The sequence below is a fragment of the Bos indicus x Bos taurus genome, chromosome 9, assembly GCF_003369695.1.
Source record: "Bos indicus x Bos taurus breed Angus x Brahman F1 hybrid chromosome 9, Bos_hybrid_MaternalHap_v2.0, whole genome shotgun sequence".
In the NCBI taxonomy this organism is placed as follows: domain Eukaryota; kingdom Metazoa; phylum Chordata; class Mammalia; order Artiodactyla; family Bovidae; genus Bos; species Bos indicus x Bos taurus.
Window position 1 is genome coordinate 34535820 of NC_040084.1, and position 288358 is coordinate 34824177.

Genomic DNA, 288358 nt, shown 5'->3' on the forward strand with positions numbered 1-288358 from the left:
AGATGTTCAAGCTGGATTTAGAAAAGGTAGAGGAACCAGATATCAAATTGCCAACATCTGTTGGATCATCGAAAAAGCAAGAGTTCCAGAAAAACATTTATTTCTGCTTTATTGACTACGCCAAAGCCTTTGACTGTATGGATCACAACAACCTGTGGAAAACTGTTCAAGAGATGGGAATATTAGACCACCTTATCTGCCTCCTGAAAAATCTGTATGCAGGTCAGGAAGCAACAGTTAGAACTGGACATGGACCAACAGACTTGTTCCAAATAGGAAAAGGAGTACATCAAGGTTGTATATTGTCACCCTGTTTATTTAACTTCTATGCTGCGTACCTCATGAGAAATGCTGGGCTGGATGAAGTATAAGCTGGAATCAAGATTGCTGGGAGAATGATCAATAACTTCAGATATGCAGATGACACCACACTTATGGCAGAAAGCGAAGAAGAACTAAAGAGTCTCTTGATGAAAGAGGAGAGTGAAAAAGTTGGCTTAAAACTCAACATTTAGAAAGCTAAGATCATGGCATGTGGTCCCATCACTTCATGGTAAATAGATGGGGAAACAGTGGAAACAGTGTATAGACTTTATTTTGGGGGGGCTCCAAAACCACTGCAGATGGTGATTGCAGCCATGAAATTAAAAGACACTTGCTCCTTGGAAGAAAAGTTATGACCAAGTTAGACAACATATTCAAAAGCAGAGACATTACTTTGCTGACAAATGTCCGTCTAGTCAAAGCTATGGTTCTTCTAGTAGTCATTACGGATGTGAACGTTGGACCATAAAGAAAGCTGAGTTTGAAGCATTGATGCTTTTGAACTGTGGTGTTGGAGAAGACTCTTGAGAATCCCTTGGACTGCAAGGAGATCGAATAAGTCAATCCTAAAGGAAGTCAGCCCTAATAGTCATTGGAAGAACTGATGCTGAAGCCGAAACTCCAATACTTTGGCCAAGTGATGAAAAGAACGGACTGATGAGAAAAGACCCTGATGCTGGGCAAGGTGAGGGCAGGAGGAGAAAGGGACGACAGAGGTTGAGATGGTTGGATGGCATTACCAGCTATATGGACATGAGTTTGAGTAAGCTCCAGGAGTTGGTGATGGACAGGGAAGCCTGGCGTCCATGGAGTCCCAAAGAGTCAGACAGGGCTGAGTCACTGAACTGAACTGACTGAACTGAATAGGTTAACTTTTAGCAATTAAAATCCCCTTTGATTACGTTTCTCCCAGTAATGCGCAAATGCTGAATTTGCTCTTTTACAGGTGCGTGGGTCACTTCTAAGTAAGGAAATACATTTTGCTATTCACATCAGTTAGAGGTAAGAGAAAATATTGTCCAATTGCTTCAGAGGTGTTTGCCAAAGTACATAAACTTTGAAATGTGTAAGGCTACTGGAATAATCTTTTATTATGTCTTTTTTAGCATAAGAGGAATTTTCCTTTTTAGCTGCTCCGAATTTTAAAAAATCATCTCAAGTATTTTAAAAAAGCAGTTTAGATACCTTAGAAGTTTATTCAGTCTTAGAAATCCACATTAACACACAGTTCTCACTTGCTTGAGTTTGCCTACGTCCATTTCTGTAAGCCAACTCTTCCAGACTAATAAAATTCATAATATTTCTTAACAAAATCAAATACACTTAACTGACATGCAGAATCAGATGGCTCAGCGAACTCTCGCGCGATTTTAAGACGCTACCGCCAGACGTCACAGGTTGCCATAGCAGCCATCTGTGGAAAAGAGGGGTGGTGCGAGGGGCGGGTCGCTGCTGCTCCTGCTGCTGCTGCGGAGGACCGCGGACGGTCTCCTGCAGGTCTGACTTCTGCCAAAATGAGCGGCCTGGATGAGGGCGACAGCCTCCCTGTCGCTAAAACCTGCGGCCCCGCTACTCCCGACCATGCCCCGGGACATCCGGACCTCAAGCAGTGTCAGAGCGAGGAAACCGAGGCGACCTCGGTGATGGCGGACACAGGTGAGGGCGGCTTGGAGACTGCCGCAGAGGGAGGCGCAGCCCAGGACCCCGCGGTCTGTGGCCTTGCGCTCCGCATTCGAGTTGCTGGGAGTCGCGGCCGCGTAGCGACCAAAGCGGGCCAGAAAGAGGCTCCGGCTTCCACGGAGGGCCTGGAAGCAGCCTCTGCCTCTACCTCTGTGGGAGCCGACAATAGCCAGGAAAATGGCTGTCAGCGTAGAGAGCTGCGCAGCCCTGCAATCGAGAAGGCTCTAGAAGCCTGCGGCGCAGGGAGCTTGGCGGCTCAGATGTTGCCTAGAGCGAAGGCCAAGGAAATGACAACGAAAAAGTGCGCTGTTTCTGCGGCAGGGGAAAAGGAGGGAGTAACAGAGGAGGTGGTGGAGGGAAAGAAGGTGATACAGAAGGAAAAAAAGGTGGTAGGAGGCGCGAAAGAGGAAACCCGGGCCAGAGCCCCGAAGATCAATAACTGCATGGATTCGCTGGAGGCCATCGATCAGGAACTGTCAAATGTAAATGCCCAGGCTGACAGAGCTTTCCTTCAGCTGGAGCGCAAGTTTGGCCGTATGCGGAGGCTCCATATGCAGCGCAGAAGTTTCATTATCCAGAATATCCCAGGTTTCTGGGTCACTGCCTTTCGCAACCACCCGCAGCTGTCACCTATGATCAGTGGCCAAGATGAAGACATGATGAGGTACATGATCAATTTGGAAGTGGAGGAGCTTAAACACCCCAGAGCAGGCTGCAAATTCAAGTTCATCTTTCAGAGCAACCCCTACTTCCGAAACGAGGGGCTTGTCAAGGAGTATGAGCGCAGATCCTCTGGCCGGGTGGTGTCTCTTTCCACTCCAATCCGCTGGCACAGGGGCCAAGATCCTCAGTCCCATATCCACAGGAACCGGGAAGGCAACACTATTCCCAGTTTCTTCAACTGGTTCTCAGACCACAGCCTTTTAGAATTCGACAGGATTGCCGAGATTATCAAAGCAGAACTGTGGCCCAATCCTCTCCAATACTACCTGATGGGTGATGGGCCCCGCAGAGGACTTCGAGACCCAGCAAGGCAGCCAGTGGAGAGCTCCAGGACCTTCAGGTTCCAATCCGGCTAACTCCTGCCCTGTATGAGAAGCTCCTGCACAAGTTCCCCTACCACCCACCTCCTCTCAGACCCATGCTTAGCCAACAGCATGCTGTCATCCCTGTACTTTGTCTTCACACTGGATTATTTTGTCCTTTGATCCTTCTAAATTCTCAAAACTCAGTGGCAAGATAGTTGCTTATATGCCAATGCTGTCCTTCCTCTGGGCCTTCCTGCTCTTCTGCATCCTGTTCCACTGTTCCAAGTGCATGGCCTTCCACTGCTTCTATGCCAAGCACATAATACTGTAGATACCCACTGCCTTCTTTTGCATGCTCTGGGCCCTGTCTGACTATGGCTTCTCCCAGTTTTTAAAGTGGTTGTCTACCACGAGAAAGCTTGATATACTGTTGCAGCTACTTAGCTGGGTGTCATACTTTGTGCTGACTGTCCTCCTGATACCCATGTACTCTGTGGCCAAGTCTTTGAGTTTCACTGCTGCAGGATGAAGCTGATAGAGATGATGCCAGCCAACACCTAAACTGAACAGTCCAGGCCACCAGTAACTGGTTTTCAACTGTCTTCCTGGGTCCATGCTGTCTACCCTGCTGGTTATTTTGCAGAATAAGCAGCTGACGGGTGGGTGGTTACTAGGCATGAATGAGGTAACAGATGAGAAGTTTCTGTGTTATGTTGATCTTATGCCTTTGGTCACTCTGCATTGTGACCAGGTGGTGGTGAGTATGAAGCCCTGTGATACCCACCCAAACCTGCTCTCAGCCTTCTGGATGAGATTTGCACAGGCACCATTCCCTGCCTCTTTAGGAACTATCTGGAGACTTAAGCTCCTGGGCAGCACACAGGAGCCATCCCCCGCCCAACACCCACCCCTTGCTTGCCAAATGGTTACCTGGAAACTGCTTGGCTGTCAGGCAGGTTGGGCAGTCATAATATCACAGTGCCTAAAGCAAAGCTGGTGGGAGGTCCTTTCCAGCAGTTAGCCTTTTTGAGCTCTAGCCAACAAACCACCATTAATCTAGGTGTCCCCTTCTGCACCCATTCTAAACATGACAAAGTTGCCAGGATGGGGCCACCAAGGAAGAGGTATTTCTGGTCTTTGGGGCCTGTTATATATCTTTCTCTCTCTCACTTTCCTGCTTTCCTCCTTTTCTCTTCCTCCTTCTCATAAAACAGTTACAGCTGAGAAAACAAAACTGGCAAAGTAGGCTTTTTGTTTACTTTGCTTTCCCTTTGATTGTGTCCAGGAGAAAGATACTGTGCGTTGGACTCCAGCTTTCTTACTGCCCTCTTCTGCCCTCATGTGTCCACCCCACTTCCTTGAGTAAAGTCTAAACATTTTAAAGGGAACCCTGTAGGGTGAATTGCCAGCTTATGGACATTGTTCTTTGGGGCCCACTTTGACAGCCCCATACTCTTCCTTATCCATTTACCAAAACCTGGGTGTTTTCTTGAGCCTTAGCTTGAGAAGCTGAGGGGAGATCACAGAAGGGCTTCACGACAGACCCAGAGCAGGCTGTGATCCAAGGTAATAAAAACTTAGTTTCACTCCACCTTTCTAAGCTTGGAAATTTTTTGAAGGGCCTCGTACCACTTAGAAATAACCAAGGCAGCGTTTTGAGGGTCACTCCTGTCCTCTGGACTGTTTTTTTCCCCTGAATTCCCACGGGCCTGTATCGTATCACCTTGGCCTTCTTGGCTCTTAGTCCACAGCTTCTGCATTTCCTTCCCTGCTTCTGACCTAGTAAATGAGGGAACAGGCTGCAGTCTCCTTGTGGGAGCTGCTGAGACTCCCTCATTGGAGGTAAGGGGATGTGTGAAGTCTGCCCCATAGGATGTCTGTACAGAGCCGTGGGGAGGGTGTCCTAGGCTGTAGAAACTGAAGGCCCAGGAAACCAAATGAGTTTCCTGCAGGGTCAGCAGTAAAAGGAGAGACACCTGTGGTTTTTCCCAGGAGAGGTGGGAGAATGAAAGCGTTTGATGCTTTAAGATGATGCTTGCAGATGCTAGGTTTTCTCTTCAGTTTTTCCTGACTCCTTGGATTCACCAGTAGATTTTTGTACTCAAATACAAGTCTGAATGTTTTGTATTCTAGCATATGTGGACAATTAATGGTATATGCTCCTTATTTCACTGAGTAAAGTCCTATTCTTTTCTCCATATTTGCTTGCTGGCAAAATTGACATTTACAGCCTGCTATTTGCTTATAATTGAGAATGTGTGCAAAAATATCAAGCTCGTTTCCTGTGCAGTATGAAAACTTTTGTGACTACTCACAAATATATCAGCTTGCTCTGGTCTCTCTCCTTATATAGCTCTATTCTTAGAAATATAATTTGAATATGATCTTTGAAATTGTGCAGATTGTTGCTGTCTTGTGAAAGTATTCTCAAACAGAAAAACATAACTTTGTCGTCTTGATATTTCTTGGTCTAGTAATAACTGTTGTACTTGACATCTTATGTTCCTAACTTGTAGAATTGTTCTGTCAAACTAAACAAAGATAGTACTTTAGTCTTCTCCTGTGTGTTCAAAAGGAAAAATTAATCTGTTACTCTGCTGTTCCTTGTTTTCACCAAAAATAAAAATAAATAATGCTCTGTCTGTTTTGTCTAGGCTAATAAATGGTTGGAAAATCATTAAAGTTATCAAGTTGTTACAGTATCGTGTTGAACCTTTAAAAAAGGCAATAGTGCACCTTCCAAGAATTTTTGCTTGGAAAATGGAGGGTTCAGGATGGGGAGCTCATGTATACCTGTGGCGGATTCATTTTGATATTTGCCAAAACTAATACAATTATGTAAATTTTAAAAATAAAATAAAATTAAAAAAAAAAAAGCCCAAATGCTTATTCATAAATATATTTCCTATACAGTCAGCATAGTTTTTGGTGGTAATTGAACTGCTGTGTATTGATTTTTGTCACTTACCTAAAATACTATTTTCAGTGGAGAACTGTTTTCTATTGCACAGTCATTTTTTTTTACTTAAATTTATGTTAACTATGTCCCATCTTTGGCTCATTCTTTACTTGATGAGCTTAAGATAGACTTTTGGAAGACTTAATCATTGGATATTCTCTAAGTACTACTTAAATTCTTTTCCTACAATAGTGTGGTGCTCTAAAAAGAAAGAAAAAATAAAATATAATGTCTTGAAGCAAATGATACCAGACATCACAGTGTCAGTTACCAGTAATGTCTTGCTTTTCAGCATCTATTACATGAAGCTTTGGGAGATAAATACTTCTGCATTCTCTGAAGCAGAGAGCAACGAATACTACAAGGTCTGCATAAGTGAATCACTGAATGTTTTTAACCATCTAAACAAAATTTTGACATAAATGGCCCCAAATTACTGATTTGAATTAGAGATTGTTGATTAAACCTACAGGTAAACCAGACTTGCTGACTCTTGATGCAGTTCTTATTTGCAAGCTTTATTTGCTGAAGTGTATTCTAGACCTGGAGAACTTTTAAGTATTAGCAAAGTTTTCCTTTATAAGTTTTATACTCAACTTCCCCATACTATGTTCATTTCACCTTTTCAATTCAGTGATTACTTTCTGCATTGTCAACCATCTGTTTCAAGCATTATCTTTTTATCCTATTTTGGATATAATCAGAAAACGTCATTTTTGTTGGTTTATTATCAGCTTCAGTCTAACCAAGAGTATTCGTTTTTCTAGTAGGCTGGTGCTACTCATTTGTCACAGATTAACATGGTTTCTGTTCTTTTTAGTCCAATAAAATTAGACTCAGCATTTTCTTGGATTCACTTACTACACAATTGGTTAACTCAAATAACCCTGCTCCATTTCTTTGCATTGCCTTTTTGTTTTTATTCCTCTGTTCTGGAACCCAAAGTCTTAAATCAGATCTCCAAACCAGTTAAGACTTTCTCTCATCCTTTTCTCCAAGGAAGCATGACCATTTGTGGTCTGCTCTGGCCACATTATCCTTTGAGTACTTCATAATTTTCTTGGTCCCTATATTAACAGAATATTATCGGGCATCCTTTTCTATTTTTCTGGATATTTAGCTTAGGCCAGATACCCACAAGATTTTCTCTGACCTTCCTTATTCAGGCGGGCTCCTCTTCCACATCACTCCGGCTGCTGCTTTTGTTTCTGCTTTCTGATGTAGTACATGAGTACATCAGTAGTTTTCATCATTAAAAACAATCCCCTCAAAATGACCAGTATTCCTAATTATTGAGTTCCTGGTCTCATAGAGTTACAGTTTAAGCCTTCAATATCTGATTTTGCATCAGATACACATCCCTTGGTTTGACAGTCCAGAGATCTAACAGCAGGTACTTAAATGTTGTTCTTAGGTTACTGTCATAATTCTGAAAGTTTTACTATTCCCTTTTAAGTAGCTGAGAAAACAGCTCAGAAAATTGAACTAAATTGCCTAAGATGCAAATCTCAAACTTAAATTGTTTGATTTCAAGCTAGGGTAACTTCCACTATATCACAGACATCTGTATTAAATTCAGCATAAAACAAAAACCCTATTATGTGAGTATTAAATGGAAGGTTATTCTTAATGCCTTCATGATGGTCTTTGAAGAGATTTTTATCAATTAAGATTCCATAGTTAGATTAAAACACTTCTGAACTTACATATGTAATAATGATGTTTGGTGCATAAATGAAATTAACAGTTCATCAAAGGGAATAAGTGCAACAAAATGACATAACAAATTTTAAAAATTGTGTATTTCATTTCTGCTGATAGCAATGTGACTCAGTTATATATATATACATCCTTTTTTTATATTCTTTCCATTATGGTTTATCACAGGATATTGAATACAGTTCCTTGTGAATAGTAGGACTTTGTTGCTAATTCATTCTATGTATAATAATTTGCAACCCCACATCCCCATCTCTTGGCAATTGCAGTTCTGTTTTCTATGTGGGTTTTGTAGATGTTCATCTTGTCATATTTTAGATTCCACATATAAGTGATATCATATGATAGTTGTCTTTCTGACTTGGTTCATTTAGGATGATAATCTCTGGTTGCATCCGTGTTGATGCAAATGGCATTGTTTTTTTTTATGACTGAGTAGTATTGCATTGTGTGTATATATACACACCCTATCGTCTTTATTCTTTGATCTGTTGATGGGTGCTTAGGTTATTTTCATGTCTTGGATATTGTAAATAGTGTTGCTGTGAACACGGGTGTGTGCATCTTTTTGAATTATAGTTTTGTCCAGATATATGCCTAGGAGTGGGGTTGCTGTATCATATGGCAATTCTGTTTTTTAGTTTTAAGGAACCTCCATACTGTTTTCTGTAGTGGCTGCACCAACTTATATTCCTGCCAACTGTGTCAGAGGGTTCCCTTTTCTTTACACTCTCCAGCATTTGTTTGTAGACTTTAATGATGGCCATTCCTACCAATGTGAAGTAATAATTCATTGTAGTTTTGATTTGCATTTCTCTAATAATTAAGCTCCAGTACTTTGGCCACTTCATGCGAAGAGCTGACTCATTGGAAAAGACTCTGATGCTGGGAGGGATTGGGGGCAGGAGGAGAAGGGGATGACAGAGGATGAGATGGCTGGATGGCATCACTGACTTGATGGACGTGAGTCTCAGTGAACTCCGGGAGTTGGTGATGGACAGGGAGGCCTGGCGTGCTGCGACTCATGGGGCCGCAAAGAGTTGGACACGACTGAGCAACTGAACTGAACTGAACTAATTACCAATGTTGAGCATTTTTTCATTTGCCTATTGGTCATCTGTATTTCTTTGGGAAAATGTCTTTAGTTCTACCTATTTTTTGATTAGGTTGGGTTTTTGTTGTTGGAACTGTTTGTGTATTTTGGAGAGTAAGTCCTTGCCAGTCTCATTTGCAAATATTTTTTCCCATTCTGTAGAATTGTGTTTTTGTTTTGCTTATGATTTCCTTTGCTGTGTAAAAAGCCTGTATGTTTCATTAGGTCCCATTTGTTTTTATTTCCATTGCCTTAGAATGACCCAAGAAAGAATTGGTATGATTTATGTCAGAACGTTTTGCCTGTATTCTTTTAGTTTTATTGTGTCATGTTTGTCCTTTTGAGGTTGTGTTTGGTGTGAAGAGGGTGTATTCTAACTTCACTGATTACATGTGGCTATCTAACTTTCCCATCAACCCTTCCCATCAACCCGTTTTTTTACCCATTGTGTATCCCTGCCTCCTTTGTCAAAGATTTATCGACCTTAGATGCGTAGATTTCTGGGCTGTCTCTATTCTGTTCCACTGCTCCATGTGTGTGCCAAAAGCTACAAAGCTACTGTAATCAAAACAGTATAAATAGCACGACAGCATGCTGCTTTGATTACAGCAGCTTTGTAGTATTGTCTGACATCTGCGAGGCTTATGCCTCCTGCTTTGTTCTTTTTATTCAGGATTGCTTTGGCAACTCTGGGTCTTTTATGATTCCATATAAACTTTAGGATTATTCTAGTTTTCTGGAAAGTGTCATGGGTAACTTGACAGGGATCACATTAAATGTGTAGATTGCTTTGGGTAGTATGACCCTTTTAACAATATTCTTTCAACCCGAGCATGAGATGTATTTCCATTTCTGTGAATTGCCAGTTTTCTTAATGTAACTCTCAGCTTATCTTTCACCTTGTCAGATTTTATAGGTTTTTGTTTTTTTTGATGTGATTTTAAAGGGGATTGTTTACATTCCCTTTGTTAGTGTAAAGATGGCTAACAAACACATGAAAAGATGCTCAACATCACTCATTATCAGAGAAATGCAAATCAAAACCACTATGAGGTACCATTTCACACCAGTCAGAATGGCTGCGATCCAAAAGACTACAAATAATAAATGCTGGAGAGGGTGTGGAGAAAAGGGAACCCTCTTACACTGTTGGTGGGAATGCAAACTAGTACAGCCATGATGGAGAACAGTGTGGAGATTCCTTAAAAAACTGGGAATAGAACTGCCTTATGATCCAGCAATCCCACTGCTGGGCATACACACTGAGGAAACCAGAAGGGAAAGAGACACGTGTACCCCAATGTTCATCGCAGCACTGTTTATAATAGCCAGGACATGGAAGCAACCTAGATGTCCATCAGCAGATGAATGGATAAGCAAGCTGTGGTACATATACACAATGGAGTATTACTCAGCCATTAAAAAGAATACATTTGAATCAGTTCTAATGAGGTGGATGAAACTGGAGCCTATTATACAGAGTGAAGTAAGCCAGAAGGAAAAACATAAATACAGTATACTAATGCATATATATGGAATTTAGAAAGATGGTAACAATAACCTGGTGTACGAGACAGCAAAAGAGACACTGATGTATAGAACAGTCTTATGGACTCTGTGGGAGAGGGAGAGGGAGAGGGTGGGAAGATTTGGGAGAATGACATTGAAACATGTAAAATATCATGTAAGAAACGAGTTGCCAGTCCAGGTTCGATGCACGATACTGGATGCTTGGGGCTGGTGCACTGGGACGACCCAGAGGGATGGTATGGGAGGGAGGAGGGAGGCGGGTTCAGGATGGGGAACACATGTATACCTGTGGCGGATTCATTTTGATATTTGGCAAAACTAATACAATTATGTAAAGTTTAAAAATAAAATAAAATTAGAAAAAAAAAAAAAAAGAAATGCAACCAATTTCTGTATGTTAACCTTGTAGCTTGATATTTTGCTGAATTAGTTTATCAGCTCCTATAGTTTTTCTGTGGAGACTTTAGGGTTTCCAGTATATAGATAGTAGTTCAATGTATAGAAGACTCTAGTAATAGTCATCTGTATGTAATGAGTTTTACTTCTTCACTACCAATTTGAAAACATTTTATTTTCTTGTCTGATTACTGTTCCTAGGACTTCCAATACTGTGTTGAATAGAAATGGTGAGTGGGCATCCTTGCCTGATTCCAGATTTTAGTGGGAAAGCTTTTGGTTTTTCACATTATATTGGTTTTGAGTTTGTAATAAGTAGTTTTTATTATGTTGAGATATGTCCCCTCTATATCCACTTTATTAAAGAATTTTTATCTTAAGTGGATGCTGAATTTTATCAAATGCTTTTTCCGCATCTGTTAAGATGATCATGTGGTTTTTGTCTTTTTGTTGATGTGGTATATCATATTGATTGTTTTACATACATTGAACCATCCTTGTGACCCTAGGATGAAACCAGCTTGGCCGAAGCATATGATCTTTTTTCTGTTGTTGGATTTGGTTTGCTAATATTTTGTTGAGAATTTTTGCATCTATATTTGTCAAAGATATTGTCTTGTAATTTTCATTTTTGGTAGTGTCTTTGTCTGTTTTTGGTATTGGGTGATGGTGGGTTCATAGGCCTGTGTGCTAATATTAAACTTAAGTCCTTTGTCCATTTACACAATTTTCTTGCTTTTTTACTTCATGTAACTTTATTATTGAATATACAGCTTTTGTTCTCCAATATTGTCTTTAAAATTTTTGATGATTATTTTTCTGGCACTTTTTAGAAACAAATAATAATTTTAAAAGTTTAAATACAATTCAACAGATCATTCATTAGAAGCACTGACTGCTCTGCTAGTAAAGTGGGGGGAAACTTGGATATAAACTTTAATTTTCTTTTGACAAATGGAAAAAACTGAAAGGTGGTAACTTGTTCAGATTTCTTAGGTAGGTACTGCTGACAGGAGCACCAGAACTTCTGACTTGAATGAATTTCTTCCACTCCTCAGTGGCTAAAAGAATGAAATTAACTTACTCGGAGGTTCTCATTTTTCATATTAATAATAGCAGTTTAGAAGTATTTAAAGATATATTATTCTTTGCCATTGACAAAATAAACATGCATAAGGAAAAATAGCTTTATTTTTAAAAGAAATCAAAGGTATCCATGAAAGTATACATGAAAACAGCATCTTTCCTTGAGCCCTAAGCTTGATTGTGCATGCTCTTTATTATATTCCAATGAGATTTTGGAAATAAATTTCAAAGACATTAACATTTATTAACAGATACTGAAGAAAGCTACTAACTTTGAGAGAAAAAAATTCAGTAACTGTTTACCTACCCTGAGATACTCAATCCCACAATATATTGGGGATTATTTGAGCATTTAAAAATTTAACAAAATATTTATCTTTTCATTGCATCTATCAACATGTTAAACTCTTGGCTACAAACCAAGTAAAATGATGGTGACCAGTGTTTTCTGATTCTGTCCATGATGGACAGAGTGAAATTACAGCATAAAGAGTAGCCAGGAATTTATACTGTAAACATTATCTGGGTCCAAACATCTTGCAACAAACCGCTATTAATATGACTACACATAGCACATAGAACACAATAATCCTGGACTGCAATACATCTATAAAACCTTTTAAAAATAACTTTTTTCAACCTCTTTTTTCATTACCACTGCCCCTTGCCCTAGAAGAAAAAATATATTTAATTAATAAATTTAGCTTTAAATTACATTTCTCCCTAATGAGAGAATTTACTAAGGAATAAGATTTTATTGTGTAGAATAAAGATATGGAGAACCATAATCCACTGCATTAAGATTTTTTTTACACCAAGAACCAATTTTTGCCCCACTGAGAATACACGACTTAAAGTGAATGAAAAGTGAAGTAGACATTAGGGAGGAAAATGAAGAAAACATTAGGGAGGGAAAAAAAAAATTAAACCCTAATGATTAACACTGGAGGCTCAAACAGTTGGCTTCTTCTATCATCCAGGTCCCATTATGGCTGCGAGGTCTCAGAAGACATCATGTCTATCTCCTTGTTTGGGAAATTAGGAAAATAGCATAAAATCTGATAGTTTGGAATAATAATTTAATCTTACTAGACTTGGTGTTTTTGACTGTAAATTCAAACAACAGGTATAGATCAGTTATTCTCAATTTTGGCTGCATTTTCCTGGGACATATTAAAGATGTCAATGTTCATCTGTATCCCCAGATCAATTAAACCAATGTCTGGAGGTTATAGTCTAGCCAGTGGTTCTTAAACTTTGGTGTGAGTCATACTATAATTAAACACAGATTGCTGGGTCACAGTCCCAGATTTTCTGATTCTGTAGGTCCGGGATGGGGTGTGCAAATTTACATTTCTATCAAGTTTGCATCTGCTGCTATGCTAGTGGTTTGGGGACCACACTTTGAGGGCCACTGGTCTAGGTAAGTGTGTAAATATGTATGTGTATATGTATGTATGTATGTATATACGTATATATAGCCCCAGGTAATTCTAATTTCAGAACTACTAGTATAGAAAATATTAATAAGATTCTTTTCAACTCTAAGATACTGAGATTTTAACATAATGAGTGTCGTTGGGTATCAAGACAATCTCTATAGAAAGGAGACCTATGGAAAACATACCAATTTCTTGGTCATGTTTCATTAATAATTTTGTTTCTATAAAACATTTTACAGTAGTTTTTGAGAATTAACATGTTTACAGTACATTTGCTGCATATATGGTTTTCACTCATTTTTTGGTAAAGATAGTTTATTTGGCTGTCAGTTTTCCAGCATTTGATAAGACCAATGGAGGGTTTGGATAATAGCCTGCTGTTTTTGAATTATTTGAAGAGAACCTTGTAAATTTGTAGTCCAGGGGTAATTCTGAAAAAAAAAAAAATTATTCTGCAGATCTCAGAAGGCCTTTTATAAATATAAACAAATCAATATTTGATAGTTATTTATAGTAAAAGTTTTTAGAGTTTCATAATTTTAATATTTCTTTTGTCACCAGGATAGGTTGCACCTGGAATGAACAGTGTAGATGTCTTTTCCTATATAATGTACAGTAATATTTAAGTCAAATTACATTTAGAGATATTGCAAATTATATTCAGAGGTCTAACTAGTGAATAAACTCCTTTATTGACTCTCTACACAAAAGTAAATACACAAAATAGGAACACTCCTCTGATTTGTTTTTTAAATTTAAACATCTCTAAGCCTTTATCCAGAAACTTATGTAACTGGAAAATGAGAACTAATCATCTTCATGCATGTGTGTGTGCTAAGGTGCTTGAGTCATGTCTGACTCTTTGTGACGCTATGGACCCTGGAAGCTGCCAGACTCCTCAGTCCATAGGAGACTCCAGGCAAGAATACTGGAGTGGGTTGCAAAGCTATCCTCCAGGGAATCTTCCCAACCCAGGGATCAAACCTGGGTCTCTTATGTCTCCTGCATTGGCAGGCAGGTTTTTTTTATCACTAGCTCCACTTGGGAAGGCAATAATCTTCATAGCCCTGAACAGTAAGAGAGTTATGAACAATAATCTTTGAATGCTTAGCTAACTAATTCCAATATGCACAATATGGCAACTTTTCCATACGATAAGCATCGCACACACACACAGCCACAAGAGGAATGTGTGGAGAGAACATAAAATTCGTACTTTCTCGATTGTGGGACATTGTGACATTTTCATATAAATATCTCAAAAGCTAGCCTTCAGATATATTCTTCCTAAGTTTCTTCAAAGAACCATTACCATAAATATTACAAGTGAAACATTAAGACCTACGTCATGTAATGATTATTCATTCCACATGCAGATACTGGTTAGTAATCCTTATTTCACAAATTTTACAGGTAAAACATCATTTGGTAGTACTGAGTGTTCTGAAAATGATACTAAAATAAAAATTATATTTTAAATGCCAGTAAGAATCATTAAGACCCAAACAGTTAATCCTTACGAGGAAAAAACTAGTGCTGAAAATTGCGAAGAAGGAACACTGCCTTTCTGAGGTCAGAGAAAACTAAGATTACTTTGAATAGAAAAACATTCAATATTTTTCAGTATTAGTGAATTTCACTGGTCTTCACTGCTTCAAGTTAGCCGGAGCATATTTTCAGCCATTAAAAAGGCTCATTAAAAAGCACTGGAAATAAAATTGATAAAACTGAGTTTCAAAAATAGTGCACCTGAGGTTCTGGACTTCTTGTAAGCCACCAAAATGATACAGGCTAAGAGGTGACCCAACTACCTCTTTCTCTGTCTTTTCTATACATTTCCTAAAGTAAAGGTAGCTATTATTAAAAGGTTAAAATGATTACATTATCAAAACACTTATAAAACAAACATTGCAGTAATATATACTGCAAACTTTTATAATATCTATAAAAAATGCTTCTAAGAAATTCTGAAAGAGATGGGAATACCAAACCACCTGACCTGCCCCTTGAGAAACCTATATGCAGGTCAGGAAGCAACAGTTAGAACTGGACGTGGAACAGATTGTTTCCAAATAGGAAAAGGAGTACGTCAAGGCTGTATATTGTCACCCTGCTTATTTAAATTATATGCAGAGTATGTCATGAGAAACCCTGGGCTGGAGGAAGCACAAGCTGGAATCAAGACTGCCAGGAGAAATATCAATAACCTCAGATATGCAGATGACACCACCCTTATGGCAGAAAGTGAAGAAGAACTAAAGAGCCTCTTGATGAAAATGAAAGAGGAGAGTGAAAAAGTTGGCTTAAAGCTCAACATTCAGAAAACTAAGATCATGGCATGTGGTCCCATCACTTCATGGCAAATAGATGGGGAAACAGTGGAAACAGTGGCTGATTTTTATTTTCGGGGGCTCCAAAATCACTGCAGATGGCGACTGCAGCCATGAAATTAAAAGACGCTTACTCCTTGGAAGGAAAGTTATGACCAACCTAGACAGCATATTAAAAAGCAGAGACATTTCTTTGCCAACAAAGGTCCATCTAGTCAAGGCTATGGTTTTTCCAGTGGTCATATATGAATGTTAGAGTTGGATTATAAAGAAAGCTGAGCACCGAAGAATTGATGCTTTTGAACTGTGGTGTTGGAGAAGACTCTTGAGAGTGCCTTGGACTGCAAGGAGATCCAACCAGTCCATCCTAAAGGAAATCAGTCCTGGGTGTTCACTGGAAGGACTGATGTTTAAGCTGAAACTCCAATACTTTGGCTGCCACCTGATGCGAAGAGCTGACTCATTTGGAAAGACCCTGATGCTGGGCAAGATTGAGGGTGGGCGGAGAAGGGGACGACAGAGGATGAGATGGGATGGCATCACCGACTCAATGGACATGGGTTTGGGTGGACTCTGGAAGTTGGTGATGGACAGGGAGGCCTGGCGTGCTGTGGTTCATGGGGTCACAAAAAGTCAGACACAAATGAGTGACTGAACTGACTGACGCATTTAAATGTCAATGAGAGAATCACATCTAACAGAAAACAGACGAATAAAGAAACTTTCCCTGGTGACTCAGATAGTAAAGAATTCACCTGCAATACAAGAAACCTTGGTTCGATCCCTGGGTCAGGAAGATCCCCCGGAGAAGGGAATGGCTACCCACTCCAGTATTTTTGCCTGGAAAATTCCATGGACGGAGAAGCCTGGTGGGCTACAATCATGGGGTCGCAAAGAGTCGGACATGACTAAGCATGCAAAGAAACATTACATGAATTCAGGAAGGTTTCAAGCGATGATGGGGAGTATCAGGTTTTTCATTCCCTATCTCCTTTAAAACAGAATGTTATTCTGTCTTCCAGGTAGCACAGGAAGCAGAAAGTCTACTAAGGTTAAGAAACTGGGTATGGAATAGCCAAACTGAGGTCAGATGACTATTCCGTTAAAAAAAAGGATGTCCAGATTGGGGTTCACCAAGAGGGAGATATTTGCATCTGTCTTAGGAAAATCACTGTTGGGTGCTGTTTGGAAGAAAAGAGAATGATAGACAAAGAACCAAATTCTTGTTTACCACAGTAATTTTCTATTAAACTGTGTACTGAATATACTATAATATCAACCACATTATCTAATAATTATATGAACTGAACCAAAATGAATATTCATAAACAGTAAGTTCAGTGTAAAATAATGAAACACAGAAATACAACAACTCTTGTGACTTTTTTTAAAGATATTGACAGGATAACATTTATATAAAGATTTTAAAAGCCATGACCATCATACTGTTTTCCTTTCAGCCATTTTTTTTTTTTTTTGTACTTGCAGGTAGATTACACAGTCCTATCCAAATTTACTGAATATGTTACTGAAATAATTTCAAGTTCTATGCGAGAGGATTTCCTTATGAGAATGTGATCATAAGCAATGAGTGCTAAGTTAAAGAGAAACTAATACTTTGCCTTTTCAGGAAATGTCTTAGGCATCAAAATCAATACTGAATGTAATATACCAACTCTCATTCTTTCTCCACAAAAACAATCTACTTGTTTGGCTTTGTTTGACTACTGGTGAGTCCAACTAAGTATTTTCTCCTAAAAAAAGTCAGAAGACAAAGGCTCTGCCAAGTTCTCTTTCAGGGTGCTGAGGAAGGAAAGTTTGGGAAAATGAAAATGGGAGACACTGATGTTATTATTGCTTCTTTAAGGAGAAGTGATCACCCTAGAAGACAGGGATTATTTTCCCTTTTTTTTTGAGAAATATTTAAATCCTAGAATAATGGAGAGTCACTTTTCTTTAAGTCTCTTACTCTTTCAGAACCATATCCCATTGAACAGTTTTTAGAATAATTCAAGTACTTTAGAATAATTCATTGACTTCCATTATCATAAAATCCTACTCTCACTATAAATTTGAGTCACTGTGAAGGAAAGAAAGTGAAATATAAAAACTGAAAATGACAGTGTAATTCTGGGCCAGTCCCTCCCTTCATGTTACAAGGTCCATTTCTTCAATAAGAAAATTGTATGTAAAAGAAAGAAACATATTCTTTAATTTTATGTGTGTAAGCATGGAGCAAAATGAAAAAAAAAATGCTTTTGAAACTAGTGAAAAATGAGTATTTCAGCAAGTAAGATGTATTGACATATTGGATTTGGATACTGATGTAGAAGATGGACTTTTTGGAAGGCCACACGTCTTAGTCATCACTATCATCCCACTACTAAACATCAGAAAAATATCTTGCTTTACTTTCACATCTGTCCTGTGAGGGTGGTATACACCCAGTTTAAGGAAGAAGAATCTGAGATTCAAGGAAAACCACATCTGAACTGGAGCTGATACCAACTAGAAGAGCTAGATAAAATAAAAACGTCAGAGTGAAGTCATTGGAGAATTGAAGAAACTACTAAGACCCAAGGACACACAATTCTTGGAAAGGAGAAAGCAGCAGTGAAGTGAGTGAACATTCTGCCACAGCTTTTCCCTTCAGGCACCTGAATTCTGGGTGGAGGCGTGGAAGGGGCAGTTACCAGCAGCAGGAAAACCAGAAGAGATTTTGGCAGTCTTGAGGGGCTACAGAGACAAAAAATTGGGCTGTAGCCTAAAATAGAGGAAGGTGTGGAGAACTGAACTGTGGGCTCAAGCTGCTTGCCAAACTCTGCAAGGAAACGCAGAAATATACCCCTCTGTAAAGCAGAGTGGATTTTTCAGCAGTTTCTTGGTACTGAGAAAACAGGGAGGGATTAAGTTCTGACCTGAGAGAAGAGAGGGTGAATTTACTATTATGAAGAGAGGATGAAATTATTATGAAGTGATGCTCTTTCATGTTAATAATGGATTTTTTTTATCCCCTTCACATTAACAGAGCTAACTCTTAATTTTCTTTTGGTTACCATTAACATGGTACTGGAGAAGTGGGTGGCAGAGGAAGAGATGGTTAGATAGCAACACCCACTCAGTGGACATGAATCTGAGCAAACTCCAGGAAACTGCGAGAGAGGGAAGTCTGGCATGTTGCAGTCCATGGGGTTGCAAAGAGTCAGACACATCTTACTGATTGAACGACAATAAACATGGTATTGTCTCTTTCCATCTTTTGATATTCAAACTTTCTGCATCTTTTTGTCCCCATTTTAATTTTTTTTGGAGTTTTAAAATTATTTTACATAATTAGATCAGTACGTGTATAATTATATTTCTTTTCATAGTTAATATCTTATTAGAGACTATGATATGCATTTTTGGTTTAATAGCTCTCATCCTTTGCCATATATGTTAGAACACTCTACTATGAGATTTATATGCCCTTGGTGTCAGGTCTTAAAATTCTTTCCTTATTCAAACCTCATAGGATTAAAAAAAAATCATTTCTAACTGTAAATACTCACATATTTACAGTTCCCATTTATTCACATGTCCTTTTGTTGCTGTACATTCATTTATTCTTGGGTTTCTCGTCTTCCAATACGGACCGTTTTTACTTTTGCATGGGCAACAATACCCTTTAGTGTCTTCCACAGTGCACGTCTTCTGGAGATACACTTTCTCCATTTCTGTCTGAAACTGAAGTCGCACAGTCGTGTCCGACTCTTTGTGACCCCATGGACTGTAGGCTACCAAGGCTCCTCAGTCCATGGAATTTTCCAGGCAAGAGTACTGGAGTGGGTTGCCATTTCCTTCTCCATGGGATCTTCCTGACCCAGGGATCGAACCCATGTCTCCCGCATTGCAGGCAGACACTTTACCGTTAAGCCCCCAGGGAAGCTCCATTTCTGTCTACACTTTTTTTTATCATTTAATGATATTTTTAATGGGTATAGAATTCTATCAAGGGTGACAATCATTTTCTTCCAGCAATTTAAAGATATCACTTTACGGTCTTTTGGCTTTTGTTTCTCTTTTGTTGAAGTACTCCTTTGAAATCAATCTGTCTTTATTCTCTGACTGCTTTTAGTATTTCTTAATTATGTGGTCTTTAGCAGTTAACTTCGGGATTTCCTTTTATGTACTGTGTTTCAGTTCTTTGGGCTTCTTAAACCTTTGGCTTATTTGTTTTCATCATTTTTGGAAAGTCTATAGCTACTGCTTTTGGCTTATTCTCTCATCGCCTAAGATTCTAATGACAGGAATCTTACTCCTCATTCTATCTCCTGTGTCTCATAGTCCCTCTGCTTGTATCTCCCATGCTTTTTCCTCTTCAGGATTTATTGTGGGTTTTTTTTTTTTTTTTTTGGCTGATTTTCCAGGATACCAGTGCACTTTTCCTGTGGCCACTCTTCTGTTAAACCCATCCATTCAGTTCTTAATTTTGACTTTTTAATAAGAATTTCCATTTTCCCAAGTTTTTATATATCTACCAAATTTCTCATTCCTTTCTTTTCTATCCTTGGTTACTTCTGTTAGTGTAGTCTCATATCCTTGCACACCTGGCTATTTTTTCATTACATGCTGAACACTATATAAATTGTTTTTTTTTTTTTTTAATAATTTGAGTCCTAAAAGATGTTATCTGCCTCAAAAGAAGAATGATTTAAAGTTGAGCTTCAAAGTGTACGTGAAAATGTAATGAGATGAAAGAAAATCTCAGTCACCAAAATCTCTTTAGAGAAAGCATTGTATTGGTCCTGGAGTAAGTGTCTGAATTAACCATTATTAGTCAAAGGTAAGAATAACCTACAGGGTGTAGATGCATACTCAAGAAACAGGAATCACTTGCTAAGTTGTCCTGTATGACTGGGAAGTGAAGGATTTAAAGTTCTCTTTGAAAAGAGAAGGAGAAAGAGATCAGAGAAGGAAAATCCCACAAAGGGCAAGAAAAAGAAGAACCGAGAACAGATGTATTGGATGGTTAAACCATAACCAAAAAAGGTTTGCTGCTGCTGCTGCTGCTGCTGCTAAATCGCTTCAGTCATGTCCGACTCTGTGCGACCCCTGAGACGGCAGCCCACCAGGCTCCCCTGTCCCTGGGACTCTCCAGGCAAGAACACTGGAGTGGGTTGCCATTTCCTTCTCCAATGCATGAAAGTGAAAGTGAAGTCGCTCAGTCGTGTCCAACCCTCAGCAACCCCATGGACTGCAGCCTTCCAGGCTCCTCCATCCATGGGATTTTCCAGGCAAGAACACTGGAGTGGGTTGCCATTTCCTTCTCCAATGCATGAAAGTGAAAAGGGAAAGTGAAGTCGCTCAGTCGTGTCCGACTCTTAGCGATGTCATGGACTGCAGCCTACCAGGCTCTTCCATCCATGGGATTTTCCAGGCAAGAGTACTGGAGTGGGTGCCATTGCCTTCTCCATAAAATATATATATATAAAAAAGCTGAGCTTTAATTCCTGTGAATGCCTACTTCTAATTCATCCTTCAGGGTCTCAAGATGGGTTCAGAGAGTCTATCAGGTCTATCCCTCCTTTGGCAGGTCTTACCACCGCCACCCGCCCCCGCCCCGCCTACACACACACTTTCTACCCCTGTACATTCATGAAACTACAAAAAAAGCCACTCACTCCTTTGGGTGCCTTCTCTTGAGTTAGCAAAGAGGAAGAAAAGCAGGCCCCAAAGTCAGCATCGCCCAACTGGGCCTCCTTAGCATCCTGTCCTGGTAACTTTCCCCTAGCTTTATCCTGTGACTCCAGGCTGATTAAAAAAAAAAAAAGTGCAGCATTTGCAGTTGGTTCCAGCAGACAGGCAAGTCCTAATTACCTCAACTGCCATATCTATATGTTATCCAAGAGAAACCTACATATGTCATGGGAAAATTTTCTTCTTTTAAAGAAAAAAATTTCACTGTTTGCAGATGACATGATACTGTACACGGAAAACCCTAAAGGTAGTATCAGAAAATTACTAGAGCTAATCAGTGAATTTAGCAAAGTTGCAGAATACAAAATCAATACACAGAAATCACTTGCCTTTCTATGAAAAAATCAAAGAGACAATGAAAAAAATCAAAGAGAAATTAAGGAATCAATCCCATTCACCACTGCAACAAAAAGAATCAAATATCTAGGAATAAACTTACCTAAGGAGACAAAAGAATTGTACACAGAAAATTACAAGACACTAATGAAAGAAATCAAAGATGACATAAACAGATGGAGAGAGATTCCATATTCCTGGGGAGGAAGAATCAATACTGTGAAAATGACTATACTACCAAATGCAATCTACAGATTCAATGCAATGCCTATCAAATTGCCAATGGCATTTTTTCAAATTAGAACAAAAAATTTCACAATTCATATGGAAACACAAAAGACTCCGAATAGCCAAAGTTGTCTTGAGAAAGAAGAATGGAGCTGGAGGAATCAACCTTCCTGATTTCAGATTATATTACAAAGCTAGTCATCAAGACAGTATGGTACTGGCACAAAAACAGAAATATAGACCAATGGAACAAGATACAAAGTCCAGAAATAAATCCATGCACCTATGGGTACCTTATTTTTGACAAAGAAGGCAAGAATATAAGAGGGGGCAAAGACAGCCTCTTCAATAAATGGTGCTGGGAAAACTGGACAGCTACATGTAAAAGAATGAAATTACAACACTTCCTAACACCATACACAAAGATAAACTCAAAATGGATTAAAGACATAAATGTAAGACCAGAAACTATAAAACTCTTAAGAGGAAAACCTAGGCAGAACACTTGATGACATAAATCAGAGCAAGCCCCTCTATGGTCCACCTCCTAGAATAATGGAAATAAAAACAAAAGTAAACAAGTAGGACCTGATTAAACTTAAAAGCTTTTGCACAGCAAAGGAAACTGTAAGCAAGGGGAAAAGACAACCCCTGGAATGGGAGAAAATAATAGCAAATGAACAACTTCACTCTGTGTAATAGGTTCTAGGTTCATCTACGTCATTAGAACTGACTCAAATGTGTTTCTTTATGGCTGAATAATATTCCATTGTGTATATGTACCACAACTTCTTTATCCATTCATCTGTTGATGGACATCTAGGTTGCTTCCATGTTCTAGCTATTGTAAACAGTGCTGCAGTGGACACTGGGATACATGTGTCTTTTTCAATTTTAAAACTCTTCCTCAGTCCACAGTAACAGGCAAAGCTCTTAAGTATTTCCCTCTTACCTGCTATTGCTTCAATACTTGGAATTGCAATAGTGCTGTAAGCACTTATTCGCTTACAGGACCATGTATAAACCAAGGAATCTTCTCTGTTTTCCAGTCCGGAAACTGAATCAATAAAAAAAGAGCCCCATTTTTTAGATGATGTATTCAGAGGCTTTGCCTTTGATCCCTGAAACAAGAAACAGAATAATGAAACTGATTAATTAGTGTTCAACCTCATTTTTCCCACCACTAAGTAAATCAAAATAGAAAAACTCTGCAGAAATTTCAGTTGTTTAGCCAGACTATATAAAAAGTAAAACAAAGCTCAGTAGTCCTTTAAGGGCTTCCCCAGTGGCTCAGCAGTAAAGAGTCCAGCTGCCAATGTAGGAGACACAGGTTCGATTCCTGGGTCAGGAAGATCCCCTAAAAAAGGAAATGGCAACCCACTCCAGTACCCTCACCTGGGAAATCCCATGGACAGAAGCCTGGCGGACTACAGTCCATGGGGTTGCGGAAGAGTCAGACACGACTAAACAACAAAGCAGTCCTTTGAAGTACTCTCTCCCGGCTTTGCCTGGGAACGCCTTTCTCAGCCTTTGGGATCTGGTTTGGATACCACCTAGGACGTTTTCCTTGACTTTCCACACTTAGGTGAGATTAGGTCTCCTCCTCCATTTTCTCACACTCTTGAGTTTATTCCTAATACAGTACTTTTCAAACCATCTTGTAATTATCATACTATTTACTTTTTGCCCTGGACAGATTATGAACTATATAAGGTGAAGAACTATCTCATGTATTAGTTTATCGCTAGGGCCTAGTGCCTAGGACATAGCAGGCACAGGAAAAATGTAGACTAAATAAAAGACTTATTCAAGAAATACTTCTCAGTGTTTTATAGATGCCGTATAAAATTAAGAATGAAAAAAAAATCCCATCACACCCATATAATTTGAATTATAAAATTTGTCATACTTTCTGGATGAAAACTTTGTTTTAGAGCATCAGAGAGTCCCCAATATGCCTTTAGATTCATGATTCTTTGTGCTGGAACTCAATTTGTGAAGTAAGATGAAAATACATGTTTTTCAGATGATGCTGTTGTTTAGAAATTCCTTACCAAGAATCTATTTGGATTTCACCAAACATACTAAGCAGTATGGAATACAAATATCTGTGCTTCTGTATATACATTTAAGGTGTATTTAAATATAATTTCTCAAGGTGTAAAGAGAAGCTTATAGTGTAACTTTTATTTGGCTCATTGTCTTTGTCTAATGAGACTAAGAAGAGATGACTCACATTGCACAGACTATATGTGGATAATGGTTCTACCAACACTGAGTTTTGGTAATCTGGGCTGCATGTTATTCCTCTGAAAAGAGGAAAGCAGACTTGTTTACCCTTTCTGGTTCAACGTATTATGGATGCTGTTACTGTCTAAATGTTCATGTCCTTCCAAAATTTGTACGTCGAAATTCTAATCCTCAAGATGATGTAATTATGAGGTGAGGCCTTGAAGAGGCACTTAGGTCATGAAGGTGAAGCCCTCATGAATGAGGTTAGTGTTCTTATAAACGAGATCCCAGAAAGCCCATTATGTAATGTTGTGTTTGTAATGAATTAGCAAGGAAAGGGGTCTATGGCAGAAGATGGAGCTACTGTTTACATAATGCTGAAGGAAACATTCCCACCATGTCTTCACTTTCTTTTCATTGTCTGTGCATTCTCAAATCATTGTAAAGAAACCAAATTTCCTTTACATTGTAGAGAAACCAAATTTCTCTTTAAGGGAAACTTCCTCCACAATCCCTCAAGTTAGAGGGTCCACCTCCTGGAAGGTTATTTTAAAACTCTTCTTAACTCAGTCCACAGAGCTATATAGTTCACAGAGTTCCCAGTGTCACGCTGAACACTAAATGTTACTCAGTGGAAACCTCATAGAAACCTGACTCCTTTCTTCTAACATAGTAGTCTTTATTTCTTAGAACACTTTTAGGTTTACAGATAAACAGGGCAGATAGTATGGAGACTTCTTAAATATGTTGCCTCTGGTCCACCCCTAACACGATCTCTCCTGTTATTAACAATTTGTATTAATTAGTGTGTTATGTTTGTTACAACTGTGCTCCATTTATTCATCCCCTTCCCCTCTGAGCCCTGGGGCATTCACTGGTCTCTTCCCTGTCCCTATACTTCTGTCTTTTCCAGAATGTCACACAGTGGCATACAGTATGCAGCCTTTTCAGACTAGCTTCTTTCACTTCTTTCACCTTAACATGCACTTTAGGTTCCTCCACGTTTTTCCATGGCTTGATAGTTTCTATTGGTATTTTTTGATTTGATCTTTGGTTTTTGACTTTTTAGATTCTTCCACTGGAATGAATTTAGAAGAATGCATAGTGCATTTTATTTTCTGATCTTTTTTTCCTGCTTATTTTTGCTTTTATATATGACTTTCCCTTTCTAGATTGATGACATACTTTATTTTCGTTCCCTCAAAGTTCATTGGGGGTGGCTCAGGAGTAAGTTTATGGGAGCTACCAATTTCCGAAATTAGACCCATGGAAAGAGAGCACAAGGGCTTTCATGGCTAAGCCAAAGAGACAGAGTGTAACTACAGCACGTCAGGATCTGGCTGCCTTGTCATCAGCCAAAGCACAGCCATGGTGCCACAGCTCTGGACGAAAGCAGGGAGCCCAGAAGACAGACAGATGGTCAATGGCATTATCTCGGCATCATTGAAAAACTACCCACAAGATCAACTGCAGAGTTGAGAGGGCATGAAGATTACAGTTAAGTGCCAACAGACTTCATTGCTCGTGGCAGAAACAAGCACTTTCTAAGATATAACAAACACAAAGGTCTTCTTTTAAGGAAAAAACTAAAGGAGACTCTTACCTCATATTTTCCTTTTTTCTCTTCAGGTTCTGATTCCTCAGGCTTCCCATCTTTGTCCCCTCGGAGCTCTTCGAGGATAAGGACTGTCTCCCAATTACTATAATGACAGGCTGGAAAAATATCTGAATGCATGCTGTCACCAAAGTAAACAACCTGTAAGTCAGACAGCAAATTTTGTCTGAGACATGAGGACTGTGAAGGGGCGTGGTGGTCATTTTACAAAAGGCACAAGAAAATTCCTTAACAGCTATCAAAGAGTAAGTCATGTAAAAGCTGCATAAACATCTTAAATTTCCTTGGATAACTTCACAAGTGACCATTGACTTGTTCCATTTGATTCACAGGGTGTCAGGTTTAAGAAATTACACAATTCATTTGCATGCAGAAGAGCAGAAGATAAGTGAACTTAATTCAAATTTCTGAAATGAAAATGAAAGAGCCCCAGTGTTTACAGTTAAACCTTCCCCTGGAATTGAAGAGCTGGTGACATACTGGAGACAGCCTGTTACAGAGGATTAGATTAGCAAGAACACTCACAACAGAGCCAATTTACCAAAGTTTATAGGCCCCACTCACACCTGCTGAAACAGCATCTCTGAGAGTGGGTGGGCGAGGCAGGTGGACTCCAGGAAGCTTCCCAGGTACTCTGAGGTATTCTGAGGCAAAGCTTACAGATGAGGAAACCAGGTTAAGAGCATATGAGGTAGAACCTCCAAGTCAGGAGGCCCCGGGGGCTTTGCCAGTGTGGGAGCCAGTGGATCAAGGCTCAGTGATGGACTGACCCATCCTCTCATGGGGCTTGTGGCAAACATTTTTTAGAAGGAAGTGTCCTGCTATTAAAAATATACCAATGTCCAACATCAACAATATGACAGGATGTTAAAAGCTAATGTGTCTTTAGTCTGTAGTATAATCAGTTATTGCTGGTTTCACATATAAAAAGGTCCTTGATGGGCAGTTAGCAGGGTAACATTCCTCAGGTAACCCACACACTATTCTAGGTCTGTGTTCCTGCTTGGAATATTTGCTTTTCTTTGTCAGAGATAAAAATGTACATCAAAGGAAAGACTTATTTAAGCAGAAGAGACAGGCAAGGAGGTTGGCAGATAGTTATGCGGAATGCATTTAGAGTTACGGTTTTAGTTGACAAAGGTTTCTCTCTCCAAGTGGGCCACAAAGACTCCACCCCAATGATAAAATACCTTGGGTTCAGGCTTGCCAGTCATTTTCTTCAGAAGTTCATAAAGGTGGACAGCGTTCCCTTGGGAGTACCAGCCAGGTTTATCCAGAAATGGCAGTGCCTCGCGCTCCTCGTCATTCTCTGAGAACACAGGTCAACAATCATACGTTTTCATCGAGTGGCAGCACTCATCTGGACAGACCACGCTTTGCATGGCTGAAGGACATGTGTAAGAAGGAACCACGTGGGGATGGCAGCCAGCATTCAGCAATCACCTATACGTCATGAGCATTTAGTTGACATAGAGACATATTTTTTAAAAGAATTTTTTAAGAGCAGTTTTAAGTTCACACAAAACTGAGAGAAAGGTACAGAGATATCCCATATACCCTCTGCCCTCACAAAGGCACAGCCTCCCCCATTACTGGTGATAATAAAACAGTCCAACATATAATAATGGAAGATGAATTTCCACACAACCTCAGTTATTCTGAACAAGAAATTCTAAAATCACAATTACAGATAATTAAAGCCACATCACAGCTAAAGGTCAAAAGATATTCAGGCCTATTTGGCTGACATTTCAGCAGCCATTTTTTAATTCTTTTATACAATCAAATTAAAACCCTATTATTCTCTAAAGAATAGGTCAAAAATAAGCCATGTTTAGCCTAACATTAAGAGTCTAAGAATCATCATCATATTCCTGGAGAAACATGGTGGAAACCAATTATTTCTCATGTCTGTCTGTCTTTACTTAGTACAGAATGTCTTGCCATGTAAATAATCGGGGTTTATGGCAACTGGAAAATGATTAACTTACACAATTATTTTTGAAAGCAAACCTACATCTGATATGTAGAGGCTCCCTGCGTAGGAAACGTTGGAAAGGGAAGCTTTCTATTGCTTAATAAAAAAATACAAATCTATAGAATCATGATTTCTCAGATACTGGGACTCAATTATTAACAAAAAAGAAAATTTCTTCTTTATACAAAAACTAAAACAAAAAACTCACTTTACACAAATATATCCCTTCCCTTCCCTGTTTTCAGCCCCCAGACTGGAAGCTGCTCTGTAGGGTCCTATCCACGCAGGGCAACGTGGAGGGCTTAGAACGTTCGTAACTGGGAAGCTGTGGGACTGAGAAAACCATTAACTCCAGCAGCAGACAGCCAAGGTGGCTTATGAAAGCATCAGAGCTGAAGCAGAAGCATACAGTCCAAGGGAGCACACTCAAGGAAGTTTCAAGCAACATCTTCATAAACCCAAATACAATACTTAAACATTTCTTCTCATGCTCTATGGGAAGCACCACCCTCCCTTTCTGTGTCTCCATGACAATGGCTGACATCAGTCCCCTGCAACTGCCTCCCTGTGGGCACTCTAAGGTGGCCTCCCAGTTTACTCGGTGTCACCAGGCAGTCACTGCCACCTTGACAGGGAACACGGCCTGTAATCTCGTCCCACGCATTCACCGACTTGCTTATGTGTTTGTGTTTGTAACCTCATGAGGGGAAAGGACACTTATCATCTCTTTAATTCCCGTCATTGCATCTAACATGAAATTTTGCACATGGCTGTCAGCCAACAGGGTATTTATCAAGTGAATGAATAAATCTTAAGCAGGAGAGGAAAGACACAAACTGTGAACTCACCAAGCGTCCGGAAAGGCCTCTGACTTGGTAAATGAGAGAAGAAGCCAGGCTTCAATGCATTTGTAATCACAATGTCAAAAAGATCTTCAAAATCATTCCTACAAAGCAGTGATATTTTTCATAAGTTTATTTTAAGGAATTAGAAAAGGTCCATAAAAAACAGAACTTAATCTTTGTCTATCTGACCACAGCATCATTTCTTATTTTTTGATTAAGAAAAAAATAAGAAAGGAAATAGAAGGTGGTCGAGCACTAATTATCCAGACACCACCCTGAAGTATACACATAAGGGGAAAAAAAGCACATTAACTCATTAACTCTAGGTGCTAAGCTGACTTTCTCACTATGGCAACAGTTATAAATTCGACAGTTCTAACATCTATGTATTCACACACTATGTTTTCAAATTTAGGGCCTGAAATTTGTTTGAATTTATTAGCATCAAGAGTTATTAATAATTTTGTGTATCTCATGGGTCTTACCAAAAGCCAGCATTGTATTGAGTCAGGAGACATCTTTCAGAGAGTGTTAAAAAATCAGGGTAGTCTTATAATATGGTTATTTTTGTATAATAATACAAATGTTTTTTTTAGTCTGTATTTAATACTACACTAAGGATTATTTGGGACAGCAAAGGGAAGATAATTTTTGTTCCTGACAGACTCACTATTACATTGGGGAGACAATATTTACTCAACATTTCAGAATACTTTTATAACAGCAGAACTGTACTACAGAGGAATTCAGATATGGAGAAAAATTCTGGTAACCTACAATGAATGTAGGTCACCAATGAAAAAAAATACTCCCGAGTGTTTACTCTGAAGCATGGTCCTGGTACCAGGACACAAATGTTCTATAGAAGGCATTTACTTCCCAAGGCACCTGGGACTGCAGCCTTAACTCACTTCAAGGATCCCATCCCTTAATATTAATAAGAAAGCAGAAAACCACCAACAGACTGTAACTGTACCACAGGTCAGTCTGAACCTACATGTGCTGAAAAACATGGGAATTAGGAAACTAAACCAGTCAGCAAGGGGTCAGTCTGGAGGCTAAATTTTGCTTAATACTCACAGCAATTCAGTACAGTGTCTGATAAAATTTGAGGAAACATTAGGGCAAATCTAACAGCCAATTTCAGAATCTAGATCTGACCATGGATATTCCCAATATGGATGCCATAAATGAGTATTAATGCTTACTAAAATTTATCAACTACTCTGCCTAATACTTTAACCTGTATTATGCTATTTAAATTTCCCCTAACACCTATGAGGTATTGCTGTTGTTCAGTAGCTAAGTCATGTCCAACTTTCTGCAACCCCATGGACTACAGCATGCCAGGCTTCCTTGTTCTCCACTATCTCCTGGAGTTTGCTCACTGTCCCATTTTTAAGAAGATGAAATGAAGGTTCAGAGAGGTTACAGAACCTACCCTGGGTTACAAAGTAAGTTGCAAGGCAGGGCTTGTGCCCACATCTGCCTTGAGTCTACACATTTATACTGTCTCGATGTTCATGGATGTCAACCCCACACCTGGATGGGTAAATGGTGAAGTGCCTGGCTCAACAGGGAAATTGCTGCAGGGGGGCTGTATTCCAGGTGAGTGTCAGGGAGCATAATCTGTAACTCAGTGTCCCTCAAGAATCACCCAGCAGCGTGTTGTTCAGCCTCCATATGTTGGAATTTTTAATAGTTTTTCTCCTCTAATTGAGATCTAATCTTACTGCATTGTGGTCAGAAAAGACGCTTGGAATGATTTCTATTTTTTTGAATTTACCAAGGCTAGCTTTATGGCCCAGGATGTGATCTATCCTGGAGAAGGTTCCATGTGCGCTTGAGAAAAAGGTGAAATTCATTGTATTGGGATGAAATGTCCTATAGATATCAATTAGGTCTAACTGGTCTATTGTACTGTTTAAAGTTTGTGTTTCCTTGTTAATTTTCTGTTTAGTTGATCTATCCATAGGTGTAAGTGGGGTATTAAAGTCTCCCACTATTATTTTGTTATTGTTAATTTTTCCTTTCATACTTGTTAGCATTTGTCTTACGTACTGTGGTGCTCCCGTGTTGGGTGCATATATATTTATAATTGTTATATCTTCTTCTTGGATTGATCCTTTGATCATTATGTAGTGACCTTCTTTGTCTCTTTTCACAGCCTTTGTTTTAAAGTCTATTTTATCTGATATGAGTATTGCTACTCCTGCTTTCTTTTGGTCCCTATTTGCATGGAAAATCTTTTTCCAGCCCTTCACTTTCAGTCTGTATGTGTCCCCTGTTTTGAGGTGGGTCTCCTGTAGACAACATATGTAGGGGTCTTGTTTTTGTATCCATTCAGCCAGTCTTTGTCTTTTGGTTGGGGCATTCAACCCATTTACGTTTAAGGTAATTACTGATAAGTATGATCCCGTTGCCATTTACTTTATTGTTTGGGGTTCGAATTTATACACCATTTTTGTGTTTCCTGTCTAGAGAATATCCTTTGGTATTTGTTGGAGAGCTGGTTTGGTGGTGCAGAATTCTCTCAGCTTTTGCATGTCTGAGAAGCTTTTGATTTCTCCTTCATACTTGAATGAAATCCTTGCTGGGTACAATAATCTGGGCTGTAGGTTATTTTCTTTCATCATTTTAAGTATGTCTTGCCATTCCCTCCTGGCTTGAAGAGTTTCAGGCTTGAAAGATCAGCCGTTATCCTTATGGGAATTCCCTTGTGTGTTATTTGTTGTTTTTCCCTTGCTGCTTTTAATATTTGTTCTTTGTGTTTGATCTTTGTTAATTTGATTAATATGTGTCTTGGGGTGTTTCGCCTTGGGTTTATCCTGTTTGGGATTCTCTGGGTTTCTTGGACTTGGGTGATTATTTCCTTCCCCAGTTTAGGGAAGTTTTCAACTATTATCAAATACAATACAAAATAGTTTCAACTATTATCAAATACAATATAAAAAACCTCGAATAGCCAAAGTGATCTTGAGAAAGAAAAATGGAACTGGAGGAATCAACCTACCTGACTTCAGGCTCTACTACAAAGCCACAGTTATCAAGACAGTATGGTACTGGCACAAAGACAGAAATATAGATCAATGGAACAAAATAGAAAGCCCAGAGATAAATCCACGCACATATGGACACCTTATCTTTGACAAAGGAGGCAAGAATATACAATGGATTAAAGACAATCTCTTTAACAAGTGGTGCTGGGAAATCTGGTCAACCACTTGTAAAAGAATGAAACTAGAACACTTTCTAACACCATATACAAAAATAAGCTCAAAATGGATTAAAGATCTCAACGTAAGACCAGAAACTATAAAACTCCTAGAGGAGAACATAGGCAAAACACTCTCTGACATACATCACAGAAGGATCCTCTATGACCCACCTCCCAGAATATTGGAAATAAAAGCAAAAATAAACAAATGGGACCTAATTAAACTTAAAAGCTTCTGCACATCAAAGGAAACTATTAGCAAGGTGAAAAGACAGCCTTCAGAATGGGAGAAAATAATAGCAAATGAAGCAACCGACAAACAATTAATCTCAAAAATATACAAGCAACTCCTACAGCTCAACTCCAGAAAAATAAATGACCCAATCCAAAAATGGGCCAAAGACCTAAAAAGACATTTCTCCAAAGAAGACATACAGATGGCTAACAAACACATGAAAAGATGCTCAACATCACTCATTATCAGAGAAATGCAAATCAAAACCACTATGAGGTACCATTTCACACCAGTCAGAATGGCTGCGATCCAAAAGTCTACAAATAATAAATGCTGGAGAGGGTGTGGAGAAAAGGGAACCCTCTTACACTGTTGGTGGGAATGCAAACTAGTACAGCCACTATGGAGAACAGTGTGGAGATTCCTTAAAAAACTGGAAATAGAACTGCCTTATGATCCAGCAATCCCACTGCTGGGCATACACACTGAGGAAACCAGAAGGGAAAGAGACACGTGTACCCCAATGTTCATCGCAGCACTGTTTATAATAGCCAGGACATGGAAGCAACCTAGATGTCCATCAGCAGATGAATGGATAAGCAAGCTGTGGTACATATACACAATGGAGTATTACTCAGCCATTAAAAAGAATACATTTGAATCAGTTCTAATGAGGTGGATGAAACTGGAGCCTATTATACAGAGTGAAGTAAGCCAGAAGGAAAAACACCAATACAGTATACTAACGCATATATATGGAATTTAGAAAGATGGTAACGATAACCCTGTATACGAGACAGCAAAAGAGACACTGATGTATAGAACAGTCTTATGGACTCTGTGGGAGAGGGAGAGGGTGGGAAGATTTGGGAGAATGGCATTGAAACATGTAAAATATCATGTATGAAACGAGATGCCAGTCCAGGTTCAATGCACGATACTGGATGCTTGGGGCTGGTGCACTGGGACGACCCAGAGGGATGGTATGGGGAGGGAGGAGGGTTCAGGATGGGGAACACATGTATACCTGTGGTGGATTCATTTTGATATTTGGCAAAACTAATTAAAAAAAAAAAAAGAAAAGAAAAAAAAAAAAACATTAAAAAAAAAAAAGAATCACCCAAAGCTGAGAAACCAGAGACATGGAGGATGCCTGAAGGACTTGTGGTCTGTCCCCAATATTTTCCAGAAAATCTAAAGTCCATCAGCTGTGAGCATACTGGGCCTGGCAAGACTGCTTTGCTGAAATGTACGTGGGGTATCTTGCTGTCAGCAGATGTTGAGGGCTGTTACAAGAAACAACCACGTGTCACTCAGTATTGTTTAATATAATGACATGGTCATGGCTGAACACTTAAAAAGGGCACTGGTCTAATCTGTTATCAGGATTTTATAAGACCATGAAAACAAAATGACTGACCACTTACCCAAGGATATACTGGCAGAGGAGTCTACAGTAATCACTGTGAGAACTGGTAATTAACATAAGGATTTTGCCAGCATTCTTTAGCTGTCGAAGCCACTTTTTTACTGATTCCGGACAAGTGTGTAAATATTTGCCTGGATCTCTTTTTATTTCTGGAAAATATATTCCACAGTTTTCTGAAAAATAAAAATATCACAGAGATTAAAATTTTTTTTTGATTCAGTGTATTCTCAAATAAGTTCATCTCTCTCAAATTATAAAATTAAAAGGATAAAAACTATGTTCAAACAATCTAGCAACAATGCCATTACTAACTTCTTGAATATTTACTGTTCTTTAGTTAAAAACATGATGACTGAAAATGTCAGTTGAAAACATTTTCTAGTTGTTTGACAAGTATTAAAACAGATAACATAATAAACAAAATATATCAGCACTTTCAAATCAGAGAAAAACTTACTGTATTTGAAATGTCAATAAATATTCTTTCAATCATTCAACAAATACTTGCTGAATTCAGAAAACAAACAAATACATTTTCAGATAATGCAGCAGGAACACACCTTGGCATGAAGCAGTGGAGAAAGGAGCTGTTTCAGGTTCTGTTTCAGACGGAACTGAGACTAGATGTCCTGGGTCTGTTACAGCCCTTGGGAGGCTGTGATATTAAATGGAAAAACAAGCCAGAAAAGGCAGGAAGGCAGTGTGACTGACAGAAGCTGAAGAACCTGAGTCACTGAGCTAGCCCAGCTCTGTTCCTCTGGGTCTATAAAGAGTCCAGGGGGTCAGCCTGAGCTCTGAGGCAGCTGGTGCCAACATTTCCAGAAGTCCTGGTCAGACGCACCCAGTGTTTGATACGGAGCCTTCAGAGTTATGCGTGCTTAGGCAGACAATGCAGGCTTGGTTGAAATGCGATTAGATTCATACAGCACTTTAGAGATACAGGTTTTGGGGGCGTGATAGCACTGGTAAGCACAGAAAGAGAACCTGAGTTCTTACTTTCCTTAACTGCTAGAGAAAAGACACGTGCATAGACAAAACAAGAAGTGAAAGAGCTTGTGCTGAATGATAAAATTCTGCAACAGACAGAGTCTATACATCTGTAATTCTGTTCAGTGTCATGCACTTAAAATAAGGGAAATGAAGTTTTACTTCAAGAACGTCAGGACAAGAAAGAAGAGTCTCTAGGGGGGAAAAAAAAAGAAACAAACAACAAAACCAGAAATGGCACCAAATACTGTTATCTGACTGCCCAAATCCACTCTCCCTCTTCTTTGCTGGAGAGCACTCTAATTGTGTTGGAGGTTTCTGAGGGGCTGGGTGCTTACAGAGGGTGGGTCTCTCTACCAGTCCAACCTAACAGGGTAATTCCTTCCCATGTCCTGGTCATGTGAAACAACCCAATTTAGCAATAGCTTAACCATTAAGGATATCTATTATTTGCAGCCTACAACATCTTTCTTCAGAAAATAATACACTGTAAGAATTATTCATAATCAGACCAAAATATTACTTAACAAAAGAATGAATGTTGTAAAATGAGAAAAACAGCTCTCAGAGTGCCAAGAACAACAAAAACAAACTTCGTGCCCTCATATTCTGCCCTACAAAGAACATGTGTTCTTGGATCTCTTAATATCCCAGAAGCTATGTAATGGGCCTTGAAAAAATTAAAATATATCTTCTGTTTTTCAGGGATGAGAAGGTACTAGTAAGAAAGGACTAACTTAAGAAAGAAAAAATAATATATTTAAATAGCTAAAAACAGAATAGTTTGATGAGTAATGATCAGAGCAATGGCAGAAGCTGTGTCTCCCAGAATTTACCTGAGGCAGTCATATGTAAGATTATTTCACCCAGAAAAACAAAGGCTTTTGTAGTGATATTATGGGCTGGATAACAAAAGATTTGTAGTATGTAATGCTGAAGATACTTAAGCATCTGTATTCAGAAACAATCGCTGAGAAAAGGCTATTTTTTCCTTAGCTTATATGTGCTTACCACACATAAGTGTGGTCAAAGTGCCACCTAGTGGTCAAAATGTAAATTACTGTTAAAAAGCTTTTCCATTTCCAAAAGAATTTAAAAAAATAAAACATACATTTAAACAGAGCATTTTTGAAATTCCTGCCTAGATTAATATTAGTTTCCCTTAGTAAGCCTAATCTAAAAGAGTGCAAACATAATAGTTTAGTTGGAGAAAACTGCTCCCTGAGGAAATAATGGAGATGTTCTCGCTTTGTCCACAAGCCAGAGAGAAATGAACAAATTAAAAAAGACAAATCCGGTACAAATGGATATGTTATGGTAGATTATGGGTTGCTCTTTGTATAAAAGGTCACTAACCATGGTTGGGGAAAATATTTTTCATCCCTTGTAACCTCAAATCATTAAGGGAATAGGAGGTATGTTCATGTAAATACACACTCATCTTTTCAAGTTTATTTTTACTGATATAACTAACACATAACACTGTGCAAGTTTAAGGTGTACAATGTGTTGACTGACATTTATACACTGCAGGGGATTATTACTGTATTTAGCCAACACCTCTATCATGTTGCACAATCATTTTTCTTTTTTTGTGGTGGGAACAATTAATATCTAATCTCTGAGCAATTCTGAAGCTTATAATTTAGTACTGTTGTCCATAACATATACCCATCATTTTTACTGAAATGGTCAAGCTATTAAACCAGAGGAATTTATGTTAAACATATTATGCTGGAATAATGACTGCTTATTAAATTATTTCCCTAAAGGCAGGGAGTCTGATTTTCTGTTTGACATTGAGCAATCATTCAATGAATGAATACTTAAATAAGTGGAGAGGCAGACACAGGAACATTTATGTTTATTTAAAGTCAAAGTAATGATTTGTAACATATAACCTATGACAAAAATTCTATTATTCATGTCCTATTAATGTCATCCTATCTAAAGTACCTTCCTTTCTATACCCCTATTGATAAAAATAATCATGTTTATTCTATTTTTATACTGAGAGATTTACACTGACTAGACAAGACAGGGAACTGAGACTGAGACCTAAGGTGGAAAGAAAGGAATGGTCCTGTTTGTTCTCCACTCACAAAGCAGCCTGTGTTTTCACTTAACCTCAAAAGAATTCCATTTCATTGCCATTTTATGTAACTCATTTTCCTGGCCTTTACACTCCTATCCTTAGATGCTGATATTTTCTGTATCCAGAGGGGATTAAAAGTAAAAAATTTAAAAAGCTAGTTCTAAAGAATAAAGGTTTCACTCTCCTATATTAAAAGTTCGGTATTAATGCAGTCACGGGAAGAACAGCGAAGTGCTGCGACAGTCCTTCGGGCAGAGAAAATGACCTGCACGCAACCACTGTAATTCAGGATTGAGGGACCTCTCGTGGTAAAAAAAAATAAGTACAACTTGAATATTAAAAATGCTTTTTTAGCTTAATAGACAATTGTGCCACATCACGATTTCTATCATCATGGAATAAGTAAGCATTTTCCTTGTTAACTATATCGCCAGTGTTGGTGTGACGTGTGGGTCGTGTTCTCTAAGCTGCCGTGCGGGAGGATCAGAGATTCTGGAATGCTATCAGCTCCACCATCAGCCTCCAATTAAGGTCTGTTATCATTTCCACTGCAGAACATAATTTAGGAGAGACTGAAATATTTACAACCTTTGTAGGTTATAGAAGAGCAGGCCAGTGAACAGCTAAAATGTTCAGCCATGAACTGTTTAAATGTATTTGCAGTAAGGGATGATACAATTTTCTGAAATACACATATACTATATAAATTTCTTTTGGCCAAGAGATACTGAAATAGTTTTTGAAGGATGAATGAGATAAACAATAGATTAAAAAATGTTCTAATTTTTTTGTTTGTTTATAGAAGGCAAAAGATGAGACTGAAATTTAACGTTAAAACAGATTTTCTGTTTATGGACCCTATATGGGCCCTAAATGGTTTGCTTTTAATATTTGTAAATAAATCTAGAATATCTAGATTGAGTATCTATGTACTAAACATAATGCTTGGAAAAGGACAACGAGAATTGAGAAATGAAGGGTAAAGGTATTGAAAACCATAATCTATAAAATTTACATGAACAGTGTTTGACTTCTATCTCTGTATCTGTGTCTTACCCCAAAGATTCTGATTTAATTGGTCCAGGCTGGAGCCGTGACACTGATATATTTTTTTAAAGCTCCCCAAGTAATTTCAATGTACAATTAGGATTAAGAATTATGGCTCTAAGCATAAGAACTAGAACTTTTGCTATTATTATCTGTATATCCTGCCTGCCTCATTGGGATCACTGGCTCTCAGAGAGCAGGGACTTCTTAATTTTATAGTATCTTGTTACCTAACATGAGCTACGTAACCTCACTGCTTACGTGTCTAAAACCTTGTTTTAAATTTAACTTATCAGGTGATCAGTGTCTGTTAAAGAAAAATAACATGTGCAGAAGCAGCAGAAGTCAAATGCTTCAAATCCATATTCAGTGCTGTAATTGTTGAATAATATGCTTTTCCTCACAATACCTACCGAAGTTTTTTTGTAGTGACTGAGCTGATGTTGGGCTTCCCTGATAGCTCGGTTGGTAAAGAATCTGCCTGCAATAAAGGAGACCCTGGTTCGATTCCTGAGTCGGGATGATCCCCTAGAGAAGGGATAGACTACCCACTCCAGTATTCTTGGGCTTCCAGTATTCTTGAGCTGATGTTATCTATGCTATTATCTGGGAACTGAGATTTTATATTGAGATAAGCCAAAAAAAAAAACAAACCCAAAATAAATGTCTTCCACATTGAGGTATAAGCATTACCTTCCTTTGTGGAATGTACTCTCCTCTCTCTGCTGCTTTAGAAATGCTTGCCGCTTGTCTGTGGAGCATTTCCCAACACCCTCACCCAGTCACACCACCTCTGGACATCATTCATCACACTGCACGATAATTAACACTTGTAATAAGTGTGTTTATGTATTTTTCTTTCTCCTGAGACTGAGATCTTTTAGGAAAAGAACTGTCTTTACCTTGGTATTTACATTCTCAACGTCAGGGAAACAGCAGAGGATGAATAATTGTAGAAGTCAGTCTGTGTGCGGGGAGAGCTATCAAGTGAGATTTATCAGGTGATCAGAAAAACCTGAGGCCGCAAACCACAGCCCGCAAGCTAAGAAAGGTATTTACTTAACAAGGTTATAGAAGTATCTACATAAAGCCTATAATATTTACATGATCTGGTCCTTTGAAAAAGTTAGTTGATTCCTGAGACAGTATTTCATAATTTTAAGACAGTAACAATAAACAATAGTTACAACTCAGTTTTAGAAAATGCCAGCAAGACTAATGAAGTTGTTCATTTGAGAGATCCTGTTGAAAGGTTTCATAGTATCTCAGCAGAGTGACTATTAGAAGATCATGTGTGATAAAACTGCTTTCTGAAAGACAATATAAATACTTTTACGTATGTTTTTCACCATGACATACCTGCTAAGTGCTGAGTTGCTCAATCATGTCCGACTCTTTGCGACACTATAGACTGTAGCCCATCAGGCTCCTCCGTCCGTGGGATTTCCTGGCAAGGATAGTGGAACGGGTTGCCATTTCCTTCTCCAGGGGATCTTCCTGACCCAGGAATCAGACCTGTGTCTTCTACGTCTCCTGCATTGGCAGGCAGAGTCTTTACTGCTGAGCCGCTGGGGAATCCCTACTTGTAGCCCCGCAGTTATTTTCTGGCCTGGGTCTTCTAACAGGCTCTTCTACTGAAGCAGAGAAGGTTCTCGTCACTTTTCCATCTCGTTAAAACAAACCTAAATCTGCCTTTGCCGTTGCCTGTATGATTCTGATACACCTTATTTTTTAGTCTCTGAATAAAATATTTCCAGGTTCATTTGCTCTGCTTACTAATGGAGCAATTATAGCAAGGGCCACAGCAAGACACTTCTAGTCCAGGCCAAAAGCTTACAGCTGGTAATATTTTCCCTTGTTAAGGTCAGAGGAAGTAGAAAGATCCAAGAAAGGCACATGAAGACAAGATGACATCATCAGAAGGACCTAAAGAGTGTGCCACTGGGGATGAATAAAGGCACTTCTGCCTAAACGCACGCAAGTTAGCTTCACAAGACACAGGAACGTTTTCCTTGGCAAACCGATGCCCCAGGTAAAACCTGGGACAAGTTTTAGGGGCCAGCTTCAAGGAGCTGCACTGTAAATTTTGTCTCAAAATATGTTTTTAAATGTATTTACCAGGCATGAAACCACCTTGCATGGTTTTTGTCTTCACCAGAGGACACAGACCCACATATTATTCTGACTTGAAACCTCCTATCTCCTCCAGAAGAAAGAAGATGGAAAAAATCAGAACTAAAACAGGATAGCTTGGGGCAAAGCAGGCTCAGAGAGGTGCCAATGCTTAATCCTTTAAAAGAAAGTTATAGCTGGCTTCTCTAGCTCTGAGGCACACAGAGATCAGAAACAGTAACAGGAATAAAGCAGGCATATGCCAGACATTGGAGAAGGTGATGGCACCCCACTCCAGCACTCTTGCCTGGAAAATCCCATGGATGGAGGAGCCTGGTGGGCTGCAGTCCATGGGGTCGCGAAAAGTCGGACACGACTGAGCAACTTCCCTTTCACTTTTCACTTTCCTGCATTGGAGAAAGAAATGGCAACCCACTCCAGTGTTCTTGCCTGGAGAATCCCAGGGACGGGGGAACCTGGTGGGCTGACGTCTAGGGGGTCGCACAGAGTCGGACACGACTGAAGTGACTTAGCAGCAGCAGCAGCTGCATGCCAGACATTAGGGTTCATTTACAATAAACATTTTGAGGGAACCTTCCCCCTACTGAGGAAGCCAGTGCTCAGTTACTTAACGATTCTTGAAACAAAAACAAAAACAAAAACCCCCCACCAAAACCCAAAAAACTGTGTTTCTTCCCACCTGGTTTTTCTTCTAGAGTAGGCAGCTTAACAGAATGCCAAGACAGCATTTTAGAGGGTACACACAATGCTCAATTCAGCTCCCAAAAGAACATAAATAACTAAAAAACCCCATTATGGGAACCCAGTCTTCATTCTACAATAATCCATTTTGAGCAGAGTGGAGAAAGCCTGGGGGCACAGCTGACCCAGCCTCAGCCACTAATATACAGCCTGTAGCCTCTGCATGGAGGGGGCAGGACCTCAGGTAGAAACTGGGGAGAATGGGCTGGAGGGGTTCCCAGCTGAATCACGCTGTGTTCCACTGGCTTCCAGACAATTTTCTACTTTAAGGAGTGCTTTTAATCTTCTCAGTCTCTCTTTTTCCTTCTTTGCCCTACCTCCTTCCAATTTGACTAATACAAATAAGTTTATGTATCTGGGGTATTTTTGTGAACTAACAAACATATAGTCATAGTAATATGACAACCATATATATTTTTAAAATACTTAAATAAGAAAGACTTCTAAAACTAAAAATCAAAAAACAACTCAGCCAGGTTAACATGAAAAAATCTTAAAAACAATGTTAAATATTCAATTTTATACATACATACATATATATACATAAAATTAAATATTTTGAAAGAAAGATATTTTTCTGCTTTCTCCACCACACTATCAATCTTAAGCCATTATTCAAAAACCAATTTCTTTTCTGCTTTTCTAAATTCCATCCTGCTTTTGGGACTCAACATAATTTCCACTTTTTCTACTTTTCAATCTGTCAGCTACTATATTCTAGTTTACATACTCCAACCCTTAGTCATGTATTTTTCTATATAGTTTATTGTGTAAGAAGTTTATCTTCTATTTAATCTCTATAAATCAAATTTCTCTGTGTCATTATAGTGACTAGCATTACAACAATTAGATTCTGAGCATAGAACACATTCAATAAAGGTAATGTAATTAAACTTTCTCTTAAGGATGTTGAACATACTTGCTTGAAATCTTGGTGAGTATAAAGTATTATGTGATTCAATGAAATAAACAATTCCTTCCGTAGTCAAAGGGAACTTTATTTCTGCTCAATCTAAATGAGGCCTACTTATAAATTTTAGGGCTTTCCAGGCGGCGCTAGTGGTAAAGAACTCACTTGCCAATGCAAAAGACTTAAGAGAAACGGTTCAGTCCCTGGGTGGGGAAGATTCCCTGGAGGAGGGCATGGCAACCCATTCTAGTATTCTTGCTTGGAGAATCCCATGGACAGAGCCTGGTGGGCGGCAATCCATAGGGTCACGACTGACGTGACTTAGCATGCATGCACACGTAAAATTTAATTAAATGGAATCTCAAGACTAAAGTTCTTAGGAGAAGTAGTGCAGCTCTGATTGCTGGTATATTATATTTAGTGAGTATCACCAGTGTTTCAGAATAAAGCACAATAAATCTGCTATAAGCATAGAATAGTTCTAGTTATCAAGGCAGGGATCCTATAAGTGCACCAAAGTGTGTGTTAGTTGCTCAGTCGTGTCCAGCTCTTTATAGCCCCATGGACTATAGCCCACTAGGCTCCTCTGTCCATGGGATTCTCCAGGTAAGAATACTGGAGTGGGTTGCCATTCCCTTCTCCAGGGAATCTTCCCAACCCAGGGATTGAACCTGGGTCTCCTGCACTGTAGGTAGATTCTTTATTATCTGAGCCACCAGGGGAGCCCAAGTTCCCAGAAAACCCAAATAAAACAACAATGTCCTAATCAAACTTTGTCACTATGAAAAATTATATTCTGACTTCTCTTGACCTAAGAAAAAAATCTGTTAAGAAACCATATGACATCAATGATCAGACTGTTTCTTTCTAAAGGAAAGGTGCTGTCAACATAAATCCAGAGAAGCAGAAAGCCTAGAATTACTCAATAACCAAGAAAGAAACATTCAAAATTCAATTTAAGTAAGGCAAATATTTTACTCACAGTATTTGGCAAAAGTTAGCAATAAACACCAAATGAGCTATGTGTACTAAATGAAGAAAAATGTGAATGAAAAGGAAATTGCACCTAGACCTCACAGATGCCCAGTAACAATTCCATTTATCTGAAAACTATGAGAAAGAAAATGTTTTTCCTTCCAGATAAGAACTCCATTTACACTTCCAAAGGAGTTTAAGTGTCTCGTGCCAGGAAATTAAATCATTATAGAACAGGGGAGGAGGGCGAAAGGAATTTGTGATTTTTCAGATGAAGTCTTTACGTAATGGCTCTTGCTACTGATGAAAGGAGAGCAGCTACTCCATTCTTACTGAAAAACCTTCAAAGGACAGAGCAGTTGTGTGCAGAGCATATCAACATATACCACAAGCACATTACAGGATGCAGGCCTGGGTGATCCTGGATGGCCTGATCTCAGACAGTCCTGATTCAAGTCTCAGTTGTGCAATTTGCGTGGCTAAGTGTCCTGGTCATTCAGACACTGTGTTGGCTTATCTGTGAAGTGATGATGATATTAGAACCCACCCGGTAAGATTATCAGGTGGATGAAACACGATAATGTATGTGAAACACCTGCTCAGTGCTTGGCACATGGTAAACACTCTCTGTGAGCCGCCCTGGCTTAAATATAGGCTTAAATCAACTGTGAAATCCCCCCGCCTATGGGCCATGTTGCATCAGGAGCCTGTCCCACAAGGGTTGAATTCATGATCACATGGTCAGTTCAGTTCAGTCACTCAGTCGTGTCCGACTCTTTGTGACCCCATGAATCACAGCACGCCAGGCCTCCCTGTCCATCACCAACTCCTGGAGTTCACTCAGACTCACATCCATTGAGTCAGTGATGCCATCCAGCCATCTCATCCTCTGTCGTCCCCTTCTCCTCCTGCCCCCAATCCCTCCCAGCATCAGAGTCTTTTCCAATGAGTCAACTCTTCGCATGAGGTGGCCAAAGTACTGGTTTCAGCTTTAGCATCATTCCTTCCAAAGAAATTGCAGGGCTGATCTCCTTCAGAATGGACTGGTTGGATCTCCTTGCAGTCCAAGGGACTCTCAAGAGTCTTCTCCAACACCACAGTTCAAAAGCATCAATTCTTCAGCACTCAGCCTTCTTCACAGTCCAACTCTCACATCCATACATGACCACTGGAAAAACCATAGCCTTGACTAGACGGGCCTTTGTTGGTACTTACTTTCAAAACATATTTGGAAAAAAACTTCAAATGTTCTGACCAGGATGCAAGGCAGTGTCTCTTTTTGCCACTTCCAGAGAAAAACACAGGACTGAATGCCCACCGCTCCATTATTTGACATTTCTCATAGCACTGGGCAGACAACCTCGCAGACCACAGAACCCCATCTCCTCACTGTGGATACTGAATACAAGGCCTAGAGGCTGACTTGCCTGTCAGCACACAATGCTGTTATTATACCTTTCATTTTACTGTCCATTAATAAAGTAGAGAATCTTTTTGTATTGTTATTAGTCACCATCTTTCATTCCTTTTGCAGTTCTATCTATAATACACAAGGTTGGGAATGAAGCACTCACCAAAAAAAAAAAAGTTTGTTGAACCAACTAGGTGAATTGAGGGCTATTTGTGTCAAATTACTTGATTATAAAAATTCACCAAACTCACTTGGAGAGCACTTGGTAAACGCAAGTATTATTAACTCCTCAAGTATTTCTGATTCCATCAAATGCCTACAGGCTTACATCAGAGCATTATTCTCTCTTATCCAACTGTTTCCCTGAAGGACCAAAGGCCATTGTCTTCAAGGCATTTTCTAGATGGGCCTATGGAAAGTTAGAAGTGTGTACATTTGATGATCACTCTGCACGTATGTAGAACAAATAAATTGTGGTAGAGTCATACAACTGTGTACTACTATACAGTAACAAAGAGGAATGAATACATTATACAACAGGTATAAATTATAGAGATATAATGTTCAGGAAAAGAAGCCAGACAGAAGAACACAGATATAGCCTAATTCTACTTCTATAAAGTTAAAAATCAAGCAAAATTTATCTATGGTGTGAGATATCCACCCAGGCAATGGATATTGGCTAGAAGGGAGAATGAGGAGAGCTTCTAGGGGACCAGAAATTGTTCTATCAGCTGAAAATATGTTCATGAATAACACTATTTAACAACAGTACTTATAAAAAACTGACACAACATTTTCATGACCATAAAACATAATATAAGAAACTGAGTAGAAATAAGTGCTAAATCAGAAATTTAAGAGTCCAATCAAATGAGAATCTATGTAACCCAGCATTGTAAAACTGTTCAGAACAGAAAAGCAAGCATTTAATGAATTAGTTTGTTTAAATTTTCATTAAATAACATCTTAGAGTAGCTTTACTATTTCCTGTCTCCCAGCACAAGAAGTGTTTTTCTACTATCATAATCTGTGGGAGATAGTTGTCCATTAAACTTAATTTGAAAGCATTGTATTAAGCCGTCAAAAGCCATGTTATAAGGAAGAAAACTTCTAGTGGGATAGGACCCCAGTTTTTTTTGGCATTTAATATTGCTCCTAATAATATCTGTTACCTGTGTATTTTCCTTACACCTTGAGAATTTCCAGTACAGAAACTGTTGACTAATCAAAAACTGTCATTCTAATTTTTTCTACAGAGCTTCTGAATTCACTTGTTCAATTCAGCAGCAGTAGTAATGGCAAGAGCTGTCACTGTTTTAGCATTTATCAGTAAATGCATTCTCAATTTATAAACCACAGTTCCCCTTTACCCAAACTATAATCTCAGAATTCTGTTCTTAACTTAATGCAAATATCATGTAGTGAGATTTTTGTCTGGCTCTGTAAGTATCACTCATTCCTGATTTAACGTGTCCCTGAATTTTGCAGGCATCAAATAACAGATTTGTATCTGTAAAAGAAAATTGTCCTTTGTTTTTAGAATTAAAGAAGTAAACCTCTTGCCAATAATAGTTTTCTAAAGGTTCAAACTCTTAAAGGTAGAATCAAGGGCGTATGAGACCCCCGTTTCCTCATTTCCCCCAAAGAGTATGGTGAATTAAAACTCAGCAGCTTTTATTTTTTAGGGTTGACTTAAGATCTCATGACTCTCAAGTCAGAAAGACAGAAACAAGTATTGTATATTAACACACATATATGGAATCTAGAAAAACAGTACTGATGAACTTATTTTCAGGGAAGGAATGGAGACACAGATGTACAGAATGGGCTTGTAGATACAGTCAGGGAAGGAGAGGGTAGGACGAACTGAGAAAGTAGCACTGACATATATACAAAACCATGTATAAATTGGCTAGCTAGTGGGAAGCTGTTATATAAAACAGGGAGCCCAGGCTGGCGCTCTATGATGACCTAGAGGGCTAAGATACAGAAGGGGAGGGAGGCTCAACAGGAAGGAAATATATATATACACACATATATATATAAAATATAAATTATGACTGACTCACGTTGTTATACAACAGAAACCAACACCACATTGTAAAGCAATTGTTGTCCAGTTAAAAAAAAAAGATCTCACAACTTTCAATTTAAATGGGCTAAAATTTAGTAGGAACTTTGTTTGGCCAATGGTTATATATTTGAAATATCCTAAATACAAGAAAAGAAAAGTTCCTCAAAAAATAATTTTTTTTCTAAAAGAAGGGCCAAGCATGCACAAGCAGCTCTGAGGGCTAACATACAAGAGGAGCCTACATCCAATACTGTCTAGACCTGTGTTGTCTAATATGGTCATTAGCCACACGTGGCTATTTAAAGTTAAATTAACTAAAATTAAAATGTAAAAGTCAAGTCCTGCAACACCCTAGCCACATTTCAAGTGCCTGGCAGCAGCATGTGGCTAGTGTCAGCCACACTGGACAGCACAGATACAGACCATCTCATCCCTGGGAGGTTCTACTGGTCAGAACTCCTCTAGGATAACTTCAGTCCATGATTCCTAAAATTATCAGCCATGGCTGCATAAAACTACGGTGTGGCACTGGGATCAAAATAGCAAGCAAACATGATCTGGTTCAGAAATAGAGCATTTAAAAAAGCAGAAGTCATAATTATAATCATGAAACCAGGCCAAGGCTGCAGTGTGGACTTGTGGGAGAAACACTATGGCCAGAATCAGGCGGCTCGGGCTTTATACCTGCATTTCAGCTGTGTGTCTGTCCTCACCTGCCATCTGGCAGTCATTGTTAGGGTTAATAATCAGGGTATTGGGTGGGATGGATGACAGACCTAAATACCTAAATGATGCAGGTGCCTTAGGAGAGTGGTAAGCACTTGTTCATGTCATTATTCTTATGTTAAACGATGCTTTTGTTATCAGCAGTAAGCTTAATGTTTAGCTCACTGTGGTGCTTGAAACCAAAAAGCATTATCGGGGTGATTTCATGTCGGTAGTTATATTAGGGAACTTGACTGATCAGTTCTTAAGTACTAAGAGATTATAGAACACTGCTCTCTGTATAACGGAGTGATTCTGAATTCAGTATTTATAATGAACCATGCTCATATACGTACCTCTATACAGTGCTACATGCCTGGGATGAATAAACTGTTCACTGAAATAAGGAGGGTGGAGTAAAAAGGTGAGAGTATCACAAAGAAACCAGGTGTGTGCTGTCACTTCAGTCACTTTTGACTCTTTGCAACCCCATGGACTGCAGCCCGCCAGTCTCCTCTGTCCATGGAATTCTCCAGGCAAGAATAGTGGAGTGGGTTGCCATTTCCTCCTCCAGGGGATCTTCCTGACCCAGGGATCGAACATGTGTCTCTTCTGTCTCCTGCACTAGCAGGCAGGTTCTTTACCACTAGCTCCATCTGCGAAGCCCCTACATAAAATATTTTTTTATCCTGTAAAGTTATGACCAACTTAGATAGCATATTCAAAAGCAAAGACGTTACTTTGCCAACAAAGGTTCGTCTAGTTAAGGCTATGGTTTTTCCTGTGGTCATGTATGGATGTGAGAGTTGGACTGTGAAGAAGGCTGAGTGCTGAAGAATTGATGCTTTTGAACTGTGGTATTGGAGAAGACTCTTGAGAGTCCCTTGGACTGCAAGGAGATCCAACCAGTCCATTCTGAAGGAGATCAGCCCTGGGACTTCTTTGGAAGGAATGATGCTAAAGCTGAAACTCCAGTACTTTGGCCACCTCATGCGAAGAGTTGACTCATTGGAAAAGACTCTGATGCTGGGAGGGATTGGGGGCAGGAGGAGAAGGGGACGGCAGAGGATGAGATGGCTGGATGGCATCACTGACTCGATGGATGTGAGTCTGAGTGAACTCTGGGAGTTGGTGATGAACAGGGAGGCCTGGCGTGCTGTGATTCACGGGGTCGCGAAGAGTCGGACACGACTGAGCGACTGAACTGAACTGAACTGAATACAATGTCTCACCAAGGTTTTACCATTGTGAAGGATCTCCCCATCTTCTATTCCTGTTCTGCATATATCTAGGTGCATTACCTGCCAGGCAGTCTGTGCTTCACCTGACAGCAAAAAGGGGGTGCTGCCACAGTACCTCATTTTTCCATTCCTCTTTGAGAAAACAGAAACCAAACAGGGAATCTTTTAGATCTTGGTTAGAAGAAAGAACCTATAAGCTGTAAAGGCAGCTCTGATAAGGTGCGGTAAGAAGGGAGCACCTGTGGATTTCCTCACAACAGAAAGTAAAGCTGGTCTGCCACCAGATTTACACCAACATGGTGAAGACTGTTAAGTGATACATAAATACCATAGATAAGGACATTAAACATCACCGTGAGAATGATGTCTGGGAGAGATTCCACAAACAGACTTTTAAACCTTCAGTTAGTTCAGCTGTGTCCCACTCTTTGCGACCCCATGAATCGCACCACGCCAGGCCTCCCTGTCCATCACCAACTCCCGGAGTTCACTCAGACTCACGTCCATCGAGTCAGTGATGACATCCAGCCATCTCATCTGTCGTCCCCTTCTCCTCCTGCCCCCAAATCCCTCTCAGCATCAGGGTCTTTTCCAATGAGTCAACTCTTCGCATGAGGTGGCCAAAATACTGGAGTTTCAGCCTCAGCATCAGTCCTTCCAATGAACACCCAGGACTGGTCTCCTTTAGGATGGACTGGTTGGACCTCCTTGCAGTCCAAGGGACTCTCAAGAGTCTTCTCCAACACCACAGTTCAAAAGCATCAATTCTTCTATGCTCAGCTTTCTTCACAGTCCAACCCTCACATCCATACATGACCACTGGAAAAACCATAGCCTTGACTAGATGGACCTTTGTTGGCAAAGTAATGTCTCTGCTTCTAAATATACTATCTAGGTTGGTCGTAACTTTCCTTCCAAGGAGTAAGCGTCTTTTAATTTCATGGCTGCAATCACCATCTGCAGTGATTTTGGAGCCCCCCAAAATAAAGTCTGACACTGTTTCCACTGTTTCTCCATCTATTTCCCATGAAGTGATGGGACCAGATGCCATGATCTTAGTTTTCTGAATGTTGAGCTTTAAGCCAACTTTTTTACTCTCTTTCACTTTCATCAAGAGGCTTTTTAGTTCCTCTTCACTTTCTGCCATAAGGGTGGTGTCATCTGCATATCTGAGGTTATTGATATTTCTCCCGGCAATCTTGATTTCAGCTTGTGCTTCTTCCAGCCCAGCATTTTTCATGATGTACTCTGCATGTAAGTTAAATAAGCAGGGTGACAATATACAGCCTTGACGTACTCCTTTTCCTATTTTAAACCTTAGAGAGTCATAAACTAGACCTGCTAATATCTTTCTGGATAAAATAACCACTGTTTATAATAGTACCTTAATTTTATTTACCTATACTTTAAAAAATAAACTTTAGAATGACTTTAGATCTACTTAAAAACTGCAAAGATAGTAAGAGAATTTCCATCACTCACTATTTCCCTATTATTAACACTTTACAATATTCCACGTTTGTCACAATGAATGAACCCACACTGATATATTATTAAAATGGCCACGCTTTATTTTTATTTCTTTGGTTTTTATTTCATGTCTTTCTCCTTCTTCCAGGATCCCATACCACATTTAGTGGTCATGTCTCCTTAGGCTCCTCTTGGCTGTGACAAGTCTCTCAGACTTGCCTTGTTTCTGATGACCATGACAGTTTGGAGGAGTACTCGTCAGGTATTTTGTACAATGTCCCTTGACCGAGATTTGTGGTGAGACTAGGGTTATGGGTTTTTGGGAGAAAGAACCCAGAGGAGAGGTGTCATTCTCACATCATATCAACGGTACTTATGTCATCAACATGACATCTCACTGCTTATGTTGATCTCGAGCACCTGGATGAGGTAATGCTCACCAGGTTTTTCCATTGAAAAGTTACTCCTTTTTCCCCTTACCATTCTGTACTCATTGGAAGGAAAGTCACTATGCACAGCCCTCGATTAAGGAGTGGGGAGTCATGCTCCATCTCCTAGAAGGTGAAATGTCTGCAAAAATTATTTGGAATTCATTTGTATAGGCAAGCAGTCTCTTCTCCTCATTTATTCATTCAATCATTTATTTATATCAACAGACTCACTGGTATTTATTTTATACTTTGGGTTATAATCCAATACTACTTTATTTATTTTGTCCTTAAATGGTTCCAGCTTTGGCCACTGGGAGCCCTATTACTTGATTCCTGGGTCCCTTTGACGTATCCCATCATTATGTTTTGGTTTTTCTTTTGAACCACTTCCCTACTTTGTGGCACCACAGGATGCTATAGTCACCTTGCATGTTGCCTGCCCCAGTCCTAGAGTCAGACACTCCTCCAAAAGAGCTCTGGTTCAGATCTGGGTTCCTTTTTAGTTTCTAATGGGTTTTGCTACACGTGCTTCTCTCACATCCACAGCCTCTTGGACAGATGGGTAAACCAAGGTTCTGAGTAGCTGAGGCATTTGCTCAAGATCAAGACTAATAATGGCAGGGTTGGGATAAAATTCAGTCTTTCGATGATAATATTGTTCTTTTCCATTACTGAGTGATTTCTGGATGAGAACCTGGACTCAAAGACCAGTCTCACAACTTGTAGGAAAAAGGAAAAAAGAAAGTGACATTACCAGAACATAGTCCTTCCAGGAGAGAAAATATTAACAGAGGTATGTGACAGACTCTATCTAACTAGAAGGAAACAACTGGAGATTCTGTATTCTACGGACAAAGGTCTCTAATTGTATTACAGCAGTGGTTCTCAACTGGAGGTGATTTTTCTTCCTGCTCCTCCTCTCCCCTACCCTGAAACATCTGGCAATGTCTGGACACATTTTGTTGGGGAGGGGTGTGCTGCCACTGGAGTCTAGGGGAGAGAGGTCAGGGATGATGTCAAACATTCTATAATGCACAGAAGAGCTCCTGCAACAAAGAATTATCCAGTTCAAAATGACAACAGTGTTCACGCTGAGAGACCCTAAACCCAGGGACGGCTAAAGAACTTCACCCAGTTTTATGCCATCTCTACTCTTGCTGAATTACTTTCCCGTTGGTGGCTATGAGGGACAATCGTGGAAGATTCTGGGGGGATTCTGTGGCCTAGTGAGTTAAGTCTATTAGCAGGGAAAAAAAAAAAAAAAAACCAACCCATTTTGGTTAAGGGATACGGCTCACCATCAGATAAAAGAGTTCTCCCTGGTGGCTCAACTGGTAAAGAATCTGCCTGCAATGCTGGAGACCCAGGTTGGATCCCTGGGTTGGGAAGATTCCCTAGAGAAGGGAATGGCAACCCACTCTAGTATTCTCCCCTGGAGAATTCCATGGACCTCTGTGATGTCTGGCAGGCTACAGTCCATGGGGTCATAAAGAGTTGGGCATGACTGAGTGACTAACACTTTTGGTTCTTAAACGTGGGTCAAACAGAAGAAGGGGTGCTCTTTAAAATGAGCAGCCATGGCTCATGTATTTACCATATATGCCATCGTTTACTAGTAGGCCACGCATCTGCTATCTTCTAGTTCAGGAACAAGCTGTGCAGAATGGTATGGTGGCTTAGAAAGTCTGCCAATGAACTGGTCAGCCTTACTAAGTAGATGGCTGTTCCCCAGAAACTGCTGTTCATTGCTCAGTGACCTCAGTTTGGAGAGGAAGTAAGTGACTGAATCCCTGTTTGTTGATGCTGTCAGTGAGCACCCAGCAGTTTGACAGAAGAAAAGAAACCTCTCTTGGAAGCTTTAGAAAAGCTTGCTCATCCTTGGTACTAACATTCAATGGAGGACATTTTCTGAGCAAAGCTAGGTGTGTCCTGGGACCATAAATCGCCATTGCCTTCTATAAAAAAATAAGAGCTTACAGGGGCAGTATAGTTTGGGGTGATCCTATTTGGGGAGATCCTGATGATGCAGATATGTATATGTAAAAGTACTCCATGCACTGTAATGTTAAAAACCCAAATGTTTACTTAGTGTTTTTTAGGTGTCAGGCCCTGTGCCAAGTACATGTTTATCTCATCAAACACTCATAACTAGCCTATGAGATAAGTGCCACTCTCACTATTACTACCTAAGTTATGAAGGAAGTCAGATGCTTATGGAATATATGATAGTTAAAGAAAGGAAAACTGTCATCTTGCAATACAATCTTATTCCTGGAGATGACATGAGGTCACAAGACCACAGTGATAAACAAATGCCAAGTTTAGCCCCTTAACATCCCCACGTTACCAACCACAGTCTTACAGGAGGTGTCAAACACTGGACGGGATGGGTGGATGCGCCAGGAACTAACACAGTGCTGCAGGTCGATTACACTTCAAAACAAACTCACAGCAAAGAGATCAGATTTGTCATTAACAGAGGTGGGGAGTAGGGGATGGGGCATCAGATGAAGGCAGTCAAAAGGTATAAACTTCCCATTATAAGAGAAATATATACTAGGGATGTAATGTACAATATACTAAATCTAATTAACACTGCTCCATATGAAAGTTGCTAAGAGAGTAAATCCTAAGAGTTCTTACAAGGTAAAAAAGCTTTTTTCCTATTTCTTTACTTTCGTATTTATATGAAAAGATGAATATTTACTAAACTTACAGTGATAACCATTAATGTAATTATTATGCTGTATACCCTGACTTGGGCTTCCCTGGTGGCTCAGAGGTTAAAGCCTCTGCCTGGAATGCGGGAGACCCGGGTTCGATCCCTGGGTCGGGAAGATCCCCTGGAGAAGGAAATAGCAACCCACTCCAGTACTCTTGCCTGGAGAATCTCATGGAGGGAGGAGCCTGGTAGGCTACAGTCGATGGGGTCGCAAAGAGTCGGACACAACTGAGCAACTTCATTTCATACCCTGACTTATACACAGCTGTATGTCAACTGCATCTCAATAAAACTGCAAGAAAAAGAAAATTGAAATTTCTAGGCCTATACACACTCCTCTTCAGTCCTGCACTCAAAAATCACCATTTTTAGTCATTTGTTCTTAACCCTTCTGATAATTTACATTCACAGCTCTGAGTAATATACTTGTTAATTCATAAGCTTTAGACAATATCCACTGACTTCCTACTAAGAAATGAGAATTCAGTTAATTCACATTAACCTTTATTATCCTTTTCCTTCCTCTTTATAATATTTATAGTTATATTCAGATTTATTCTCTTACTGGTCACTTTTTAAATACTGTGCATCCAGCTCTATTTGTTGTTCCATCAAAATTTAACTCCCCACAACATAAAATAGGCTATTAGTAATTCTCCTTCCCATCAACTCTCCAACTCCCTTCTACATTTTTTTTTTAAATAGTTATTTATCTGACGGTGTTGGGTCTTCATTGTGGCATGCAGGATGTTAGTTGTGTGGCATGTGGGATCTAGTCTGCTGAAGGATTGAACCCCGGGCCCCTTGCTTTGGGAGGGTGAAGTCTTGGCCACTGGACCACCAGGGAAGTCCCCTTCCCCTTCTACAACTTACCATCTGATCATCATCTTATTTTCTTCAAATTACCAATAAACCTTTCTGTGCTTTATGAGTTGCTTCTAAAAATCAAAGGTAAATAATCTGTGTTTACTGTATTGTGATCTGTAAATATTATTCATTACAGAAACAAGGAATGTTTTAGAATTACGTTTCTAATTCCAGAAGTCCATTTTTTACTGAACTGTCATTCAAAAGAACATGTTACTAGAATAAAGGTCAAGTGGATTTCTTTTTCTTAGTTTTCATAATTGCTCAAAATCCCACATTTTTGTTGTATTGTGATTGCACAATGACATTATTGTACATTTTTTAATCTGGAGTTTCTAATTGTCTTTACTTTTCTACTGTTCATATCATCAAATTTTTACAGCAAAATTATATTTGGGCTCACCAAATAAAGATGAAAAATTCAAAGTTCATTATAGCAGACTTAAAAACAATAAACTTTTGAAAACACTATTTTGTTTTTAAATTCTTAAAGATAACTTTTTGCTTATGTGTCCTTTAACACAGAGATGAAGTGTATTTCGTATACATTAGTAAGATCCATTTATAAGATACTTTCAGTTTATAAATACTGCCTGCAAATATTGTTTTGTGCTGTCAACCCATGAAGGAGGCAGAATCGTCTCTAGTTCACAAATACAGCAATTTAACATCACAGAGAGTGAAAGATTTAGCTAAAATCAGACAGCAAGTAAGCTGCAAGTTCCAAATGTGAAACCAAGTTTTCTTTTCCCCTCAAAGCCCAAGGTTCTTTGCTTCTACCTCAGCTGCCTAACACATGGGCTCTTTCTGCCTTTTGTTTAGAAATAAAACATCCTGATTCTGGTTTAGAAGTTTTGTTATCAATTAGAGCACTCCTATGGAAAGCAACACACTACTCTCACTCCTTATTTACTAAGGATAAGGCAGGGAAGGATTTTTGTAAATAAACAATAGAAAAACTGGCAGAACTAGAAAACACAGAAAAACACAAATCAAAATGCCATTACATAAAGACGCTACAATGACAAACTGAATAGTCAAGGCAGGCCAAAGATTCGTAAGCACTGGGCTTCTCAGGTAATAAATGAGCGTCTGTAAGCGCTGGGGTTACTACTCCAGCAGGATAGTGCTGACATGAAAGGGACACCGAGCCCAATCACACTCTCACAAACCAGGCGTATCTCACACAATTAGCTTCTGAGGAACGACTCTGGGTACTGTCTCTGAGAGGTCAAGGTCTACCAAAGAGGAGAACCAGGGTCCTGAGAAGACGCCATGTGAGGACACCAGGGGAAGTTCAGCACAGAGAAGCAGGCTCAAGTTACAGTCATATGAGCACAAAGAAATGCGTTTCAGCATAACATGAGGAAGAATTCCTGACAGAGGAAACATGCCCTCAAAAACTGACAAAATAACAGCATTCAGACCAGCTAGATTCTGGTTAGTTGAAGCTTTAGACTCTCTATACAGGTATAAGGCAAAAGCTGAAAATTCAACTTCTAATTTTGAATTTCATGTTTACCATTTATAATAAAGCAAATATTGTTTAAAGTTATTTAAGACTTGATTTTGACTTTACATCAGAAGAAAACAGTTCAGGAAAAACAGTTTCTTAAAATAAGAACTTACTTAATGTAAATATTAACAGAAACACAGAACTCAATTTGAGCAAGAAATGTCCAGGCTTTCTTCTTATATATACCTAAACTCTAATATGTCAACTTTTTTTTGAAATAATGGGGGAAAGTAGTCAAGTTTGATTGTTTTTGTATGTAGCTATCCAGTTTTCCCAACACAGTCTAAAAATTGACAGTCTTTCCCCCATTATATGTCAATTAATTGACATATTATAATATTGACTATATTATATGGCCAATTAATTGACCATGTTAAGTGTGAGTTCATCTCTGGACTCTATTCTGGTCCACTGATCTGTATGCCTGTTTTTGTGTCAGGACCATACTGTTTTGATTACTGTAGCTCTATACTACAGTTCAAAACCAGGAAGCATGATACCTCCAGCTTTGTTCTTCTTTCTTAAGATTGTTTTGGGGTCTTTTGTATTTCTATACAGATTTTAGAATTATTCTAATTCTGTGAAAAATGCTATTGATATTTTGATAGGGATTTTACTGAACCTACAGAATGCCTTGGTTATTACTATGGTCATTTTAACAATATCAACTCTTCTAATTCACGAGCATGAACTATTTTTCCATTTGTTTGTGTCATGCTCAACTTATTTCATTATTTATATTCAGTGCGTTATAGCTTTCTGAGTTGCTCTATTTATTTCATCAGGGTCTTGTAGCTTTCTGAGTATAGGTCTTTTTCCTCCTTTGATTTATTTCTGGATATTTTATTCTTCTTGATGTGCTTATAAATGGAATAGTTTTCTTAGCTTCTCTTTCTGACAGTTGTTAGTGTATATAAATGCAACAAATAGAATATTACTCAGTCATAAGAAGAATGAACTCTTGCCATTTGCAAGAATACAGACAGACCTAGATTGCATTATGCTAAGCAAAATAATGATTGCACTTATATGTGGAATCTAAAATAGAAAACAAGTGAACAAAGGCAGGTGATTGCCAGAGGGGAGAGGGGTTTGAGGGGATGAGAGAAACAGGTGAAGGGCAAACTTCCAGTCACAAAATAAATGCGTCACAGGTATGAAATGTACAGTGTTGGGAATATAGTGAATAACTGTGTAATATCCTTGTACGATGACATACTATAACTAGACATTCTGTGGTGACCATTTTGAAACATATAAAAACATCAAATCACTATGTTGTACACCAGGAACTTATAGAGTGTTGTAGGTCAGTTATTCTTCAAAAACAAACTTACAGAAAAAGAGGTCAGATTTGTGGTTACCAGAGGTGGGGAGTGGAGGAAGGGGATATTGAATGAAGGCAGTCAAAAGGTACAAACTTTCATTTGTAAGATAAATAAATACTAGGAATGTAATGTACAATGTGATAAACATAATTAACACCGCTATACGTTATATACGAAAGCTGTTGAGAGTAAACTCTAAGAGGTCTCATCACAAGGAAAACTATTTTTTTATTTTATTTTATATCTATAGAAGATGAAGGATGTTTACTAAACTTACTGTGATAATCACTTCATGATGTATGTACATCACATCATTATGCTGCATACATTAAACTTTTACACTGCTACATGCCAATTATACCAGAATAAAACTGGAGGAAAAAATTCAAATGATGGGGATAGAAGAAACATATTTCATAAGAATATTTGATTACATACAAAAAGGGAATCATCCCTTTCATCAATAACAGTATTAGCTGATATTTACTGAGAGATCACTACATATTAGGGACTCTGTTTAACCCTCATATGCACTACCACTAATAATAATACAATTTATCTCAATTTTAAATGTGTGCTGAAGACTTACAGGGGTTAACCTGCCAAACCTAGAGTTAAGTCCAAACTGACATTCATCCCTTAAAACATTACATCCACTACCACTACCTACCTATTCAGTGGACTGGAGTTCATGTGATAAATCCTTACCACGATATTAATGATTATCAATTTTCATCTGAGTAATGGGCAAAAAGGAGATTAATCAGATGCCTTTCATAAGACCAAATTCTCACTCTTGTGTTTGCTGATAATTTCTATTATCTTTATTCTGTGTGGATAGAAAGGGAAGTCAATATAGCTCAAAGTAGCAAAATTAATTTAAATTCATCTCTGATAATGTTTCCTGCTCCCTTGCTGGCGAGGACATCAATAAACAATGAAAAGCTGGCAGACTGAAAGCCTAGGGAGCACAGAAATACTGCCTATCGATATACACAACTTTAGGAGTCAGGTCATAGGATAAACATTTCAGAGTTTGATGTGGATTGTAGAAACTTATCTAAACTACTTTATTACATAACTGTTAGACAATTTTGTAGATTATTTTCAGCAAAAGATTTTCTTTACAAACTGTTTAGACAGGCTATTTTCCTACTGCAAGTCATTCCATATATATATGGTGGTACCATATATGTTGAATAATCAAGATGTGGTTACTCGTATGTATCAAATACATAAATATCTTTTTGAGTTAGACAGTGACTGCTGAAGGATATTTTATCTTATCAATAAACTATAATCTATTAGTAAATATTTATGAAGCACCTACGAAGTAGAAATCACTTGCACTGTAAGACCTTTCTCTTTCCTCCTCTTTCCTTCCACAGAGAAACAGGAACTATAATATTAAGTACAACAGGGTTTTTTTATTTACTTATGGTTAACATTTTTTGAAGATCTCAGATGCTGTTCCTTGTTTTGCATCTTGAAGCAATATGTCTTGTTTCAGGTCAGAAGTAACAAATTCCAAGGAAAAACAGTTGTTTTTTTTTTTTTCTTTTCCTTTAAGACACTGACATTCAAGGCTGAAAACTATTAAATAAGTAGAAGCACATATTACATTTCTAAGGAATGGTTTCTCCTGTTAACAGCACTGAGCCCAGGAGTTCAGAGACTCAGGTCCTGGTTCTACTGTAACACTCACTAGGCAACTTTGGGGAGGTCATCTTAGACCTCTCAACCCCAGTTTCTTCATTTAAAATAAGGAACTGGAGTTGGATAATTTCTCAACTCAACCCCAGCTCATAATTCTAGGATTTCCTTGTAATGGTCTTTATAAATAGGGGCAAGTCAGGTGGCGCTTAGTGGTAAAGGACCCCTCCCCAATGTAGGAAACATAAAAAACATGCGTTTGATCCCTGGGTGGGGAAGATCCCCTGGAGGAGGGCATGGCAACCCACTCCAGTATTCTTGCCTGGACAATCCCATGGACAGAAGAACCTGGCAGACAATGATGTCCATAGGGTCACAAAGGGTGGGACGTGACTGAAGCAACTTAGTACACACAAGTTACTAACGAGGATGCTTGCAGAAGCACCACACAGAACCCCACCCAGTGAAACTAAGACCGCCCTCTGGCACCTACTCAGATTACTGAAATCCAGCACACCTGTCAATTGCTCTGCAGAAGAACGATTCTTTCCATACCACATGATTCTGGCAGTTCAGCTGTCAAGAATCCAGAGACCAACACATTTTTGGCAGCTTCACAGGTCTAAAATTTCCTGTTTGATTTTATTCAAGACCTAATAAAGCAAAAGGTTGTGCCAAAGTACAAGCTTTCTTCACTGGGTGTTTTATCCCCATACCCACCCTCACTTTTATTGCTCTTGACTTAAATTTAGCTGGGCAAAAAGGGCAACAAATGAGATGGGAGGGCGTTTGCTTTGTTTTCTCAAGATGCAATGCTCCTAGCTCCTCAACACTATACTGTCTCCCTCACTTCTCATTCTGCATTCAAGTAACAAGTAACTGTCCATAGCTCCCTCACCCTACATCTACCAACCTGAGAACCATCAGAGATTACTTCCTTTCATCTTGCAGCAATAACTTCACTTTTCAAGGAAAAAAATCCCCAGTATTTCACCTAATAATGAAAGAAAACATAGCATGATAATTTTTAAAAATACTCTTCTGACTCAGGGAGGCCTCAGTGAAAATACAGTGCTAGGAAAAGAAAATAAACACATATTATCTACTACATGCCGAACACTTCATATGCCTTGTCTTATTTAACAGTCACTACAGCCTTTGTGATAGATATTGTTATACCCTTATCACAGATGAAAAAAAGCCCTGAGGTTAATTCAGTGAGATAAAATAATTTGCCCATTATTTAAACAGAGACCGTGCCGTTTCCATTATATCATGCTGTTCATATTACTCCAACATGCTCTGAAAACTTATTAAAAGAAAAGCATATATTTTATTTCTCCTGTGAAATCAGTTTAAACATCTTGAAAGGTAAATGCATGATATAGCAAAATGTACAATAAAATAATTATGTACTTGCTCTGAAGTGATGCTAATATGAACTTGGCATTTATTTAGGGATCTGCTCTGCCTACCATTATTTCACTTCCCTACCTGCTGCATCTGAATAGATTTTTGTATCCTTTTCCTTAAGGATACAGTTCTATTAAAATCATTTTATTCACCCTCAAAACATTTTATCATAGCCAACTACAAACATTTACTCTCACTTGACAAGCAAGAGTCTTTTTAAAGGAAGAAAAACAGTCTGCATAGCTGGTTTAAACTTCTGAACTCTATTTCATCCACGAGAATGATAGCGGACCAGCAGTCCCATAAACACAACTCAGTGTCATCCAACTTGGGCTCATCTGTTTATATGTACATGCATGTGTCCTCTCCATGTACAAAGGATCTGAATTACTTGCACAAAACGCTTAGGAAAAGATAAGATACAGAAAGAATAAACATCACAACCAGAGGAAATAAGAGTAAAATGTCAATATAAGACAAGAAATAAAATGCACACATCGGCCAATACTGGGGCTCTATGTAAGTTACCCGGAGAAGGCAATGGCACCCCACTCCAGTACTCTTGCCTGGAAAATCCCATGGACAGAGGAGCCTGGTGGGCTGCAGTCCATGGGGTCGCTAAGAGTCGGACATGACTGAGCAACTTCCCTTTCACTTTGCACTTTCATGCATTGGAGAAGGAAATGGCAACCCACTCCAGTGTTCTTGCCTGGAGAATCCCAGGGACGGGGGAGCCTGGTGGGCTGCCATCTATGGGGTCGCACAGAGTCGGACACAACTGAAGCGACTTAGCAGCAGCAGCAGCAGCAGCAGCATGTAAGTTACCAACTGAACTCTGAGCTTACTTACTGGTACTCAAAATGGAGAAAATTACATACACACACTCAGTCACACAACTCTAACATTTTATGAGAGAGAAACTTCTGGTTAATCGAGGTAAATCTCTGATCACAATTTACACCTAAAATAACTTCTCAGGAGTGGAACTAAAAACAGAGAGCAAAACTTAAGTAGAAAAGGTATACTACCCAGATCCATTTTCTCATCAGAAACTGCAAAATGTGGTAATCAGTTCTACTATTCCTTTTCCTTTTTTTAAGCTGAAAGTTTTTTATAAAGAAAAGCTTTCCTGCATCAACTAGTTACTGTGCATTAAAATATGTACAAGAGATAATTCTTTGATTTTTTCCATTTATTTACTATTTTCAAAGCTAGTTCCCTTGCATCCTCAAAATAATCAATGAAATAATAATAAATTATAACATGTATATAATATATATTAATAATAAAACATTTTATTTCTTTAAGGGAATAAAGTAAAATACATCTTTTTTCAGACTACATAACTAAAAAAATTAAAATAATAACCATGTGAAATAAAGAAATAGAAATCTTTATCCTCTTAGTGAAGTCACTCAGTTGTGTCTGACTCTTTGAGACCCTGTGGACTGTAGCCCACCAGGCTCCTCCGTCCATAGGATTCTCCAGGCAAGAATACTGGAGTGGGTTGTCATTTCCTTCTCCAGGGGATCATCCCGACCCAGGGACTGAACCCAGGTCTCCCGCATTGCAGGCAGACATTTTAACCTCTGAGCCACCAGGGAAGCCCATAATATGTATAAAATATATATTAATAGTAAAACATTTTATTCCTTTTAGGGAATAAAGTAAAATACATCTTTTTTCAGACTATCTAACTAAAAAAATTAAAATAATAATCATGTGAAATAAAGAAATAGAAATCTTTATCCTCTTAGGTTAAATTCCTAATTTTATAGAAAACTGGATGGTTATCTGTCAGTCTAAAAACCCAAGATTTTACTGTGATGATGACTTTTGCTATTTTATGCCTACTGACACTTTTCTAAAGTTCTAACAAATGTTAATTTGCTTCAGAGAAATCACTGGTTAACAAATCGTTTACGATAAGGGGCTTTTGTATACATAAAGAATCTTGGCTAGCATTATGTACATTCTTGTGCATTTCCAAAAGAGAGAGAGGAAAAAAATCACTCCAAGTAATAACAGAAAAAAACAGGGCCCAAGAGGTGTGTCTTAATCCAATGAAATCTTATAATACTGGGTTATCACTGAAGCTGCTTTAGATTCCAATCATGCTACCAAATGGTTACCAAAAATCTGCAATGTTTTTGAACAGCCTCGAGGATGATTAAAACAATTTAATATAGTATGTGAATTTAAAAAAAAGTCTTTGTGATTGATAAATTCAAGGAGAAAAAAGAACGCTAAAACCACAATTCTCTGAATAGAAGTATTATTGCCTGATCAGAAAAGTAAACTAAATCCTTTCCCTGATAGCTCAGGTGGTAAAGAATCCACCTGCACTGCAGAAGCCAGTTCAATTCCTGGATCAGGAATATCCACTGGAGAAGGGATAGGCTGCCGACTCCAGAATTCCTGAACTTCCCTTGTGGCTCAGCTGGTAAAGAATCTGTCTACAGTGTGGGAGTCCAGGGTTTGATCCCTGGGTTGGGAAGATCCCCTGGAGAAGGGAAAGGCTACCCACTCCAGTATTCTGGCCTGGAGAATTCCATGGACTGTATAGTCCATTGGGTCACAAAGAGAAGGATATGACTGTGAGACTTTCATGCACTCCTGCCATGATGCAGTTTTCAGATTTCTATATTTTAATATTGAGGCAAGAAGCATTTTGACAGTGATAGTGAAACATACTGGAAGAATACCTATTATACTCTATTTCTGAAATAAACAGCTATCCCTACCCTCATAATACCTCAAGGTGAGTATCTCATTATGTTAAATACATTACAAAAAGATAAACATATTTTATTTCACAATTTTTCAACTTGACTATTTTAGGGTCAAGACTTAGTCATTTGTGTAACGATAAAAATTAGGATTATGGAAACTGTTTCTTTCTACTGATAATTAGCATTGTATCCTTAGACCCATGAGAGACAACACAGAAGATCTGGAAATGTGTATCGAGTCAAGGAAGAGTTGTTTAGGGCATGATGGTTTATAATGTGAACACTCAAACATCAAATTTGTTAAAAGCCGGAGGCTTTTTTTGGTTCTCACCTAAGTCAATAAGCCCAAGGGTTGTTTTTGGTTTTGTTTTCACTATTCTGGCAAGCTTGCGTTTTTTGGGGGAGATCAGTTAAGGAGTTTTATCATTGGAGGGAAACTGTTCTATGTTTCTAGAAAGGAAATAAAATTTTAGACTTTTCAATAAAGCTGTCTTCACCAATATCATGCTTCTTTATACTGGGTTAGATATATTCAATCCTTAAAGGAGAAGGTGGAGCTCTTGGTAATTTGACTTCCACATACCAGCTTATCCTAGTGATACCTGCTTTAACAACAGAAGACTGAGAGTTAGTTTTCTGCTTCACTGTAGAAATCCCTTTTAATGAAACTGGCCAAAGTTTTTTTTAACTGAGGAGTAACTGACATGTAATATAATTATACTAGTTTCAGGTGTGCAATGTATGATTTGTATTTGTATATATTGCTAAATGGTCACCACAATAAGTCCAGCTAATGCCTATCACCATACAGTTACAAATTTTTTTTCTTAAGGTGAGAACTTTGAAGATCTACTCTCTTAGCAACTTTCAAATACATAGCACAGTATTAACTGTTTAGCTGTGTATTACATCCCCGTGACTTTTTTATTTTAGAATGGTCCTTTTGACTGCCTTCACCCATTTTTTTTGGCCTACTCCCTTCACCCTTACCTGGTCTCTGACAACCACCTATCTGTGTTTTGACCACCCAATTTCTGGATTCCTATACCTAGACAGAAAATCCAGATATGTCTACGGCTTCCTTCTATCCCTTCCATGAATCAGGCAGGCAGGCTTTATGTTAAGATGTTGAGGCAGGTTTTCTGGATCTGTCCTTTGGTGGTGATGGTTTAGTGGCTATATTCCGTGTTGTACAATATACCTTACAGTTTATTTTATACACAACAGTTTGTACTTCTTAGCCTCCTACCCTTACACCACCCCTCCCCCTTTCCCTCTCTCCACTGATGACTATTGCTCGCTGCTAAGTCGCTTCAGTCATGTCTGACTCTGTGCGACCCCATGGACTGCAGCCCCCCAGGCTCCTCCGTCCATGGATTCTCCAGGCAAGAGTCCTGGAGTGGGGTGCCATTGCCTTCTCCTGATGACCACTAGGTGTTTCTACACCTGTGAGTCTGCTTTTTTATTGTATATATTCTTATTTTATTCCTATAACTATATCCAGTAAAAATAATAAAAAGTGTTCTTGACTATGACAATTCAAAGAAATCACAAAAAAGGTTTAAAAGGCAAACATGGTTTAGAAGCTGTCGTGTCTGACTCTTATGATTCTATGGACTGTAGCTGGCCAGCTCCTCTGTCCACAGGCTTCTCCAGGCAAGAATATTGGAGTGGGTTGCCATTTCCTCCTCCAGAGGATCTTCCTGACTCAGGGATCAAACTTGCATCTCCTGCACTGGCAGGTGGATTCTTTACCACTGAGCCACCAAAAAAGCCCTTGCTTTACTTCTAAATACATTTTATCATATAATTTTCTTTACCTAAGCCGCATTTTAAATTTAGCAATAAGGTTCACACTTAACTAGAAAATTTGTATGATTAAAGAGAAGAAAGCTCATGAATATTTTAAACCCAATTTACAGTAAAACAAATGGAAGTTATTTATAATACTTAAGAATGGTGAGTTTCGATCACAGAAATAATAAAGTCTAGATCTTACAGTGGCGCTTGTCTTTGGATATACTCTATCCAGTTTCTTCCTTAAAGTCTATAACACCCATGAATGAAAAACACAGTTAACTGAAAAGTATGACATGAATGTTATAAACAGTGAAGAGAAAAAGCAAAAGAACATAATTTGAGGCTAAACTGAATTATCTGTTCTGAGACTTTGTTGAAAATGGAAAGCTCACGTAATAAAAACTTAATTTTTAGAGTCTTGTGCATGAATTCATTTTATGAGAGGATCTGTGTCAAAACTATATACTATACCATAAAGAAATTGCACTCTAAATGGGAACTTCAGATTTTAGCCGTGGTACTCTAGACATTTTCTAAGTCCACATGTCTCAGTATTCAATTCAATATAAGAAACTGTATTAAAATTACATATAAAAGTTCCCATTAACTTTCTGAAATATTACTGGGGAAGAATGAGGTGTTTAAGAGGGAGAAATATACTAAATGTAGGACAGTGCAAAACACAGTTTGTGTTACTGCCTATCAATGTACTATCAACTGCTATGGAAAAGCTAATGATGTTTACTAAGTACTTAAGTGCTTAATGGAAAATTGTTTATAAATCTTCCTTTTAATATATTAATATTTTGAAACAAGAAAACAAATGTGGAAAAAAAGCCGGCTCTAAGGTAAAAACTGAAAGGTTTTGAAAGAAATCTGTGTATTATACATAATGGTTTCACTATTCTGTTTGGGCTTCTACAGGAAGTACAACTCAGGATCTAAGGCTTTCAGAAGGAGGCTTAATAGATGGGTCAGGTCAGCTACTGACCTTTATTATCTATAATTTCCCTCTGAAAGCCTCTGAAATGTGCCTCTCTTCTCTCCATCCCTGCTCACTCCAACATTCTAATTCAATTTGACTCTATTGTTTAAAACTGAGCCCTAACAAGGGGAGGATAGGGAGATACCCTCTCTTGTGGTTCACTATGCTTTTTGTTGTGGTGGTGGTCTACTGAAAAAGAACTTAAAAAACTTGCAATTTCACATATACTTTATTTCCCTTTGGAGTCAAATCTCTGCAATAATTCATGTCAATATTTTTCGAATTTAAAAAACTATTTAGCTTTAAGACTGACGCTGGTTTTTGGCAGACAGCTTTTTCAACAGTTTCAACTCTTTGAGCCTGTCCCCATAGTTCAATGGCACAGTCTGGGCTTCCAAGATAGCAGTGGCTAACATATTCTTGCCTGGAAAATCCCACAGAGGGGGCGCCTGGTGGGCTGCAGTCCATGGGGTCACTAAGAATCAGACACGACTGAGCGACTTCCCTTTGACTTTTCACTTTCATGCATTGGAGAAGGAAAAAATGGCAACCCACTCCAGTGTTCTTGCCTGGAGAATCCCAGGGACGGAGGAGCCTGGTGGGCTGCCATCTATGGGGTCGCACAGAGTCGGACACAACTGAAGCAACTTAGCAGCAGCAACAGCCTAAAATGAGTGTGGATGCCCATAAAAGTTGCTTGCCTAGGGTTCCCCTACACAAGGTACACTAACAACTGACTGGTCTCAGACAATCTGACGCTTATACAGAAACTTAAAGCACTGCAATTGATTCAAAAGATGGGATGGGGGGATCTTCATTCTTAGACCAACCTAAGTAAGAAACCAAGAGACAAAGGGAAAGGGGGTAAAATATCGGGATACAAATAAAGTTTCACTTTGTTTTCCCCTCTCACCCCAAACAGTTCAGGTAATTGCAGCCCAAGGTTAATCTCCTCCCTTCCCTGTCTTGTTTGGTTAGAGGAGAAGTGGTATTATGAAGTGAGTATAGTTAGGCTAAGACAAAAAACAAAACAAAGCAAAATAACAAGGTGTAATGAGGAGAGAGGAGCAATCCTTCTTCCTAAGGAGTAAACGGTTCCTCCATGGACCAGGGGCTAGATGCACAGACTGGGGTCCTTAAAACACAAGGAACTGTGTTGTGACTGGAGAGTAAGGTAGGGTGAGGACTGGAAGCACAGTCAGTTATCTAAGCTTAATTATCTTCATATCCGTAGGTATCTTTGATAACAATTTCAAATGTAGTTTTTACTCAAGATATACTGAATGTCAGAAGCAAATATGAAAGGGTCATTAGAATATTTTTAGTGTCATCCCTCCTGACTCCCCCAAGTTGATTAAATCCATCTCTCAAGGCAACTTTAAATTACCCTGCCTCCAGGAAGGATACCTCATGTTCTCCTCATCATCCCCAGTTAGGAAACTATAATTCCCCCACCCCGTCCCTTACTTTATCCACATCATTTTTATGACAGGTTCCTTTCTACTTATTATAGTCTTAATTATAGTATTAATTTTAATACTTTGGGGATAAAAAGCAGAGAGCACATAATAGGTCTTTCCAAATACTTAAAGCTCATTAATTCTCTCAGAAATTTAGAGGGACAGGGACCAAGGAAAACACTACAGAAAGTAAATGTGAAACAGGAAAACAAGAGACAAATCAGAAACATTCTTTATTTATTCTTCCCCCAAATAAAGGATGATGGGGACTAAAAGGCCAATAATATTATTTTTTCAAAGTAAAGAAATATTGGTCTTAACATAACCTGAAGAATTTTATGCAATGGTATAATCAGAAAAGCATTTTTGACTACTAGCATGATATTTCATTACAGGAGATAGTTCATTACTGAACATGATTTAAATCAATGTACTTTTTCCCAGACTATTCCCAATCCTAAATGCCTTTAACTGCTTATTTTAGTTACTTGCATATTCTTCCAGTTTTTTGTTTTTAAAACCACCCTCCACTTCTATTTATACAAAAGACAGCATAAAATGTATATAATTCTGTACCTGGCTTTCAAAAAACTTATATACCCTAGAAATCCTTCCATTTGAACACATGCAGAACATCTTCCTTCTTTCCTTCCTACCCCCCACTTTTTTTTTAAAGGAGAAGTGTATGATTTCTCTGTGTGGATACACTGCTGCTGCTGCTGCTGCTGCTGCTGCTGCTAAGTCATGTCAGTCGTGTCTGACTCTGTGCAACCCCACAGATGGAAGCCCACCAGGCTCCCCCATCCCTGGGATTCTCCAGACAAGAACACTGGAGTGGGATGCCATTTCCTTCTCCAATGCATGAAAGTGAAAAGTGAAAGTGAAGTCGCTCAGTCGTGTCCAACTCTTAGCAACCCCATGGACTGTAGCCTCCTCTGTCCATGGGATTTCCCAGGCAAGAGTACTGGAGTGGGGTGCCATTGCCTTCTCCCGGTGGATACACTATAGCTTATTTACCCAGTTCCTTTTACATGGATAGAAGTCTTGCTTCTAACCTTTTGCTTTTATGACCAATGTTATAATGGATAACCTCATTCATGTGTCCTTTCATTGATGTGTAGAATACTGGCAGGAAAATACATCTGCAATCCTTGACTGACTCAAAATCATTTTAAACTGTTCACTTTAGGCTCTAAAGGACATATTCAAACTTCTTTAACTGGACCTAATGTATTACATTATTTAATCCCCAAATATGGTCTTGGCAAAGATTAATTTACAATAGTCTTTTAGATGACCTAGCAAGTGGCACTGATTTCCAGAAGAGGTGTCTGTGCTGATGAGAGACAAGAACTATAAAATGAAAACTATTACTATAAAGTGCTAAATGAAAGATTGTTATCTTTCTCAGATTGTCCCAGATTGTATGGAAACTTAGAGAAGTTAGGAAACTGCACAATATGTAACCATCAAGACTGTATGTTTCCTGTAACACTAAAGTTTGCATGTTAAATACTTGTAGTCTTAACTATCCAAATGGAGAAATATTTCAGTGCCATATTGCATTCAGTTGGCCACATATAAAGTCTATATATTCCCTACCTAAATAAAGTTCTATTCTATCATAACAGCCTCATTTCAAATCTGTACAGGGAGTAAAAACAAAACAGATAAAGAATGATGTGATTTTAAGTTCACCCTCTTTTTGTAGTCCTGACTTTCTATTTTTATCTCATGAAGAAATATATTTTATTCTCAAAACAATTCAGGATTTTTCCTCATTTATAGGATGTTTATAGCCCAGTCAAGAAATGTAATAAGATGCCTCTGCTAAGAAATACTACCTTTTATTAATTCTGATTTAATAAAGCATATCAAGCATTGCTTTATTTTTTGTTTCATGGCTGAAATAAAACAGAACAAATAAGGAATTATTTAATTTCATCATCAAAAACATCCCAAATACTTCTCAAGGAGGCTCTCGTCCATTCATAATTAAATTAACCTGTAAGTTTACCAAATAAACACCACGAACAGTGTACTTTTAAATGGTTATAACACTACCTCACTGTTCTAGCATTTTTAAAAAAAGCAAATACAAGGTCTTCTGTATTTTGTTAATCAACATTTTGCTGGAAAACTTAAAAATAAGGTTTACAGAAAAATTCCAAAATATCTGTCAGATCACCTGTAGCAAGGAGTACAACATGTCTGGGTGAATCTATTGACAGAGTTCAGGGAAGAAAACAGGTCATAAGTATGCCTGCCCTGTGAGGAGACCGGGTCACCATGGACAGTGTTAGGATATAGGGATGGGAAGAGATTCAAAGCCTCAGTGACAGGAACTTCAGACATTTTGCTGCTCTGTTAAAGTAGTAAATGTATTTATTCACCAACTATTTTAAAATTTCACATATTGTTAACACTACCCACTTGGTAACCAAAAATAAAATCATTAGAATATTATTACTATTCCAAGGGGGAAAATACATTGCAAATCAATGTATTGACCTTAGACCCATGCTTTAACATCTTTTTGGTCAATCACTTCAACTATCGCATAAACAAAATACACCTAGAAATATTCCCTTTAGAGACACGTATTGCCTGTCCTAATTTCAAAGATTCACCCTGCACTTTCTGAGTGCTGTACATATAACTTTACACTAAAATGGTCCTTGGAAACTCTCTGGCATTTAATAAGCTTTATTCTGAGGGACTTCCCTGGAGGTTTTGATGGTAAGGAATCTTCCTGCAATGCAGGGGACCTGGGTTCAATCCCTGGGTCAGGAAGATCCCCTGGAAAAGATGGCTACTGACTCCAGTATTGTTGTCTGGAGCATTCCATGGACAGAGGAGTCTGTCAGGCTACAGTCCATGGGGTCGCAGAGTTGGACATGACTGAGTGACCACCACCTTCACTTTTTTTTCCATTGTCACTCTGAAGGTTACTTTGCCAAATTGCATTTCTAGGCATGTATCTTTCACAAAGTCTCACAAAGAAGGTGAAAAAATAATCCTGTCAAGATCAAATCTTTCACTTACCAAAGCTTAACAGCCCTCAAATGACAGGAACACTATTCAGGTCATTGAATGAAATGTAAGAAATAAAAACGACTAAAACAATAAGAAAATTATTAGGTTGAACTACATGAAACTACTGATATTTGACCGTTTTTGATAGATAAAAATGGTAATTTCATGCGGTTCAACTTAATACATTTCTGAATCCTGAACAGAAAGAATGGTGTTTATAACCAAAACTTAGTTCAAGGAGACTTAAAAGAAACTGAAACAAAATGTTTTACAACTTAAAATTTAAATGAAGACATGGAATATTTTTGTTTCATTTTGAACTCTAGCTGAACACAGAGTCTACAAAACACTGTGTTTAAATATAAAGTGTATGTACTCATCTGACGATAGATATTATTTCTTTAACAGATGCAAAATCACCTTCAAGGTATTTGTGAAACTTTCAGAGCTGATGTCTGTTTATATTCTGTGCAAGAATACGATTTTAAAATATATTGGCTTTTTAAATGTCTTATCAAAATACAACATTTTATAAATTACAGCTAAAATCATACAAGGTCATAATTTTTAAAAGTTTTTAAGAAACAATTCTAACTAGCTTGACTATTCAAGATTAAGTTATTTATATGTTTATATATGCATGTATGTGTGCATATGTGTAAAGGCATATACATATTTATATATTAGACATTTTGTAAAATGTTATACACTAGGCTATTTCAAGGGATTAGGAGTTCCTTCCTTTTCCAAAAGCAATGTAATTCAGCCATCTAGTGGTAAAGTATAAAGCAATCATCTCTGTATTTTATTATGCTATGAAAATAAGACTAGCAGTATGGAGGGGGATTATACATTATTTAGATTTGCTGTTTTTTCCCCTCTGGTGAGACCACATAGCCTAATCAAGAAGTCAGAAGCACTTTCTTTGTGGATCTTTAAAATGTATGTTTAAATATTAACATGGCAAAGCATCAGTTTTTATTTTTTATTGTACTGTAATGAGCTATACCATTATAAAACATTCTACCGAAAATTGATTACTTTGACAAATAAACAGATTTGGCTCTAAATTTGCTGACACAAGACTTAAAGCTACAGGAGATAGAGTCCATTGGGAATAGGACATATGTATAAGTCACAGGAAATACAGTAAGTGCTAATGTAAGGCTCTGTAGGAGCAGAGAGAGAAATTATTTTAAGCTTGACCACAGTTTCCTTGAGGAGAGGTTGTCTGAGCTAAATATTGGAGGCTAAAAAAAGAGAATTCACTTGATGGGCACATGTGGCATTAGCATCCTCTTCCATCCTCTTGGCTCCATATCCTCTTCTCATGTCTTCAATTTCCGCCTACAGATGGGTTCCTTCCAAGGCCATTATCCCCATATCAGATCTATCTCTGGAATGCCATATTCACACAATCAAGTGAATAACTGAAGCCCAATAGATACTTCCAACCCTACATGTTCAAAGATAAAATGATCATCTTTGAAAGCTTTGCTCATTTTCTCATACTCCAAATCTTAATGGATGGAGTCACAAACCTTTAAGTGTTTAAGTCAAAAACCTCAACGTCATTCCTCACTCCCACCATCCCTATCAAATGGAATGTAAGATCCTGTAGATTCCACCCTCCTTACTATATTCTGTAAATATCTCACTTCTGTATCCTCTGAGACCCCTCAGTTTTGTTTCATAACATCCTTTATTGGGATAATTACAACAACCTTCAGATTCCTAACTCTTCTGTACCTAGTAAATTTCCAATAGGATGTTGGAAATGTGAGTCTGAAGAAGAGGCCAGATGTCTTACGTAGAGACCAGAAAAGGGAGAAATAAGCATGTGAATAAATGGTGAAGTTATGACAATGACTGTGGCCATCCAGGTAGGCCCTGCAGTATAAAGAGGAGGGCTACACACAGAATCTTTAGGAATCCCATTCATGGGAGGAGCAAAGAATAAGAAAGAAATTATGGAATACAGTAAAGAAGAAATTCAGAGTTGACAGGGGAACCAGGGAAAGAGGAAGGAAGAAAGCCAAGCGGACAGAGTTTTGAGAGTGATTTACACAAAGCCAGGCGTTTAGAAGAATGGCAGTATTATTACTGAAAATACATCACTGGGCTTGAGCAGTGGGACTTTCTGGCTGACTTTATTAAGAACAGTGGAATGGTGCCAAGAACTGTATGCGTTGTAAGGAAAGAGGCAAGTCTAGAACAATGACCTAATAAGTATGGCTGTGAAAGGAGAGAAGGAAAGAGAAGAGAAGGAACTGTAGGCTATAGGAAGGTTCCTCTTCTTTCATAGCATTCAAAGTCCTGAATATGTTAAGGGGCTTACATAAGAATGCAAAGAATACACGTAAAAGAAAAGTCCCATGTGAGATAGAGGGGGATGAATAGCGTATACAAGAGTTGGACTGCCCTGGAGAAAAAAGCAAGGCACCTCATTCTCTGACATGGTAGCATGGATAATTAACAGAAAAAATTAAAGGTAGATGAGAGAGGAGCTGGAAAAGCTGTTACCTAATATTTTCTCTTACCTTTGAGAAATAATAATTCTTTGCCTCCTGTCAGACAAGAGGCAAAGGGATAGGGGCCAGGATGAAAGATATGGAAGTCATAAAAGAAGTTGAACAGTCAACTGTTGTAATTTTAAGGTGATAAAACCCAAATCATTAACAGAAAAGACTCAAACAGCTCCTACATTTGCCAATCACATATGCCAATTTCAAATTTGGAATCTTCAAACTGGTTTAACATTCGCATTTCAGAAGTTAAGTGAACTGAAAGTTTAATGAAGTAAAATGAAGACAGTGTTTCATTTTAAAGAAGACTATGGAAGACAAACCTCACAAACTTATATCCTTCAAAATTTCCATTTCCCCCTCTCTTTTGTAAGGAATAGCGTATCAAAATAAACCAGGTCACTGTAACCCTGCATATCAGTCAGTGAAGTAGCTCAGTAAAATGAAATAGGTGCTTTCAATCAAGTTGGCATCAACTACTCCCCAAATAACACATGTCCTTATTAAGCTTCAGAAGCCAAAATAAATGCCTTGATGCTCTAGCAACAAAAGAAGATCTGATGAGACAAAATGATCAGATTATGAATGTTTCAATAATCAAGAAGAGCTGTTATTATTCACAGGCTACAGTGAACTATTTTGTTGCTGTTTATTATTATTATTAAAGTTTTACTTGCTGTGCTAAACTGGTATTTATTACAGGAAAAATAAAAAGGCCAGAATTTATTCCTATTATAAATGGGAAGTAGAAATAAAAAGTAATGCTTTCTAACATTTATACTATCTATATATCTAACCCTAAATTTAACAACCTAATGCCACATTTTTCAATATTTTGTGTACAATTTTCCTGACAACACTGAATTCTAGAAGCATACCAAGAGGCCACATATAAATTATTTACATTCCATGGCCCTATACTAACAAACTTAAACAAGGAACAGCATGAAAGAAAGGGTTTGGAAAAAGATGTCTTATGCAAATGGAAATGATAAGAAACTGGGGTCACAATATTCATGAGACAAAACAGACTTGAAAACAAAGGCTATGAAGAAAGATAAAGGAAGGACACCATATCAGTATATATAGAAAGAAAGAAACTTGCAGTGCTCAATGTTTCAAGTGAATAAATGAATGAGTGAAGGGAATAAAAACCTGTTTTACAAGGCTCCTAATCATATGATAATTCTGGAGGGCATAAGCCAAAATCAATATACATTGAAAACATTTAGGATTCTCCTTCTCGTGTAACTTATTTTGAGAAAAAATTAGCCAGGAAAAATAGGCCCTGTACAATAAGAGCATATTTGCACATATGAAATGGGTTTAGGATGGCCGCCACACTCACTGAAAGGGGCACACTGAGAAGCCTTCACTGCACAGGGGGAGGGAGAAGAGAAGAGGCTGGTGCAGCCGCTGAGGGCACAGGAAGATGCGCAGGGCTCTGTACCGAAGCAAAAAAGGGATGAGTAAGGGATGCAATTAGGAGATGCAAATCCTACTTCCTGTTCAAATTCAGAGATAAAGTCCAGAAATGAGAAGATTTCGATCAACAAAACATAACATTTTTAAATGCCATAAGAAGTTGTCAAATGTCATCTTATCAAAAATCCTAAAACCACATATAACCTGAAATTATTTCTATTCGTGAAGTTTAAACGCCAATCGTAGTACCTAAATCAATTTATATAATATTTAAATATAAGCTCTGTATCCATTACACACAATTTTAAGTGTTTTGATATTTTCAAACTCACTACATTCGATATTTACCACTTACAATATTCCAAAATTCTCCAGTTGCCCTGTTATCATACAATACGACGAGAATATATGACAGAGAGCTACAACAGGAAGCAACATGAATAAAAATTAGCTTATCAAATATTGCAAGATGATGTCCCAATCTCTCAAAACCAGCTTTTAAATATCACTTTTACCCAGCTACTTCACTCCAGATACACCACACCATTCTAAGACACCATCTTCTTAATGACCTCCCAGTGACCACTGACTCCCCAAAGTTCTGCATATTGTAGCCAGTGTAAAATTTTAAAAAACACGTATTTAATAGGTCACTTTTCTGCAAAGATTCTTCAAGCCTTGGCCTCACGGCCTCTGTTGAAGGTCAGACTCTTCGACTGGGTCTGCACAGCTACAAGATCTAGCTCCTGTGCTTTTGGTCTCATCCTTCATGGCCCTCGAGCCTTCTTTCAGGTCCTGAACAGCAGCTTGGGGGAAATCCTCAAAAGGAGCTGCCCTAGGAAATAAAGATCAAATGTTGTACTAAGACAGTCTCTTCTACCTACATGTGAGGGGGATATCAGACTTAGATAAAAAGCCATGAGTCCTAATTCTGATTCTTCGTATAACTCAAATTCCTTCTGAATTTCCTCATCTCTAAAGAAAGAGCACTGGTCAGAAGGATCTCTAAGAATTTTCAAGCTCTCCAATTCTATAACTCTTTCACGACTTATTTTACAGATATTGCAGCCTCAAGGGTTCTATCCCAATAATCTACACTGATTTGGTGTATAAATCAGAGATTAAATTCAACTATTTCCTTTTTAATTCAGTGACTGTACTAAGCAATGGGACTCTTGGAAAACAGCTCTCTGCAATTTCCAGTCTAGCTACCCTTTTCAACAGCTGTCTTTGGTTCACCTTTGTTAAAAGCAACAGTGCTTATAGATGTCACTTTTCAAACAGCACTTTGTTTGGAGACTCCATCTCAGACTCACCTTATTTATCTTACTAGAGTAGAACAGGTCAGTGTCGTGTTAATATTGGTAAGGAAATAACCTAGAGGATTATAATCTTAAAATGCAAAGTCAGTCTAGTATAGAAACACACTGTCTACTCTATTTCCTGTCACACAGAGTAGGAAGAAGCGTAAGTTAGTATGCAGAAATGGCTTACAATGCTCCGAAGCTGTACAGTGACAAAAACAGCTATTTACGCTATTAATTATGAAAAGTTCTGAATTTAAAATTTTAGAAGTCACTGGGTAAATTGTGTTGAATTTGCTAATAATACCACTTCCAACTTCAAATTCTGACTCAAATGTGTAATTACCCTAAAATGGCCTGCCAGTAAAAAATATTTTGAGAACTTTGTTGGTTTGCTGTCCACCTGTGTTTATCCATGTGGCGCTAGTGGTAAAGAACCCGCCTGCCAACGTGGAAGACGTAAGAGATGCAGGTTTGATCCCTGAGTCGGGAAGATCCCCTGGAGAAGGGCATGGCAACCCATTCCAGTATTCTTGCCTGGAGAATCCCATGGACAGAGGAGCCTGCTAGCCTACAGTCAATAGGGCCTGTAGGGTCACAAGAGTCAGACACGACTAAAGCGATTTAGCATGCATGCATGTGTTATCCATGGACTATGCACTTTTCTTATAATAAAGAAAAATTGAAGGAACTTGTGAAAAAGACTGAAAATTCAAATGAGTAGGAAAATCTGAGAAGAATGGTCAGTTTCCATTATTTAAATTTTCACTATGTTCTAGTAATAAAAAGGATCATCAGCTCCTTCAAATAAACTGTAATAAATCAGTGTCAGGTAATACATATTTATTGAAGATATTTCTTTGACTAGATTTTTATTTTCCCTTTATGCTTCCAATTTGATTTACTTAACAGAAATGACTGCCTACAAAGGTAACCACTCAAAATATGATTTTAAAAAGTACATTTAAGTATATCTTAATAGTAACATTATTTTGCTCAGTTTTCCCACAGAGAAACACAAAAAGCCCTCAAAATTTACTAAATAATGATTTTGTTATAGGAAAACCATTTGACTTTTAGCCACTTCTTCCTTAAAAAAAAAAAAATATGTACTCATTAATACTTCTACTAACATGTCCATATTTTAAGAGTACAATGAAAACTGATATTCACAATGATGATCCTAAGGCAATGTTTAAGATTCAGTAATATTAGTAAAAGAAAAAATTAAGCTTTAGTATTATAGTTATTTACTACTGTATTTAAATACTCAAAAAAGCAGAAAATCTTTTCTTTTCCTGCTTTTTTGGAAGGCACGTACAGTAAACTCAATGAAAACAAACCATACATTCTTTTTTCTCCTTTACTTTTTGTCTTTTTATAGGATTTGGAATAGATTAGCATGTTAAAACATTCAAAAGGTAAATGGGCATACAATGGAAAGTCAGTCTTTCTCCCACACCATCCAGTTTCCCTCACAAAAGACAATCCCTCTCACGAGTTTTTTGGTCCATCTTACATAAAGTGTGTGACAGTTTGTGTTACATATACAGTTCCATGTATTTTACAAAAGGACTGTTTTAATACATACTCTATTCTATACACATTTTTTTTTCCTACCAGCTAATTTCTGGAGGTCCTTTCAAATCAGTCTCTAATAAGGTAGCCCCACCTTTTTAATCACTACTTAATGTTCTACTGCACAGATGAATGAAATTGTAGCTAGTATTTATTAATGAATATTTGAGTAGTTTCCCTCTTTTGCTATTATAAACAAAGATGTAATGAGCAATCCTATAAATACACACACACACACACACATTCTCTCTCTCACACACATATCTTCTGTACATATACAATTTTATCTATAAGACAAATTTTCAGAGATGGAATTCTTGAGTAAAGATCATGTGCATTTAAAATATTTAAATTTGTATTAATTTACACTTTCTGCAGCAGCTTCTATTTGCAACTTATTATGAATGAAACAGAATATCTTTGCACAAGTTTAAAGTCATACTTCCTTTTCTGTTAATTGTTTATATCCTTTGTCTATTATTCAATGGGGTAATTGTTTTTTAGTATGTTTTAAAAAAACTTTAATATTTTAAAGACTATTATCTCCTTGTCCATTACATGAGCTGGAAACTTTACTCTTGGTTTGTCATTTGTCTTTAATTTTGCTTTTATTTTTCTTTATATGCAGAACACTTTTTAAATGTTGTCAGACTCATACATCTTTTCTTTAAAGGTTTCTTGGTTTGAGATTATACTTAGAAAGGTTTTCTGATCCCAAGATTTAAAAAATTACATATTTGTCTTACATTTTTTAGCAGCCACTTAATGACTTCTTTTTAATGATCAGAACTTTGATATCTGGAATTTATTTTGGTGTTAGGCAGGGCACAACTTTATTGTTCAAAAAGCTACCCATAAGTTAAACAAAACTTCTAGAATAATCCATTTTCCACTGATGGAGAAGGGAATGGCTACCCACTCCAGTATTCTGGCCTGGAGACTTCTACGGATTGTATAGTCCATGGGTTGCAAACAGTCGGACACGACTGAGAGACTTTCACCTTCATAATCAGGAAGAATTACAGATCAGGAAGAATAAAAAACAGATCAGGAAGAATTCACAGTACACTGAAGCTTAAGAAATATGCTACGTTGTATCATAATTACAGGAAACTATAAGATGTAGATAATATAAATATTCTTCCTAGCCTTAATACTTACTTGTTAATTCATTTATCTTTCCCCTCTCCCTGGCAATTCTTTCTTTAAGAAGAACATTTCCAAGTGGCCATCTCAGAATTTTCCGGATTTCAACCCAAAGGGATTTCTTTTCCCATCCTGAGTGAAGTAACTCCAATAATTTACTTACGCCATATGCCTGTAGAGAGAGTCTTCCCCCTTTTATTTGAACTTGAAAGGTCAAAGTATGATCAAGTCCATTTTGTAAGCTATCTAGAATTACAGGATGATGCCACATAATCAAAAATGTTTTTCTACAGCCTGGATAACTTCTTATTTGCTTTATTCCTTTTTAATCATATACTGGACTGGAATCTCAGAAAATTCACACTGCTTTTTATCAATACCTCAGGGACTCTCTGCCCCAAATCCTTTCACTCACCTCAACTTCTGTCTACCACAAAGTATGACGTTTTTCCTAATTAGCACTATCTATAACCATAACCAGCAAGTTGGGCTGTGTGCCATGTGGCTGGCACCTCTGCTGAGTTAGGAGAAGGAGAAGGACTTCTCTCTTTTTCTGTGCTGCTCTCCAGAAACAAGTCAGGGGAGACTTCTGCCTGGGAGTAGTGTTCTGTGGAAAGCCTAGTGAGTGAAGCCTAGACTGCATGCTAAATTAACATAATTACAAAACAAAATTCTGGGCACCCGCTCACTGCTTTTAAATACTGTTGCATAAATGTTAAAAGAAGGTGAGAAGGTACCAAAAATATCTATTTGGTCAGTTTGCAAATACAATTTTCCATTCAGTCATGTAACAACTACTGGTAAATAACAGAATGAACTGCTAATAAAATATAAAGTGAGAAAATGAAACAAACCATTTTCACATTTTATTGGACGGAAAACACAAATGTATTTTTAGATCTCTGGCAATACCTAAGAGAAAGACCCAGAGGATCTTCCCGACCCAGGGATTGAACCTGGATCTCCTGCATTGCAGACAGACTCTTGACCATCTGAGAATGTATAAAATGGTAAATAAATAAATACTGGGTAAGAGATGGAAAGAAAATAGTAAGATGACAATGGCAGGATTTATAATAATATAACAAAGAACCCATTTAATATCTTAAATGAATGCGAAGTTTATGGATTTATTCTCAAGCAATGATACAACCAATCTCTTTACTAAGAAATAATAAAGAACACAGAAAACTGCATTTTAAAAATCAGCATTCCCTTTTAATCATCAGTTTAGTATTAATTTTTTTAGACTTTCACAATGGACAGTTATTGGGCTCAGATCTTATGATGTTGATAATCCAAATATTTTACTGTGAACTCGGGAAAGGAGTACGTCAGGCTATATACTGTCACCCTGCTTATTTAACTTATATGCAGGGTACATCATGAGAATGGAAAATAGAAACAGTGACAGACTTTATATATTTTTTTGGGCTCCAAAATCACTGCAGATGGTGATTGCAGCCATGAAATTAAAAGATACTCGCTCCTTGGAAGAAAAGCTATGACCAACCTAGATAGCATATTCAAAAGCAGAGACATTACTTTGCCAACAAAGGTCCATCTAGTCATAGCTATGGTTTTTCCAGTAGTCATGTATGGATGTGAGAGTTGGACCATAAAGAAAGCTGAGCACCTAAGAACTGATGCTTTTGAACTGTGGTGTTGGAGAAGACTCTTGAGAGTCCCTTGGACTGCAAGGAGATCCAACCAGTCCATCCTAAAGGAGATCAATCCTGAATATTCATTGAAGGACTGATGCTGAAGCTGAAACTCCACTATTTTGGCCACCTAATGTGAAGAACTGACTTATTTGAAAAGACCCTAAAGCTGGGCAAGATTGAAGGCAGGAGGAGAAGGGGATGACAAAGGATGAGATGGCTGGATGGCATCACTGACTCAACAGACATAAGTTTGAATAAACTTATTGGGAGTATAAATAATACAGAATAAACATATAACATAAGTAATACTGAATAAACATATCTGGGAACTGATGATGGACAGGGAGGCCTGGCGTACTGCAGTCCATGGGGTCTCAAAGAGTCGGACACAGCTGAGCGACTGAACTGACTGATTTTATCACACCTCATCTTTCAAAACAAATACCATCTGGAGACATTTAATGATAAGCAGTTATCATAACACAATTTGCAGAGGGAGGGGAAGATCCTAAAGAAGCTTCCAATCTATTACAAAGCTTCAAACCCATAGGAAGGTTTTATGTTCCATTACTTTGCTCACATATTAGATTTAAAAGGCACTCCATTTCTCATGTGTCGATCTGATGTAAGAATCAAACCTGAGATTCTTGTTCTTGTTCATTCACTCTGAGAATACTTCAACATCATATTCTAGCTAAATCCTTACTCTTGCTCCTCAGATCATGTCCCCCCACTGCTGGCAACAAACACATTTTAAAATCCAGTAACTTTCAACAGAGTTGTGCAGACAACAGTCAGTGCTGTCAGTCTAAGATGCTTTGGTTAAAAAAAAGTCTCGTTTTGAACTACATGCCAAAGAGAGGTCTCATTCTCCTATCATGCATATTTGTGGCTGCGCTATGATGAATTAGCTCAAAGCTGTCAGAGACCAATGCCATTGGCTCATTATTGGTTTCCTTCCTGTTATCACATCCAGTCCCTTCAAAGATTGTATTACTGCTGGGAAGTCTTAAATAGTTGGGTGTGTAAATAGGCTCTAAGAGTCCATTGACTAGCTGATTTGAAATCAACATTAACTTAAATACACTCAAATATCTGAGTTCTAAACTTAGAATCTTTTACTTAAAGTAATATAGAAAACTAGAAAAGATATGCTTTCAACAAACATATTCAGCAGTTTTGTGCATGTGAATGGAAACTGTGTCGTTTATATTTTAACGTTGTAACAAAAACAAATGTTGTTTCACATTTTGCTATAAAGTGATTCTAATTATGTAAAACCCTAGTGTGTGCATGCTAAGTGAGGTCAGTCCTGTCCCACATTCTGTGTGACCCTATAGACTATAGCCTGCCAGGCTCCTCTGTCCATGGGATTCTCCAGGCAAGAATACTGGAGTGGGTCGCCATGTCCTCCTCCAGGGATCTTCCTGACCCAGGAATCGAACCTGTGTCTCTGACATCTCCTGCTTTGGCAGGCGGGTTCTTTACCACCAGCACCACCGGGGAAGCATAAAACCCTAGAAGTCCATATATAATGTTCAAGTGCAGAATGGCCAATACCAGTAATAAATCAGTCCTGAATGTCATCATTATTCAGAAATCAGTGACCATACTTATCTGTGAAATAATCAAATACTATTACAATACTTAATGACTGAAAAATCATAATGAAAAAACTCCAATCTCTCTAAATCTTCCCCCAAGTTGTCAAAACATTTAAGGCCATCCCTTTCACATCAGCACTTTTATAAAGGGTTGTAAACATCTTAGTTATAGATTAAAATCTAATAGAGAATATATATCACAACCAAACACTGCTACAAATTCAGCCAACTGCAATTAATAACACACAGCAATAACCTTTCTTTACTTGAGTACAATAAAACAAATCATTATAGTTAATTTTTTGAGGAAATGACTTATTTCCTTATAGGCTTATCCATAAAATGATCACTTGTCTTAAAAAAAAAAAAAGGGCACACTCACATTCTTTACATATGGCTAACAAGGACAGTGTAATTTGTTGGCAGTTTTCATAAAGAGGAAAAAAAACTATAAGTAGTAGGTTTAATTCATTCTGAAAAAAGAAATCAAAATAAAAAGGCAGAAAAATATAGTACTATTCTTCCTAACGTTACTTACATCAGTGCAAATTCCTTTATTTATCACAGTATGAGTAAAATGTCAGGCATTTTGATATTACCCCAAAATAACAAAAATCATGTCTCTGGCAATTTCATAGTGATAGCAAAATATGTATGACAGAACTAGAGCCTTCTTCCAAATAAGATATAAACCATAACATCTATGTTTTTATCCACGAATTCTTCCCACCGTGAAACATAAAAGAGAATAGTTTTAACCCATATTTTGTGAGGCATCCACCTGATTTCCACATCAGACTGACGTAGAGCTGAGACTCCCAGAGCTAGTAAACATAGCACCTTGCATTTGGCAGTCTGAAGAATACAGTTAACAAGAAATGAAAAGAAACAAGAAAGGCAGTGCCAAATTACTGTTCAAGGTTTGAAGAACACTACAAATTCACTGACTGCTTCCTGCTTATTCAGAGCCACTGCCATGAGCCTCTCTGAGTTATCGTTCTATCAAGATGCCCGGATTGCTACAGACAGCCCTTATGCAAGCACAAAGTTTCCACCACACACTATCGTCTCATTTTCCTGTGCATGTTTATTTTCAGATTTCAACAAAATTATCAGACACGAGTTACAAGTTCATTTAACATATTTTAAGGGTAAAAAACATGACTTTGACAGTGGAACTGACACTGATGACACATAAGATACTCTTGTTAGTTGACAAATTAGGCTGTCTGTGGCTTTGATGTTTATGTTACTACATTATTTTTTTTCAACTCAACGCAATCTCTACTACTGTTTCCTAAGAATTTGCCAGGTAATGACTTTTTTAGGTTATAAAAAAGCAAAAATGATGTTTAATAAAATTGAGTTTGTGGGATTATCTTTTAAAATTAAATTCCTAAAACTGACCCCCTAAATACTAAAAAATAAAATGGAACACCTGTGAATTGTATTAACATTAGTTTCATATTTTAGAATGAGAATCTATTGACCCCCTTAAAGTTTTATAAATATGAAAGTAAAAAATTTACTTTTCATATAAATATGAGTAAAAAAAGGAATTATTCTAGCAATAATTCCATTTGTATCACACATTAGAAATCAGCCATGAAGTGAAAATAAGGTAACAAGTATTTTTTTTTAGTTTTTTAATCCAAGCAACTTCAAATTTTTCCCATAAAAGGAATTCCTCTTTATTTTTCCAGATTAGAAACATACCATATTTACATACTTTTCTCACAAAATCACTTACTAAAACAATTAGAACCTTGTAAGAGAATTTTCATTAATTAAATGCTGATCAAAAAATGCTCATATGGAAACATTTTCCTGTTGGAAACTCTAATAAAGAAAATGTGGTGCTTTATTATTGTATGAAAATAACATTTCCTTAAATTCAAATGTCAAATATAAACTTCCACTGACGATTTACGTAGAACTTTTTCAAGTAAACCTAGAATTTCAAACTCTGTAAAAAGAATGCTCACCTATCTCTACTATAGGAAAGAAAGTCAACAAAAGTAAAATTTAGTGAAACATTCTCTATCATCATTCAAAGAGGTGTTCTTTGAATATACAGTGGCATAGAGTCCCACTTGAAAGTTGGGAAAAGAATAACAACAATAACTTACTGGATCTCAATGAGTCAATTTTAAAAATAGGGTCTTCCTTGGCTAGACAGGTGCAGACAACACATAAGGTGCCATATATTTGCAAAATACTAACTAATGAAAATCAATGTTCAAAACACAGAAGGAATGCTCAAAAAACAATGACGACAACAAGAGAAGATGATTCAAAAAATATGGGCAAAGATACAAACGGGTGTTTGAGAGAGGAATAAACACAACTGGCCAATGAATATATGAAAAGATGCTCACTCTCATTAGAAACCAGAAACATGTAAATAAGAATCTAATGAGATAGCATCTTTATAGCCATCTTTAAGACTGATAAACCTTAAAATTTAGGCAAAACCACGTAATTCTCATGCTCTGCTAGTAAAACATAAAATAGCTGTAGCAAACAATCCAGTAAAACCCAAAATATGTATCTTCAATATTCCACTTACAGGTATCTTACTTGAAAAATTCTTTTGTGGATAGATAGGAAACATGTAAAAGAATGTTTAAAGCAGCATAATTTTTAAGAGCAAACAAAAAAAGCTAAATATCCATCAGCAGATGAACAAATAAATTCTGATATACGATGGGAAACTATATAGCAGAAGAACATGAACAAAAAGCCACATACATAATACAGACCAATCTCAAAAGTCTAATGTCGCATCAGAAAGTCAAGGTGCAGAGGCTCACACATGCTATACTACTACTACTAAGTCACGTCAGTCGTGTTCGACTCTGTGCGACCCCATAGACGGCAGCCCACCAGGCTCCCCTGTCCCTGGGATTCTCCAGGCAAGAACACTGGAGTGGGTTGCCATTTCCTTCTCCAATGAATGAAAGTGAAAAGTGAAAGTGAAGTCACTCAGTCGTGTCCGACTCTTAGCAACCCCATGGACTGCAGCCCACCAGGCTCCTCTGTCCATGGGATTTTCCAGGCAAGAGTACTGGAGTGGGGTGCCATTGCCTTCGCCGACACATGGTATAGTTCCTTTTAAACAGAATTTTAAACATCAATGAAAAATGTTGTAGTGGGCTATGTATGTGTTTTAGGGGTGGGGTATGGAACACTATCCTTTCTATGATGACAGATGAATAACATACACACAAATTCAGCAGTTACCTATAGGGGGAACACAGGGAATAAGCCAGGGAGGTGGGCACAGGGGCTTCAAAAGTAGTGATAATATAGGTGTCTTTTAGGTGGGTGGCAGATACATATATGTTCACTTTTTGTAGAAAAGAATTACACAGTTATAAAGAATTATATATACTATAAATCAATTTTAATTATTAAAAAGGGATTCCTTGTTCTTGAAAACTGTCAAAAGCAATGAGCTAAGGCAGAAAAAGGAGACTGGCATAATGTGGCCCGAAAAGCAGAAGAGTTGCTTCTACCCTGAGAAAGTACGGCAGCCAAATGATGTAAAACTGGGACGTCAGTGTTTCAACTAGTTTGTAAGGGATGGAACTCCAGCCTAAGTTGATTCAGTGAAGAGGAAACTACACAAAAGAGGAATATTTAAAAATACCTAACTGTATGCTCTTGTGGAAAACACCAGTGTAGCATTTGACCCTGGCATCTAAACTCTCCGCTCTGCCACCTACTGGCTTGACAAACTCAAGGGTTTCACTAGGGTCTTAAAGACAGACAACTTCTACACAAGTGGCCCTTACCTTGAAGACGACGACTTAGTATTTATAATGTCTGTTAAGAAAAACACAATTAAATTCCTATTTCTTACTTTCCTCTCAAGAAAAAAATACCTAGAAGAACCATAGCTCATTAAAGCGCCCCACATATGCACTTTTCAGCTGAAAAATAAGACCCTAAAGTGCTATAAAAGTTAAATGTAAAAAGACATAAGAGCTCTTTACTATCATACAAAATGTTTTAAAAAACTCTCATGAATTTATCAGTACTGCAAGTCAAGTGCATTTTAAAAGCAGTTCAACACTGTTTTACTGTAGCATACAATATGCATTAAAACGGACAAGAATTTTGATGTATCAGTTCTGAGAGTAAAATAAAGTCTAAGTATAAATGGTTATCAAATACAATTATTTCTCAGAATTTACCCTAACATAGATGGTTCTCAAATACAATTATTTCTCAATATTACCGTGAAGTTAACTTTTAAATGGTATTATTCAAAACATAGTTTTATTACCTCAAATCCACACGAGTTTAATCAACATTTGTACCAAATAACAGAATTTTAAGTCAGTAAGTTAATAGTCACAAATTGTTGAAACTAGAGTGCTTTCCCCCACCAAAAATAAAACATATTTGATAAGGTTGCCTGTTCCCCACAGGCTACAAAACTCTTTAAAAATTCCCTCTTGAAACTGCAACCCACTCCAGTATTCTTGCCTGGGAAATTCTGTGGACAGATGAGCCTGGAGACCTACAGTCCATGGGGTCACAAAAGGGTCAAATACAACTTAACAACTAAACAACGATATGATCAATATGCCATTTGCTAAATTAATTTTTAGGCGCTTTTCCTAAATTTGAAGAAAAAAGTTCTTTGATAAGCATGTAATTGGTCCCAGTTCAAAATAGGGTGATACTAATTAAAAACGTATTTTAGGTTTCTGGCACCAATACAATCACAGGAGGAGAGAGTCCTTTATGTTGTATTTGATACTCAAAAATGATTTTTCCATTTGAAGGGCAGGAGTGAACTAAAGATAGGGCTTTGGTTAACTTTTTGTTCAGAGTTGAGTTGTTTTGAGGATATTAAATTTAAAGAAATAATAACATTTGAAGAGGTAGGTCAAACAAAGGTCACCCAGGATATATTAGCAAGAGAATTCAAATAATAAATCAATTTATAAAAAGCTCTCTGCCTTTTCTTTTAAAAACCATCAATCTCTCTGAAGTTGAAAATCCCACATTAAGGTTTCCCCACTTAGAGATCTCTTATTACAGATGAAAAACGCTTCATAACTTTTGCAACAGTTTAGCCATTGTTAGGATTAAAATATAAGTTAATAATTTAAACATCTGCTGAAACACAGAATCTTTTAGTAATGCCACCTTGCCTTTCAATGATTTTAAAAGACCATGATGGGCTAAAAATAACTGTAAAAAACACTTCCTCAGGATAAAAGCAAACATAACAACATTAGCACCATTTGCTTTTAGTTAGCTTCTTTTTAAATTAGCAAATTCTAAACTAACCCAATCTAGAACTGAAACAACACAGCTCTTTCAATGGCAAGGAAATCTGAGAAGCTGATCTGGAAAGCAAGTGTATTGGGATTACACTTTCATACACATTCTTGACAAAGAACGGCCAACACAGTTTTAAATTAAATAGTACTACACTTAAAATTATACTGGGTCCTGTGTAAATCCTCGAGAGAGATATCTACAGAAAGCAGTAACTGTATCATCACTGACTGTGTGATCTTGGCTAGAATGCGTAACCTCTCTGAGCCTCAATTCTTCATGTCTAAAGATGGGTATAATAACAGTACCTGATTCATGTGGCTGCTACAAGGAATAAATGAGATAATAATGCAAAGTTCTTAGAATTGTATCTAGCACGTGATACAAGCTTAATACATATAAGCTATGCGGTGGACATTTTCTAATGGATTTCAAAACTCTAAGACACTTGATTCTCCATAAAAATTTTAGGTATAGTAAATAAGAGTATTTGTCAAAACATGACCAGGGACCAGGGATGATCCACAGCTACAGTAGTGCCCGAGGTTTGGCTAAGAAGTATCTTTTGATTGAATTAAAATTTAATGAAGCTAGAGTAAATATTAAGTATAACTTATGGAGTCCCTTGGACTGCAAGGAGATCCAACCAGTCCATTCTGAAGGAGATCAGCCCTGGGATTTCTTTGAAGGAATGATGCTAAAGCTGAAACTCCAGTACTTTGGCCACCTCATGCGAAGAGTTGACTCATTGGAAAAGACTGATGCTGGGAGGGATTGGGGGCAGGAGGAGAAGGGGACGACAGAGGATGAGATGGCTGGATGGCATCATTGACTCGATGGACGTGAGTCTGAGTGAACTCTGGGAGTTGGTGATGGACAGGGAGGCCTGGCGTGCTGTGATTCATGGGGTCGCAAAGAGTTGGACATGACTGAGCGACTGAACTGAACTGAAGGAAAATATTTTTGGTAATATAAGTTAAATTATCAAAATTCTATTATGTTGTTCATTAAATAACGAAGTGATGTATTACCTGTGGTTTTCATGGAAAAAAGTTAATTCTGCTCAAACATAAGTTTGCTAATAAATACATGTATGTGTATATATGTGTAATTATTATTATCTAGAAGACTTAATGAGTCATAAAAATGGGTTTATGTCTGCTTCAGACAAAATGTAAATATCAGTTTCTAGTACTTAATAGGATTGGTATTTCTTACAGCTCAAATATTCATTTTTTGATGGTACTGAATGTCTCAAATTCTTCATCTTACAAATTTTAATGTTCTAAGTATCTATAACTCAACCTCCAAACAATAACTTATTTTCCCTTTAAGGGTCACATTCAGGAAAGAAGATGCTAACAGGTAGTCTAGGTAGGCAAAGAATAAATGCTGTCAGTAGTCTATGAACCTTTTTTTATTTCCTGGCATATGTGTTTAATACATTGAGGATTTGAATTAATCGGTATATCAACAAGTACATGAGATATGGATGGGTGAAAAAATTTGGAAAATAAAGCACAGGCTAGTCTAATAGTTATCTGTTGCTCTAAAATTATACAGTTCAGGTTTCTGAGGCATTTAAAGAAATCCCTGTAAGTTCCCAAGAATATGGGCTCCTCTTCTTTCTCTCTCTATTCAGCCCCTTTCCTACAACTACACCCTTTACACTCCCAACCATGGCTACCTAGAGGAATACTGTCTTTGGAAGATCTTACTCTGAAATTCTAACTTGATTACCAGTAGGAGGGTTGAAGGTACACAGTCTGTAGAACAGAAGCCACAGTTACCTTCTTTTGCAAAATGGCTTTGGGAAGCAGTTGTTAATTCCCAAAGCCATGTGGGAAACTGTGACTTCCATAAGAATTGAGAGTTATTTTAAGGTAAAACAGAGACTGAAAAGACTCAGATTCAAACCAACACTATGCAGAAGGATCCACCCGAGTGCCCACAAATATAAGACAAAATGCCCACACTCATTAAACACTGAAATCTGGTCTCCTAAAGCTCTTAATTCCTTCATTCAGCAAATAATTACAGGGTCCATGTTCTGTACCAGGCACTATCTGTGCAGAATGGAGCTTCAGTGGTAAATAACCAACTGTCCTTGAATTACATTCATAAACAATTAAAAAGTGTGATGATCTGGAAGATGGTTTCACATCAGAATCCATGAAATCTGGATTATAAAAAAGCCAGAGCAAAGGCTGTAAGAGGGCTGTGTTTGGTATCTGTCTCCTTCACAAGAGTAAGATCACCCTAGCAGGTTGCATGCGTGCCAGGTCACTTCAATCATGTCCAACTCTTTGTGCCCTCTGGACTGTAGCCCACCAGGCTCCTCTGACCATGGGATTCTCCAGGCAAGAATACTGGAGTGGGTTGCCATGCCCTCCTCCAGGGGATCTTCCCTACTCAGGAATCAAACCCGCATCTCCTGCAGCTCCTGCACTGCAGGCAGATTCTTTACCGCTGAGCCACCAGGGAAGCCAGGTTAGCAGCATCTAATCTAGCAACCGGCACAAAGTAGAGATTCAAAGTTCAACAAACATTGGGGAAGATTAGCAGTATGAAGAGGTTCAAATATAATGTCAGAGGTATTTAATTCTTCAGCATCAGGGTGGACACCATCATCATTCACGTTTACTGAGCATTCCCCAGACATCGTTCTACCACTTCACACACATCTTTCTTCACCTTTCAAAGTTCCTAACAAATAACAAGAGAAAACAGGATAGGACCATAGAGTTTCTACATTTCAGCCTTACTAGGATCAGAAGTGGCAAGATTTACTTTGACACAGGTGATTAAATATGACTGACAGAAGCTTAGAACTAAATAGGTCATGGGGAGGCGGGTGTGGAGAGGAGATACCACCATTAATAGCTTTTATATCCCTACGGTGTATAAATTTTATTTTAGATTTTCTACGTTTTCTCTAAATAGTAATTACTTTAAAAATCTGAAAGGAAGTAAGCAGACTTGAGGGATTTTACTAAAGAGGGAACCTGGGTGCAAGAAGTCAGGAGCCAGAGACGTCAGGAAGAGCAGTCCCTTAGCATGAGTCTACAGGGAGCGGGGAGGTCTTCCGGCCAGGTAACAAAGTTGTCTGACTAAGGCTCAGCATTCCTTCAGCTGAAAACTCCAGGGTGTATTTTAATTGTTTATATGAACACATTACTGCTGCAAGGAGCATCAGTCTTGAAGGCAGGTTTCCTGGTGGTCTGTGTTGCCACCTACAGAAACTGTGCTTCACATCCTCTAATGGATAGTGATCATGGAGCTGTTCTATGTATGATAATAAACCAGGGGGAGGGGAGCACAAAAACATATAAATAAAAAAGCATCACCCCATGATTTCTCCAATTAATACTTTAATTCTCTACTTTCTCCTTCCAACTTATCAGACTGCACATGAGAAGTTGAACTTGTAAATAAAATAGGAACACACTTGAATGGAGGAGAACCTGTCAGGTGGCCGAGATCCTTGAAGATTTTAGGTCAAGGAGCCAAGAAGCTCTATATTTTAAACTCAGCAGGTTACTATGAAAAGATGGTGATCTCATTAAGCACCTGAGACATAAAACTATGAGTTCTTTAAATAATGTGGCAATTTATGCACCATAGAAAATAGAATATAAAGTCTTTGTTCAAACTTTCCAAGTGACTCTGTTTTTCTTGACCTGGCCTGAAGTTTCAGGGGTTTTCATCAACACCTGTCTTTATACGTGAATTTCTTCTTTCAAGCCCTCAGCAGCTATCTAACCACTAAACCACATTAGGTCATTTACACAAATAGATCATTTTTAGCTCTTGGGTTCTGTAATAGGATAAGACAAACGTTCTTTTAAAACGTTTTCAAGAGGATTGAGGTACAGCTAGGTGGTGGTGGAAGCTGTGGGTCTCCAAGTGCCTTCACTAAACTTCTGGGCACTTTCCTCATTTCCACGGCTTAAAAGACTGAAGGATTAGAGGAACAGGAAAGTCAGTATCCTGCTTGGGTAATGACATGAACACATGAGCTTCATCTGTGGCGTTTTCCCTCAATGGGCTCCCTCATCCAAAGCCCTTTACTTCAGAAACTCAACTCGACTGAACATCAGGGAACATGCCATTCATAAGAAAGAGCTAGTTTTCTCCTCTGAAGAATAAAATGACTGATCTAGATAACTTTTAATGTTCCTTATAGCTCTGAGACTCTGAAAGAACAATAATATTCTGCATCAAAAGTTTATGTGAAAAGTTTAAATGTTACAAAAACCTTTATGAGCAAACTAAAAAGATAAACTGGGAAAAAACATATGCAAGCTGTATCATAAAAAAAGGTTTGTTTATAGGAAACAGACCACTTTTAGGAGTATGCTAGAAATATGGTCTTAACTATATGAAAAGGTGCTCAGTCACACACTTAGTAAGAAGAATGGAAATTACTAGGCCAAGACTCCAATTTTCATTTCTAAAATGAGGAAATATCGAGAAGTTCAACAAAATCTAAATAACGCATCCTACTGGCGAGGCTGTGGAGAAACAGGAACTCTCACACAGTGCTGGTGGAAATGGAAAATGACACAATACCTATGGAGGGGGACATCATAATAGTCAACAAAATTACACAGGTATTTACCTTTGGGCTCATGTATCCATATGTAAATATATACTTATATGCGTGCATGCTATGTCACTTTAGTCATATCCGAGTCTTTGCAACCCTATAGACTGTAGTTTGCCAGGCTCCTCTGTCCATGGGGATTCTCCAGGCAAGAACACTGTAGTGGGTTACCATTTCCTTCTCCAATACATGAAAGTGAAAAGTGAGAGTGAAGTCGCTCAGTCGTGTCCCAATTCCTAGAGACCCCATGGACTGTAGCCCACCAGGCTCCTCCGTCCATGGGATTTTCCAGGCAAGAGTACTGGAGTGGGGTGCCATTGCCTTCTCCACACCACCTGGAAACTCAAATATATATGTATATGGATTTTAAGTATATATATATGGATTATATATACACACACACATATATATGTATTCAAGCTAATAAGCAAAGAAGGAAAGATAGAATTAGGATATCTAGGTCATGCTCATTCCTAGCAACATCACACACAACCAGCAATGAAAGGTTTCCTGGTTAAAATACACAACACCCACTGGATCTACAAAGTACCCTTGGCCAAAAAGTATTTGTGTGTGTACATCTGAAACCTAAATCCGATTGAATCTCTGGATCTAACTACCAATTTTTCAGGAAATGAAGCATACAGAGAAGCATGTTAAGTGACAGCAAAATCCAAGGTGTAGGAAACTGTACAGGCAAGAGGACCCAGTTTCTCAGCAAATAAGCTGTAAAGGGAAAAAAGAGATGTTGATAAGAAACCTACATGAACGCGGCATATCAATTCAGGGAAATTCATGAATCTGAGTTGAACAAACAATCAATAAAAAACTATGAATATGTATGTATGTATACTACATATGGACTTCCCAGGAAAAGGAGTACGTCAAGGCTGTATACTGTCATCCTGCTTATTTAACTTATATGCAGAGTACATCATGAGAAACGCTGGACTGGAAGAAGCACAAGCTGGAATCAAGATTGCCGGGAGAAATCTCAATAACCTCAGATATGCAGATGACACCACCCTTATGGCAGAAAGTGAAGAGGAATGAAAAAGCCTCTTGATGAAAGTTAAAGTGGAGAGTGAAAAAGTTGGCTTAAAGCTCAACATTCAGAAAACTAAGATCATGGTATCTGGTCCCATCACTTCATGGGAAATAGATGGGGAAACAGTGGAAACAGTGTCAGACTTTATTTTTGGGGGCTCCAAAATCACTGCAGATGGTGACTGCAGCCGTGAAATTAAAAGACGCTTACTCCTTGGAAGGAAAGTTATGACCAACCTAGATAGCATATTCAAAAGCAGAGACATTACTTTGCCAACAAAGGTCCATCTAGTCAAGGCTATGGTTTTTCCAGTGGTCATGTATGGGTGTGAGAGTTGGACTATAAAGAAAGCTGAGTGCCAAAGAATTGATGCTTTTGAACTGTGGTGTTGGAGAAGACTCTTGAGAGTCCCTTGGACTGCAAGGAGATCCAGCCAGTCCATTCTAAAGGAGATCAGTCCTGGGTGTTCATTGGAAGGACTTATGCTGAAGCTGAAACTCCAATACTTTGGCCACCTCATGCGAAGAGCTGACTCACTGGAAAAGACCCTGATGCTGGGAGGGATTGGGTGCAGGAGGAGAAGGGGATGACACAGGATGAGATGGCTGGATGGTATCACTGATTTGATGGACATGAGTTTGAGTAAACTCCGGGAGTTGGTGATGGACAGGGAAGCCTGGATGGCATTACCGATTTGATGGACATGAGTTTGAGTAAACTCTGGGAGTTGGTGATGGACAGGGAAGCCTGGATGGCATTACCGATTTGATGGACATGAGTTTGAGTAAACTCCGGGAGTTGGTGATGGACAGGGAAGCCTTTGAGATTCATGGGGTCGCAAAGAGTCGGACACGACTGAGTGACTGAACTGAACTGAAGGTGATGCTAGTGATAAAAGAATCTGCCTGCCAATACAGGAGATCCAAGAGAGACAGAGGTTCAATCCCTGGTCAGGAAGATCCCCTGGGTAGGAAAAGGCAACCTGTTCCAGTATTCTTCCCTGGAAAACCACGGAGAGGAGCCTGGCGGGCTTCAGTCCTTGCAGCCACCGAGAGAATCAGACACAGCTGAGTGACTAAGCACACATACTACATATATGTTTGTATATCTCTATGTACATTTTAAGTATGTATGTATATCCATATCTATACATATATATGCATGTGTATGTGGGCGTATACACACATAACTGAAGAAATCTGAAGTGAACTAAAGCATCTGATAATATTAAGAAACTTAATTTTGGGTGTATGCTGAAAACACTATTTTAAAGAAGAAGAACTTACTTTCAGGAAAAATATACTAAAATTTCACAGGTGAATTGGTAGAATATAGTCCCTGGTGGCTCAGACAGTAAAGCGTCTGCCTACAATGTGGAATACCCGGGTCAATCCCTGGGTTGGGAAGATCTCCTGGAGAAGGAAATGGCAACCCACTCCAGTATTCTTGTCTGGGAAATCCCATGGATGGAGGAACCTAGAAGGCTACAGTGCATGGGGTCACAAAGAGTCAGACACGACTGAGTGACTTCGCTTTCACTTTCTTTCATGGGATTTGTTAAAAATGTGGGGGTGAATAGAGGAAGGATTGAGTGACAATGACGAGATTAGTTTAAGTTGGGTAGTGGGTACATTCATGGTTACCATTCTCTCTGCTTCTATGGATAAGACTAAATTTTTCTACAGTAAATCTAAAAGCCACATGAACAAAAACAACAAAATTTATGTATCTAATACTAACAAGCTGGTAATAGAACACTGATATCAGACTGCTAAGTCGCTTCAGTAGTGTCCGACTCTGTGTGACCCCATAGACGGCAGCCCACCAGGCTCCACCGTCCCTGGGATTCTCCAGGCAAGAACACTGGAGTGGGTTGCCATTTCCTTCTGCAATGCATGAAAGTGAAAAGTGAAAGTGAAGTCGCTCAGTCGTGTCCAACTCTTAGCGACCCCATGGACTGCAGCCTATCAGGCTCCTCCGTCCATGGGATTTTCCAGGCAAGAGTACTGGAGTGGGGTGCCATTGCCTTCTCCGGATATCAGACTAAGACATTCTAACTTAGGAGCGCACCTGAGGAGCTTTTTCAAAATACAGTTGCTGAACCACCATTATCTTAATGAATCCCAAATACAGAAGGAACGGTGTTGTGTCCCTCAGGACTGTGGGAGTGTGGAAAGAAGGTTGAGAACCACCTACAGTGTTTATACACCATAAGGGTGGGGGCTGTACATCATTCATCCAGCTCTTTTACCACCATACTTGACATGTAGAAGGTACTCAAGAAATACTTGGTGAATTAATGATAACCTGGGAAGTGAAAATGAACATGTAAGCTTAATAGCAGCTAAATGCTAGTGTGCAAAAAACATCTTCATATTTGATACTGAAAAAACCATTTTGGTTGCTGAGTTTAAAGAGCATGACTTTCTGTTCTTTAAGTAGAATAGGTTTTCATTATAAAGCCACAGTCTAGTCACTTTCAACAGCTACAGGTAAACTCCTAGAATAAAAATAGTTTTAAATACACAATTGGGTGGGGTGAAGCTAGAAAATATTCTGATTCTACAATCTGTTTTGGACAAGACAGTGCTTTTTATGTGACTAACAAAGCAAACAGTAGTCAGATTCCCTGTACTGAAATAAACACACTATTTGCCAAAAGGGTTGAACGTACAAGGCTTATTCAATAAAGACACATTTCCCAAAATTAAATGGGAATATAGAATGACAAATACCCACATATATTTACATATCCCCCAAAGAAGACATATGACCACTTGGTATGGATTTTGTCTCTAATAATTACAAAATGGAGCCAAGCCCACTGTCTTACCGCAGAAAACAGCAAAATACCTCAAGCACAAGAATTACCTAATTTTAAAGTTGGGAGGAGTTTAGAAGCTAATCCAAACTTTTCATTGTGTTGATGAAAAAACAAACACCTAGAGAGGTTAAGGTGAAAAGTTCTGGAAATAGTTGGAGCAACCACAGATAAACACCTTGTCTACACAGGTGCACAGAATGAAGAGCTGAGAATTAATCTTTGAATTTTATGTGAGTAATAACGAACAAGGTATCAGTCTTGATTATAAACAAGTAAGTATGTGTCACCATATATACACATAAAAATACTGGAATATACATTTCTAATAAATCCTTTTAAAACAAAGCCTATAACCTAGTATTCAAGGGCATCCATAACATTACCCCACTTACTTCTTCAAAATCTTTCCCAAGAGAACCACAGTACCTGGAAGGCAGCCATTTCTCTCTCTCATCTTTTGTGGTCTCTTATAGATGTAGTAGAGGACATAGTATAATTACAAAAAGTATTATTCCACAGATAATTTTCAAGTGATGAAAGAATGATCAGAATATATAGAACAGATAAACAACAAGGCCCTATTGCATAGCAAGATCAGATCAGATCAGATCAGTCGCTCAGTCGTGTCCGACTCTTTGCGACCCCATGAATTGCAGCATGCCAGGCCTCCCTGTCCATCACCAACTCCTGGAGTTCACTCAGACTCACATCCATCGAGTCAGTGATGCCATCCAGCCATCTCATCCTCTGTCGTCCCCTTCTTCTCCTGCCCCCAATCCCTCCCAGCATCAGAGTCTTTGCCAATGAGTCAACTCTTCGCATGAGGTGGCCAAAGTACTGGAGTTTCAGCTTTAGCATCATTCCCTCCAAAGAAATCCCAGGGCTGATCTCCTTCAGAATGGACTGGCTGGATCTCCTTGCAGTCCCAGGGACTCTCAAGAGTCTTCTCCAACACCACAGTTCAAAAGCATTAATTCTTCGGCACTCAGCCTTCTTCACAGTCCAACTCTCACATCCATATGTGACCACAGGAAAAACCATAGCCTTGACTAGACGAACCTTTGTTGGCAAAGTAATGTCTCTGCTTTTGAATATGCTATCTAGGTTGGTCATAACCTTCCTTCCAAGGAGTAAGCGAAGGGAACTATATTCAACATCCTATGTGAAGCCATAATGGAAGAGAATAAAGACAGAATGTGTGTACGTATATATAACTGAATCACATTGTTGTACAGCAGAAATTAATATAACATTGTAAATCAATTATACTTCCATAAAAATGACTGAATAGAAAATATAATATAAACTTTTCAATTCTCCTGTTACTCAGAACTGATATGAAAGTCATATTTCATATGAATCTGTGAATATTATATAGAGACATGGTAAGTTTCTAAATATAGCAACCAATAAAAGCTTTGAAAGTGGGAGTTAAGAGAAAGGAAGGCAGTGAGATGAGTTATCCGTTTATATTTCTACAAGGTGCTATGCAAGGCTTAGTTCAAAATATATGCAGAAAATTACATGCAGGGGAGGAAGAAGGGAAGAAAAAGAACAAACCCGTATTTCATCCACTGGTCAAACATTTAATTTCAATTACTGGTCAATCCTGAATCCATACCACTTTAATTCTACAGAGATTTTTTTTAAAAAGACGTATCTATGCCTATTATGGAATTTTCCTTCTCACCTACTTCATCTGTAAAGTTGATGTGATTTAGTTCCAAAATGACAAAATGAAATAAGAATCAGAATTTGGCCTCTCAACTTGCTGTTGTTAGATTCTTTAGGATCCTGAAAACTGATTTTAAGAGTCTCCTATTATTGTTAAAGAGAATACCAACTACTGAAAATCACAACGATAACATTTACTTTCATCTTTTGGGGGGAAAAAATGTTTCTAACTGAGCTGATTCAAGATCCTAGAAGGAATCTGCAAGGCAAACAGATAATACTTCCAAAAAGCTGAAAGCAAAGTCTGATTAGTCTTCTGAAATGAACACAGCAACCTTATTTAAATGGACATGATATGATATGATATGATATTATCAAGTTAAGGGTTTTTGTACCTCCTCCACTGCAACTCTAAAATAAAACCCAAAATTAAGCAATAAAATCTGAAGCCATCTACCGAACACAGTAAGTAGAGTGTTGTGAACAATGAATTTAAATCCTTCAGGCTAATTACACTTGCAGCTCTTTAAATTTATGGATGTCTTGCTTCTGTTTGAAACTTTTTAAATATTTAAATGCAAAAACTAAAATGTTTATATGCTAACATATTTTACATTTCTCTTATTAACATCTGAGGGCTTACATTAAAATCCTGAAATACAAGACAGCATACCTACATTTTCACCATTGTCCTTCTTCCAAGCCTAAAAATAAGAATTGAGGTATGCTATTTTCATAAAAATTTAGAAACATTCATGGACACTTGATGGATTTATGTAATAAGTGAAGAATTTAGGTGATGGTTTAAACCCACACTCCCCTCCAAAAGACTTCTTTCCCTACTTTTACATACTCCCAAGTATTTTCAACCAAGTAACACAAGAACGTGCTTTCTAAAAATATAAAGGGGCTAGGACCACCCCATCATGAACTAACAACCTAAACATCTGAGTAATAACTTCTAAAATAAAATCACAGAAAGGGATGGTACATTGCTAAAACTATTAATAAAATTTAAGACAAAGAGTTTATTTTTCAATAAGGAAACAAGGCAAAGAAAGCCCAACCTGATCTTGTATGCCTGCCCAGTAGAACTTTCCACCATAATTAGTGCTTTCCACCTCTAGGGCAGGGGGAGGAGCTTAAACTCAGGGTGACCTCATGGAGCAAGGGAAAAACAGTATAAATGCTGTAGGACAGCTCTGGAGAGGGCATCTTCTGCAGTGCTCACCTGGGCACAGGGCAAGGCACAGAGCACTGGTAAGAAACCACCTCCAGGATCTCCGAGAGTCCGGGTAAGTCCACTGGTAGACCTCCATGTCAGCGTATTTGGAAAAAAGTCTCAGTTATTTGTTATTTTGTGATTTAAAATAATGGCTTTCCACTAAAATCACTCAGAAAGTTTAATCTGTAGCTGTCTGTAAAATATAGTCTTAATTAAACTATATTTGCAAAAACATGTTGTAATCTGAATTTCAGTGTTTTTGAGACTATTGGTAATTTCAGTCTGTATCAAAGATCTTGGGTTATTTAATACAGACATACAACTACAGTTTCTGTGTTTCTTTTATTGAAATCATTTTATTTTCACTTGATTATCTGGATACGGTTTTCAAAACCGACGAAGACATATATTTACATAATTAACAATTATAACTCTCAATTTATGGAATATATTCAGGATATACAGAATAAGGTTAAAAAAGTAGATGAAGAATTCATCTATGCAACATTAGAAAAATAAAGCAGGTCAATAATGAAGCTATATGAAATTATTCTTTTCTGTTTTTCAGAATCCAGCTGAGATCATGCTGCCACAAACAGCACTTTTGCTGCTAATGTCCTTGAACTTGGTTCATGGAGTGTTTTATACTGAGCGATACCAAACACCTACAGGCATAAAAGGCCCACCATCCAACACCAAGACACAGTTCTTCATCCCGTATGCCATAAAGGGTAAAGGTAAACTGAACTACCTATCTTGCTCTATTAACTAGTGGGTTGTTGCTTTATATAATCTTAACGATCTCTTTAGCAAAATGTTTTTTTAAATTTTGGCATTAAATTACCTTCAAACTCCTTAAATAGCCCAAAATGATTTATGGTAAAAGTAGGTCTATTCAAGAACATTCATATCCTTTACATAAGAATAGGAGAAAGACATACCTAAAGAATATTAGGAAATTTTAGGTATAGAATTTTTTCCCTCAAATGTGTGCTTTTTGCACAAATAATTCCCATAACCTGGACATATTAATCCAACCAAATTAGTCATGTTTAAATTGTTTTAACTAAAAATGTCCATTGTACACAAAAAGAGTAGCAGGTTTATATATCTACATGCATACACACATTTCTTTTTACAGCTTATTTTTCTAGCTTACAAATCCAAACAAAATTGAGTCTTAGCTCTCAAATAACATGAGATCCCCTCAAGAGAAATTTAAAGGCAAATGAAGTAGCAATTCTCATAATTTTTTTAATGCATTTTGGTTTAGTTTAGTAGTTAAGTGCACACACCTAACTGCTTTATGCAACCCTGAGTTAGTTAGTTATCCTCTCCATGCTTTAGCTCACTCATCTGTAAAACAAGGCGCATCTATTTCAAAGGGCTGTTCTGAGACTTAAATTAGTTAATACGCAAAGTGCTTAAGGGTTAGCTATTACCACTACTGCTTCTATTTTTCATACTACTTCCATTATTTCTATTCCTATTATTACTTCTCTCCTCCTCTTCCTCTTCCTACTCTAGTACTGGTGGTGTAGCTTTAGGTAAGTTTTAACTCTGTTCTTGCATCTGTTCTTCTGCTGAGCTTTCTTGACTATTATGAAGGGTACTGATATCATGTATATAAAGTACTAACAAATCCTCAAGCAAGGGCAACTTTTAGGTTCATATTCACCAATTTCATTTAATAGCTATCTGGCACAAACTGCCTGCTACATTACTGAATTACACTGAGTAATATGAACTGACTGTAGGACTCAAATTTCTTTTCCATAGTATTTTTCCATTATGCTTACATATTTTATCCTATAAAGCTATGAATAGTTGTCATAAAATTTAAAAATTATGCTTCTGGAGATGACTATTTTTAGCAAACTGAATGTATAGGATTGTCTTTTTAAGAAGAAAGATGAAATTTTAAATGTTTCATGAAAGGTAGCTTAATGATCAGAAATAAATGCATAAATGCAAGTACTCAATAGATACTTTCGATGCTCAAATACACACACAGTATGAGAAAGAAAAAAGTTAGGAAAAGAATAAAAGACAAGAAAATCTGATACTTTGCTTGAAGCAACAAATGCAATTTGAAATGCTATGACAAGCAGCACTGAATTATACTCTGTATGATCACAAATTCAGACTCTTGTAGCTTACAAGATCATAACAAACAGTTGTGAATTAAAAATGCACCACCACTATTAGAAGTTCAAAATATTTTCTATCTTTTCACCATAATACACTGTATCATTTTGGTTTTTCTTTTGTAGAAAAAGTGAAAATATATCTTGTTAACAAATGAAAAATTTAGAAGCCATATTTTAACTATTAAATCCTTTAGTCTACTTGGTAATACACAGTAGAAACAAATACATTATTATCTACCAGCAATTAAATGAAGACAAAAGCCCACAATTTATATAGTGAAGCACTGAATTGCTAACAGATATACAAGGAATTCCTGTGCAGTTGCTAGGCATATCTGTTCAAAAAGGTTAAGAGAACTGTCAAAACACACTAAATTATGCTGCAGAGGGTTTCATTACTGGTGAGTACACGGGAACCATTCTCTGACACAATCAACCACTTTGTGGACATTTAAGAAACTTCTCCTCTGGAACCTACCAGGGTAACATTCTAAGTGACAGTGATCACTGTCTTTGGAGTTTCAGTCTCAAATTGGGCTCAATTCAGTCATTCACAGCAAGACTTGCTTTTCCTCTCTACTTTACGAGTTAAACATATTTCCAACCAGACCAAGACATTTTTATATAGACATGATCTTTATAAGATTCTGAAGCAAACCCCAATTTAATATGATTTGCATTTTAAAAATGTCCCATTTTACTGCAAACCATTAAGAAATCCTTTATTCATTTATTCTATTTGCAAGGCATTAGCACTCATTCATTTAGATATATCACATATGTATAGTAACATCACCAACAATATGTGCTAATTTTTGGAAATCTTTTCCATAAATTAATTTTTCTCAGTCTTTTTCCTCATGTCATTTTCTGAAAATCAATGGGTAAATAAAACTACACATTTGTTTGAAAAATGAAATATAACTTCTAATTAGTACAACATATAAAGATACCCAAATGATTTTCCTATTTCAGTATATGTTTTAATGACTATGCTCTGTATTTTATACTTCATTTATTATCAAATGTTTTCCAAATACCAGAAACATATCTACCCAAGAGTATACATTAGCAACTACTGTTGGCTGACTACTTCTTACATGCCAGTTAATTAATATGAAAGATTTTAAAAAAATACAGTAATGTACCAGTTAACATTTAAAAGAAATTATACCCATAAAAAATATTTTCAAAGGCAATTTTCAATTCATTTAATATCAATTTCATTTTAGTCTTCATTTTGATATTTAAAGCCATTAAAGATTTAGTTAAATGGAGTTGAAGCATATTAACATGTTTTCTACAAAAAAAGATGGAGCTCAAAAGTGACAGTTCTAAGTCATTTTCAGGGTTTTGACCAAACTACTCAACTACTTTGACATCTACTAAATCTACCATTACTATGAACCATTTTCTGACAGTATAAGAATCGAATATTAATAGTATACACAGACATTCTAACTATATTTCTGAGAACTTATTAAACAGAAAATTAATTTTAAATAAGTCCTGCAAGTAGATATTTAAAAACATAAGTAATTTCATTACCATCTTTGCTAGCTATAGAAGAATTTCTGAGAAAAAAGACTTTTATCTAGAGGCATATGATAGTGCTGCCTAAAGATCCTTTGACATGGTGATACTTCCCCAATAGTGTATCCCAAAGCCAGCCATGCTCTGTTACACCCCACCTTCGAATGACTAAAACCAAAACTCTGGACACCTCTTAAAGCACTTATCACATGGACACTTGTTTTATTCCCTTTGGGACTACAGTTCTTACAGGATGTGTTTTGTACTTTTCTTATACTTACAGTTCAATAACAGATTTAACATCACAGGCACTGAATAATTTTTTAGTTTAAATTTACTATACTAGTAGAAGTATTTAGCTCAAATGAACCCACCGATCTATGAAGTTAACAACAGGTGCATTAATCAAAGAAAATTTTATTTTACCATTTTAATACTATTTTATGTACCTTTCACATTAATTCTCTAATTCCTTATCTCAATTTTAAGTCAATAACAGAGAATGTAAAGAGCTCATGCTTTGTACTGAGGTCAGAAACAACCAAACAAAAGAAAACCCCAAATCTAAACTGTTTACAGCAGGGTCATGGCAGGTGTAAATTAAAACAGACTGCGTTTCTCCTTTACCTTATAGGATAGCTTTTGTGAAGGAAAGTTGTTTTAGTTCTTAACCTGTTCCTTTTTTTATTCTGTACTTGCCTTTTTCCTCTTTTCCTATCAAATGCCATTTTTTTCCTTTTCCTTGGTAGATGATTTTCCTAAAATAAATGCGCTAAAAAGTTTACCTTCAATGCACTCTTATTCCAAACGAATGTTTCAATCCCAGCTTATTTTCATGGATCATTAGGACATAACGAAAGTATGATGGTAGCCACAGTCTTGTGAAACCATCTTCTCTAACAGTATGTTTTAAAACAATATAAATGTCTGAAAACAATATAAAATTGTCTAAAACCATTCAAGACTAGTCTGCCAAAATGGTCTGACCGCCACTGCAGTAAATACCCTGTCCTCACTTATATTTTGAGAAGCAGTGGTTCCTGAGCATCACTAACCCCTCACCTCGTGTGTTCTGCGCATGTCCTTCAGGTGTATCACTGAGAGGAGAGCAAGGCATCCCTGGTCCACCAGGCCCCGCTGGACCTCGAGGGCACCCAGGCCCGTCAGGACCACCAGGAAAGCCCGGCACCGGAAGTCCTGGGCCCCAAGGACAGCCAGGGTTGCCAGGACCACCGGGGCCGTCAGCCACTGGGAAGCCAGGTTTGCCAGGACTCCCAGGAAAACAAGGGGAGAGAGGACTAAATGGACCAAAAGGAGATATTGGACCAGCTGGTTTACCAGGACCACGGGGCCCACCAGGACCACCCGGAATCCCCGGCCCAACTGGAATTTCTGTTCCCGGAAAACCTGGGCCACAAGGACCTACAGGAGAACCAGGTCCCAGGGGCTTTCCTGGAGAAAAGGGTACGTCAGGGGTCCCTGGACTGAATGGACAGAAAGGGGAAATGGGGCATTGTACTCCTTGCCGCCCAGGTGAGAGGGGCCTCCCAGGTCCTCAGGGTCCCACGGGACCACCTGGCCCTCCTGGAGTGGGGAAAAGAGGTGAAAATGGGTTACCAGGACAGCCAGGCCTCAAAGGTGATCAGGGTGTTCCAGGGGAAAGGGGACCAGCCGGCCCACCAGGCCCTCAAGGCCCTCCTGGGGAACAAGGACCAGAAGGCATTGGAAAGCCAGGAGCCCCTGGAACTCCAGGCCAGCCAGGGATCCCAGGGATGAAAGGTCAGCCAGGGGCTCCAGGAACAGCTGGGCTCCCGGGGGCTCCCGGCTTTGGGAAACCAGGCTTGCCAGGCCTGAAGGGACAAAGGGGACCTGTGGGCCTTCCAGGGAGTCCAGGTGCCAAAGGGGAACAAGGCCCAGCAGGTCATCCTGGGGAAGCAGGTCTGCCCGGACCCTCAGGGAATATGGGACCCCAAGGACCAAAAGGCATTCCAGGCAACCCCGGGCTCCCAGGCCCTAAAGGTGAGATGGGGCCAGTGGGGCCTGCAGGAAACCCTGGGGCGAAGGGAGAAAGGGGCTCCTCTGGCTTAGATGGAAAACCAGGGTACCCAGGAGAACCAGGTCTCAATGGTCCCAAGGGTAACCCAGGGTTGCCAGGCCCAAAAGGTGACCCTGGAATTGCAGGATCCCCTGGTCTCCCAGGCCCTGTGGGTCCAGCAGGAGCTAAGGGAGTGCCTGGACACAATGGCGAGGCTGGGCCCAGAGGTGTCCCTGGAATACCAGGTACTAGAGGTCCCATTGGGCCACCAGGCATTCCAGGATTCCCTGGATCCAAAGGCGATGCGGGAACTCCAGGGCCTCCTGGCCCAGCTGGCATAGCAGTCAAGGGCCTTAATGGACCTACTGGGCCACCAGGGCCTCCGGGGCCAAGAGGCAATGCTGGGGAGCCTGGCCTCCCAGGGCCCCCAGGGCCCCCAGGCCCTCCAGGCCAAGCAGCCCTGCCCGAGGACTTTGTAAAGGCAGGCCAAAGGCCGTTTGTTAGTGCCAATCAGGGAGTAACAGGAATGCCTGTGTCTGCTTTCACTGTTATCCTCTCCAAAGCTTACCCAGCTATAGGTACTCCTATCCCATTTGATAAGATTTTATATAACAAGCAACAGCATTATGACCCAAGAACTGGAATCTTCACTTGTAAGATTCCAGGGATATATTACTTCTCTTACCACATACACGTGAAAGGGACCCATGCTTGGGTAGGTCTGTATAAGAACGGCACCCCTGTAATGTACACCTATGATGAGTACATCAAGGGCTACCTGGATCAGGCTTCAGGGAGCGCCGTGATCGACCTCACCGAGAACGACCAGGTATGGCTCCAGCTGCCCAATGCAGGCTCGAACGGGCTGTACTCCTCTGAGTACGTCCACTCCTCTTTCTCAGGATTCTTGGTGGCTCCAATGTGAGCATATTCTCACCGAGCTAACACAAATCTGCTTGAAAAGGCATTCCCCAACTCCACCCCGTCCCACGAAATGCATATGGAGGTAGGCTGAAAAAAATGTGACTAATTTTCCAAAATACAGGTCTGAGCTCTCAGATACAGTAAACATATGTGAAGGCCCTCTTGAGTTTCTAGTCAGCAATCCTAAAACTCCTAAAAGTCTTCTGTTAACTCCTTCAGTATTTAAAAATTTCATCCTGCTAGGCTGAAAAAACGATCGCAAAAAACCCTGAAATGTGATGCTAAATCATGTCAAATTTGATTTCAGAAGTTCAGCATTTCCTTTTAAAAATCAGTCTGTTTCTGACAATTAACAGGAAAATTTCCAGGAAACATTCAGGAGATGTCATATATCTTTATGGGACTTAAATACTTGAATATTCAAATTTAAAAAACACTACATACCCTGAGATCTTTCTGATGGTGCATTACTCAAAGGTTTAAGTGGCCCCTTTTGTCAATTATCTATTCAAGTATACAGGTGCATATAGACTTTTTACAGCTCTCATAAGAAACCCAAAATATTAATGCTAAAGTTAATCTGAAATGCAAGGTGCTTTTGTCATGAACCTCTTCAAACTTTTCTGTGGATTGCTGAAAGCTTTCTATATACCCTTTACAACTTGGAAATGGTGTCTAACCTATTTTATTTATTTGACACAAGTGTGATTAATTTGCTTTAATGACTACTTGAGTCTTATATAATGTTAATATGATTTTGCGGGTTTATACAGTATTAGCATATGTACCTTGGGCCTCCCATTCCAGTGAAATTGTAATATCAAGGGTTTCAAAATCTGACTAGAAATGAAAAGATATTATTTATTTCTGCTCTGTACTGTATTTTAATGTTTCTGTTTAAAACTCTTAAGCTGTGCCTCATGAAATGTTTTATCCACTCCTTATTTACAATGCAATAAAATAACATCAATAGATGATTATGTCGAATTTATTTGAAACCAGCAATTTGCCATTCTCAACCACTCTTTTAAGGGTTTTCATTTTACAAAGTTAATAAAAAGTAAAATGATAAACTGGTGGGTAGCTTTTCCAAGGGTCATGGATATAGCCTTCTACTGGAGATGGGCATTTCCATACATCCAAGTGCGCATTGTGGACTGAAAAGCCATCAAACAGAACCACATGTGATCTACAGGGTGAAGGGCTGGCGACTGGGAGCAGAAAAGTAAGACAATCACCCAAGTCAGTGATATTCTTCTAGGAAGGAAAGAAGCAGGCAGCAGAGAAACATGTAGTCTGAACAAATATTATGCAGTTATTCACTGCCTTGACATGTTTTTAGTCATAATATTTAGGATCATTTTGATGGCTTAAATGACATTAAAAGGCAGGCAAGAATTTTTATGCCAATCAAATGGCAACATTTTTATTTTTCTCAGCTGAAAAACACTGCCTGTGAGCATCCATCAATCCACTGGCTGAATTAGGACAGTCTGGTTCAAGTCACTCAGGTACCACACTATAAAGGCATCTCTTAATGCCTTAGAAGCAATGTTTGTGTGTAACTCAAGCAAACCTGTTGATGGAACTGTAAAAGCTTGGGCTTGGGTTGGTGATCTCTGCTCCCACTCTGTGTGAGCTCAACCTGCTTTTAAGCATTACAAACAGAATTTTCACTCTTCCTCTCTGACTGTAATTACTAAACTAATGGTTACAGCTGTCACCAAACTCATTTCCAAGCCAAGAGAGACCAAATTCTGAGGTATCCACAAAAGGGTCCTAGCGGTGAGCATGTAAAAGACAGCATCTCTTAGAATACTGGCAACGATGGCCATTAAACAGACATGAAGAAAAGAAGCTCTTAGAATATGACCAGTATCAACTTTATAGCAATATCTTAGGTCAAATTAAATCCTAATTAAGGTACATTAAGAACAGGTACCTTCTAAGTAATTCATTAGACACATAGCATTGAACACACATCTAAAGCCTCTCTCCAAGAAATGGACACACAGACATAGAGAACGAACTCGTGGACACAGCCGGGGAAGGAGAGGGCAGGACAAGCTGAGAGCGTAGCACAGACATACACACACGCTCACGTGTAGAACAGATGACTAGTGGGAAGCTGTCACAAAACACAGAGCTCAGCCTTGCACCCTGTGATAACTAGAGAGCCGGATGGGGTGGGAGGGAGGCCAACGAGGAAGGGGGATGTATGTATAATCATGACTGATTCGTGCTGACGTATGGCAGAAACTACTGCAACACTGTGAAGCAATGATCTTCCAATAAAAAAGTAAAAGAAATAAAGTCTCTCTTCACATTACTCACCTTTAAAAGCTGACATTTTATAATTATGTTGTATACCAGCAACTATGTCCTTCCAAAAATCAAATGGTTTTTGACCATTGTTCTGCTAAAGAAAAAAAAAAACCAAATCCAAATGTGACACATGTAATAATTGTGTTTTTAAGCATAGTAGAAAACACTTGGCAAACAACTATAATATTACTGTACTGTAAAACAGGGATTCGTGTTTGAGGAAATAGATCAATAAACTTCTCACGTTTCCAGATGTGATTGTAGAAAAATATCTTCCATGAAAATCATGGCTATAGAGATGTATATACACATGACTAAATATTAATGTAACCCATATAACCCAAATAAAATAAAAATTTCCATGCATTATAAAGTCTAAAAAATATACACTACTTTTAACACATAACAAATCTACAATGTTATAGCTTAGGAGATATCAGGATATGTCACTTCCTGTACCGTGGCATCAATGGAGCTAAAAGGCCCGCAGCCTTAAAACTGCAAAAGCTGCTTACTTTACAGTTCTGTGCATATTTACCTGAGTTTCAGTATACAAGAGCAAGTAAACAGGAATATACACAACCCTATAGCCCCATGCTTCCTTGGAGATATTAACCAGTATCCTTCTATATAAACAAAGACCAACTACTAGATAGTATTTAAATTATATCAAGCCCAAAATATTTAAAGACTGGTACATTTGTTACAGTCACTATAAAATGAGAAGCTGACTCCATCCCATAATAACAACTTCTACAAGCCAGCACTATGGCTCAACAGAAACTTTCACAAACACATGACTGTAATTCTGACTCAAAAATAAATCAGCATCTAGTCCTATCAGAATGCAGAGTTCCAAAGAATAGCAAAAAGGGATAAGAAAGCCTTCCTCAGTGATCAATACAAAGAAATAGAGGAAAACAACAGAATGGGAAAGACTAGAGATCTCTTCAAGAAAATCAGAGATACCAAGGGAACATTTCATGCAAAGATGGGCTCGATAAAGGACAGAAATGGTATGGACCTGACAGAAGCAGAAGATATTAAGAAGAGGTGGCAAGAATACACAGAAGAACTGTACAAAAAAGATCTTCATGACCCAGATAATAACGATGGTGTGATCATTCACCTAGAATCAGACATCCTAGAACGCGAAGTCAAGTGGCCCTTAGGAAGCATCACTAAGAACAAAGCTAGTGGAGGTGATGGGATTCTAGTCGAGCTATTTCAAATGCTAAAAGATGATACTGTGAAAATGCTGCACTCAATATGCCAGCAAACTGGGGAAACTCAGCAGTGGCCACAGGACTGGAAAAGGTCAGTTTTCATTCCAATCCCAAAGAAAGGCAATGCCAAAGAATGCTCAAACTACCACACAATTGCACTCATCTCACATGCTAGTAAAGTAATGCCCAAAATTCTCCAAGCCAGGCTTCAAAAATATGTGAACCGTGAACTTCCAGATGTTCAAGCTGATTTTAGAAAAGACAAAGGAACCAGAGATCAAATTGCCAACATCCGCTGGATCATCAAAAAAGCAAGAGTGTTCCAGAAAAACATCTATTTCTGCTTTATTGACTATGACAGAGCTTTTGACTGTGTGGATCACCACAAACTGTGGAAAATTCTGAAAGAGATGGGAATACCAGACCACCTGACCTGCCTCTTGAGAAATCTGCAGGCAGGTCAGGAAGCAACAGTTAGAACTGGACATGGGACAACAGACTGGTTCCAAACAGGAAAAGGAGTACGTCAAGGCTGTATATTGTCACCCTGCTTATTTAACTTATATGCAGAGTACATCATGAGAAACGCTGTACTGGAAGAAGCACAAGCTGGAATCAAGATTGCCGGGAGAAATATCAATAACCTCAGATATGCAGATGACACCACCCTTATGGCGAAGAAGAACTAAGGAGCCTCTTGTTGAAAGTGAAAGAGGAGAGTGAAAAAGTTGGCTTAAAGCTCAACATTCAGAAAACTAAGATCATGGCATCTGGTCCCATTACTTCAAGGCAAATAGATGGGAAAACGATGGAAACAGTGACAGACTTTATTGTTTTGGGCTCCAAGATCACTGCAGATGGTGACTGCAGCCACGAAATTAAAAGACACTTGCTCCTTGGAAGAAAAGTTAGGACCAACCTAGACAGGATATTAAAAAGCAGAGACATTACTTTGCCAGCAAAGGTCCATATTGTCAAAGCTGTGATTTTTCCAGTAGTCATGTATGGACATGAGAGTTGGACTATAGAGAAAGCTAAGCGCCTAAGAATTGATGCTTTCCAACTGTGGTGTTGGAGAAGACTCTTGAGAGTCCCTTGGACTGCAAGGAGATCCAACCAGTCCATCCTAAAGGAAATCAGTCCTGAATATTCATTGGAAGGACTAATGCTGAAGCTGAAACTTCAATACTTTGGCCACTTGACTTGAAGAACTGACTCATTTGAAAAGACCCTGATGCTGGGAAAGACTGAAGGTGGGAGAAGGGGACGACAGAGTATGAGATGGTTGGATGGCATCACTGACTCAATGAACATGAGTCTGATTGAACTCTGGGAGCTGGTGATGGACAGGGAGGCCTGAAGTACTGCAGTCCATGGGATCACAAAGTCAGACACGACTAAGCGACTGAACTGGACTGAATTGAGGCCTATCAGAAACATCACTGTCATTCTGAAAGACAACATAGGCAAAAAGGAAAGGGATTCTGGCATAAAACCAATTTATGTTCATAGTTCTTAAGCTCTAAGTATAAACTGATATAACCAGAGATCTATTTAATCCTGATACCTAGGACAAAGAAAAAAATCTATATACATTAAACTATGCTCAAAATGATCATTTCTAACATTTCATCCCATTTTTTCTGGTTTTGTACTATCTAACAATGCTTAAAAAGACACGTGGAATTTCTTTACATTTATTTATTTTAAAAACTCTGCTAATGAAACCAAGAAATATTTCTCCACATGTAAGTTTGGTATTTTCTTTTTCTAGATTTTTGCACCCCCTGCTGGAGAACAGGTTTATTATTCTTAGGTATGGTCGTTTTTAATTTTCCAAAAATACTTTGACCAATTTCTCTATGTCTTTCCTCCTTGGTAACCTCTGAAACTACAAAGGAAATGGAGTAAAATCTCAACTCAAAAGACATATATAATTAAGTCCTCTGTGTGTGTGTGTGCTTAGTTGCTCAGTCATGTCCGACTCTGCGATGCCATGGACTGTAGCCCTCTGTATATGTAGGCTCCTCTGTCCAAGGGGATTCTCCAAGCAAGAATACCGGGATGGGCTGCCATGCCCTCCTCCGGGGGATCTTCTCAACCCAGTTCTCCTGCATTGCAGACAGTTTCTTTACCATCTGAGCTACCAGGGAAGCTCAAAATCCTCTGATTCATGGCCAAATAATATACCATGGTTTCTAAGAAATGAGTCCCCACTCACCTTTGTTAAAGAGTCTACCACTCTGGCACACAGAAGAGCTCCAGGCAGGTCAAAGTAGTTATCATAAAAGTAGTATTTTCCTAAAAAGAACACAATTTTAAACTGGGATCAAATTAATGCCTCATTTATGTCATACGGAAACTTAGCTAAAGAGGCTATATTTTGGTTTAGTTACTTAAAGGGGCTTCTATTTCAATTCAGAACCACTCTACTCCATCCTGTCATCCATTGTCTTTTAAAGAAGGCTTTTATTTATAATAAAATATGATATGCATAAGTTAAGCATTTTATTAAAAACATTTTAATTAAAGACTATATCATAAACATGAAATAGATTATGGAAAAGTCACAATTTGTATTATCAGTGTCACTGAATTTCAAAACTATCAACCTAACGCTGGAGTACCACGAAGTCCGTTCACTAATCTGTGTTGGTTGATCCCCTGGAGTCTCACATTCAATCTTTATGCAACTTCAGACAAATTTCAGTACAATGTAAGAACAGCCAGGGTGAGAAAAGGAATAAAAAAAACAATGTGTCCTCACATCATGCGAGGACACAGTGTGTACTTATCTTAGAAAAACTTGGAAGCACAGCACAGGCACACTCTAGATCTTGGAGAGCAGAGGGTTTGATTTATCCTCCTTGGCCTGAGGCTAGAGTTCAAGTGGAGCCCTTCCTTGGCACTGACAGCACTTTGAATCTGCTGTCCCTGGGCAGAACCTTTTGAGGATCCATGTCACACCCCCTTGGTCCACGGCTGACCCCAGCCACAGCTGTGTTGAACACCACTGTCCTTCCTCAAGCCACATCTGTGTCATTCCCTCTCTCTGGAAGCCTCTAGAGCCCATGTGGCAAGCCTCAATGGACAGGTCAGGAATCAGTGAATGCAGGTCCCAACTTCCTATCCCGCAGGTTGACAATTCTGGGAAGTGCTCTCTGTGCTTCTCCTCAGAAGTCCTGGTGGAATCCAGGGCCCTTCTCTGTTCTTTCCTTTCACGTCACACTCTCACTGCTATCTCACTCCTGCAGACTGCAAGCAGGAGCTACCACTCTGCTTTGAGCACAAACCTCACAGAGTCCTCTCTCCTGAGAACTCCTGGTACAAAGAGGAATCAGGCAGGATCAACAGGTGGAGTCGGATTTCAGTTTAATGTAAGGGAGTACTTTTCAAATGGTCACAATTACTTTTGTGCAGATTATTGTAACTGCCCGCCCCCTTCCTCCATTTGCAAGCTATGTATGAGGTTATTGAACATAGCGGTCTTGTGTCTCAGTGTTTACTATGCACAATTTCCAGTATATTGTAGGCACTCAATAAATGCTTGTTGAATGATCCAAAAATTGAATGGGTTACAGTCAACCTTTGAACAACACAGGTGTGAACTGCACAAGTCCACTTTTACATGTATTTTTTTCAACACGTAAATAAATACAATAAATACTATAGCAGTAGACGATCTGTGACCTGCAGTGAGTTGAACCCACAAATGCAGAAACTGAGACAGGGAGGAACTCCAAGTAGGGAGGGCTGACAATTAAGTTATACTCAAGATTTTCAACTTCTTGAGGTAAGTGTCCCTAATTCCTGAGTTGTTCAAGAGTTAGCTGTATGTTGGAAAGAAGCAGTGTCACAGTAAATTAAGAGAAAACTCTAAGGTCCAGATGCTTATCCCTTTAAATGTTACTTAACGCCCTCATATCTTCATGTCAAATTACCAAGAATATAAAAGAAATAAAGTCAAGTTCTATTAATTCACAAACTGGTTGTATAGGTTTGTATGCCCTTTTCCTCAGTTAAGAATATTATGGTTGTCACAGTCTTCTTGTTTTTTAACTTTTTCACAGCTGAAATTGTTGGGGGGAACATCTCAGACTAGTTTTCATTCTTAAGAAAGGCTAGGATGTCTTTGTCAGTATGAGGAAAAGCAAGAATTTGGAGAAAAGGGAGAAGACGGCCCACATACATCTCTGCCCACCCTGCTATGCTGTCAGACCACATGACACACCAGGGCTGCAGGGACCAGGACAGTGGACACAGATTCCCAAGGCTCACTACCCGTAATGCATCTGATCTCTCGGTCTATGATACCAGGGAGACCTGCCTGAGCCAGCCAGCTGGTGTAAGTGGACCTGCCCAGTTCAAACCCATGTTGTTCACCTCTATTTACAACTGCCTACATCTGGACAGGTGGGACAGTGGTAAAGAACCCGTCCGCCCACGTAACAGGCACAAGAGATGCAGGTTTGATCCCTAGGTCGGGAAGATACCCTGGACTAGGAAATGGCAACCCGCTCCAGTAAATTCCATGGACAGAGGAGACTGGCGGGCTACAGCTCACAGTCTAAAAGAGATGGACGTGAATAAGCATGCACGCTTGTACACATACATCTGGACAGACTACAGGAGTCTTCCTTATCACTTGAATAAAAAGTAAATCTATCCATTTAACTTCCTAGCTATTGTAAGTTGAGTGTGAAAGCATTCTACACCTAACCCCAAGGTGAACTCTGTTTTTCCTATCAACTTATTTTATTATTAACACATACTTCCTGACGTTTTCTTCTCACTATGAGAAAACAAACCACCCAAAAACAAATATGACAAATAAAAACACGATAGCAATAAGGAATAACTCCAACTATTTTCCAGTTACTATATTTTTGAAAGGAAAATAGGTGTATTCAAAACTACAGTATGGGAGAAAATGACCAAAAAAACCTAGAACAAATGAAAAACTAACAATTAAGACTTTTAATGAGGTCTATTTATAAGTGTTTTAATCATTCTTTATTAATGACATCTTTTGTCTATAAATAATTTTTGAAAAATCTTTTCATGTTTACTCATGGTAAAACTCTTTAAGGAGAGTGGGAAAAAGTTGTGTAAAATCACTCGCAGTAAAAGGTGGCAAAAAGATGATGGTAGAAGATACTAGAAATGGCAGTAAAGAAAAGAATTCTAGAAAACAGGAGAGGTGAGGAATATGAATGTGGGGAGAAGCGGGGAACAGAGAAATAAAAGGATTGTGCAGGTAACGAATTAATAAAAATACAGAATAAGTAATGTATTATTCCTAAGTGCTAAGTCTTCGTTACTCCAGAACAAGTAAAAGGTGAATCAATACAAACGTTAAATAAAACAGAACCAACTGCCAAAGAAAAACCAGACACACATGGGAAATAACAGTTTCTATGAAACCACAACTGCGGTCTTGTGCATCCTGCCCAGCAGGATGCTGGCTTGAGGGGTGAAATGGAGGAAGCCCACCCCTCAAGACTGCTCTGTGTCTTGATGTCACAGGTTCGGGGTTAAAAACAACAGAAGAGGGAATGGCGGCGCTGCCCCACACGGGAACCGTACCTGACCGGAAGGCCATTCCCGTGTCCGGCATGAAGTGCTTCCACTCCTTCCTGCCGAACTCCTCCGCCAGCGCCTCCGCAGACAGCATCTTCGTGCCGTGGCTGGCCCTGGTTTGAAGAGATGAGGTACACGGTTCATCGGTGGTTCCCTTGAACACTCCCTCCTCCAGCCTTGCTATTATTAACTTATTAATTCACCCTAATACTACTAAAGGGTTTTTTTTTTTTTTTTAAGAAAAAGGTTTTCAACGGGATGACTTCCCTATTTAGGATCCTATAAGGTATTTCTCTTTTTCGTTGTTATTTCTTAAATTTTTATTTTTAAAATTTTTATTGGAGTATAGTTGTTTGACAATGTTGTGTTAGTGTCTATTGTACTGCAAAGTGAATCAGCGATGGGATACATAAACATATATCCCCTCTTTTTTGAAAGGCATTTCTCTGAAAAAGGCTCTTTTTCTTCCTCCATTTCACCCCTCAACCAGCAAGTGATCAGGAGAAGCACACTCTGAGGTCAATGCTGTGATAGGTGTCCCAGACCAATCTATAAACTACAACTTCTCTGGGAGAAATAGGACAAGCCTTGCCTAAGAAGTTGTCCATTAACCATGCAGATAAGACTTCCCTAACGGAACAAAGAGGAAACAGCTGCAGGGACTAGGTGGGAAGCTGGCCTGTGGGGAGGAGGAAGTCCAAGTCAGAGCAAGAGCTAAGGCCTGCAGGAGGAAAGATGTGCCTGGTACCCAGGGCTGCGCAAGCACAGGGACTATGAAGATGAAGACAGGGTAGTAATGTGCCACTCAAGGACATAAGGTAGCTAAAAACACAATGGGAAACAGTAAGATGAACGTGGCAAAACCTGGAACAGGAAGACAAGAAAGTAGCTATTTTTTGAGCTCAAAATACTGCTTTTACATCGGTTGGGCCTGGTTAAGAGAATCTTACCCTATAGAAAAACAGTTAATATTTCATGTAGTTTACTATGAGAAATTATAATGCTAGACTGTGGTAGCAAAGCAAAATGAAGAAAATGGAAATGAAATAAGAAAGGCAAATGGAAGAAAATCACAATTAGGATCCTTTTTATAGAGAGGTTAACATTTATATAATAAAAGCTATATTAAAGGTGGAGGAATCTTGAGCAGGAAGTACGAAAAGGTATCTACTACATTGTTTGAAAGCAGGCATCAAGGACATAAGCTTATAAACTCAGGAGGAGCTGGCCGGTGGGTTAGCCAAACTTGAATGGAGATGGTCAGACCTTGGAGAAATGATGTTGGGAATGGGGACAGACAGACAGACAGAACAAAGAAAAGAAGCAAAGTTGCAGAATGATTTCTATTCTTTTAACCATGACTGAAGATAGCCAAGTACATTGTAAGAATCGGAAAGGGACATTAAAGGTCATGGTCAAAGCTGCATTGTGTGTATGTATGTATATATGTGTCTGCATATATATGTTTATTTATACATACAAATGAATACATACACTCATATCTCTAGCTGCCTGAGAAAAAAAGATGTAAATGAATTACAAAATTATCAGAAGTGGAACGACATCTGCTCTAGCTAGCTCCACCTTAGGGGACAGTCTGGGTAGAGTGTGAGCCTGTACTGTACAAAAGGAATGATGTACCCAAAGCAACGAGCATCCTCTTCTTGGACTCCAACTGAGTCAGCATAAATAATAAATCACACAACTGCACGGCCCTGTTAACTTGCCTGTACTGTCAGTACTGGAAGGAAAACAGACGCTTACCCCATGGTACCTTCTGTAAAACACAAAGCAGTGATGGCAGCTGCTTTTCCATTGCCTGTTCCGTGCTGTGCTAAGTCGCTTCAGTTGTGTGCAACTCTTTGCGACCTTACGGACTGTAGCCTGTCAGGCTCCTCCGTCCATGCTTGCCCTACTCTTATTAACACTCAAAGTGTTGAACTCACCTTCCCTGGTGGCTCAGATGGCAAAGAATCTGCCTGTGATGCAGGAGACCCAGGTTCAATCGCTGGGCCAGGAAGATCCCCTGGAGAAGGGAATAGCAACCCACTCCAGTATCCTTGCCTGGAGAATCCCATGGACAGAGGAACCTGGCGGGCTGTAGTTCATGGGGTTGCAAAGAGTCAGACACAACTAAGCAACTAACACTAACCAACTAAGAAGAGGGGAGGAAAGGGAGTCAGCACTAAGCTTGGGACGGGGAGACGCTGATGAAGGCTGGAAGAATCTAGAAACACTTCCAGAAGGTGAGACACAACATGAGTCCTGTATGATGGGGGCAAATTTGGACAAGTGGAAGAAAGAGAGGTGTGCCTAGACCACCAATTCTACCCCATGTCCATTCTTTCCTTCTTCCTTAATAAAGAGAGCTTCAATTTTACTCCAGGTTAACATGATAAAATTCCCAGGCTCTTTTGCAGTAGAGGCAGTCAAAAAGCAAGTTAACATTCTACTGTATTTCCTGTGCAAATATTTCTGATAAGCTAAATTTAAAGAATTAGACCTTTCAATCTAATGCTCCCAGATTTATATTTAAATGGCTCAAACGAGTCCTACAAAGACCCACAGGCACACAGACAATCTCTCATCTGACTGACTCAAGTAATAATCTTGTTTAATCCATACCTTAACAGTCTAATCCTACATGGTAATAAAAGAGTAAAGTTTCAACACCACAACTAAATTCTATTACCTGAGCACGGTGCCATTATCTGCAAGTTTAATGAAGTTCCCATCTTCCAGATCCAGTGCCAAGCCCTTGCAACTGAAACAGAAAAGTCTGGTTACCAATCAGTTCACATACTTATTAACACTTAATCAAGAAATAGTAACTTATATTTTCAAAAAGTCATAATGCTAAAAAAAGACTCTCCCACCCAGGTGAATAACATGTTAATCAAACAAGTAAGCTCTTGAATTCTAAAATTCAAGAATTCTAAAATTAAATATCCACAGAGCAAGTACATGAGGCAAACTGCTATGTGGGCAAAGGACAGCATATTTAGTGTCTAAACTCTTTGAGCTGAGAAAAAAAAACTTAGAACAAAAAATGAGCACCATTGTATGCCTCTGCTAAAATGTACAAATGTTTTTCATTAAATAAAACACACACAAACACACATTCATATTTTACAAGTTAAGATCTTAGCCAGAATCTTTTCTGTACTCTTTAGACTCTGCCTCAATTTAGGTCAGGCTATAAGAACTAGCCCTCTGGGCTAGGCATATTATTGAAAACCACTAAAAGAAAGTCAAACACTAAGTTTTAGGTTCTTCACTGTAAAAGACTTATGGGATTTGGGAAGAAAAGTGGGTTCAGAGTCATTATTATGAGTAATAAAAACAAGAAGGCATAATGGCCACCAAATACCAACAGAATGAAAAGAAAAGGACAGGGTACTTTACAAGCATTATTTACTTTGGTTCACAGTAACACTTCCATAAGAGTTTCATATAGCAAAATGTTTCTGTTTCTTCCTTTTCAGAAAGGGAGAAATCAAAAAGGACTAACCAAACACTGGAAGAATGCATAATAGATGAACACCGTTGCTGAAGAATTATTTCTGGATGTATTTTTCATGCGTTTCAGGACAACTGTTAATTTTTAACTGAACAATTTAAAGTGGTTTAATAGGACTTTTGTTTGATTTTCTTGGTTAAATGAGGAAGAAAGACAAAGGAAACCTTGGGAAGTTGAGACTCCTAAGCCAGGAAGGGAGTAAGCTGTCAAGAGCCTCTGTTATAGGAATATCTACCCAAATTACACAAAAACAGATGTCCTAATTCAGACACTTATTAAAAACATGGGAATTCCCAGGTGGCACGATGGTAACGACTCTGCCTGCCAACGCAGGAGACACCAGAGATACGGGTTGGATCCCTGGGTCGGGAAGATCTCTTGGAGCAGGAAATAGCAACCTGCTCCAGTATTCTTGCCTGGAAAATTCCAGGACAGAGAAGCTTGACAGGCTATCGTCCACAGGGTTGAAAAGAGTTGGACACAACAGAGCATGCACATGTGCACACACACACGCATTCAAAACATGATGATTTCCACCTCTTTTCACACAGTTCTGTATAGGAAGGGCAATAAAATAATTTTTTAATAAAAGATGTACATTTTAGAGACAGTTCTTAATCTCTGAAACTCTTAATAATGACAGACTTAACCCATGCAAAAATATCCAAATTAGTCACATTCGCTCTTAGCTTAATTTTCATACTTAACTAAGCAAGCCTAAAAATAGAAAGGACTTTAATTCATCAAATATAAAACTTTTAGTACAGAAGGCATTCTGTCCTTTGGCTCAACTTCACATTTCACCTTCTGTCTCCATGGAAGAAGAAGCATTAAAATTTTATCCACAATAATTAAAAACCAGAGGGAATGTACAGACCTTTAAAAAAAAGCTGCTTACCAGAAATCCCAATCCTCTGGGGTCACCGTGAGCAATCCCTTGTCATACCCTTTCTCCTTGACCAGGAACTGAGCAAAGCTATTATAAATGAGCTGTTAACAGAAAGGAAAAGAGATTAAATGTAAATTTCACTATGCCTTCTTAACTTCACAGGCCTGAAGACCTAATGGAATAAGCCACGAGATAGCTGGGAAGGAATCTGTATTATTACCTGTTAATTGTGAAGCTTGGCGGGTAAACATTCCTTCCCAGGAATTTATGCACTCCTGCGAGCCCCAGGTAGCTGCTGTCTTTTTTACACTATCAGTGTATAATTACACAACCAAGGACAATTATTAATCCTACTCCGGAAGCCTAGAGGGTTGGAGATCATTAAGACGACAAAGCTTTGTAAATTGATTTAACAATTCACCAGATGATAAACATACTGACCACTCTACATCCACCCCGTCCATCCTTTCCAGAAGGCCCCATGACAGCTGATAACGCTATTTTATGTACTTGAGCCCCAAACAGTGGAGGCCACCCCACTGGCCCAGACCTTGGCACAATCTAAACCTAAATCAGTGTGCACTTATAGAAAATCCCTGTCAAGGAAACCTAACACACACCAATCACAATCTGCCGTGTCAGCTTTACCTCCCTTACTTCTCCCTGGAGAACAGGACCCTCAGTCCCTATTAGGAAATTTCCAACCTCCTAGCCAATCAGACCCTGTTTTTGCATTGCCTCATCTAACACTATAAAACACGGTCATGCCCAAAATCTCTGGGGAAGAGTGCCCCACTGCTTGTGGGGCCACTGCACTCCCCCAATCCAGGAAACGTTTTCTCTAAATGAAGGAACATCCAATTCATTACTACTTTTAGTTTTGTCGTTTGACACAGGGGAATCTCCCTTGTGGCTCAGCTGGCAAAGAATCTGCCTGCAATGTGGGAGACCTAGGTTTGATCCCTGAGTTGGGAAGTCCCCTGGAGAAGGGATAGGCTACCCACTCCAGTATCCTGGCCTGGAGAATTCCATGGACTGTATAGTCCATGGGGTCACAAAGAATTGGGCACGATTTCTTTCTTCTATAGGGGAATCTCAAAGAGAAATACACATGAGAACCAGGCAGGTAATCTACAGGAGGAATCGCGGCACCTTCATCAGACACAGGGACTCTCTTCTTTTATCCATTGTAAGAAAAGCTGAGGGGAAAGAAAAAAAAAAAAAACCCTCTGGAAGCAAGCATAAAAGTAAACGCTCTTCTGTCGACAGATTTCATTCTCAACAACAAAACTCCAGGTTTTTTGAGAGTGAACAGTGTCCAAGAGGACACACAGAGTATCCTGACCCTTCTTCTGCAGATGTTAGCCCATGACAGGTTTCAACAGCACTGGAATGGCACAGAAGGGAAGTGGGAATAGATACAGCAGCAAGAGTAGAAGGCCTCCCTGAGGGAGTGATGTCCACACTGACTCCTGCAGGACAGAGCAGTTAGCTGGGTGAATCCAGCGGGGAGAGGGCCATGCAAGTCCAGGGGACACACAGCTCACACAGCTCAAGTTGCGGATTGGGGTTATGAGTGTCAGGAGATGAGTACAGAGAAAGCAAAGGCTCCTGGTCAAATAGAGCTGTTTCCTGTCATAAAGCTAATGAAAATGGCTATACATGTACCCCACACAATGAGACCCTGATCCAGGTCAGTTGTTCAGAGTTACATTAAGTCAACACTATGTACAAACAGTCCTCAACCCTGGAGGTGAGTCAGAACCACAGGTGATAGTTCTTAAAACCACCCAGAAATTCCAAGCCTTCAGGACAGGGTGGCTGCTGCTGCTGCTGCTGCTAAGCCACTTCAGTCGTGTCCAACTCTGTGCGACCCCATAGACGGCAGCCCACTAGGCTCCTCCATCCCTGGGATTCTCCAGGCAAGAACACTGGAGTGGGTTGCCATTTCCTCCTCCAATGCATGTAAATGAAAAATGAAAGTGAAGTCGCTCAGTCGTGTCCGACTTATAGCGACTCCATGGACTTCAGCCCACCAGGCTCCTCCATCCATGGGATTTTCCAGGCAAGAGTACTGGAGTGGGGTGCCATTGCCTTCTCCGGGACAGGGTGGGGCTCCTACCAAATTCCTGAAACTGTGAGATGATTGAAAATCACTGACTTCTATGTTATACGAATTTTCACTCATATGAATTATCAATCATAAAATGTACTGAGTCACTTGAAAGTACAAAGTACTATGGACGATAAAAAAAAAAAAACAAACAAAACACGTCATGATCCTGCCTGCAAGAAACCAGTGCCCCGGGATTATCAGATGTAAATCCCATGTGTAATGTAAATCCTCAGATGCTTAAAGCAGTGCATGGCATACAAGCAAATTCAATTTAGGTATTGCTATTATCCTCAGTCATGTGGTGGTTAATAAAAAAAAAAAGCCCTGACTCACAGCCTTTGTTCATTTCCATGGAACAGATGCCCCCGACCATGGCCCGTTTCAAGCTACCAATGGTTACTGCACACCATTAGACTTGCCTCTGATCAAGGTAAGTATTTTCAGCCTTGGACAACTGGAATTTCTCACCCTTTGGCAATATTGATCAAGACACGGATACGTGATTCTAATAAGGTCAGATTCCTTCCCAAGGCAAAGAGCCCTTTCCAATAGGGCTGCCTATGGGGGTGCCCACAGCTGTATTTGGAGGAGAAGGTTCTATAATAGGAGAGAATGGGGTCAATGTGTATGGAGAAGCAGAGAAGAGCAGTGCTGAGGAACACAGGGAAGGCTGTGTCTTTGAAAGCCCTCTTCAGTCCTAAGCCCTTGGCCCTTGAACCTTTTCCTTACATTAATGTTGACTCACCCCAGAAGCCCTCATGGCATAGGGCCTCCACCACCCACCCCTTCCTCTCCCGGTCTTAGCTGCTAACTTACTTTCCCAACAGTCTCACCTGACTAATGATCATGCAGAATCCCCAGCGGTTGCAAACTGGTGCCCTGCGGGTTGTAGGCAGACCACAAATTATATCTGGTTCCCACTGAAGGATGCCAGATAAAATATGAAACTCCTAGGTCAATTGGATTTTCGGCTAAATAGCAAGTAATTTTTTAATATAAGCATATCCCATGAGATAGTTGGAACACACATACACTAAAAATGTTTTTGTTCTTTGAAACTCAAATTGAACCGGATGTCCTGAGTTTTTCTTCGCTATATCTGGCGACCCCATAATTCCGCTGTTTTGAAAATGAGTTGGCACTGAAAAAAACTGACAGACTTCTCACACAAGCTTCGATTTCTAACTTGCCTTGAGAGAATTAGATCTGGCAAGACTGAGCCTCTACGCCCCATGGCAAATGCTGGCAGATGAGCACAGCTGTGTATGTTCATTCTCCTGGCTGCCAGAGACCCCCACATTCCCCGTCGCACATTCAGGTTAACTGCCTGGCCCCGAACACTCCTGAGTCTGAAACTCCAGGACAACACAGGTGTCATCATTTCCAGGATGCTTTTCCTGAGCCCCTGTTGAGGTGACGCACCCAGTTCCACACTGGCATAACACTCTGCACTTATTAAATGGCTTTCCAGGTGGCGCTAGTGGTAAAGAACCCACCTGCCACTGCAGGAGACACAGAGACTCTGGTTCAATCCCTGGGTAGGGAAGATCCCCTGGAGGGAGGGCGTGGCAACCCACTCCAGTACTCTTGCCTGGAGAATTCCAAGGACAGAGGAGCCTGGTGGGCTATGGTCGATAGGGTCACAAAGAATCGGACATGACTGAGGCGACCTAGCACACAGCACACTGCACTTACGAAATATGCCCATGAGGCACTCAGTGACCCACCATGCAAACACCACTGCCATCTCCAGTATCTTCTCCTGCCATTCCCCACCTTCTGCTTGATACCCAGCAGATCCAGGTGCTATTTCTTATCTCTTGGTCCTTGCCTTGGCCATATTTCCTCTGCCTGAAATGTTCCTCTTTGCCTCCTCACCTGCCAATTGTCACTCCTGTGCTGGGACCCAGTTCAAGCATCACTCACTCCAAGGCCTCCCTTTTGGGCTTTATAGCACACAGAAAGCCTGTGGTAGGCAGCAGAAACCTGCCGGCCAGCCCACCATGCTGGGTGACCCTGGACAAGCTACTTACTTATCCTTTCTGTGACTGTCCTCATCTCTGCTGCTGCTGCTAAGTTGCGTCAGTCGTGTCTGACTCTGTGCGACCCCATAGACGGAAGCCCACCAGGCTCCTCTGTCCCTGGGATTCTCCAGGCAAGAACACTGGAGTGGGTTGCCATTTCCTTCTCCAATGCATGAAAGTGAAAAGTGAAAGTGAAGTCGATCAGTCGTGTCCGACTCTTAGCGACCCCATGGACTGAAGCCCACCAAGCTCCTCCGTCCATGGGATTTCCCAGGCAAGAGTCCTGGAGTGGGTGCCATTGCCTTCTCCAGTCCTCATCTCTAAAGGAGGTTAATAACATCTACCTCATACAGCTGTTGTAAGGATCAAACCAGTTTGTATCAGCAGAATGCTTATTAGAATAGTGACTGTGAGTGCCATATTCAGTTACTGAAATACCTATTATTTATTCAATCGTTTCATAATTATTTACTGAACTCCGCATGTGCAGAGTCAGCTTGGCACACAGAACACACAATAAAGTCACAGATACTGAGGTCAAGGGTCATGGCTCTAGGATCTAGGGGAAGGTTCCAACAAGTAAATAGGAAAAATTCAAGGCAGTGTGTAAGTGCTGTGAGAAATTAAGGTTTTATGGAAAACTGGAGGTAGGATCAGGATAAGAAGGTAAACTTAACGGGGCCCAGGCTATTTAATATGAGACCTGCCAGATGAGGGATCAGTGTGATGAAGAAAGGAGGGCCCCTGGCAGAGGTACAGCCAAGCGTCAGCAAGGGCCAGGCAAGCTGCCGTCAGCACAGGAGGCCAAAGCTCACCCTCCAACATCCTCACCCATTACAAGGCCACCGGAGGACCTGTGTGTTTCCTCTGTACTCCTAATTCTATTACGGTGCTCAGCACACAGAAAGATTACTGAACCAAACAGAAAGAAAATGCACCAGATAACCGTTTTCAACCTTTATATATCGCTTATATTTGAAGCTTGTAGTAAAGAACTCTTGCTTTTGGGAAATCTTGGATTCTGAAATTGTATGCTCACACATGCACAAAATTGACTTTTACCAATACTTCTTTCAAAAGAAGGTGACTAGAGAGGAAGTGCAAGAAAATGTTAATCCGGGGGAAGATTTGAAAGGCAAAAGAAGGAAAATATGAATCAAAGACCTAGACGAAGTAGTGGCCAGAGAATCGAGGAGAAAAGTCTCCTTCACTCTCAGCATGAGGAGGGAAACATCTGTACTGTGGGAAAGCAGGAACACACAACATTAGGAACAATACAATATTTTTTTAAAACCATCTGTACACAGAAAACAGGAGTAATTCATACACTGTTTTGACCTTTGACAGGTACCCGAACTGCTAACTGGGGCAGTGAACCTCATCTTAATGAGGAGCTGCCCTGGCTGATGTCTATTCCAGCTACTTGGCACTCTATCCTAAGTGGTCAGGTTGGACAATGATTCCAGTAGTAACTACAAAAGCCACCACTTGTGTCAGAAACAGCTCTCAGCATTATATATCCATTACCTTTTTAATCCTTGCAACAACCTTTCCAGGTAAATACAATTATTAGCCCAGTTTTACAGATGAGGAAACTGAAATTAGACACAGGTTAAGTAATTTGCCCAAGGTCACAGCGCTAGTAACAGAGGAGCTAATGCCTTAAGCTAGGCAGTCTGGCTGCAAATTCCTGGCTTTGACGACCATAGCCAGTTTTTTTCTGTTTTGGATACTTAAAACTTTGACTTACCAAAAAAAATATTTTTTTTTGTTAATTTCTCAAAATCAGTTTCCATGTGAAACTAAAGGAATGGGGGAGGAAGAACAATTCACTTAAGGGTACAGATATGGAATCATACACACTGCACTTCCTGTTCCTTCCCTAAGTGCAGGAAGGGTCCGGGCTGTTGTTAGGATTAAAACTTGCGTGGAGCATGCAGTAGACGAGCAATACTTAGTTCCTTCTCTTGGTAAAAGGCAAAATTAGGGCTAAGATCTTAATCACTTTCCGGTTAGTCTTCTTCCCTAAGAAAAGAATACACCACACAATTTTCCCCAGACGGCAGTATTTAAAAACTGACAGGTGGTCGCATGGAAATGCAAAAGAAAAAAAAATGCAGCCAAAGACGAAGACAAAAATCGCTAACCAGGTGGCTGTATCAGCGCTCTGCTGGTAGCCAGAATGATTTGCTGAGACGTTCCAAAACCGGGGATCTGCAAAGGACACCGCGTTTCCCCGGCCCCGCCCTTCCTCTGCCCCAGGAACCGCTTCCCCAACCCAATCTTGCACAACTTGTCTTTCCTTCGCCCCTTTTCTTCTCTACCCATCTCTCAAACTAGGCTATGGGCTGGGCCAAAGAAGCCGGTTCCCAGAGCCAAGGCGGAGACGGCGTGGGGGGCGGGGGCCGAGGGGTGGGGTATGCACGCTTCATTTCGCCCCGCCTCGCGGCGGGAGGCCGAGTGGTGCGCAAAAGCGCGGCGGCTGCAGGGCCCAGAGACGCCCGCCGCCGCCGCCTAAACTGGGAGGAAACTCGAGCCGGCGCCACCAAGGAGGCTGCACGCCGGGCGGCCCGGCAGCCCGCGCCACTCACCCGGGCGCTCTCGGGCAAGTTGTAGCAACACAGAGTGTGGTCCAGGTCGAAGCCGACCACGTCGCAGGCGGCCAGGGAGAAGTGCTGAGCCATAGTTGCGCGCGGAGCTCCAGCGACTGCGTGGACGCCGGAAGGTGGCGGAGAGCACGCGGGGAAGACGCTGCGGGGCTCCCCGGCGGGGCGCGGCGGAGTGGGGCGGGGCTCCGGACGCCGCACGGCGGCCCGGCGCTCTTCCCGCGCCCGCGAGCCCCGCCCCCGACCACGCTTCTCTCCGCCCCTCGCAGCCGGCCTTCCAGGTGCCCAGCCTTCGGGTGACACGCCCAGGCCGGCTCCTGCCTGTAGTCTCACCACTCTGATGCCCGCCCCTAAATCCGAAGGCGGGATATGGCCAGGAGCGGAGCCACTGCTGCAGGGATTGGGGGCGTCGCTAAGTCCCTGTTGGTGCATAGCCTTTGCCACAAAATTAACTCGGGCGCCCCAGCGTTATCAAAATACCAGGGAAACCGTGAGACAGCCAAGTTACACCTGACTCTTTACTCTTGGGTGCGAAATCATGTAAGATTTTGCAGAAAATGTTATCAACTAATACCCCTCTGCCCCAGGTAGCCTATAATTTGGAAGATTATTATTTTGTCCTCAAGATCTCTAACCATGGATTGAATCAAAAATTTTACATCCCTTAGAAAATTCCTAAGTATATTTCTAAGTAAAATGGGGGACTTCAACATTTCACCCCCTGGAGCGTATTAGAAAATAAATTTGTTAGAAATCGTGAAGGACCATTTTTGCAAAGTGATGATGATTAAGGAAACCAATATTCGTTGTTATTTGATTATCTTACTTTTATTATAGTGAAGAATTTTTCCTATGAAAGGACTTTAGAAACTTCCTAAAACATGCTGCAGAAAAGAAAACTTTATGCAAAGAAGTTTTAAAATTTATACAACACACAGCGATTTGAATGACAATGTTCTCAATTCTCTCAAGGACTGTGTATAGCGAGTATCATTTTAGATGCACAGAAGAAAAGTTAATTCATAATGTACACTGGATCCTCAGGGCATTTAATTCTGAGAACTCCTGGATATGAAGGGCTAGGACTCTGAGATTTTTTAAGTTGTTTACAAGAGAAAATACAAATCTTGACATTAAAAAGAGAATAGAAATGTATTATTTTTGTACTGCTTCTGTTTTAAATTTAAAAGAAGGCTTTGCCCAAAGGGGAAAAAACCAATAGTCATGACATAATGAAAATATAATAGATTGAGAATTATACTTAACCCTTACAAATACTAATCCTTATGAGGCTAATAGACCAATTAAGGAATTAATTTAGTACAATAAATAGTTCAACCTGGTAGGACACTTATTGTACCCAGTGGACGCATTTGAATAAATTAATAACTTGTTCCATTATGACTTGTGAAAGCCCCAAACAAATCTGTCTGGACTAGGAACAGGAAGGAATCCTCAAGAAAATCAAGCTATATTCACTGGTTAAAGCCCAACAGCCATGTCTTTAATACCTGTGAATCAAAAAAGAAAAAGCTGTATTATTTCATCACCTTGAGCCTGTTTCTTTTTCGTGAATCTGTTGGCCATAGAATTGACCTTAGCATTCTTTTTTGGCCCCTGCATTAGAGTATGTCCCAAGGTCACACTACACATTGAAGGCCACAAGTCTCCTTGGGGGATATTTTGTTTTACTGTGGGACTAGGCACTTCAGGGACTTCTCTTAGTAATGTAAATGTACACATGCACTCATTGCTAGAAGGAAGAATATGAAAGGATTGGTTTTTCATGGCCTAAGTGGTCATGATCCTGGACTGGAGTTGGCCCTAAGACCTGGACATGCTTATCAATGGTCATATCTACTTGCCGAGAAACAACTCTTACATGCCTCATATTCCTCAAGGCCTTGTCTACAACAATGAGGAGGGTTTAGAAAATAACCTGACCCCATCATCCTGAATGAACTGTCACTCATCATGACTTGCCATTCACCTTTCTTGGCCATTATCTTAAACCTCAGTCTAACTTCTGTAAGAACATGTGGGATGGTCTCCCTCTTTTCCTTCACTCTCTGCATAACCTTGAACTTAAATACTGACATTTACTTCATTTCATAGGCTTATTTTCAAAGGCAGATATTTTCTTTCTTTGTATATATTAAACTTTTATCAAATATAGTGGCATGCACACTTCTTCTATTGTCAACCAGAAGTTCAGTGTTCTACTCAGACTCCAATTAATTTCTGTTTCTTTGAATGATATGTTAAATATGTCAGTATTAGGGACTGAATTACATCCGCTCAAAGTTTGTATGTTGAAGCCCTAAGCCCCAGTGTGACTACATTTGGGTATAGAGATTTAAGGAGGTAAGTATGGTTAAATAAGGTGATAAGAGTGGGGACCTAATTCAGTATGGCTTGTGTGATTATAAGAAGAGGAAATAAATACACAAGGGATGCACATAAGAGGAAAGGCCACTTGAGCACACAGGGAGAATGTTCAACCTGCTAGCAAGAGGAGAGATTTCACTGGAAATCAGCCCTACCTGCACCTTGATCTTGGACTTTCAGCTACCAGAACCGTGAGAAAATAATTTCCTGTTATTTAAGCCACTCAGTCTGTGGCTTTCTGTTAAGGCAATCTCAGCAGACTGACGTACAGATGTTGTTCTGTCAAATGAGCAAATAACGTTAACATGTATTGTCTGAAAGATCTTTGGGGAAAGTGTTAGTTGCTCAGTCGTGTCCAACTCTTTGCAGCTGTGGACTGTAGCCCGCCAGGATCCTCTGTCCATGGAATTCTCCAGACAAGAATATTTCCAGTATTCTTGGGAAGGGTTACCATTCTCTTCTCCAGGGGATCTCCATGATTCAGGACTGAACCTGGGTCTCCTGCATTGCAGGCAGATTCTTTAACATGGGAGCCACTGGAAAGTGAAAGTCGCTCAGTCATGTCTGACTCTTTGCCACCCCATGGACTACTGGAGTGGGTAGCCATTCCCTTCTCCAGGAGACCTTCCCAACCCAGGGATAGAACTCAGGTCTCCCACATAGCGTGCTGATTCTTTACCAGCTGAGCTACCAGGGAAGCCTTAAATGATGTGAAATTTGTTTAAATTATTTGTTAGTTTTAAAAATTTTGATACTTTTATTTGTATGTAACGTCAATACCATGCTGTGGAGTTTTAGGGTTTTTTTATTTAGTGTTCCATGTACAAATATATATACATTTTTTCTTATAATTAGGAAGTTATAAAATAATTTTTAAATGCTCAGAAATAGGTTATGATTTTTATTGATCATTTTCTAGGTTTGAATATTATCATTATAACTGACCTATATTTTAATAATGAAAATACTATAATTTAGGAAATTTAACCTTAGGTATGCCTTTTACTTAATTTGTTACTACCTAGGTAATAACTTTGTGATCAGCTAGCTTAAATTTTAGACGCTAAATAGCACATTAAGTGATATTTTATCGATTTATAATTCTGTATTTTAACATATAAATTGTAAATATTCACCAGGCTTATTAAGGGGGGGGGAGGGAAATAGTCTGTTTAATTTTTTGTTAGTTTAAAATGTGCTTTTCTAAATACTCCAAAATAAACATTATAATGTTCAACCTTTTATGTAATCTAAGCCAATCTATACATCTTCTCTGGATCATATAATTTGTTTAAAGGGGAATAATTAAGATTATTTAGTACTTTAAAATGTACAAATGCCTAAAAATTAAACTTTCTAAGTCATTTAGTGAAATAGAGCCAAAAACTTATTTATAATACTGGGCTGTGGCCTTAAGATGGCAGTAGTTCTGCATTAGGAATATTTTTCATTTGATTTCTTTAATCTTCAAATTTAAATACATTATTTTCTACCCTCCATTTCTCCTCTTGCCACAAGAAGAGAGGCCTACCTAGAAATTTTACTGTAAGTTTTTTTTGTGTGTATTTATTTTTGATGGTGTAGGGGAGAATGTGATAGAATGAAGTCCTTTGGTAAGAAACTGCTTATTAAGATGTGTGTGAATTAAAAAACCAAAATGTTTACAATGTGAAATGAGTGCCTCTTGGAGAGAAAACTAAAATACTAACTAGCAAAACTGTGACTCAAACAGATCTCAGACGATGTAGCAGTGGATTGAAATTTAATTAGGACAAATGTTAAGTTTGGGGTTAGGGTCAAGTAATCAACTTTATCAGTCTGTTATGGAGCATCTCGATTGATCAGATGTTAAGTCAGAAATAAAATATGGATAAACTCAAGGTGAACTCAGCTAGCTCTGATTTGAATTTAGTTTCTCTTTAATTGACTGTCACTTCACAATACTTCCCTTTGCCTTGGCTGTCTGAGGTACGAAGGTTCTAAATTGCAGAAGGTCTACCATGTTGTCAAGGAGTCTGGGAAGAGACTTTAGGTCCTTGGTTATTGGCATCCATATACCTGCTTTTCCTCAGCTAGACCGTCCCGGTCAGTCTTTGGTTGCCTCTGGCCATATTGGCCACACTGGCCACACCATCAGCATCCATCCATACTGCGTAAATTCTAAAACACCTCTAGTTACAGTGTCATCAGGAAAATGGTTAGTGTGACCCCAACCATGAAATCATCCCTCACTCAGCCAACCTCTGCTCCTCTCTTGAGCGGTTCAAGGAAAACTTCACAGGAGACTCTTGGCTTTGGAGCCACAGAAAAGCAAGGTACGTGTTATGGTGAGGGAAGGCCGGGTAGCTTCCTCTTTCTACGTAGCTGTGAGCTCACCCACTGTTCCTATTGTAGCGATGGCCCTGTGTTGTCATAGGACATTCGGCAAAGCTTTTGAAAAGAGAACTAGGATTCAATTCTCTCTGCTTTTGGATCCTCAAGCTCATATGGAAGGTTCTCTTCTTTCCCATACAGGGGATTTAACCTTGTAATGGGATAGAACGTAGGGTTCCTTTCTCAGAGACACACACAAGTGACTCACTCTGATGCTCTCCATTCTGTTTCCCTCAGGACTCACATTGTCAGATAAGATACAGAATGTCTTTCAAGTGCAGAGGTGAGTAAAAGTTTTGAGTCTTCAAGGGCATCTAAATATGAACATATCTCAGAAACCCCTTACAAAGAGTGATCCAGTCAATGTGGAGGCAAGACTCAGGCATGAATCCAGAGTGTCTTTGTCTCCAGACCTCTTAAGCAGGATGTTTATTTTCATGACTTAAATGACTGAATGCATCTTACCTGTGTATTTTCATCTTTGACCATTTATCCCTGTCTAATCATGCATTTTTTATGATGTACAAAGTGTTTCATTAAATGGATAACCATACCTCTCATAATTTAATATTGTTTCTTTATTTTGCCGCAGTTTCTTTATCTGTAGAATCAGATATTTGAAATTAAAAATAATACTGGTATCTATTCACTATTTTAACAATGACATTCAAAATTGATTGTTGCTTGTCCATCCTTCTCTACCATTGTTTTTTTCATAAATGCCTCTTAACAAAAATATTCACATCAACCCTTTTTTCCTCTTTCTTTTTTATTTTTTAAACTATGAAAGCATGATAACACATTTATAGTAGACTTGGAAAGTACAGAATAAAGTTACATATAGTCCCGTTATATATTATAATTATTTTTTAAGTAGACAAATGAAGATTTTTAGTTGAAGTTTCAATATCAAATCTCAAAAATCAATAGAATGAATATACAGAAAAGCATAAGGATATAGTAGACCTGAAAAGCACCATGAACTAAACTAATTCAATATAATTAAGGTTTATACAATTTTCACACAACAGTAGGATACAAATTCTATTCAAGTTCCCATAGACTATAAACTCAGAGAAACTGGAACATATCCAGGGACATAAAACAAGGTGTAAAAATTTCATGGTCTAAAGGTTTTGAAATCATGCAGCATCTGCTTTCTTATCATCCACACTAACCCTTTTGAAAAGCAATGTGCAAATATCAAGAGTCTTAGAGATGGTTTATATGTATTAACATCTTTAATCCAATTCTAGACATCTGTCCTAAGATTTCTATCCCAGAAAAACCTCAGGTAACAGGGTGATTGGGTAATGGTAGTAACATTTCCATAATCTACCCAACTCCTGTGTTTCAGCTAAACATTCCAATCACCATTCCTCTAAAATGGATTTTTGAAAAACAAAACAAAAGAAGGCAGAGAGAATAAAAATAAAAGGAATGCTAAACATTTGGGAGCAATAGAAATATTAAATTATGAGATGTATTGTTATCGATTTAATGAAACACTTTGTACATCTAAAAATGCAAAATAAGATGGAGATAAATCATCAAATATGGTAGATTTAAACACAAGCATAATAATTTTTTTATTAGAGTCTGGTTGCTTTACAATGTTGTGTTAGTTTCTGCTGTACAACAAACTGAATCAGCTATATGTATACATATATCTCCTCCCTCTTGAGCCTCCCTCCCACTCCCCCCCAATGATAATTATATTAAATATAAATTATCTAAAGACTCCAATTAAAAGTTGTTAGTTTTGTTCAAAAAGTAAGATCCAAGTATGCCATCTAAAGAAACCAACTTTACACATGAAGCTATAATACCATTTGAAAAAATTGGAGGTGTACCATAATTATCTGCCATCATGGAAAAACTGTAGTATAGTGATTCATTTTATTAATTTTCTCTAACATATTTCTATTAATTTGACTTATTAAAAGCAAAAATAGAATATATAAATGAAGAAGGACTCTTGCTTAGATTTCTAAATTTCTGGATCATAAAGCAAAATCAGGTTAGTCATCAAAAGACTTGTTAGGAAGCAAAAAGGAAATCATGTATTATCTCCCCTATCTTTGTTTTTGAGTTGCTTTTAACCTCCTTTCTCCATTCTTCACACCTACCTGCCCAGAACTGGTATTGGGATTTGTGGAAACACAAACACATCTTATTGGCCAAGGTCGGTTTCCAGACCGCACCTGTCCACAGTTCCCACTCACAAGTGGCTTATAGTCCTTTAAAAACGTGGCCAGGCATGTCAGGATCAGGGATGAGGAAAACAATGAGCAATTCTCTGGTCTTTCGATGGTTGCTGCTTCTTAACCCTTTCACCATTTTTGTTAGCATAAAGAAAAGCTCTTGTCATTTTGACATTAACTAGTTTTGCCTCATAATAGGAGCACTAGTTAGAAATGGAATTGAGTAATGGGAAATCCACTTGTGTAAGGCACACATTACCCAATACTAAGGACACTAAGTATTTTTCCTTCAGGGTTGTTTCAGTATTGACTGTTTTTCTGTCAGACTTCTCTACCAGCTTGGAGAAGGAAGTGGCAACCCATTCCAATATTCTTGCCTGGAGAATGCCATGGATGGAGAAGCCTGGTGGGCTACAGTCCATGGGGTGGCAAAGAGTCAGACACGACTGAGCGACTTCACTCACTCACCCACTCTCTATCAGCTGTAAGTTATTTCAGACTGGGAACTGTGTCTTGTTCATCTTTATGTGTCTTAGTCTGTAGCACACAGCCTGGCACATAATGCCCATTGAATGAGTGAGTAAATTTCCGTTTCCTAATTTCCATCTTCATCCACTGTGAATTTTTGAATGGGTGCAAGGAAGCTTTTATTTGGAAGGCAAGAGGCACTATATTTCGTTGACATTCTAAATCCCTGTTCTCAGTAATCAATAAATCAGGATTCACATTTCACAGATTTATAATAAAGATTTTAATCTCTTGGAGCCAGTTTCAGGCAGTGTTCTGACAACCATTAATTTTTAGTCCTGTCAAATACTAGTATAAGTGTATCAGGCACAATTTTTTATTTGACCTTCTATAGACTCTTCACTGTGTGCACCAAGAGCTCTGATGCAGGCTGTATAAATTATCACGGGGTAAAAATAGCGTACGCCAACATTTTGAGAACCTAAGAATTAACTTCCCCAGTCACACTTACTTTTTAACAGTACATCATGTAGAAAAATACTCACTTTAGAAACTTTGGTTTATATATTTAATGGTAAAGTTCACAGAACTTTTCTAGTTTCTATAATAGATTCTGCTTATATTGAGCTAATACTCACCATTAAACTCTTCATTAGGACTGTTGACCCTTGGAACGTAGTATTTTTTATACACTATAATTTATTCTTATTCTTCAAGCTATATTTTAAAAGTGTCATTTGGACATGCAAACAGTTCTTAATGAGAATGGTTGAATAAATTCTCTTTTTGGCTTGCAGGGGAAGTGTCAATATATGCATAATTCATTATTATTAATTTCTTCTGGAAATCAGCCAAGTAGGCATTATAAGCAACATGTCCATTTTTTCCTTTTTCCTTTTTTCCACCCACAAATTTGACAGTACTCCAAGGAGGGTGCAAAGTGCTGCTGTCTCTGGGTGCACACGTGACCTCTGTCCTTCCTTTTGCTCTCTGTGATGTGTGGGTGTGAACACACGCACACAAGGCACTTGCATGTGGGTGGGGAGGGCTTGTCAGTGAGTGGAGAAATAGCAAACACTGAGCTTGTGCTGTGAGGACTAAAATACCCGATACAAGCCCTGGAACTATAAAAATTCCATAACCAACATTTGCTTTTAGGAGTCTCTTTTGAATCTTCCTCTATCCAATAACTGGAGTCCAGGCTGGCTACACTCATTTTTCCAGATGGGTCAAGGGGCATTAAAAGCAGAACAAGGCTGTCCGCATGGGAGTGCTCTACTGTTATTGATCTTGTGAATAAACAATAATATTAGCAAACAAGTTAAATACCTCTGTCTAACAAACCCTGGCATGTCATGTTCATACCTGCTGGAAGATACTGAGGGTATCCAGAAGATGTGACACTCTATTCCTGGATCAAAAAACTGTTTCCTCCAGTTTTCATTTTCCAAGGTATATTGTCTTGTAAAACACATCAGTGTTCAGCTTTGTGTAACTGCTGTAAGAGCATATGTTGATCTGGCAGGGCCAGAAAAAAGGAAGGAATCTGGTGACAGGCAGGATTTGCATTATGATCTATGAAGCAAAGTTAATTCTACATCTTCTCTGAAAGAAAGAAGCGTTGGCTTTCTCCACGTACAGTCCCTGGAATATAGGAAGTGGTCAAAAATGTTTGTTCAATGAGCAAGGAAATGTGTAAATAAATACAATAAGCAGGAAAGAAGTTAGGGGGGTAATCACAATTTAAACCAGAGGAGAGGAGACCATAAACTTACTAAAAGATCATACTGAAATAGCTCTGTGAACCTACCTACAAGGATCAAATTACAAATTTGAATGAGGTAAGAGATGAGAAAAAAAGAGTTGTTATTAGTTTCCTAATTCTAAAACTTGGATTTAAATAATCACAAGAAAATAAATAATATTATTAACCATTGAGGGCTTCAGTTCAGTTCAGCCACTCAGTCAAGTCTGACTCTTTGCGACCCCATGGACTGCAGTACTTCAGGCCTCCCTGTCCATCACCAACTCCTGGAGCTTGCTCAAACTCATGTCCATTGAGTCAGTGATGCCATCCAACCATCTCATCCTCTGTTTTCCCCTTCTCTTCCCCACTTCAATCTTTCCCAGCATCAGGGTCTTTTCAAGTGAGCCAGTTCTTCGCATCAGGTGGCCAAAGTATTGGAGTTTCAGCTTCAGTGTCAGTCCTTCTAATGAATATTTAGGACTAATTTCCTTTAGAATGGACTGGTTGGATCTCCTTGCAGTCCAAGGGACTCTCAAGAGTCTTCTACAACACCACAGTTCAAAAGCATCAATTCTTTGGCACTCAGCTTTATTTATAGTCCAACTCTCACATTCATACGTGACTATTGGAAAAATCATAGCTTCAACTATATGGACCTCTGTTGGCAAAGTAATGTCTCTGCTTTTTAATATGTTGTCTAGTTTGGTCATAGCTTTTCTTCCAAGGAGCGTCTTTTAATTTCATGGCTGCAGTCACCATCTGCAGTGATTTTGGAGCCCAAGAAAATAAAATCTGTTCATTGTTTCCACTGTTTTCCCACCTTCTGCCATGAAGTGATGGGACCAGATGACATGATCTTAGTGTTTTGAATGTTGAGTTTTAAACCAACTGTTTTACTCTCCTCTTTCACTTTCATCAAGAGGCTAGGTTTTGTTTGTGCCCTCCAGGAGTCTGTTTCCCCAGTCCTATGTAAGTACTGAGGACTCTATGGTGGAGTTAATGGTGACCTCCTCTAAGAGGGCTTATGCCATACCCAGGTCTGCTGCACCCAGAGCCCCCGCCCTTCTGGCAGGCCGCTGCTGACCCATACTTCTGCAAGAGATACTCAAACACCCAAAGGCAGGTCTGGCTCAGTCTCTGTGGGGTCTCTGGGTCCTATTGAGGGCTTACTTTGTGTCAAAAAATTTTATAAGCATTTTACAGCTATGAACTCATATAATCTTCACAGTGATCCTGTGGTGTAGATACTATAATTATCCTCATTTTTATAGATGAGGAACTGGGCAAACAAGATTTAAAAAAACCCAAACTTGTTCATAATCACATAGATGGTAAGTAGTCATAGAAGAGACAAAACGTGGTGACCTAGCAGTCTATTTCATCTATTTCATCCACGAGTGGACAAATGAATTCATGACCATATAAGAGCCAGATTTTCTCCCCAAAGGGGAGAGAGAGTTCAACAAGCAGGTGGAAGAAGAGAAACTGAGGGAACTTGGTGAGAGCTGAGAACCCCATGGGTGATTGAAATGAGTCTGATCTCTGCTCCTCCTCTTCTAGCTGAGCATTCACAAGAGAGAGGATGGTGGGGGCTCCCAGTGCAGGGAGTATCCTTTGTTTTCCAGGTTGTAACCAGAGAAGATCTCACCTAACAAGGCATGACAGGGGAAGGAGCCAAGATGGATAAATTGTGACAAACCACTGATTCTCTTGTGTCCTTGGAGAAGAGTAGTAAGTTTCCTATGTCCCTGAATAGAACTCTGATGTAAGGCAATTGAGAACCAAAGATGAGAAGAAGCCTTGGGATGAGACAAGGGGAGTTAGATCTCTCCAGTTTGACTTTTAGGCAAGGAAAGAATCAAGGCAAGTTTTCAAAATGGATTTTATGTCTACTGATGATCTCCATGGCAATTTGATTACTATATATGAACTTTTGCTATTTATGAACATTTGACCATAATGAAATTTTAAAAGATATTTTTAAAATAATTTTAACATTTTTGCTCAAATTTAGTTTTGTGTCATGTATATCTGATTACCTGCAGAAGTAAAATAACTGGTTAAATTCATTTTGTCACATAAAATAAAGAAGTACCAGTATATTTTGTTACCTAGAGGTAAGGTCACCATTAACTATATGGATTAGGCTGGGACTTCCTCATTTTAACACAGAAAGCCTTTTGTACCAGGAGATCCTCAGTCTTTGGTAAACCGGGGTAGTTAGTAAGCACCTGCATACAAATCACATTTCCCTAACATTAAGCGAGTTCAGATGAGTCAGTCCAAGTATGACTGGTTTTAGCTCTGCAGAATGTACTGATGTTCCATCTTAAGCTCTAGGTAGACGCTCCTCATTTGGACTCATTGAGGACTCCAATTCTTCAGCAGGTCTCTGAATTGTGGGTTTGAAATTTTTCTTAATATTTTCTAGGAAGATGCAAGATATCTAAATCTGTGAAACAGCAGGAGCTAGGTGATAGAGAAGCATCTGTGATAGCTTCACAGACCATGCAGGAGTAACATAGGAGCAGGTGCTTTTGACTTTTGTGTCTCTGGAGAATAGGAGTCAGGACAGGACAAGAAATTCTCTGACAGCCTCCTTCACCCTAGCAGGCGCCAGGAGCCAGGATTTTGAACTTTGTTGTCAGCTCTCTTATTAATTCCTTCAGCAGTCCTTGGCATCGTAGCCAAACATCATTTTAAGCTCTCAGTCTGTCAACTCTGGATAATTCTTAGCTATCTCACAGTGTTGTTGTGGGAATTGATTAATATTTATGAACACATTTAAATGGAGAAGTGCAGTATAAATATTATTGAAAGAACTGAAAAATTGTTTCCTACATAATATTATACATAAAGGAAAATAAGCCATAGACTGTAGTGTCTTCTTGGAAGAGTTTTAAAATAATGATCAGTTATCTGCTGTTTCCCCTTTCATCTTTAATAAGTTTAGTGTTTTGTTATCTAATGTTTTCAACAATGATTTCTGCTAAATTTATTTATTTTTATTGTTTTTGTATTGATGCATTTTATTTCCTGTTAAGTTCATCTCTTTATTTCCAGTTAAGGTTTTCTAAATCATTGACCATGATTTTTCTTCCATTGAAATTTATCTGGTTTAAAAGGGACATTTGTCATTACTTAAGAGTAACTATTGAAACTCATTGCTTAAGAGAATAGATATTTCTGTAGTTAGGATCATTGCATCAAATTTCTGTTACATGAATTCTTGTCCCCTTCTTACATTTTTCTGTATAAAATTAAAAGTATATTTAGCTGGAAGAAAATGGGATTTTCAGCATAATAAAATTTTACTTAAGTTTTTAGTTAAGTTTACAAATTATGTAAAATAGATAAGTTATACCTTTTAACAAAACACATATTAATAACAATTCTAAAAATATTCATAATGGTATTTTACAAATGGCAAAAAATACATTCCATGTTAAAAGACAGTCCATTTCAGAAAGATTATTTAAAAAAATTCTGCCTCATATGTTGTGACAGCAAGGAGAGCTACTTGCTGTTGTTTTAACAATTCAACATTTAACTGCTTAACTTCTGTATCATGTCTAATTTTAAGACCAAAATTATTATTGTAAATGTTTCTTTAATTTCTCATAACTTCAACATAGGTAACTCTTCCCAGCCATAGCTGCTATTTAGTTAAGACACTGACAATGCTGTCTCCTATCACCAAATGCTGTGTCATGTAAGGGTGGCAGCCTTTTCAGACTGAGTGTCTTGGAGCATCAATATCTTAGTAGAGTCAATGCTGATGCAGGACCTGGTTCTCAATAATATACATTTAGAAACTTTTAAACAAATCAGTTTACTCCAAATGATTAAATTTATAAAATATATCCTAGTTAGCCATATTCACGGGAGAATGACTTATGAAACACACATCAAAATTTTAATTCCAAATTAAAGGTATATTTGGTGAAACCAGTAAGGGACATTCAAGAGCCCCACACAAAAAACTGCTTACTGAACACAGAATCTGGAAAAGGAAATTGTTACCAAAAAGATGAGACTTCACTCTAATATGTTCTAGAATGAGAGCTTTTCTCATTCTTACCAAAATTCTGTAATTATAACTGATAACTAAAAGTAGAGTACATACAGTAGAGACACACTAAAATATTCTTTTTGATTACTCCTGTCTTTCAATTCTTCTTACCAGTAGCATACACAGAAAACCCTTCATAATTACCTAACAAATTTCCTCATCACAAACATATTACATTTACTAGAATCTATTTCAAAGGGCTACTTCCTTTTTCAGGGAGCACCCTAAGTCTTTTGCTAAGGTTTCTCTAATCTTACCAGAGGTTTATTTTATGTTTTTCTACATGTCTCCCACTGCCCAACTCCCAGGTACAATTTCCACAGAGGTCTAACTTTATCTGCATTATCAATCAGTTAGGGTTAGGTTAAGGTCTGCAAGAAACAATACTTAAAATCTTTGAGGCTTAAAACAACCAAGATTATTTCTCCTTTAGGTTATATGTATCTGTCTGGTAAGTGAGGCTCCTTTCCATGTTTTGCTTACTCAGGGATGCAGGCTAATAACCTTCTGTCTGGAACATTGCTGCCATGGTAGGGAAGGAAATGTAGTTAAGTGCACTCTTCCTCTTACAGGCTTCTACTTGGAAGTGATACATACTAGTTCTAATAACGTTTCATTGGTCAAAGCAAGCCCTGTGGTCATGCTTACCTTCAACGGGATAGGAAAGTACAATTCTACTATGTACTTGGAAGAGAAAAACCAGAAATATCTTTTAACAGCAATAATAAATACCACATCTAGTTATTTTGATTAATATTTTCATTTTTAAGGAGGAATGTTTTCTAATCTAGTTCTCAAATGAAAGGCTCAATCACTCAACAAATATTCATTTGAGTGTCAACTTTTTCAATCTATTTTGCCAAATGCTATGAATGATACAAAGATGCAAGAAATGTGGATCTAAGGACTTTTGTATAATAGAGTACAACAGTCTTCTTATAGAGCTTGGTACTTCTGCTTCATAGTCCTTAGCAAGTAGTAATTATTTCTGCAACTATTTGTGTCATGTTATCTCCTACCTCAGTTTATATATTATATATAGGTTATGGACTGTATCTCTTTTCATGTCTATTAATATAATCTCAAGAGCAAGCACCATGCCTAATACCTAGTAGGTGATATTCAGTGATTATCTACTGAATATATTATAAAAGAAAAAAAAACTCATGAGGAAGTCAAAGAGAGAGACATTGCCTCCAAACAAATATATACCTTATTTAGACTTGTATCTCTCTTTGTATTGACAGTATTTATCTGGTCAGTATTTTGGTTTGCAATAATGTCCTTGTGTGTGTGCTAAGTCGCTTCAGTCATGTCTGGCTATTTGCAACCCTGTGGACTGTAGCCCGCCAGGCTCCTCTGTCCAAGGGATTCCTCTAGGCAAGAATACTGGAGTGAGCAGCCATTCCTTCCTCCAAGGGATCTTCCTGACCCAGGGACTGAACCCGTTTCTCTTTATGTCTCCTGCATTGGCAGGTGGGTTCTTTACCACTAGCGCCACCTGGGAAGCCAAATAATGTCCTTACACAGGAAAAACAATGCTTGTTTGACTTATTTTTTATCCCCAAGCACTAACCCAGTGCCTGACACATGATAGGAACTCAGTAACCTTCGCTGACTCAGAGAAGCAAAGGAGATAAACCCTGAGGATGACTGAAGTAAATAACTGTCAATAGATAAAGTGAAGTGAAGTCACTCAGTCGTGTCCAACCCTCAGCGACCCCATGGACTGCAGCCTACCAGGCTCCTCTGTCCATGGGATTTTCCAGGCAAGAGTAGTGGAGTGGGGTGCCATTGCCTTCTCCGTCAATAGATAAGCCACTGTTATATAGCAGTCACTAGAGTGTGCTTTGGAGAAGGCAATGGCACCCCACTCCAGTACTCTTGCCTGGAAAATCCCATGGACGGAGGAGCCTGGTAGGCTGCAGTCCATGGGGTCGCTGAGGGTCGGACATGACTGAGCGACTTCACTTTCACTTTTCACTTTCATACACTGGAGAAGGAAATGGCAACCCACTCCAGTGTTCTTGCCTGGAGAATCCCAGGGACAGTGGAGCCTAATGGGCTGCCGTCTATGGGGTCACACAGAGTCAGACACGACTGAAGCGACTTAGCAGCAGCAGCAGAGTGTGCTTTCTTCAGTCAGTCTATTAGTAACATATGGTTTAATTTTCTAAAGCACAAGTGTTACACACAATCGCTTCTGATAGGCTAGTAGATGAGTGTTTCAGTAATTGAACAAAATTCCAATTGCGTTGGACACACCTGGGCGATGGAGCTTTAACAGATGACTTCTAGTGGCTGGAGACCCACCTCCACTGGAGGACAAAGTTGAGAGTGACAAGAGGGAGGTTTGTCACATTCTATACAGTTGGGGCTAGGTTTGTAGCATGGATTTTCGTCTCAGTTCATATGTACTATTTTAAGTTTTGATATTCTGAATTTCTCTTAACTGGGGAAATGTAAAAATGTGTACAAGGGAGCCTGGTGGGCTACTGTCCATGGGGTTGCAAACAACAACAAAAATGTGTACAATCAACCATAGTATAATGAATACTTTTTTCTAAAGATGAATATAGCACGCAGATTATAGGTTTTTCATGTTAACATGAAGCAAATGTATGTATCACTCTGTACATAAGGGTCAAGATGTGACTTGCAGTTTAACTTCAACTGAGGAAATGTAAACTACCTTATAATAGGCTTTTATTATATGCTGAAAATATTTTCTTTGATAATTCTCCAAGGAATATAAATATTGAGACTTGGTTACATTTCCAAGATGATCAACCATCTTTCAAGGTACAGGACAGCAATTACACCAAATATTACTCTGTAAATCATTGTGCCATTTGCACCTCTACATGTTATGTGGTTTAACAAGAGATTTTTTAATATAAATGTTGCTAAAACATCATTATTATGAGCTTAGTTATTAAAATGCCAGGAGTTTGAAAAAAAATCTAACCATCCTAAAGAGTCTTTTGTTATTTTTGAAAATTTATTAGAGGTATTTATCTGAAGTCAGCCCAAAGCCTTAACCTTGACTTTAAATAGTAGGAATTTATGAAAATAATAAGATTTGTTTTTCTTTTAAATCAAAGGAACAAAGGAAAAGAAATGCTTAAAAATGAGACCATTAGATAATAACCACTTATTGGAAATCTAAATGTTGTTACTTAGGAATAGTTCAGTATCAAAATAAAGAATGCCAAATATACTACTTATTGAGACACAAAAAAAGGGCTGGCTGAACAGGAAATTCTTGAAGCTCTGCCCAATTACTTGGCATGGACATTGGAAAATTCTAAATCTAGGAAGTTTAGTGTATTTAATAATATTTTCTTTGTGTTTATATAAAATCATGTATGTGTAAGTAAGAACCAGTACATTTGTTATTGTTGATGATGAATAACAGAAATAAACCTAATATAATCTCTTTTAATTGGAGAATGCCTGTTGGACATATGACAATATTCTTTTCACCCTTTGTGTTAGGATTTTGTGAAAAAATTTTTGCAAGTTCTAGGAATGCTAAAAAAAAGTACTATTGGGACTTATAGTTATCATAAATGCATCATTGTAAGAAAGGGAAACCTGGGTTCAGGTTAAATGGATCATGGTCATGGAAACCATAATCATTGTTGCTGTTGTTGTTTAGTCACTAAGTTGTGTCTGACTCTTTGCAACCCCATGGACTATAGCCCACCAAGCTAGGTAAGAATACTGGAGTGGGTTGCCACCTCCTTCTTGAGGAAATCTTCCAGACCCAAGGATCAAACCCATGTATCCTGCTTGGCAGGTGGATTCTTTACTGCTGAGCCACATGGGAAGTCCAGACACCATAATTCAGTTCAGTTCAGTTCAATTCAGTCGCTGAGTCGTGTCTGACTCTTTGCGACTCCATGAATCGCAGCACGCCAGGCCTCCCTGTCCATCACCAAGTCCCAGAGTTTACCCAAACTCATGTCCATCGAGTTGGTGATGCCATCCAGCCATCTCATCCTCTGTCGTCCCCTTCTCCTTCTGCCCCCAATCCCTCCCAGCATCATGGTCTTTTCCAATGAGTCAGCTCTTCACATCAGGTGGCCAAAGTTTTGGAGTTTCAGCTTCAGCATCAGTCCTTCCAATGAACACCCAGGACTGATCTCCTTTAGGATGGACTGGTTGGATTTCCTTGCAGTCCAAGGGACTCTCAAGAGTCTTCTCCAACACCACAGTTCAAAAGCATCAATTCTTTGGCATAATTAGAAGGATACAAAATAAGTTGTCCAGACTGAAAATAAGGAGATTGGAGTCCTATCCTGAAGCTCGCATAACCTGGTTCTGGGATCTTGAATAGGGCCATATCAAAATTATCCTTGGTCCTCTTCATCTTCTACTTCTTGATTCCTCTTCCCTCAACTATGACAACCAAAGATTGTATGGAATCCTCTTTTGACTGAACTTCCTGAAGCAGAATTCTATGTGGTGGAAAGGAAGGATCCCTCCGGGGCAGGAATGCTGGATATTCCTGACTTTATCATCAATAATAGCTCGGTGACCTGAAGCAAGTCACTTCTCATTTCTGAGCTATTTCCTTGATTCTAAAAATGAGGTTATTGGGGCTTCCTTAGTGGTCTAGTGGTTAAGAATCTGCCTGCCAATGCAGGCAGGGACATGGGATTGATCCCTGGACCAGAAAGATCCCACATGCCACAAGGCGACTAAGGCCCAACTGCTGAGGCTTGTGCGTCCTAGAGCCCGCAACAAGAGCACTCACTGCAATGAGAAGCCCAGGCACCACAAAACTAGAGAGTAGTGGCTGCTCAATGCAACTAGAGAAAGCCCTTGTGCAGCAATGAAGATGCAGTGCAGCCAAAATAAAATAAATCGAATAAATTAAAAAAACAATGAGGCAACTGGACTAAAAGGTCTTTAAAATCCCTTTCAGGATAAAAGAAAAAATCTAAGAGACTAGACAATAGCATTTCTATCAAAGGTAACTGATTGCCAACTGAGCATTTATATGCTGGTGTCTTGCTCAGAGAATCAAGCTGAGAGTTGTCACTAAATTTCTGCTACACAAACTGTGGTCTAGAAATCAGCAGCGATGGCATCCTCTGGGGCCTCTTTAGAAACGCAGATTCCCAGGCCTCATCCCAGATCTATGGAATTAGAATTTATGTTTTTACACAAGCAGATTCAAGTCTGAGGAGCAGCTGGGCTAGATCAAATTCGTGAATGTTGATGCCGGCTCAGTTATGCTTTGGGTCAGAGGTGAGAGGGACGGAAGGAAGTCCAAAGCCCAGCCAATTTCCCTTGACCATCTTCAGGTCCCTCAGCCTGAGTCCTTTCTTGTTTGAAGTGAGAAGTTAAGCAGAGTTGAGACTTCTCTGGACCTGCATAAGATCTCTTGGAAATGTCAAGTGAGGGTGCTGCTGCTAAGTCACTTTAGTCGTGTATGACTCTGTGCAACCCCATAGACGGCAGCCCACCAGGCTCCCCCGTCCCTGGGATTCTCCAGGCAAGAACACTGGAGTGGGTTGCCATTTCCTTCTCCAATGCATGAAAGTGAAAAGTGAAAGTGAAGTCGCTTAGTCGTGTCCGACTCTTAGCGACCCTATGGACTGCAGCCCACCAGGCTCCTCCGTCCATGGGATTTTCCAGGCAAGAGTACTAGACTTTAGTTTTCAAAGCACACCAGTTCTTCTGTTTCCTCTGGCTCTCTATGCTTGCTTTCCTTCCACCTGGCACACTTTGCATCTTTCACTCCCCCTTTCACTTATTCTTATTTCACTTATTCACTTATTCTTTCTTCAAGAATAAGAAATTCTTATGTAACTCTTATGAAACTCTTTAGTAACTCTTATTCTTTCTTCAAGTCTCAGTTTAGATGTCACTTTTTCTAAATGCCCCCTTTTCCCACATGCTTATCTGAGATTTTTTTCTGTAGGTTCCAATCTATCTCATTAACAGAAATATTGTGATGTGTGTGTGCATGTGCACACAATAAAATAATGTGCATTATTTTATTGCATGTGCATGCAATCTATTTACTAATGACTCTGTTAACTTACATGGCTCATACAGACCCATTCTCAGACTTTTCAGAGGCCCTTCCATATTGAAAGCAAGAGCAAAAAAGAGACCCCTCCACCCCTTTCATGGGGCTAGGACATAACAGACATGAACAAAGGCATTCTAGTGTTTCTGTAACATTATTTTATCATTTGAAACTTTATAGTAAATTTTGGTATTTTGGTGTCTTTTAACATCAAATCTTAAAATAACACAAAATATAAGATGGAAATGTATCTTAGTTGATCTACTTGGGCGATGCAGGTGTAATTTTAATTTTAGTTCACACAAACTTATAAATTGTTATTTTCCTGAAAGAAAAATGCAAATGAAAGAATAATGAGAGATGAGGAGAAGGGTGCAGTTGGGGAGGGTGAGAACTAAGAAATGATGGGTGGGATAGTGGTCATATGGAGAGAATTTCTGGGGAAAATCAGAGATTTTAAAGGATGTTTTCCCATGCAATCTAACTATTTCCTTCATATGCTCACAGAACAATAGTTTTGGCTATGTATGTAGCAATGCTTTTGAAACTGGATATGTAGCCTGCCTTTTGCTTTTGCTTTAAGTGGGGAATGAGTTGGAAATGTGACAATTTCCTTAGTCGCTTTCAGGAGTACAAGGAGAGGGCACCTCTGGGTACCCAGAGGTGGCCCAGTTCATATTTTTACAATAATGACTAATATTTATTGGAACCTTTGTGTCCTGGACAGTGGGATAAATATTTTACTGTATTTCCACATTTAATTCTTATAACTTTATAGGGTAAACATTACTGTTTAGGAATTGTCAGGGTGTTACAGAAGAAACTGAGGCTCAGCAGTCAATAATTTATCCAAAACCACACAGCCAAAGAGTGCCAAGGGAACAGGAACTCTCACCCACAAGCCATGCTGCCTGTGACAGTACACCAGAACCCGCCACCCAAATGACATTGATTAACAAGCAGTGACATTTGGGTTCATTTCTTCAGCCAGTTGTGATTCTATCTAACTTCACTGTTATCTGATGTACACCAGAAAAATCTTCCTAGCAATGTTGATTAAGAATTAATCTTTTGACAGGAGTTAAACCCCAACAGAGGCATGGCTCCGCTAATCTTATTTTGCACATGAAGTTTGGAATTAGTCAAGAAACTTACAAGATTGACAGTAGGAAGCATACTTTAATACTATACATGCTCATGCTCTGTCTATCCAGCCAGAAATTTTCTATCTCAAGTTTGTCAAAATAACAGAAGGGCTTAAGGAAAAAGCAAACAAACAAACAGAGACTTCTAGGTGTTTCCATTTTTTATCATTTGGGGAAATTGTGGTGGTCGCTAACAGACTAGAAAGACGCCTGGAGATTACTAAAATAATTTTGCTGCTAGATAAATGAGAACCTTGATGAATGAAACGTTTAAAAGGGAAGGACCAACCACCTGAGTGAACCATGCATATCTATCCTCGTCTTAGAAAAGGCTTATCAGCTGCTTCCAGGAGATTGTATATATGAGAATATTAACTCCTTTTTGAAAGCAAGTGGAACTTCCATTGGTGGGCCAGTGGTTAAGACTCTGCTTCCCCTGCAGGCTTGACCCCTGGTCAGGAAACTAAGATCCTACATGCCAAGTGGTGCCACCCAAAAAATTAAAGAAAGAAAGAAAATTCATTACCTCTTTACAGATATCTCTAGAATATTTGGTTAGTATCATGCTGAAATCTAGACATAGTATGTCTATTTCAAGTCCTTTAGTGCCAAGAACAAAACAAAGAGCTTTAAATAGGTTTTACCTTTCTTTCGTTAAAAATTTAAAAAAACTTTCTGAAGCTAAATTGATTTACTTGCAGGTAAGAGATTCATATCAGTAAAGAAATTCACTGCATAGTTTACTGAGGGGAAAAATGGTGGTTTCTGAAGTATGAGAAATGGAGTTTCCTGGTTATACTCTTGAAAACATACCCTCTGGATAGGACAAAATGAGTTCAGCATTTGCCTATGTTTAAAGTAGTCTATTGTCGCTGGTCAGGAAGGATGCCTTAGCTACAGTAAGGATCTAGCATGTCCCTCAAAATTCATACCCTTCAATAGTTTTACCTTGTTTCAACTAATTCTGAAACACAGGTTTGGCTTTGATATTCACCTCAGTGCTTCTATCCAAGGTGGCCCAGTGGTAAAGAATCCACCTTCCAGTGCAGGAGATGCAGGTTTGATCCCTAGGTTGGGAAGATCCCCTGTAGTAGAAAATGGCAACCCACTTCACTGTTTTTGCCTGGGAAATTCCGTGGACGGAGGAGACTGGCAGGCTATTGTCCATGGGGTCACAGAAGAGCTGGATACCACTAAGTGACTGAACATGCATGCGTGCACAAGTGCAACATTGTGAAACATTTTCCCTTTGCAAAAATTGGAGTTAATTTGGCTTTTTTTTGTTTTTTTTTTCATTTTTGAGTCCATGTTGGCGTCTAAAAATCAAGATGTCTGCTGAAGCTCTAGCCACCTCAACTCAACCGAGTTTCAGGCAAGAGGAAAAAGAAGAGAGGGAAGGGAAAAAGAGTAGATTCTCCAGCTGAGTCTGTTTTCTTAAGGGATTTTCCTGAAACTCCAACCAATGACTTTTGCTTACTTTCTTTTCTAGTTTTAACTGGAGGATAATTGCTTTACAATGTTGTGTTGGTTTCTGCTGTACAAGGACGTGAACCAACCCTAAGTATTGATCACTTCTGGTTGTAAGGAAGGGTGAGAAATGTAGTCTCCAGCATTTCACTTCTGTAAAGGTAAGGTTCTGTTGGTAGGAAGAAGAAACTGGACACTGGGTAAGCAAGTAGATGTTTTTGTCTCAGAAGGAAAGAAGGTGCAGGGATTTGCAGAGGTAAATATATCTTTTTGATGCAAGAGAAGGACACTGAATCTGTTAATGTTGAAGAGATTTGGAATTTCTGTGAATTTCAGTGACAAGTTCATCACTAGAGAAAAGGGATATTTGCAGACAGTCTGAGAAGTATGGGGGACGATTTGGAATAGTGCTATGAAAAAATGACAAGAACCACATCTTAATGGACCGGAATATAAAAGAATGGTGATAAGGGCTTCGCAGGAGCTGGAGATCATTAATTTGTCCTGGAACAGAACTGAATAGCTGTGGGATTTTCAGCTATTCAGTGCTTAACAAATCAGATATAGGAGCATGCTAAATTCATTTAACATTGCCTGTGCGTTGGATGTGGGGTTGTAGGAGCTAGGAAAAAATCAAGGAAGAGAAAAATTATTTTGGCAGAAATGGACAGAGTAATTCCAAAGGAGGTGTGGGGTTTTTATTCAGGCCTCAAAATGCAGGCAGGAGTCTACTGAGAAGGGAAGGGACACCAAGAAAAAGAATGAAAACAGGATCAGAGATGGGAATGAACAAGACCTATTGGAGATACAGTAAGTCTATTTGGCTGAGTAGGAGGGTTAATCTAAGGCAGTAATAGAAGGCAGATATTGAAAGAGTACATCTGATAAAGACCAAATAAAGAACAAATTCTTTAGTCTTGAAGTCCAAGCCGTATTTTCCAGGCAATAAGCAACTGGTGAAGGTTATTGTGCGGGAGAGTGATTTAAGAAGACTGATGTGGTGGCAGTGTGCTGTACGGATGAGAAGAGAGTGGTTGTGGAAAGGAAAACTGGCTTAAGAGGCTGGCAAAGGACTCTAACATTCGGGAGATGATGCATGGAAAGGCGGGGACTAAAAGGCAATAGATAGAAAGTCACTAACGTTCGTGCTCCCAGCTCTTTCCATACCTGTGCTCTCATTTGTGAATACTTGTCAAAGTGTTTATCTTACCACACTGTCTCCTTCCTCATCCTTCCTTCCTTCCTTCTTTACCCTCCCCTCTCCCCCACCCCTCTTCCCTTCCTTCTCTCCCTCCCTCCCTCTTTCTTCTTTCCTTCCCTCCTTCTACAAATACTTACTGAATATTTACTACTTACATACTGGACATTTTATAAGGCACTGAAGATTCAGAGAAGGAAATTTTATTCCCTTGGGGAATGCAAACAAGTAAGGAAATCAAGTGGAATTTAATAGGGGATCAAGTAGAAGTGTGTGTGCCAGCTTTTAAGGGCACAGAGAATAGGGTCCTCTAATCTATTATGGCAGAGAAGATGCTACTTTAACTTGCCTGGAAAAATCACCAGGGAAGCAGGTAGAAGAGGGAGCAAAGATGCAGCAGGAAAGAGGACCCTGGGCCTCAGGGGCAGCTGGTGGCTTGGTGAACCTGATCACAGTGTGTCTGTGCAGGAGCAAAGGACCGTGAGGTCCAAGAAATTACCAGAATCTTGTGTGCCCTGCTAAAGACATTAGATTCTATTCCAAACATGTTTTGGAATAGGATTTTACAAAGAAGAATATTAGCCTTTTAAAGAGTCACTGAAGGGGCTTCCCAGGTGGCTCAGTGGTAAAGAATTTGCCTGCCAATGCAGGAGACACAGAAACACAGGAGACATTTGTTCAATCCATGGGTCAGGAAGATGCCCCGGAGGAGGAAATGGGAACCCACTCCAGTATTCTTGCCTGGAAAATTCCATGGATAGAGGAGTCTGGCGGGCTACAGTCCATGGGGTCACAAAGAGTCCAACATGACTTAGCCACAAAGCATGCAGGCAAAGAGTCATTGAAACAAAGGAGTTAAAATTTCAGGGCTGGAGTCAGATTGAGATGTTACTGGTGGTTCAGCTACTTGGGGACTGTGTGACCTCGGGCAAGTAACTTAACCTCTCTGCCTCAGTTTATTCTTCATTAAGAAAAGAAAAGAAAAGAAACAACAACAAAAACTACCTTCCTTGTAGGTTGTTTTTTTTTTTTCCTGATATTTAAATGACTCACCATTATCCTTAGCACAGTGCCTGGCACTGAGAAAGCCCTCAAAACTGATAGTACTCATATCGCCTCTGGCATTGTTACTACTACAATAACTGTTCTGGGAGTGGTGTGGAAGATGAGATAAGCTGGAGGAAAGGAGATTTGTTAGGAGGCCTCTGCAATAATCTAGGGAAGAATATTTGTTTTATCCGATACTTAAATGTCATTCAGAAGGAATAAAAAATGTAGAATAAATGAAAAGACCAACAAGTAGAATTTAGTGACTGATTAGCTCAAAGAAACCAAGGAAGGAGTGAAAGATGACCGCAAGGTTTCAAGCTCAGGTGACTGTAGAATTCTGATACTATCTACATAAGGAAGCTCTTTCTCTTCCCACCCATTACCTCAAGCTTCTCAGGCCATTGCTCGCCTGACATCTTTCGATGGTCAGTTCCTTTTTCAATTTCATTCACTAGGTCGGTGACTGTGCTATGTAGGTCTGCCACTCTGCCTTTTTCTGGAATGCCTTGTCAAAATCATAATGAAGGCATATTTGAATTTAGAATCTTCAAATTTCTGAAGTCTTAAACTCCACTTAGAAATTGGGTTTGAATAAATCTTCCAATGCCTGCGTCCTAAGTCGCTTCAGTTGTATCTGACTCTTTGTGACCCTATGGACTGTAGCTTGCCAGGCTCTTCTGTCCATGGGATTCTCCAGGAAGAACACTGGCGTGGGTTGCCGTGCCCTCCTCCAGGGGATCTTCCTGACTCCTGGGAACCTGCTTCTCTTACATCTCCTGCATTGGCAGCCAGGTTTGTTACCACTAACGCCACCTGGAAAGCCCATATATCTCTCTATATATGAGCCCATATATCTCTTTAGATGCTTCCAAATCTTATTTCATATTCTAGATCATATGTTTCATATTCTAGATATTCTAGATCACGTAGCTATCTCTAGAAAGACTTTAACATTTATGCCTCTGTTTAGAAGCATTAATAGAATTCTACACTTTTTATAATTTACATTGTGTTGGAACAAAATTTTATTATGGCCTCTTAATATTATATACTCTTTATTTTCTCTTCTGTTTTATACTGGAATTATATTTTTGGTTTCACATCACAAATAAAAAAGCAATCAAACCTGGCTTGGCTTTTGGCTTTTCTCTTTCTGCTCTTTCTGCTCTGACTCTGAGGGGTTCCCTGGTGGCTCAGTGGTAAAGAACCTACCTGCCAACGCAGGAGACACAGGTTTGATCCCTAGGTCAGGGAGATCCTCTGGAGTGGGAAATGGCAATCCACTCCAGTATTCTTGCCTGGAAAATTCCATGGACAGACAGCCTGTTGGGCTACAGTCCACACAGTGGCAAAGAGTCGGACACAACTGGGTGACTAAGACACAAACACTTACACACACAATCTGACTCTGAAGACAATTGGAGAAATCTGGAAGTATGACATGAGACCTTGTTTTAACCAAATGATCTGTTCATCATGAATGCCTGATTTCAGTACAAGGAAATAGGAAAGGGAGACTAAGGCCACAGTTCTTTTCTTTCTTTTCTTTTTTCCTGTTTTTCTTGAGTTCAGTTATTCTGATTACTAAAAATGCTTTGCTGTTTGACAAAGAACAGAAATTCTGAGTTTGGATGGGGTTCAGGGATCCAGTAACATTCAGAGAAATTGTTTTTAAGAGAGAAACTTTAAAATAAATGCCTTATACAAAAATAAGTAACACAGCCTAAACAAGTTGGCAGAGTTCTCTGCTAGTGAAAATGGCCTTGTGTTGATGTGTCTAAACTCTCTGCCTAGGTTTCTTGGGATCGAGGGCACCTACCTGTGAGACAGCTGTCCTGAACTAGGGGAAGTAGAACAAAACTCACTGCCTATTGGAACCTCTGTCCAAGAGCTTGGTTTCCTTAGTTTCTGAGTTCCTGCTAATGAAGTTAGCAAGAACTAGTGCAGGCTTAGAGGTCAAAGTTGAACAGCAAGAGCTTCCACACCAGTTCATATGCAACCCTTGTACTCTTTCTCTCTACTGGTCACCTAGTCTGTCTGTGTGTGTGTGTGTGTGTGTGTGTGCCCCTGTATTTCAGAAATAGTACACGAAGGATGGGAAATTGTCTCTGTGGGAAAATGTACTATTTTGGGTTCTCAGCATTTTAGTCATCTGCTCTTGTATTTTTCCAGACTGTGAACTTATTTTGAGGCTATTAAAATCTATTCATGGTGATAAAAAAAAAAAGATAGGGACTCAATGACTCTTTCCCAATTGCCCTTTTGTCTAGTAGCAAATACCCAAATGCTTTACTTTTCCTTTCTATTTCCCTTAGTGGTGGCAAAACAATCCTACTCGTCTTTATGAAAGGACCTATCTCTGCCTTTATTTTCTGTGCTGGTAGCTCAGCAGGACAAAACAGTCCCTGGGCTAGTTTGTCTGTCCAGGAGTAAGGATTTTGGCAGCTGCTTCAAGAATTGGCTCCCTGGTGAGGGCGCTGGTCTCCCTTGGGTGTGGGAGAAGGGAGAGGCAGAGGGGATTGGAATCCCATTAAGATCACAGGCACAAAGGAACCAGGAAGTAAGAAGAAATTATTACAGTCTGTTCATCGCTCAGGATGTTAAAGGCAATAGCCTGGGCAGGTTGGTTAGTCATTAGCAGAAAAGAAAAAGCGCTGAGGGTCAGGACCGGTCAAACCTCTGAGACGGACTTGAGGTGGGGAGAGAGCTGCTGGCAAAGGCAAGACGTGGAGACAGGCTTACTTGGAGTTCGCCTGTTTCTCTTGGTAACTTTTTCCTGGGACAAGAACCAAGATGCCTCTTTTCTGTTCTCAGGCGTTTGTCTAAATAAAGCGTTCTCAAATTTCTTTTTGTGGTGGGAATCCTGAGAAACCTTCCCACCGATCAGCTGCCCACTTTCCACCTGGTTTTGCCTTGGGGGCCACAGAAAGCGAGCCGGTGAGTCTCTGCAAGCAGGTTGGCCGGACGGCTGTGAACGGGGCTTTGTACACTCTCCCAGAGCCGGCAGGACTGGTGCTGATTGCAAAGTTTCCGGGTGGAGGAAGAGAAAGTGGATCTGCAGAGAGTGAGGGGAGAGGGAGAAGCCCCTCTCCCCCACTCCCCCCGGGGGCGCCATGGGTAACCTCTGCCTGAGGCTCTGGACCTACCTGGATCGTTGTTTCCCCTGCTGGTGGTCTGAGGAGGTGGACAAGCCTGGGGTGATTCAGAACCCATGGGCTGACTGCCCTCCTGATCCTCCCCGGCTGCCAGCTCCAGAGCCCGAGAGAAGCCAGGGCCAGTTCTTTGTGGCTCTATTTGATTACCAGGCTCGGACAGCTGAGGACCTGAGCTTCCACGCGGGTGACAAGCTCCAAGTCCTAGACAAGTCCCACAAGGGCTGGTGGCTGGCCAGGCACTTAGAGAAAAGGGCCGACAGCTCCAGCCAGCAGCTGCAGGGCTACATTCCTTCTAACTACGTGGCTGAAGACAGGAGCCTCCAGGCAGAGCCGTGAGTACCACACACACTATTTCTCAACTCTCTGAGGGCGGGTAATGGGTTTTTCTTTCTTACCTAGCTGCAAACCCATTAATTTTCAAAGAGCTACTTAGAAAGTTATGAGGAAGTACTGGAAAGATCCTTCTAATTGAAATCCACCTCCTCTGAGAGGTGTGAGTGAAACTGGAAGGTAATTGTTGAAGTGACTTCCATTACAGTGGCATACTCCACCTGTCCTAGGGGCAGTTTCATCAACGTAAACAAACGGTGTATTTAATACTCTCTCTTTTCTTTGGCTGTAAAAGAAGTCAGGGCTTCCCTGGTGGCTCAGATGGTAAAGAATATGCCTGCAACAATGCAGGAAACCCAGGTTTTGATCCCTGGTTGGGGAAGATCCTCTGGAGAAGAGGATGGCAACCCATTCCAGTGTTCTTGCCTGGAAAATCCCGTGGACAGAGGAGCCTGGCAGGCTTCAGTTCATGGGGTCACAAAGAGTCAGATACGACTGAATAACTAAGCACAAAAGAAGTCATGCCTCACATTAACATAGAACTGTGTTTCTTTAGCAGGTAGCTCAGTCGGTTAAGAAACTGCCTGCAATGCAGGAGACCCGGGTTCGATTCTTGGGTCAGGACGAACTCCTGGAGAAGGGAATGGCAACCCACTCCAGTATTCTTGCCTGGAGAATCCCATGGACAGAGGAGCCTGGTGGGCTACAGTCCACGGGGTCGCAAGAATCGGACACGACTTAGGGACTCCACCACCACCACCACCAGCAGGTGTATCACAGGTCTTCCTTAAACCACACTTTCAAACCTAAAGTCCAGCTCTCTCTTTTTCTAAACTTTTGAAGCATCAACTCCAGTCCTGATAGACACACAAAGGCTAACTAACGAATTAATAGAAGGTCACATTTAGAAGATGTCACCTTTTCCTAGTAAAATCATGACTGGATATTCTTCTTTGAATCCCATTTGGTTTTTATTATAATTAGAAATTAGCCAGCTACAGATATTCAAGAGGTTTTAACAAGGAAAATAATGACGTTATTTCTCCAGAGAAGGGGATAGACTTTACCCTGATATTTGAATAAATCCTATGACGTATAGTGGAACCAAGGAAGAAAATTTTATGTACTTAGGCACTTATCCGTCCATCTGTGCACCTATCCATCCATCCATGCAAGTGGCAGGTGGAGCAGTGGCATGGGCAGTTGGGGGAAGGGCAAGGTTATGCTAGTGGTGGTTTGAATATAAAACAGATAGAGCAAGGTCTTGACAATGGATTCTTGGTGTGTGGTGAGATGAGAAGCAGGCTCTGACTGTTACTTGCCCAAACTGTTTCCACCTCGTTCCAATGAAACCCAAGACTGGGAATGTTTCTCAGGACTCATTTTATAGAGTGTATATTCTTAGTGGAGGAACCTCTGGGGACTCACTCATTTTCTTATGTGTTTTCTCGTTTGATGTGAACTGCAGCATTTTTTACTGGTCTGGGGAAAAATATTGTAGGAAGAGCTATGGTGCATTGTTGCTGCTTTCCAAACTCAAATTCAAATACAGAGAGGGTTAGGGGACTTTGCGATTCTTTCCAATATCAGGGGTCTATGAATGTTAAGAAGTGCCTTATTTTAAACCTAAATAGAAATGAATTGAAATCTAGACTTCTGACAAATGGAATTGATCTGTTCTCAGATGAGAAAATCAGCTGTATGAACATTTATTTCTGTGATAATCTATATGAAATGTCTTTATTCACTGAATGCTTAGTCATATGCATTTATAATATGATTTTTTCTACCACGTGATTTCCATGTAAGGTATGGTATTATATATGTTTTATATTCAGTTTAACATACTATTAATGCTGCTGCTGCTGCTGCTAAGTCGCTTCAGTCGTGTTCGACTCTGTGCGACCTCATGGACTGCAGCCTACCAGGCTTGTCCATCCATGGGATTCTCCAGGCAAGAACACTGGAGTGGGTCATAATATACTAGTTTTGAATATATTAAATTCGTTTAACTGCTTAGGGCTCCGTTTCCTCATCTGTAAGTTCTCTGGGGTCTCCTAGTCCTCTAGATTTCTCTATTATATAGGAACATGACCTCTTATTTTCAAATGTAGTGGTTCAACTACATTCATACTTGACAGAACAATAAATGCTGAAGACAGCAAGTGAATTGAAATAAGCATTTCAAAAGCAATAATGTTTTGGGTAACAGGATCAAACACAGCACCCTTACTTACTTCTTTAGATTCTTTCTGCCAGTTACATTATCATGGCTATTTTTCGATTCTCAGGGGTTGTCTGTAGCCAAGAATACTTTTCTCCCTGTGTACGAAACTCCTGACCTTTCCTCTTGGAATTAGTCCTCAGCAGTGTTCCCATGTGTTACTACAATCCTGTATATTTGTGGTAGGTTTTTCTTGGGATCTTCACATCCACCGGCATAAAAACTTGCTGCCCAGGAATAGAGACGCAGATGTAGAGAACGAAGCTGTGGACACAGGGGCAGAAAGAGAGGGGGGCAAACTGAGAGAGTAACATTGACATACACACTCCCATGTGTAAAGTAGATAGCTAGCAGGAAGCTGCTGTGTAGCACAGGGAGTTCGGCTGTTGCTCTGTGATGACCTAGAGGGGTGGGGTGAGAGTGGGTGTGTGGGAGGGAGGCTGAAGAGGGAGGAGATATATCTATACATATAGCTGATTCACATTGCCATATAGCAGAAACTAACAGAACATTGCAAAGCAATTATACTCCAGTTAGAAAATAATTTTTTTAAAAAAACCTTTGATGCTCAGATATTGCTCTCATGCCTCCTGGTCAGCAAGAGCCACTTGTTTCCTTTTAAGTGTACACCATGACTTTCACCTGTGAACCCAGGTTGCTAATTGAGGTTCTTGCAACCAAACAGCTAAATTGCTTCAGTGCTGTTTATGCAGGTGGCTGTAGCCTCTAGAATTTCACCCCATTTCAAGTAGAAGCAATTTTAGTCTTCTAAGTGAAGGTATCCAAGTGACCCACAGTGCCTTAATACCCCGGGGAATTATTATTATTATTATTTTTAAAAGCTTCTTTTAATAACTTTCTTATGTGAGTTTTTAAACTTCTATTCCTTATGAATAAATAAATAAACTTCCTCTTTTTCCTTATGAATTCTATGAAAGTTAATGTTTATTTTACAAGGAGCTCAGTATATAGTATTAAGTAAAGATTATTATCTTCACATGTGTGAGATGAGAGGCAGTGGGGAATCAAGGAAAGTTATCATCCAGTTCCTTATTAGACTGGTTTAGTGCAATGCATTTTAGTATTTATTGTTAATATCTTAATCCTTGACTTGCATTAATAAGAAGACAGTGCAAATACTTTTGGAGTAATTAGTGGCAGGGCATGTCAGTTAAGTTTCAGTGTTGGTTTGTTCCTTTGTTTCTTTTAACATTAGGAAATAAAGATGTTAGAAAAAGAACTAGACTATTATTAAAAGACAAACTAATATAATAATTGATTACTAAATTCCACCTAGAAATGCTTTACCTTTTCTGAATACTTTACATTAAATGATATAATAAATTCATTCTTAATGATTTATTTGTTTCTAGGAAGAATCACTGGTTTATCTGCAATTTTAATTCCTAGATACTTTCATAGATGACTGTTTTTCTTCCACATCTTCAACATGGAATCCCTCAAAAATCTTACTCTTAGGCACTGATTACTCAGAACTCACTGCACCCTTTTAAAATTCAATGTTCTTAGAGATATAGTTAAAGTTCTTCCAGAAAATAATGGTATGGAAATTACCTATGAATCTTGGAGCCAAGAACAATGGCTTTAAATTCTATTGCTAAAAATTCAAGTGATGAAATATATTGATGAAAAGCAAAAAGATCAGTAATTGTATGTTGCTAAGTCGCTTCAGTTGTGTCCGACTCTGTGCGACCCCATAGACGGCAGCCCACCAGGCTCCCCCATCCTTGGGATTCTCCAGGCAAGAACACTGGAGTGGGTTGCCATTTCCTTCTCTAATGCATGAAAGTGAAAAGTGAAGTCGCTCAGTCGTGTCCGACTCTTAGCGACCCCATGGACTGCAGCCTACCAGGCTCCTCCGTCCATGGGATTTTACAGGCAAGAGTACTGGAGTGGGTTGCCATTGCCTTCTCCCCAGAATGCTGCTGCTGCTGCTGCTGCTAAGTTGCTTCAGTCGTGTCCGACCCTGTGCGACCCCATAGATGGCAGCCCACCAGGCTCCCCCATCCCTGGGATTCTCCAGGCAAGAACACTGGAGTGGGTTGCTATTTCCTTCTCCAATGCATGAAAGTGAAAAGTGAAAGTGAAGTCGCTCAGTCGTGTCCGACTCTTCGCGACGCCATGGACTGCAGCCTACCAGGCTCCTCCGTCCATGGGATTTTCCCAGCAAGAGTGCTGGAGTGGGTTGCCACTGGCTTTTCCCCAGAATGCTAGTTACTCCTAAAGGAAATGTACAACATCTTAAGAGTCAGGTACTTAACTTCTAGTTCAAGGACTGTCATCACTGATTTAACTTTCTTTTAAAAGGTATGATTCTGATTTGTTCTTGCAAAGTCGGTCATTGATTGAGGGCAGAATTTGACATAGGGTAGAAATTGCTTTTGACTCAGCAATTAACACTTTCAGTCGTGTCCAACTCTTTGGGACCCCATGGACTGTAGGAGAAGGGGGTGACAGAGAATGAGATGGTTGGATGGCATCACTGAGTCAACAGACAGAAGTTTCAGTGAACTCTGGGAGACAGTGAAGGGCAGGGAAGCCTGATGTTGCTGCAGTTTATGGGGTCACAGAGTCAGACATGACTTAGCAACTCAACAAGAAATTGCTTTCAGGGATCTGAACATTTATAAAGGCCAAAGATAAACTAAAACATTTATATATTAGATAGAGACACATACCAAGTTGTTAACAACAGTTACCTCTAAAGAGGGATGGTGGGGGAGGGGGAGACCTGAAGAAAGATTTTCCTTTTTCATTCTGTATTAACGGCACAAATTAACCAAGTTTTCAATTTTTGGTAGCATGAAGTCTTGTGTAATGTAATGCTCAAAGCTGTATAAAGACTCGTTTTAGTTTGTCCTCTTTTTCCTATCAATTATACCTTCCCTTTTTTCCTTCTTTCCTCAAATAAAAACTTATTCTGAATAAAGTTCATGGGGTTGCAGTGACTGTATAATTTCTGCAAAGCATCAGTCATCTATGAAGAGTTTAAAAGTTGTTCCCCTAATTGTTTCTGTGCTTTTGGTGATTCCCACCTTTGATGTTAAACTGGACTAGACTCAGAAGTACTTTGTGAAAAGATTTGCCTACTCTTATTGCCATGTAAAGGTAGATTGGGCTTCCTTCCTTCATGGCTCAGTGGTAAAGAATCTCCCTGCAATGCAGGAGATGGGTTCGATTCCTGGGTTGGAAAGATCCCCTGGAGAAGGAAATGGCAACCTACACCAGTATTCTTGCCTGGGAAACCCCATGGGCAGAGGTGCCTGGTGGGCTACAGTCCATGGGGTTGCAAAAGAGTTGGACATCGACTTAAGGACTAAACACAACAGCAAAAGGTATATTGTTTACAGTTCCTCTCCTATTCACCATGATATAGACGGCCTTGAAAAAGAGCACAAGAATAAATATTTGTAACTTGTAAATTTATTGTTAGTTTATGCTTGTCAGATACAAGTGTTAGAATTTTATAAAGTTTTAAGATAATAGACTTTCTATTTGTTTAAGGACTATTTTTCTAATCATGCTCCTCTTTAATGTGTCAGACTAAAATTCTGTCAAAATTTTATCTAACAAAGTCATTTGCTAAGGTCTGAAGAAAATCATTGCTAAGTCATGGCTAAGGCTTGAAGAAAGTAGCATGGGGAAATAAACTAGTACATGCTCAGAAAGAGAATTCTCTTACACCACTATCTAAAAATACAATTGCAACTTTGCTACTTGGTTATTTGAATACGGTTGAATTTAATAATAATTATCCAATATAAGTTGTACACAATGTTCCTAGTTGTTTTCAGCCTGCTGCTGCTGCTAAGTCGCTTCAGTTGTGTCCAACTCTGTGCGACCCCATAGACGGCAGCCCACCAGGCTTCCCGTCCCTGGGATTCTCCAGGCAAGAACACTGGAATGGGTTGCCATTTCCTAGATGTCAGTAGATGTCTTTCTCTGCTAGGATATGAAGCCTGCATTTGAGTCTTAAAGAGAGAGGAACAATGTCTTTTAAAAATTATTTACCATCAATAAATAAAGAAAGAAAAAGGCATCAGGATATTCACAAATCAATCTAACATATCTACTTTGAGTAGTTGAAATCATTAGAAAATCACCTATGGGTAAGCAGTCGCATAAATATTCTTTTTTTTTAAATTTATTTTATTTTATTTTTAAACTTTACAATATTGTATTAGTTTTGCCAAATATCGAAATGAATCCACCACAGGTATACCTGTGTTCCCCATCCTGAACCCTCCTCCCTCCTCCCTCCCCATACCCTCCCTCTGGGTCATCCCAGTGCACCAGCCCCAAGCATCCAGTATCGTGCATCGCATAAATATTCTTAATCCACATCATTTATTTCTTTTCCTTTGTTCTAGTTTTCAGGGAAGACTAAATGCATATAGGTAGAATTGGAAAATAAAATATTTTCAATTTCTCTCCTTGAAGACAAAGTATTCTTAGATCTATAGTTTAAAAAGCTAAGTAAAGTGTTTATTTTTATATAAAAGTAAAATGCATTATAAAAATACATGTGGCTAGGGAAGGGAAACAATGGGGCAGAGGGCACTGCGGTAGCCGCCGCCGCTGCGCCGGGACCTGCTCGGCCCCCGGGGACCCCTCGCCCGCAGCCTCCGCCGTTTATTAAAAAAAAATAAATAAATAAAAATACATGTGGCTATTTATCAAATTAAATGTTTTGGGTAATCCCAAGATAAGAATTTTCAGACAAATAATTTAAATCAACAAAAGCATACTTCTATGCTGAGAGTAACTGGAAAACTTTGTAATTAAATGACTGCATTTCTTTTAAAATTATGATATTATCTTATTTCTTTATCTTTTGATATAAAATAACAGTGTGATAAATTTATTGCTCAAATACTTTGTAAAAAATTAAGACCCAGCAAAGCCAGAAATAAATAAATAAAATTTAAAAAAAAGAAGTATTTTTAAAATTTATTTAAAAATTACATTTCAGGTATAGTATTACATGATTTTTCATATTAATATAATTATACTACATTTATGTTTATATAACTGTGTTTATGTCCATTATTTAATGCATTATATATTATTTTCATCATTTTTAAGAAAAATGATAATTAACTGCTACATTAAATACATTTTATAAGAACAATGGCAAAATCATAGAAATGAGGAAAAGAGAAATCAGCAGAACTTCATTAAAGTCAGAGTAAAAGTATAAGTGTAATTAACAGTTCAAAATAGTTGATTAATAGCTGTAAAACTTGATTACATGCATCTCAAAATATTATTTCTTTGAGAAGCAATGAAGTACCATAGTATGGAATTATCAAAATAAGTCAGGAGTCAGTCATTTAATTGGTAAACTTAATTTGGAAGTTTCAGCTGCAATATGCCTTTCAGAACCAGTCTCTCTTAATAAAAGTATGGGTTATTTTTTCCTTTTCAGGTTTTCAACAAATTTTTAGTGAGGGAAAACATTATATGTGCATGGAATATTAATAACTCATAAACTACTGTGCTTCAGTCCTAAAGATTAGAACTTAAATTCCAGCTTGATTGAATTCATTCTTTGAAAAAAGAAGAAAGATTCTATTGGTTTTTTTTTTTTTTTTAACTGGTTTGATTTTGTTCAAGTGAATTTATTTAAAGGTTAGGTTTGTCTCTGTAGATAGATCCTAGTATTACTTTTTCAAGCATTTCACCAAACTGACATAAAAGTAGACACAACCTTTTATATAGTAAAGTAGGACTATTGTTAAGCAACCACTGTGTCCTATGGACTAGATCCTGAGGCTTCCCAAAGAGAAACAAACAAGACTTTGCCTCAATTAAGTGTCTGATTTTCAGCTCAGAAAACTTTGCATTTCACAACGGCCTATACCACAGTGAGAATCTATACAGTAAATAAAAATCAGAGACATTTTTTAGTTCTTCTGGTGGATATTTTAACTTGGTCCAGATGTTAATGGTATAGAATTTTGATTGAGGTATAATGCTGGTTGCCCTTTTTGATCTGGCCTGTAGTGTGCTTAAAAACCAGGCTATGGGTCCCAAAGATCTGAATTTGAATCTGGCTCTGTCATGACCAAGCCATGTGACTTTGAGCAACTTACAGTAAACAGGAATAAAAATGACCCCTATCTCCTTGGATCAACATGTGACATAAATTAAATAGGTTGTTGTGCAGAAAGCATGCACCATAGAGAACCTGACACATAGTCAGGGCTTAAGAAATGTTATCTGTTATTTAGCTGGCCAGCTCTTCCTTTACCTCTGCCTAAATGGATAACACTTTGGACACCCCACTCCAGCCTCAACTCACATCTTTCCCTATAACAGCATACACACAATGATGGATGTTGTTACACAATCTTTCCATCTTTCTTCCATACTCTCCTTTCCCTGTGGTCTTTAGCTTCCTGTATATGCGTGCTCAGTCGCTCAGTCACTTCCGACTCTTTGCGACCCCACGGACTGTGGCCTGTCAGGTTCCTCTGTCCAAGGGATTTTCCAGGCAAGAATACTGGAGTGGGTTGCCATTTCCTTCTGCAGGGGATCTTCCCAACCTATGGATTGAACCTTAGTCTTTTGCATCTTCTGCCTTCTTTACCCCAGGAGTGGGTTATTGCGTTTGCAAACTCTCCCTCTTTTTTTTTTTCCTGACCAATTCTCATTCATCCCTCAGGTCTTACCTTGCTTGTTCCTCTCTCCCTGAAGGCTTTCCTGACTTTCTAGAAGACATCAGGTCTTCCTGCTCAGAGCCTTTAGTATCAGCTTTCATTATTCTCGTTATTGTCTCTAAGGCTCTAAACTCTGTTTGTGGGAGGTGGGGAGATGAGCTATTGCCTTGGGCTCTGAAACTTCGTGTAGTGCCTGTGCATAATAAACACTCATAAATGTTGGTTGAGTAAATGAATAATTAAATAGTGATTGCTTATCTATAAATCTCAGGTCTTTTATTGAAATAAGAAGCACCTCTTTTCTTTGACTTTTTCTCTCTGAGTTACTTTTTTTTCAACCTACCAAGAAAATCTACTGAGTTTCCTCATTTTAGGGATAGGCTATTTTGCATTTTTTTTTTTTCAATGAATTGTGCATGCCTCAATTTCTGGTTATACTCATAGTCATAATAACATAATTTCCAGGCTCCTAGAAATTAGTGGCTTCATTCAGTCCCTAAGGGAAAAATATTTAGGGAGTTATAGACTGATTTGAATATTCTTTGTAAGGTAGAATGAATACCTAAAGGGTATGTATATATGTTATTTTTAGATATCACTTCAGTGAGATTCACAATCAGTTCCTGGCTTGGTATTCATTGCGACTGAACTGAACTGAACTGAACTGAAACTATACTGTGGTTAATTTAAAGTAAAGGAATCACTGGCCTGAGCTTTTAATGGATGGAAACCAAAACCCAATTTACAAAATTAATGTTGTGGGACCAGAGTTATAATTTCAGTTTTTATGCTGAACATATACAACTTCAAATTATTATGTGTATGAAATATTTTTCAGTTTGCGCATGCTAAAAGTTTGACTTTTTTTACTGAATATTAGGATTGTCACTATTACCTTCTAAAACATTACCAAACAAAATAATTGTCTTTTTTTTACTAGCTTTCTTACTAATTAGCTGTTAATTTCTCTGCAGCATTCTCTGACTCCCAGTTCTTAGCACATCATAGCACTGGAAGGACTTTCTGGGGAAGGTAGTTGTGCAGATTAATTGCAGCTTGAATAATATTTCAGACCTCCTAAGGCTATTTTCCTGAAGACTGCAACTTTAGCAGTTAGTCTATGTGAATGTTCCTTTGAAGATGAACATAACAGAAGAATTTTTCTAAAATGCATCGATTCAAACGTAGAACATGTGATCTGTATTACCCAACTTATTGCTCATTTGGCTAATTTCAGATAAACTACCCTCGTGTAATATCTTTGTCATGTCATTTTTTCCCACAAGGTTTTTCAGTTAGAGTTTTTTCTTATTTAAAAACTGAACTAATTTTAGTGTTAGCCTTTAATTTTTTTTCATGTTTTCTTTTTTATTCATATGACATTATTTTATACAGCCTTTAAATTCAGAATAAATTTCTCAATTAGAGTTTTTATCCATTAATTTTGCACCTTCTTAAGGGTAAAATGAAAATACAATTCAAGAAATATTATTGCTGAGAACTTTTGAACTTTATGAAAAGTGAAAGTGTTAGTTGCTCAGTTATATCTGACTTTGTGACCCATAGACTGTATAGCCTGCCCGAATCCTCTGTCCATGGAATTTTGCAGGCGAGAATACTGGAGTGGGTAGTCATTCCCTTCTCCAGGGGCTCCTCTTGACCCAGAGATTGAATCTGCGTCTCCTCCATGGCAGGCGGATTTTTTTTTTTTTTACCACTGAGCCACTAGGGAAACCCTTGAACTTTATATTAGGTTTCTAATGTGAAGAACATTTAGAATCTTATTTTAAAATAAATCTTTCCACTAACACAAATCTTGCATAACACACTGGCAGTTGATTTGGATGATTTGATATGTGTGCTCAGTTGCTTAGTGGTGTTGGACTTTTTATGACCCCATAGACTATAGCCTGCCAGGCTCCTCTGTCCATGGAATTCTTCAGGCAAGAATACTGGAATTGGTTGCCATGTCCATCTCCAGGGGATCTTCCCAACCCAGGGATCAAACCCAGTCTCTTGTGTCTCCTGCACTGACAGGTGGATTCTTTACCACTAACGTCACCTGGGAAGCCATATAGTTCCAGTGAAAGGCCAGTAACTAGATAGACTAAAGTCACTCCAGTATCACCTATATCTTTTAGCCATTTCTGAAAATTAGTTACAACATACCAAGATTCCCATAAGGGACACTATTGCAAGCTCCAGAATTGTGCTTCTTGCAAAGTCGCTGCCAGAACGTTGTCTCTGGAGGTGCCTGTGTTATTTCTGTGAAATTGGACTCAGGATACTTTCTGCAAATCTTTTCAGCATTTCTAGTTATTGAAGAAGTAGAGTCTACCAGATTCACGTATCCATTGAATACACTTTTTGTGTCTATTTACCATGTTTAAAGGCATTGTTTTTTGAACAATGGGAGATAACAAAATGAATAGGGCAGTGCTTTTTCTCCAGATAATTTTACAGTTTCTGGAGGTAAGACTATTAAACCAAGAATGTATGTCAATGCCTATTAGACAAAGACTACCAAGAACACACCTACAGTAGTTCATTATTCATTACAAGGAAAGAGACGACACTCCATGGACAAGAGTGGAGCATCTCAGCAGGAGTATTGGGACACACGAGAGGATTTGGGGCATTGACTTTGGGGAGAGTTTAGGAAGCAAGACTGCTCTGGATGGATTACTGTCAGGAAGCAGGGTAACTGTATGATTTTGTATCTTAGTTAATCTTATTGAGAAAGAGGGAAGATTAGATCAAGATTAAAGTTATGGTTGGTAAAGAAATAGCAGTCACTTATGTTAACCAAAATAGGTGGATGCTTGGTCATTTTTGTGCTTGGAACATCAATGTCCATTTTTTGGTGAGTGTTCAGATATGATTAAGGGTGAGCTGATCTTGTTTTTGTCTTGATCCGTCAGGGTCACAGAGTGGCCTTGTCTGCTGTTGGTGTTCTGTGAGGTTGTTTATGTTCAACAGGAGAACTCCCAGGCCTAGTCTGAAGTGGCAGGCAAACTCTTTGGTGCCAGGGCTGCTTTTCTCTCTCAGCCAGCATAGGACAGATGCTGATTGATGCCAGAGAGTAGCACAACTGTCTGTCATATAGCTTGCACTTAAAAGTAGTATTTTAAAGGATGTTGAAGAAACAAATACATGAATGAATATGTGCAGAGGTAGAAGAGATATATTCTGGTTTGGGGAAAATCACACCTTTCTTTCAGGGTTCCGCTCTCATGACCCCCTTCCAAGAGTCTTTTTCTAACCTTTATAAAAATAATTCATAGTTTGTTTCCCCCACAATCTTGTATATCTTGTTAGTAGAACAATAGTAAATAATGTGCAAGCTAAGTCTCTTCAGTTGTGTCCAGCTCTTTGTGACCACACACTTTTCTGTCCATGGGATTCTCCAGGCAAGAATAACAAAGCGGGTTGCCATGCCTGCCTCCAGAATAATAATTAATAACTGGTATTTATTGAGACTTTATCATTATCCTACTCAAAAAATACAAAATAATTGCACTTGTATTACCTTTATATATTACAACCTGCTGAGGTAGCTACTTTCCCTGATGGCTCAGAAGGTAAAGAATCTGCCGCAATGCAGGAGACCTGGGTTTGATCTCTGGGTCCGGAAGATCCCTTGGAGAAGGGAATGGCAAACCACTCCAGTATTCCTGCCTGGAGAATCCCATGGACAGAGGAGGCCAGCCAGGTATAGTCCACGGCGTCGTAAAGAATCGGACACAATGGAGTGACTAGCACTACACTTCACAGATGAAGAAATTGAAGCTAAGAGAATTTAAGCAAACTGCTCAAAGTTATACAGCTAATAAATGATGAAAGTGAGATTTGCCTGCCTCCATCCTGCCTCTGGAGTCTCTACTTTTATCATATAATGGCTAGTTGCATGACTTCTGTCTTTCATATGAGACTGTGAGGTCTTAGAGGGCAGGTTACTTACATTTCCTGCATCATGACTGGAAAACTCTTTAAGACAATGTCTGTGCTCCAGACAATTTGTAATCCCAGGAGGTGAGACTCTCTATTGCGTCCTGAAATTGTAAATTCCCTGTGGTAGAAGCACTGTCTGATTTAATTTTACTCAATGCTTATCCCTGAGATAATTCAGTACAAATTGTTGAACATGGGGGAAAGGAAGTAAAAGTACATTCAGGGAATGGGAAGTTGAATAATTTAACTGAAGTATTTATGGAGAGAGCTATGAGAAATAAATCTGGAAAAAGAGGTTGGGACAAGGTTTTGGAAAAGACCATGTGTGCCAGGTTAAAGACTTTGGGTTTTGTCTGATAAGAAACAGATGAAAAGTCATGCTTTGAAAAGGCAGTGATGATGTGGAAGTAAAATGGAGAAGAGACAGGCTAGGTGGTGATAGAGAAGCTGTACCCAATGTCTCCAGCATGAGTTTATCAGGGTTTAATTTCTAATTGTGGTACTGTTAAAAAAGGAAGAGTAGGAATATAGGAATTCCATGAATGAAAAATCAAGAGGACTTAGGGGAAGAGAAATAAGTAACATTTTTAAGTATCTTTGATGTGCTGAACACACAAAACTGTATACATGAGCTAATTTAATCTTTGTAATAGTCCTGCAAGGCAAGTTTTCTTATCACTGCTTTTAGGACAAGAAAGCTGAAACTCAGATTTAAATGAATGCAAGAGCATTCTTATCTGGTAAATACTAGAGGCAAAAGTAATTAGAAGAAAAAGAGAGAGGATTTAAAAATATGTTTTTGAGACCATGTGAAATATTAAGAGAAATATACATTTCATAAAGTCCTCTTTTTATTGGGGGCATGGTTGAATCAGAAAGAAAGGCAATACATTCACTTTTAAGAAAGTTGAATGTGAAGTACTAATGAGTCATCTCAGTGAAAATGTCCAGGAGAAATGCAGAAATAAAAAAATACGGACAAAAAGAGGTCTATTTTATAAAGATAGATATTTGAAGGAATTCCCATTCATCTGTTATAGATGTTTCAGGAATATGAGAAATGCAGGCTTTGTAGATTTCAGAACTACAGTGTGAGAGGCTAAGAAACAGGAGGAGTCTAAGATTAACTCTTTAGAAATGCCCATAGTTTAGGTGAGTAGATGTGGTGAGTAGATTGTAATAATAACTGTGTTGTTCACACCTCCTTGTTATACACTCTTGGGTAATCTCCTCCCATACAAACTCTCAGTTGGCCAAGAAACTTGCTTTGTCCAGTGGAACAATTATAAACATGACAAAAATAGAGATTGAAAAGGGCTTACATGTTGGGGCTTGCTTTCTTATTGTTCTTGGAGTTCTGCAACTACTATGAAAAGCTCAAGCAACCTCCTGGAGGATGGAAGACTATGTGAAGAGAGGTCCTGTTTGTCCCAGGTGACTCACAAGCTGAGTGAAGACTCATGATCAAGCCCAGCTAAGATCAGTTGAACTCACTCCAAATTGCTCACTTTTAGATTCCTGAGTTAACCAAATATAGTCAGCTCTTCATATCTGTAGGTTCTATATCTGTGTACTGGGGTCGCAAAGAGTTGGACACGACTGAGCAACTGAACTGAACTGAACTGATTCAACTAAATATGATAGAAAATATTTGGAAAAAAAAGTTCCAAAAAATGAAACTTGAATTTGTCACATGTTGGCAACAGTTTACATAGCATTTCTGTTGTATTAGGTATTATAAACAATCCAAAGATGATTTAAAGTATCTCTAAAGGATATGTGTAGATTGTATGCAAATAATATATAATTTTAACTAATATAGGGGACTTGAGCATCCACAGATATTGGTATTCTGGAACCAACCCTCTCCGATAAGGAGGGAAGACTAGCTGTTAGAAAGCAAAACCTAACTAATACAGGGAAGAAGAGCTCCTGAAGGAAACTGAAGAATTCAAAAAGTAGAAGAAAAACAAACAGCATCTTATCAAAATAAGCAAATGGAATGTCAAGAGGGAGGTTTTGGGTCAAATGCTAAGCAAAGGTCAGAGTAATGAGGAAGAAGTAAAGACCATGAGATTTATTGGAAGACTGCTGGTGATACTAAAAAGCAGTTTTATCATGTAATTATGGATGAGATCATGCAGTGAAGAGTGTAAGTGAGTTATAACAAGGAACTTCATGCTCTGACTGGGACTCTGCACTGGGAGGTGTAGGGCTGAGCCATAGAAGTTTTGTATGATAGGGCTCTACTCGTGGGACTTGCGTCCATCCTGAGAATCAGAGCTGAGGAAAGGCAAAATCAAAAGAGGCAGTGGAACTTAGCTGCCTCCATCTCTGAGCAGAATATTCAGGGTCTTAAGGACTATGTTTGGTTGGGATTTTCCAAAAGTTTCACACTCTTTAGGGTATCAGAGTTGGCGGCTTTGCAACATCCTTCGGTGAATTAGATATTTGATTTGGAAGTTAAGGCAGAATGAAGATAAATAAAGGGTTCAGCTCTAGTGCAGTTTGGGTTTTCCAAAACTGTTGGAAAAATTAAAAAATTTTCTCTTGGATGCTATACTCTCAAGTTTTAGGGTCATGTGGAAAGACTGAGCTTAGTTCAAGGTCTTAAAGTAGAAGCAGCAAATACATAAATAACTTTTAAAGAAGTTTGTCTGTGAAGGAAAAGAAACATGTAGGAAAATAGAGATGGTCCCTAACTTTCAATGGTTTGACTTAAGATTTTTCAACTTTATGATGGTGTGAAACCAATATGCATTTGGCAGAAATCATAATTTGAATTTTGAATTTGAAGTTTTGAATTTTGACCTTTTCCTGGGCTAGCATTACAGGGTCCTATGCTCACTCATGATGTTGGACTGCGGCAGTGAGCCTTGGATCCCAGGCAGCCATGCGATGGTGAGTTTTTAAACAATCCGTACTCTTAAAATCATCCTGTACCCATACTCCCATCCTGTTTTTCACTTTCAGTACATCATTCAATACATTACATGAGATATTCATCACTATATTATAAAATAGCCTTCTATTAGATGGTTTTGCTCAACTGTAGGCTGATGTAAGTGTTGTGAGCACATAAAATGTAGGCTATGCTAAGCTATGATGTTCAGAAGGTTAAGTGTAATAAATGAATTTTTGACTTATAATATTTTCAACTTATGATAAGTTTATTGGGACATAACCTCTATCCTAAGTCTAGGAAGATCTGTATATTAAATAGGCTTGATGATCAAAACTTACTTGGAAATACTTAGTCACTTTAAAAGCTCTTTGAAAATACTTCATACTTTATTATAAATCTTCATCTACATTGTTAATCCTTTTTTTATGGTATAGTTGTAGTACTATTTTACAAATAAAAAGAATGAACTCAGATACACCTGTTGCAGAATAAAAAGGCATTATGTAGTCCTCCTTTGAATAAAAAAGCAATATGTAGCCCTCTGCATTTTCTTAGAAGACAAATAGGGCATCTGTTAGGTAAGTCCTGATTATCTTCTATTATGCTGCTGCTGCTGCTAAGTCACTTCAGTCATGTCCAACTCTGTGCGACCCCATAGACGGCAGCCCACCAGGCTCTCCCGTCCCTGGGATTCTCCAGGCAGGAACACTGGAACGGGTTGCCATTTCCTTCTCCAGTGCATGAAAGTGAAAAGTGAAAGTGAAGTTGCTCAGTCGTGTCCGACTCTTAGTGACCCCATGGACTGCAGCCCACCAGGCTCCTCGGTCCATGGGATTTTCCAGGCAAAAGTACTGGAGTGGGGTGCCATTGCCTTCTCCATCTTCTATTATATACTATAGTTATAGGATACTCCTGGTTTAACTTCAGGATATTATCATAGAGAGAATAGAATAATGTTTCAGATAAAAACAGTACAAAAGTGATTCAGTTTCTTGTATCTATCTTATGCAATAGTTTATAGGCACCTATTGGTTTTCATACGAATCACTCTGAACTCTGTACTATCTCTTATCAAAAACTTTACTTTAACAAGCAGTAGTTTAGGAGAATGGAAAGTCTCATGCTATTGATTTTGTAGGTCCTGGTAAAGTGGTAGAAAGTGAAATAGTTACATGAGAATTAATGGACATCAAAGGATCTCAACAGATGATTTTTCTCTTATGATAGTGTTGGTGCTTAGTGAAACCACTGATAGCTTTTAAAGCATCATGGTTCACTTTATGAAAAATTTAATATTACAAAATATTCCAGTTTACCAATGGCTTTTAAAAAGTTCTATTTGAAAAACACATTTTATAAATACAAAAGAATGTGTGAAGCTTAAGGTAAGATTTAAAGCATGATGAATAATGAACATCCACTTAACCAGCCAGCTCATGACCTTGACTGTTACTCACAAATAATCTATGAGTTCTTCCCCTCCCCCTTCTCCATGGTAAATTTAACTGTTTCCTAGGAAATGTAGATAGCAATTCAATTTCTAATAGTGAAAGACTGGAATCAATCCAAATGTCCATTATAAGAGAGGGATAAACTGTGGTTTATTTATTCAATGAAATATTATACATTAGTGAAAATGATGAATTGAGTGGCATGCAACAACATGGGTATGTTCTCAAAGTATAATGTTGAGTGGAAAGAAAATTTTAAGAAATTGCATATAATATGATTATATTTCCTGAAGTCTACAAATAAAACCAAACAATATATTGTTTGGGCATATATGTTAGTAAACTATAATATAAGGTGAAGGAATGACAAACAGCTGCTGGATTTGCTTATCTGAGTGTTGTAGATTCTATGCTTCTGTTGAACATTTAAAGAAATGAGTAGAAGAGTGATTTTCATGCATCAATCAGGAAAATTAAAGGTAACAATGTTGGCCAAAAGGTCAAATGTAGATATTGTGATTAATCTTACATCATTCATGACTCTGCCTTTCTCACAATATGGTTTTTGCTGAATTATTCTTTAATATTGTCCTCCTAATATAAGAAAGACCTAAAAATAGAGCTTTTGCAATTACTGTTGTCTTTATCCACTACGACTTTTAAGATACTCCTCCAAATTTCGGTGACAATAATTCTTAACCTATAGACTGTGGATTCCTAAAGGTTCCAGAGAGGGGCCTGAGAGAGTTCATGAGCCCTCTGAAATGGCAGACAAAATTTGTGTGATATATATTTGTGCGTTTTTTAGGATAAGGTGTTATAGGTTTTATCATGTTCTAAAAGGAATCATGTTTTAAAAATATAAGAACCTGCCATTAAATTAGTACACATAGTTTGCTTCTCTTGAGAAATTGATTTACTTCCTTATAGCAGATAGTAAATTCTTAATTTATTACACATCACATTTTTATTCCTAGCTACGAGGAAGTTCAGAGTCCGGTTAAATGTGTGTTCATAATAATTGGATTTGACCTTAAGGCTAGCTTATTTTCTTCCTTCTCTCTCTTTCTGTTTTTGAATTCTTTTTCTATTTCTACTCTCAAGAACATATATTGAGTTTTGTAGGGGTCTGTAGAGGTCTAGACATGTTTAATGTTTTGGGATCTTGAATTATAAAGAAAAAAATTTTGTCTTAATCTACTTACTGATTAAAGAGTACTTAAAAAAACTGTATTTTTTTTGAGCTTTGTCAAGAGACTAATTCTAAGCCAAACTAACAGGTTGCTTGATAGAATACAATTAAAGACTTGGCCAAAAACCTACCTCTGCTCCCTTACCTTGCTCCCACTTTGCGTTTCTGGGTCTAACACTAGTTGGTGCTGTCTCTCCTGCCTCATAATTGTTTGTTTCATTTCTCTTCAATTTCAACCAGGGGCACATATCTTTGTCTGCTGGAGAATTTGATGCAACCTCCCGGCCCTTTCTCCTTGTTTCCAGGGTAGCAGTCAGTGTGTTTGTGTATGTGTGTAGGATTCATTCTGGTTATCTCTTGATCCGTAAGGCAAGGCAGAAAAGTGCCCTCCCTAGAGGCTTTAGCCTTCTGTGAGGCCCACGTGCGTTAGAGAAACATACAAAGAGCCAAGAACAAAAGGGAAGGAAGGCACGCAGAGGTTTAAAATGTGAATAAAAAGGCAGATGAATTTTTTTTTAACTTCTTATTTTACATTGGGGTATAGCCAATTAACAAACAATGTTGTGACAGTTTTCAGGTGAAGAGCAAAGGGACTCAGAAAAAGGGGATGAATTTTTAATAAACCCCATCAGAAGAAGAGATGTAAGGAGCAAACTGAAGTTCTCATAAGCTAAAATAAAAGAATATAAAGTAAAACTGATGTTTAAGAAAAACAAAGTGAGAGTATGTGAGGGATTAGAGAGAATGGGAAAGGGGATTGATGAGTAGACAAATAGCATGGCTTGGTTTGTAGTTGAGGAAAGGCTGGTAAGGATACTTAGCATCTCCATGCTAAGAATGGAAGTCAGACAAATGTGTGCAATTGGGAAGTCCATAATTCTAGGCTTATGGTATGTTAACTGTGTTAAAAAATATCCGTGGAATTTTTGCATTTGTGCTACATAAGTGTTTATACTAAGGAGACTATAACCAGATGTAACTTTTCAAAGGCAGGCTTTCTGTTGGGTCCTATAGTGAAGAAAATAAAATGCTAATCATTGTCGCTGAAAGTGAGTTACATCCTTTTCTTCCCTCATTCTACCTTTTTCTACCATCCAAATGATATGTTACATTTTAGTGCTGATCATCTTTCACAATGTAAAAAGAAAAGAACCCACAAAAATATTCATCATACTGAGAATGAAACCAAGTGATTGACTTCAGCGATCCAAGAATGAGTTGACCTCCTGCCTGGACTGTGGGCAGTTTGGATTAAGGCAACTCGATAGTGAGATAAGAAGCCTTTTGCATTCACTGATGGAAAATTGGCTGTATGGGCGAAGTAGTAAAACAGAAGACTTCTGCAGGGACTTAGAGGAATTAGTAGCCTTGCTCATTCGCACTGATTGAGAAGGTCTCACAAAGAAAGTCTGACATTCTCCATTTAGGCAAACAAGAAGGATTTGTTTTTATTAACAATTAACAATTAACAAACTATTAATTGCTGATTTAATAGTCAAATACTATGTTCACAATAGTAAAACCACTTTTGTTCTGATGGCATGTTCACATATAGACTATGAAATCTCCTTTTGAGGATTTAAAAGAATAGATGGTTGAGTATTTATCAGGTCAGGTTTACGTAAGCTTTTGCACAGTTCCAATGATGACTTTTCACTTTTCATTTACTTTGTTCACCTTATCTCTACATTTACATTTGCAGTTAAGAGGACTCATATTTATCTTATAAAGCTATTTCATTTATATAATGGACAAAATAGTATTTTTTTCCTTTCTGGAACTTTTTCAGTTAATTTGACTTTGAAATTAACTTAATAGAAGCTAATCTTCAAATGCAAAGGAAGAACATCTCCCAGGAATTTTTGCTCAACTGTTCTGGGAATATAAAATATTTAGAAAGCATTTTGTTTTAGCATTCTAACTGCATTGTTGCAGCTGATGGAGGTCACTGAACACGCCTAGTGATTTAGTTTTGTACAGACGGTATTGAGAGAAGAGTGATCCCAAGATGTTTTTCAAACCTACATTCTAATTCGTTCGGCATATGTCAGCAACTTGTGGTTGCTATAGTTTTGGGCCATTGTAAAAAAAAAAGATAGGAGTATAAATAACATATGGTTTAGTTTGATCCAGCAGAAAGTAAGTATATTTGCTAAGTGTAACCCAAGTAATTGGCAAGGTTACTGCATTCCTGGAGTTTACCTTATCTGCTGGATCTTAGTCCCTGCTGAAAGAGGGGAGCAAACTAATCTTATCACTGGAGGATTTGTCATGAGAGAAGCTTTGTCCAAGCAAAGAAAGTACCTGTTATTACTTCTTAAATGGCAGATCTATTTTAGAAACCAAGTATTTTGTAAGACAAACATTTTAAAAAGGCAGATGGATCTCCTACTGGATGATCCTTTTTTTTTACAGACACTTTGCCTAGAATAAAAAATTAAAATGAAATCATGTTTAATGGAACCTAGAGGTAGTGGTCATTGAGAAAGAGTCAGATGAAGAGAAAGAAAATAGAATGAAGATAAGATGGAAGAGATGAAGGAAAGGATAAGAAGGCAATACTTAAATTTCTATGACAGAGGAAAGTAACATGTCAAACAATCGTTGTGCATGTTCTTCTCTACTGTAAACAGAAACCATAGAAACAGACATTCACCTGCTCACTATTTATTTGTGAGAAGTTGTTGCAACACAAAAACTACCTGTTAGTTTAGCCACCAATATTGAAAAAAAGTCAGTACAGTGGAGTATTAAGGAAAATCTTTAATAATAACTCTATTAAGAGGTTAATGAGTTGGAAAGCTTGATTGTAAAGAGTGGCTACACAATTTAAATGACAATTTCTCTTGCTTCTACCATTTTTGATTCAGTCATTTGTTACATTTAATTCAAATGAATTAACTATCATGGACAATATGTTAGCAGATTATAACTTTGAAACTGAATTTTCAATCAATGTTGTTAGGTAGAAGGTTTCTGACAGTATGTTTTTGGTAAATGGATAAGAGTGAATAATGGCTGTGGGCATATTGGAAAAGAATTAGCAAGTTTAGAATGTGCTTGAATCTTTAGCATTCTGTAGGTTCAACTGAAATTGAATCTATGGATATTGATTTCTTATAAAAATTCTAGACCTCTCTTAAGTTCATCACTATAATTTACATCCCAGTTAGTAAAGAATTAAATTATCTTTCAGAACTAATTTCCTCTTGGAAAGCTATGCAGCAGCAAGCAAATAAAATCAACATTCTTAAATCTTAAAAGCAACCCTTCGCTCCTCTCTGCCTCTGGCTATTGCACATTAATCTCCTCTCCTGTACAGCAAACTTTTGAAAAGTTGCCTTTACTTGGAGTCTTTTTCTTTTTCTCTCTCTCAACCATGGTCCTCTTTTAAATGTTTTTCACAGAAAATTTCAAACATTTACAAAACTATAGAAAACTATATCCCATGTCTCATCACTTAGCTTCAACAAATTTCTTGATAATCCTTCTTCCAACTCCTACTCCCACCCTACCAATGGGTTCAGTCCAGTTCAGTTCAGTCGCTCAGTTGTGTCCGACTCTCTGCAACCCCATGAATCGCAGCACGCCAGGCCTCCCTGTCCATCACCAACTCCCGGAGTTCACCCAGACTCACGTCCATCAAGTCAGTGATGCCATCCAGCAGTCTCATCCTCTGTCGTCCCCTTCTCCTCCTGCCCCCAATCCCTCCCAGCATCAGAGTCTTTTCCAATGAGTCAACTCTTCGCATGAGGTGGCCAAAGTACTGGAGTTTCATCTTTAGCATCATTCCTTCCAAAGAAATCCCAGGGCTGATTATTTTGAAGCAAATACTAGGCATCATGGGCTTCCCTGGTGGCTCAAGTGGTAAAGAATCTGCCTACAATGCAGGAGCCACAGGAGACGCAGGTTCAATCCCTGGGTCAGGAGGATCCACTGGAGGCAGGAATGGCAACCCACTCCAGTATTCTTGCCTGGAGAATCCCATGGACAGAGGAGCCTGGTGAGCTACAGTCTATGGGGTCGCAAAAAGTGGGACATGACTGAAGTGACATAGTATGCTCTCAGTAGGCATCATATAATTGTATCCATACATTCTTTTGTAGCTAGCTCTGAAGTATAATACACAAAATACTTTTAAGAAACAAGAAACCAAACATAAGTACCATATAGTGATCACTCCTAAAAATATAAAATAACCCTAATATCATCAACTACCCTGTTAATGTGAAACTTCCCAGTTTTATAAATGTATTTTTAATACTTTGAATCTAAATTTTTATGGATTTACTTTGGGATTTGTTTGTCAATCCATTTAAAGCCCACATATTGCAATTGGTTTATCTCTTTTAATATCTCTTAACATGGATTCCTCTTCTATGTCTATTCCTTGCTATGTATTTCTTTTGCTTCCCAAACTGGATTTTGCTGACTGATTCTTTCTTGAACTAACTGCAGTTAGACTTTTATCGCTCGGGAAGCTGCTCTTATTAAAAGTCAAAGTCCATTGGTCAGGTCTTAGTCCTCATCTTAGTTATCTTATCAATACTATTTTTTAAATTAATTTACTTTAATTGGAGGCTAATTGCTTTATAATATTGTGGTGGTTTTGCCATATATTGATAAGAATCAGCCATGAGTGTACATGTGTTCCCCATCCTGAACCCCTCTCCCACCTCCCTCCCCATCCCATCCCTCTGGGTCATCCCAGTGCACCAGCCCCGAGCATCCTGTCTCATGCATCGAACCTGGACTGGCGATCTGTTTCACATATGATAATATACAAGTTTCAATGCTATTCTCTCAAATCATCCCACCCTCACCTTCTCCCACAGAGTCCAAAAGACTGTTCTATACATCTGTGTCTGTTTTGCTGTCTCACATATAGGGTTATTATTACTATCTTTCTAAATTCCATATATATGTGTTAGTACACTGTTTTGGTGTTTTTCTTTCTGGCTTACTTCATTCTGTATAATAGGCTCCAGTTTCATCCACCTCATTAGAACTGATTCATATGTATTCTTTTCAATGGCTGAGTAATATTCTATTGTGTATATGTACCATAACTTTCTTATCCATTTGTCTGTGGATGGACATCTAGGTTGCTTCCATGTCTTGGCTATTGTAAACAGTGCTGCGATGAACACTGGGGTACATGTGTCCCTTTCAATTCTGGTTTCCTCGGTGTGTATGCCCAGCAGTGGGATTGCTGGGTCACATGGCAGTTCTATTTCCAGTTTTTTGAGGAATCTCCACTTGTAAAAGAATGAAACTAGAACACTTTCTAACACCATACACAAAAATAAACTCAAAATGGATTAAAGGTCTAAATGTAAGACCAGAAACTGTATAACTCCTAGAGGAAAACCTAGGCAAAACACTCTCTGACATAAATCACAGCAGGATCCTCTATGACCCACCTCCCAGAGTAATGGAAATAAAAGCAAAAATAAACAAATGGACCTAATTAAACTTAAAAGGTTTTGCACAACGAAGGAAACTATAAGCAAGGTGAAAAGACAGTCTTCAGAATGGGAGAAAATAATAGCAAATGAAGCAACTGACAAAGAATTAATCTCAAAAATATACAAACAATTCCTGCAGCTCAATTCCAGAAAAATAAACGACCTAATTAAAAAATGGGCCAAAGAACTAAACAGACATTTCTCCAAAGAAGGCATACAGATGGCTAACAAGCACATGAAAAGATGCTCAACATCACTCATTATCAAAGAAATGCAAATCAAAACCACAATGAGGTACCATTTCATGAGGGTCAGAATGGCTGCTATCCAAAAGTCTACAAGCGATAAATGCTGGAGAGGATGTGGAGAAAAGGGAACCCTCTTACACTGTTGGTGGGAATGCAAACTTATCAATACTGTTTAACACACTTGATAATTCCACTATCCTTGATACACTTCTTTTAATTGATCACAAGGACACCCACTCACCTGGCACCTGGTTTACTCCTACGTCACTGCCTGAGACATTTGTGCTGGCACCTTTTCTTCTTCCTGACCATTAAATATAGGAGTGCTCAGTCCTTTAACTTTGATCTTCTTCTCAATCTGACCTCATTTTCTGTGTCAGTTCACTCAACCTGATGCATGTATATTCAGTGATCTACTTGACATCACTATATCCTCGTGAAAGTTTCCAAATTCCAGGCATTTCCAACATTCCAACGTTTCCAAAACTGAGCTTCTGTGTTTCTCCTGTGAACCTATCCCACTGTCTTCCCCAGCTCTGTCAATAACAATTTCTCCATTTACTCAGGCTAAATATCTTGGAATCACTGACTGCCATTATCTGGTCCAATTCACCTTGATCTTTCAGTCTGGCTTACTGTGATAGCATTACTGTGGCCTCTCTGATTTGACTGTTGGCCTTAAATAGAGTCTGTGCCCAACCCAGAAGGCAGAGTGACTGTTAAAATGCCAAAAGTTAAAATGACTTCTCTGCTTGAAACTCTCCAGCAATTTCCTATGTCACTCAGAGCTAGTGACCCCAAGTCTCCTTGAAGCGACCCACCATGCCCCCCTTTACTTCTGACTTCACTCTTCATTTCTCTCACTTTGGCTTATACTTCTGCCACATGACTTTTTTGGGAAGGTGCGGGCAGAGGGAGTGTGGGTCTAGCTGAAAATGATTTGTAAAGTTTTGTTTACAGTCTGGAATTTGAATTAGTATTGCTCATTAAACCTATAAGAAATAGGGAGAAATGAAGAACCTTGTAGATGGTCTCACAGATGCAATATCTTGCTCTACCCTGAACCATTGATATACAAGGTGTGGCTAAAATACTCCCAAATTATTATTTTGATATTAAGGGAGACATCTTTCTTGGTCCATGAATATGTACATTCATCCTAAGAATATTGGAGAACGTAACCAGTTTCAGTTGTATTAATTCATGTAGGAAAGATTATTATTTTCACTTAGATTTTCCGAATTGAAGAGTGGCCTTTTAATTAGCTTGTGCTGATATTTCATCTGTATTTGGCATTTCAAACTGACTCTTATTAATAAGGGGCAGCCTGTAGGCCATTGTAAAGTTTTGAGAGCACAGTCTTTCTTGCCCATGGATGCTGAGGGCAAAAATGGAAAATCTGGGAGTTGAACAGATTGATCCCTTGTACTTCTAACATCAATGAAAGGCTCTGTTATTAATAAATGGGTATCTAGATTTCAGTCCTAGGCATTTCAAAACCTTTCATATTGCATTTGATCTTCTCTTATTTATGTCTTTTATAAGAGAATTTTTCTTAATGGATTCAATGCAATGTATGCACATCTAAAAATAGCTCTGAACACAAAAATATTATGAGTAATTCTGTGTTGTCATCATGTAAAATTATCCTGTGCATCTCAAATATGTTTCTCCCTCCCCTAAGAAATTAAACGCAAACATGAAATATAAATAAATATGTGTTTGCTGTAATGCTACTTGACATTTTAGTTGTAATTAACAGGACTACGAATATTGGCCGACATTAATTAACAATGTAAAATGCCTTAAACATGAAGCGTTGTAACAATGCTGAGTAGATTAGGCACATTCGTCAATATACCTCATGGTAGTAAAGATTTGTTTTTGAGTACTGCATTATTAAACAGGTTTATTATGTCTCCCACGTGAATCTTTGGTTTCTGCTGTATTTGTTCTGTAGATATTACTCCTTCCCGAGGCTATTGTAGTGTTGAGCACAGGCTCCATGGTCTGCGTATGCAGGGTGAGAGGCTGATTTGAGGTGTGGTTTTGGGAGAAGCAAAGCTGCCTTCTGTTTTTGATTTTGGTTATGTTAGTGTTTTATTTTTCTTAAGTCTCAGAGTGAGTGAGGCGGGGGAGGGGAGAGCAGAAAGCAGAGAGAATGACCCTTCAGGTGTCCCACAAATGCTATTTCTTTGGGTGTGGTATGCCTGGCCTCTCTATGAGATTGTAAACTTACTTCCAGTGAATCCAAGAACTCAGATAAAAGCGTTTCCCAGGTGGTGCTACTTGTGGATTCTATTCACTCATAACATCGATACCATTAGTTTTCATTCAAGGAGCGTGTGTCTAGAATGGCTTTGTGCCTTAGCTGCCCATCGTCTCATGACATTATGTTATACAGTCCCTGCCTTGGACACTTTTTATGAATATTACAATGATTTTCACTTTTCCTTGTAGATACTGGCTGGCTTCCCCCTTGAGCCCTGATCCTACTTCTGAATAGTTCTTTTTGATTAGTGTCTCCAACTATCGTGCCTTACTGCTGTGTGTGTGTGTGTGTGTGTGTGTGTGTGTAAAGTTGTTCAGTCATGTCCAGCTCTTTGCAACCCCATGGACTGTAGCCCAGCAGGCTCCTCTGTCCATCGGATTCTCGAGGCAAGAATACTGGAGTGGGTTGCCATTTCCTTCTCAAGTGGATCTTCCCAACCCAGATATGGAACCCATGTTTCTTAAGTCTCTTGTGCTGGCAGGCAAGTTCTTTACCTCTGCGCCCCCTGGGAAGCCCCCTTACTCCTGTACATTACCATGAAAAAAAAAAAAAAAAAGCCTGCAAAGTTCTTGTTTCACTTTTCTTCTAACTGATCTCAATCTTTTTAATCATATTTTTTTCTTCTTTAAGCCATTAACATATTTTTGTTTATTGAATCTGTTGTAGACCTATAATACTGGATTAAAAATCTCCTGTTTTCACTTTTAATTTCAAATAGTTCTTTCTTTATGTTATTTTGATTTATCCTATTATATATATGAACATATTTTAATTTTTAACTATAATTTTTTTATCAATTACAATGACTTTATTTTGATGCTATTAAAAAACTCCAAACTCCTCTTTTTCTAAATTAGTGTTTTTTTGAGATTAAAAAATTTAAGTGGATAAGCATCTATCTAACATTTGACTTTTATTATTTCTAGGTCTTTCTATCTTTAGTGCCCCAAACAATAAATCATGCAGTTAGGTCTGGTCTTTTAAACTAGTCTTAAATTCTATGACTTGAAGGACCATTTAGGCTGCTTATATCCATTATTCATTAAATAATATTAATTTGCTTATATAATGTTTATTGTTATAGGTATTGTCACTTATCATTCTATTTGACACTTTAAAAATTATAGCTCCTTTTCTTGAGGGTCTTTATTTGAGACTGTTTTATGTTGCTCTACTAACACGATGGATGGAAGTTATTTCATCTTAAAGAATGCTGCTGCTGCTAAGTCACTTCAGTCGTGTCCGACTCTGTGCGACCCCATAGACGGCAGCCCACTAGGCTCCTCTGTCCCTGGGGTTCTCCAGGCAAGAATACTGGAGTGGGTTGCCATTTCCTTCTCCAGTGCATGAAAGTGAAAAGTGAAAGTGAAGACCCTCAGTCGTGCCCGACTCTTATCGACCCCATGGACTGCAGCCTACCAGGCTCCTCCATCCATGGGATTTTCCAGGCAAGAGTACTGGAGTGGGGTGCCATTGCCTTCTCCATCTTAAAGAATAGAAGTGTTTTAACACTGCTAGATGATTTAAATATGTTTTCTTATTAGTCCCTTCATCATGTGAAGTCGTTAACACTTATTATCTTCAACACAGCAGTCAGTTTAGGACGTGCTCTTTAAGGCCCGATCCTAACCCTGTTGTGAGCATATTACTCTGCATAAAACAAATATGATGGCCATGTGCAATACATTTTGGGGTTTATTACTCCTTATCACCCCTTCCCTGATCCATACCCTTGTTTCTTGCCCCATTTGACACATCTCTTCAGGTCCCAAGTCATGCCATCATTTATTATAGGCTGTGTTTCCCTTCTTCTGGTAAATCAGTTGTAAAGATTCTCTTTCTAATAACTCAGCTTTTGTCTTCTCAAAACCTTTTCTTTCCTGATTACTCTTCTTGGAAGAGTAGCCAGCTTTCTCTAACTTAAGTCCTTAAGAACTTGGCTCCTTGAAGGATGTATTATTCACATTCTTGACACTTTTTCATTAGTGAAAACAAATCTAATTTTCTATCTATTGATCCATCATCTATTAATATTACTTTCTTATAGTAACTGATGTTTGATCTACTTTGGCCCCTTTATTGTCTCTGTTATGCTTTTACCACAAATGTGGTAACTATTTAAAAACCAGTAATAACAACACTGAAGTTCCCTGATAGCTCAGTTGGTAAAGAATCCGCCTGCAATGCAGGAGACCCCAGTTTGATTCCTGGGTCAGGAAGATCCCCTGGAGAAGGGATTGGCTACCCACTCCAGTATTCTTGGGCTTCCCTTGTGGCTCAGCTGGTAAAGAATCCACCTGCAGTACAGGAGACCTCAGTTTGATCCCTGGGTTGGGAAGACCCCTGGAGAAGGGAAATGCTGCCCACTCCAGTATTCTGACCTGGAGAATTCCATGGACTATGTAGTCCATGGGGTTGCAAAGAATTGGACATGACTGAATGACTTTCACTTTCACTTCACTTTCAATAACGTCAAATTTTGGGGCATTATTACTCAAGAATTACTCTAGGCACATCTCTTCTTCAATCACTTAGAATTTTCTTACTAATCAATAGGTCTTGTTCATCATCTCACTGACTTCAAACATTTAACTGGAAAACTGGAGCACAGGAATTGGTGCCCTGTGGCTTTTTCCTTGTCCTCTTTCTAGAAGTGGATGTTTATCTTCTCGTTTTTTTCTTTACTTTTTTTTTTCTCTATCAATATATGTTATTTTTGTTTGCTGTTCAAATTTGGTTCCTTGAACACAGTAGCAGATCAATTACAATTAATACTAATAATTTGGATACTTTTAAACACAAGACACAGTTAATATTTCAACATCTTGTACCACAGTAATTTGTAATTGCTACAACTACTCATGCCTGTGGCACAGATGAAATAAACCTGTTTCTTCTTTCTATTAATTTTATTAATATTTTTATTAATTAAACAATTTTATTTATTAAACAATAAAGCACATTGAATTATAAGCAAGTGGGATAACTGATTCCACTCTGAGTTTTAAGAAACTGGGTGATCTGTAAGCATCAGTTTTTTGTTTTTTGTTTTTTTTTAAATTGAAGGATAGTTGATTTACAATGTTGTGCTAATCTCTGCTGTACAGTAAAGTGACTCAGTTTTACACATATACGCATTTAAAAAATATATTATTTTCATTATGGTTTATTCCAGGGGCTTCCCTGGTGGCTTAAATGGTAAAGAATCTGCCTACAATGCGGGAGACCTGGGTTCAATCCCTGGGTAGGGAAGATCCCCTGGAGAAGGAAATGGCAATCCACTCCAGGATTCTTTCCTTGAAAATCCCATGGACAGAGGAACTTGGTGGGCTACAGTCCGTGGGGTTGCAAAGAGTCAGACATGACTAAGTGACTAACACTTTACTTTTATGGTTTATTCCAGGAGATTGGATATAGTTCCGTGTTCTAACATAGGACTTTATTGTTTATCCATTCTAAATGTAGTAGCTGTAAATATCAGCTTTTGAGTTAATCATTTTATTTTGAGAGAATGGTAAGTTCACGTGGAGTTGATAGAAATTATACAGAGATATTTGGTATATCTTTCGCCCTCTTTTCCCTAATGGTAACATCTTTCAAAACTGTACTGTTGGGATTCCCTGGTGGCTCACTGGTAAAGAATCTGCCTTTACCAATGCAGGAGACACAGGTTCGATCTCTGATCCAGGAAGATCGCACGTACCTCAGAGCAACTAAGCCCATGAGCCTCAAGTGCTGGGTCTGTACTCTAAGCCTGGGTGCTGCAACTACCCGGCCCTCATGCGGCCACTACTGAAACCCACGCGCCCTGAGCCCGTGCTCTGCAAGAGACGCCCCTGCAATGAGAAACGTGCACACCACGATGAACAGGACCTCCACTCACCGCAACTAGAGGAAAGTCTGCATGGCCAAGGAAGACTCAGCGCAGCAAAAAAAAAAAACACCCAAAGAACTGTGCTGTAATGTCAGGACCAAGAAATTGATATGGACGCTGTCAAGATTCAGGCAGTTCCATCACCACCAGAATCCCTCTTCTTACTCTTTTGTGTCAACTACTGCCCTGCTTCTCACCAGCTGCGACCCTTTCAGCCCCTGGCCCCAACCCCTGAAAATTATTAACCTCCATTTCCTTAATTTTACTTCAAGAATCTTACATAACTGAAGGTATACATTCTGAGATTGGATTTCTTTCCTGCCCAGTACAGTTGCCTGGCAGTTCATGTAGGTGGTTGCGGGTATTAGTAGTTTGTTCTGTTTCATTGCTGAATAGTATTCCATGATGTGGATGCACACAACCATTCACCCACTGAAGGGCATTTGAGTTATTTTCATATTTTGACTATTATAAGTAAAGCTTCTATAAACATTCTTATTCAGGTTTTTGTGAATATAAGTTTTCATTCCTCTAGGATGCATGCCCAAGAGTACAATTGCTAAGCCTATGGTAACTGCATTTTGTTGTTCAGTTGCTAAGTCATGTCTGACCCTTTGAGACCCCATGGACTGCAGCACACCAGGCTTCCCTTCCTTCACTGTTTCCTGAAGTTTGCTCAAACTCATGTCCATAGAGTTGATGATGTCATCCTACCATCTCATCCTCTATCATCCCCTTCTCCTCCTGCCCTCAATCTTTCCCAGAATCAGGGTCTTTCCCAATGAGTCAGTTCCTCGCATCAGGTGGCCAAAATATTGGAGCTTCAGCCTTAGCATCAGTCCTTCCAATGAATATTCAGTATTGATTTCCTTTAGGATTGACTGGTTTGATCTTGCTGTCTAACCTGCATTTTAGTTTTGTACAAATCAGCCAAACTGTTGTCCAGAGTGGCTGTGCCATTTTATGTTCCCACCAGCAATGTATGAGTGATCCAGCTGCTCTGCATCTTCACCAGCATTTAATATTGTCATTATCTTTTATTTTAGCTATTTTGAAAAGTAGTAATGATTTTTTTTATTTTGTTTTGCATTTCCCTAGTGGTTAATGATGTTGAACATCTTTTAATGTGTTTATTTACCCTTTGTATATCCTTTTCCATGAAGTGTCTCTTTATGTCTTTTGCTCATTTCCTTGAGGGACTTTTTCTACTATTGATTTTTAAGAATTCTTTATACATTCTAGACACTAATCTTTTGTCAGATACAAAGTTTGCCTATATCACACACATTTTCTTTCAGTCTGTAAATTGTCTCATCTCCTTAATGGGATCTTTCACAGAGGAAGAGTTTTTAATTTTGCTGAGGTTAATTTTATCATGTTTTCCTAATATGTGTCATACTTTTGGTGGAAAGTTTAAGATCTCTTTGTGTAGCCCTAGATTCTGAAGATTTTGTTTTTGATTTTACCTTGCTGCTAACGTATTTTAATTGCATTTTAATTGGAGACTTACTTGCTACACTCTTCTGAACTGAAATCAGTAGTCTTGATTCCAAAGTCATAAACTATGTAAATGAATACATGGATGAACTAGCCATAGTCTCTATATTTGCTGGAGTCTTTAAAAAATATTTTTGATGGCTCTAGCATTGTAAAGAAATACAGAGTGCCTCAACTGTAGGTATTGTCATGGAGGAAGAAGAGCATGGAAAGTTAGGACCCTTGCTCTCTGTGCCTTATAGCGCTATTGGTAGATTACCAGAATAAGGGACATCCAATAGAAATGTTGATAAGGAAGCTGAGGTCAGAGGTCATACAGCATGTGGAACATATTTATATCCAGAGATTAAATGGAAGACTTTGGACTCTAGCATCGGTGGAGAACTTTTAGCTTGTTCTCCTGAGTGTTTACCATCCTGGATTATGAAATCCATGTAACATGACTCATAGTATTAACAAAGGATTATGACAGATGAAAGGTTAGTAATAGTTGAGAACATTGCTGAGAAATAGACTATCAGAGAAAGATGTCATCACATACGTTGAGTATTTGGGGCTTCTTATAAGCCTGGTCTTTCAAAAGGTCAAAATTGTAAAGGTGTGGCTTGCAGCTTCATTATTTCTAAAAAGGGCTTGATAACTTTGAAAATATGTTTGTAGTTCAGGCATAAGTTCACAAGGACATCATCAGTAGGGGTGGTTTCCTTTTAGAACCGAAATTTAAAGTAGTTTTTTATAGTTAAATAAGCACAGAGTCCATGTATAGATTTTAATATGAAACTTATGGTCATTTTTCAAAGAGTGACAGCAAACAGTGTGTTTTTGTTTACTTCTTGGCCTTAATATTTCCTTTCTAAGAAAACTAGCTAACCAGAAGCACAGCTTTGTATGACTTATTGAAGATTAGATACCTGCTTTCCTGTCTTCTGGCTTTAAGCCCCACGTTAGTCCCCTGAAAATATGTATCTATACTGTCATAATCCAAGAAGCAGTAGCAGTCTATGTGGTATCATTTGACAGATGTTATGAGGTTGCACTAATCCCAACTTTCCTTTACATGGAGCCTGGAATTTTTGCTGTCCTTTGAGTTAAAGCCTTCTTTCCAGAAGATTTTTTTTTTTACAAAGGAAAATAACTTACCAGGGAAGTAGATATTAATATCGCCAAGAGATTCACATAGCCATACCAGCCATTTTCCTGAGAATATGACCCTAAGGAAGCACAAGCCAGGACAGTCATATTCACGTGGGGCATCTAAAAAGTGGGGGTTTCTAGAAAGCTGAGTGCTGAAGAATTGATGCTGTTGAACTGTGGTGTTGGAGAAGACTCTTGAGAGTCCCTTGGACTGCAAGGAGTTCCAACCAAGTCTAACCTAAAGGAAATCAGCCCTGAATATACATTGGAAGGACTGATGCTGAAGCTGAAACACAATACTTTGGCCACCTGATGTGAAGAACTGACTCACTAGAAAAGACCCTGATGCTGGGAAAGATTGAAGGCAGGAGGAGAAGGGGACGACAGAGGATGAGATGGTTGGATGGCATCACTGACTCAATGGACATGAGTTTGAGTAAGCTCCAGGAGTTGGTGATGGACAGGGAGGCCTGGCATGCTGCAGTCCCTAGGGTTGCAAACAGTCGGACATGACTGAGCAACTGAACTGAACTGAACTGATGGTAGCGAAGGTACATTTTATTAAAGGGACATTTCTGAGAAGCTCAGACTTTCCAAGTGAATCTTTTTCACAAATGCCAACCTATGTATTTTCAAGTTGAACTAAGGAAGAATTGGCATTATAAAAACTAAATAGTATTGGCTTTTGAAAAAGTAAATTTTACGAAGTACAGAGTACACACCACAAAATGCACATATCCTAAACTTCAGTGAACTTTGGTAAATGTGTACTTATGCCTGTACAAACGACACAGCAATTAAGATGTAGAATGTTCCCATCACCTGAGAAAGACCCCTCACAGTCCTTCTCCAGACACCTCCCTTCTTTTGTCTCTGGACAAACACTGTTGTGAGTTCTTCATTTTGCTGTCTCTTCTGGTCCTTCACATAAATGGAGTCCTACAACATTTACTTTTTGGGGTCTTGCTCCTTTTGCTCAAGATGATGGTTCTGGGCCTCAGCCATGTTGTTGCATGTATCATTAGTTTGATTTCTAGCATTAAGTACTAGTTCACCGGATGACTGTTCCACAGGGTGCTTTTTCATCCTTTTCTTGATGGATGTTTGGGCTGTTTCCCATCTTTGCCCATTACAAGTAAAACTGCACTCAGTATGGTCTATTTATGACTATGTTTTCATTTTTCTGAAGTAAACACCCAAGAGTGGAATGGCTGTGTCATAGGTTTACCCTATGTATGTTTAAGTTTATAAGATATTGCCAAATAGGTCTCCAAAGGGTTGTACTCCTGCAACAACAGATGAAAGATGCTTTGTATCTTGCCCGTGTTTGATATTCTTGGCTTTTTAAAAAATTTTAGCCTTTCTACCGGGTATAAATATCTCGTGCTAAGTTGCTTCAGTTGGTCCGACTCCGTGTGACGCTATGGACTGCAGCCCACCAGGCTCCTCTGTCCACAGAATTCTCCAGGCAAGAATACTGGAGTGGGTTGCCATTTCCTTCTCCAGGGGATCTTCCCAACCCAGGGATCAAACCTAGGTCTCTTATGTCTCCTGCATTGGCAGGAGGGTTCCTTACTACTAGTATCATCTGAGAAGCCCATATAGTTGAAATAATCTTCCTGCTCATTAGTAGTAGAAAAAGTAGTGTTAGTCGCTCAGTTGTCTGTGACTCTTTGAGACTGCACAGACTGTAGCCCACCAGGCTCCTCTGTCCATGGGATCCTCTAGGCAAGAATACTGGGTTTGGTTGCCATTCCCTTTTCCAGAGGATCTTCCTGACCCAGGAATCAAACCCTGGTCTCCTGCATTGCAGGCAGACTCTTTACAGTCTGAGCTACAAGGAAGCCCCACTCACTGTCGTTTAAATTTGCATTTCCTTAATGACTAATGATGTTGAGCACGTTTTCTTGTGTGTGTTGGCCAGTCTTATACCTCCTTTTTGTGAAGTGTCTGTTCTTTTTGTCCATTTTTTTAACCCAGTATCTAGGCCTACTTGGAGTTCATTTCTATTGACTGCATTAGTTTTTTCTTGAGTGTGAATCACACTTTCCTGTTTCTTTGCAGTACTGCTAACTTTTGAATGAATACAGGACATCCTTGTAGCTACTCTAGATTCTGTCACATTCTTCTGAGAATTAGTGGCGTTCTATTTTAGTAGGTAGCTAAAATGACTGGGCTCTAGAGGTAAACTTTGCCTCCTACAAGGAATATAACTGCTTGTATCTTTATTCTGTAAGATATATCATTTTACTACCACATGGGGTTTATACATAACTATATAACCTAACCTAATATTGAAGTCAATGGTAAAATCAGAGTGTATATATATATATATATATATATATATATATATATGTATATATGAATATATTCTTGGAATTATTTTACCAATATATTTTAAAGGTCCTGCATCTGAGCTAATGAGAGACATTTTTCTTGAAATGTCTTTGATTTTGATACCAGGTAATTCTGACCTCATAAAATAAATTGGAAAATATCCTTGTATTTTCTGAAAGGGTTTGTGTGTAAGATTGATATTATTTCTTCCTTAAATTTTCACACAATTCACCTGTAAAGCCTTGGGGATATGGAGTTTTCTTTGTGGGAAGGTTTCAAATTACAAACACAATTTCTTTAATGAATATAAGGTTATTAAGATTTTACATCTCTTTGTGTTTGTTGGGTAAGACGTTTTTTATCAAGGGACATGTCTATTTCATCCAAATTGTCAAACTTATTGACATATAGTTGTTAACAATATTCCTTTATTGTTATTTTGATGTCTGTGGGAATTTGTGGTGGTTCCTTCTTTAATTATAGATATTGATATTTTGTTTTTGATTGTTTTCTTGAGAGATATTGCTAGAGGCTTATACCTTTTATTAATCTTTGCAAAAAATCAATTTTTGTCTTGTGGATTTTTTCTATTTTTTGTTTTTCCCACCATTGTTTTTATTATTTCTTTCTGACTGTCTCTTAGGTTTAATTTTTTCTTCTATTATTTTTAAAGGGACTATTTGGTATGATTTTGAAAAAGCACTAGAGAGATGTATATGTATGCTTAGGAAATTTGTTAAACAGTTTTACAATCTTATTCTTGTTATCAAGGATTTCTTTTCAAGTAACCTAATTATTCCTATAAATTTAATTTTAATTAATTACATACAATAGACATGAATATTTACAATAGAGAAATAATAAGGCATAGAGAAATAATAAGGCAGAAAAGCCTTGTTTTTTGTTTGTCAAATCAAACTCCTAAAAATAGCACTTTAATTTGAAAGTAGAAATATAGTTATGTATTTCAAGCAAGTATACTGCATAGGTCTTTTTTTTTTTTCATAGTCTCTGCCTTATCAGCCATTATATGTGAAATTTTGTCTGCACCATTGATGTATTGATCATACATGTCACATTATGAAGTACTTTCTCACAATACATTTCTTTTAAAATGTATTTCTCCAATTATCTGACATCATAATGATGTATGATATGGTTAGGTAGCATATGTTTTTTGACTTTTTGTCTTTTTATACTGGTATACATGTATGTTTTTCCAATTATAATGTAAACTTGTAAGTAAGCCTAGTCTTAGAGTAGGTCTCAGTAAATATTTATTGTAATGTTTTTCATTTTAGAGAATTCTCAACATTTAAAACATTTTAAAATCTACTTGTTTAGTTTCTAAAGAACAAGCAGAATCTGATTTTAAATATTAGTGGATCATAAAATATCATTTTTAAAAACTAACATAACACCATTGAAATTTTTGTAGTTAATTTTTTTCACTATAATTTTCTCACCAAATTTTGGAAACCACTTGTACTCGTATCAGTTAGATATATACAGGCATGTGCTGTGCTATGCTTAGTCGCTCAGTCGTGTCTGACTCTGTGACCCCATGGACTGCAGCCCGCCAGGCTCCTCTGTCCATGGGAGTTCTCCAGGCAAGAATACTGGACTGGGTTGCCATGGCCCCCTCCAGGGGATCTTTCTGACTCGGATTGAACCCAGGTCTCCCGCATTGTAGGCAGATTCCTTACTCACTGAGCCATTAAGGAAGCCCAAGAATACTGGAGTGGGTAACCTATCCCTTCTCCAGTGGATCTTCCCGACTCAAGTATTGAACCAGGGTCTCCAGCATTGCAGGCGGATTCTTTACCAGCTGAGCTACCAGGGAAGCCCCATATACAGGCATACCTTGTTTAAATTTGCTTTGCTTTATTGCATTTTTCACAGATTAGAGTAAGTCTGCTAGGGCCATTTTTCCAACACCTTTTGTTCATTTTATGTCTTTGTCACATTTTTGTAATTCATGCTGTATTTCAAACTTTATTTTTATTAATACATTTATTATACTGATCTGTGATCAGTGAGCTTTGATGTTACTATTATAATTGTTTTGGGACTCCATGTACCACATACAAAACAGAGAACTTAATTGGTAAATGTTGGTTGTGTTCTGACAACTTCACCAATGGGCTTTTCTCTCATCTTTCTGCCTCTCCTCCAGCAGACATCCCTGTTCCTTGAAACACAACTATAATGAAGTTAGGCCAGTTAATAACCCTACAGGAATCTCTAAGTGTTCAAGTGAAAGGAAGAGGTATATGTCTCTTGCTTTAAATAAAAAGCTAGAAATGATTAAGCTTAGTGAGGAAAGCATGTTGAAAGCCAAGATAAGCTGAAAGCTGGCCCTCTTGTGCCAAACAGTTAGCCAAGCTATGAACAGAAAGAAAAAGTTCTTGAAGGAAATTAAAAATACTGCTTCAGTGAGCACATGAATGATAAGGAAACAAAACAGCCTTACTGTTCATATGGAGAAAGCTTAAGTGGTCTGGTTGGAAGATCAAACGAGCCACAACATTTCCTTAAACCAAAGCCTAATTCAGAGCAGTGTGCTAACTCTCTTCACTTCTAGAAGGCTGAAAGAGGTGAGGAAGCTGCAGAAGAAACTTTGAAGCTAGCACACGTTAATTTAGGAGGCTTAAGGAAAGAAGTCATCCATCAATGTGGCAAAATTTATTGTTGTCTTATTTTAAGAAATTGCCACAACTGTCCCAACCTTCAGTAACCACTGCCCTGATCAGTCAGCAGCCATCAAACCATCAACATCTTGGCAAGACCTTCCACCAGCAAAAAGAATACAACTCACTGAAGGCTCAGATCCTAGTTAGCATTTTAAAGCAATAAAGTGTTTTTAAGTTAAGGAATGTAAATTGTCTTAATTAGGCACAATGCTATCCCATACTGTATTGTTGTTTAGTTGCTAAGTCATGTCCTACTCTTTCAAGACCCCATGGGCTGCAGCCTGCTAGACTTCTCTGTCCATCGAATTTCCCACACAAAAATACTGGAGTGGGTTGCCATTTCCTTTTCCAAGGGATCTTCCTGACCCAGGAATCGAACCTATGTCTCCTGCATTGCAGCTAGGGTCTTTACTACTGAGCCACTAAAGAAGCCCATCACATACTTAATAGGCTACAATATGTGTAGACATAATTTTATATGCCCTGGGAAATTAAAAAATTCAGTGATTCACTTTATTATTGTGATGAGTGAGTGAGTGTGTGCAAGTCGCTCAGTCGTGTCTGACTCTTTGTGACCCCATGGACTATACAGTCCATGGAATTCTTCAGGCTAGAATACTGGAGTGGGTAGCCTTTCCCTTCTCCAGGGGATCTTCCTAACCTAGGGATCGAACCTAGGTCTCCCACATTGCAGGTGGATTCTTTACCAGCTGAGCCACAAGTGAAGCCCAAGAATACTGGAGTGGATAGCCAATCCCTTCTTCAGGGGATCTTCCCAATCCAGGAATCGAACCGGCATCTCCTGCATTGCAGGCAGATTCTTTATTATTGTATATACACTTTATTATTGTATATACACTTATTACATACACTTTATTTTGATGGTCTGGAACCATCGAAAATGCTCAGTATCTCCAAGGTTTGCCTGCCCTACAAAAAATAAGACTTCAAAAATGTTGATAAAGTAACAATTGGGTAAAAGTAAGTCATTAAACTATTCTTTCTACTTTGGAATATGTCTTAAAATTGCTATAATACTAAGCTTAAAAATTTGTTATGAGTATGAAACCAAAGGAAATGGGAAGCTTGCGTCTTATTAAGATTTTTTAAAGAAAATATATCTGAACATGGGTGGATCTAGGTTTCATGAATCTACAGCTTACATAGTCTAGAGGAGGAGCTTCTCTTTAAAAAAAGAATTAAAAACTATATGGACCACATTTGTAAGAAGGAGAATGTTTATCTAGAAGGTTAAAGCACTGCAAATTATTTAAAGAAGCTGACAAATAATAAACATAACATCACATTTATTAGATAAACTACCTTCTCTATGAATTTTTTTCCTTCATATTTTGACTTCATTTTCTTTGATTGGCTCTTCATGTGAAAATGATTTTATAATACCATTTTGTATAGAAAGAATAAGTAATAATTTAGTTTTATTTTTGAGATGTCTAATCAATTTTTTGGTTGGTAGTATAGAAAATCTGCTTTAAGCTTCATAATTCATTAACTGCAATATCATCTATAATTTTAGGGCTGTTTTACTTATTTAAATATTTATTTGAATCTTATTTTGCTTTGCATTTTCAAATTTTGATCTTTGTGCAGCCAAGTCTGCCTCTGAACAACAAACAGGAATTAGTGTTTAACTTTTTAAAAGTATATTCTGTTATTCTATGAGAACATTTTTAATAAGTTGATTCATAGTAAGTCTAGACTGTTGAAAGTCCTTTGTGTTGTATGTAGTATTTTTTTAGGCAGGATGTCAAAGAAAATAAAAGGCAAATATCCTCGTGTGATTTTCTAGTTTTGTAGGAAATCAGTGAAGTTGAAGAGAAATGTAAAAAATGAAAAACAAAAATACATGATTTATTACAATAGTCCAATGCGATGGTTCACTCTGTTTAGCACTCTCTCTGGAAGATAGCATAAGAGATTATGTACTCACAATGAAAACGATGTATCCCTAAATATCCTGTTTTTTATCAAGACCATATTTTGGGGGCAGTTTTCTACAAATTTAGGTAAAATTTTTAAAATATCTTTTTATAATATTTTAACCCCTTTATGCAATCATCTCTTTTTATTTCTGACCCACTCTGTAGAGTAAAATTTTGATTTGTGGACATGTTTCTTACTCCACATTCTGCACCGTGTTAGAGAAATTGTACCGAAGTGCTTTGCACATCTGCTAACACTCTGGCACTGCCTGTTACGTACAAGACTTGACCAGGTCATGCTGTTTCTCTTGGCTCTAGTTTTCTCCTCCACACGATGAGGATACTGAAGCACCTGCTTTGACTACCCCAAGATCTGCCATGAGAATGAGTTCCATGATGTAGGTTTGATGACACTGTGACTTGTGAAGTGAAATCCAGGTGCTGTCCTTATGGTGACTGTTGTTATTATCCCCTTATTTGTAGGACTGTGATCATCTGATTAGCCAATCAGATAGCCAATATGAGAATATTAATGACTGATAAAATCTGACTTACTTTTTTGTTCTCTGTTCCAAACCTTCAGACAATTCTCTCTATATTAATGTCTTATTTTTAGAAGTCATTTGGTCAGCTTTAACTTTGTAGGACTCTTTGACTCGGTAAGACTCACATCCCCAAATAGTCATTTGTTCATTCATTCATGGTCTTTACTGAGAGTATATTTAATACCAGGTGTTGTGGTAGGCTCTGAGCATTGGAGTGATGAGCAGAAAAATAGGGTTTTGCTCTCTTGGCACTTACAAATACGGTAGGGAAGTGAGAATTAATAAAAAAATATTTTTTAAAAAACAACAAGGAAAGGAATGTGGTGCTCCTATTCACCTGGCCTGCAGACAAGGATTTCTTAGCCTGAGATACTTAAGCTACAATCCAAAGGAAGAGTAGGAGTTAAGTGGGAAGGAGGGGGTCTTATGCAATAAATCTATCATCACTCAGTCTGGTAAAAACCTCATGCCTATTGAGAGTCCAATCTTGAAGCTCTTGAGTGTTCCTGTCCTGTGTTGTCATTTCAACAGCAGGTCTTTTCAAATCTGTAAGTTTTAAAAATCTTTTATGTAGCACTGAAACATATACATTACCATATGTAAAATAGTAGGTAGTGGAAAGTTGCTGGATAACACAGGGAGCTCGACCTGGTATTCTGTGATAATAACTTAGAGGATGGGATGGAGGTTGGGAAGGAGGCTCAAGAGGGAGGGGACATATGTATACTTATGGCTGACTCACATTGTTGTATAGCAGAAACCAGGACAACATTGTAAAGCAATTATCCTCCAATTAAAAAAAAATCCCTTTTCTGGGATACAACTGACAGGTGAGTTTACTATACTATATATTTCACTGAGTTCTTTAATTAATCCCAGGCTACTAGTATTTTAGTAGGTGGGAAAGTCTTTGTATCACGAAAAGTATGAAATAAAATCTTACTGAATTACAGTTGGTTAATTAGTGAGGTAGCCATCCATGCAGGGCATAGTTCAGCTTCTTAGAACACATATCAATTTACCAGTGTGTGCGTGCTCATTTGTACTGGACTCTGTGACTCCACAGACTGTAGCCTGCCCATATTCCTCTGTCCATGGAGTTTTCCAGGCAAGAATACTGGAGTGGGTTGCCATTTCCTTCTCCAGAGGATCTTCCCAACCCAGAGATCGAACCTGCACCTCTTTTATCTCCTAGCTTGGCAGGTGGACTCTTTAACACTGATGCCACCTGGGAACTTGTATACAAATAACTTATATGCTATTTATATATAATATTTACATTGTGTATCATTGGAATGTATCCCCTTATCAAGACACTTTGAGAGAGCAAATATTTTAACCTAATTCAAGAAGTCCATTATTTTAATATTGCATTATTTAAAGGATAATTGTAACTGGAAGAAACTCTGCCCCTTCACCCTTAAGCCTGGGTGTGTCCTTGCCCTTGACACAAGAATATACATAACTACACGGCCATGCTCTGATATGGCCAGTGGTGGGAGAGCTGCTTGCCTAAGGATTTGATGTGCTGAAGAAAATTCTATTTTCAAAACTCTCACTGTTGGTGTTGATGAGAATCAAGACCTGGAGTTCCCGAACCTTTACTGAAAGAATAATTTGATGTCTGTTGGAATCTCCAGGAGGCCCAGACCAAATTGCCTTGCCTACAGAAGCAGGGTTTATTTTACTGTAAAACTCTGTAAAAGTAGGGCCCTGGATCTGAGGGAAAAGAAGGTGTTGGCAAGTTTTCTCTTTAGGGGAAAGAATATTAAAATTTTAAGAACAAAGATTTCTGGTATGTGCGAGCTTGCTTTCTAATTCTAGATTGTCCCTAAATATTTGCTTTGAATTTTTAAATTTATGACTTGTTGGATGGGTTGAAAATAAGAGAGTGGAGTCCAACATGGAGCAGAGTGGACCAGAGAGAACAAAGGTGTGAGGTTGAAGATACAGATGTAAGAGAAAGGCTGTCTCCTCAAAACACAGAGCTGAGCTCCCTGTGCTTTATAGCAGCTTCCCACTAGCTAGCTATTTTTTTCTTCTTTTTGCACAAAAACAGTCCATTTATTCAAGTGTTCTCCAGCACAAGTACATTAGAAAGGAGCTTTATTATATTCTTCTGTAGCTATCTATTTTATATGTGTATACATGTCAAGTTGAAACTCCAATACTTTGGCTACCTGATGCGAAGAACTGACTCATTTGAAAAGACCCCGAGGCTGGGAAAGATTGAAGGTGAGAGGAGAAGGGGAAGACAGAGGATGAGATGGCTGGATGGCATCACCGACTCAATGGACTTGAGTCTGAGTGAACTCCGGGGGTTGGTGTTGGACAGGGAGGCCTGGTGTGCTGTGGTCCATGGGGTCACAAAAGGTCGGACACGACTGAGCGACTGAACTGAACTGAACTGAGACATGTCACCGCTGCTCTCTCAATTCGTCCCCCTCCCCCAGCTCCCCATCCCATGTCCACAAGTCCATTCTAAGAAATAAAAAACAAAACCTAAACAAGGCTGTAGTTTTCAGACCCTGGGTACTTGGCTTCCTGCCTCTGAATTGTGTGCTACACTTGGGAACTTTCAGCATCCTCAGCTCCACCTCAGCCTGGGTGCATTCGTCTGGGACCTGCTCTGCCTGATTCTTATGCAGACTTAGGCGGTTGGAAACTGAGGCCCTGGAGGAAGTTAAGTGGTGCTGGTTGGTGTGTGTGTGGCGGGGTGGGTGTTGGGTGACGGCTTTCATTCTCTCAGACAGCCCTTCCTCCTAACAGTTCCCAGGAGTGAGGTTTTAATATACTTTTGCAACCGCTTTTTTCTCTAACTCTAAGCAAAATCAGGCAGAAAACCAACTTTCAGGTTCAGAAACATCCACCAGGGCTGGCGGAGCCTTCCTTTTGTTTCCTGACAAATAGCTTGTTGACACTGAAAACAAAAGGTGTATTTTCTGGCACTGCTTCTGGCTTTCCTTTTGACAAGAACCAGCTGCTCTGTGGACTGTTCAGCTTCTAGCATTTCAAAGTCCAGTGGGTGGCATTTACGAAGATTATAAGCTTCAGTTATTTATGCTAGGGTTATTATTGGTAATTGTTAATTATATCCAATTTTAGTGGGTAGCTGCGTACACAGGGTCAGATTATGGAAAGAAAAAGGAAAAGCAATGTTTTTTCTGACCTTTACTGAATTCTTTGTCTCACTCCTTGTCTGCCTGGGAACACCTGTTTCATTTAAATCCCTAAAATGGCAGTGCAATTAGTGCACACCTGATTAATGCTAGCTGCAGATGCATGCCCCCCCACCCACACACGTATTTACACATCCATTTCCACACATATGTGTGTGTCTTTGTGCCATGTATGGGTTAAGATTAGACAGAGATTTTGTTCTTCATTGTATATTTGCCAAATGTGAAAGATAATTTTATTTAAATAGTTTAATTTTATATGGCTTTAAGAGATATCTATGAACGAATCCTACTTTATTTATTCTACTATAATCAGAAATAGGATTTCTATCCTATGTACAGTTATTTTTCATAAAACAATACTCTTCCCATTAAACAGTTTGCTCACTTTTCTTTGGCTAAAGAGCCATTGCTTCCCAGGAAACCCTTGGAGGATACTTGTAGCTCCTGGTGTTTTGCATTTTCATAAACGTCACTGAAAAACATGTGTGAAGTGGATGGGCATTGTTTGTTCTTTAATTAGAAAAAAAATCTTCTAACAGATCTTGGCCAAATTGCAGTTGAAAAATCTGGATATTGGCTTCAGTCCTAGAGTAGATTATGATCCTTACTCGTTTACTCCTCTCAAAGATGCAGTTCAGTTTTTCTCCACATCTCTATTTATTTTGATTACTTTGAGTTTAGGAACACAAGACAAAACCCTCTGGAATTCCACCTGCCACATACTGCTGCCTACTAAGAGTGATTCTAAAAATGCAATCTCCCTCTTCCTTCCTTTGCTTCTTTCTCTTTCTCTTTTGCACATATCGCCTTTGAACACAATGTATAATTACTCCTGTATTTTGTTTGTTGCTGTCCTTCCCCATTAGTATGCAAGATCCACAAAGGCAGGATTTCGTGTTCCTTCCATTCTCAGCTGTAATTCTACCAGCCTGAACTGTGCATGCACAGAGTACGTGTTTGCATGAATCCTTGTCGCTGTTGAGTGAAAAATGAATGAGTGGATAAATTTTATGCTGGTAGACTGTAGTTATAACTTTGTCACCAGTTCTTGTGTGAACCTGAAAAAAACCACTTAAACTTACTGAGGAAGATGAGTATTTTCTGTCATAGGCATCATTGATAATTTAAAGAAATGATGGATTCATGTCCCAGAAAAATGCATATACTCATTAAAACACATTTACAGTGAATTTCAAAGATTTACTCGTGGACCCACATAAAAATTTCTTTGCGCCTCTAAATTTCTGATCAACTCTCCTGTATTCCTCCCACAGAAGAACTCTTTCTTGTTCCCACACTCCATATTGTCATCTCTTAAATTTGTTCGTTAAATCATTTTTAAAGTACAAATCGAAATTTTCTGTCATTTTTGCTGGTGTGCCTCAAACTTAATACTATCTCCCATTTAAAATCTTAAGTGGAATATCTTACCCTCCCAATGAACTTTTAAAATTTTGCTGATGATCTGCTTCTCCCATTGAGTTAGTGGTTTCCACCTGCAATTACCTGTAAACATCAGAGAACTGGTTTTCTTGTTTCTTCCTTTAATGGTCCCTCCCCCGCTCACTGTGGCCAGCCAAACCACCCTGCTCACAGACACCTTGCTGGTTCTTCAGCTGTGCACATGTCCTTGCCCTTCATTTCTTTGGATTTCTCATCTTTTCCAAACCTGTACTCAAAGTGTGTTTTCTTTAAGAAGGTTTCCATCATTGACTCACTGTTAGTTGTTCACATCTCTGACAGTACACCTCGGTGATGAAATGTTCTTTTTGTTTGATCATTTTCTCTTTGAGTTATTACTCAGTTAAAATGATCTTTTGTCCCTCCCTTGATACTCTAAGATTCTCAAAGGAAAAGAAATGTACTCTTCTTTTCCTCTTTTGCTTTGTCATCTGTTCTTCATATACTTATGAAGCAAATATAACTGATATATTTCAGCATATAGAAAATTATATCAGTATTACCCTGTATGGTAATGAGAAGGTAAAGATACTTTAAAGATGTTTCCTATCTTTTATATGGGATAAAGAATTCAATGAAAGTGAGGGATGACACCGTGCATCATTTAGTGTTAAAATGATAAATACCATGTTTGAAAGTTAAACATCAGCCTCTGGTTTTGCTGGTGTCTATTCTAATAATGGGTACCTGTGCTGTATCAATCACAAAATATTTTGAATATAATCTCTGATATTTATAAAAAGGATATAAATGCTCCTTCTTTTTTCCTCTTTGTATGAGAAACTTTTATCCAGAAAATCCAGACTGGCCTGCCAAATCCAAAACATGGCTTTATGAACCCATCCAGAGCAGGCACACACAGCGACCACCCACTGATTCGACCCAAACCTTTGGTCTTGTTTTTTCTCATGAAGATGGTTCTCAAAGAAAAAGTTATTTTGTAGCTTTTTAAAGAATACTCAATGCTTTAAACAAAGTGGGTTGAGATAAATATCATTCATGACACTGGAAATTAAAATTCTATAAAGTGAATTAAAAAGTTCCTTTTAGCTTTCTGTCTTGGAGTGAGAAAGAAAATGATTCATGAAGGAAGGTAACTATTTTTGAAGGGTAGGAAACGAAGTCACTCTGAAATTAGTGACCCATATAACCATTAAAAAGAAACCTTAGTACCTCAAAGCTTATTCATGTAAGAAAGAAATGTGAATGAACATGTGTGGTGATTTGTGAAGTAAAGCATTTCCCCAGGAATTACAAAATCAGTTTACTTTCTTTGGATGTGACAAAGATAGAAACTATTTAATGTTTAACGCTTTCAACTCTAATCCATATTCCGCTAGTTTCTAGGACAAGCATTATCACAAATGTACAAAAACAGAGTACATAGGTTAAATTTTACACTTTCATTTCAGGCTTGATGATTGGAAATACCATCATATATGTACACATTTTGTTTTTTATTTTAACAATATTAACTTTTATTTCCTTTTACACTGTTGAAATGGTTGGGACGCAAAAACAGTGCCTTGAGACTGAATGCTTGTCTAAACTTGGTTGTATTCTTCCTAAACTTTTTGTGAGGAATTGTGTACTTTTGATGACTAGACTCAGGGAAGTGGATTCAGGTTACAATCAGATGCTCTCATAAACACGTGGTGCTGTACCCTCCTCAGTGGGGAAAGTACCAGTTAGTTAACCTTACTTCCTCCCTGAGAAAATTCTTTCAAAAGTCCCCTTTCATGATGACTACAAAGGTGAACAATAGCAGCAACAAAGCTTTATCAAATGACCCATACAAGGAATTTCCTGGTTTTTCTGTGACTGCAAGTTCTACTTCAGATACTGGATGTGACATTGTCACTTTAACACACACGCTTTTCCTGTGTGCAGCCCTGATATCCCTGTGTTTTGGAGGACAGAAAAGTCAGTCTCATTTTTGGTCTCTACATTCACGCAGAACTGTTCCCTTTGGCAGAAGAGTGGTTAGATTGAAATCTGTGGTCTGAGGCCAATTAACATGCGAATCTGTGCTGCGACTGGCCCAGAGCAGATAAGGCTTCTTCCTTAAATGCTTTGCCCTCCACACTCTTTGGCAAGAACAAATGAAAGATTACGTGAAACACAGGCATTAAGTCCAACATTCAGTATAAATCAAAAGACTATATAAAATGCCCACACTGAAATACAATGTGTTAACTGCTTCATCAGCAAGTATTTATTTGAACTGCTCTCAAAAGCATATCTGGTGTTATCAGACTCAGTCTTTATGCCAGGGAGGTCTGCAGCCTCAGGTGAACACAGGGACTAATCTCAAGATAAAAAGTAATACTGTGCAGCACTAGCTTTTGTGTGCGTCTCGCCAAACCAGAGGAGTAGTGGCTGAGCACTGAAGGAATGCTAGGGAGGCAGATTTTAAGTGATGCTACCACCAATAGTGGGAAGAGGATGTGTCTAGCTGGAGCAGAATTAATATAGGGAAAATAAGGCTGAAGAAATGACTAGTGGCCACATGGAGGTGAGTTAAAAAAGGTTTTACTCCATGAGCAAAGGGAACCCTTAAAACTTTTTTATGTGTATGTACTGGTGAGATGTACCAGGTCATGTTTTCTGATGATTAATCTAGCGGTGGTGGTGAGCAAGTGGGAGAGAGACTGAGATAATGCACATAAAGCTTGTAGCCACAGTGCCTGGCTCCTTGTGTGTGATCTGGAAGCAGAAGCTATTAAGATTAAAGGTAGCAGTAAAACATTTCCATAGTCCAAATGGTGATGATGCATGGGACAAAGGTTGTGGTGGGGGAAATGGAAAGGAGGGAAAACTAAGAGAATACATTGATCAGCATTATTATTATCTTTTTGTCCTTACCATAATAGGGGAGCGGCGAAAAGTGACAGGGTTAATTACTACAAGCCAAGAGGGATGCTGAGCCAAAGGGAAGGGAAGGGGAGGGAAGGGGAAAGGACGTGAAAATTACCTGGACCACAGGGAACTTTAAGCCAACTGTTTTCACTCTCCACTCTCACTTTCATCAAGAGGCTTTTTAGATCCTCTTCACTTTCTGCCATAAGGGTAGTGTCATCTGCATATCTGAGGTTCGGACACGACTGAACTGAACTGAACTGAATAGGGAACTTTGATAGAGGCTTTCCTGGCAATGTTACTGAAACACAGATTAGTGCAGGCAAGTCGTATAGAACCTCCATAGCTTAAGGGGTCATGATTCGAAGCCTTAAGTGAAAGTGAAGTCGCTCAGTCGTGTCCGACTCTTTGCGACCCATGGACTGTAGCCTACCAGGTTCCTCCCTCTGTGGGATTCTCCAGGCAAGAGTACTGGAGTGGGTTGCCATTTCCTTCTCCAGGGGATCTTCCCGACCCAGGGATCGAACCTGGGTCTCCCGCAGTCCAGGCAGATGCTTTAACCTCTGAACCACCAGGGAAGCCCATTGGAAGCCTTAGGTACCATAAATGGCTAAATGTGATTATGAATGTACCCTGCAAACTGTAGATATTTTGCAAAAATGTTAGTCTTGCTGATTCTCCCAAACTACACGGGTGGGGACAATAGGTGGTTTTTTAATCCATAATAACCTGTGTTACCGTGATGACAGCAATAAAAACACCCCTAACCTGCATTCCATCAGGGGAGTCATCCCTGGGTACTTTTCTATTGGTGGCTATGCCAAGTTGATCTACCCACTTTCTTTTTTGCTATTTATGGGGAGGATACAAGTATTGGTATTAGAGATCTATTTTTTAGAGTCTAGCTAGCCATCTTTAGGAGAAGGCAATGGCAACCCACTCTAGTACTCTTGCCTGGAAAATCCCATGGATGGAGGAGCCTGGTAGGCTGCAGTCCATGGAGTCGCTAAGAGTCGGACACGACTGAGCGACTTCACTTTCACTTTCCACTTTCATGCATTGGAGAAGGAAATGGCACCCACTCCAGTGTTCTTGCCTGGAGAATCCCAGGGATGGGGGAGCCTGGTGGGCTGCCGTCTACGGGGTCGCACAGAGTTGGACACGACTGAAGTGACTTAGCAGCAGCAGCAGCAGCCATCTTTAGAGTTTAAGGCTAGCTGTCTTAGTTGTTAGGGAGACATTGGGAAAAGAAATTATTTGTTAAATTTCTAAACATTAGCCGGGAATTACTGTGAATGAGTGCCCCCTTTTAAAAAGATAGGAGGAAATCACCTCCATCTTATTGGAGTTATGAGTGTCTACTTTGTGCCAGTCAGTGAGGCAGCAGAGCGAATAGAATAAGGCTCTAGTAAATGAAATCAGGAAACATTAATGGAGATACCACAAGTATTCACAGGTTTATTTTCCTAAATTTTGATTGATATCTATATTATTTAGATGTTGGTATTCAGTTACACTGCATAAATTTTGTTTTTTAAAAAAAGACACACTCTGTCTTTTTTGTAAAATATAGTCCAGTTAATCACACTATAGCTTTAGTTAGCTTAATATATATTTCTATAGCTAGCTTAATATATATATATATATATATAGTTATTGCTTTAATTTCATGAAAAGGTGGGCACAATAAAGGACAGATATGGTATGGACCTAACAGAAGCAGAAGATACTAAGAAGAGGTGGCAAGAATAACAGAAGAACTATACAAAAAAGATCATGACCCAGATAACTACAATGGTGTGATCACTCACCTAGAGCCACACATCCTGGAGTGTGAAGTCAAGTGGCCCTTAGGAAGCATCACTAAGAACAAAGCTAGTGGAGGTGATGGAGTTCCAGTTGAGCTATTTCAAATCCTAAAAGATGATGCTGTGAAAGTGCTGCATTCAATATGCCAGCAAATTTGGAAAACTCAACAGTGGCCACAGGACTGGAAAAGGTCAGTTTTCATTCCAATCCCAAAGAAAGGCAATGCCAAAGAATGTTCAAACTACCACATAATTGCAGTCATCTCACATGCTAGTAAAGTAATGCTCAAAATTCTCCAAGTGAGTCTTCAACAGTACGTGAACCAAGAACTTCCAGATGTTCAAGCTGGATTTAGATCAAATTGCCAACATCCATTAGATCATTGAAAAAGCAAGAGAATTCCAGAAAAACATCTACTTCTGCTTCATTGATTACACTAAAGCCTTTGACTGTGTGGATCACAACAAACTGTGGAAAATTCCTCAAGAGATGGGAGTACCAGACCACCTTACCTGCTTCCTGAGAAATCTGTTAGGTCAAGAAGCTACAGTTAGAATTGGACATGGACTAATAGACTGGTTCCAAATTGGGAAAGGAGTATGTCAAGGCTGTATAATGTCAACCTGCTTATCTAACTCATATGCAGAGTACATCATGCAAAATGCCAGACTGGATAAAGCACAAGCTGGAATCAAGATTGTTGGGAGAAATATCAATAACCTCAGATATGCAGATGACACTACCCTTATGGCAGAAAGCGAAGAACTAAAGAGCTTCTTGATGAAAGTGAAAGAGGAGAGTGAAAAAGCTGGCCTAAAACTCAGCATTTAAAAAAACTAAGATCATGGCATCCGGTTCCATCACTTCATGGCAAATAGATGGGGAAGCAATGGAAACAGTGAGAGACTTTATTTTCTTGGGCTGCAAAATCACTGCAGATGGTGATGGCAGCCTTGAAATTAAAAGGCGCTTGCTCCTTGGAAGAAAAGCTTTGACAAACCTAGAGAGCATATTAAAAAGCAGAGACATTACTTTGCCGATGAAGCTGCATCTAGTCAAAGCTATGGTTTTTCCAGTAGTCATGTATGGATGTGAGAGTTGGACCATAAAAAGGCTGAGCACCAAAGAACTGATGCTTTTGAACTGTGTTGGAGTTGGTGTTGGAGAAGACTCTTGGAGTCCCTTGGACTGCAAGGAGATCTAACCAGTCCATCGTAAAGGAAATCAGTGTTGAATATTCATTGGACGGACTGATGCTGAAGCTGAAGCTCCAATACTTTGGCCACCTGATGCGAAAAACTGACTCATTGGAAAAGACCTTGATGCTGGGAAAGATTGAAGGCAGGAGGAGAAGGGGACAGCACAAATTGAGTTGGTTGGATGGCATCACTGACTCGATGGACATGAATTTGAGCAAGCTCCCGGAGTTGGTGATGGACAGGGAAGCCTAGTGTGCTGCAGTCCATGGGGTTGGAGTCAGACACAACTGAGCGACTGAACTGAACTGAACTGAACTGATTGCTGTAGTTCGCTTTTTTGGATTAGTAAAATGACTACTGCCACCTAGTGGTGGTACGGCGTAGTCAAGACTGGACAGGCAGGACAGAGAAGTCAGTTCAGACACAGAGACCTAAAATCAGGTTCACATATTCAATTGTGTTCTATCATTTCCTCCAAGCCACCATGTCTAAAAACAAATATATAACTTGTCCCTTCAATAAGTTCTCTTAAAGTAAGTGCTATTTATTAAGTGTGAGTGTGGCCAGGCATTGATCACTTTACACATAATTTTCCTTAATCTCAAAACAAGACTGAAGGGTAATGATTATTAGTCCCATGCATGAATGAGGAAAACGAAGATCATGGCATCTGGTCCAATCACTTCATGGGAAATAGATGGGGAAACAGTGGAAACAGTGTCAGACTTTATTTTTTGGGGCTCCAAAATCACTGCAGATGGTGACTGCAGCCAAGAAATCAAAAGACACTTACTCCTTGGAAGGAAAGTTATGTCCAACCTAGATAGCATATTCAAAAGCAGAGACATCACTTTGCCAACAAAGGTCTGTCTAGTCAAGGCTATGGTTTTTCCTGTGGTCATGAATGGATATGAGAGTTGGACTGTGAAGAAAGCTGAGCACGGAAGAATTGATGCTTTTGAACTGTGGTGCTGGAGAAGACTCTTGAGAGTCCCTTGGATTGCAAGGAGATCCAACCAGTCCATTCTGAAGGAGATCAGCCCTGGGATTTCTTTGGAAGGAGTGATGCTAAAGCTGAAACTCCAGTACTTTGGCCACCTCATGCGAAGAGTTGACTCATTGGAAAAGCCTATGATGCTGGGAGGGATTGGAGGCAGGAGGAGAAGGGGATGACAGAGGATGAGATGGCTGGATGGCATCACGGACTCTATGGACGTGAGTCTGAGTGAACTCCGGGAGTTGGTGATGGACAGGGAGGCCTGGCGTGCTGCGATTCATGGGGTCGCAAAGAGTCGGACACGACTGAGCGACTGAACTGAACTGACAAATGAGGAAATATAGGCATAACTTCCCAGTGAGATGCTGCAGCTCTTACTTCTCATTACACTCTGCCTTCTGATGTGCTGCTGAGTACATTGTCCTTCTGTGATGTAGTTTTGATACCCTGGTGTCATGTTTGATCTTCCATCTGTTTCACTGCTTATCCACTTTCACTTATTTCATACTCCTTTGAGATTTTTCTTGTAGCTTTCAATTCTAACTGCCCAAATTTCTAGTCCAGATCTTTATAACGTGCAGTTTTTTTGTAGTATGTACCTGATTGACTTCTTTCAACATTTTTTGTGAATAAATTGTGAAATGATATAACTGCATCTTATTATAAACCTCCAAATTACAGAGAAGAATGCAGAATAAAAATGGAAAGTCCTTTGTCATCATTTTTTATCTGTCCCTAATCTCCAAAGAAGTAAGCACATATAATTTTTGACTTGTTGGCTTTTGGAATATAAATAAAACTATAATATTCCTCAGTTCAGTTCAGTTCAGTTGCTCAGTCCGTGTCTGACTCTTTGCGACCCCATGAATTGCAGCATGCCAGGCCTCCCTGTCCATCACCAACTCCCGGAGTTCACTCAGACTCACGTCCATAGAGTCAGTGATGCCATCCAGCCATCTCATCCTCTGTCGTCCCCTTCTCCTCCTGCCCCCAATCCCTCCCAGCATCAGAGTCTTTTCCAATGAGTCAACTCTTCGCATGAGGTGGCCAAAGTACTGGAGTTTCAGCTTTAGCATCACTTCCTTCCAAAGAAATCCCAGGGCTGATCTCCTTCAGAATGGAATGGTTGGATCTCCTTGCAGTCCAAGGAACTCTCAAGAGTCTTCTCCAACACCACAGTTCAAAAGCATCAATTCTTCAGCACTCAGCCTTCTTCACAGTCCAACTCTCACATCCATACATGACCACTGGAAAAACCATAGCCTTGACTAGACAGACCTTTGTTGGCAAAGTGATGTCTCTGCTTTTGAATATGCTATCTAGGTTGGACATAACTTTCCTTCCAAGGAGTAAGTGTCTTTTGATTTCTTGGCTGCAGTCACCATCTGCAGTGATTTTGGAGCCCCCCAAAATGAAGTCTGGCACTGTTTCCACTGTTTCCCCATCTATTTCCCATGAAGTGATGGGACCAGATGCCATGATCTTCATTTTCTGAATGTTGAGCTTTAAGCCAACTTTTTCACTCTCCACTTTCACTTTCTCAAGAGGCTTTTTAGTTCCTCTTCACTTTCTGCCATAAGGGTGGTACCATCTGCATATCTGAGGTTATTGATATTTCTCCCGGCAACCTTGATTCCAGCTTGTGTTTCTTCCAGTCCAGCATTTCTCATGATGTACTTTGCATATAAGTTAAATAATCAGGGTGAGAATATACAGCCTTGACGTACTCCTTTTCCTATTTGGAACCAGTCTGTTGTTCCATGTCCAGTTCTAACTGTTGCTTCCTGACCTGCATACAGGTTTCTCAAGAGGCAGGTCAGGTGGTCTGGAATTCCCATCTCTTTCAGAATTTTCCACAGTTTATTGTGATCCACACAGTCAAAGGCTTTGGCATAGTCAATAAAGCAGAAATAGATGCTTTTCTGGAACTCTCTTGCTTTTTCCATGATCCAGTGGATGTTGGGAATTTGATCTCTAGTTCCTCTGCCTTTTTAAAACCAGCTTGAACATCAGGAAGTTCATGGTTCACATATTGCTGAAGCCTGGCTTGGAGAATTTTGAGCATTAACTTTACTAGCATGAGAGATGAGTGCAATTGTGTGGTTTTGAGCATTCTTTGGCATTGCCTTTTTTGGGGATTGGAATGAAAACTGACCTTTTCCAGTCCTGTGGCCACTGCTGAGTTTTCCAAATTTGTTGGCATATTGAGTGCAGCACTTTCACAGCATCATCTTTCAGGATTTGAAATAGCTCAACTGGAATTCCATCACCTCCACTAGCTTTGTCCTAGTGATGCTTTCTAAGGCCCACTTGACTTCACATTCCAGGATGTCTGGCTCTAGGTGAGTGATCACACCATCATGATTATCTGGGTTGTGAAGATCTTACCCTTTCTTATCTAGCAATATGTCTTGCAGATCTTTCTATCTCAGGGCTATATAATTTACACACAGTAGACACTCAAATGTTTGCAAAATAAATCTTAGATTTCAATTACATACTCCTTCTGTCTAAAAAAGTATTGTATTTTTTCCTCCATTTTCATCTAATTGAAGCATTTTTCTCCAAGGTTATAGGTTACTACGAAGCTCCTCTTCTTTTTGGCTAGTCTTAATCAAGGTCTCTTTCATGGTGGATAAAGCATAGTAATAAAGGTTATTTTCATTAAATATCAATAAAATGTATATGTGTGTGTGTGTAGTGTCATTTTATTGGATAGTTATTCACATGTAAGTGCCAAATCTAACTTATTCTCTGATGTCTTATGTAAATTTCTAACCTCTTTACTGTTTCTGTACGTCAGTAGTTCTCAGTCTTTGGTGTGCATCAGATTTACTGGGGGACAAGTTATTAAAACCCAGGATGCCGGGCCTCACCTTCAGGCTTTCTGATTCAGTAGCTATGATATAAAGCATGCAAATTTCCAAGTTTCCATGTGATGCTGACCCACATTTTGAGGATCAAGCTCTATAAGACTCTTCTTTGATGTTTTATATCCTCTTAGGATTTCTTGATTTCTTCTTGGCATTCACTGTTTGCTGCACATAAGAACCAAAGCGTACAGAGAGCGCTGAAAATGGCTGCGGTGGATGTACTCCTCCAGAACACAGCCAGCAAGGGCTCTGAAGGCAGAACCGAGGAGGATGACAGTTGTGCCCAAGGCTCGGACCACAAATTAAGGAACAATTTTCACATATGCAGAGGGTGGACTGCACTATCAGTTGCCCATTAATCCATACAACAGCATACGCTCTAGTGATCACAGTCTATAGCAGATGCATCATCTTTGAGTGTGAAAGATGGCATTATAATGCCGCTGCATCCAGAAAACTATTTTTATTCATTTTCTTCACTTCTTTTAAATATTTATTTGTTTTTTGGCTGTGGTGGGTCTTCATCGCTGCACAGGGGCTTTCTCTAGCTGTGAGGCGTGGGGGCTTCTCTCTAGTTGTGGTTTCTCATTGCACTGGCTTCTCTTGTTGGGGAGCATGGGCTTCAGTAGCTGCGGCTCATGAGCACAGTAGGTGCAGTTCCCGGGCCTTTAGGGAACAGGCTCAGTAGCTGTGGCGTGCAGGCTTAGTTGCTCCAGTGTATGTGGGATCATTCCAGATCACGGATCAAACCGGTATCCCTTGCATTGCAAGGCAAATTCTTTTGACCCAACAGGGAAGCCCTATTTTCTTCATTTCTTGATGGTAGCTCAGCCAAGTCAAATTCCAGATATTAAGTGAGCTGATACATCCAGTTAAGTATTGGGGTGGTCAAAAAGTTTGTTTGTTTTTTTCCACAAGATGTTATGGGAAGACCTGAACAAACTTTTATGCCAACTTAATAGTTTCATGTATTTCATTGTTATTATCAATTTTTCCCTGGTGTGATTTGCCTTGTAAAGTGATTGTCCAAGAATCCAGAATGGGTGAGACAGAAGTTCCTCTCTTCAAATGTTGTAAAATGACCGTATCTTTAACCATTTGATTTACAGAACTGTTTGCTTATATGTATATTGGGCAGAGAAAACATGTCATTTTATAAACTTGATTATCCAAAATACAAATGTAATGTTTGCATGTAAAACTTACATAATGGAGTGTTTATTCTTTAGAAAAATGAGATATAGGAGATATAGTTGTACTTCTAAGAATTTAATCTATAAGATGAATTATAATTCTCATAGAGGTTTACATATTTACATTTGGACCAAACATTTTAATGTTGCTGGATAATTAATGCACCAGAAATCAGGAAAATGTATGGGATTGATCAATATATTTGATCCATGTTGCTTCTTTGCTTGAAATATTTGTCTGAAGAAATTTTGCCATTGTTGGAAATGGAGTCTAAAAAGAAATTGCCTGAGTACTTTAACTATCACTTCAACAGTCACTCAGTCCTGTCCGACTCTTTGTGACACCATGGACTGCAGCACGCCAGGCCTCCCTGTCCATTGCCAACTCTCAGAGCTTGCTCAGACTCATGTCCATTGAGTCAGTGATGCCATCCAACCATCTCATCCTCTGTCGTCCCCTTCTTCTCCCGCCTTCAATCTATCCCAGCATCAGGGCTTTTTCCAATGAGTCAGCTCTTCGCATCAGGTGGCCAAAATATTGGAGTTTCAGCATCAACATCAGTCCTTCCAATGAACACACAGGACTGATCTCCTTTAGGATGGACTGGTTGGATCTCCTTGCAGTCCAAAAGACTCTCAAGAGTCTTATTCAACACCTCGGTTCAAAAGCATCAATTCTTCGGCGCTCAGCTTTCTTTATAGTCCAACTCTCCCATCCATACATGACCACTGGAAAAACCATAGCCTTGACTAGATGGACCTTTGCTGGCAAAGTAACGTCTCTGCTTTTTAGTATGCTGTCTAGCTTGGTTGTAACTTTCCTTCCAAGGAGTAAACGTCTTTTAATTTCACGGCTGCAGTCACCGTCTGCAGTGACTTTGGAACCCCCCAAAATAAAGTCTGTCACTGTTTCCACTGTTTCCCCATCTATTTCCCATGAAGTGATGGGACCGGATGCCACAATCTTAGTTTTCTGAATGTTGAGCTTTAAGCCAACTTTTTCACTCTCCTCTTTCACTTTCACCCAAGAGGCTCTTTAATTCTTCTTCACTTTCTGCCATTAAAGGTGGTGTCATCTGCATATCTGAGGTTACTGATATTTCTCCCGGCAATCTTGATTCCGGATTATGCTTCTTCTATCCCAGCATTTCTCATGATGTACTCTGCATATAAGTTAAATAAGCAGGGTGACAATATACAGCCTTGACATACTCCTTTTCCTATTTGGAACCAGTTCTGTTGTTCCATGTCCAGTTCTAATTGTTGCTTCCTGACCTCCATACAGGTTTCTCAAGAGGCAGGTCAGGTGGTCTGGTATTCCTATCTCTTTCAGAATTTTCAACATTAGCTTTCACTAAATAGGCATTTATCATAAAAATCTATGTTTTTTTTTAATGTGTTTGCTTAAATTTTGTATAAATGGCATTATAATGTTATGGATCATTCTTGAACTTCCTTTTGTCCCTCAACAATATATTTGCTTTAACTCCCATATAGTAATCTATTTTATATGCATAATTAAGTTTATGTATCAATTCCCCTGAAGTGGACATTTAGGTTGTTTCCAATTTTCAATGTGAGAATTCTTTAGTAAATGTTTTTGTGGTATATTTCCTTGAGCACATAGAGTATACAACCTAGAAAGGAAGTTAAGTAGTATACAAATATTCAGTTTTACCAAGTATTGCCAAATGCTCCCTGAATGAATTGTACCCATTACCTTGCCACTAGTATTAGTACTGTATAAAGGTTCTTGTTTCACATTTTCCCCACTGTCTGAATGTGAAAGTTTAAAATTTTGTCCAGCCTGAAAAGTGAAATCACTTCTCATTTTTATATTTAAATATTCTTAATATTCATAATTATTGGCAATAGATAAAGGCTGTACTACCTTCCTTTTTTTTTTTTTCTTTACTGGTTATTAGGTTTTTTTTTTTCTGTCATCTATCAGGTATATACTATGTCAATTTTTGTCATAGTATATACTGTGTCTTATTTACTTTTTAGTGAATATAGATTTCTATATAATCTGAATAGTAATCTTATTCTTGGTTATATGCTGTGCAAGTACCTTTTCCAGGTCTGTGGCTTATATTTAAATTTTATTTCATGGCAATCTTGGTGTTGTTAGTTTTTAATTGTGATGCAATAAATGTCATTAGTCTTTCCCCTTAAAGCTTATATGTCTTCCTTTTCTTTTTGTATTGTTGCGGAAAACTTCCCTACTCCAATATCCTCAGAATGTTTTAAAGTTTGCCTTTTATATTAGGTCTTTAATCTATGTAAAATTATTGTGTATGCTGTAAGAAGCATGAATTAATATTTTCATATGGAATATGAATGGTACCAGCATCACTTATTGACTAATCTATACTTTCATCATTAATTTGTATGTTTGGTTCTGTTTGAGTTTTTAATTATGTTCCATTATTTTATTTACTTATTTATTCAGTGATGGAAAAAAATAAATTTCTATTTTTCTATGAATTTATTCTATTCCCACCTTAGAACATTTCCAATCAGTTCAGTTCAGTTACTCAGTTGTGGCCAACTCTTGAGATCCCAGAGACTGCAGCATGCCAGTCTTCCCTGTCCATCACCAACTCCCGGAGTTTACCCAAACCCATGTCCATCGAGTCGGGAATGCCATCCAACCATCTAATCCTCTGTCGTCCCCTTCTCCTCCTGCCTTCAATCTTTCCCAGCATGGGGGTCTTTTCAAATGAGTCAGTTCTTAGCATCAGGTGGCCAAAGTATTGGAGTTTCAGCATCAGTCCTTCCAATGAATATTCAGTCCAACTCTCAGATCCATACGTGACCACTGGAAAAACCATAGCCTTGACTAGATGGACATTTGTTGGCAAAGTAATGTCTCTGCTTTTTAATATGCTGTCTAGGTTGGAACATTTCCAAGCCTTTTATAATTTCAACTGGGCAAACAATAGTCTATGGATATTAATTTGGTTCCTGTTATTGAATCAGTGTGGTAGTCATTAGTGTAGTCCACCCAGTGTTTCCAAGTTTTCTGCCTTCGAGGAAAGAGTAGGATTGCATTTTCTCTTTGCATTTAGGCATGAACATACAGCCCTGGGATTTCTTTGGAAGGAATGATGCTAAAGCTGAAACTCCAGTACTTTGGCCACTTCATGCGAAGAGTTGACTCATTGGAAAAGACTCTGATGCTGGGAGGGATTGGGGGCAGGAGGAGAAGGGGACTACAGAGGATGGGATGGCTGGATGGCATCACTGACTCGATGGACGTCAGTCTGAGTGAACTCCGGGAGTTGGTGATGGACAGGGAGGCCTGGAGTGCTGCGATTCATGGGGTTGCAAAGAGTTGGACACGACTGAGCGACTGATCTAATCTGATCATTTTTGTCCATAGGCTCATTCTTGAGCAGAAGCTTTAAACAGAAGCTCCAGAAGCCAGCCTGTGATTTGCCACAGTTTCCAATCCTGCCTTCCTGGCCAGTCATGGAAGCATGGAGGTGGAAATTCTTTGGTAGACATAGAGATGGATGTAGGATGTACACAGATGAGCTTCTGTGTACGCGCAGCTGAGTACAAAATAAATCTCTGGTGTCTCTAAACCACTGAGATTTTTGGAGTTGTTCATTGCTCTAACATAATCTGGCATTTCCTGGCTAATACAGTTAATATTATATAATTTGAAATTTGATAATTAGGAAAATGGTAAACAAACATCTTACTTTTGTCAGGAGGTAATTATATTTTAATGTCCTTTTTTCCCAACTTCTTCCACTTCTTCTTTCAATTATATCACCTTAGTGCCCTCATATTCCCTGATTCCTGTGCCCTCTTCAAACAACTGGAGCCAATTTTGAGAGCCTCTTCCAGTTTGCAGTTCCTCACTCAGCCTGAATCTTTTCCCTCAAGCCTACATTTCCTTTTCAGTGCTTATATTTTAAAAGATGATAATCTGGAAAGATAAATGTTTTACCTAAAATCTTTAATGATAAAGATCAAAATTATGACCCCATAGTGAAAGTTTATTCATGAAAATCTGGCTATCTCAGTTTCCTCTTTATCATATTGGTGTCTACTTACTTGACATAGCCAGTTTTAAACTGGCTGTGATATTAATATCCATAACTCTTTGTTGGATTTGATCATATTCACCTTTATTGACTCTTGTAGTTCTGGAATTTTTTGGATAAGAAGGTAAAGATAAGAAGTGAAGGGGACACTGAGAAGATACTACTTAGGCAGAAGTATCTTTTCCATATAATCTTTCCATAGATGAAGGGGCTTCCTTTATAGCTCAGTTGGTAAAGAATCCACTGCAGCAGACCCCAGTTCAATTCCTGGGTGGAGAAGATCTGCTGGAGAAGGGATAGGCTACCCACTCCAGTATTCTTGGGCTTCTCTTGTGGCTCAGCTGGTAAAGAATCTAGCTGCAATGTGGGAGACCTGGGTTCAATCCCTGAGTTGGGAAGATCCCCTGGAGAAGGGAAAGGCTACCCACTCCAGTATTCTGGCCTGGAGGACTCCATGGACTCTATAGTCCATGGGTTGCAAAGGGTCAGAAATGACTGAGTGACTTTCACTCATTCACTCCATGGATGAAAACTTCCTTCTAAACAGGCAAAATCATCTTACATTACTGGAGGAGTTGACAGCAATGGATATGGGGAAAGGTGGAAATTAAAGCCTAGAGAGGGACTTCCCTGGTGGTCCAGTGGTTAAGAATCTTGCCTTACAATCAGGGGACATGGGTTTGATCCCTGGTTGGGGAACTAAAATCCTATATCCCACATGCTATGGACAGCTAAGCCTGTGTGCTGCAAAAAGGAATAATAAAAAGAAGAAGCAGAAGAAAAAAAGCTCAGAGAACTACATTTTTGACTGTTCACAGTTTGATATGAAATATATGAATCCCTGGATTGGAATGTTTGCCTCCTAACACCTGGTGTTAGGAGAGTTAGTGGACAGTCTGATGGTGATGATGAGCAATTTTGAATCATGGAGCATGGCAAACTTAACCATGTGGTGGTAATCCCACCTTGGAAGCTTTGCATTTGACAGAAAGTGAATACAGGATTTCTCAGAGAGAATGCATGTGTGAGAAGGGTTGTCATAACAGACATCACCCAAATTCCTATTTTGTAATGTATTAAAGACTCCTGATGAGGATTGAAGACATCCAGAAGAACCAAGTCAAGTATCGAAAGCTACCATTTGTACCTGTTATAGTTTCACTGAAGAGTATCAAGTCTCTGTGATATTGAAATACTTTCTTGACAAACTTCTTCCTCCTTAAAAAAAACAAATGTTGATTGGTTAATTAAAATTTATCTCTCTCTTTTTAGGTGGTTCTTTGGAGCAATCAAGAGAACAGATGCTGAAAAACAGCTATTATATTCAGAAAACCAGACGGGAGCTTTTCTAATCAGAGAAAGTGAAAGTCAGAAAGGCGATTTCGCCCTTTCAGGTATGGGAATTGTCTGTGTGATTTAAGTATGGATTTGAGAGTCTGTAGTCATGTTCTTCTGTGTGAACATGGACATGTTAATTTTAAGTTTGCCTTCCTATCTTCAGAATAGTATCAACAATAAGTGTACTGAACCGCTCTAGTAATATAAAAATTAGCAAAAAAAATTTTCTATCTATGGTTAGAAGTATCTGTAAATAGTTTCAAATACATACTCTCTAGGTATGAAATGAAAACTATATGGATCTGCCTGTGTTTTCACACTTTTGCATTATCTACTAGTCTATCCTTCTAGAGAATGATAAGCAAGAAGCAGAGTCTAAACTTGTCAGAATTGATCTTGCCATAATACTTTTTTTTTGTTTTACATTTCATTTGTATTTGCCTGGTAAATAGAAAATGAATTGAAATCCTGAATGCCAATGTGCTTAATTAACCCATGACATGTAACATTTGGTCAAATGTAGTTTTCTGGCTAAGAGTCAAGTATGTGTTTACTTAATAATATCTTAGAAGACAAGAAGCGTAGGGGACCCCAGAGTTATCTTTAAGCATTACAGGTGCTTATATATTAGGTAGTCATCAGTCAAAAGCTAGATTAAATGTTTTAGATCCTAGCATTAAAAATATAGAAGAAGAATATTTCCATGAGAAAAACACAGGAAAAGTAGGATTACTTGAGTCATATCTTTAAATAATTCCCGGGCTACAGTGACTGTTCTGAACACTTTATAAGTAGAATATTATGGAACAAAACAGCTTTATAGGCTTTGAATAAAATTACAAGGATATTGGCTGTTATGTGCTGAGAATACTCTAGCGCTTGCCTATGGATTTAGGAAGCTTTATAGGTTCTACTTGGAGACCAGCATATCATTATAGATTCCTTTTCAATGAAGTCAAGCCATTTAGAGTCTTGCAAACAAATTATCTGATTGCTGTGTATTCACTGGGGGGCAAGTAAATGCAGACCTTTATGTTCTGCTGAAAGGGAAATTTTCTCATTAGCCAGAAGGAGGGTGATACGGGAGAAAAATGGGGAAAACGGGTCTTTGATATATCTACATTCAAACAAACAAATGACCGAACAAGCCAATTGCTGACTTTGATTACCACTAACGATCTTCAGGTATATCAGTCATGAATTTATTTCTTAGTGCAGTTGTCTCCTAATCAGTCTGAATTGATGGTCTTCAATTTTGCTGACAGTTGTGCCACTAAAGGAAGGCAAATAATATCCCTTTTCTATCTCTGTCTTTCCCACGTGAGTTTTCCTTCGAAGTATTGTCTTTATTCCTCCAGCAGCAACGGTTCGTAGCTGTCAGAGAAGAGCTTCACGAGGAAGCGTGATTTATTGATGCTGGGGCAGGCGCTGAGAAGCAGCAGCCCAAGGTTGGGGTGGGTGCTAATTGGCTTGTTGTGATCCTTGCACGGCTGTCAGCTCTTGTGAGGTCTGCGCTGATCTGGGGAGAGAGTTGGGGCCGTGACACCTCTCATAATGGCATGACACTAATTAGCTGTGGATTAGAGCAGTGCTTTTGGATATTACATATTATATGCGGTAGCCGGAGAATCTGTCTTCATTAGATGCATGACAGGTAGTTTTAGTGGCCTTACTGTTATTTGTCATTGGTAGAGAGTTGTTTTTCTGATGAAAAATGTAAAATTCTGACTTCATGTCAACTGGTTCGGCTATTTCTTGACTTCAATCAATTACTCTACAGGAAATGATCATTGTTATTGCCATTAATATTAATTCAATGTTTGGTGTCCCATAAGCATTTATATTATTGTTTAAGGTACACTTTCAGAAAAATACATATTGAAGGCTGAAAAATGACTTTCAGTTGAGTTTTTCAGAAAAAACACTGCATTGCACATAGTGATTTTACTTTAGGTAACTGCATGGGAAAATCTCTAGAGGAGGAGAGGGAGTTCCAGATTCATCCTCAGTGAAACCCTTTCAAAAGCAGGTGATACTAGACTGAAGATAGTCAAGAAATGACCACCCTGAGGACATGAGACAAAAGGGTTCATCAGCAATATTCAGGTTGATACATCTAATAGCTGATATCATTTTTTAATACTATTTCTGGAACAAATGTTTGAGTGCCTACTCTGTGCCAGGCCTTTGTTAAATCAAGGGCATCAGGGAGAGCAGGGCACTGTCTTAGGAGGGTTATAACCCTCCTGTTGTGAGATGAGAGAGGGCAGGGGCTAAGTCTAGGAGAGGGCATTCGGAAGGTTTCCCAGAGGAGGCCGCATTTGTGTTCAGTTTGCCTCACAAGGTAGCGGGGTGACAGTGATTATTTCTGGCAAGGCCAACGCACAGGGTTGTGATATGTCTGGTGTTATGTGGAATGGAGGGTGGAAAGGGGGAAGGATAGTGCAGGGGTGTGTGTGTGTGTGTGTGTAAAGCAGTGATGGAGGAGAGCAGGAATGGCCAAAAATGAGCCTGAAAAGTTGGAGCTGAACTGTTCAGGGCCTTGTATACCAGCGTGAGAAATGTGGACCTTTTTCTCTAGGTTCAAATATAGAAGGAGGTGTTAGGTAGAAAGTGCCTTGGGCTAAATGTTGGTGGCAGTGTGGAAAGCAGAACAGGTGAACGATTTATAGGTGATGGTCTGGGGAGCAGGGCTTCCCTGGTGGCTCAAATGGTAAAGAGTCTGCCTGCAGTGCGGGAGACTGGGCTTTGATCCCTGGATCGGGAAGATCCCCTGGAGAAGGAAATGGCAACCCACTCTAGTATTCTTGCCTGGAAAATACCATGGATGGAGGAGCCCGGTGGGTTATACAGGTCATGGGGTAGCAAAAAGTTAGACACAACTGAGTGACTTCACTCACTCTGGGGAGTAATGACAGGTAAACACAGAAGCATCATCGCTGCTGTCTGAAATCACAGGTGTGAGACAGCAGTCAGTCAGCATTCCATGGAGTGGGGCCTGGGAACCTACAGTTAGCCAGCTGCACTGATGCTTTGCTTGTCCCCAGAAGCTGCACGGCCCCTTTTTTACTCTCCTTTTTTTATGGGGCAAGTGCAGGAGTGGCCTTAGGGCGCTCGAGAGCAGTCTGAGTTTGTTGTTGTTGTTCAGTCGCTAGGCCATGTCTGACTCTTTGTGACCCCATGGATTGCAGCACACCAGGCTTCCCTGTCCTTCACTCCTGGAGTTTGCTCAAACTCATGTCCATTGCATCGGTGATGCCATCCAACCATCTCATCCTCTGTCTCCCCCTTCTTCTCCTGCCCTCAGTCTTTCCCAGCACCAGGGTTTCTTCCAATAAGGTCTGTTCTTTGTGTGTGGCCAAAATATTGGAGTGTCAGCTTCAGAATAAGTCCTTCCAAAGAATATTCAGGGTTGATTTCCTTTAGGATTGACTGGATTGATCTGCTTGCTGTCCAAAGGACTCTCAAGAGTCTTCTCCAGCACCACAGTTTGAAAGCATCAATTCTTCAGTGCTCAGCCTTCTTTATGGTCCAACTCTCACATCCATACATGACTACAGGAAAAACAACAGCTTTGACTATATGGACGTTTGTTGGCAAAGTGATATCTCTGGTCTTTAATATGCTTTTTAGATTTTTCATAGTTTTTTTCCAAGGAGCAAGTGTCTTAATTTCATAATTGCAGTCACCATCAGCAGTGATTTTGGAGCCCAAGAAAATAAAACCTATCACTGTTTCTACGTTTTCCCATCAATTTGCTATGAAGTGATGGGACTGGGTGCCGTGATCTTAGTTTTTTAAATGTTGAGTTTTAAGCCAGCTTTTTCACTCATCTTCTCCTGTGAGCACACATGGATGGATGCGGCAACATCCATCAACAGGAGGACGTTGGAACCCACCAAAAAAGATACTCCGTGTCCAAGGACATAGGAGAAGCAGCAATGAGATGGTAGGAGGCTACAACCACATTAAAATCACCCGCCAGGTGGGCGACCCACAAACAGGAAGAACAATAGTACCGAAGACTTTCTCACACTGTTGCAAATGTTCTAGGCCCCACATCAGACTTCCCAGCCTGAGGATCCGGCAAAGGGACTGGGAGTCCCCAGGGAATCTGACTTTGAAGGACAGTGGGATTTGATTACAGAACTTCCATGGGACTTGGGGAAACAGAGACTCGTGGAGGGCACAGATGAAACCTTGTGTGCACCCGGAGCCTGGGGAAAGGAGACTGAGCCAGACCTGCCTGCCAGTGCTTGAGGGTCTCCTTCGGAGGGGTGCGTTGGCCGTGGTCTGCTGTGCAGACATGGGCACCGGCAGCAGGAGCAGTCCTGGGAGGCGCATGTTGGCATAAGTCCTCTTTAGCTCTGCCAGACAGCCCATGGGCTCCAGGACTGGTTTGCCTTTCTGGGAATGGGTCGCCTCAAGCCAAACACCTAACAGGGAGGGAGCACAGGCCCACCCATCAGCAAATTGGATTAAAGGTTTACTGAGCATGACCCTGCCCACTAGAGCAAGACCCAGTTTTCCCCACAGCCAGTCCCTCTCATCAGGAAACTTGCACAAGCCTCTTAGCCTGATTTTGGATATCAGCTGTTTGCAGGGCGGTTTGGAAAGCCCAGCTCTTCTGGGCTTTGGCACTGTGGGAAATTGTAGCTCCTCTTTTGTGGAAAAGGAAACCATAGGACCTGTCAGAAGTACAATAGAATTCAGGTGCAGCCCTTCTTACTGCTCAAAGCGGGTTGTGGGGGGACAGGCCCAGTGGGCCCAGTATCATGCAGTTTAGAAGGAGCTCCTGGGGCTTTTTGCTAGAGAGTCCTGTTTGTCTCTGTCAGTGATGGCTTGAATCAGGGCAGAGGTTTAGCAAATAGAGGATAGGGCATGGAGGTGAGAAATATTTAAAAGATAAAGCCGACAGGAATTGGTGGCTGATCAGAAATGAGATAAAATAAGGGAGAATGGATAATCTATGGTAACTGTGATTGGGGGAAACTAGTCACCTGAGCCATGATGAAGTCCATGCGAAGACATTGCTTGGAGAGAGGAGAGGGAACCAAAGGAAATTAGTTCAGAGGTGTTTGAAGCAATTGCAGGAGGGCATATCTATTTTTTAACTTGTGTCTGCTGAACTGAGAACTCACTGTGATACATCTCCATTACATTGAACACATAGGTCCCATGGAATGTGCAACACTTTTATAATAGTACTTTGTGATTGCTTTGAAGCCTGCTATCTACTCTTGAGAATATAAGGTAGGTCTCTGCAGCAACATAATTTAATTTTTAAAATAAATATACTAGAATTTTTAGAACTGAAGTATCACACAAATAGCAGAACTGCCTTTACAGAAAGGATATCACTTTATGTGAAAGGCCATAGCTGGGGCAATTTAATATGTTAATATGTTCATTAAGGGCAGCTTCAATACTTGGAAGTGGCCAGAATCACTGGAAGAAATTTCTGAATCATATGGCTGATTAACCTGAGTTATACCATGGACTTATAACTTGGTAAATATTTCTGCATGCCTTCTAAATTCATTCTGAAGGCAATTCAAAAAACAATGCGAACAGCAGCAGCTTCGTCAGGGAAGAAGTGTACCCTTTCATGTTGACCTTGTGTGTATCCTTCATGTTGAACTTACATATTCAAAGACTCATTTACATTTATGAGTTACTCTTTCAGTGTAGGTAAAAACGTGCTTTTCAAACTAGGTGATACACTCCTTGAGCCGAAGCAACATACTTTTATTGCTTCTGTTTCATGCTTCTTCTCTATCTCCATGGTTTCTAGAACAGTTTGTAAAAATGGTAGATGCTCAAACACTCACGTATTTACCCTGTCGTCTACCAGCAGCAAAGATAAGCAAGGCCATTGTCGCTTTGTTAAACCTCAGAGGTCTGGACAATGTAAGATCACAAATAATCCTGTGTGCTGTGTTTCAGGCTTCTTTTAGAAAAAAGACAGCTTCTCCCCTTAACAAATTAGTTGTTTGCAGGTAATAAGACTTGTAGGGAGACAGAATTGGAGAAGGATGTCATTGGCACTGTGGCCCTGTATCTCTCTGCCTGGCCCAGAATTCAGACCCAAACCCACTTTTCAGTAACCGCTGAGATACCACTATCGCTCCCAAACTTTCTAAGACCTGCTGACTCATTCTAATCGAATGCTGACCAATGGCCAAAGGCTGTGTGTTTCATTATCAGTCCCCCCAGCCTCCATTTAGTTTTCATTTAAAATTAATGTGGACATAGTGGCCACAAGAGAATGTCAGGAATTCTATTACTATTAGCCATGGATATAAATACAATCGTATATCCCAAGGAAGGGCAAGTAATAATTGGTTGGGAAAAAAGTGCTCCTTCAATTTATTATGCAATGAAATGTCTATGGATTAGGGAGCATTTTGATATTGGTTAGAGATGTTTTGCTTTTTAAAAAGTGCAAACGGTGCAGAAAGAAAATTCTATGTTAACAATTCCAGTATCTCACATAAAATGTATTAAATTTTAAACATGTTGGTGCCATCTTAGAAAATGCCTTTTAATTAAAGTCATAATTTAGTTGTGTTCAACTTAATTGCAAATATCACTGCCCATAATAGCAAGTGGTGTTTTTTGGTAAGTAATCATATTATGCCTGCCTTTTCTTAACATTACTACTGATAAATTATATTTCAGATGTTTTACTCTATAAAGTAAAATTAACATTTTATTATGTAGTACATATATCTATGTTTATGTCTGTATACACATACACACACACACACACACACACACACGATACACAGGCAAAAAACTTTTGTCTCCAGGCATCCAAATTCAATATGGATTATTATATTTTTGGATAGTAGGACATTGCCAGACCTGAGGTGTCAAACCAGTTCTTTCTGGATCTTGGGCTTTGATAATATATGAACTTGATGCTTTCAAACTGGGGAAAAGGGGGAAGGATTAGGACAAGAGTTGAACAGGGGAATACAAAGGAGGCATAGATAAGGAAGAACATTTGAGGCATTGTGCTGAGTTTTTGATTCAACAGGAAACTAAGATATCTTGACTTTGGAAAGGAAAGTCAGAGACTCACAGGCCTTCCAATTCCTCCTCCTTACCACCAGCCTTGAGAAAGTTAGTTTAGTTTATATCTCAGGGAAATAATAACTAAATAAATGTTTATATTTCAAGGTTACCTGATTCTTAAATAAAGTGTCCAATTTCTTTTTGTTACACTAAGTGGAGAAAACATGCTATTGAAAAAACAAAACAAAACAAAATTGTAACATTAAGCCTAACGAGAATATTTCACACGATGTTTACACAAACATGGATGTTGTCTACAATGCTGAATGCTATATGTGTACCTTTATTGTAAAACCAAAACACTACGCTGACTTCTATTTTCTGGTCCCCCCTCTTCGCAACTGCCGCCAAGCAGGGCTTTCAGTCAAGCATGTGCTCCCTCTAGTGGCATATCAAGAAATAGCATACCGTTATGGAAACAATAGAGGTTTTTTTGGTTTAGATTTTCTGTTTCCACGACTCATTAATTTATAGAAAGGGGAAGAATATCTGATTTTTAGTTGAAAAGAAGTTTCTAATTTTAAAATATCTCTAGCATCTTGTGCTATAAATAAAACCACATCCAACTGGCAATAATTTTATTAATTTCAAAAAATTGACCAAGCTTTGTATTTTCTTAATGATTCAGGTTATCTATTTTCCCTGTCCTGATAGTTACATAAGATGTGTTCAGGATATACAAAGTAAACGAAATATACACAATCCAATTTAATAAATGAGTAGCTCTAATTTTTAAACTATATATTTCAAATGATACACGTATATTAGCTACTTTATAACTATTTGTCAGCATTGCATCAATCATGAAATAATTTCTAATGCATCTTAGAAACATGCTTTGCCTCAGGTTATTAGATGCTTTGGCAAGGGAACTACAAATTAAGAAAGTATTCTGTTGTCTTAAAAGTCTAGCCATGGCAGAGACTAAATTTATTTTCCTATTTGTTTCAGTGGGTCAGGGGCCTTCCTTAAATCCTCTTTCATAGCTATCTCCTTTTCACTTGCAGAAATCTTTTTCCAGAAGTAAAATATGGAGGAAAAACCATAAAAGGAAAGAAGCAAAAATTATATTTCTATTTTCATGTACTTTTAGTAAGCATCATTTTCTTTATATCTTTTATGTGTATAATCCTGAACAAAATGATGATCCAAGCCTTAAAGAACTTGTGATTTATTCATTCATTCATCAAATACTTATTTAATGCCTACTATGTGCAGTTGGTATTCAGAAGGCTGGGCTACAATGGTAAACATGACAGTCCCTGCCCTCATGAAGTGTACCTTCTAGTTGGCAGTGGAGGGGAAATGCCAACTAAATAGAAAAGACACACTTTTATAGGAAAGGTATCTACTTATTTGTTGTGTTAACTGTGGTTTTTACAAGACTAAGCGAATAGTTGAAATCAGGGAAAACATTTTGATTTTCTATATTGAATAGTGATGGATTGGAGTAGAAATGGGGATTGCTTCCTTACACTGGAAATTTGAGAGAAATCTGGAAGCAGAATTTTATTCTGAGGTTATCTAGGTTGGGACGATGAGGTCATCAGAGTGACAGTTGGATTCTCCCATCAATAGTAATAAACTCAGCAGCATGGTTGCATGGGTTTGGCTTTTTTCTCTTAGTAGCAATGTGGCTTTGGGCAAATCACTCAGCCTCTGTGTGCCTCAGGTTCCTCCTTAGCAAGCAAGAAAGAGTTAGTTGCTCAGTTGTGTCCAACTCTTTATGACACCATGGACCTCCTCTGTCCAAGGGATTCTCCAGGCAGGAATACTGGAGTGGGTTGCCATTTCCTTCTTTGGGGGATCTTTCCAACCCAGGGATCGAACCAGGGTCTCCAGCCTTGCAGGCAGACTCTTTCCTGTGTGAGCCACCAGGGAAGCCCTCTTTAGTAAAATGGAGATTAAAGATAGTATCTACCTCCTGGTGGTATTTGGATTAGACGAGTTAGACCAGTTAATGTATGAGAAGTGCTTAGAACACTGCCTGGCACTAAGCTGGCAATGTAAATATATGTTATTGTCATTAAAATTCAAACTTAAGCCTTTGGAGAGCTTGTACCATGATCCTAGCTTAGTGTCGTGGCTTAATGATGGGACTCTGAAACTGTCAATATGGTCATTGCTGTCTGGGATGGCAGGAAGAAGACATTGGCTTTGTTCTTTTCTCTTTGAAATTTGTGCTGTAACTTCAGCACTTTGCTATATTTATTTTGGTAATTTAGGTTGCAAAAAATGAGGGTTGGATACTTTAATGAAGCTGCTATTGGGTGGGAGGGTTGCCCAGTAGACAGGGCAGAATCCTAAGTGTCAAGCACTATACTCCACATGCAGCCCATTGTCTTTTCCTGCAGGTGCCTTTGTCATAACGATGAGTCTTCAGAATTTTCAGATTTTATATAAATGTTTAAGTTTGTGTCCCAGTTTTCTCTTCTGGAAAGTAGCAGTCATAATTTTTCTCTACCTCATTCGAATGTTATGATGACTATGTTTATTTCCTTGTTAGAATGCTAGACATTAGAGAATCTGAACTGGAAAGGACTTTCAAGACACTTATTTTGTAATTGATGGAACTGGAGACAAGACAGAGTAAGTTGCTCATCAAAAGTAACCTAACTAGATCTGAGCATGCTGCTGCTAAGTTACTTCAGTTGTGTCTGACTCTGCGACCCCATAGACGGCAGCCCACCAGGCTGCCCTGTCCCTGGAATTCTCCAGGCAAGAACACTGGAGTGGGTTGCCATTTCCTTCTCCAATGATGAAAGTGAAAAGTGAAAGCGAAGCCGCTCAGTCTTGTCCAACTTGCAGTGACCCCAGGGACTGCAGCACCAGGCTCCTCCATCCATGGGATTTTGCAGGCAAGAGTACTGGAGTGGGGTGCCACTGCCTTCTCCAAGATCTGAGCATAGCTAGTTCCAAAATTGGATCTTTGGGCAGCTTTTAAATCTTGTTCAGAAGTCACATTGCTTTCTTTAAAATATCCTGGATCAATCAGATGTTGATCCTGAATCTCAGTGGTTTACTCCTGTGACACGTTGATTGGTCACACTTGGTTAGATTCTGTCCCAGATAGAAAGCCTAGGTTTATTTCCATATAGCTTTCGTTCTGGGACTTAGGTCAAAGGAGTAGCCACTGACCCAGCTATGGCACTCTCCTGGTGGAGAGCAGAAGGTTGAAGGGGCAAGGTGGGAGGAGACCTGCTATTCAAACTCTTTACAACTTTTCCTGGGATGTGCCATATGTTGTTTGCCCCCACTCCATAGCAAGTTACACACCCACATCCTAAGTCAAAGTGATGGGGAAGGATGCTGCACCTATTAGAAGCCAAGAAAGAATGATTGATTCACTGGCCTCATGTCTCACATAATTGTGTGTATGTGTGCATGCTCAGTTGCTTAGTCGTATCCAACTCTTTGCAACTCTATGGACTGTAGCCCACCAGGCTCCTCTGTCCGTGGAATTCTCCAGGCAAGAATACTGAAGTGGGTTGCCATTTCCTTCTCCAGGGGATCATCCTGACCCAAGGATTGAACCCATGTCTCTTACTTCTCCTGCACTGGCAGGCGAGTTCTTTACCACTAGCGCCTCTAATTAAATGCTATCAAAGGGCTCAAAAGCCAGTAGGAGAAGGCCAGTGTAAATATGCAGGAGCAGCACTGTGGAATGAATTCAACAGCAGAAGTCTATTAACAGTGGGATATGAAGGACCAAGTGAGTCACTGCTTGCTCAGGTCTGGAGGCTTAATTGAGGAGGAGAGCCTGAGCTGGAGCTTGAAAAATGAACTTGTCTCTAATATATAAATAGAACAACATTCTAGTTGGAGTAACTAGTTCGTGCAAATGCACAGAAACAGGAAACATCATGGTGCCTTCCAGAAACTACCAATAAGTGTTTAAACCTTGAGGGTAGGGTGCAGAAGAGAATTCCATTAAGGTGTATGACCATTAGGCAATGGGGCGCACTTGAAGAGCTTTAAAAAGGAGAATCATAAATTCAGATCTGGGTTTTAGGAGGTGACTCTGGTGACTGTGGAAGATAGACAGAGATGTTGGAGACAGGGAAAGCAGTGGCCCAGAAGAGAGAAACTGAGGGGACACGCCATAGGGTGATGGTGACGGGGAGTACAAATAGATAGGATATAATGCTCAGTTGGAGATGAGAAATCAGGAAGACAGAGGAATCAGGGGTGATCCTTGAATCTCTAGCTTTGCTGTCTGGGTTTCAGGATGGCAATGGTATTCGCTGAGAGAGAATATTCAAGTGGGGAGGAAACTGGGGAATAAGATCATGGGAATTAAAGTTGTGACTTGGTACATCTGAGGTGCCGCAGGGGTCAGGAAGGTGCACTGGAGAGAGAGACTGGGGGGTCATCGCACCTCTAGTACAGTCAGCTGAAGCCGCGTGTCTTTAGTGTTATCAAAGATAGTTGTGAGAGCTGAGGTGGTGGTCCAGGTCAGAACCAATATAGAAGGAGAAGATGTAGGCAGAGAAGACTCAGAACTAGTAAGAATAAGAAAAGTGGAATCACAGCATTAGATGGAAGAATGTTCAACCTATGTTTCCCTTAAAAGGTGTCAGTTGCAGAAATAGACCTTCTCTGTAGCATTATCCTAATCTTGGGATTAAATAGTACCCATAAGCCTACTTGCTCCCTGAGCTGTGAGCAGTGACTTGTGAGAGTAGCTTAAAAATACTTGCTGTTTGGCAATAGAAGGAGACAGTTGGTGGAGGGATTAAGTGTGTGGTATGGGATTCAGCATTTTGTTGCCTGGTTTCAACTCATAGAATGAAAATTTACCTGCTTTGTATCCAGGGGAAATTTACTTAATCTCCCTCTACTTTGTTTTCTGCTCTGTAAAACAATGAAGAAATATCCACATCCCTTAGGGTTGGTATGAAAATTAAATAAAATACGACATAAAAAGGCACTTAGCACAGTGCTTGCTTAAGGCGGGTGCTCAATAAAAATCCAATTGGTTTTATGTTTGTGCGTAAAGAGTACTACCTTTTGCACAGGAAGATGGAGGTGTTGACGCCCCCCTTGCACTGAAACATGTACTTTGAACTCTTTTTCTGGGGATAGTGATGAATCATGGTGAGTATCCATGGTTGTTCACCTGATTCATACCTGAACTAGTCAGAGGCATTAGGAAGATGGTTGGCCAGCCTTCCAAAAGCAGCCTATGACTAGGAGATGGCTTGTCTTTATGTGACATGTTTACTTGAACATGACCAGAGCTGTGTTTGCCACCAGCTATGACAAATGAAGCCAAATCTGAACAGACCTGTGTACACTTCACCTAATACTTGTCTGAACTAAACAGCAGGAACACATCTTATATCAAGGGTCCTCATTGGGTATGGAGAATGAGAGCTCTCTGCTTTTGGAAATGTGAAGGAATAATGAGCAAATGACCAAAAGTTGTCTTGCATATGTGAAAACAATGAAAAATGGAAAGAGACAGTATTCTGCTATGAAAATCAATTAGTTAATACATGAGAAGGTCCTTTGTATTTTCCCAAGGAGGTAAAAATTCATTTCAAAGTATTTCAATTATCTTTCATTACATTTCTCCATGACTTTCATGTTCATTCTGTTTAACATGTCTACTATTTACTGAGACGGGGTGCAAAGAAGGAGAAGAGGGATTCAGGGCTTGAGTTCTCCATCACAGAGAAGGCTTCCTGAGAGTTTGGGGTGAGTTTGATAGGGAAGATAAAGGTGGTATTCTAAAAGTCCTCAAACATTCTCCTAAGAAATCAGTCAATTTCTTGAAAAAAAGAGAAACAAAACAGGAAACAGGAAATAATTGTTAAAGGTTTCTCCTATTTCTACTGTCATTAACAGGGCACCCTAGATGACTAGACGTGGATTCCAGCCCTGCAAACTACTAGCAGTTGATTTTGAAACTCTAGGTTCATCAGTAAAAGAGGGATTTAGACTCAGTCATATGTAAAGTTTCTTGCCATTCACGTATCATGTTTTCCTTTTTTTGATAGACTAGTAGAATTTGCAAAAGCTGTCTAGAGTAATATTGCTTTTCCCAAGAAATCCCTTACAATTTTAACTTTCTAAGTGGAGCATTAAACCTCCCAGAAACCCCAGAGAACCAGCCTGTCCCAGTGTTGGGCAATTCATTTAATTAGAAATTCTTTCTTATGTTTGGCAGATATGCCATTTTATTTGATTGTATATCATTTCATTTGTGAATGTGTTTACTTCTACAAAAGCTTTCAAGTTGGCTTACATTGCTGAAACAGAGCTAAACATAAAAAAATAAGCAAACATTAAAAAAAAAAACCCCGTAAAATACAGCTAAACAGTAAAAAAGACAAATCAATGAAAAAGAACAGAGAAATAGATCTTGCTGAGCCTCTAATGGGAGATAATTATCACAATTTAGAAATCAGTTTAGCTTGGGGTTCTCTTGCAGTTAAGGCAGAAATGGAACCATATTGTGCTTCTCACTGGGTTATGTGAGAAGAGATGCATTATGATTTTAAGTGTCAAGTTCAAAGAGAAATGAGTTCATAGAGGTCTTTATATAAAGAATATCAAGTATCTTAATAGACAGTCTTGAATAATGTGTGTGGACATTGTCTCAGGTGGTTAATTATGTTGCCTCTCTATAAAGTGGGAAGCATTATGTATATGCTTTTATTTTAAATTCACTATACTTTTATTACAGTTGGTTTGAAAAAACAGAATGAGTAAAATATTCACAAATCTGCCAATCTAGCACAACTATTATCCTGTTGGCAAATTAAATCATCTCAGCCCTCATGCAATTATGGTTTTCACAAGAACCTCAGCTGGGTTTCTTCAGCAGGAAAGGACCCCAGGACATAGCAGCAGCCAAATGTATCCTCATGTTTGTAATTATACTCTTAATTTTTTACCCCACTTATTACACTGAACACATTATATATTTTTCTTGTTACTACACAATTTTTATGATTTTATTTTTAATTCTCAATTTTAAGATTTACTGCAATTTACCAGTCATTTCATGCTATAAAAATGTTGCATAAATATCCTTACACTTATTGCTTTCCCTGTTTTGGATGATGAACAGTGGTTAGTTTCCCATACAATGCTCTCATTGAATTTCAAGTTGGAAACTGGCTCACCTTAGTGGCAGTCTAATAACCAGCCCTTTGCAATGTGTTGATGTATTTACTCTTAAGAATGTTGATGGTGATATTGCTTATTACATTTTCTGTGTTTTTCTTTATGAGGACTCATGTGAGAAATTTCTCTCATTTCAGTACCAGAAATCATGTGTTTTTTTGAATAAGAATTTATTAATATTTTCTTCAGGGAATCAGGTAACTGAATGATTTTCCCTCATGGCTGTGAGCTGTCAAAAATGCAGAGAGCCAAATCTTCGGTGCATATCTAGCAAACATGAATGGAATGGAAATCTAAAGAATACCTTATATACAGTATACCAGCCTCGTTTCTGGAGTCATCATCCTTTTCTTTCCTTTTTGTCCTATTTCCTTCATCCACTTCCCTTAAATTTTATTCTATTTTGATGATTTATGCAAGCTTTTGGAGCTTTCTGAAACAAAGCAGAGATATAACTAAATAAATACATGTAAATACTTGAATTATTTCCTTAGGGTAAGTTTTGAAAAGTAGAAGCACTGGCTTTCGTGTCACATTAAATCTTAACCCAGTGAAAAATTATCAGCAGGAAACTGAGATAATATAATCCATGGATGTGAATTCCTGGTGATTTATTGCCCATGTAATACTAAGTGAGAAGTTAGAGTCCTGAGAGGAATAAACAGTCAAATTGATTCCCAGAGACTTTCTGTGTAATATCAGTTCAGTTCAGTCCAGTCACTCAGTCGTGTCTGACTCTGCGACCCCATGGACTGCAGCACGCCTGTCTATCGCCAACAGGCGATGTTGAGCTTACTCAAAGTTTGAGTTTACTCAAACTCATGTCCATCGAGTTGGTGATGCCATCCAACCATCTCATCCTCTGTCGTCCCCTTCTCCTCCCACCTTCAATCTTTCCTAGCATCGGGGTCTTTTTCAATGAGTCATTTCTTCGCATCAGGTGGCCTAAGTATTAGAGTTTCAGCTTCAGCATCATGTCTCTAGCTCTGTGCAATATCAGAGGCTGCGAATGCTTTTTTCATGTAAAACTGTGGTAGATGTTTTTAAATTAAATTATGACAAAATATCGATTGCTATAATTATGTATTAATTAAAGTGATGCTCATCTTTGTATGATATTATAGGTATAAACCACAAAATTGATTATTTTGTTCTGAAAATTTAAGAGCCAGCTTTGACAGGGATTGGCCTGCCTTTGTAAGGAATTAGACCATATAGGTCTTGAGGATAAGACCAGTGGTTTTCTCAAAAATATTCTAAGTATTTGGACAGACATGTGATTCAAGCTCATGGATTTCTGTGCTATATAATATGGAAGAGGCAGTTGATTTTTGCCTGTAAGTATAATTGTTTATATTGTCTTTGACTAAAACGTACGTCAGCGGGTTTCCTGGACCAGTAACAATGCTGGGAGACCTCAGGACACGAGAGCTGTCAGAGGTATCCTCAAATAGCTTTTCTCAAAAAATTCTTAACTGGAGTATAATTGGTTTATAATGTTGTTTTGGTTTCTGCCACATAACGACGTGACTCAACCATAAGTATACATATGTCCCATGCCTCTTGAACCTCCCTCCCATGCCCCACCCTTCAAATAGCTTATTTTAGTTAAGTTGTTTGAGTCACCTAATACAGATATTCTCTTAAAGAGTCTTCACTTAACCTACCAGTTTAGTAGTCAGACTTACTGACTGATGTTCGTAGCTCACTGAACATGCCTTACAGGGAGGCAGGTGACCTTGGGGACTAACACAGTAGTCGAGTTTTATGCATGAAAAGAGTCAAATCCGTTTGTTCTCTTTGGTTTTGGTGGATTTTTTTTTTCACCAAAAAAGAACACGTCTTCTACATGATGCCACTTTAATATTTTTAGATAGCTGTATCAATACTTTGTTCTTCCAAAACTACTCGTACTGGAATTCTACTCTGTTTGCTGTAGAACAAAATACAGTGCAAAATGGATGTTTGTTTGGATTCTGTTTTAATGGGAGCTTCCCTGATAGCTCAGTTGGTAAAGAATCCTCCTGCAATGCAGGAGACCCCAGTTCAATTCCTGGGTCGGGAAGATCTGGGGGAGAAAGGATAGGCTACCCACTCCAGTATTCTCAGGCTTCCCTTGTGGCTCAGCTGGTAAAGAATCTGCCCGCAATGCAGGATACCTAGGTTCCATCCCTGGGTTGGGAAGATCCCCTGGAGAAGGGAAAGGCTACCTACACCAGTATTCTGGCCTGGAGAATTCCATGGACTGTATAGTCCAGGGGGTCACAAAGAGTTGACAAGACTGAGTGACTTGCACTTTCACGACTTTCACTTCTGTTTTAATGGGGGATTCAGTGTAATGACTCAAAAATTATTTACTTACTGGTGTAGAACTATCTTGACATAAGTTCTGAAGCAATGGCATAGTAGTTTCAATGAGCATAATAGTTTCAAAAAGTACAAACCAACCTACTAAAGAGAAGCCAAATAAACAGGGGTTTACATGTGTAGGAGTTCTCTCACACGAATTCATAGCAGTTTCTTTACTTAATGTGTTTGGTAGCCACTATGTTATGTAGTCATTATTGTGCAAAGAGTGGAAAATTTTACTGTGGAAGTGGCTCTCTTTTGTTGACAATGCTATTTGATAATACTGATATTCTAATACAGTACTCACAATTGGACATTTAGAAATATCTATCATCCTTTGTGAATAATGACACTCAAACTACCCCTGTGGGAGTGTATAGATAAGATCATTATTTTCATTTTCTAGATAAGGAAACTGAAATGAAATTCTTTGCCGAAGGTCAAAGAACATATCACTGGCAGAATAAGATTAGAGCAGTGAGTTCTTGATTTTCAATCATTTGCTCAATCATCTAAGTCACATTGTTTTACTCAGTATGAGAGCAGATTATTATCAGTCAGTAGGAATAACGGATGCCCAGATGATGCCAGAAGACCAGCTGAAAAATGAAAATCTGCTCACTCAACCATTTGTTTATCTGCAAAATGCCAAGCTGCTCATTCTGATATTTTTCACTAAGCCTAATAAGTTGTCTTCATGTCTTGCAGACACAGCCTCTAACTCAATGTTTATACTGCCTTCTAAAGTTAATTTCTGGAGGCTCTGTCTTTTAAAAACAATTTTGGAGTATCAGAATTATTTAATATGTTCTGAATATGTTAGTCGTGGTAAATTGAGGAAAAAACTCTTCGAAAGTGTTTTTTTGATGACATACCACTCCTTTGTGCAGTGGTGAACAAACACCTTTTCTAACATTAGAGACTAAAATAAGATCTCATCATTAGGAGAAAACTGGGCTTCCATAACTGCCACCAACTCCTTGTAAATGCTTTTGGGCCTGCATATGGGACTGAAATCGTAAGACTGCATCTATATCACATGGATTTCTGCACAATCAGTTGCCTTCATTGTGAAGGTGGCCAAAAAAAAAAAAAATAATAATAATAATCAGGTAACCAGTGTTACAATCCAAAAATAATAATAATAATCAGGTAACCAGTGTTACAATCCTTATAGAAGGTCTTGGGCAGAAATAGCTGAATTCTTTCAATGTTCAATAAGCCTTTATTGTACTCTGCATACATGCCTACCTGCATCGCTGCAGTATATCCTACTTCTTGGACATGTTTTGGTAGATTAATCAGTTGACAGGTGAAATATTTTCCCCTAGGTCAAACAGTATAAATGCAAGTCAAGATGCCAGCTTAGGATGTCTGGCCTTCTAGTAGCTCAATTCATTCAATTGTGCTGCTCCTGAGTTTGTTGATGGATGATTCCATTGTATAGCTAGCCTTGTATGTTTTGCAGTTAAACTACTAAAATACTTTAACTAGTCTGAACTCATAGTAATTCACAATAAGAATGGCATAAGCATTATCATTCACTTATAGCCTGTAGAATGTAGAATAGATTTGGTTCAATAAAAGGGATCACGGTGAACTAGAACAGGAATAGAAAATTCATTTTTCCTTGGTTCTGAGATCTCTGAATTCAATCTTTATTAGGAATGGGCAATTTACAAATGTGTGGACCCATTACTAACAAATTAAAACCACTTTAAGAAAACAACATGAATTTTGGATTTGATTACTCAGGAATATAACTTAAAGTGCTTTCATCCTAACCCAGTGTATTGAATTTACCTTAGGTGGCTTCTGTGATCTAATTAAAAAAATATATATGTGTGTGTATATATATATCTTTTAGTCTTGCCTAGACTGAAAACTTGAATGAACTATACATAAATAATCTGTGATGTTGATCAGAGATGAAGTACACATCCTGTGTTATTGCAAAACTTAAAAAATTGGATATAAACATGAATGATTGTCTTTTAATGGTATTTATACACTGGGGTTAGGTTTGTTTTCCTCTATTTAAAAATAAAATTCTGGGGGAGTCTTGACTTCAAAGTACTTACAATTGTAAAATTTGTTGCTGTTGTTCATTCGCTAAGGTGTGTCCGACCCTTTGCCACCCCACAGACTGCAGCATGCCAGGCTTCCCTGTCCTTCACTATCTCCTGGAGTTTGGTCAAATTCATGTCTGTTGAATCAGTAATGCTAGCTATTTAATTTTGCAGCAGACATTTAAGAAACTTACATTTTATTTCAAATCTAAAAGTTAGTGACATCGTTCACTCAACTAGCAAATATTTGTATTAGTTACTCTGTCTCAGGCTCTGAGTAGGTATTAGTTCATGACACAGAGACCCTGTAATTCACAGAGCCACCTCTACTGAGATAAATCCATCATCACAATTAACCTGGGTGATGTGAGAGAAAGGAGCTGCAAGGGTACATGCAACAGGGTGATGGGAGGAGGCTGGTTCTGAGGATTTAAACTGAGACCCGAAGAAGATCTGGCTTTTAGAAAATTCATGGAAAACCATTTAAGGGGTATTTAAGGTTGTAAGGTGGGAATGACTTTTTCTTTTGGTAATGTGTAGTTTTCACAATTTGTAGTCTTCTGAAAGGACTACAAAAAGAAATTAAAATTCAGAAAGAGAAAGCAACAGTTATTAGAAATGTTGGAACATTACGGTAGAAACGTTTGGAAATTTTGAAATTTTTTAAGGCCTGCTCTTTTATTTTAATGTTGAAGACATGGCTGTTCAGTGACATTGCTGTGTTTTGGTCACATACTAGTTAGAAAATATTGGTTTTTACAGTTAAGAGTTTAAATTTTTAACTATAAATAGTTGGTAAACATTTACTTAGGTTTTCTCTATAATCAATAGCAATTGCCAAAGCCATATCAATCATTGGGATTTGCATCCCTTGTTGAGAAAATCACGAGTATTTTGACCCTTCAGTCATCTGTTGACTTTAGTCTCTGGCTTAGAAGTCACTAGGCCTTTTGTGATGCGTTAAAAGATAATTCTTAAGTTTAATTTCCGGGTATTCCATTTTAGTTTGGAGCCAGATATGGTCCATCTTGATTAAAAAATAAATTTTTTATTGGAAAAAAATGTTGATGCTTCCTATCATTTCCAGTTGGAGACATATTGCTTTGCTAGACATCTCAGTTATAATTTATGTACTTTTCTTTTTGCTAAATGGCAACTGGAATTTTCAGGCCAATATTTATATAAATTGCAGGTATAATTTATAACATAGCTACCTACTTCTAATATTTTTTATTGGTTTGTGGAGAAATACATTGAGGTTAATATTGTTTACATCTGTTTTTTTTTGTTTTAGCTTTTTAATCCATATACAGAAATCTGTATGCGTTTAGTTCTATATCCTAATAAAACCCCTCTATTTGGTGATGATTATATAAGGCAATTAACATTGCCTCAAGAGTTATCGTCAAAGGGAATGGTAACTTGACAGATCAGAGTACAAGAATGTGTTCTAGACACTTAAAAAATATGATTTAAGAACCTTATGTTATTTTTAGAAGAGCTAAATGTTTGCCTGCCCTCTGCATTTATTTATTTATTTTTTGCCCTCTGCATTTAATATAAAGAACTGAAAGTAAAATATTTTCATGATGCAGATGATGTGATTTTTTTCAGTTTTATGGAGGTTTAATTGACAAAAAGATATTTAAGTGTACAACATGATGATTTGAAATACATATACATCATGAAAGGATTCCCTCTCCCTACACTGAGTTAATGAAAATATCTGTCACCTCATATATTTCTCTTTTTTTGGTGAGAACATGTGACAATCTCAGCAAATTTCACCTGTATAATATAGTGTTATCCCCTGCTGTCACCACATTATATACTAGATGTTTAGACCTTATTCCTCTTACAGCTGAAATTTCATGCCCTTTTATCAGTTCCTCCCTATTCCTGTTCCTCCCACCCCACCCCCAGGCAGCGTTTGTCTACTCTATTTCTCTAAGTTCATTTTTTAAAAATTCCACCTATAAACGATACTATGCAGTGTCTTCCTCTCTTATTTTACTTAGCTCAGTGGCCTCCAGTTCCATTCATTGTTGCAAATGACAGGATTTCCTTTTTTTTCTTTTTTTAAAGGCTAAATAATGTTTGTCTCTGTCTCTCCTTCCTTCCCTTCCTATACCTGTATCTATATGTCTGTACATAGATTTTGTTTCCTGAGAGCGCTTTTATTTCAGTGTCCATGTTATATAATTTAATGGGAGAAAATTATCCTTTGTCTCTGTACCAGAAAGAACTGTTTCTAAATATCTTGTGTGATTTTATCTTATGAACACTGTGATTTCTGAAACTATTTCCTTCTTTACATTGCTAGAATAATACAGTCACTTTTATAGCTTGTTTTAAACAAGTATACTAAGCCTCAAAGCATAGTTTTTTAGTGCTAACCATACTCTTTTATTTTTATATTTCCTTTAAAATATAATTTTCCCATTCTTTTTTCCTTTTTATTCTGCTATATGCTTTTGTAAGCCTCCTGAAGCCTTTTCTGAAAGAAAAGTTGAGAAATAAATAGAATTTGTTAAAATTTTATTCCATGCATGGAGCTATCATCATAAAAAAAAAAAGCAAATCTCTTTTGCTTTGGCAAGTTTATTAAAAGGACTTATTCTGGGTTCCAGTTTTAGATGAAGGGGTTGTGAAACACTACAGAATCAGAAGACTGGATGAAGGGGGCTTTTTCCTCACCCGGAGAAGAACCTTTTCAACACTGAATGAATTCGTGAGTCATTACACCAAGACAAGTGATGGCCTGTGTGTCAAGCTGGGAAAACCATGCTTAAAGGTGAAATGCTTTCAAGCTGTGTTCCTTACTTTTGAAGTTACTTTTTTCCTTCAGATATAGGAGTTTTTTGTCATATGATATGCTAGCTCAGGAAAAAAAAAAAGGTCATTGAATACCTAAGGCATGGATAGGCAAACTATGGCCTATGAGCCAATACTACCCTACACTTATTAATATTTTTATGAAAGTGTAAAGTGTTAGTTGCTCAGTCATGCCTGTCTCTTTGTGACCCCATGTACTGCAGCCCACCAGGCTCCTCTGTCTATGGGATTTTTCCAGGCAAGGATACTGGAGTGGTTTGCCATTTTCTTCTCCAGGAGATCTTCCCGACCCAGTGATCGAAGCCCAATCTCCTTCTCTTCAGGCAGATTCTTTACTGACTGAGCTACCAGGGAAGCCCCAATATTTTTATAAATAAGTTTTATTGGAACATAGATACGCTCATTCATTTACAATCGTCTTTGCCTTTTTGCTATAATAGCAGAGTTTGGTCGTTGAAACAGACTATATGGCTCACTAAGTCTAAAACATTTATGATCTCATCCTTTGCAGAAGAAGTTTGCCAAGTCCTGACCTTAAGCAATCACTGAACACAGAAAATATTCATTCTTTGCACTAAGACACTAATCTAATATCCTGATATTGGAGCATTTAATGATACAGCTGGAGGAGAAAAAAGTGTTGGAATATAATTCTTACTTAGATGATCTGTATTCAAGACTATTAACATGAAATGACCAGGTTCATTATCCAGTTGTCTGCATATAATAGATATCATTTAACTGTTTAACAGTTTGTTTGGCCTGGTGTTTGGTGGAAGGAGATAACATTTGTAGAAATTTTATCTACATCTGTCATTAAATTCCACTGTTTGCATGTTTTACCTAAATGTGTTTAAAATTAGATAGTGGTCAGTCACCTTAGTTGGGCAAACCCTCAGCTCCTCATCAGAGTTTAGGTCTCATGTACCGTCAGTGGTATAGCCAGTCCTATGGTTTATAACTGGATGACTGCTGAAAGCGTCCTGGTGATGCCTGATTATAATACTATAGACAAGTAGAAGCTGAAGAATCCTGATCATTATGTAGGGAATTTATTGAGTTAAATCCTGCCAAGTGAATATGCAATTTTGATATAAGTATATACATCTTAGGGTATCACCAGTGGCTCAGTGGTAAAGAATCCACCTGCCAATGCAGGAGATGTGGGTCTGATCCCTAGGTTGGGAACATCCCCTGGAGGAGGAAGATGTAATCCACTCCAGTATTCTTGCCTAGAAAATCCCATGGACAGAGGATCTTGGTGGGCTGCAATCCATGGGGTCACAAAGAGTCAGACATGACTGAGCCACTGAGCATGCATGCATATACATCTTAGATGGTACAGAAATGACCTCACAAGAAAATCTAAGCTTATGCTAAGAAATATCTCACCTGATACCAAGACATGACTTAAAAATACTTAGTTTAACTCATAGTTTTGAATTCAGATAGGGAAAAGATTTACAAAACATGGGTGACCTTCTGTGCACTCAAGATGCCAATGACTTAGTGGAGGAAATAAGATAAATGTCTAACGACGGATGACAAGCTAGACTGTGAAGTATGAGAGCAGAGGCCTTGCCTGCTTTGTTTACACAGTGAAGCCTAGTTGGTGTTGAAAAATATTTATTTATTAAATAAATGAATGAACAAATAAGTAAATGAAATTGAAAAAAGATGAAATTAATTATGAGAAATTTGATGATACATATGGTAGATGCTACGGGTCAGAGAGTTGGGGAAATAACTGTGGATGAGATGGAACTTCATTTGACCTTGAACCTTGATTTAGGTAGGCAAGGATACAGAGAGAATGCATACCAGGTAGGTGGGAGGGGACATTGGGGTTTGGGGTGGGACAGATGGACAGCAAGGTGCCTGATGCAGCAGGATCTGGGAGGAGAGCAGCTGGACGAGGTGATAGCGCAGATTCTACCACTACTGCTTTTCATTTTAAGGTAATTGGGATAAAATTTACAATATTTTGTTTTTAAAAGTGATGACTCTAAAAGTACCTAGGTTATTTTCAACCAAAAAATTGTTAAGTATAACTTTTTTCTTACCAGTATTCTAATTATTCTGTGAAACAGATACAAGTTCCAGCTCCCTTTGATTTGTCATATAAAACTGTGGACCAGTGGGAGATTGACCGCAGCTCCATACAACTTTTGAAGCGATTAGGATCTGGTCAGTTTGGTGAAGTGTGGGAAGGCCTGTGGAACAATACTACTCCGGTAGCAGTAAAAACATTAAAGCCAGGTATGAGAACCAGAATGGCATACATTGATTTTTATAACCTACTTGCCATTATAAATGTTCAAGAGGTCATGGGACAGCTGGTTTGGACACCAAGCAAGTGTTTTGCTAGGTGACCACAGTACTCAATCCCAGTACCTGAGATTTTCACAATTACTGCAGATGTGTGGTTTTGAATCCTAATCCTGTTGAAAACTGAGACTAACCTTTACTGTCCAATCTTATCATCTTTTTTTCCAAAAAAGAAACAGCCAGCTATCCATCCTAACATCACTCTCTAAGGAAGGCCTTTCACAGGTCAAAAGAGAACAAAAAAATTAGATTTCTTTTATTAAAAAAAAGCTCCACGATAGTTTTCTCTCCAACAGGAATAATTATTATTGATTTACAGTGTAATAGCAGCAAACAGCTTTGGTGATTGCTTAAATGTCTTCACTTCACTGGGGTCATTAATCAATCTTCTCAGCTATTTATTGCTTAGCAGACTGCCATGCAATAAAGACGAGCCTGAAATCAACTCCCACAGTAGCTTTGACAGGCAAAAATTAATATTTAATGTTGCATTACTAGCTGAGTTGAGATTGGGTCTCTCTTGCTGTGCAGCTGGTCAAGCTTCCCCTGCAGAGGCTCCTGATGTGCTGTGGTTCCAGCTCTAGTGGATGGTCTGATTTGGCAATGATTTAAGCTTCCTTGGTGGCTCAGATGGTAATCAATCTGCCTGCCACGCAGGAAACCTGGTTTTGATCACTGGGTTGGGAAGATCCCCTGGAGAAGGGAATGGCAACCCGCTCCAGTATTCTTGCCTGGATAATTCCATGGATGGAGAAGCCTGGCAGGCTGTAGTCCACGGGGCCACAAAGAGTTGGACACAACTGAGCAACTAAAACATACACATACATAAGTGGCCTGTATTCCATGAATCTGATGACCACCCAAAGCATCAACATAAAAACGTATTGTAGATAAATTGTCTGAATGAAGATCATAATTGTCTGAATGAAGTTTCTCACTGGAAACTTCATGAATCAGATTATTTGGGGGTGGGGGCACGATACCACTATATATGTAATTGACCATAGGCCAAACTAATTATAACAACCCTAAGTGGCCCCTTATTATGGTGTGGGTGCCTCTTTTATTCTTAGCTCCATTTTGCCACAGTCTTAAATTAAGTCTTGATTCAAGACTTTAATCCTATTTGATTATGTGGAGCAAACCAGTGGTAAAAACTGAAATAAGCGAGCTCAGTAAAAATTGATGGAGAAGAGAATAGGCCATTTCCCCATATTCTTTCTCTGTAAGTCCTTGCCTCTTCTCCTTAGTCAGTGAAGAGATATTTATAGTTGATCTGTTTGGTTTTCCTAAGAATGTGATTGCTAATAATAGTACAAATATGGCCAACACTCATTGAACACATATGTGCCAGACAATACTATTACCCTGACACTGATTCTATGATGTCAGTGGAATTATTAGCCATGTTTTAGAGATGAAGAAACTGAAGTTCAGAGATGTTTGGTAATTTGTTTAAGATCACAGAGTGAGGTAGGGCTTGATTGAGCCTGGGTAGTGAACTTCTAGAGTCTCAAATGGCATACCAAAGGATAGATTGCCTCTGTGGAATAGCCTGCATTTCATTAATAAGGCTATTAATAAATAGCCTTACTAATGAACAAGTCAGAGTGTTAGCTTGGAGTGTCAAAGCTTATCCATGCTTGAGGTTCAAATAGTAGCTGTGAAGTCTTCAAAACGAGAGAATAAGGAACAAAATGGACTCTCTGAGCATCACTGAAAATGTTTGCACTATCTATAGTGAATACTGAGAGGTGAAATGACAGAATTCCTTCAATTACATCAGTGAGTCTGAAACATCATATTGTATAAGAAATAAAAGATTTTAAAATGACTAATGAAATGTAAACTCCAGGTAGCCTTTTTTCTCTTAAATTCTATGTGATTGTAACTACTTGGCACTCTGCATGGTGAGTCAGAGTCGAGCCAATATAAATGCAATTTAACTTAGATGAGTCTTCAAAATAGGCTCCAATGTCTCTCTTATCAAGCTATTACAACTCCAACTGTGGAGGTATTAATACATGAGAAAATGTGGAATGCAGTTTCAAGTGGTGAAAAAAACATTAATTTGTGGGAGGGGCCCATGAATGTTTTCTGCTTGGCCTATACTCTATGTCCCTACAGAATTAAAGACACAAACATGGTAGATGTCATTGTTTTTTAGGATAGTTATCCAGCTCTTCCCACAGTGTGTCCCAAGGACAGGGCAATGATTAGTCTTTGGATCCTGGGCAGAAAAACTCGCTGCAGTGATTAAACATTCAGTGTCTTCCAGCGTTCATGTTAATAGAATGTTTTCTCTTTGTGTTCCTAAGATGCCTGCCTTGTTTTATCAATTAGACTGTCAGTCTCTCCTTTTTCCTTCATTTTTCATATGGACCTGAAGCAACCTCTCTTCACGGACAGGTCATAATACATAAGCTGCACAGCCCTGATGCACCAACACACCAGTTATTAGGTTGCCCTGGTTGAACTGATTCTCTTCCTTGATAAATCTGAAGATTTGTGACACCAATGCTCTTACTTTACTGAGAGGCAGGAAGCAATCTCGGTGATTCCCACCAGGCTGCTCTGAGGACAGGAATGCCTCAATAACATAAAGTGATTTTCCCCTCTTCTTGTTTCAGGTTCAATGGATCCAAATGACTTCCTGAGGGAGGCACAGATAATGAAGAACCTAAGACATCCAAAGCTTATCCAGCTTTATGCTGTTTGCACTTTAGAAGATCCAATTTATATTATTACAGAGTTGATGAGACATGGAAGTCTGCAAGAATATCTCCAAAGTAAGCTGAAGACTTAATAAAAGGAAAAAAAAAGAGGAATTTAGTTTAGCGAATCCTATAAATGTCAATTTAGCAAGCCTTCTATAACCCAAAGGATATTTACTATGGCATATCTGTGACAATGAATGTCTTAACATTGAATTGCTCAACTACTCTTTAATAGGCTGTATGCTGTGTACTCAAAGGGAGGAAAAATGTTTATGTAGTGGAAGAACAAACTGTTCACCATAGACATATCAGAGTACTTAAATGCAATGTGAAAATTGAAGAGTAGATGTTTTGCCTGATGCTTTGTTTCCTACAGTAAGTAATTGAACAATATCAGTCATGGAGCAGTATTTTCCGTGGCCCAGAATTAGGAGACATAGAATAGTTTGCGGGGAAGGGAGGGAAAGTTACCCTCATTTTTGTCTTTGCCAGTTTTTGACAACACTGTGCTTGTTGGTATTTAAAATACTTCCAACTGCTAGAAAACATTAGAATGTTCAGGCTAAAAAGCAGACACATACTATTACCTTATTTTTACATCTGCTTCCTGTAGTCTGAGAAGACTTAAGGGTGTTGTAGAATTTTGGTGTTTATTACAAATGAATAATTTAATAAACAACAATATTATAAGCATTAAAATGAGATGTTCAAAGAAATGGAGATCAAGTACTGAGAGAACAATTCATGCTTAAAGAAGAGGCATTTTCTATACTTTCTTGACATGCCAGAGTGGGACTGATACAATGTATGAGGTAAAGGGAGGTGAGAAAAACAGAACAAAGATGTCAGAAAGATAGAATTTTCTTATTTCAGGGTGACTGGTGAAGCTGGTGATATTAAATTGCAAAACTAGATAGGAACAAAGAGCATAAGACCTGCTAACTGTTAAAAACAAAAAATATACCTAGCTCCCTTGCATAAATATATCATATTTAACAGTATTGTGTTACCCACCATAGGGAGACTAACCTCAGCACTGACTCCTTTTGCCTTATCCCCAAGGACAAAAGTGCAGGAGCCATCTCAGGTCATCTCTAACAAAAATGTTTTGTCAAATGATAAGCCTTCAGGCTGTTAAACAGCAACGTCAATTCTCAGTCCTCAAAACTAACAGCAGTGTTCAATTCAATGGATACTCTCTCCTTCTGGAACCACTACCTTCGTTTGGCTACTGGGGCACTTCATCCAGTGGCCTTTTCTCCTTTCTTTCTTTCTGGTTTTTCTCAGTTTATGTGATTTCCCTCATCTCCCCTACCTCTGGATATCTTGGGATTTTCCAAAACTCTTTTGCAACATCACTAGATTCCTTGCTAATCTCAACACTCTTATTGTTTAGTAACACTTATGTGTTACCAATTGCCCAAATCATATCCCTCCATTACTTCAGAGTCGTAATCTAACTGCCTTTATAACTTCTCTATGTGAATGCTGTATCAGTCTGGATGATGTGGGATAATGTGGGTATAATGTAGTAATGAACTCCTGCAAATCCCAGAGGCTTGACACAAGTATTTATTCTTGCTCATGCTACATATGAAAAACAGACTGGCTAATGTCTCAGGTCTGTTGATCACCTTGTCAGGAGCAGGAAATATGACTAATCTCATTCTGTCTGTTAAAGTTTCTGACCAGGAGTGACAGAGGTAACTTCTGTGCCCTGTTTATTTGGTTAAATCAAATCAAAGGGATAGGAGAGCACAACCCTCTAAAGTGCTTAAGAGCAAGAAAAAAACAAAAGTTTATAAATAGCCCTCATTTCTATTACATATATCTATTGGATATCTCAAAATAACATGTCCAAAAACCAATCTCTGATATTATCCTCGGTAACCTGCCCCTCTTGAGGTTTTTCCTTCTCTCATGATGCCAACACACAGGCTTACTATCTCAGTCTTCTCTACTCTCACATCCTATGTCAGACCAACCAGCAAATCCCACTGGCTTGCTTTTGAAACATATCCAGGATTTTACCACTTCTCAACACCGCTACTCCAGTGCAAACCATCATCAACCCTCTCCTGGATTCTGCAGTAGCCTTCTAATTGATGTCCCTCTTCAGGTTCTTGACCCCTTACATTTCTTCTTAACACAGTAGCTGGGGTGCTAAGTCTCTTCAATTGTGTCTGACTCTGTGTAACCCTAGGGACTGTAGCCCGCCAGGCTCCTCTGTCCATGGGATTCTCCAGGCAAGAATACTGGAGTGGGTTGCCATGCCCTCTTCTAAGGGATCTTCCCAACCCAGGGATCAAACCTGCATCTCCTAAGTCTCCTGCATTGCAGGTGGATTCTTTACTCACTGAGCCATCTGGGAAGCCCCTACTCATTTCGTAATGAATGATTTATTTAGATAGCTTATTTTTAGTCTCTTCTAAAATACAACTCAGTTTTAGTGCTTGAACAATGTCAGGGGCACAGAAGGTGTGCACTAACTCTGTGTTGACTAATTGAATGAATAAATGATGAATAGATTAAGTTGGGGCTATTGTGAACCTAATTTGAGACTTGGGGTTACACTTGTTTTAAGACTCTTGATATTCAGCTTGAATGCCAGGTACACTTATGTTGCAGACTCCTTTGACATTGAGGATTTCTGTGGCCATTGTGTTTTACTCAGGGTTGAGCATGAACTCTGTTGTCTTCTGGGTTGAGCCATCAGGGTCGAGTTGACAAAGGCCTTCATTTGCCATGATTCTTAGTAGCCAGGGGGAGTAATGAAGGTGTGTTCATTACAGGCAATTCCTTCCCAATCAAGAGGGTTTCATTTCAACAAAGTGGTCTTAAAATGAATCTTCCACTCTTAAACAGCCCATCATGATAAATATTATTAAGCTGAAAGGCTCTTGAGTAATGGAACATAATGAAAATATTTCCTTGCTGCAGATGTAAATTGTCGCAGGTCTGTGAACCCTTATATCAGTTTTGACATATGGCTGTTGTATTAGAAGTGTGCTCTGAGGTTGTACACATTTCCTAGGCCACTGCACTCTTTCAGGGCAGGAAATGTATTACTCAATTTCCTTCACTGTTGTGCCTGTCAGTGAAAACCTTTTTATATCCACTGTAATAGGATTAGATGTTGTATTTGATAGTTGAAATAACACATTTTTCTGTAGAACCATCTTTGTAGTCCCTAAGCTTGGCTGAATATTTTTTTTTTGTAATAAACTTCTCCAAAATGGGAGAAGCCTGTCAAAAAACTTTAGCACTATGGGTAATTGATGCCTGGTATTTCTTATTGAAACTTAAAGAGGATAAATACCTGCATCTTTTTAAGTTTAGTTGGGCTTGTTTGCTTTCCAATAAATACTTGTAGAGCATCTAGTATATGTCAGTATATTTTCTTTTCCTACGAATCGAGCTCCAGCATGTAGTTCATCATTCTCATGGACAGTCCACCTAGTGGACTGATGCAGACAGGGATGTTTTGACTGAGATACCCTTTAACTGAACAAAACTATAGAGCTATTTACTGTTTGTATGAATGGAAGTCTCTTCATCGCCCCTGACTTTTGGGTGCTCTGGAGTGTAAGGCGGATTTTAGAGAGGCAGTATAGAATACATTTGAGTCATGAAATTTCAGTCTCCAGCATATCCTGGATTTGAATCTCTGCAATTTATTACAAGACAACCCCGATGGTCCAGTGGTTAAGAATCCACCCGCCAGTGCAGGGGACATGGGTTCGATCCCTAGTTGGGAGGATTCCACATGTAACTAAGCCCCTGCACCACAAGTACTGAGTCTGTGCTCTGGAACCTGTGAGCCCCAACTACTGAGCCCAGGCATCCTAGAGCCTGCGCTCCCCAGCAAGTGAAGCCACAGCATTGAGAAGCCTGTGCACCACAGCTGGAGAGTAGCCACGGCTCATGGCAGGCAACCAGAGAAAGCCCACACGGCAAGGAAGACTCGGGGCAGCCAAAAATCAATCAATCGATAAAATATTAAAAAAATATTATTTGTTCCTCTGAGTCCCAGGAATCCCGATCAAAGAGGGCAAACTACTTCCTGTAGTTTCTCTGAGTATTAGATGAGGTGACTTACTGGAAATCAACCATATGGGATGGTGGTAGGAGAGGAGCATATATTTTTAATTTTTTTCTTTAAAGAAAACTTTATAGCACTTACTATGTGACAGGAATGTTTCTAAGTCATACACAAGCATTAATTTAGTTCATTCTTCTAACAACCTCATGAATTCTTATCATCATCATCCCCACTTAGCAGTTGAAGAAACTGAGGTATGGAGAGGTTAAGTATAGTAACTTATTCAAGATGGTTGCGTGAGAATTCAAACCTAGGAAATCTGGCTCCATAATCCATTAAAAAAATAATTTTATTTATTTATGGCAGTTCCGGGTCTTCATTGCTGCCCAGGCTTTTCTCCAGTTGTGGCCAGTGGCTACTCACTAGTTGCTGTGCAGGGCTTCTCATTGCTGTGGCTTCTCTTGTTGCAGAGCACAGGCTCTAGGGAATGCAGGTGTCAGCGGTTGTTACTTCCCAGGCTCCAGAGCACAGCCTCAGTTGTTGTGGAGCACAACATTAGTTGCTCCGTAGCATGTGGAATCTTCCCGGATCAGGGATCAAGTACGGGTCTCCTGCATTGGCAGGTGGATTCTTTACCACTGAGTCACTAGGGAAGCCCCATGGTCCGTGTTTTAAATTGTATACATAGCACTGATATTTTCCGAATATCAAACTTTTATCTATTGCTGCACAACAAATTACCCCAAAACTTAGTAGCTTAAAGCAGCAAACATTTATTTCCTCACAGCTTTTGCAATCAGGAATCCAGGTGCAGATGAGCCAGGTCTCCTGGCTCAGGGTTTCTCACAAGGCTGCAGTCTTTTTATTTGCTTGTAAACAGGATTGTTTTATTGTCTTCTCTTTCTGATAGTTCATTATTAATGTGTAGACATGTAACAGATTTATGTATATTAATTTTGTATCCTAAAATTTTACTGAATTTATTTATTAGCTCTAGGAGTATTTTTGATGGGGTCTTTAAGATTTTCTGTATACAGTGTCACGTCATCTGCCAATAGTTAACGTTTTACTGCTTCTCTTCCAGTTTCTTTCTTTCCTTGTTGATTGCTCTGGTGTGGACTTCCAATACTGTGTTAAATAGAAGTGGTGAGAGTGGGCATACTTACCTTATTCTGGACCTTAGAGGAAAAACTTTCTGCTTTTCACTATTGAGTATGATGTTAGCTTTAAGTTTGTCATCAGTTCAGTTCAGTTCAGTCGCTCAGTCGTGTCCGACTCTTTGCGACCCCATGAATCGCAGCACGCCAGGCTTCCCTGTCCATCACCAACTCCAGTTCACTCAGACTCATGTCCATCGAGTCAGTGATGCCATCCAGCCATCTCATCCTCTGTCATCCCCTTCTCCTCCTGCCCCCAATCCCTCCCAGAATCAGGGTCTTTTCCAATAAGTCAACTCTTCGCATGAGGTGGCCAAAGTACTGGAGTTTCAGCTTTAGCATCATTCCTTCCAAAGAAATCCCAGGGTTGATCTCCTTCAGAATGGACTGGTTGGATCTCCTTGCAGTCCAAGGGACTCTCAAGAGTCTTCTCCAACACCACAGTTCAAAAGCATCAATTCTTCAGCGCTCAGCTTTCTTCACAGTCCAACTCTCACATCCATACATGACCACTGGAAAAACCATAGCCTTGACCAGATGGACCTTTGTTGGCAAAGTAATATCTCTGCTTTTCAATATGCTATCTAGGTTGGTCATAACTTTTCTTCCAAGGAGTAAGCGCCTTTTAATTTCATGGCTGCAGTCACCATCTGTAGTGATTTTGGAGCCCCCAAAAATAAAGTCTGACACTGTTTCCACTGTTTCCCCATCTATTTCCCATGAAGTGATGGGACCAGATGCCATGATCTTCATTTTCTGAATGTTGAGCTTTAAGCCAACTTTTCACTCTCCTCTTTCACTTTCATCAAGAGGCTTTTGAGTTCCTCTTCACTTTCTGCCATAAGGGTGGTGTCATCTGCATATCTGAGGTTATTGAGATTTCTCCCGGCAATCTTGATTCCAGCTTGTGCTTCTTCCAGCCCAGCGTTTCTCATGATGTACTCTGCATAGAAGTTAAATAAGCAGGGTGACCATACACAGCCTTGACATGCTCCTTTTCCTGTTTGGAACCAGTCTGTTGTTCCATGTCCAGTTCTAACTGTTGCTTCCTGACCTGCATATAGGTTTCTCAAGAGGCAGGTCAGGTGGTCTGGTATTCCCATCTCTTGAAGAATTTTCCACAGTTTATTGTGATCCACACAGTCAAAGGCTTTGGCATAAATCAATATTACTCAAGTCCTATTTAAATACACTGCTGTATTAAACACACACACACAATGCTTAGGTCTTTCTCATTTGAAAACTTTCCTTGACTCTATTTAATTTCGTTTTCTTAATTATAAAAGATGACAGACATGTAGAATGGAACATGTATGATTTATGCCCTTTCTACATATATATTTATCATGTAATTGTAAAGTGAGCAAATAAACAACTATGCAGCCGATATGCAAATCAAGAATAAGATACTCAGCATTCCAGAAACTGCTCTAGTACCTTATCAATGACAATCCCTCACTATCATAAACTTCAGGATAATTGCTCTCTCTTCCTTGACTTCATTTTCCTCTGCTAGCGTTTTGTTATTTCCCTGTCTTAATTAGGCTTTTGGAAATTGATTTCTCTTCTTGCTATCTCCATGTCCTCAATTCCCATTCAGCCCTTCACCCTTTATACTCCATCTCCAGTGGGATTTTCTTCCTGTCACTAGTGTCTCCAATGACTTATTAATTGCTATATTTAAGAAATGCTTTTTAGCTCTTATCTTGCTGGATTTATTTGACACTAGTGGTGACTTTCTCTTCTCAAACTTTTGACTGTTAGGATGTTCCCTTCTGGTTCTTCTCTCGTTCTGTAGGCTGATTCCTCTCAGTTTTCTTGCAGGTTTATTTTTCTATGCCCACTGTAAATGTTGGCCTTTCTCATGATTCTATCACCTTGTAGCAATCTCAGCAACTTTTAATGTTTAACTTCCACCCATAAACATGACCCTTAAATCCGTATCTCTAGCTACATGCTTTCCTTTGAGCTTCCAAACCATATGCTTGTCTTCTTTTAGACATTTCCACTTGGGTAATCCACATGCATCTCTAGTTTCACAGATCTTAAACTGTTTAATTCTGATAAGGCAGCAGCAATGATAGCTAATAAGAACAGGTAGACTTTACTGTGTTCTTCCTATGTCAAGTACTATTTTAAGTGCTTTATGTGTATTAACTCATTTTAATTCTCTTTTAACAACTAATCCCATGAGGTAAGGGCTTCCCTGGTGGCTCAGATGGTAAAGAATCCACCTGCAATCTGGAAGATCTGGGTTTGACCCCTGGCTTGGGGAGATCCCCTGGAGCAGGGCATGGCAACCCACTCCAGTATTCTTGCCTGGAGAATCCCCATGGACAGAGGAGCCTGGCGGGCTACAGTCCATGGGGTCACAAAGAGTCGGAGACGACTGAGCGACTAAGCACACCATGAGGTAATGGTAATTATTGCTGTATATATGGGGAAATTGAGGCACAGGAGTATTAAGCAGCTTGCCCAAAGTCAGGAAGAAATCTAAGGTGGAGCCCTGATTCAAAGCTGGCACTCGAGCTTCAAACCAGTGTTCCCCCCTCTTATACTGTAATTACCTCTAAAGTCAGGAGTTGTGTGTAAGACTCTTGACCATAAATTCAATGCATTTTTGGTAATGTTTGGCTTATTCAGACAAGGATAATGATAGTTTGGATTTATGTGAGACAATTTCAATTCTCCAGAAATTTGAAGGTATCTATTAACAGTATAGCATCTCAACTATCCAGGGATGGCTGACACTGTTTCACAAAGTCATCATAAGATAACACTAATCTCTCTGTAATTATCAGACTGGCTCTACTATATAAATTTCCTATACTTCATTATGCAGAATCAGCAGTAGGAGAAACTATGTCTATGAAAGGTATACCATGCCTGGAGAGACGAGCAACCTATTCTAAGAATAACAGACTAAGAAAGAAACTTTAACACATGCATCAAACTTGATGGAGTACAAATGTAATATACACAGTTTATAACTACACATATAGAGCCTTCATTTTTTTGTGAGCTAGTTTTTAAGAACAATATGATGGAAGAATGAGACCCTTTCATTGGCTCAACCATGCAAATTAGCATTATTTTTAGGTTCAAAGACTAAAGCAAACTATACAATGAAAGAAATCCAGAGGCAACCAATTAATTTCCAGGAAGAGATGAGTCAGTGACATGTGGTATTCAAAATGGCAATAGCTGGACTCCTTCAGATATTTATAGCTGTGTTTGGATAATGTGGTACTTTTGCTCCTTTCTCTCAGTAATGTTCATTTAGGGAAGGGAGGGACTCAGCTTTGAAATGTGTTTGAACTCTGAAAATTGCTGCCTCATTAACCCTTCACAGCAAATAGGATGGTTTGTACTGATTATATTTATTTTCTCAACAGATCAGTGCTATGGCACTTAATCCCACTGAGAGCTCAGTCATCAGAATTCTTAGAATTTGCTTCAATATTTCAAATATTCTCCAAATTGAACCTCTTATTTTCTCTTTTTGCCTAGATGATGCTGGATCAAAAATCCATCTGACGCAGCAGGTAGACATGGCAGCCCAGGTTGCCTCTGGAATGGCCTATTTGGAATCCCAGAACTATATTCATAGAGATTTGGCTGCCAGAAATGTCCTTGTTGGGGAACATAATATCTACAAAGTGGCAGATTTTGGACTTGCCAGAGTTTTTAAGGTGGATTTGGCTTTGTTTTAATTAGTTGGTGATGAGTCAAAAGGCGCACAGGCCAGGAGACTAGTAGTATTCCTGCTGGTTTTCTTCCACAATATTTCTGAGAGTCCTGTGGTCCATAGATCCTGTCAGGATACCAAGGCCCTACAGACAAAACTACCTTCTATTTCTGTTTCTTCATCAATTTGAAAGAAACAGAGAAAACAATGACCAACCACATGGGAAAGTATGTAATTAAGTTTGTGGTTGAATTAATGATCAGTTTTTCATATCAGTCTCTGGTAGCTCAGTGGTAAAGACTCTGCCTGCAATGCAGGAGAGGTGGGCTCAATCCCTGGGTCGAGAAGATCCTCTGGAGAAGGAAATGGCAAGCCACTTCACTATTCTTGCCTGGAAAATCCCATGGACAGAGCGCTTGGTGGGCTACAATCCATGGGATCTCAGAAGAGTTGGACGTGACTTAGCGACTAAACAACGATAGCCTCTGTCTGCCTTTGTTTATTTATAAGCAGCACACTTTGTATAGCCACTGTATGTATTGCTGTTCACTTTGTGCCAGACTAATATGCATGCTGCCAGAACTCTACAGCAATCATTGGTTTTTAAAATACTGCCTTCCCCTACCTCCCTCAATTTTGTGACATCAGGCCAGAAGACACTGATATGGAAAGTGTAGTATTAGCTGTTTTTCTCTGAATTTAAATATTTATTTCTGCATTATATCCTAAAATATGAGTGTGGAGCATGAAACACAAGTATATGATTCTCTTTTGATTTTATGAAGTTGTCTTTCCTCTTTGTAAATTAATTAGATCCCCAGTGAGTTGATATAGTAATTTAAATCATTTGGATCCTACATTTCAGTATTAGAAAATGGTTATATGGTAATTCTCAAAGTCAGTGGCTCTTCAATACCAGCAGTAAAAAAAAAAAAAAAAAAGGCTTTGTTTTCACTTTTTTTAGTTTGTTAAAGACCAGGTATAAAACCCGTGTCATCACAGACGAATTTCCCATATGTAATATAATGCTCCTTCCAGTACTACTTTTAGCACATAGTAGGATCTCAAAGGGCTTCCCCAGTGGCTCAGCAATAAAGAACCCACCTGCAATGCAGGGGCCACAGGAGTCTTGGTTTCCATCGCTGGGTTGGGAAGATCCCCTGGAGGAGGGCATGGCAACGCACTCTAGTGTTATTTGCTGGAGAATCCCATGGACAGAGGAGCCTGGTGGGCTACAGTCCAGCCAACTGCAAGTCAGGCATGACTGAAGCAACTTAGCACGCATACACAGGCTCTCAAATAGGGCTTCCTTGGTGGCTCAGATGGTAAAGAATCTGACTGCAACGCAAGAGATGGAGATTTGATCCCTGGGTCAGGAAGACCTCCTGGATAAAGGAATCGCTACCCACTCCAGTATTCTTGCCTGGAGAATTTCATGGACAGAGGAGCCAGGGCACTACAAAGAGTCAGATAGGACTGAGTCACTAACACTTTCACTTCAGGCTCTCAAATAATGTTTCATTAATGACTAATTTGCTGCTGTACTTATCACCTGAACTAAACTCATTTTGAATCTTTTCCCTCTATATTTTAATGAGAAGTAGATTACAGACGAATGAGGGTGGCCAAAAAAAATACCACTTTAACTTGGCTTGATTCCTTAATGCATTAACAGGTAGAGAATGAAGACATCTATGAATCTAAACACGAAATAAAGCTGCCGGTGAAGTGGACTGCGCCTGAAGCCATTCGTACTAATAAATTCAGCATTAAGTCCGATGTGTGGTCATTTGGAATCCTTCTTTATGAAATCATTACTTATGGCAAAATGCCTTATAGTGGTAAGTAATTCTAAAGTGGGCCTTTCTGCTGTAGGTCACTTACTTAGGTGTGACTTTAACTGCTTTGCCCAGACTTAGAGGGCAGAGTTATGAGGCTGACCACACCATGCGCCTGTGGGAGCATAATAGATAAAATTTGATGATAATGATTTGCATTAATGAGGTGCTTTATTGCCTCCTTATCCTTTGCTCTTGAATTGCAGTCTTATAGACAGTACTTGCTGCAGGATTTAGTCTTGACAGCCTGGGAAGAGAATGGTGGACTTCACAGTTTCTCCGAGGAAGTCAATTTGCTTTGTCCTCTAGGGTATCAGTATCTGTGGATTTAAGACTCTGATTTTCAATTTGTTTTTTGTTGGTTCCATTGTATATGTTTTAGGTATGACAGGTGCTCAGGTAATCCAGATGTTGGGTCAAAACTATAGACTCCCTCAACCATCTAACTGTCCATTGCAATTCTACAATATCATGTTGGAGTGCTGGAATGCAGAGCCTAAGGACCGGCCAACATTTGAAACACTGCACTGGAAATTTGAGGATTATTTTGTAACAGAGTCTTCATATTCGGATACAAATAACTTTCTTTGAGGAACACTGAAGAGGAAGAACAAATAATGAAGCAGCAATAAAACCGAATAATCAGTTCAGCAATACAATCATATTAACCAACTGTAAAAATGAATTTCTCTTCACATATTCAAGTGATAAGGTAAATTTGGCCATATGATATAAAAAAGATTAAATATGCATTTTACCAACTGGGCAATACTGAAGGACAGTCTAAGATGAAATATCATCTCCCCACTGCCTGGCCAAATCAAACGTACTAAACAGAGTTATTTTTCTTTTTAAAAGAGACATACATTTCTATTTATTGTTTGAAATGCCGATCAAGAGGATCAAGAGATGATAGTCAATTTTTACTCAGTGACTGTTGTAGCATTTTCCTGTTTACTGATTAAAGTGGTTATTCATTATTCCTTGGATTGCTGAATCCCATCAGACTGTTGTTATGAAGGAATTTGATTGCTTTGCTGCACAGCAGGACCTGTGCTTTGAGATTTTTTTTTTCTCGTTTAAAATATCCTGTAACTACAATGATGGCAAAGCCATGTTAAATGACTTGATTGTACTTGGAGTAATTGCACATATTTTTTTCTATGCATAAAAAAATGAAGCAGCTGTTGAGAAAAAGAATTAAAATCTCCCTCATTTTGTAGGAGGAAATGATGGAATTTTTCTATACCTCGATGTGTGTCATCTGAGATTCATCTACATTAGTTTTAGTCTCTTAATGTTAAGAATCAGATTGCAAAGCTGATGACTTATTATCTATGGAAATATGCAAGAAACATGTAATAGCCTGCAAGATCTGAGAAATAAGTATCAGGATAGTTCAGGAAAATGAGAGGAGATCAGTAGGATTGTTTTATGACCTAGGATTTCTGAATAATTAAAAAAAATGTACCTTTGGTATATAGGCCAGATTTTCAAACTGACTACAAAACAGGTCAAATTCTGCTTCAGATCTAGAGAGTATGAATCAGGAATAATAAGGTTTCATAACCTTGGTTTTAAAACTGTATTTTTTGTCTGGTTAGGCCAAAAGGATTTTTTACTCATCTTAAGTTTTAATTAACCTTTGCAAGAATCTTTTTTCTTTTAAGCAGTTGGTTTATCAAGTTTTGTGCCTCATTAGATAAGTGTAGAGAGTCCTCAAAGAAGGTTTCAAATAAAAATATATATTTAAAGATCTAATGTAAAGCAATATGAATGAAACAATAAGAAAATTTTGAGTACATTGAGAATATTTTGAGTATATTCTCTCTTCTTTCTTTAAAGGGAAGGAAGAGCATTTCTAAGCAGTTACAGAAGCCCCAACACAAAGTAGATTAAGCACTAAGTAAATCTGTAACTCTCTAATTGGAAGACAGAAGTGGTTAAAAAGGAGATAACAGGCCCCGGATAGGGAGTCACTCGTGCTAAGCCCCATGTCAGCAAACCTAGACTTAACACTTAACCTAATTGCAGTTTCAGCCTCTCCCAAGAATGTAACCTTTAACCAACCAGTCAACCTGGAATCACTGGGCCAGCACGAGGGAGGTAATCTTCCTGATAGACCCCTTCCATCCCACTTAGGAGGACAACCTTGTCCAAAACAATGCATTCTTGGCTAATAACTTCCTTTGCCCACTCTCTTTTCTGTTTTTAAAAGTCCTTCCTTTTCTATGGCATGGCCTACCTGTTTTCTATTTGTTAAATGAGATGCGGTCTTGATTCAAGAATCACTGAATAAAGCCAATTTGATCTTTAAATTTACTCAGTTGCATTTTTGTTATTTAACAAAGGAGACAGGGTTTCATGAACAATACCATTAGCAATTCAGTGATGCTCTTGTTGTCCAACTCTTTTGAGGCCCCATGGACTGTAGCCTGCTAGTCTCCTCTGTCTATGGGATTTCCCTGGCAAGAGCACTGGAGTGGGTTGCCATTTCCTTCTCTGGGGCATCTTCCCGACCCAGAGATCCAACCTGCAGCTCCTGCACTGGCAGGTGGATTCTTTACCAGTGGCCACCTGGGAATCCCATCAATGGTGTTAACAAAGATTGAAGTCCTTTCCCAACCTTCCCTCTGCCATCAGCATTGTTCTCATTCCTATGATCATAGACGGCCATCAGAGCCAACTGGGCTTGCCTTTTCTCCATCCAGCAAGAAAAATGGGAAGTCTCTGTCTTTGCATTTTCAGCTTGTATAAAAATCATTCTTTTTCTTTTAAGGCAAGTTGGGGTCATATGCCCAGCCCTAGACCAATAATAGACTGTTTTGTGCTGACTTAGAATAAGTTCTAGGCTTCCCTGGTGGTTCAGATGGTAAAGAATCCACCTGCAATGCAGGAGATCTGGGTTCAATCCCTGGGTCAGGAAGATCCCCTGGAGAAGGAAATGGCTATCGACTCCAGTATTCTTGCCTGGAGAATTTCATGGACAGAGGAGCCTGGTGGGCTAAAGTCCATGGGGTCACAAAGAGTCAGACACAACTGAGCGACTAACACTTTTGCTTTTTTTTTCAGAATATGTTCTGCCACTGAAGCTGGGAATATGGGTACCTTTTCTGGAGATAGGCTGGGAGGCTGGCTTATCTGAATAAAATTAGAGAAGCCTGGGTAGGTGTCCGTTAAGAAAGTAGTCCCCTAGAATAAAGTAGCTATGCAATATACATATAATAGTGTGTGTGTATATACACTTAAACTTTTTGAAACTAAAATGGGCCATGTGGAGCTAACAATTATAGAGTCATTTGGTTCCTTTATGTGTGTGTGTGTGAGTATGTGTGTGTTAGTTGCTCATTGGTGTCTGACTCTTTGCAATCCCATGGACTGTAGCCTGCCAGGCTCCTCTGTCTGTAGAATTCTCCATGAAAGAATACTGGAGTGGGTTGCCATGCCCTTCTTCAGGGGATTTTCCCGACTCAGGGGTTGAACCCTGGTCTTCCGCATTGCAGGCAGATTCTTTAAGGTTTGAGCCACAAGGATTATTGAATAGCAAATATTTGTAAGGGAAGGTCAACACTAATCTTTCTAATTATTTGACTATGTATATTCAAAAGCAGAGACATTACTTTGCCAACAAAGGTTCGTCTAGTCAAGGCTATGGTTTTTCCTGTGGTCATGTATGGATGTGAGAGTTGGACTGTGAAGAAGGCTGAGTGCCGAAGAATTGATGCTTTTGAACTGTGGTGTTGGAGAAGACTCTTGAGAGTCCCTTGGACTGCAAGGAGATCCAGCCAGTCCATTCTGAAGGAGATCAGCCCTGGGATTTCTTTGGAAGGAATGATGCTAAAGCAGAAACTCCAGTACTTTGGCCACCTCATGTGAAGAGTTGACTCATTGGAAAAGACCCTGATGCTGGGAGGGATTGGGGGCAGGAGGAGAAGGGGATGACAGAGGATGAGATGGCTGGATGGCATCACTGACTCGATGGATGTGAGTCTGGGTGAACTCTGGGAGTTAGTGATGGACAGGGAGGCCTGGCGTGCAGTGATTCATGGGGTCACAAAGAGTCGGACACGACTGAGCGACTGAACTGAACTGAACTGAAGGCAACTTCAGTTACTTAAAGTCAAAGAGTCTAATGCAAAGAGCAAATTATAAATAACCAGTTATTAGAAATTAAAAGAAAATAGCTCATTTTCTTTGAGCTTATTTCTAGGAGTTCAATCCTGATTGAACATATACAGAAATGAATTAAAATATTCCCATTTCATTTTGAAAATTCAACTACTATATCATTTTCTTTTTGTAGTAGCTAATAACAATAAATTTTTTCATAAGGTCTGATTTTGAAATGTAAAAAGAAGGTTATCCTTTCTTGTTTTTATACTACCTGAAACCCTCTGACTTAACACGTTTGATTCTTGGAGACATTTATGTTCAAGTTTCTGTCAAACCAATCTATTATTCTTGTTTTTACCTGATGGATCATAGAGAAAAATAATAGATTCAGTTATGAGAAGCAGGAATAGATTTTTAAACTGATATAAAGTTCTTTCCCTGTATAAAATAAAAGGCTCAGGTAAAGATAAGTTGAATTCTCCTACAATGAGCCAGCTCTTGTTAAATTTACCTCCCATAAATTGAAGCAAAGCATTTTCTATGTAATGTTTTATTTATGTAATTCAGTTATTTGGAGGTGGTGGTGAGGGATGTGAGTACATAATTTCATGTGGTATTTCAAATCTCTGTTGACAAAAATCTAAGGATTTTTAAAATAGAAAAAACCCTCAAAATTCCAATAAGCCTCTCTTAAGAAGGTTATGAAGGAAATAGCTTTATGTTGTCTAAGGTCAAAAGAGGCATAAATCTAAGTGACCAGAAATCTGCAAACTGGGCTGCGCAACGGGTCGTCTTAAAGGACACCAAAGAACAAGCCATGGGGAAATATCAGGCCGGCCACATCAGCTCGCGTATTTTGCTCACAATGTGCGTCCGCATGGTGCCTGCACGGATGACTGAACTATAGGGGCCCAAGCTTTTTCCATTCTCTGGTGGCCCAATGGGAACCGCTGCCCTTGGAAGGATGCCGGCTGTCACCCAGCTGGTGTTTCCTAGAGGAAGCAAGGCTCAGCTGGTGATCCGTAGCTTTGCCAAGCATATGCCCAATCTGCAATCCTGTTTTTCGTGAACTCGAGCATGTGGTTTCTGGTCCAAATGGTCTGGTTGGTAGTGTGTTTTCTGGTGACTTTTCAGGACTCTTCACAAAGATATGTGAACTACAATGGCGATAATTTGGATACTTATTCAGATTGTGTGAAAGGCCACTTAAAAAAAGCAAATGAGGCTTTTATACATGGGGAGTGGAATTGCCAGTGAGTTCATCTGGAAATATTCAGTTTTTGTATTTCCTGGCATCATTACAGAGTTTTGGTCTACAGTCTTCAACATAATCCCCAAATTCCATGGAATGGGCTAAAAGAAAAAAGGTGGGAGGTTTGATGGAGAATACTTAGAAATCTTTTAAATCCATGACCCCAGAAATATTTTAATTTTCACTGTATCATCCTTTTACTGCCTACATTGCCCTATTAAACGCCTTCAGATTTGCTTTTTTTATATTAAGGAACTGATGGTAAAACTCTTAGATTATTTATGACATTTAGAAATGAGCTGGAGAATAAAAATAATGTACAAATGTTGAATCTCAGAACTTTAACTAGTTTAGCTTCAGTCTGCACTCAGGTGATACTATCTATATAGGAGTTATAAGATTAAGTCATAAGGAAAGAGACACCCAATTATTTCCTTTTACTTTTCTTGCTTGGGTAGTTAATCTATTAGTCGTCTAAAGCAACAGACTTCAGTGTAACATCTTTTTCATCCTCGTAGAAAGTAGTCAACTCTTCCAGAAAAGGGTAGCAAATCTTGAACATGCCTTAACCATCTAGTTATATGTATTGCTATGCAGGAGATTCAAATCAAATAACATAGGAATCATGGAATTGTATGTTAGGGTGAAGTGGTTAAAAACAACTAAAATTGCTTGGTTTGGAAGGATCTAAACATCGTCTAGTAACAATTTATTGAAATTTTAGAATAGAGGCTTTAATTGTATTAATTGTAAAGGAAAAAGTTGGTTGATATTAGCCAAATTAGATTTAATTTTTATGGTCCACACAATTGCAGAATAAAATATATCTTAGCTTTCAGTCGTTTTTCAAAATCTACATTTAATTATAGATTCAGAAAGTGGGAAGCAAAGCAGATTAGCCAGTTAGTATATTTTAAAGGTATCTCAGTGAGACTTTTTTCTCTAAAAATGTGTGTTTCTATAGTGTACCCTTTAATACTATTTATGTTGTACAATTACTTGTGAATATATTACACATCTCTGTAACTTATCTGTGTAATAAAAGGTTAAAAAATACCTCTTTTAATTGTACCACTTGTTATAAAGCTATTACTTGCTGTTCAGTCGCTCAGTGGTGTCTGATTCTTTGCGACCCCATGAACTGCAGCACACCAGGTTTCCCTGTCCTTCACCATCTCCCAGAGCTTGCTCAAACTCCTGTCCACTGAGTGAGTGATGCCGTCCAACCGTGACATCCTATGTCATCCCCTTCTCCTCCTGCCTTCTATCTTTCCCAGCATCAGGGTCTTTTCCAATGAACCAGCTCTTCGAATCAGGTGGCCAAAGTTTTGGAGCTTCGGTCCTTCCAATGAATATTCAGGACTGATTTCCTTTAGGATTAACTGCTTTGATCTCCTCACTGTCTAACGGACTCTCAAGAGTCTTCTCCAACACTACAGTTCCAAAGGATCAATTCTTCAGTGCTCAGCCTTCTTTATGGTCCAACTCTCACATCCATACATGACTACTGGAAAAACCATAGCTTTGACTAGATGGACTTTTGTTGGCAAAGTAATGTCTCTGCTTTTTAATACGCTGTCTTAATATGTTTGTCATAGCTTTCTTCCAAGGAGCAAGTATCTTTTAATTTCATGGCTGCAGTAACCATCTGCAGTGATTTTGGAGCCCAAGAAAATAAAGTCTGTCACTGTTTCTATTGTTTCCCTATCTATTTGCCATGAAGTGATGGGACCAGATGCCATAATTTTAGTTTTCTGAATGTTGTTTTAAGCCAGCTTTTTCACTCTCCTTTCACCTTTATCAAGAGGTTCTCTTAGTCCTCTTCACTTTCTGCCATAAGGGTGGTGTCATCTGCATATCTGAGGTTATCGATATTTCTCCCGGCAGTGTTGATTCCAGCTTGTGATTCATCCAGTCCGGCATTTCACATAATGTTCTCTGCATATAAATTAAATAAACAGGGTGACAATATACAGCCTTGACACACTCCTTTCCAAATTTTTAATGAATCCATTGTTCCGTGTTCAGTTCTAACTGTTGCTTCTTGACTTGTATACTAGATTCTCAGGAGGCAGATAAGGTGGTCTGATATTCCCATCTTTTTAAGAGTTTTCCACAGTTCATTGTAATCCACACAGTCAAAGGCTTTAGTGTAGTCAATGAAGCAGAAGTAGATGTTTTTCTGGAATTCTCTAGTTTTTTCTATGACCCCATGGATGTTGGCAATTTGGTCTCTGGTTCGTCTGTCTTTTCTAAATACAGCTTGAACATCTGGAAGTTCTCTGTTCATGTACTATTAAAGTCTAGCTTGGAGGATTTTGAGCACTACCTTGTTAGCATGTTAAATGAATGCAATTGTGCAGTAGTTTGAACATTTTTTGGTATTGCCCTTGTTTGGGACTGGATTGAGAACTGACCTTTTCTAGTCCTTTGGCTGGAGTTTTCTGAATTTGCTGGCATATTGAGTACAGCACTTTAACAGCATCATCTTTTATGATTTGAAATAGTTCAGCTGGAATTCTATAACCTCCACTAGCTTTGTTTGTAGTGATGCTTCCTAAGGCCCATTTGAATTCACAATCCAGGATGTCTGATTCTAGGTGAATGATCACACCATCATGGTTATATGGGCCATTGAGATCTTTTTTGTATAGCTCTTCTGTGCATTCTTGCCACCTCTTCTTAATATCTTCTGCTTCTGTTAGGTCCATATCGTTTCTGTGGTTTATTGTGCCTGTCTTTGCATGAAATGTTCCCTTGATATCTCTAATTTTCTTGAAGAGATCTCTAGTCTTTCCCATTCTATTGTTTTCCTTTATTTCTTTGCACTGTTCACTTAGGAAGGCTATCTTATCTCTCCTTACTAGTCTTTGGAACTCTGCATTCAGATGCATACATGTGCAAGTATTAAATTAAAAAAATTAATTGTGTTCTTCAAAATACTAAAGCAAAGGGTTTTCTTAAAAATATATTTTACCCTAAGTGTTCTATCTTCATTCGTACTGGATTTGTTTATTATGCTAGTTATTTAAAATTAAGGATTTTAACTTGACTTTTAAAGTTGATTTTGCTGTTTCAGAGTTCAAGTTGGTTGTGAATTCACTAATTTATTTCATAGCAAGTAAAATATTTCCTCAGTTGATTATAGTAAAAGAATTTATATTTGTGTGATGGGTAAAGTACATCTGTGAACCTTGGGAATATGGTCTTTTTTTATGCCACATATTTATAGCAGGCTAGCTGCTTTATGCCACCTTTCTCAGAAACCCAAGCAAATGGAAAAACTACCAGCTCTTATGTAGTTTGTAGCTGTGGCAGTGGGAATGACAGTATTGGTAGGTCCCGTGTTGGCAATTAAATCCTTGGCTTGCAATTCATTGGCCATAGTGACATGACTTCACCCAGACACAAGGAGCACTGTATGTGTAATCCTACCATGTGCCCAGTGACAGGGTGCCAGAAATACTTATATTAGTGTTAGTAAATAGCACTAACACTAGCATACCACATTAAAATGTCAAGTAATATTTAAAGGATGTTGAGTGGTGGAAAGTCATGTATACTCATTTACCCATTATTTTTCCTTAATTATTTTATTCATTTGTTAAGCAAATATATATTGATTGCCTGTGAGTAGCAGATAGTGAGCAAAATGCTTGGATAAAATTGTGAACATGAGAGAAATAGACCTTGCTTTCCTAAGTTTATGATCTATTGGGAGAGGCAGATTCAGTTCAGTTCAGTTCAGTTGCTCAGTCGTGTCCGACTCTTTGCGACCCCGTGAATCGCAGCACGCCAGGCCTCCCTGTCCATCACCAACTCCCAGAGTTCGCCCAAACTCATGTACATTGAGTCAGTGATGCCATCCAGCCATCTCATCCTCTGTCGTCCCCTTCTCCTCCTGCCCCCAATCCCTCCCAGCATCAGAGTCTTTTCCAATGAGTCAACTCTTCGCATGAGGTGGCCAAAGTACTGGAGTTTCAGCTTTAGCATCATTCCTTCCAAAGAACACCCAGGACTGATCTCCTTCAGAATGGACTGGTTGGATCTCCTTGCAGTCCAAGGGACTCTCAAGAGTCTTCTCCAACACCACAGTTCAAAAGCATCAATTCTTCGGCACTCAGCTTTCTTCACAGTCCAACTCTCATATCCATACATGACCACTGGAAAAACCATAGCCTTGACTAGACAGACCTTTGTTGGCAAAGTAATGTCTCTGTTTTTCAATATGCTATCTAGGTTGGTCATAACTTTCCTTCCAAGGAGTAAGCGTCTTTTAATTTCGTGGCTGCAATCACCATCTGCAGTGATTTTGGAGCCCAGAAAAATAAAGTCTGACATTGTTTCCACTGTTTCCCCATCTATTTCCCATGAAGTGATGGGACCAGATGCCATGATCCTAGTTTTCTGAATGTTGAGCTTTAAGCCAACTTTTTCACTCTCCTCTTTCACTTTCATCAATAGGCTTTTGAGTTCCTCTTCACTTTCTGCCATAAGGCTGGTGTCATCTGCATATCTGAGGTGATTGATGTTTCTCCCGGCAATCATGATTCCAGCTTGTGCTTCTTCCAGCCCAGCGTTTCTCATGATGTACTCTGCGTATAAGTTAAATAAGCAGGGTGACAATATACAGCCTTGACGTACTCCTTGTTCTATTTGGAACCAGTCTGTTGTTCCATGTCCAGTTCATGTGAACCTTAACCCATAAACCTATAAGCAATCTTACTTTCTCCTATGTCCCTAAGAATTAATTTATTGTCTCCAATCTGCTATCCACTATTCATTCTCTCCTTGCCCCTTAACAACAGAATCTGTGTTCTTGGATCCCAGCTAAAAGATCACATTTCTTATCCTCTTTTTATAGCTAGGAGTACCTATGAGATGTAAGAGAAAGTTGTTTGGCAGGACTTCTAGGAGTGTGTGGAGTGAGGGGGAGAGGCACAAATTAGGGCTGGCAAGGCCAGTCCTGCCCCAATTGTGGGAGGCTGTGTAGTCCAGGTTAGTAATGGACAGACATTGATAGCCTTTAAATTGATAGCATAATCAAATTTGAACTTTTAAAATATTCTTTTCACTAATCTATGGAGAATGGATATGGGGAGACAATTTAGGAGGACTGATTGGGGGAGCAGTGATAATGGGTCAAGTGAGTGGATGGCAGGAGACAGAGAAAACAAACAAACCCACATGAGACTCTGGAGGTAGAAGCAATGGTACTGTTTGTTTCTGTGAATGAGGAATACTTAGGTATCAAGGAGGACCTGTCCTCTAGGAGAAACTAGATATGACATAACAGAAAAGAAGCAAGTAGGGGAGACAATGATCATAGGAGCTAATTAGCTGACTGGTCATCATAAAACATCCAACTTGAAATGTTAATTAAGGAGTTGAATATTTGCACCTGGAGTTCAGAAGTGACGTGTGAAGTGTAAATTCGGAGGAGTTGGCATAAGAAAATCACATGAGAAAAGGGGGCCACTGAAGGAGAGGGTGGAGAATAAGGGCCAAAAAGGGATCAGCGCTTTTCCCTGGGGAGGTGGACATTTAAATTTGGGTGGAAAAGAAGAAGCCAGAAAAGTGGTGAAAAATCAGGAGTGTTATCACAGAAGCTAACAATTAAGGAGCAGACATTTGTATCAAATGTTAATGACAGGTCAAAGACTTTGGAAAGTGAAAGTTTTCCACTAGCTTTTAGCAACTTGGCCCTCCTGAGGAAGTGTGTTCTTGCTGGAGAAACAGGATCAAAAGTGAGACTGGAGTGGGCTGAGGCAGAAGTGAGTGATGAGTGGGGACCACGTCTAGGGCCCTGGCAGTTTCTCCCCACGGGGTTGTGAATGTCAGAGAGAGGCATCAGCTCACTGGGAATGTGGGATTCGAGGTGGGGGATGTGTTTCTAAAAATCGGGGAGACCAGATATTGTTTGGCTGCCATTAGGATGCTTGTTGGACCTTATTTCAGCGGGAGTGGAGTCTGCAGTGTAGGAACATTTACCAATTCAAATAAATCTGAAAGAATAACTGCTGTCTTGCTCACTGCATTTGTACGAGCTATCTAATATGAATATTTCGTTGTTAAACTAAGTATCTTTGCCTTAGGAGAACTAAGGCCTGGAACCTATAAAAACACATTTTGAACAGACACATCTCTTATTCCAGGACCATTTAGTTTTAAGGCAAATGTCATGGTAAATTTTTCTTAGCTGTTTGCTCAAGATTGATCTAGTTTCCTAACATTCTGTAGTAGATAGGTGGCTTTTCTTTGGAAATGTAAGTTTTATCTGGATTAAAGAAATAGGGCAAAAAAAAAAAATTCAAGTAATTTCAACTAAAGTATCTATTCATTTTCCTTGAACATGATGTCAGGTCTAATTGTTCAAAATATTACAATGAGGCTCATTGTAGAGGAATTATGAAACCCATTTAAAGAGGTGATAAGAAAACTGGGGTTTTAATATTTCAGGGAGAAGACATTTGAACTACCCCCAAGAATATAATTATAAGAAAGAATAAAAGGGAAAAAGAAAGGAAAATAAAGCAAAGAAAGGCAAAACTGTTTTAAGAAAACCTATCATCAAATCTTAGGAAAAATGGTTCTTCCTTTATTTGGCTATTCATCTTATGAATAATGCAAAAACGGTCTTATTTGATTTTAACATATCCTTAGTTCAAGCTGAGTTTTAGGACCTGCGTCAAACAAGTGATTTTGCCATAGAATCTTTCCTGGGCATTATCTGCATCGATCTATTTTCACAGAATTGCAGAATTTGAGAGCTGGTAGAAACTTTGGAGATCATATTGTCAGTCTCTCAGGAGTTTTCTTTCTTTTGGAGTGAAAACTCAGAAACAAAAATAGTAAAAAGCAAGGGGTATTTAGTCATTTGAGAGAGATTTTTTTTTTCAAATAAAATTGCTTAATATACTCCTAAAATCCTTGCAGAATTACTTGAAAATCTCAGAAAAAGGCTTGGCATAAATAAGATTGTTTCAAGTTAATTATCTCTTCCCTATATTTCTGGAGAAATGTACAGCACTTAATTTAGAGAATAGTAAGGATAAGATTCAAGAATTGATTTTGTGGCTGCACATTAAAAATATTTTAAAGCGTGCAAAGTGTGCAATGTTGTGCAAATAGGAATGAGTGCCAATCTTGAGTAATAGCAAAAGTCAAAACAACAGGATAAATGAATTCCACAAGTTCTCAAACTGACCAGCAGGTGGGGGCCCAGATTGCTGCCAAACAGTTTATAATTAGGAGAGAAAAAGAGACCTTAAAGTATTCTAAAATCCTTATATTTAGTCTATGTGGAAAAAAAAAATTCTGGAAGTAAGCTCACTTGATCATAAGTACCTCTGCTCAGACAGAGGTGAAGTGAAGACATTGATACAGATTATGACACAGTGCTCCCAGTTTGAGAGAAGTGCAAGATGACATAATTCCCTTCTCATCAAACTCTAATTATCAAAGTAACTGAGTGCTCCTCACCAAAGTGGAGTTAATGGCATCCCACTCCAGTATTCTTGCCTGGAAAATCCCATGGACGGAGGAGTCTGGTAGGCTGCAGTCTATGGGGTCGCTAAGAGTCGGAAACGACTGAATGACTTCACTTTCACTTTTCACTTTCATACATTGGAGAAGGAAAGGGCAACCCACTCCAGTCTTCTTGCCTGGAGAATCCCAGGGACCGGGGAGCCTGGTGGGCTGCCGTCTGTGGGGTCGCACAGAGTTGGACATGACTGAAGTGACTTAGCAGCAGCAGCAGCAGTCCTCATGAATGTTACTTTTTTGATATACAGTTTCTAGTATTTCAGCTCTTATTTTTATGTGCACTCTGGTTATCTTCCTACAATGCCCAATTATGTTTCCAAAGCACTGAAATATTTTTTATGTATCTTCACTTGTTTTCTTTGCTTATCCATTCTTTTAACAAAGAAGTATGAAGGGACTTTTGTAAAATTAATTTTAAAAAATTACAGGTGTTTAGATTGTTATTAGCACAAAAAGTAAAACATTTTCAGTACTAACTTGCAAAGCTGACAACTAATCATAGTCCATTTTTTCAACCATAGGAGAGTTAAATTATTATACCAGTGAAAAATTGAACAATTTTCCCTACCGTGGTTTAGAATTTTGAGTTCATGAAACAGTAAAAATGATATGTTGTTTGTGGCATTAACTCTACTTAATTTGGAACCTTATAATAATTTTGTTTTCTTCCATTAAATCTTTAATGCATTTTCAGCACAGAATTTAAATATTTTAATATGTCAAATATTGATTTTGTGTTAACATTTTAAGGCTATCTAAATCACATCGATACTTTTTGGTGGCTCTGAAAACAAGTTGATCTGTACTTTATTATCTACTCAATATTATGATTTTAAGTTAATTTGTTGACTGAAGAAGAATTATGTCCTTCAAGTTCATTCGATTATGATAATCAGATTTCTAATATTGTGAAAAAGACTTAGTAAGATTCATGCACTTTTTCTGAATAAATGATACAATTGTATTGGGCTGGCCAAAAAATTTGTTCAAGTTTTTCCATAACATCCTATGGAAAAAAACCTGAATGAAGGTGAATCCAATATTTTCTTTTTCACCTTTGATATTACGTGGTTAAATTCTGGTAGTCTCTTCTTTAGTGAGAGGGCTTTAAGAAAGGAAAGCACTACTTGATTAATACTAGAAAAATGCCAATGAAAGGTTGCTTTTGCATCTCATTGTTCTTATTTCCGGGGTAAAATGGATGAAAAAATATAGAATGTTAGAATCCCAGTCTGGTTCTGACATAATGCTGTGCTAAGAGAAAATTTGCTTTGGGGTCCATTTAAGAAAACACTTGATTTACTTATTTTTAAAAATCTTTTTATTTTGTATTAAGGTACAGCCAATTAACAATATTGTAACAGTGTCAGGTGAACAGTGAAGGTATTCAGCCATTACTTATACTTGTATCCATTCCCCCTCAAAGAGTCAGACAGGACTGAGTGACTAATACACACACACACACACACAAACATTCCCCCTCATAAAACCTTTGTAATTACTGAATATTTAGGGAAAAGACATGGGTTCCAGAAAGGGAAAGGGTGATGCTTTCTGAGGAATTTAGGGATTTTTTTTCTTAATGGATCCGACAAGGGGTCCTATTTCCCCTACAACATACTTCCTGTGTTTGGCAAAGGGTAGGAATGAGATAAGAGGGAAAAGAGAAAAAGGGATGTAGGAAGAAGAAAAAATGTAGTTAGCAAGATGGTGAGCTAGTGGAAGAAAACTAGTTCTTCTCTCTTGAGACTAAGTAGTCAGATTTATAGTATCTATTTTGGTCTTAGCTAGAGATTTACTGACAGATCTTTGCCAAATCAAATCACTTAATTCTATAAGCCTTTTTTTTTGCTCTTGGTGAAATATTATTGTTAGTATTTATGAAATGCAATGAGGATTTCATAAACATAAAGCCATGAATATTTCATGAAGATCTGGAGATATTTGGATCTAAGTATGTGTTATTGAATACAGCCAACTCTCAAATCTCACTTAGTGGGTTATGTGTGGATTTAGTTCCGGACTGATATCCCCTTGCTACGAAGTATATTTCTGAGCTGTTGCCCTTCACAAGTTAGTCAGTGTGTAGTTAAGGAAAGCAATCTAATTTAATTTCAGTCTGGGCAGTAAATCTCCTGCAATGAAGGTTGAGATATAAGGAAGTGGGGGAGTGGAGGAGGAGGAGGAACTAATTTGGGCTTTCATTCAATCATCATTCCAACACTTATTCAGCATCTGCTCCATCTGAGGGACTGGGTTAGAATTGGGAATAAAAATATGAATACTAGAGAAAGCCTGATGTGGTTATATGGTAAGGCTTTGAGCTAGATTTGGGTTACTAGTCCTTCGCCTTGAGCATGGTACTTAATGTCTTTGACCCGATATCTGTAAAATGAGGATAGTACCTAGGTCAGAGAGTTGTTTTGAAAATTAAATGAGAAAAGCATTTTCAGTATGCACTCAGTATATGTTAGCTATGAAAATCAAGTCTCAGGCATCTATGGGGAATCTGGGTAAGTAACTGATGAATATAACATTGTGGTAAGTTGTGTCACCCAGACACACATGGTCTATTAGGAAGACTGGGGAGACACACTGAAATCAGACTAGAAGATGAATGCAAATGGAAGAGGATGTTAACACCAGATTTTGAAGAGAATTTCATGCTAAGCCAAGGACCTATATTCTAGTCTGAAAAAACATTGGTGTAAAATTTACAAGCATCTAGTCTGAGTTTCAAGCTCAGATGATCTTTGAAAACTGTTTCCCTTGAGACATGAAAGAACTTAGTTTTACATCTTAAGCTTTTGACTCTTTAGCCCATCAAATATTTGATTTAATTTTTAGGGATCCCTTTATCCAATAAAATTTTTAAAAATCATTTTTACTTTTGACCAGTTTCTATCTACCTTCATTAGCCATATTTTTCAATTTATTCTGTACATTTTTTTCTATTTTAAAATTAATCTTTTTATTTAGAAGATTTTGGAATTTCTTAGTCCTTGCAAAGTATGTTTATTTGCCTCACAATTTCCTTTCAGTATGGGATATATTGTAGAAGAGAAAGCAGCGATTTAGGACAGGTGGCTCCAGGGTAGCAATGTAGCATGCAATGAATTTTGTGGAAGAGAAGTCCTGTTCCCTAACTCTGTCACCTCCAGCAGACTAAGCAATCACTCTCAGCCTCATTTTTAAGACTCTTAAATATATGCATATCACATGGGATAATGAACATGAAAATGGCCACCACACCAAAGATTCTGAACGATCTAAGTTGGTTCTAGTTTGTGCTCATGGACAGAACTCCCCTTGGAGTTTACAATGATTTTCTTGTCCTAGAGGAAGCTGGCCTTACATTACAGATGACCAAATCTTAGTATAGCACTGGCATACATAGGCAAGCGATATATAATATTTGCATTAATAAACTAAAAAGTGAGACAATGAAAACCTCCACGACTAAAGCACAGCTTCTGTCTCCCTCAGCAGGTTGAAGGTACACACTAAGGGCACACTGGAAATGGTGTGGTTTGCTTATACCTAGATTAGTTGGTGTCTGGTTGTCCCATGGTAAAAATTTGTTTCTAGTTAAGACATCATGCATTTGGAGCCATAGAGCAGATGTGAATAATGGAGCCTGAAAGTCAGGTCAAAAGACATTTTCCACTAGTCATCTACTCACAATCCTGCTTCTACAAAAAAATTAGGTGATAATAAATCTTTTCTTGAAAGCTGTCTACTAAGAGACACATGATAAGGTTCCTGATACATTCATTAGAGCACGGGTATACCTGTGGTGGATTCATTTAGATATTTGGCAAAACTAATACAATATTGTAAAGTTTAAAAATAAAATTTTAAAAAAAGAAAAAAAAAAAAAGAATACTTGCTTCCAGAATAAATAGAAACAAAGGTATTATTAAATTCTTTTTTGTTTAGGGTTATATTTTGCAAGGATTCTTTATCTCCATTCCCTTCTCTCAATGTGAAATCAAACAAGTTAACTGTGGCTGGGATCGATAGAATCCAAATTTAGTAATAAAAATGGATCATCTCATTTACATAAATTAGATACAAGAAGTACTTTTGTTGTTTCTATTTCCCCCCATGCTAAGAACAAAAGCTAAGTACTCATGGAGTCTACCTTGGTTGATATGTTTGTCAGGATTGTGACTTAATAATTTGAGGAGACTTGAAAGTCAGAATAGGGAATGGTCTGTCAAATATTAGACTGAGAATTTTCCACACTATGAGCTGGTTCTTAAAAAAGAGCTCCCCGAGTCATAAAGGAAATTTTCACAAATTTACTTTTATACTTAGATCCCAGGGTGATTCACTATAAGTGCTTTTCTCCATTCTGAAGATACATGTATTAGATCAGGTGTGGGCAGGAATCCCTTAGAAGAAATGGAGTAGCCATCATGGTCAAAAAAAGGGTCCGAAATGCAGTACTTGGATGCAATCTCAAAAACGACAGAATGATCTCTATTTGTTTACAAGGCAAACCATTCAATATCACAGTAATCCAAGTCTATGCCCCAACCAGTAATGCTGAAGAAGCTGAAGTTGAACGGTTCTATGAAGACCTCCAAGACATTTTAGAACTAACACCCCAAAAAGATGTCCTTTTCATTATAGGGGACTGGAATGCAAAAGTAGGAAGTCAAGAAACACCTGGGGTAACAGGCAAATTTGGCCTTCGAATACTGAATGAAGCAGGGCAAAGGCTGAGTTTTGCCAAGAGAACGCAATGGTCATAGCGAACACCCTCTTCCAACAACACAAGAGAATACTCTATACATGGACATCACCAGATGGTCAATACCGAAATCAGATTGATTACATTCTTTGCAGCCAAAGATGGAGAAGCTCTATACAGTCAGCAAAAACAAGACCGGGAGCTGACTGTGGCTCAGATTATGAACTGCTTATTACCAAATTCAGACTTAAATTGAAGAAAGTAGGGAAAACCACTAGACCATTCGGGTATGACCTAAATCAAATTCCTTATGATTGTACAGTGGAAGTGAGAAACAGATTTAAGGGACTAGATCTGATAGATAGAGTGCCTGATGAACTATGGATGGAGGTTCGTGACATCATACAGGAGACAGAGAAAAGCCCATCCCCATGGAAAAGAAATACAAAAAAGCAAAATGGCTGTCTGGGGAGGCCTTACAAATATCTGTGAAAAGAAGAGAAGTGAAAAGCAAAGGAGAAAAGGAAAGATATAAGCATCTGAATGCAGAGTTCCAAAGAATAGCAGGAGAGATAAGACAGCCTTCCTCAGCAATCAATGCAAAGAAATAGAGGAAAACAACAGAATGGGAAAGACTAGAGATCTCTTCAAGAAAATTAGAGATACCAGGGGAACATTTCATGCAAAGATGGGCTCAATAAAGGACATAAATGGTATGGACCTAACAGAAGCAGAAGATAGTAAGAAGAGAATATCTCTTAATATTGGCAAGAATACACAGAAGAACTGTACAAAAAAGATCTTCACAACCCAGATAATCACGATGGTGTGATCACTCACCTAGAGCCAGACATCCTGGAATGTGAAGTCAAGTGGGCCTTAGAAAGCATCACTAGGAACAAAGCTAGTGGAGGTGATGGAATTCCAGTTGAGCTCTTTCAAATCCTGAAAGATGATGCTGTGAAAGTGCTGCACTCAATATGCCAGCAAATTTGGAAAACTCAGCAGTGGCCACAGGACTGGAAAAGGTCAGTTTTCATTCCCATCCCAAAGAAAGGCAGTGCCAAAGAATGCTCAAACTACCGCACAATTGCACTCATCTCACACGCTAGTAAACTAATGCTCAAAATTCTCCAAGCCAGGCTTTAATACGTGAACCGTGAACTTCCTGATGTTCAAGCTGGTTTTAGAAAAGGCAGAGGAACCAGAGATCAAATTGCCAACATATGCTGGATCATGGAAAAAGGAAGAGAGTTCCAGAAAAACATCTATTTCTGCTTTATTGACTATGCCAAAGTCTTTGACTGTGTGGATCACAATCAACTGTGGAAAATTCTGAAAGAGATGGGAATACCAGACCACCTGGCTTGCCTCTTGAGAAATCTGTACACAGGTCAGGAAGCAACAGTTAGAACTGGACATGGAACAACAGACTGGTTCCAAATAGGAAAACGAGTCCGTCAAGGCTGTATATTGTCACCCTGCTTATTTAACTTCTATGCAGAGTACATCATGAGAAATGCTGGGCTGGAAGAAGCACAGCTGGACTCAAGGTTGCTGGGAGAAATATCAGTCACCTCAGATATGCAGATGACACCACCCTTATGGCAGAAAGTGAAGAGGAACTAAAAAGCCTCTTGATGAAATTGAAAGAGAAGAGTGAAAAAGTTGGCTTACAGCTCAACATTCAGAAAACGAAGATCATGGCATCTGGTCCCATCACTTCATGGCAAATAGATGGGGAAACAGTGAAAACAGTGTCAGACTTTATTTTTTTGGGCTCCAAAATCACTGCAGATGGTGATTGCAGCCATGAAATTGAAAGACACTTACTCCTTGGAAGGAAAGTTATGACCAACCTAGATAGCATATTGAAAAGCAGAGACATTACTTTGCCAACAAAGGTCCATCTAATCAAGGCTATGGTTTTTCCAGTAGTCATTATGGATGTGAGAGTTGGACTGTGAAGAAAGCTGAGTGCTGAAGAATTGATGCTTTTGAACTGTGGTGTTGGAGAAGACTCTTGAGAGTCCCTGTGACTGCAAAGAGATCCAACCAGTCTATTCTAAAGGAGATCAGTCCTGGGTGTTCTTTGGAAGGAATGATGCTAAAGCTGAAACTCCAGTACTTTGGCCACCTCATGCGAAGAGTTGACTCATTGGAAAAGACTCTGATGCTGGGAGGAATTGGGGGCAGGAGGAGAAGGGGATGACAGAGGATGAGATGGCTGATGGGATCACCGACTCGATGGACATGAGTTTGAGTGAACTCTGGGAGTGGTGATGGACAGAGAGTCCTGGCGTGCTGCAATTCATGGGGTCGCAAAGAGTGGGACACGACTGAGCAACTGAACTGAACTGAAAGTGATTGTTCATTCATTCATTTTCATTCAGCAAGTATTTTTTGAGTGCTTATTATATGCCAGGTATTTTCTAGGAATAATGAGGCAAACAAAATAGAGCAAGTCTCTGCCCCACATTCTAAGGATGATTTCACCCTTACCCTTACTATGATCCATTATTTCTGCCTGAATCCTGCAGTTTACACAATCAGAAGGGTCGTATTATGGGAATACAAGCATGCGTGTGTGTGTGCTGCATCACTTCAGTCATGTTTGACTCTTTGTGATCCTATGGTCTGTAGCTTGCCAGGCTCCTGTGTCCATGGGATTCTCCAGGGAAGAATACTGGAGTAGGTCGCCATGCCCTCCTGCAGGGGATCTTCCCAACCTAGGGATCGAACCCGGGTCTCCTGTGGCTCCTGCATTGCATATGATTCTTTGAGGCTCAGCCACCAGGGAAGCCCTATATAAGAGTGAAATAGAACCAAAATGCTTCTAATTATGTAGCTAATCTTCAAAGTTCTAAAAGACTCTGTCTACTCACACTGCATATATGGTTGAGTTTTACCTCAAGCCAAATTCCAAGGGCTTGATGATTGTTTGAAACTGGTATCAATTGTCCTATGTTGGGAAATAGAGAACTGACAATCCCATCTCTTTGGTGAAATAAAGATTACTAGACTTTTTTAATACTATAAAATTTCTAGGAATATTTTAGGCAGAACTCATGAAATGATCTAAGTGCCTACATGTAACATTTTTGTTTTGTAAAAAATGTAACATTTAAGGCTTAGATTATCATAGTGTAAATTAGAGGAGCTACAAGAGAGCACTGTTAGCAATTACAGGTCTTTTAATAGAGAAACTGAAAATACAAATACTGCTGATACAAATACCGACAAGCATCTCACTCAGTTTTTCTATAAGGGTCTATCCAAATTTTGTCACTTGGAGTGTTTCTGCAACTATAACAAAAACAACAATAATTCTGTGTTCTATTAAATATCTGATCAGTAGACCAGAGCTGAAAAGGGCCTTATGAGATTTCCTGTTGCCAAGAAGCTTAGATCCTGTCTTGAACTCTGGATCTCCAAAACTTTGCAAACATTCTAATTAACTTTGTTGTAGGTATTGTACTCTAAATAGATATTTGACCCTGTAGGTAGGATTCTCTATAGGTTTGAAATGGAATTTCCTTTTTTGTCTGTTATCTTTTTCATGATTGTTTGTCCCCCTCCTTTTCCAGCTTCTCTGATGAAGCAGGACATTTCAATATCTACTTACTTCACCTTTTCCAAGTTTGCTTTTATAGTTAGCTAGTGAAACTAATTTGTTTAGTGATATGGTGATTGCAGTCACTTGATTTCCCCCTCTCTCTTTTTTCTTTTTACTACATTTATAATTTTTTTTCCTCTCCAGTGGACTCAAAGGCAGAACTTCACATTCTAATAAACACCATAAGCTTCAAAATGGATGAGAAATGTGTCTCAACTAAAATGTGGGATGGGAAAGTTGGTTATTGAAAATACTCAAGGGTAAAATTATAGAATCAGCACATGAGAAATAGATATGAAAAAATGGGTGACATGCAGCAGATATCACATTCCTTCCTTTAAACTCTTTTCTTTTCTTGGTCCCTAAATCTGGTCATAAGATTTGCTCCTGGATTTTCTGTTCATTTCTAAATATACTTCTGCTAGAATTCTGGTCTATGCTTTTGGCTTTAATTGTCATCTCTACATTGATTAAACAGCTACTGGTGCTCACTGGATGCTGTGTTGGTTATTCTCTTATTGCCCTTGAGTTCTTCTCTGCCCTGCTTTGTGCCATGAGAGGCTGATTGCCACAGACTGCACGACCCTGGCTCCTTGCCCTGCCCTCTGGTTGTATTTAGACAATGGAAGGATGGGAGGAAAGTGAATTAGGGTCATTATACATCTTCCCTCCTCACTGTTGAACCTTGATTCTGGCTTTAGCTCTTGTTGCCAGGTCTCTTCTCTACCACCAGCTCCCACTGGGCTTAGGTAACATGACTTTCTTCTCTTGCTCCTTTGTATCTGGAGTTAACTGCGGTTTCCTTCTGTTGCTAGTTTGTGTGACTTTCTCTTTTGAGTCCCTTAATCCCGCCACACTTCGGATCCTGACAGTGGCTGCTTGTCTTTGGGCACCAGGAATCATGTATGCGTTAGAGATTCAGTGGTGAACTAAACAGGTTCAGTAGAATTTAACATCCTAGTTTTGTCTCTGTGGAATTTAACATCCTAGTCTGGGCATAGTTGATGAGCTAGCAAACTAAAAGTAAAAACAACTGCTACCATTTACTGTAAAATTTATGGTACCAAAAAAAAAAAAAAAGGGCACTTAAAAAGCAGACAAATGTGAGGATATGGAGCTAATTTAGACATGGAAACATGTTCCCATGGGGGTAATACATGAGGTAAGACATCAGTGATTAGAAGTAAAGTAGGCATTGGGAGGGCAGGAGAAATAAATCAGCAAATATGGAGAGCCTGAGGCAGAAGAGAAGTCAATGATACTTCAGTCTATACCTAAGTAGAAGGCCTCATATGTAAAATCTCTTTCTGCATTTGAAGCTGTTTACAGATGTATATTTATATAACAAAGACTTAGATTGTACTTGCCAAGTGCCAGACACTGTTCCAAGTGCTTAGTATTATCTCATTTAATCTTCAATTATATCCTAAAAGCTGAGGCTATTTCCCCCACTTTATAGAGGTGGAAACTGTAGCACAGAGAAGACATATCCTGTTGTCATCTCAGACTTAGCAGATCCAGTACCGATTTGATTACTTCTCCTTTTATCAGACTCACTTATATGAATGGAATTCTCATTATTTTAATCCCAAGGCATAGAAACTTTGCTATTTCACTTTTTTTCTTTCCTCTCATTCCCTTTATCAGGCATGAGCCTCCATAAATTGTTCCTTCAACAGATGTCTTACACATGTCAGTATATTTCCATTCTTAGCAGCAATGCCCTAATGCAAGCCCACTTCTTCCCTGGGTCACTGGATTACCACAACATCCTCTGATTGTACGCCCTCTCTCCCCCTGCCACACCCCAGAAGGGGATGGTCTGAAGAAGTTACCAGATTATGTCTTCCTAGAAAAATCAATTCATCATGTTAGCCCCCCTTTAAAAAAAGCTACTAAAGTCTTCACAATTTCAACACAAAGGACCCATCATTAGAGTGCATTGCAATCTAACCTCGTTCTCTTTATCCTTAATCCCCTATTTTTTCAGCGTAGGTCTTCAGTACCTGATTTTCTGATTTCTGTACTCTTTTCTGAACATGGAGGAAACAGAAATTCCATGAATATCACTGTTTTCCAGCATAAGTGAGGTGAACATGTTAGTTGTAGGGGAAAACGTATCAATTTAGGAATCTTTTGTTATTTGGAAGATTTAACTAATATATATTACAAAAAGATTACATACATGTGACTGAGAACACATTTATAAATAGGAGAATTGACTCCTTTCTGCATCCACCATGCAGATTAAATAACAAGGTTCAGTTCAGTTAAGTCGCTCAGTCGTGTCTGACTCTTTGTGACCTCATGGACTGCAGCACTGTAGGCCTCCCTGTCTATCACCAACTCCCTGAGCTTACTCAAACTCATGTCCATTGAGTTGGTGATGCCATCTAACCATCTCATCCTCTGTCATCCCCTTCTCCTCCTGCCTTCAATCTTTCCCAGCATCTGGGTCTTTTCAAATGAGTCAGCTCTTCGCATCAGGTGGCCAAAGTATTGGGTTTCGGCTTCAGCATCAGTCATTCCAATGAATATTCAGGACTGATTTCCTTTAGGATGGACTGGTTGGATCTCCTCGCAGTCCAAGAGACTCTCAAGAGTCTTCTCCAACACCACAGTTCAAAAGCATCAATTCTTGGGTGCTCAGCTTTCTTTATAGACCAACTCTCACATCTATACATGACTACTGGAATAACCATAGCTTTGACTAGACAGACTTTGTTGGCAAAGTAATGTCTCTGCTTTGTAATATGCTATCTAGGTTGATCATAGCTTTTCTTCCAAGCAGCAAGCGTCTTTTAATTTCATGGCTGCACTCACCACTTGCAGGGATTTTGGAGCCCCCCAAAATAAAGCCTATACGCTGTTTCCCCATCTATTTCCCATGAAGTGATTGGACCAGATGCCATGATCTTAGTTTTCTGAATTTGAGCTTTAAGCCAACTTTTTCACTCTCCTCTTTCACTTTCACCCAAGAGGCTCTTTAGTTCTTATTCACTTTCTGCCATAAGCGTGGTGCCATCTGCATATCTGAAGTTATTGATATTTCTCCCGGCAACCTTGATTCCAGCTTGTGCTTCTTCCAGCCCAGTGTTTCTCATGATGTACTCTGCATATAAGTTAAATAAGCAGGGTGACGATATACAGCTTTGATGTACTCCTTTCCCTATTTGGAACCAGTCTGTTGTTCCATGTCCAGTTCTAACTGTTGCTTCCTGACCTGCACGCAGATTTCTCAGGAGGCAGGTCAGGGGGTCTGGTATTCCCATCTCTTTCAGAATTTTCCACAGTTTGTGGTGATCCACACAGTCAAAGGCTTTGGCATAGTCAAAGATGTTTTTCTGATAGTGTGTTTTAATTGTGTGTGATTATCACAATTTCATTTTCTTTAGTTAGCACTGCTTTTGCTAACGTGAATGTTATATTTAACTGGGAGGAATGAATTTAAGGAAATTAAATCCATTCATTTAATATAGCATATTTATCGAGTCATTATTATGTGAAAATTCTATTTTAAGAGTCTTAGGGAATGGGAGAATAGGATATACTTTTTCCTCTAAAGGAACTTATAGACCATCAGCGTCCAAAATGAAGCTTGTAAAAGTTCACCTGGAGGGTTACTGGTGAATAGTGAAGGAGCTGTTAGACGAACCCAGGCACCAGGTATGTAAAAACCACTCATTAATTGATATGGTATTTGTATTTACCACTTTGTAATGGAGTTTGACTTTCTCTCCCTTTAGCCTAAAGCTGCTTTCTGGTTCAGTGCTTAATCTTCACTCATACCTTTTAGCATGAAGAAACTGCCAATATTTGCCTGAAATTAAGGATTGAGAAATCAATGGTTTTAAAAAAGTGCATAGTAACCAATTTCCTTGGGTATTTACTCACTTTCAGAATCACGTCTACTTCAATCAATGCAAAAGCTCTGGATTTATAGTCCTGCCTCGAGAGCTAGTCCCTTTTCCTCAACATGACACACTCTTGTGTCTGCCTAACTCCCTCTAGAATGATGCCCCGGGAGTTCTAGTTCGTGGTGGGTTTTGTTGTTCTCTGCACCTCAGGGTAACTAGGGGTCAGGAGAAGGAATCCTGGTGTTTCAAATCCTTTAGAATTCTTTAGGGTGGTCATGTCCACCCTGATTTCAGTTCTCCTTTGAGGTCTCTCCATTAGGATAAGTTGTGTATACGCCTCTTAGTTTTTCTCAGTGTCTAAAATAGTTACCATAGGAACACACACAGAGTCACTCCCAAAGACCAACATTAGCTCTCGTAGACAATACAGCTTACACGTGGGGGTCCCAAATCTGAATGTGCTGAGGCCAGCCAGGAAGACCAGGTGAGTGTGGGGGCAGAGTGTTTCAGGGAGAGATGGGGACAGTGACAACCTCTGCTCGGCTCCGTCTTTCTGTTACTACATGGGAATGAGGGTCTTCGGTGCTGCCGTACAATCTGAATTATGTCAAGAGGAGCTAGAAAGCCATATTTTCAAAGTAAGTAGGAAAACAGTTTAAGTATTGTAATGGTTAATTTTATGTGTCACCTTGACTGGGTGCGCAGACATCTAGTCAAACATTATTCTGGATGTGCTTGTGCGGGGGTTTTTAGACAAGATGGACATTTAAATAAATAGACCGAATATAGCTGGTTGACCTCCCTAACACGGATGGGACTCATCCCATTAATTAAAGACCTGACGAGAACAAAAATACTGAATAAGAGGGAGTTCTTCCTGCTTGAGTGGTTGAGCTGCGACATTGATGTTTTTAAGCTTTTGGATTCAAACTGAAAAGTGGATCTTGTTGGGTCTCAAGATTACTGGATTTAAAGTTGGAACTTACACCATCAGCATCAGCATTTCTGGTTCTCAGGTCTTTAAACTTGGATTGGAACTGTACATCCTTGGTTCTCCTGGGTCTCCAGTTGGTCTCCATCATTATATGAGCAATAATTCCAATCTCACTCACTCTCTCTCTCTCCCCTGCTCTCTCTCTATATACATACTTACACATATATACATATAGTGCTTATTGGCTTTGTTTCAAGTAAAACACAACAATGGCATGAAGTCCTATACGACGTGCCTGGAGACCAGTGCCATCATTTTATATTAAATATGTAAGAGTACAGGTCAGCATTTCTTGGCTGCTCCCTACATTTCAAAGTTCATTGCATCTCAAAATGAAGATATGATCTTGGGTTAATATGTAGAATAGTGTTAGTGACTTTTCTTTCTTCACCTCCCTTTTCCTTTTAGTGACCTTTCTAGATCTTTCTAAAGCTTTCTAGGAATAAGAGCCACTGCATTACTGGGCCATATACTTGTCAGTGACTGTCCTCTTAGTGACACAAGAGCAATGCCAAAGCTTACTGGGATCAGTAAATTCTTAGCCCAGAAGTCTCTTCCTCTTTAATCCCCATTAGAGGAGGTATTAGGGAAGTAGGGAATGGAGTATCATTTTTCCAATTTGGTAAGTAAAGAGGCTTTACTTTTAAACAAACCAAGCCATATACATCAAAAAGGTTGTTGATCATCAAAATAGTCTCCTTGAAAAATTGTTCTTATTTTAATAAAGATTCTGCCATGTATTCAAAAAATATTTGTTATTCTTTCAGAATTGCCTTCTAAAACAATTTCACAAGAAAATTTTGGACAATGTAAATTAGTTATTCTTTGTTTTTGACTAAAAAACATGAATAACCAAATCAGAATATTCACCTTTTTAAATAACTTTTGGTTATGAGAGAGTCAATTCCTAGGCAGGTTGACAAGAAGTCTGGGGTCCCTGAGGAGGAGAGAGGGGTCTAGGACTCTCAAAGAGGAGATAGAGGTCTGGAATTCTCAAGGAAGAGGAAAGGACAAATGTATTTTTTTTTCTCTACATTCCTTAGTCTTAGTCACATAAAACATTTTTTTCTTTAAGCCCAGAACTGATGATTACACAACAAACAACTCAGTTAAACTCTGTACTAAGGATTATATAACAACAACATATCCTGCTTGAGGACAGTTTCTTTTTCTTGAAAACCTTCTGACCAATCCTGTTATCTTAAAATGTATATTATGAGAGTAGGTCTGGTAAGATTTTTGTATTATTAGTTCTAATACTGTTATTTTAAAATGTAAATTGTGGGAGTGGGTCTAGTAAGATCTTTACAACATTGAGACATTCTTTTGATTTCTTGTTAATAACTAATTAAAAAAGTATATAGCTCCCTTGCTAAAGATTAGTGAGGGGGTCACTCTCTGTCCCCCTTCTGATGTCTAGGTCAGAAGCTTTCTCTCTTTTCATACTTTAATAAAACTCTGCTACACAAAAGCTCTTGAGTGATCAAACCTGGTTCCAGGTCCCAAAGCTAAATCTTCTTTGGAGATCAAGAATCTGACAACCAATCACCATAAGCTATCAGTTAAAAGGTGAATTTAAATATCCCCTGAAGGAAAAAAATTGCTACCACTAAGACTACATAAAAGCCATTTTAAGCAATGGCTATATCACTGGGATAAATGCATATTATGCAAAGATGCCTGCTCTGAAAGGGTCCCCTGGAATGAGTGGTTTTGGTGTATTTGTTTAGAACTCAGTCTTTTTACCACAAAACAGGGTTGCAGACTCACTGAGTGACTTGGGTTGGGAATAAGACAGCAGGAAATACCGTGAGTTTGAGAACGAGGCTCTGGCAAGAGCAGGTGGCTGCTGTTCAGCAATATCAAATGTTGTAGGGAGGCTCCGAACCGTGTCTTCCTACACTGCTGGTATTTCAGCCCCTGTGAAGAATGCAGAGGAGTCTGGTGACATGGGGGTAACTGGTACCGCTGGTGGGTATGTTTTAGTCATGTGGTGGCCAGAATAAGGAGGAGGAGGTAGAAACCCTGAGTGCAGATTGTGCACTTGAATTTGTCTGTAAAAGGAAGAAAATAAATTAGGACATTAGCAAGGTCCAGGTGGCTTTTCTTTAAGGTGGATATAAATGGGAAGGAAGGATTCCAAGGGTAGGAGAAGAGTAAAGTGATTGGAGAGGAAAGAGTGGAAATGGCGTGGACCGCAGGACTGAGGCAGGTGGAACCAGGGAACTCGGAAAGGATTAAAGCAAGGGCTCAGGAAGAAGGGAAGGTGGTGGGGATGAGGAAGGAGGTCTCATCCTCTGAAACAGAGATTGATTGTGGTAGAGTGAGATGATCAATTACTTGGATAAAAATAGAAAACACACTTATCAAATCTGTGCATGCTACCAATCTGTGTGGAGTAGCTAATGTGATTGATAATAGACGTAAGATTCAAGAAGTCATGCTGGAATGTGGAAATGATGAATTGAAACAAAATGAAGTTTAGTGGTGATAAATGCAAAATTTTCCCTTGATACCGAAATAAATCATTTAAAGTACAGAAAGGAGAATAAATGACTTATACCATTTCATGTGGAAAAGAGTAGCATTTTACTTGATAAAAAGCTTACACACTAGTATTACTAGTATTACAGAAGGGTAACATACTTGCTACAAAGCTAATGCAAACCTAAGTTTAATGACTTGGGAGAGTCTAGAGTCCACCGCAGGAGGGTCTATAATTATGATATGTGAAATGTCTAAAATTGGGGCAGAAGGAGCACTATCATTAGGGCACTAATTAAACAGACTCTGATACATCCTCAAAATGAAATACTCAGTGGTTCTGAAAAAGAATAAGGAGGCTCTCTGTATACTAATTGGGAAGGATTTCCAGAATATATTGTTAAGCAAAAGATGAGGGTGCATGATGTACCTATAGCATGCTACCTCTTATTTATGAAATCGATAAAATAAGAGTATGTAATTTTATTTTTTAAGTTCACATAAAAAAATTCCAAACTAATAAAAAAAGGAATTAAAACAATGTGGAATAAAAATAATAAAGGAATTAAAGCCCAGAGCAGGCTGAGTAGGAATAGAATAGTGAGAGGGTAGGAATAAGGTTTCTCAATGTACCTGTTTAAATTTAATTTTATTGTGACCATGTTAAAGTATTATCAAATTTAAAAATATTTAAAAGATGAAACTGGTGAAGTGGGTGGTTGAAATTTACAATGGAGTACGTAAGCTACAGAGACACTATCCAAATTATATTCTTCCTAGTGACAGGGTTTGCACTTCATTTATCTGTTCTTCTGTAGTGTCTTCAATAATACTTGTCAGGTAGAAGGCTATCATTAAATATTTGCTGATCAAATGAGTAAATGAATGAATACATGAATGATATGACATGAGATGACATCTCTCCTCAAATGTAGAAATGACTCGTGTCAAATAAGACAGCCCTGTTTTTAGTTCTGTGTGATCAAACTAGAATGAATGAATGACAATTGTGGGGAGAAAAAAAAAAACCACAACAGTTTGTTCTTTCAACAACCATTTTTGAGAGACTATTTTGTAGCAGGTACTGGAATTCTCAAGCAGAATAAGACATGGTTTAAGCTTTCAAGTGGGTTCCGGTATAGAATCAAGGTGTCACGCTCAGAGATAATTTTATTACAAAATGGACACAAAATGGTCATAGAAAGTGCTGAATAAACCTGGGATGAAAGTGTAAGTGTGGGTTGGGGGTAGTCACAGTTTGCTTCCTTGGAGAGGGCATGTCTGAGCTCCATTTTAAAATAAAGAAAGGAAGGGAAAGAAAAGGGGAAAGAAGGGATAATCACGGAGAAGGAAGGCAAAGGCAGAGACTCAGGACAGAAGAGAGTGGAGCATGTCATGAGGAACATCAACCAGTTTGTCTTAGTGGGAGCATAGAGATCAGAGCAGGGATGGCAGGAGATGTGACAAGAAAGGGACACAAATAACTTGAACTCAATGTAAAAAGAGGTTTCTAGCAGGCTGCATCATCCAAAATGGGAATGGTTCTCAATGGAGGTTTTCATGTTCAAGCCCAGGCAGGCTACAAGTGCTAGAGAAAATAAAAGAGCGTGGGCTCAGAATTTAAAGTAGACTTTTGTCTTTTACACAAACTGCATTGCAGGAAAAAGGAGTGTGGGATGTTTACATCTGAGTTCCTTGACACATCAAAATTACCGGTTTTCTTTTGCGCAAGTGCTACTTGAGATCACGTCCCCCCACTGCCTGCTGGTTAGCAGGAGGGGAGGGTGTCATGACACCCAGGGAAAGGAGAGGAGACCTTATGATACTATGTGATGTGGGGAAGGTGGATCTGGAAGTGAGTAAACCTGAAAAAGATTGTTTGCAAAAGGTGTTGATTTCATGCATTTCAAAAAACCTTGAAACCAGTGAAGTATTAAACACCTATCATTTTGTTAAGGCTTCAACTTTCTCTAAGGTCTGTCACATAGAACTGTCTTACTGTGGAGGAGCTGATTTTTTTTTTTCCTTCAGAAAAGATAGTAAAGAGAAGGAATCAAAGGGCAGTATAAGGGGTTAGACTAGATGGTCTTTTATGATACTTCACAGTCCTGTGTTCGGAATGTGAAAGATTGCTGCATTAGGATTGTCTGACCTCATGTCATTTTTAGAAAGAATCTCCTTGAGAGGAAGGAAGGTTTTTTTGTTTGTTTTTGCTTCCCAGGACTTAATACAGAAGCCTGCTACCTAGTAGGGCCATTAAATTATTTGTTCTTATGAATGGATGTGTTAGAGGCACACCAGTAGTTCTCTGATGTCTTCTATTTTTATACTAATAGCTAACAGTGCTATATGCTAAGTCATTTCTATGAATCTTCGAATACACACACAACACACATGCACACCTTTTACAGGTGCAAAAGCTGATGAGTAGCGAGGTTAGGTGGAGAAGGAAATGGTAATCCACTCCAGTATTCTTGACTGGAGAATCCCAGGGATGGAAGAGCCTGGTGGGCTGCCGTCTGTGGGGTCGCACAGAGTCAGATACGACTGAAGCGACTTAGCAGCAGCAGCAGCAAGGTTAGGTAACCTGCCTGAAATCACACAACTGGTCAATGATGGAGCACATGAGGTTTTCAAACTTCCGAGCTCATGGTCAGAGACTACCATACTGGGAGATTAATTTGGCTTCTTCTATTCTTCATTCTTTTTCTATATATTTTAGATTTTAAATTATTCTCAAAACTACAAAAGGGAAACAGGGTGGGATTCTTTCCCCTTAAATTAAACCGCAAGGTCCTCGTGCTTGTTAAGAAGGAATCTCAGGATAGCAGACTGCATCCCATGGGGAGCCTGTGTCTGCTTTAGAGATTTGTCCTGTAATTTGAAGAACTGCTGGACGCTGACAATGTAGTGAAAAGGGTACAATCAGCTTCTTGACACGGGAAGAAAGCCTGTTAAGAGGTCAACTCCCTGGAGACTCTGGGTGCCAAGTGTGGGACAGCGCTAACAACTTCCAGCGGGAGTTGGGGCCAGCTCTCCCTCTCCAGATGGCTCATTGCAGGATGGTGGGTCCCACAGTGGGGGGCAGTGGAAGGGGCTGTCCTGGAGACAGCAGCAAGAGATAACAATGAGGAACCCTTTCAACACCAACTGGGGCATGCTATCCCTGAAAAAGAAGGATCCAAATGACTGTCGCCTCACACCAGGAAGCTGTCTCTCACACTGCTCAGCTGGACTCACCCTGGCACTCCTTCTGATTGTGAATAATTATAAATATACCAGATACAATCTTGCCTATGTTTCATTCTTTGGCAAAGGTAATTATACTAATTACTAGCATTTTGAGGCTGTGTCATTGTAGCCAGACACTTGAGGTGAATACTTATTTTTTATCTCATAAGAGAAGCTACAACACCCTACACCTGTGGTACTGTGTTAATGAGTTACAGAGAATATAGTTTAACTAATTTGGGCTGTTTTCCTCCTATGCCTATTATTTTCTTCCTACTCACCTGAGGGATTGTGCTGCCAAAGTCTGCAGCAAATGGAACCTTGTAGCCATCATTTTTCTAACAAACAAGAAGAGAAATCAAATATAAATTGGTTTTGCTTCGCAAAGCTATGATTTTCTATCTTCCTCCTCCAACTAAAATCTAAGTGAAACATTACTTTCCAAGAACGTTTTTTAGTCTTTCTAAGATTGTAATCATGAATTCAGTTTTACCTTTGAGTTCTATGCCTAACCTTAAAGACCTACAGTTGCTGACATGAAATTGAACACACCTGGAAACCACTATTTGACTCATCATTTCATTATTGCTAATTTGTCAAAATTGGTATAACGCTATACGCTTTTTCTTTACTGGGAGAGGAGGCGGGGTCCGCCCCCCACCCGCTAGCTTTCCCGCAGACCTCACCGCCTCCCAAGGCTTTAAGACCCCCGCCCGCTGACTGCATTGAGACCTTGGGTAGGTGTGGCTTGGGGGGACTGCACAAAGCCACCCCCCACCCCGGCCCTCCCGTCACAGGCATGGTGACCCCGGTCCAGCTTCCCAACCCCAATCTCAGCTACCACTCAGACGACACCCTCCGGCTGAGCGCAGACCTTGCGCCTTAGGTCTCAAGACCCGCTGAGAAAGAAACCACCTTCCCTTTTTGCAGGTGAGAACACTGGGACCAGGAGATCAAATGACGAACGAAAGTCACACTGAATGGGGTCAAATACACCCGGGACGGACCAGGCTGGCCGCCTCCGAGGCCCGAAGCCGGGCGGTCTCACGAGGTCCCCGCAGCCCGCCTGTCCCCGAGGGCTCCGAGGGGGGCGCGCTGAGACGCCCTTGGGTGAGAGGTCCCAGGTTCCCCACCACAGAGACCCAGAGACTCCGAGTCAAGACCCAACGTCAAGGCCGACCCAGAGCAGGCGGTGCAGGCGACAGGTAGGGGAACCTGAAGGGGCGTCGCACAAGTGACGCTCCTCACCTCCACTATGACGTTCTTCCAGAGTGAGGCAGAAATGGACCAATGTTGTATACTTTTAAGACAAACGGTATCTGCTCATTTAAATAATTAGTCCTATTTCATAGCTAGAATCTTGACTCAAGGAAGTTGAGTGACTTGTGTTTTGGCAGATGGTAGATGCAAACTGGGCTCTGATTTGATTCCTGTTAGATAAAAATCATCTGAGGAGATTTGTTGTTGTTGTTATTTTTATTTATTTTTAATTGGAGGATGGTTGCTTTAGAATGTGTTGGTTTCAGCTGTACAACAATGGTGAACTAGCTATAAGTATACATATATCCCCTGCCTCTTTAAAAACATGTTTTTTTTAACTGGTGGAAAATTGCCTTACAATTTTGTGTTGGTTTCTGCGGTAGAAATATGGGGAATCAGTCATAGTTATGTATGTATATCCCTTTTCTCCTGAGCCTCCTTTTCCTACCCCCATCCCAGTTCCTGGATCATCATAGACTGCCAGGCTAGGCTCCCTGTGTTATTTAGCAACTTCTCACTGTCTGTTTTACATACGATAGTATATATATGTCAGTTCTACTTTCTCAGTTCATTCCCCTCCCTCTTGAGCACCGTCATCCCATCTCTGGGCAGGAGATTCTTAATTGTAAAGGTCCAGATATCTCAGAGTTACTAAACTTGAGACTTTGCCCACTTTAATAAATCTTATGCTGAAATGTATGGAAAATTTCCAAAGAAAGTAGTGTTATTTGTTGTTAAAGTTATCAATTCAGTAGACAGTAATATGACACATTTTCCTGTTTTTTACTAAAGGAAAATATCCCCCATTTGTGAGAGTCAAGCAATTAGGTAAGACTGAGAACAAAATGCCAAGCATGGAGAAAAACTTCAAGAATCAACCGGCTCTATGAGTGGGGAAAATGGCGGCTTGGGATCTCTGTGTGAATGTTAAGCTTTCCAGGTGGCACAAGTGGTAAAGAATCTGCTTGCCAGTGCAGGAGACACCAGAGATGTGGGTTCCATCTCTGGGTTGGGAAGATCCCGTGGAGAAGGAAATGGCACCCCCCTCCAGTATTCTCGCCTGGGAAATCTGGACAGAGGAGCCTGGTGAGCTCCAGTCCACGAGGTAGCAAAGAGTCGGACACGACTGAGCAGGCATGCACTTGCTAGTTGTACTGCTTGTGAATATTTAAGGCAACAACTGGAGGGAAAACCCTAAGTACTTAATACTAGAATTTATGCCATTAGTTTAAGACTCTCAGGAAGATAAGATTACTAAGAAGAATTACAACTTTACATTAACACTACTGTGGCAGAAATTGTTAGCTGTCTATCCAGTATCCACTTGCTCTTGCATTTATTCAGTAAAATAAATTTTATATCAATGGATGTATTTCTACCCAGTTAAAAACCATTTTCCAGCCTCTCTTTAGACACAAACCTTAATGATCTGTAAGCAGGAATTTTTACTAAGGGTACTCATGCAGTGCTAAGTGCATTTTGTGCCTCTTTATCTTTACTGTTACCTGGGGTAGACGTGACAGATGGAGAACAGTGGCTGTCTTGTGACCACAAGATGGACTTCAGCACTGGGGCCATGGGACTGGTAGGCCAAAAGAGAGACGAGCCAAAGTATCAATAACACCTTGGAGCTTCCATGCCAACTTTGGTGTACATTACATCAGAGAAATTTATCCCATTTATACATATGTGTATTTCATATATATATGTGTGTATATATATATCATAATCAATTTGTATATTTCATATATATATGTGACCCCATGGACTGTAGCCTGCTAGGCTCCTCTGTCCATGGAATTCCCGAGGTAAGAATACTGGAGTGGGTTTCCATGCCCTCTTCCAGGGGATCTTCCCGACCCAGGGATTGAACTCCAGTCCTGCATTACAGGCAGATTCTTTATTGTCTGAGCCACCAGGGAAGCCATATACATACATACATACATATATATATATATATATATATATATATATATATATATGCTAAGTAGCTTCAGTGGTGTCTGACTCTTTGTGACCCTGTAGACTGTAGCCTGCCAGGCTCTTCTGTCCATGAGCTTCACCTGACAAGAATACTAGAGTATTCTCCAGGGAATCTTCTCCAGGGGATCTTTCTGACCCAGAAATCAAACCCATGTCTCTTATGTCTTCTTCATTGGCAGGTGGGTTCTTTACCATTAGTGCCACCTAGAAAGCCTATATATATATACACATATTTGGTTGATTCCGTCAATATTTCTTCTCCATATTTCAGCAGTCTCTGTGACATTATACTGTTCTACTTTTTCTTTTTTCTGTACACTTACCGCTTTTTCAGTACTCTACAGTCTTTTGTATTATGTTTATTGTCCATCTCTGTTAAAATATCAGCTCTACTAGGGCAGGGGTCACTGTCTGTTTTGCTCACTAAAGTATCCTAAGTGCTTAGAACAAAGTCTGGCCCATGGTAGGTGCTTAGGAAATAGTTATTGGATGAATGGATGTGCTGCTGCGTACAAAAAATGTTAGTGAAATACTTGACAACATAAGAATAAAGTATAAATAATAGAGAACATAATCTTCCATGCATATGTGGAATACGTCCCTGGATTTTGTGTGTAATGTTGGTTATTAAAACTTAAGAAACCATAAAGGATTGGAGAAGGACCACAGAAGGGCAGCTGGAGAGGGCTGGGTATTAAGGTGAACTTCAAAAGATTAAGATTGCATAGTTTGGCCAGCCAAGATGAAAGGAAGATTAATCAAAGTTCATAAATTCTGCATGGAGGATTTCTCCACCATGAAGTGTCTTGTTCAGTCTCAGTCGCCCCCTGTCTCCAGCTCCACCAGGCAGAGTTAGAGGCTCCTCCTCTATCCTCTTTTCTACTTTCATGAAATCACCTGCCTTATAGAACTTTTGAATGTTTCACTTTCTAAAGCATACCCTGTGAAGCTCATGTATTAATAGGTGTTATGCAAAGAGAAATCATGTAAATAACTCCGCAGAAAGTCTAAATGAATCATTTTGGATTCCTAATAAGTAATTTAAAAGAGCTAAGGCTCTTTAGAATATATTGATGACTTTTGGAAGTTAATGCCTATGGAACAATCCTACCTCTCATAAACTTGTTTTGGAGTCACTCTCAGAAAAGTGTACAAACATGAAGAACTATAAGTTTATCAATTTTTGTTTTTAAGTTAATAGGTTAAGCCACAAAAGAGAAAATACAAAAATTTCCTGTAGAATGTTAGCATTTAGTATCATAATCATTACTAACTCACTTATTTGTAGTTTTTCTCCTTTGGCTTACTTTTCATACTTCTGTGAGGAGAATTTGAAAAATTACATTGCTCTGTGCCCATTTCTTTATGCCAATAGGGCAAAATGTTTATCTGTACAAGTATTTCACAATATGTCTTAAAGTTTGTTTCTATAAATGCCTTGATTTTGTGTGTGTGTTTTTTTTTTTTTTTTAATAGGCTGTATTCTAAAGGAAGACATTGTGGCATTAATCAACCATTTTTTGAGAAAGTATAACATGGTTGCTGTTGTTTAGTCATTAAGTCATGTCTGACTCTCTTGTGACCCCATGCAGTCTATGTAGCCCACCAGGCTCCTCTGTCCATGGGATTTCCCAGGCAAGAATACTGGAGTGGGTTGCCATTTCATTCTCCAGGGAATCTTCCTGATCCAGGGATCGAACCCACATCTCTTGCATTGCAGGCAGATTCTATACCACTGAGCCACCTAGGAAGCCTCTAACATGGTTGGATTTACATATATGTGCAAAGATTATTTATATAGAAATGGTCTCAGGGAATAATGAATCCATTCTCAGGCATTGAGGTATATTTACCTCAACAAATGTTACTATTAATGATGGGGATCCTTTTGGATCCTCACTGGCTACATCCAAGGAATGACTCTGGTTTCTAGGGGTGATAATTTGATGGGGAGTTTATTTTCTGCAGATGGTTCTTTGCCAGTATTCTTCAGGATGGTCTTCATGCAAGGAAGATTGGCCCTACCTATAAGCCAGTAATGTGAAAAATCATTATTAAAAAAAGGAATGGTCCTTTTGCCAGCTAAGGAAACTAATACTTTTTACCCTCCTCTAGTCACAATGATCAACACATTAATTCACTGTGTACAAAGGGCTTGCAGCTCAGTTATTTACTAGAGGCATAAATTAAATGCTGAGCATATTTCAAGAGGCAGAACATCTTTCTTTCTTGAAAAAGTAAAAGGAGAGAGAAAAGCTTTAGAAGTTTCTAATCTTGCCTGTTCATATTATAGTGAACAAATCAAGTTTAATCCTTTTCAGGGTTGAGCTTTAAATTTTTATGTTTTCTACCTGTTATTCAGTAGAAACCGGCATGCAGACCAGCCATAGTGCTTGTTTCTTTTTATCAGAACAAATGTCTCCATTCCCACCAAAGGACTTGTGTATTCTTTACCCTTTCTCTTCCAAATGACCTGTCAAAACTCAGAAATGTCATGTTAATGTTTTATGGACAGACTATCCCAGCTGCTTCAGGAAATGGCAGCATCCCTTCAATAATTTACATGCTGTTTCTGCTCTACTTTTTCTGGTGTCTGTAAAGTTTCAGCAGTGAAAAGCCAGACAGCAGTAGGGCTTCTCGGCAGTGTGTTTGTCTCTAGAGCTTTGTCTACTTCTAATCCTACTTTTTCCTTCTTAAAGCCCAGCAATTTCCACTTTCTAGTCTAGTAGGAACCATCAGTCACTTTTCATACAGGGGCTGTGTTTCAAGTTCATTTTGTTATTCAAGTTTCACACTTGTTTTTCCCTGTGGAATTTATTAACTGTACTTTGTAATTAGCAACTTACTTTACATTAACTTGTTCATCAATGATTCCATCCATGAATATCTTTGTTTCTTTACCTTGAAGAAAATGTTCTGGCTGAGAAGAGAGTGGATATTTCTTTTGTGCCGGTTTGATTTATTCATCTAAAATCTAGCACATTAAAGACCCGAGTATTTTTCAAGCTTAAAAAATACTATCATGAACAAAAT

At 39.0% G+C, this 288358-nt stretch overlaps 4 protein-coding genes across 5 annotated transcripts; 3 read left to right on the plus strand and 1 right to left on the minus strand.

Moving 5' to 3' along the window:
• Positions 1-1732: 1732 nt before the first annotated feature.
• Positions 1733-5718, plus strand: TSPYL4 (TSPY like 4). The gene has a single exon (XM_027551157.1). The coding sequence runs from the start codon at positions 1839-1841 to the stop codon at positions 3081-3083; it is 1245 nt and encodes a 414-aa protein (XP_027406958.1). The 5' UTR covers positions 1733-1838; the 3' UTR covers positions 3084-5718.
• A 6184-nt stretch (positions 5719-11902) lies between these two features.
• NT5DC1 (5'-nucleotidase domain containing 1) lies at positions 11903-124217 on the minus strand. 2 transcript variants are annotated; one of them, XM_027551160.1, is made up of 12 exons: positions 124011-124217; positions 117289-117380; positions 115563-115634; positions 112877-112983; positions 109512-109591; positions 106074-106155; positions 33440-33614; positions 28564-28661; positions 26928-27046; positions 25726-25878; positions 22843-23011; positions 11903-13688 (listed from the first exon to the last, which is right to left on the minus strand). In XM_027551160.1, the coding sequence occupies exons 1-12, from the start codon at positions 124101-124103 to the stop codon at positions 13573-13575; spliced, it is 1356 nt and encodes a 451-aa protein (XP_027406961.1). In that variant the 5' UTR covers positions 124104-124217; the 3' UTR covers positions 11903-13572. The 2 variants fall into 2 exon arrangements, with proteins under 2 accessions (XP_027406961.1, XP_027406960.1); XM_027551159.1 differs by having other exon boundaries at positions 106074-106158; positions 124011-124216.
• COL10A1 (collagen type X alpha 1 chain) lies at positions 95463-104714 on the plus strand. The gene is made up of 2 exons (XM_027551161.1): positions 95463-97834; positions 101870-104714. The coding sequence occupies exons 1-2, from the start codon at positions 97639-97641 to the stop codon at positions 103738-103740; spliced, it is 2067 nt and encodes a 688-aa protein (XP_027406962.1). The 5' UTR covers positions 95463-97638; the 3' UTR covers positions 103741-104714.
• Positions 124218-150589: 26372 nt separating the features above from the next.
• Positions 150590-252613, plus strand: FRK (fyn related Src family tyrosine kinase). The gene is made up of 8 exons (XM_027551162.1): positions 150590-151670; positions 212989-213110; positions 234317-234480; positions 236612-236780; positions 239480-239638; positions 248276-248457; positions 250129-250294; positions 250674-252613. Exons 1-8 carry the CDS (start codon positions 151297-151299, stop codon positions 250880-250882), a joined length of 1545 nt encoding a protein of 514 aa, XP_027406963.1. The 5' UTR covers positions 150590-151296; the 3' UTR covers positions 250883-252613.
• Positions 252614-288358: the final 35745 nt, after the last annotated feature.

What these genes read in the sequence shown, in the direction of transcription:
- TSPYL4 (XM_027551157.1), top strand. Translation starts at nt 1,839, where the DNA reads ATGAGCGGCCTGGATGAGGGCGACAGCCTCCCTGTCGCTAAAACCTGC.
- COL10A1 (XM_027551161.1), top strand. Translation starts at nt 97,639, where the DNA reads ATGAAATTATTCTTTTCTGTTTTTCAGAATCCAGCTGAGATCATGCTG. An exon ending in GTATGCCATAAAGGGTAAAG is followed by an intron (nt 97,835 to 101,869) that starts GTAAACTGAACT and finishes CATGTCCTTCAG; the next exon opens with GTGTATCACTGAGAGGAGAG.
- NT5DC1 (XM_027551159.1), bottom strand. Translation starts at nt 124,103, where the DNA reads ATGGCTCAGCACTTCTCCCTGGCCGCCTGCGACGTGGTCGGCTTCGAC. An exon ending in CCAGAGGATTGGGATTTCTG is followed by an intron (nt 115,635 to 117,288) that starts GTAAGCAGCTTT and finishes TTTCTGTTTCAG; the next exon opens with TTGCAAGGGCTTGGCACTGG. An exon ending in GAGGCCTTTCCGGACGCTTG is followed by an intron (nt 27,047 to 28,563) that starts GTGAGTTCACAG and finishes CTGTGTTCTCAG; the next exon opens with AGAATGACGAGGAGCGCGAG.
- FRK (XM_027551162.1), top strand. Translation starts at nt 151,297, where the DNA reads ATGGGTAACCTCTGCCTGAGGCTCTGGACCTACCTGGATCGTTGTTTC. An exon ending in AGGCGATTTCGCCCTTTCAG is followed by an intron (nt 213,111 to 234,316) that starts GTATGGGAATTG and finishes TCTGGGTTCCAG; the next exon opens with TTTTAGATGAAGGGGTTGTG. An exon ending in GACTTGCCAGAGTTTTTAAG is followed by an intron (nt 248,458 to 250,128) that starts GTGGATTTGGCT and finishes ATGCATTAACAG; the next exon opens with GTAGAGAATGAAGACATCTA.